The sequence below is a fragment of the Crinia signifera genome, chromosome 5, assembly GCF_055691185.1.
Source record: "Crinia signifera chromosome 5, ASM5569118v1, whole genome shotgun sequence".
NCBI classification, from domain to species: domain Eukaryota; kingdom Metazoa; phylum Chordata; class Amphibia; order Anura; family Myobatrachidae; genus Crinia; species Crinia signifera.
This window is the reverse complement of record NC_139221.1, coordinates 113179735-113447544: the sequence shown is the minus strand read 5'-3', so window position 1 is coordinate 113447544 and position 267810 is coordinate 113179735. Positions and strand designations below refer to the sequence as shown.

The 267810-nt window shown below is 44.4% G+C and overlaps 4 protein-coding genes across 7 annotated transcripts; 1 reads left to right on the top strand and 3 right to left on the bottom strand.

Annotated features, from left to right (window-relative positions):
- Positions 1-25341: 25341 nt before the first annotated feature.
- Positions 25342-28161, bottom strand: NHLRC1 (NHL repeat containing E3 ubiquitin protein ligase 1). The gene has a single exon (XM_083187857.1). It carries the CDS (start codon positions 28056-28058, stop codon positions 26856-26858), a length of 1203 nt encoding a protein of 400 aa, XP_083043983.1. The 5' UTR covers positions 28059-28161; the 3' UTR covers positions 25342-26855.
- A 5631-nt stretch (positions 28162-33792) lies between these two features.
- Positions 33793-76535, bottom strand: TPMT (thiopurine S-methyltransferase). 2 transcript variants are annotated; one of them, XM_083187866.1, is made up of 9 exons: positions 76400-76535; positions 57857-57981; positions 57624-57716; positions 54900-55032; positions 51298-51350; positions 41063-41140; positions 39365-39450; positions 36988-37032; positions 33793-35789 (listed from the first exon to the last, which is right to left on the bottom strand). In XM_083187866.1, exons 2-9 carry the CDS (start codon positions 57970-57972, stop codon positions 35665-35667), a joined length of 729 nt encoding a protein of 242 aa, XP_083043992.1. In that variant the 5' UTR covers positions 57973-57981; positions 76400-76535; the 3' UTR covers positions 33793-35664. The 2 variants fall into 2 exon arrangements, with proteins under 2 accessions (XP_083043992.1, XP_083043993.1); XM_083187867.1 differs by having other exon boundaries at positions 41063-41137.
- A 35-nt stretch (positions 76536-76570) lies between these two features.
- KDM1B (lysine demethylase 1B) lies at positions 76571-174505 on the top strand. 2 transcript variants are annotated; one of them, XM_083187864.1, is made up of 21 exons: positions 76571-76654; positions 78679-78775; positions 95506-95630; positions 97158-97247; positions 97349-97460; positions 109972-110088; positions 110183-110221; positions 111559-111757; positions 111950-112134; positions 114487-114663; positions 115798-115872; positions 118551-118688; positions 120802-120973; positions 133904-134031; positions 134559-134690; positions 139185-139259; positions 139728-139844; positions 140053-140178; positions 140320-140442; positions 168451-168603; positions 173820-174505. In XM_083187864.1, exons 2-21 carry the CDS (start codon positions 78686-78688, stop codon positions 173901-173903), a joined length of 2457 nt encoding a protein of 818 aa, XP_083043990.1. In that variant the 5' UTR covers positions 76571-76654; positions 78679-78685; the 3' UTR covers positions 173904-174505. The 2 variants fall into 2 exon arrangements, with proteins under 2 accessions (XP_083043990.1, XP_083043991.1); XM_083187865.1 differs by lacking the exon at positions 76571-76654 and adding an exon at positions 76690-76741.
- Positions 174506-192985: 18480 nt separating this feature from the next.
- On the bottom strand, positions 192986-226743 carry DEK (DEK proto-oncogene). Of its 2 annotated transcripts, XM_083187855.1 has the most exons (11): positions 226371-226743; positions 211029-211233; positions 210517-210615; positions 207457-207566; positions 206779-206873; positions 206554-206674; positions 202049-202249; positions 201824-201962; positions 194447-194613; positions 193745-193813; positions 192986-193554 (listed from the first exon to the last, which is right to left on the bottom strand). In XM_083187855.1, exons 1-11 carry the CDS (start codon positions 226383-226385, stop codon positions 193543-193545), a joined length of 1233 nt encoding a protein of 410 aa, XP_083043981.1. In that variant the 5' UTR covers positions 226386-226743; the 3' UTR covers positions 192986-193542. The 2 variants fall into 2 exon arrangements, with proteins under 2 accessions (XP_083043981.1, XP_083043982.1); XM_083187856.1 differs by lacking the exon at positions 226371-226743 and having other exon boundaries at positions 210517-210617; positions 211030-211071.
- Between the last annotated feature and the right edge of the window lie 41067 nt (positions 226744-267810).

Below are 267810 nucleotides of genomic sequence, written 5' to 3'. Positions count from 1 at the left end.
GTGGGGCAAGAGGGGGTGTAGTGATAGGGGGTGAGAGAGGGTGATTTGAGAGGTGGGGGGTCTCCTTTTACCAGCATCGGTGGGCCTCCATCTCCTGGCTGGGTGCCACTGCTCCTCCTCTCCCTGGCTGATTGCCACTGCTGCTCCTCCATCTCACCGAGCGGGCGCTACTGCTGCTGCCCTTCTACACATCTGGGTGATGCTACTGCTCCCCTCTAGCCAGCCGGGTGTCGCTGCTCTTCCATCTCCCTGGCCCTGCACCTCTGCTTCTCCTCCTCCTTGGCAGCAGTGTATGAGCAGGATGAGATGGGTAGGGGGGTTGGGAAGGGGCAGGGTAGGAGGTGTTCTGTACCGGCTACTGACCCCGCACTCTTTAGAAGGGCAGCAGCGGCAACTTGACACAAAGATTTGCTGACGACATGCTATTAAGAGCATGCCACACATGAGCTAACAAATAATCCCTGCATTACACTGAGACGCAGTTGGTTACCTCATATGGCCACAGAGCCAGTATACTTGTAAGAGGAACCACTCTGGTCACGATACTCAGTGTATTATATGCATTAGGGATTATAGAGACTAGTGTACAATGTGTCTCATATGAATTATCTTAAAACCAGTGTTGACTAACAGCAGACATCTGAAATGTCTTCTGACTAAGCTTACATGAAGCGGTAACTCCAGGGTTAACCGCACCCTAAATAGTAAACACTAATTACATATACTTGGAGTTTGTTACCATTGTATGTTATAGAAATAATGTTTTTTCTGTGAGTTGACATAGTGTCGACTACGGCAATTAACACATCACCCATGGCGTCTACACTCTGATAAGATAAAGGAATTTGTCAGTATAAATGCTAGGGGGTGATACAATGTTGCAATAAGGTATCTTTCTGATTCTGCAACAACTGTTTCTTGTACTCGCAATACTACTAGGTTTACTCAGACAGCAAGTCTATCTGCAAAAGCCATTGGGCTAACACACAGATAAAAAGAACTGTTACAACCAGTACATTTGAAACACTATTGCTCCAAAAATCATATCACATTTATTGCATCCGCAGAAATCAAAAGTGTGATATAACTATAAAAAAGACGACATCATGTCGACCAATGCAACTTGAGCAACATTTAACAAGATAGCATAAATTGTAAATTGCAGTTTAAACCCTGCTCACTAATCACAAGTTAACCCTAGGCGTTTAGATCACCTAGGAGAACTATACATCATCCCCCTGGGACAACTTTACCTGAAGGGGATCAATGTATCTACATATAATTTAACCCCCTGTACTACTGTGGGCATTATATCTCACTTGAGAAATAAAGACACTGAGACATGGTAATAATTCAACACATTTATTTATTCTGTGTACATCCATGTTGACTCTGAGATAACCTGTCATTACTATATTATACCAGTGCGAAACCAGTAGGCCACCGATTTTAATAAACACACCTATCCTTCCCCTGTATTCACATTTAAATGTTACATGTGTGTTTGTCATATTTCACTGAGTTTTAGAATGAATAATAAAGGTTACATTTTATTTAAGGACCATTCAGGTGCACCGGTTAAGGACATACTTTTCTTTCCTTCTTCTCATTAAAGTTACTGGGAGTAACACAATTTAGGGCAGTATTCAATGTGAAAAATTCTCCGTGCATGGCGAGAGATTTTTTCTCTCGCCGTGCACTCGCCCTGTTCCGGAGGGCTCGCTGCCACTTCTGCTCCCACTATTCAATGTGGTTAAGACTCGCCGCCACTCGCGGCGAGTCTTAACTCCTGCAGCGGAGGAGCGTCCACGGCAGGGAGCTGGCAGGGAGCCGGGGGACGGTGGCAGCCAGGGAGATTAAAGTCTTCCTGGCTGCCCCAGAACATATGTGGATGGGAGGTGGGCTCCCCGGGTCCCAGGCAGCACAAGCTGCCCCCCCCCCTATAGCCAGCAGGGGACCCAGTATTCACTGCAACCGATCGTGCATATGTAATGATCGGATGCAGTGAATATATGAATATCTAATGAGCGGCTCGAGAGCTCCGGACCCCTGCTGGCTGCTCTGTGTAAAAATAAATATATATGTATATATTTTTTAAATTAAATATATATTCATGTGCTATAAGCACATGAATAAAAATAACATGCCCCTTCACAGAAAAAAAATCCTGATTTTTTTACACCAACATTTAAAAAAAAAAACCTTTAGTTTAAAAGTTCACATTCCAGTTCTCCATGAAAAGATGGAGAATTGCTACACGGAGAGACACGGCGAAAATCACTTAAAAAGACGGCGAAAATATCACATTGAATAGGGTGGTTCACTTTTGGAGAGCAAAATTCTCCTTCCAACGTGAAAATAGCACAAACTCGCCATAAAACAAGGCAAATACTGGCCTAAGCCACAAACTTCCATATAATGGCCCTTATTCTGCTTGGTGCGGCCAGAGCCGCATATGCGGCTCCGACCGTGCAGGCGAATCCCCGCCTTCCATACGGATCGCCACGGCCGTCCGTACGCGGACATGTGGCGGTCCGCATGAAAATGGCGGGGGATACGCCTCCACCATCTTGGAGCAGCCCCCTGCATTCGATGGTCGCCGACCATCGAAGGCAGGGCCGCACGCTCCACCAGCTCCCGCACCCATAGACCTCACGGACACTTGTCCGTGTGAAAGCATGTATGGGGGCGGGCAGCTGACATCCGGCGATGTCAGATGCCCGCCCCCAACACATGCGTCACAGCCTCATTACCATGCGTACGCCCCGCGTTTGCATGGGAACGCCCATGAAACGCAGGGCGTATGCATAGGGAAATGAGGCTAAGTAGCCCCTCACGCCCCTATCCACCCCCTTTGCGGCGGTAAAAAAAATTGTGCGGCGATTTCGCCTGCACATGCGCAGAGTGCCCTCTGCACATGCGCAGAGCGAAAACATCGGCGGAACGGCCGCATGCGGCCGTTACCGCTTAGATCAGAATAAGGGCCATGATAGTAGTATAACAGGATTATAGGAACAGATGCCATCTTCTGGGATAGAGGATGCACAGCAGCTGAGAGATCACAGAAGTCAGTTTATATAATGTTCCTGAATAGAAACATTATTGACTATCCACTACAAACACATTAAAAGTTTCATCAAGAAAAGCAAGTGCATTAAACAGTCTCCTCTGCTCATGCTGAAGCTTTGCGCAACTGTGTGGCTCATGGGAAAAGAGACATGGATTTGTATCAAGGGTGCATAGCCTCGTGGATTACCAATTTTTTTTTCACTCCAGATGTGTGTTCAGCATTTCCAGAGATGTTGGTCTTTCTCAGGGACTCATCTGTCAGCACTGAAGGACCTTCTCAGTAACAGGAGCCAAGAGCTGCACACTAATGGCACAGTGCAGCTCTCAGCTCCCTGTCACTGAGAAGAAGCTGGAAGTTTGGTGTCATCCCCCTGGGTAAAGCTCACTTGCAGCACATTTCTCTGCAAAAGATGTGACTGTCTCTTTTCTTCAGGCAATGGGTGTATTAATATACATCGCCGCCCTTCGCCTGACAGCCGCCGCGATGCTGCTGCATATGTACTAACATATGCGGCTAGCATCGGGTTGCGGTGAAGGAGACCCCCGCGATACCTGTGATGTGGTCTGCGGGGGTCTCCGTCACATCCCGGCGGCTGCCAGTGTCCCCCTGCGTCTCCTCCTCCCCCCTGCAGCTGGATGTCCTGCCGGCTGTGACACCTGCTGGGGGAGAAGGAGATCAAAGGAGGACGGGAGGGGGGGCGCGCGGACGGCGATAGAAGCCCATAGGCTTCTATAGGGCGATACCCTGCCTGGCGAAAACGGGGCGGACGGGTATTGGTACATAGGAAAATGCGGTAAAAGCCCCGTACATCCCGCCCAATGGGAGAAAGAGTAAATGACCAGGCTTTTAACACCCCTGTGCATGTGAAATCACTAATTAGCCTACTCTGAGACTATAGGCCATTTTATAATTGATGGAGCCTGCCCTCTGTCTCCTTCCATAACCCCAGGAACCCATAGCTGGCTTTTAACATGGGACAAATATTTCTGTCCTCAAAACACTGTTCTATTTGTAGTAGTTATGCGAAAAATTTGATTGATGTATTTATGCCCGAAATAAGTATTTTTCAGTATGAAAAAAAAAAAAAAAAAAAAAAAAAACAAAGTTACTTCTTTTTGTTATTGTGTTAAAAATGTATACTTCCACATAATAATCCTATTTGTCAAGCTAACATCTATCCTCTCCGTAATTATATTTCCTACAGTAATTGCATTATTTATCTTTCATCATACTAGAGAGGTATAATTACTTGCTATGCGTGGCTAAATTGTACAGTACATATTAAAGTGGGCGTACAATGCTAACTTTCCTATACATATGTCCTTGTTCTCTTTCATGTTGAGTACAATGCTTTATCAGCAGCTTTTATTTGGTCATTTGTAGCTGGAAACCAAGCTTACAAAAGCATGACTTATGATGACGCGTACCTCCAAACTGAGTCACCATTATCTGCTCCTTTCTTATGTTGTATAGGAATAACTATGGGCTAAACCAAGGTATTGTAAGAAAAATACCTTTGGCATCAATTACATGTCCCATATTACAGTAACTGAAAAATGTTAGGGGTATGGAGTAGGACAGCTTGGTGAAAAGGTTCACTGAGGAACCCTTATTAAGAACAAAAATTTAAATAAATTCAGGTACCGTATATACTCGAGTATAAGTGGACCCGAATATAAGCCGAGGCACCTAATTTTACAACAAAAAAACTGGGAAAACGTATTGACTCAAGTGGGACCCTCACTAGAGTATAAGCCGAGGGGGGCTTTTTTAGCATAAAAAATGTTCTGAAAAAGTAGGCTTATACTCGAGTATATATGGTATTTAGGAATAGGACCCATGTCTTACACCTGGCAGATGCTAGTCTTTGTCTGTTGTGTTTTGAAAGTTTTACCATCAACCAGCATATAGGGCCTGAGGGGCAGATTTATTAAGCTTGGAGAAGAGATAAACTGGAGATAAAGCAGAGAAAAGGTAAAAGGAGATAAAGCACCAGCCAATCAGCTGTGTTTGAAAAAGACAACTGGGAGTTGATTGGCTGGTGCTTTATCTCCTTTTGCCTTTTCTCCACTTTATCTCCAGTTTATCTCTTCTCCAAGTTTAATAAATCTGCCCCTGATTCTCTAAGCTTCAAAAGTGATAAAATAGAGAGTGATAAACAGCCAACCAATCAGCACCTGTCTGACATTTTTCAAACACAGTCTGTGACATGGCAGGTAGGAGCTGATTGGCTGGCTGTTTATCACTCTCCATTTTATCACTTTTGAAGCTTAGAGAATCTGGCCCATAATGAGAGATGAGAAAGCCTATCAATTACCGCTACAGCAAGGTATAGTGACTTATGCTTGGCATACTCACTACAATTATCAAGCCGATCTGCCCATCGGCAGATGGCCATATAATTGTACAGTGTATGCAAGCCTTTGATCAGTAAGCATCCATCAATCGGGCATGCTGTAGAAAGTGTATGCCCTGCCACAGCCCACCAACTGACATTTCTCCTGTTCCTTAACATGGGAAGGGACAGGGAAATATTTTCTCCTCAGGGGAGTAGCATAGAGTATGCATTGGCTTCACACGGAGAATGAAAGGGGTACGTGCCGCTCCTGGGTCCACTGCTCTTCAGTGACATAAGCAAGGTGATGTGGCATTAATTTTCAGCACTTGAGTTAGGTCACTGAAAAGGAGTCGTCAGTGCCGGAAGAGTCTCTGGGTGAGGTAACCCTTTTCAAGTGAGTTGCTCTGAACACTGAGAACCCAGGCTCTCCTACTTCTGCTTGCCGGTAATGAACACTGCAGCCTATGTACCCTGCTGCCTTATAACACCAATACCGCTCCTGCTAATTTGATGTGGCTGTTGGCCGGGAAGCAGAAAGAGAATGCTGCATAGCCACTCTGATTTGTTTTGAACACCACATTCAAGGATTTCCAGGCAGTGATGTACACACTGTGCACCACTGTCAGACTCTAGATGTCAAGTAGGACCATTAGCATTTATGTGCAACAATGTGGTGGCCATTTTTGCAAGGAATTTGCTGTGAACTTGTGCCACTGCTAGCTATGCCATTGCTTCCAAGCTGGTTCTCGAGCAGATAATTGGAAGCCCTGGACTTACTCACCTGGAAAAAAACCTGGTTGATGGTTCAGTTTTTGCAATTGGATCTCCGAATGCTTCGATATTTGTAATTTTGCAAGGGGTGTTTATTCTTTCTGTCTGGGTGGCGACTTTTTGATCACGGGCACCAGCTTTTATTCTAATTAGCTAAATTAGGCCCTTGGTTTGGTGCAGACAAAACTGAGAATCCGATTGCGTACTGACAAAGCTGAAAAATTGTGGTTCTTTTTAGGTGTTCAATAAACCTGTTGCGTATTCAGATGTACAAATCAGGCTAGGCAAGTACCAAATATTGTAATTTTTTTTTTTTTTTTCTTTTTTTTTTTTTACAGCTACATAAATGTTCTGCCATCACCATTCAAATGCCTGACTTATTATGCAGCAGACCTGGTGAAGGACACTGCAAATTATATCAGATCTGTCAAGGTGGGGAACTTTTTACCTCGGTATTTGATGACATCCGTAGCTTTTTTTGATTATTTACTGAAGAATTATGCTGTGACCCATTCTTCGGAAGTTTTTTTTTTTTTTTTATCATCAATGATTTTTATTGATTATAAAAGTATAAACGGGGTACAGAACAAAGAGAAGGGAATAAAGGGAAGAAAAAAAAAAAAAGGGAGAATAAGGGGGTTATGGGGGACTGTGGAGGCATCTGGATAACATCTGGCATACAATTGAAAATACACATTTAACTTCTACATCAGTGTCGGGTGGGTCAGCAAAATACATGGAGAACACATTAGATCTAATGTGTTAATACACATTAGAGGTTGCATTATACATACATATCTTATCAACATAAGAGCAGTGATTTCAAGGGTATAAACTATAAACTGTCAGGGTGAATCAGTACCATCGTCGGTTTTCTCATTGAGGCTAAATTGGAGGGGGTCAGAACTGTTAGACGTAGAGGCATGTTGCTTTCCTTCTCCCTCCGTCATGTATAGATGCCAAGCGTTCCAGCGAACGAGTGGCGATGAGAGGGAATATGAAAATGGCATATATTCTGTTTCCATAAGAAAGTGGAAATTGGTTTTCTGGACAACCTTTATTACAGAAGGGGGGTTGGGTTGTTTCCATTGTTGGGCCAGAGCTGCTCGGGCTGCAATGAGTATATGGTTCAGAACATATCTAGCATGTGCGGGGATGGTATCTTTCATTTTGTGGAGTAGCGCCAATGCAGGATCAGGGGTGAGGGAGATATGTAACACTGTTTGAATCAGGGAGAATACCTCTATCCAGTATTGTTGTATAGTAGGGCACGACCAGAAAATATGAAACAAGTGTCCCACTTCCCCACAGTTTCTCCAGCACATTCTAGAGCACGATGGCCAAAAACTGTGTAACCGATCAGGTGTCAAATATAATCTATAAAGCAGTTTAATATGGATCTCAGTGTGGTTGAGACACCTGGACATCGAGTGAGAGGTAAGGAAGATTTTCCTCCATTGGTCGGGGGATATTGTTACGTTTAGGTCAGATTCCCATTTATTTTGGGCCCTTGATTTAGGGACAACAATAGAGTCTAATAGGGTTTTATACCAGAATGATATATCCCCTGTGGAGTTAGGTAATAGTAGTCTGGAGTATACTATTTTGGAGGTTGTATCTGAGGGTTTGTATAGTGTGGGGAGTGACTTCCACCAGTGTTGGATCTGGAGGTAGTGGAGGAGTTCATGTTGTGGTAGGGAGAATTTTCGTTGGATATCTGCAAAAGGCAACAGTTGACTGCCCCCAGTGATATCACTTATAGTCTCGGCACCAGATGCGATCCATTTTGTTAAATGTAGATTGGGTATCAATTTCGCCAGGGATCGCAAAGAGATACCAGCTAAGCCAAGAGCAGGAGAGGACATCCCGGCGGAGAGCCCGTCCCACACTTGTAATGATGCCTGGGTAGACGGTAGGAGATTAGGGGCTTTTGGTCGGAGGTATTTTGGGATTCTAAACATGTCTGATATAGGGAGAGGTGTGGTAGCTGATGTTTCAAGGGGAACCCAACATGGTGTATAATCAGAGTTTGTGTAGCGTTTAATTTGAGCTAATAAGCATGCTTTCTGGTACATAGTTAAATCTGGTAGGCCTAGGCCTCCTCTATCCTTTGGCATAGTCAATCTTGAGCGGGCTAGTTTCGGGGGTTTCCCTGCCCAGATATATTTCATCATTGTAGCAGTGCAAGTAGCTAGTTCTTTTTTGGGGAAAACATACGGGATTGTGCGAAATAAGTACATTAGTTTAGGGAGGAGAGTCATCTTGAAGGAGGCCATTCGACCCATCCAGGAGATGTCAAATGCAAGCCATGAGTTTGTTAAGTTGGAAAGTGTAGTAATGATAGGGGGGAGATTCACTTCAAATACTTTAGAAGTTTTGGCGGGAATATTTAGGCCCAGATAGCGGATCGAGGTTGTCTGCCAATTGTAAGGGTATCTAGTGCGGAGTGTGTGGAGTGAGTCGGATAGGTTGATAGGTAAGGCATCAGTTTTGGTAGTATTTAACTTGTAGTACGATGCCGCACTATATGTATCTAGTATCGAGTGGAGATATGGAAGTGATGTAATAGGATTCGTGACGAAAAGCAAAACGTCATCTGCAAAGAGGCTGAGCTTGTGGTGGGAGGGACCAATGGTCAGTCCCGGAAAGTTGGTATCCTTCCGGATGGTGGCCGCGAGGGGTTCGATGGACAGGACGAAAATCAATGGGGATAAGGGGCATCCCTGTCGTGTACCGTTGGATATGGGGAATGGATTGGAGAGAAAGCCATTGCTGAGGACCCGGGCCGTAGGGGAGCTATATAGTGCTAATATAGAAGTAAGTATGTGATCCCTGAAACCGAAGCGAAGCAGAACTTCCCGCATATACGACCAATTCAGGCGGTCAAAGGCCTTCTCCGCATCGAGGGATAACAAGAGGAGGTCCTGGTCTGGGGCTAGGGAATCGATCAAATTAAATACTCTGCGGGTGTTATCTGATGTTTGTCTACCAGGGACAAACCCTGTTTGGTCCGGGTGTACCAGCAGCGGCAAATATGAGTTTATACGCGTAGCTATCATTTTAGCGTACAATTTAATGTCGCTATTAAGTAAGGCTATGGGGCGGTAATTATTACAATAGGCTGGGTCTTTTCCAGGTTTGGGTAGGGTTATTATACGTGCCTCTAGAAATTCCTGTGGGAGGGAGCCCAGGGAAGATATTGTGTTAAACAGCTCTGACAGGTGTGGTGTCAAGGTGTCTCGAAAAACTGAATAAAATTCGTTTATGAAGCCGTCAGGCCCAGGGGCCTTACCTCTAGGGAGGGAGTTGATAGCGGCCGTGATCTCTAGGGGAGTCCATGGGGCATTCAATGTCGATAGCTGGTCAGGGGTCAGAGTGGGTAACTGAATCTTATCGAGGAATGAGGATATGGAGGAGATAGAGGGCTGGACCGTGGAGGGATCAAGGGATAGATTATATAAGTGTGAATAATAGTCGGCGAATTGGTTTGTGATGTCCCGGGGGTTCAATAATTTAGTCTTAGTCGGGGTGAAGATATGTTTGATCCGGTTTCTAGTCTGTTTCATTCTTAATTTACGCGCAAGCATTTTGCCAGATTTATTACCAAATAGATAAAATTTTTGGCGGAGCCCATTTAACGCGGATTGGGTCTGGGCCATAAATAGTTTTTGCAATTGGCTTCGCGTTTCAGAGATTTCTTTTTTAAGGGTGTTGGAGGGAGATATTCCATTTCTAGATTCAAGGTCTTTGAGTTTGCTTTCTAAATCTTTCTGTCTTTGTATGGATTGCCTCTTGAGTGTGGCCCCTGCCTGAATGGCTGCGCCTCTAGTAACTGCCTTGAAAGCACACCAGTGGTTCAGTTGGGATGTATCTAGCGGTGAGTTGGTGGAGAAATATGACTCTACAGCATCTGAGATGATTTTCTTTGTCATTGGGTCTTTCAGGAGGTGTTGTGATAAGCGCCATGGGCGGGCCGGGGCATGAGGTGTATTAGATCTCCACTTCCACATCACTGGCGCATGGTCAGACCACGTGATTGGGAGTATATCTATATCCATGGTTTGTTGCAAGGTCCATTTATCGCATAGAATCATGTCGATTCTGGAGTATGAATTGTGGACAGGGGAGTAGAATGTATATTCACGACTAGAAGGGTTTTGATTTCTCCAGATATCGTATAAGTCAAATTCTGTCAGTAGGTTTCGAAATGCCAATGAGGGGCCGGGTGGGGGTGTGGATTTATGAGGAATGGTTTTAGTTGATTTGTCAAGTTTAGGGTCTAAAACTAGATTGAAATCTCCCAACATTACTAGAGAACCTTTAGAAGATTTACGGATTAGGAGACATAATTTGCGCAGAAACGGTATCTGATTGGTGTTTGGGGAATACACACATACTAAAGTAACTAGTTTGTCGTCCAATAGTCCAGTCAAAATTATGTATCTCCCATTTTTATCTGTAATACAAGATTGGGGCACAAAGGTAACGTCCTTACTAAATAAAATTGCAACCCCGTTGCGTTTGAATGGACCATTGGCAAAGTAACCCACCGGGAACCTGTGATCTTTAAGCAGAGGGGGTTTTAAGGAGGTGAAATGGGTTTCTTGCAGAGCCACTATATGGGCTTCTTGTTTGTGGAAATACGACAGGGCCATTCTACGCTTGTTGGGGGAATTCAAACCCTTTACATTTAAAGTAAGAACTTTAGGCATTAGTAATCAGTAGTGAAGTATGATGCATAGGAGGGTCTCTATCAATAAGTGTTTCTATACAAAGCTGACCGATGACCAGTGTATGAGAGCATAAAATGCAATATCCAGATGACGTAGCGGGAGACTGAACTGAACTAGGAAGTGAGACTGGGGGGTGAGGGGAGAGGGAAAATAACAAACACAAGGGAATAGAAAAACAAAAGGGTCCTGTATATCGGACCCGCATGACTACTGCAGGGAAAGGAAAATATATGCAGTAGTATGAGGAAGAGTGGGGGCGTACCTAAGCGGTCTAACACCGCCACCCGCGAATTCTAAACAAGTGCGTTGTATACGCATGAAACCTACAAAGGGTAAATCTGAACAGGGTGCAAATATTTGAGTATGAAAGGTTGGGAACAAGCAACCAAAGTATTAATACAGAACGCTAAGTATTCTGTAGGCTGGACCGCGTGGTCAGCACTACGTAAATTTGGTCAACAGGGACAACATTCCTGGTAACTTCTTATAAACCCAAAGGCACTGTAACGTTTGAAAACATATATTATCATAACTACTAGTACCCACTACTGTAGTGGGAACCCAGTGTCCTGTAAGTCATAGTTACCAATATCATGGGCCAGGTGGAAGGGAAGTCCATCAGGCCTTCAAGTAGTCACCCACTCATTGCTGGGGGTCGACTTGGGCTTTGGGTCTGGAGGTCGCTTAACCGAAATGTCCCAGTCCAGTAGTAGCTTGACCCCGGCGTCCAAAGATGAAATGGTATATGAGGAATCCTCGTAGGAGACGATGAGCTTCACTGGGAATCCCCAGCGATATGGGATCTCATGGGCTCTGAGCGCTGTTGTGATAGGTGCAAACGCTCTTCTTTTGGCTATCGTCACAGCTGAGAAATCCTGGAAAATTTGTATGCCTCCCATGTTTTCAGAGGCTTTCGGCTCTCTTGCAGCTCGTAGGATGCGTTCTTTAGTAGTGTAAAAGTGAACTCGTAGGAGGGTATCCCTTGGGAGCGCCGAGGATACGGTGCGAGGTCTCGGGAGCCGATGAATGCGATCTATCAGAAGATCTCTATCTTCTGTGTTGGGCAGAAGCCTGCGGAACAGAGTGAGGGCATAGGAATCCAGCTCTGAGTTGGAGACGGATTCTGGGATTCCCCTGATCTTAATGTTGTTCCTGCGAGACCTGTCCTCCATGTCTGCAAGTTTAGATCTGAGCGCGTCTAGGTCAGCTTGTTGGCTGTCGAATGATGATATTAAGTCATTGTGGGATGTGACTAGTTCTTCCATTTTCCGCTCCAGATGGTCGGTGCGGTCTCCGATTGCGACAAGTTCTGTCTTTACCTCACGGATGGCGGTTGTTAGATCTTTGGTCAATTCAGATTTGAGGGATGCCAGGATCTGACACATTGACTTGACTGTAAGTGGGGCGTCGGAGTTACAATCTATTCCCGTCACCTGGAGTGGTGGTGGAGAGCTTGGTCCTGGAGTGTCGCCAGGCGTGGCGCGGTCCAGCCGGCCAGCCGGAGAGGTGGGGTGTTGTAGTGGTTTCTTAGAGGGAAGTGAAACCCTAGACGGCCCGATCTCTTTGGCTTTCTTAGAAGGCATCGCCGAAGGTGTGGAGGTCACGCTGTTAAGACGGGGTCGTTCTTCAGAGGGCTTTAGAGGCCGAGACCTATTATACAAGGTTGCATGCAGGTAACAGATACGGGTGGCGGTATCTAGGAGCACATAGTTACATCAGTACCGATCTGGCGGGTTGGGGGTGAGTAGTCAGAGATATGGGGAGATCTCTTGTTTCAGGAGTAGTGGGGGGTATCAGAGGTCTAGTGGTAGTAGCCTGGGGTCCACATCACAGATAGCTCTGTAGGTCTTGGTGTGATAACAGAGAAACTTTGTGGATACAATAGGATTTCATCCACCAAAAAGATGGCCGCCGCTGTAGTGGGGACAGGTTTGATGCCTGTAGCTTATTAATTCACTGTAGGGGTAGTAGAATGAGGCACTATGTAGCAGGGGTCAGGATACAGTAGTGATGAAGTGTTGATGTAGATAGGGGGTGTATAGGAAGCCCCAGATGTGCAGTAACTTTGTTTGTAAGATCAAGCAGGCAGGCTGGATCCAATATGGCCGCCGCTAGGGAGAGCAGTGTTCTGGAGCTCCCCGCTGGTCTCCTGGAGCTCTGATCGGGAGGTGAGGGGATTATGGGCTTATGGGGGGGCAAGAGGGGTGCACAGCTCACCTTTTAGGGCTGGTAGTGTGCGTTCCAGCGGTCGCGGGGGTCCTCGCGCGTCCGCGGATCGGGCCTGGAGCTCGACTCCCGGGTAGACTCTTAAATTTAGGCCGCGGCTCCGTCTGTAGCCTAGGCCGCAACCCGCAGGACGCGATTCCTTGCGTCCCCGGCTCTGCGGCTTGCACACACTCGGTCCGGGTGGGCTGTGGGGAGAGATGGGGCACAGATATGGTGCACTTCAGTGTTTGGCACCTGTATTTTGGGCTTATTGGCAGGAGCTACTGTTAGAAGCGTCTAGCTCCGTTCCCCGCCAGGCCACGCCCAAATATTGTAATTTTTAACATCATTGCTGTTTCCTTTTGCAGTTACTGATATGTGTGAAGTTTTTTTGTGCCATGACCTCCTTTAAATGAGATATATTAAAGTATTTATAACATACAACTATGTCATATTGTTTTTATATAGTTTATTTGTTTACTTGATTGTTTTTATAAAAATTCTGATTTAAATAAAAAAAAAATTTTGGTTGATTTATTTTGTGTCCTTTCTCAACTTTATTTTGCGTAAGGACCTCCTTACTTAAGAAAGAACCATTCTTGGGATAAGGATTATTAGGTAGACAGTGTCTAGAGTGACAGTTAATAGATAGAACACTATTGGTTGGCAGGCAATAGGTTGACACATGAAAAAGGTCAACATGGAAAGGTTGAGGCTCGGTTTGCATTTTTGTGTCTATGTCAACATTAGTAAACATGGACACCATGTTAGTGTACTGCATTCCCTCGCCATGTTTCACCATGCTTGATGCTTTGCTGTGCCCGGCACACTATTAGATTCTCCCTCTATGTCCAATTGGATCGTAAAATAAGTTGTTAAAAAAAAAAAAAAAGATTAAAAACTTTTGTTGACCTTTTATTTTGTCTTGACCTTTGACACGCACGTTTTACTTGTGTCAACCTTTTGTCAATGTCAACCTGTATCATGTGTCAACCTACTGCCTGTCGACCAATAGTAGTCCACCTATAGACCTAGGCACTGTTGACCTATTGACCGGATAATGTATTCTTGTGGGAGGTATAGGAAGTAAACTTGCTCTATTTGCTGACGACTTGCTTTCAATAGTTTCGAACACCATGGCTACTGCATTCCCTGCGGTTAATGTGCTGAAAAAGGGGTTTCTATATATGTTCAATGGAAAAAGACAGAAAAACAGCGCAGAGTAGTGTATGACTGATGAATTAATTCCTTATTTATTAATATTCACATTTTATGCAATAAAAGGTTTATTAAAAACAATAAAGACAAATATAAACATATATAATAATGATAAAAAATAATAATAAACACAGCAGTAGTACAGTAAAGGAAATGCAATTTGAATATTCCTGCAAGCGTGCAGTAGTATTTACCTCCTATTTGGAAATATTATATTGGTCTGTGAAGGGTTAAAATTAGGAATCCATGTAACATATGAAAACTGGCACGTAGACTGTCGTTATTATGGTTACGTTGCAAGGTCATTGGAAGCCTAGTGTGTGCCTTATCTCTCTATACGGAGTTTCTACTTCCCCCTCTTGCTTGGTTTTGGTATGAAGTGTGCACCTGCATAAACTCCCTTATAATGGAAACCCCCCCCCCCTCTCTTACCCATTCTCTTGTGTATGATATTTTGTACGCCTTCTGCTGAATCTGCCCAGCAACTATTAACAGACCAATAAGAATGTAACATGTACTTGTATACTCCCATGTATTCTTGCCTTTTTAAGTTGTTGTAGTCTCCTATTAAAACAGAGTGTTTCTTAACTCGCCACCGTGTGTTTGGTGTGTAGTGTTAAGTTACATTCTCACGGGTACCTAAGGGGCTTATCACATCGAGGGGCTAGAGATATTTCCTTACAATCTGGGGGCTCCGAGTCTGGGATCAGCTTGACTGTCTCCTACGCGGTAAGATAGAGAATTTTGTTGTCTGTCTTTTCTGCCGTGGAATTGCAGCCAAAACGCTGAAACTGAACTGAGACAAAACCGTGTTCAGGGAACACGTGAGACAAAGCCGTGTTCAGGGAACACGTGATACGAGCCCGTGTTCAGGGAACACGTAATAAAGGTAATTCAAGTCCGGGACTTGAGATTACTAGTTGATTGAGGAAAATTTAAAGGCGCCATAGTTTGGTATCTGGGATACCGTGGTGGATCAGGGATCCACAACCCCCTCGATTTGATCGCCTAAATATATGTATGTACATGTTTGTCTGTTAATGTTGCAACTGTGTATTTGTTTAAACACTCAGTAGACGGGTGGTAAGTGCACGTACGCTGAAGTGTTCTGTCTGTCTTATATACAATTGTACTGTATATTTTGTGTTAAGGATACTCAGTAGACGGGTGGTAAGTGTACGGCCACTGAGTGTTATTTTTTGTTTAAAAGTGATTCTAAGTAGATTTGCGACTTGACTTGTGACAGATATTATTGTGACTATATTGACTGACGTTCTGTTATATTATGGGATCACATTAGAGTAAAGAAACAGAATATTCCCCGCTTTTACCAGGAGAGACATGTAAAGAATATGTTGCCCGTGTCTCCCCCACAAATTACTATTTTATTAACCCTTGGGTAGACAATTTAGCGGGATGGATAGGATAATTAAAAATTGTCCCAAAACCAATGATAACACCAATAGGATGCATAACATATTTAAAGAAAGCATGCAAAGGACGCAGCTTTACCCAAGAAGGCATAGATGCTATGTGGGATCAACCTGCTGCACATATGAATGAAGTGTTTAAAGCACGCTCATCCCTCCCCATAGCTGTAAGTGTAAACAGAAAGTGTCAGAAACAGTGACAAATTTCTGGAAGAGATTCAAGAAGTGCTGGACCGAGGAAGCAGGTCTGCCGCTTCTGCATAATGATAATTTACTTGTTTCTACTTTCATTAATAATCTGCTGCCGATATATATATCCTCGCTGTGAAGCAGAGTGTTTCAACTTGGACCTCTGATACAGTGAAGGATTTTGAAAAACATTTGTATGAAAAGGAAGCAGCAGGTTGTTTTGAAGTTAGAAGAAACACTGTCACACCATCACATACCCCGTTCACACGCTTCCAAAATCAAAACAATCCTAGGAGACAGAATAAACCATTCCATCCTCCTAGAGACAGACTACCTCAGAGGGCTCCTGCGGGACCCCCACCCAACAGGCAGACAAGCTGCTATAACTGTGAAAGGGATAGCCATTGGTCCAGAGACTGTCCGTTCCCTTCAAACAAACCCCGACAGGTCAGTAACCCCATGCAGCCCAGCCAACCCAGACCTAGAGACAACCCCAGATTTCAGATTGACTGGCAGGGACAGACCTTAAAGGGCCATGACATGGGAAAACATGAATTTACTGTAATACCTAACTGTCCAATCAATTTGCTAGGCAGAGATCTTCTCTCTGTGCTAGAAATCACAATCAGTCCATCAGAAGCAGGAAAAGGAATTGATGTTTCATCACCACACTTGCTCATGACTGACAGTTCTGACTCAAACACAGAATTAGACACTGTAAATCCTCAGATATGGTCAACAGGACCTCAGAGCAATAAACCAATTAATTGTTCCCATTGCACCCATTGTACCTGATGTAAACTCACCCATCTCAGCAATCCCTGTAGATGCCGCCTATTTCTCAGTAACCGATTTGAAAAAATGCATTTTTTAGCATACTTGTGGACACCCAGACACAACTGTTATTTGCATTTTCTTTTGAGGCCAGCAGTTAACATGATGCAGACTGCCACAGGAGTATATTGACTCCCCTGTTGTGTACAGCATCGTGCTCCAAGCCACATTAACCCCCTGGCACCCCCCCTATGGTTCAGTCCTGCTACAGTATGCAGATGATCTGCTTATCTGTAGTTCAACAAAGGAGGCATGCCGAGAGGATGGTATATCACTGTTAAACTGGCTCTGTGAATGTGGGCACAAAGTGTCAAAAACAAAAATGCAATGGTGCAAAAAGAATGTTGATTATTTAGGTTTTGTCTTGACAAAAGGGGACAGGAAAGTCAGCCCACAACGCATACAGTCTGTACTGGGTCTGGTCCGCCCAGCCACTCAGAAAGAAATGCTATCTTTTCTGGGAATGATAAACTATTGCAGACAGTGGATTTCTGACTGTTCCTACTATGATAAGATTTTGAGACAAGCCACACTCAATGACAAACCTAAACAGATACAATGGTCACAAGAAATGTTAAATGCATATGAAAGCCTTAAATGTATGTTGATGAAAAGTCCGGCATTGACCCTCCCAAACTATGTACAACCATTTCATTTATATGCAAGGGACAAAAATGTAAAACCATGGCGGGTGTGCTGACACAAGAACATGGAGGTAAGCTGCGCCCTGTGGCATTCTTTTCCAAAGTGATGCCGGTGTCGGTCCAAGGTATGCCTGCCTGTCTTCGGGCACTGGCGGCCTGTGCAATGGTGGCTGAGATGGCAACCACACTCACCCTAGGCCACCCAACTGTCCTTCACCCAACCCATGATGTCATGACAATTCTTAAAGGGCTACACACACAACATGTCAGCCCAGCGTCTTAGTGGATATGAGGTACTGCTGTTAGGAAGCCCCTCACTCACCATTAAGTATGCAAACGCATCCTCAGGCCCCGCACCCACTCTAAATGCACTTTTAGGACTAAAGGGCCCCCAGGATGACATTCCTGACGATCATGACTGTTCTGCATCAATAGAGTCAGAGACCTCCCCTAGACTTGACATTTCCCCTGTACCAATACCAGGTTCTGACCATGTATTTGTGGATGGTTCTTGTAGTAGACCCAATGACTCGACATATCAGGCAGGCTACGCAGCGGTACGCCTCCCAAATGACATTTTAGAAGCGAGACCCATTCCATATCAATCAGCACAAGCTGCAGAACTCATAGCGCTCACAAGAGCTTGCCAAATGTAGAAAGATAACCCTGATCACTGAACTACAAAGCTCAGCATCACAAAAAGACTTGGATGACTGGTTATTTCCAATATTGCAGAAAAATCCTATAACAGGATTGATCTGCAAAGAGGGGAAACCATGCATACCACAATCAAGCGCCCCATTATTCATTGCTCACTATCACGGGGTAGGACACCATAGCAAAACCACCACAGCTATGCTTTTAAACAAAGACTTTTACATCACAGATGTTAAAACATTGGTAGACCAGTATGTCAGCAGATGCATTACTTGTCTACGCAACAATCCCAATAACCCAATGAAAGCAAAGCACCAACATTTGGAGTATCCTACCACTCCTTTCACACATTTGCAAATTGATTTTACACACATACCTAACAAAGGTTATAGTGGATATGTTCTCACGATGGCCAGAGGCATTCCCAACAAAAGCAGAAGATGCAAAAACAGTTGCACGCATACTAACACAAGAAATTATCCCTAGATGGGGATGCCCGCTGCAGATAGATAGCGACAAAGGCACTGCCTTTACAGCAAAAAAAAAAATCACACAAGCTTTAGTGAAAGCACTTCAAATAGATTGGAAATTTCACATTCCTTATCATCCCCAAAGTTCAGGAATTGTGGAGTAAATGAATAGGACTTTAAGAGATAAACTTAGGAAAGCAACAGGAGGAACATTTAATAAATGGAAACAAACCCTCCCCATAGTCCTAGCAGAAATTAGAATGACCCCCCAACAGACTCTGGGTTATTCACCTTTTGAAATACTAATAGGAAGACTTTTCCCCACACCCTGGGCTAAGAAACCAATGATAGTCCAGGAGGGAGACCTAGAACAAATTAGAGAAGAGTATGTTAGGTCCCTCATCACCAGACTTAGTGAAATTGAACATGGTGTTATTTGTAAAAATCCTTCTAATCCACAGGAACCAAGACACCCTTTCCAGGTCGGAGACAAGGTCGTTGTGAAGGTACTCCCTAGGAACAAAGGTCCAGGAGATTTCACCCACGGTCCAGAGACAGAGATCGTAGCAGTAACCAGGACGGCTGTCCTAACTGAAGAAGGCCCGACGTGGATACACGCATCCAGAGTGAAGAAAGTCCCGAGTAACGTCCCGGATAGAGAACAGATCGAGGAAGGGGTACTAACGGGAGTAGACAACTCTGACCCCCTACAGGACGAGGTACTAACGGAGGCAGACAGCCTTGACCTCCAACTGAGGGAAGCAGCGGAACCCACTGAAGAGAATGAAGCACCAGATATGGATTTCCATCTTCTCATTGATATTTATTGAAGTAATACCACCCTTTAGGCCCAATGTTGACATTACTAAAGAAAAGAGGAACACCTTTAGCGAGTTTTGATCCACATGTATATATTGATGCAATTGGTGTCCCAAGAGGGGTCCCAGATGAATTCAAGGCCAGAGACCAAGTTGCGGCCGGCTTTGAATCGATCATACCCACAATCACAGCAAGCAAGAATGTTGCTTGGATTAATTACATTTACTACAACCAGCAGAGATTTGTAAATGATACAAAAGATGCTTTAAAAGGCATTGCAGAACAATTAGAAGCCACATCACAAATGACATTTCAAAATCGTATGGCTCTAGATATGATATTAGCAGAGAAAGGAGGAGCTTGTGTTTATATAGGAAAAGTTGAAGGATGTTGTACATATATCCCTGACAACACAGGCCCCAATGGTAAAGTTACTCTAGCTATTAAAAAACTGGAGAATTTATCAATAGAATTGAAGAAGAATTCAAGCATCGTTAACCCATGGAGCCAATGGTTTGGATGGTTTGAAAATTGGAAGCAGGCCCTTGTTCAATTAGCAATCCATATATTGATTATTCTTACAATTATCTGTATTGTTGTTTTTTGTATTATACCATGTTGTAGGAAGCTTGCTACCAAAGGTATTGAGAACACCCTTATGTATGAATCCATTGCCCCTGCACACGCAAATTCCCCTGAAGGCTACAAGCAATATCTTGCTAAGCACAGAAATAAGGAGTTTAATAAGAAGAATCATATCATCTAAATTCATGATTCTAAGAGGGGATTGAAGGGTTAAAATTAGGAATCCATGTAACATATGTAAACTGGCACGTAGACTGTCGTTACTATGGTTACGTTGCAAGGTCATTGGAAGCCTAGTGTGTGCCTTATCTCTCTATACGGAGTTTCTACTTCCCCCTCTTGCTTGGTTTTGGTATGAAGTGTGCACCTGCATAAACTCCCTTATAATGGAACCCCCCCCCCCTCTCTTATCCATTCTCTTGTGTATGATATTTTGTACGCCTTCTGCTGAATCTGCCCAGCAACTATTAACAGACCAATAAGAATGTAACATGTACTTGTATACTCCCATGTATTCTTGCCTTTTTAAGTTGTTGTAGTCTCCTATTAAAACAGAGTGTTTCTTAACTCGCCACCGTGTGTTTGGTGTGTAGTGTTAAGTTACATTCTCACGGGTACCTAAGGGGCTTATCACATCGAGGGGCTAGAGATATTTCCTTACAGTCTGCAATATTAAAAATAAGGGTGCTGATCACAATATATATTAAGAGACAACCAAGCTGGCCCAATTTTCATCGGAATCATCCAAAATTGGCTCAGTGTATGGGGGCCTTAAGACTATTAATTCCAGTTTCTGTATATGTGGCATCCCTCACATTTAAGATACCTGGGAGCTGATCACTCGAGGAGGGGAGGGAAGGGGGCGGTAGCTGTGGAACAACCAAGTGTTTTATGTGCATCCCCATAATAATGATGGGCGTTCCCCTGGAAACGCAGGTGTGGCGATGCCTGCATGGGGCAGGCAGCTGATGTAACATGCCGTCAGTGCCCGTTCTGAATTCAGAGGGTATCTGAAAAGTAAGTATGGACTTTTCAGAGCGAAGGCTGCAGAAACGATTTCTCTCCCGGGTGTTTGCGCACACATCCCCTTGCATACTAGCGAAGGGATTTGGGTGCCAGGGGGTGGTGGACGGCCGTTTGGCGGTGGCGTTTACCTGTTCGCTAGGCTGAGAATATAAACGCAGCCTCGACAACTGGTCTGACTCAGGCCCCAGGTCTTCTAGTTCAGCAGCTGTTATAATGTGACATTAATATTGAATGATTGCTTCTATTAATTGGGTTGTATTGCTGGGTTGCTCCTAACAAGTTTATTTAGTCGGCTCCATAGTTTTCCAATCGTGTTAAGGTTTCAGCTATTCTCAGGCTATCCCAGGACTGGCATTGGATTTTCTCGAACCCACTTTTGCACACTTTAGCAACATGACATGGAGCGGAGTCCTGTTGAAATATAAATGCTTCATTATCTTGGAAAAGATCACTTGTGGAAGGCTTTCGTTTGGGCTAAAGTATTTCATTTGTGCAATTTTGGGTATTCATATTATCACGCAAACTCTACCCACACCTTTTGATGCCATACAACCCCATATGATAACACTAACTGGGTGTTTTACATTACATATGAGGAAATTAGGATGCTGTACAAATCTTCTCTGATTCTTCTCCTTACGTATTTTATACTACAGTGTATCACTACAAAACATGGAGATTTTGGTCTTGTAAGATCAAATAACACTATACCATTGTTCCGCTATTCAGTTACATGGGTTTTAGCCCAGTTTAAGCTCTTCAACCTTTGTTTGACAGATAAACATGGCTTTTTTTGTGGAATTTCATCTCTCATCACTTGCTGCTGTGCACCTTTTCCTGTCTTTACCAGTCTGGACGGAGTCTCCTAATACCTCTTCAAAGAATAAATTCTTCCTAACTGTAGCATTTCATCATACATTGCTTTCTGGTTGACCAGTCAACTCTTTGCTGCAATTTCTTTCATTGTATTATGTTTTACAGCTCGAAAAGCAAATCACATAACACACTGACATATATCAGCTCCAGCACATGACAACAACAGCTTGAAAACGGTCAACATATGAAAAGTAGACAAGAGTTTATTTAGGTTTTTGGGGTGTCAATTTTTATCTTATAGCTCATGGTCCCCGCAATTAGTGTACCACGGCTTTGCTACTGCAGCTCTCAGCACACGTTACTGTTCCCAAACATAGTCCACGTGGATGATAAACTATGAGAATTGTAAAAAAAAAAACGGAAAAAAAGGTGATTAACTCATGTCAACCAGATGCTGTGCCGACCATTGTCTCGTCAATGTTTTGACCATGTCAACCTAAAGCATGTGGACCAATTGTGGTGGACCTATTGATTGTCAACCATATTGCTGTCACCTTAATGTCCGGATCCCGTCATTTGCTTATTTAACAACTTATGCCTTGCCTTCAATAAGTTCATGTGTTCGTTCAATATGTGTTCATTATTTGCACACAGAGTTTTCTTTATGTCCACTATCTTTATCATTTCAGTTTAGTTGTCTTATGATCAATGCGCATAAATTATGAAGATGCAGCCTGCTGTTTTACCATGGGGGGGGGGGGGGGGGGATACCGTCCCCCTTGAAGCTGAAATCTGGTAAATAGGAATATGGTACAGCTTGGCGCAGGTTCATAGAAACATAGAAACATAGAATTTGACGGCACTTGGCCCATCTAGTCTGCCCCTTTTTTTAAACATGTTACCTCAAACCATATTTGATCCTTATTTTTTTGTAAGGATATCAATATGCTTATCCCAAGCATGTTTAAATTGTACTACTGTATTTGCGTCTACCACCTCTGATGGTTGGCTATTCCACTTATCTACTACTCTTTCTGTGAAGTAATTATTCCTCACATTTCCCCTGAATCTTCCTCCCTCTAGTTTCAGTGCATGTCCTCGTGTTCTGTTGCTCCTCTTCCTGTGAAGAATGTCTCCCACCTGTACCTTGTTAAAACCCTTGATATATTTGAAAGTTTCTATCATGTCCCCCCTTTCCCTTCTCTGCTCTAAATTATACATATTAAGATCTTTTAGTCTTTCCTGCTACTATTTTTGTGATGTAGGCCATGCACCATTTTAGTTGCTCTTCTTTGTACAGTCTCTAATGTATTTATATCCTTCTGGAGATATGGCCTCCAGAACTGAACACAATACTCTAGGGGAGGTCGTACCAATGACCTATACAGTGGCATTATTACTTCTTTCTTTCTACTGCTGATACCTCTCCCTATGCAACCAAGCATCTGACTTGCCTTCTTCATTGCTTTGTTACATTGCCTACCTGCTTTTAAGTCCCCTGAAATAGTGACACCTAGATCCTTCTCTTCCTCAGTAGTTTCCATTATAGTGCCATTTATCCTATATTTAGTCTTTGGATTTCTGAGACCCAAGTGCATGATTTAGCATTTTTTAGCATTAAACTGTAGTTGCCATTCTCGACCATTTCTCTAATCTACCTAGATCCTCAATCATTTGTTTTACCCCTCCTGGTGTGTCTACCCTGTTGCATACCTTGTGTCATCTGCAAAAAGGCACATTTTACCCTCAATTCCATTTGCAATATCACCAATAAAGATATTAAAAAGCACCGGTCCAAGAACAGATCCCTGGGGTACTCCACTTGTAACCTTTCCCTCCTTTGACTGTACTCCGTTTACTACAACTCTCTGTTTTCTGTCCTGCAACCACGCTCTTATCTATTCAACTATCTTAGAATCCAATCCCAAGCTTTCAAGTTTTTTTAACAGTCTGCTATGTGGGACAGTGTCAAAAGCTTTACTAAAGTCTAGATAAGCTACATCTACAGCCCCATCTTGATCTATTACTTTAGTCACCTAGTTAAAAAAAAGTCAATAAGATTTGTTTGACATGATCTTCCCCCAGTAAACCCATGCTGTTTTGGATCATGTAAATTGCTGGTTTTGAGATATTCTATAACTCTTTGTTTTAAGAGTGTTTCCATCAATTTCCCTACTACTGATGTAAGGCTCACTGGTCGATTCATTGCTTACCTCTTCCTTGCTTCCACTTTTGTGCAGTGGGACTACATTCGCGGTTTTCCAGTCCTCTGGGATTACTCCAGTAGCTAGTGACTGGTTGAATAATTCTGTTATCGGTTTTACCAGCTCCCCTTTAAGCTCTTTAAGTTTTCAGAGTTCTGTGAGGACTTTCTCCTCTGTAAATGTACTTGTCTCTCCCTCAGTTTTCTGACTATACTTGCAACTTAACTGTGACCCCTTCCCCTCTCTTTCAGCAGTGAATACTGAGCAGAAATAATTATTAATATTATCTGCTATTACATTGTCCCCCTCAAGAAAACTTCCACTCTCTGTCTTCAGTCGAATTATTCCACTTTTTGTTTTTCTCCTTTCACTTATATACCTAAAAAAAGTTTTCCCCCCTTTACCTACTGACTGGGCCATTTTCTCTTCAGCCTGTGCTTTTGCACATCTGATTACCTTCTTAGCCTCCTCCTGTCTAACAAGATACACCTCTTCTGCGTCTGCTTAAATTTCTTAAAGGCCAACTTTTTTGCTTTCACAATACTTGCTACTTCTTTTGCAAACCACAATGGCTTTATTTTTCTTATGTTTTTCCTAACTCTTTTGACACAAAGTTCTGTTGCTTTTAGAATTGCAGTTTTTAATTTTTCCCACTTATCCTGCACTCCTTCCAAGTTCTTCCACTCTGCCAAAGAATCCCTTACAGAGTTTCCCATCTCTACAAAATTAGCCTTCCTAAAATCTAACACCTTTGTTTTTGTGTGCGATGAGTCAGTCTCTGTCTTTATTTTGAACCATACTGCTTGATGGTCACTGGATCCCAGATTTTCACCCACATTTATGTCAGATATTCTGTCACCATTTGTAAGCATTAAGTCTAATATTGCGTCCTTACGAGTGGGCTCCCTCACCAATTGCTGGAGGGATGCTCCTTGCAAAGAATTCAGCATGTCCCTACTTCTGGTGGAACTTGCAACAGGCAGCTCTCAGTTTACATCAGGTAGATTAAAGTCTCCCATGATTATCACCTCTCCTTTTAATGCCATTTTATTGATGTCCTGCAATAGGCTCTTGTTTAGTTCCTCTTCCCGACCTGGTGGTCTGTAGATCACCCCTATATGAAGAATCGCCTTCTCCCCTTGTTTCTATGGTCACCCAAAGGGCCTTCGTTTTTTCTTCAATACTTTGTATTAAGGTAGTCTTTATATATTTTTTCACATATATTGCAACCCCTCCTCCAATTTTTCCCATTCTGTCCTTCCTAAATAAAGTATATCCTGGTATAGCTATGTCCCAGTCATGATTTTCATTGCACCATGTCTCTGTAATAGCCACCAAACAAAATGTGAGTTGTTAAGATTTAAAACAACATTTATTGGCATAAATAAAATTTATACATACAAAGTGCAAATGGACACTTGGGTTCAAAACCGGAAGATATGCTTTAAACACAAAAATAAAAGAATACCTCACCCTGGGGAATGGTTGCGGTGGGCTATGACTTATGTAGTAAGCTCTTCGGCACCACCGCATAGGGTTTAGGGTGGGAGTCCCGGTATGAAAAGTTCAAGTGCGTCCTTTCCAGAAAGTGTCCAAGTGCCAAAGAGGTGCAGTTGCACCAGCGTAATACAGCAACGCGTTTCGGAGAGTAATCCCCTTCCCTATCTTTATGTTGTTATTTGTTAACCATATATTTAATACTTCTGAACTGCTTCTGTAATAATAATAGTATTTATAGACTGATAAAAGCAGTGGATCCTTCACTTTTTATATAACTTATGCCAAATAATACCATTATCATTGTTTTGAAGCAAATAGATGATAAGGACCGCAGACGCTCTTGCTGCTCACATGTATTTAAAAAATGTATTTGTAAAAACATCAAACAAGACAAGTAAAAATATCCAAAGTACTGTTACTGGAGTCAGTAATATATTATATATAATATATGGGCCAGTTTAAACTGCAGTCATGCCGACACGTTTCGAGCTTGCAAGCTCTTCCTCAAGGCTATCTCGAGGAAGAGCTTGCAAGCTCAAAACGCTATCTTGAGGAAGAGCTTGTAAGCTCGAAACATGTCGGCACGACTGCAGTTTAAACCGGACCAGGGACTTACCCAGCCTCAACCTTTTGGAGCCTTAGCAAGGTGCATTCTTAATCCGTAGCCACTCTGCATATATACAGTATTCCACCTGTGGCTCCATCACCAGGCCTGGGTAAGGGACATCCTTGACTCTTAATATATTACTGACTCCAGTAACAGTACTTTGGATATTTTTACATGTTGTCCATTTTTGTCTTGTTTGATGTTTTTTTTTACATATATATATATATATATATATATATATATATATATATATATATATTTTAATACATGTGAGCATCATCTACTGTAATTGCTTAAAAATGTATTTTTGGTGTAAGGGACACCAAGTAAGGTACTGGGGCAGCTCAGCCAAGTGGAGTGCTCTGTCTGAAACTACATATACATTATTATTGTTTATTTGAAAGGTTCCACAAGAGTCCACATTGAGTATAATGAATGACACATAAAGCAAATTAATCATACATAAAACCAGAACATGTTCATATTAGATATGCAAGGAGGTGTGGACATGAGATGGACTGTCCATTAGGTCCTGCTCCTTATATTTATATATGTGTGTGTATCATTGTACAGTATATAAGGACTTCTTTAATTTCTATAAAATTACTATGCGAAACATATTTTGATTAATGTACTTGATAATAATCAGATATGCTTTGTGCTGCATTCTTAAGATACTATTATAGAAGTATAGCTATATTTCCTAATAGAGAATAATGTGGTTGTATATGGCAATAACTTATTGGGAAGAATAAACTAGAACAGAGTGATTGCCACTGTCTAAAATGGCAATTGAGCCGTCATCTACTACAGCTAGTGCCACTGGGTAAGACAGGCCACCAGCAACAATGTATTTTGGTGAATTGTATTCTTCGATCCTCTGTAAGCAGATTACACATCTATTATTTACATCAGCTAGTAAAATATTTCCCGCCTGGTCAAATGCTACTGCAGATGTGCGTGCAGCTAAGGGAAGGAACAAACTAAGACTAAAACTATCAATTTGTCTTAGGAGTTCCATTTCTTTACTCAATATTTTAATTCTAGTACTGGAGGAATTTTTGCTGCTATGTGGAGGGTGTTCTACCACAATAACATCCCCACTTGCCTGGCAGACCGCAATCTCTCTAGGCTGGCACAAATGAAAACATATGCTTAAACTCTTCTTGATGCTTCCTTGGGCAAAGTCAGCACCTACAAGAACAAGACTGCCAGCCTCTGGGTCAGAAACAATGACTTCATTATCAGGGTTAATCCCCAGGCCCCATGGTAAAATGAAAGGCTGTTTAACAACCAACATACATTTCCCAGATTGACTAAATACTTTAAGTGAACGATCGCCAGCATCTGTCACAACAGTGTAACCATCGAGTGTGAGTGCCACACCAACTGGGTAAACAATGGTATTTGCAGAAGCTTCCTTTGTCCCAAATTCCTGCATATACTTCCCATCCATTGTAAATCTGCCAATTTTGTTTTTACCATCATGTGCCACAACAAAACACTTGGACTTCTTACAGAATGCAATACCAGTGGGGTTAAAAAGTACACCCCAACCTCCAAATGATGTGCTGAGGTTAAAGCTTGAAGATTTCAATTTTGATACACAATTATTTGTACAATCTGAAGAAGGAGCTTCCAGTTGATCAGGAACCACACGTCCTATAATCTCCAAGAGGTGTAGAATTGGAAGGCATACACTTGTCTCCAACTTCCTGCAAGCTTTGCGGCAAAATGGGCACTCCAGTCTTTCATGTCCAGGGATACAAAGAGAGCAAACACAGTCCTGACACATAACATGACCACAGGGAAGGTTCGTAGGCCTATGCTTCTGCTTCTGCGTGTATTTTTCAAAACAGACCTTGCATTCAAATAAGTTAATTTCTGCTTCATCCAAAAAATCCTTCATAGTCCTGATTTCTTTTTGTGCTGGTGAAGACATTGCTTGTAGCTGTAATGATTAGCAGTACTGCTAAACACTGATCATGCTACGACACGTCACATGATCAAGCAATCCCAGAATGTCAGCAGTACTATTGTAAGCACACTGAGCAGACAGTTTCAATATCTTGGTATAGCATGCCACCTAATGGACTAAAATAGCATAACTTCATCTGCCTAACAACATATTGTACCTATCTGAACTGAATGCAGTTTTCATGTACACTATGGGTAAGGTAAATAAAAATGTTACGAGCACAGCACTGGACCTGATCATGTTTGTACATGGAAGGAAGCAGCAAGGAACATGCAAGAAAGCAGCTATACAATTCCGTCTAACCAAAATTCAAATGTAGCAGGAGGCCTTCTGTTAGTATTAGTGATTTGTCTGAGGATGCAGCCTTGGATTTCCATCACTACATCCGTTGTGATCCATTAGGGTTACAGGCCCCCGGCCGGCCTAGGAAAGCTGAAGCTTACACAGACTGGCCATAAGATCCAAGCCAGGGATGCCTACTCTCCCAGAATGGCCGGGAGGCTCCGGAAAATCTTGAACCACTCCCACCGCCCCCGGAAAAATGGACCCACTGCATCTCCCCTGCGACAGCAGTAAATTATTGCGATACGCTGCTTTTCAGGTGGGGGTGGGCTAAATATGCAAATCGCATCATCTTAGCCCCACTCCCTCCCCGAAGACCCGCAAATTGTGGGATTTGCCGTACTGGGGGTGGGGCATGACATCTACATCAAGCCCTGCCCCCAGAAGTGCTGCGGACAGTCTCCTCTCCAGTATTCTCCCGGAGAGGAGACTTTAAAAGGAGGAAAGTATGATCCAAGCACTGGGAAAACTGCATCCGATGACCCAGACCCTGGACTTATTATTCCTTCAAAACAGGGTCGTTGTGACCCCCTGAGGTGTTTTAAGAGAGGGTGTGTGATGGAGGGGGGGGCGGGCGGCGGGCTGCTTGCCCGGGGCGCTGACAGGGCTTGCACAGGCCCTGTGTATAAATAATGCAGCCAGTATTTACCGTGCACAGGAACAAAATAACTCACACAAATCTCTCTCATCTGCCCCACCTGCAGTGCACATGGTTTTGTCCATTTTGAGAACAAATTTGTACTGCGATCAGATCTGAATAAGGGCCTATGTTCTGAGAAACTGGTACTTAATAACCAGCAGATATGTAGGAATCTTATTATAGGACCAAACAGTAGCACTTGCAGGAGGTATGCTAGCAGTAGTAAGTTAGGCTCTGGCAGATACCTCAGAGATTAGCAGTGTGCATGCTGTTTGGGAGCTATTTGGGATCATGAATTCACGATGTGTATGGTATGAATGTGTACAGGCACCTCGGACTGGCCTGGCGGGACACCAGGAGATTCCCCAGTGGGCCCCATTGATTCAAAACTCCTCCCATTTCTAAAGGGGTGGGGCCTGGGCAGTGTCATCCGCTGCGGATGACTGACCCGGCGGTGGAGGCGGAGGGCTTCTGGTGATGATTGTCAAGCTGCCGCTCAGCCGCTGCTGCCTGCTGGGCAGCGAGGTGCCGGGCTCATTTCGGGCGGCTGCTCAGTGCGGGCTGACGTCACGTGACATGACGTCGTGGACGTCCGCACTCCGAGTCCGCATCGTCACATCTGGTGTACCTGCCCATGCTTCACTGACTGGGAAGCAGAGGCGGGCTGAGCCGGGGGGCCAGTGTGTTGTTCCTGTCACTCCTGTGTGCCTGGCGGCCGGGTCGTGCAGGACGGCTGTCAGGAGGTGTGCGTCTCCCAGGTAGAGAGGAGACTGCAGGAGCCAGGTCTGAGACCATCTCCGGGAGCAGCAGCAGCTAGTCAGGAGGCTGTCAGGTAGTACTGCTGGTAAAGCCCGCGCGCCTCCTGACAGCCAAGCTGTACTGTCCATGTCCTGCACAATCCAACCGCCAGGCACACAGCGCCTCCTGACAGCTGAGCTGTAGTGGCCGTTTCCCGCACGATCAGCCAGGCCGGCACCTGCTGTCTATAGTGTCTAACAACAATGTCATAATCAAAATGTTACACATATACAACTATGCAGTGTACATCTACCAAGTCTTCTTTTTTTTCGCAATAAGTGTTTATTCAAATTTTGACATAATAAACAGTGTAAACAAAAAAGGAAAAAAAGCAGGCAATACATTGGGAAACAGTGAAGGCAGAATGGGAATATAGCTGTTTGCTATAAAAAGCTGGAGACGGAAAGTAATGAAATAAAAAATAATGTCCCAATAAATACAAACCAACTGTTGTTCGAGCATCTAATCCTGCTTAAATGATAATATTTTAACATAAGTAAAAATGGAAAAGAGGACAAGAGAGAAAGCAGGAGAGAAGAAGAAAAAGGGAGAGGGGAGGGAGGGATCCTGTGGCATTTCTAAAATAGTACAATCCCCTACAAGGGGGTGAGTGTCCTCGTTGCAATAATAAGTGCGTACAGACTAGTTGTGCGGCCACAAATATATGTCTGGAAAGATTTGAAGTCAAGCCATGGCAACCATGTTGCTGTGAACCTCTGTTGGCTTTCTGGTGACTCTTCCATAGTCATGTACATAGTTATCCTACTAAACCACTCCTTTATGGTAGGGGGCGTAGTACATCGCCATCTCACAGGGATGACCGCTTTGGCGGCGCTGTTACAGAATTTTTATAGTGACTTTTTTATATGTTGATAGGGAACCTGACACTAAATTAAGAAGCCAGAAAGCAGGCACGAAGGGGACCTAAGGACCCACTATCAACCTAGAGATTGAGATAACGTTATTCCAAAAGGGGCGATGTGAAGGACTATCCCAAATATGCATAGGGGAAACTGTGCCATTGGCACAACGCCAACACATCACAGGTACACCGGGGATCATTCTGGCAAGCGTCAGGGTGTATCTGTAGCAACGTGACAAAACTTTAAACTGCGTCTCAATCACTGAGTAGCTAGTCGAACTAACAAAAGTGTCTTGAAAACTTTTTTTCCCATTCCTTCTCAGTTAAATCAAGCTGTAGATCCTCAAAATGTGAGGATATAGGATATGGCCGCCTACTAGCGCTATTGCTGCCTCAAAGTCTGTACTGACCACAGTTATCACCCAATAACGACTTTACAATACCAAACAACAGACAAAAATTGGGGTTCCGGACTTTTAAGGCGCAGAGGATTATGATGGTATATCGAGCGTCGGTACCCTAGTAGATCTTATCGACACCTTGGATATTTCTCTTTCAGTATGCTCCCGACAATATGGAGAAAAAACCAACAGAAGAACCAATGGTTACGTAACATTCAACGTGTGAGATGGTTTTCAAAGGAATCAAAACAGAAGAGGTATGGACGGGCGTACCCCACTCACAGTATCTATGGCGGGGTATAGGTACGTAGCGTTTTCTTTTCTTTTACTGTCCCTCAGGGCTTCAGATTGACCTTTTTAGCTCCGAATAAGTGTACATAAAAATAAAATATAGACAACAAATGTGTAGATTTGCTTTTCCGATTTAAGACATTAATTCCCTCGAAAGAGAGAAAAAAAAATATTTTTTCTTTATGTGAGCGTTCCTCACTCACCCAATTATAGGTGGAGGTACACCTATAAAAGGTTTCTTTTAAGTGTGACGAAAATTAGTTAAATACACAAGTGATAACTTTCAGATGGGCGTAACCCCACTCACGGTGTTTCAGTGATGGATAAGCCCGTAGCAGGTTATTTTCCTTGTGTCTCCTGCTCTAAAAAGCGTTCAAAATTCTCCATCCAGTAGTGATATAAAAAGTGAAAACAAATATACAGTGTGTAGAATTGCTTTAGAACCTCTATATAGAGGAATTTTAGGTGATTCTCAACAAGAGGTGATATACAGGGAGCGTACCAGGACTCACACTGTATAATGCTATTTCAAGTATGTAAAGGTTTCTTTAGTGCAGAAAGCCCCAATCCTTCACCGTGCAGACAAATAAAGTGCAGTATACCCGGGGATTGATGTATCCCAAAAAAAAAATGCTGAATCAGCTAGCGTACCCGACTTACGGTAAGGTAAGTCTTTATGTTCACGTAGCGTTTTCTTTGCCCTATATTCTTCTCCCACTTTCCTCTTCTCACCAATCCAATACGTATACATATAGGGGAGATAGAGGTAATCAGTGGGGGGTTAACCCTTGGAAGAATTTGCACTTCTCGTTATTTACTTTAAAAAGGTAGTAATTTTATTCCAAAAGTACATAGGTAAAAGCTTCTGTCCACATGACAGTAGGATATCAAAGATAAAAATACAGTACATAGACCGTCCTGGGTCTCAACATATTCCGGACCAAAAACAGCAATGAAAGTGAAAAAATAAAAACATTAAAAAAATAATTTTGAAAAATACATACATCCAATGTGTAGAAGGTATGTTAAAAACGTAAAGTCTGACATCACTTCCTGCTGGGGTTAACAGGCTGCTCTGGGTATAAAGGGATGGCCTCTCACTCTCCACAAGCATGTCTTGAAAAAGGTGTTTGACGCACCAAAACGCGTTGACAGCCAGTGTGGAGTGTGAGCAGCCATCACCCCTTTCTACCTAAATCTACATTGGATGTATGTATTTTCACTTTCATTGCTGTTTTTGGTCCGGAATATGTTGAGACCCAGGACGGTCTATGTACTGTATTTTTATCTTTGATATCCTACTGTCATGTGGACAGAAGCTTTTACCTATGTACTTTTGGAATAAAATTACTACCTTTTTAAAGTAAATCACGAGAAGAGCAAATTATTCCAAGGGTTAACCCCCCACTGATTACCTCTATCTCCCCTATATGTATATGTATTGCATTGGTGAGAAAGAGGAAAGTGGGAGAAGAATATAGGGCAAAGAAAACGCTACGTGAACATAAAGACTTACATTACCGTAAGTCGGGTACGCTAGCTGATTCAGCATTTTTTTTTGATACATCAATCCCCAGGTATACTGCACTTTATTTGTCTGCACTGTGAAGGATTGGGGCTTTCTGCACTAAAGAAACCTTTACATACTTGAAATAGCATTATACAGTGTGAGTCCTGGTATGCTCCCTGTATATCACCTCTTGTTGAGAATCACCTAAAATTCCTCTATATAGAGGTTCTAAAGCAATTCTACACACTGTATATTTGTTTTCACCTTTTATATCACTACTGGATGGAGAATTTTGAACGCTTTTAAGAGCAGGAGACACAAGGAAAAGAACCTGCTACGGGCTAATCCATCTCTGAAACACCGTGAGTGGTGTTACGCCCATCTGAAAGTTATCACTTGTGTATTTAACTAATTTTCATCACACTTAAAAGAAACCTTTATAGGTGTACCTCCACCTATAATTGGGTAAGTGAGGTACGCTCACATAAAGAAAAAATATTTTTTTTCTCTCTTTCGAGGGAATTAATGTCTTAAATCTGAAAAGCAAATCTACACATTTGTTGTCTATATTTAATTTTTATGTACACTTATTTGGAGCTAAAGAGGTCAATCTGAAGCCCTGAGGGACAGTAAAAGAAAAGAAAACGCTACGTACCTATACCCCGCCATAGATACTGTGAGTGGGGTACGCCCATCCATACCTCTTCTGTTTTGAGTCCTTTGAAAACCATCTCACACATGTTGAATGTTACGTAACCATTGGTTCTTCTGTTGTTTTTTTCTCCATATTGCCGGGAGCATATTGAAAGAGAAATATCCAAGGTGTCGATAAGATCTACTAGGGTACCGATGCTCGATATACCATCATAATCCTCTGCGCCTTAAGCTGTAGATCCTGTCCCCAATCTCTTGTGTATTTGGGGAGGTCTGGGAACTTATTTTTAATAAAAAAACTATAGCATCTAGAAAGAAAGTGCAGCGAGCGGGAAGAATCTAAACACATGTCCTCGAAAACCATCAGGGGCCTACTAGAACGAGGAATATCTACCAAGTTATCTATATACCAAATGAGGTGTTGTAATCTTTTGTGTAATGGGGCTTACACATGGGGAGATGCGGCTGAGCGTCTGTGTCTTAGCCATGTGTCAGTGATGTTTGCTGAGCGATCTGTCAGCGCCAGTGAAAACAGTGGCCCTAACACCAGCGATGATAGATTTATTGACCATGCTGGATATGAATTGCTGGGCGTTAGTGATGCGCATTGCAATGTAGAGGCATTTTCTAAGTGATCTAGTGAGATTGCTTACAAAATGCCTTGAAATCGCCCCGTGTGTGTAGACCCCATTAGGGTTAACAACTTCTTAATATCAAATGAATATTTGATATCAAATGTATTTAGCAAACACAATTAAAAGGGTGCTTAAAACAGGGAATGTATACATGCTCATGGAGGACCTTACGTCTTCCTCTAAGTTACCTTCTTCTGTCTTTACCATTACTTGTTTCCCGTGGTTGAACTTTAAAGAAAGCCCTGAATATGCTTCATATATTAATACGCCCTCATCTGCGACTGTTCCATAAACCTAAAAAGACACTGATAGAATATTTCCTGTTCTTTTATTTCTTCTTTCAGGATTAATTCCTACTCTATTCATTATCCTATTTTACGTTCTTTTGTTATTATTAAGTTTTTTTGTGTATTACTTATAAAACAAATTACGTTGCAGTATAAATTTTGTGATGTCTATGTATTTGTTCTGTCAATGTTCTTGCATGGGACTGTATGTTCATCCTGATTTGATATCCTTTATATTTCTTGATGTCCCTATGGAATTAGGTGCTAGAATGAACACTAATGTGCCGCAGCATCCTTTCACTAAGCAGCTGTGCACATATCAGCCAGTTACGCTCGCCCTCTAGAGGCAAAACTTGTGATGTAAATGGATGCGATTTGCCACGGGCAGCACGGATGGTGTAATGGTTAGCATTACTGCCTCACAGCACTGAGGTCATGGGTTCGATCCCCACCATGGCTCGAACTGTGCGGAGTTTGTATATTCTCCCCGTGCTTGCGTGGGTTTCCTCCGGGTACTCCGGTTTCCTCCCACAATTCAAAAATATACAGGTAGGTTAATTGGCTTCCAACAATATTAACCCTAGATTGTCTGTGTGCGTGTACATGTGGTAGGGAATATAGATTGTAAGCTGCACTGGGGCAGGGACTGATGTGATTGTTCAAATATTCTCTGTAAAGCACTGCGGAATCTGTGTGCGCTATATAAGAAACTGTTAATAAATAAATAAATATTCCGATATAGCAATTTGTGTCTAGAGAGCTAAATTGAATTATCTTCACAGTGATTCAAAAAGGGCTGTAGCATCTGAGAACATCCAAGTCACTTTGTCTCTGTATCCCATTCACCACAAATAAGATTGTAAGCTCAGCTGAGCAACAGCACTGAGTAAAATATGTACATAGCTATTATTATTATTATTATTATCATCATAATATTTTTCTATGTGAGAAAATACATACCATAAGAATTATTCTCCGAGGCCTAGAACATACAATACCTGTGCTGCTTTTTTACTATAACGCCAAATACGTTTTTTATTTGCAAGTGAAATGGATAATAGTAATGAAATTCTAAAACTGTTAAATATATAACAAGAAGCAGCAATTTGCTTGACTTGTGCCACCCAGCATCTGTTCAAAGTTGTTCCGTTTAGCATGAATGGGATTTTCTAGTTATGAGGTGAATATTTTCAAAGTAGAAATCAATTCCCCAGTGTCTCTGCCGGTCCGTAAACGAATCAACCTTCTTCAAATGCTTAAAATTGCACAAAGACCCTAAAAAGGAAAAAAATACAATGAGAATAAGAACTACTTAAATAAAAATACCTTATGTAGTGTTCACTCTAGGTAAAGTGTGCACCTCTGCGTATGCTAGAGGCACACGTGCTGCCAAAAAGGGTGGTGGGGCGGGGGGTGTCACATAGGAGGTGGCATGGCCTCATTACATGACCCCTGTTCACTGCTCTTGGGGGCATCCCAATACTTGGAGATGCTGGGCAGCCCCCAAGCTTTAATAACCACACTGTTTACCGGCAGTGCACGCTAAACTTCAACTTCTCTCACCCATGGGACACTGCGGCCCCCAGGAAGGGATGGCAGACTTTTTAATCAGCAAAATGTCAATGTAAGGGCAAGGCACATTTTGTAAAAAATAAAAATACAAAAGGGTGGCTTCCCACTGAAACAGCATTGCAGTGAGGGAAAAGGCTTGCTTTATCAGGGTATGTGCTCATGAACAGTTTTACATCACCTTGTGGTGTGCTGACACAGATCCATATGGCGGAATATAAAATGATACGGTACTTCTTTACTTTCACGGCGCCACTAGATAGGACAGATAGGATACTAGATAGGATACGATTTTGTATGCGATTTGACATAAGATATCGCATAAGATATAGGATAAGATTTACTATCCATTTCATTACCCCACTATCCACTAGGGTGTGGAGTTGATTTTATATAGAGTGGCGAGCGCAGCGAGCCACCGAGCCCGAAGCGTGGCGAGCGCAGCGAGCCCCGCGAGGGGACACAATGTATTTTATGGAATTGCATGCAAATGGCATGCAATATTGGGGACTTGCTTTGAAACAACATCCGTGTCCCCTCGCCACGCTTCGGGCTCGGTGGCTCGCTGCGCTCGCCACGCTATATAAAATCAACTCCACGCCCTAGTGGATAGTGGGGTAATGAAATGGATAGTAAATCTTATCCTATATCTTATGCGATATCTTATGTCAAATCGCATACAAAATCGTATCCTATCTAGTATCCTATCTGTCCTATCTAGTGGCGCCGTGAAAGTAAAGAAGTACCAATGATACTACAGACACTGGAGAATAAGTATGTATGTATCACATAGTGTAAATCTGTTTTCAGACTTCCTCCAGGAATCAAGAGACTGCAGTTATTGCATAGTAAATTTTATTTTACAGACTCATGGCGTAACACAATTTTTTAAATATTTACTTACCAAATAATGTTTCCAACTCTGAAAAAGTCACACAAAAAGGTGGCCCTGAAAAAAATGCATAAGCACAGTGAGATGAAGCATTCATGAAGCACCAGGCATGCTGTATAAAACCCATATGAGACAAATGCAATTTGCTCCTAATGACCTACCGTAGATGTGTCCATATGCACTCAGCCTATAAGAGCGACTAGCCAACATTAGAAGCTATGATTGGCTAAGCCTGGATTGACCCTTTATTTACTCTTACTTTGGTTTGATACGGTTTACATCTTGTATGGTATTTTTTTATTTCCTTATAGATTACTATAGGAAGAAGAATCACTTTGGAATCAGATGTATAAGTAAACAGATACACAAGGAAATTAATGTTTGTTTTTTAGGTTATTATCATAGTTTTTTTTTTTTGTATTATGGATCACGGCAGCTCAAGGGGGGGGGGGGGGGTCCTTGGAGAAGTTGCCCTAGTGTATGGGCACCTAATTGTACTCAATTTGGAGAAAAAAAATGGATGAAAGTGATTTAATTCAATGGAAATTAACAGCTGGTGGAAAAGAACATAGGAGCATGCACAAGAAAAGGGAAAGTGTGTGGTTCGCAAGAAGATGTGTGCATAGGAATATTGGGGCAGATGTATTAAGCCTTAACAATAGATAAATGCAAGTGTGAGAGATAAACATCAGCTCCTGACTGACTTTTTTCAAACACAGCTTGTAACACAGCCTGTAACATGGCAGTTAGGAGGTGATGGACGTTTATCTCTCTTTATCACCCTTGCATTTATCACTTGTTATGGCTTAATACATTTGCCCCAATGTGCTACATCAATTAACATTCATTTGCAAAACTTTGATTTGGAATTTCTAGGTGAATTGATGTAAGAGGAGGTCACTGTGTAAGAGGATCAGCTTACACGCAGTTAAAAGCAAACTTAAGCTGGGTACACATCTATACAATCCCTATTTCTGGCAACCGTTCGGCCCACCGTACTCCCGTCGGACCGTCCACAAACAACAGCCGACACGCGCGTACACACCTGTACAATTTTACTTGCGACGTCTGATGTACTCCCGTCCAAGAAAAAGATTGTACCGCCGTACACACTGTCTCGATTTGGGCTATTGACACGTCACATGTGACCAAAATTATCATAATGGGCTGGGTTAGGGCATAATTATAGCCGTCACCCTTTTACCTATTAAAAAAAAAAAAAAGCCGTAACCAGCACCAGGCTGAAAGAGCCGGGGCTGGTATTAAAAATGTCAGGAAACCCGACAAATAGGGCTTCGCTGATTTTTTAAAACCAGCCCCAGGCTCCAGGTCCGGGCTGGTTCCCAAAATACGGGGGACAAAATGACCAGGGGTCCCCCGTATTTTAAGAACCAGTCCCAGGCCAAACCAGCCAGCAGGGTAATGCCACAGCCGGGGGACACTTATTATATAAGGTCCCGTGGCCAAAGCATTCAGCCCTCTGACCGGTCAGCCTGGCCAGGCGTCCTGGGGGAGTGGGGACCCCCCCCAATAAAGGGGTCCCCCCCCTCCAGGACTTACCTGACCAGGCTGAAGCCTGGTGCTGTCCCCGGTGGCCCTGCGCGGTGGCCACCGGGCTGATCATTGTGTAATAAAAATAGAATAAAAACTATTGTTTTTTTTCCTGTTGAACTATGAGTCCCAGCAAGCCTCCCCCGCATGCTGGGACTTGGAGAACCACAAGTCCCAGCATGCGGGGCATTAAAGGGCCCGCTGGTACTTGTAGTTCCACAGAAAAAAAAATAGTTAAATAAATACACACTGACACTTTAGAAAAATAAAAGTTTAATACATACATTACACAAACACACTGATACTTACCTATCTTGATCCCGTAGGTAGGTCCCAGGGTGCGGTCCGGTGGCTTGGTTCCGGGGCTGGTCCGGGTCTCCAGGGCTGAAGAGTCCGGGGTGATGGATCCATAGTAATCCAAAGGGGTACCTGGGGAAGCAAATCCTACTCACCTGTCTTCTGGCGTCCACCCCGGCATCTTCACTTCAAGACGCGCTGCTCCCGGCAGCTGTGGTACCCGCTCTGCCTCCGCTGTATACTAGAGACGCAGAGATCCTTTTTCCTCTGTGTCTCTGCTCAAAATGATTTCTGGCCAATCAGGAGCCAGAAATCATTTTGTCTGGTTTCCTGCCTGGTCGGGTTACGGCTGTGGGGGGGACCCCACGCCGTTTTTTTTTTTTTTGTCAAAGCTGGAACGCCCACATGCACACATATACAATTGAACGGCTGTCCGACCCAGAACGAAAGAACGGCCCGACAATTGTATATATGTGTACCCAGCTTTAATAAAGAGATAAGGCATTTGAGGCAGTTTTTTTAATGTGTTCTTACTTCTTACCTGAAAACATTTTAGGATCATATTCTACTGTAACAAGTAGATAACGAACGTCCTCATTCATTAGTGACAGCAACACATTGGCATAACTGGAAAGAATATTGCATGTTAACGTTTGTCATGCTATAGTATACTTAAGGAAGACACTTGCAAAATCACAGGTACTGCAGCACTATTTTTAAATAAACGCCTTTAAACATGAACAATCCATTATGAGTACATTTACTATTACTACAAATAAAGCTAAACTAGATAGAGTGGAAATAATAAAGGCAAAGTAAAGTGCAATATACTGTATAAATACAGTAGATGTTGTTAGGGATTATAAACTATAATAAAATGTGTTAAGGTGCTAAACACTGACTGTGTAAATACAGCACAAGAGCCACATCAAATGTGCCAGATCAAGAGAGGACTCTGCTCTGCTCTATACAGTGCATAGAGGGAGCCAAGAAAGTGACAAGCACTGCCTCCAGGCACCTTATCAACCATATCACAAGCACCTCTTGTCACTCTCTTAGCTATATTATAAGCTAGGTACACACCTTCATACGGTGCAACATGACGATGCAATGATACGATACATCACATCCATTGTACACACAAGTGCCTAAATGGGGTGTGGTATGACTGCCCAACAATCGGGATACCAACTGTCAGTAAACCGACATAATCCTGACTACCGATGCCCCGACAGGTGGGCAAGCGTGAAAAAGCCCTTTGATTTGCTCATCACAGGTTCTATTTTCCCTCTATGGGGTTCATGGACCCCCAGAAGGGACAATACCAACTGTCAGTCGAGATCCCCCCTGTCAGAGCACCGGTAGTCGGGATTCCGATGTCGGTATACTGATTATTGGGCAGTCATCCGGCACCCGCCTAAATGGTCCACTTATACCAGCACAAGGTATCATTCCCTTCTGCATTCCCATTCCCTACGACCTTTTCATACCCCCACTATCCACGCCGGCGTGGAGATGATTTTATAAAGTGTGGCGAGCACAGCGAGCTACCGAGCCCGAAGCATGGCGAGGGGACGCGGATACCTGTGAAGCCCGCTCGCCACGCTTTAGGCTCGGTGGCTCGCTGCGCTCGCCACACTTTATAAAATCAACTCCACGCCGACGTGGATAGTGGGGGTATGCAAAGGTCGTAGGACGCGTACCGTCGCCGCTCGCCACGCTTCGGGTTCACGTTTATACTGGGGGGGGGTGGCGTGGGGGTGCATTTAAGCATTGTAAGCACCCATTAGGGTGCTTATACAATTTTTTATCGCATCGCATCGCATTGTATGCCATATACAATGGCATACAATTTTTGTATGCCATTGTAGAACATTGCGCGATATCGCATGCCTTATGGTCTGCGATGCGATGGGCGCCGTGATAGTACACAAGTACCAGTTCCTGTTATTTAGCCCAGTATCCCGATGAGATTTTATACATCAAGAAGCTGATTCTGTAGGTATCTGGTCTGTAACATGAATCCAGAAAGTATATTTTGACTACAAAGCTCTCACCCAACGTTACTTTCTTATATACACTTCTCTCCTCGGGTTACAAGAGGTTGCTGGAGTTAATTAGATAAGCCTCTGTTATGTATCAATGTTAAATGTAGGTCTTAATTTGTTTTTATTGCAAAAGACGTCACCACACAGCCATAAATGGTTTGTTTTATAGATCATAACAAAAGCTAACTCACCGTTCTCTCTCTCTTGGGTTCACAGCTACCAGTGCTCCTCTGTCCCATATTCCATCAAACTTTCCAATGACTGAGCTAGAAAGAAAACAAATCCATTAAAATGCATGCTCATTTTTCTGAATAATAAAACTGGATTTGGTACTTGTTTCCTATCTGGGCGCCCAGGTTTTCTACGTACGGCACCGTAATGAAATCGGATCGCATCGCATCGTACACATACACGATATTGAACGATGCGATGCGATCCGATTCGATTTCCCATAGGAAACAATGTTAAATGGCTCAATTTAGCCAAATTATCATAGGAACAATAGTAAATGGGCCAAAAACACCCCTGAACATTGAAATGTCCCCCCAAAAGTAGTTGACGCCACCCCGCCATCAACGTGAACCCGAAGCGTGGCGAGCGCAGCGAGCCCGCGAGGGGCGGCGGTACGCGTCCTCCGACCTTTTCATGCCCTACTATCCACTAGGGCGTGGAGTGAGAATAGAATAGTGTGGCGAGCGCAGCGAGCCACCGAGCCCGAAGCGTGGCGAGCGCAGCGAGCCCCGCGAGGGGACGCGGATACCTTCACAGTTATACGCGTCCCCTCTCGGGCTTCCCAGGTGTCCATGGCGACGCGGACACCTGGGAAGCCCGCAAAGGGACGCATTTACCTGTGAAGGTATCCGCGTCCCCTCGCGGGGCTCGCTGCGCTCGCCACGCTTCGGGCTCGGTGGCTCGCTGCGCTCGCCACACTATTCTATTCTCACTCCACGCCCTAGTGGATAGTAGGGCATGAAAAGGTCGGAGGACGCGTACCGCTGCGCTCGCCACGCTTCGGGTTCACGTTGATGGCGGGGTGGTGTCAACTACTTTTGGGGGGACATTTCAATGTTCAGGGGTGTTTTTGGCCCATTTACTATTGTTCCTATGATAATTTGGCTAAATTGAGCCATTTAACATTGTTTCCTATGGGAAATCGAATCGGATCGCATCGCATCGCATCGTTCAATATCGTGTATGTGTACGATGCGATGCGATCAGATTTCTCTACGGAGAATAGCATGGTGCGCAATTAACTTAGTGGGCGCCCAGATAGGAAACAAGTACCCTGGATTTTTATACTTCCATTAAATCCTGTTCCCTGTATTATTTTGGAGATACTGAATCCTGGGGAGTGTTTCCTTTTTACAATAAAAAGTGATGGCACTCAGAAAACAGGTATTGTTACTCACCTAAGGTTACATGTTGTAACAAGATTTATCATAGTGTCCATAGTGTCACAGGCTTGTCTGGTTGTGTTCCTGGTAATGGGCAGGGTGAACCAGTTGAGCATGAGACCATGACACTGGACCATGATGGGATGTTGGACCATCATTGGTGGATCCAATGGTGACTAGGAACCAACTGTGGATAGCAAATCACTGGGAAACTTGAGCAAGCTTGGCACTGAGAGTCTGTATGGTAAATGGAGGTATACAGTTGGTCTGAGAACCAATGGTGTAGCATAGGGGCCTATAGCAATGGTTGGTCCGGGAACTGATGGCGAGGCCTGAGAGCCAATAGCTGGGTCTGGAAAACCATGGTGTGGCTTAGGATTTGATGGTATTGACAGTTTGGGAACCAATAGTGTGGCCTGGGAGCCAATGGTAGGGTCAGTCTGGGAACAGATGGTAGGGTCAGTCTGGAAGCCGATGGCGTGGCCTGGAAGCTGATGGTATTCAAAGGCTTTGTAGATATCCCGGGCTGGGTGCAGAAGACTAAAACACACTGCAGGAATTTCTGACAGCAGGTGAGTAACCAGGTATGCAGAACAACAGGACACCAGTATCTGGATCTCTGGAGAAAGCCAGTACCCTTGTGAGCTGACGTTGGAGAACTTGCAGGGAAACTCACAAGTTGTTCAAGGCGAGGAGCTTTCTGAGAGGCTGGCTTATAGCCCTCCAGATGGCTGCTGATTGGGCTGCAGCAGCACACAGGACCAGGAAATGAATACCTGGATCATGTGACTAAGCTGGAGTCAGTGGTCAGGTGTCCGGAGGTCATGTGTGCATATGCTTATTTTATTAATTTATTAAATTATTTTACTGATTTTTTTTTTTGGTTCCTGGAACTAGTTATAAGAATTAAAAATGATACTAAAGAAGTGTTGGTACTACATACAGTACCCTTGAGTACCACAAGATAGAAAAGCACAGAGCTTGGGTATGCAGAGGTAATAGGGGAGTGGCTGATCTATAGTTGCATTTTTGTATGTAACTGCTGGGATTTGCAAAGCTGCTGCTGTCTCTATACCACTCCAGACAGCAGCCACATTTGCATACAGTATATACGCACAGCTGCTGCGTACACATTGCAGTTGTAAAGGCATTTGCTGCATCTCTTAATCAGGTCTCGGGGTCTCCTTCAGGATGCTGGCAATTTAAATTCTCTTGCTGTATTTACTCCTCTGTCTTCCAATATTCCCATTCTGCTGGACATTTATTTTTGTAACCAAGTCCCACAGGACAGATCCAGAGAAGGAAAAGGCAGAGGGAAACAACAACTCTAAGCACATTTCATGTCGCCTGCTGGGTGAGCAAATGCCTGCCCTCCTCTCCCTGCCTCATTGCGAATGGACGTTTAGAATAAACGTACGTGGACGAAATCACTATATTCACCAACCATCAAATGATATTTCTTGACTGACCTATATTTGTGGCGTCCGGCTCAGAGAACGGGTCGCAACCCCTCCTCCGATTCTTCCCATTCTGTCCTTCCTAAATAAAGTATATCCTGGTATAGCTATGCCCCAGTCATAATTTTCATTGCACCATGTCTCTGTAATAGCCACAATATCCAGTTCATCCCTTGTCATTATTGCAATTAGTTCTGGGATTTTATTTCCTAAGCTCCTAGCATTTGCACACATAGCTCTTAAAGTTGTGTTTGTGCTTCTCCTGCTGCTAGCTATGTTCATCTTTCTGCCTATATCTATTCGTTTTTGATTGGCATTATATTTTGTAAGGTGGGAAGACTCAGGCGTAGGGGCAGGCGTATTACCCTGGGAACCCGTAAAGGGTTTTAGGCATCCACTCACACATGAAGGAGGGACCGAAGGCGTGAACAGGACAACAGGATGAAATAATAAATAAGTCTTTATTGAAGAATTTACAAAACAATAATACTGGTAACGGAATTGCAGGTGCAGGTAAGTGATTGAAGATTGGTGCAGGATGCAGACGGAGCACAGGTGCAGGATAGCCGGAAGCTGGGGATACCAGCAGTGCAGGATAGCCGGAAGCTGGGGATACCAGCAGTGCAGGATAGCCGGAAGCTGGGGATACCAGCAGTGCAGGATAGCCGGAAGCTGGGGATACCAGCAGTGCAGGATAGCCGGAAGCTGGGGATACCAGCAGTGCAGGATAGCCGGAAGCTGGGGATACCAGCAGTGCAGGATAGCCGGAAGCTGGGGATACCAGCAGTGCAGGATAGCCGGAAGCTGGGGATACCAGCAGTGCAGGATAGCCGGAAGCTGGGGATACCAGCAGTCCAGGATAGCCGGAAGCTGGGGATACCAGCAGTGCAGGATAGCCGGAAGCTGGGGATACCAGCAGTGCAGGATAGCCGGAAGCTGGGGATACCAGCAGTGCAGGATAGCTAGAAGCTGGGGATACCAGCAGTGCAGGATAGCTGTAGGAGTCAGACTGTGCTGGAGCTGGTATAGCACTTGAACATAGGCACATCTAACCTGATGGTTGACAATTGAAGCTCTGACAAGGAGCAGCTGTCCACCTAGCAGTTTTATACCTGCCGGTGTGAGGAGACTTGGCTTGCCAGTAACCAGGAGGGAAGCTGCATGGCTGAGGTCTGTAATGAGAGCAGCTGTAATGATCTGAGGCATAGGCAAGGTATTGCTTTACAGCTGCAGCATCAGGTAATACTGGAGAGACACTTTAAAGGTAAAATAGTGTTTATTTTACCTGGATTGTAACAGTACCCCCCCCCCCCCCTTTAAGGAGCGGCCTCAGGACACTGCTAGCAACTTGAGAGTCCTGAAAAACACACAAAAACAACAAAGAACAAACCAGGGGAACTCAAAACATTTTAGAGATCTTCCCAATCTTCATCCTCAGAGGCAAAACTTTTGCTATTGGATAGTGTGGACCATTCAGCATCGCTGAAAACTGGACTATCCTCTTGGGAGAAAACGTGACTAGGGAAGATAGAACCCCCCATAACATGACTTGAATCATTGACAAACTCGCTGTCCGAGTCAGAGTCCAAGTCCAAAGTGAACATAGAACTAATTATTTTCGAAACAGGCTGGGAATCCATGGAATTAGGACTTCATGAAAGAGTGGAAGAAGGATCCCAGGAGACATATCCAACACTTAAACGATGGGGCTGTTATTGGACTGTTTCTGGGTCATCTTTGGATGTAAAACATGAGATGTATGACACTTTGATCTCCTCTGAGTGGGAATTTTGAGAAGCTCTAGAAACTCCTCGTTCTCCGGCAGCTCGTAGGTTTCTGATGTATTGGTCCAGAAGAGCTTGATCTTGCTCAGAGAGTTCTGACCCGGAGGACTGAGCTGTAGATAAATCTCTCGAAGGCGACCACGGGATGCCTGGCCGCTAACTGGCAGAGTAAAGGTCTAACCAGGGTGATACACTTGTTATCGGGAGGAATCATCAAATCTTTCACAGATTTGAGAGTAGAAAAGAACCTCCCTCAGACAGATTCTTGGGTCTACTTCCAGATACGGCACTATATCCACTCGAAGAGAACTACTACTGCATTAAAAAGTGAACCTACGCCATTTGAAGTATTGTGCTCCCACTCCTCGGACCCTGTACATGTGGTTTCAATGATCTAGAAGATTCCTTTTGCAAGGCGTGGGACTCAGATCTCTCCTCGTGAGGAATAAAAATAAATTGGGAGAAGCACTGTGACAACATGGCCCAGTGCTCCACGAGTCTAGAGGTAGTGGAAACGCAATACAAATTACTAACCAGGTGGTACAGATGCTCTCTCCTGATACACAAATTCTTCCCCCTCTGTTGGCGCTGTGGCTCGCAAAGGGGAACTTTGATACATATATGGTGGGAATGTCCCAGGATCACGAACTTCTGGAGGACGACTATTCAGCTCTCCTCTGACATCCTGGGTTTCCAGACTCCTGATGGTCCCGACTTCTGGTTGCTCTCTCACACCACTACACACCTAGCAAAGTATAAACATTCGCTATTGAAACACCTTAACAACGCAGCGAGGGCAGTGATTCCAGTACACTGGAGGTCCACAGAGCCTCCTACTACATGGGAATGGTTCCAGAGGATAGATTTCTATGGCGCCATGGAAGACATTTACTACTCGGCCCTAGACAAACAATCGGACTAAGTGGCCACCGTGGCTCGAATTTAAATCATCTGCAAAATACAAAAATCACATACCGGCTGAGGTACTCTGATTGTGACCCCTATCCAAATTTACCTTCTAGTACACGGACTGAGACACAAAGGAACCAATAGACCCATTTCACACAAACTAAACGACACCAATCTCGCACCCCCCCCCCCTATCCTAAATCTCTCCTACATTTCTTGACCCCCTGCTTGTCCACTTTCATATACCTCTTATTGTTACGGTGGTAAAATGTGTTGCTGGATATCAAGGAATAGATGAGACTGAATGGCACTGATAAAGATCATTTTTTTTTTTTTAATTATTTCTTTTTTCTGTCCATTTTTTGTTACTAAAGCCGATTAGCCATTCTCAAGATTTACTGCATTGTAACCGTTCATTCCTGTTACAGATTTGTTATATCCACAAATGTTTGTACCATTTTCTTTTGACAAAACCCAAAAAAAAAAAAAAAAAAAAAAAATAATATATATATATATATATATATATATATATATATATATATATATATATATATATTAAAGAAAATCTCTTGAAGGCAGAGGAGCATCTCTACGTAGATCACGATGAGCTGGTTTAAGAGCAAATTTTCTTTGGACGGCTTTTATAAACGCCGGAAGATCATCGAGGATCGGATCCTTGGATTCAATGAGGGGATTAGCCCATTCTAAGGCTTTGCCTTTGAAAGACAGAAGTAAATATTTAACTGCTTTGGCAGGGGTAATGTCCAATGAAGGATTAGACTCCATCATGGAGAGGATTTGCTTAGAAATTTGGCGAAATTGTTTTAAGTCTCCCTCAAAGTAGACAGGCTCTGGAGTAGCAGTTTGTTTTAGACGTCTGGATTTCGACGGATGTCTTGGGAGACTGAGCAGGATTACATAGAATGCTTGTAGCCTCTACTTGGGTCCAAGCACCGGAGTTACACACTGAACTTGATGAACCAGAGCATGTAGCGCTGGCAGCGGAATGATAGCTCCCACTTGGATTAGCCGATTAAAGACATAGCTCAGAAGATGACGAATCAGTAGTGGTACACGCTGAAATCAATTCTTGACCTGGTTTATCAGAAGGACCAGGAAGGTACTTGCGGTCATTTAAATCAGTTAAAACTGATGGAGTCTCTGAGTTGATAGTGGGCACAGAATTGATTCTTGATAAGCTTGGGCTGGCTGGAGCCAGATTACATCTGGAAACGATTGAACCGGCTGGAGCCGGAGGAGTCTTTGGGCCTTTGGATGATACCGGATGAGGACCAAAGGCTGAAGACCCCCACTCGGGGCTAGAGACTGCGAACCCCCACTCGGGGCTAGAGACTGAGAACCCCCACTCGGGGCTAGAGACTGAGAACTCCCACTCGGGGCAGACGACTGAGAACCCCCACTCGGGGCAGACGACTGAGAACCCCCACTCGGGGCAGACGACTGAGAACCCCCACTCAGGGCAGATGACTGAGAACCCCCACTCGGGGCAGACGACTGAGAACCCCCACTCGGGGCTGACGATTGAGAGGCCAGTTCTTGACTCTGAACCCTGGACACCCCAACAGGGGTTGACAGAACGGACGCTTCTTCGGAAGCTAGAATACTAGATGCCCTTCTTTGGGCTGGAGGTTTGGATCTCTCTTTGGAGGCTATAGGAACTGAGGTACCACAAGAAACACAATTCTTTAATAACTTCTGGTGGTGACCAACTTGAAAATTGAGGCTCCCAGTAGCAGGACCCCAATAATGTCTCTGAGTCTCTTTATTAACACTTTTGTCATGAAGAGAGGATACAGGGAAAGAAGAGAGTACCTTAGACTTGACCTCCTTGCGAGGTTTGCGGAGCAAGCAGCTTTCAATCAGATGGCCCGCATTGCCACAGTAAAAGCACAAATGCTCGCTTCTGCGACGTTCACATTCCTTTTCGGATAACCTTCGCTGCAAACTAGTTGGGAGACTTTCACTTGAAGCAGGAGGCGGAGGCCTAATTCTTCCATGAGGAGTAGCTGCTACATTGGTTAAGATGGACGAAGATGATGTTTCCTGGGAAACGGGTGGGATGGAGGGTCTTGGTGTCACAGGAGGGTCACCCAGAAGTTTTGAGGTACACTGAAGGGTTTTAGAGAGAAGGTCTTGTAGCTGTTCCAAGAGAGAGAAAAAAGTCTTAAACTGGTCTGGGTTACCAGTAGGTGGGATCCGGTTAACCGGAGACATGGGTAGTGGCAATTCCACTGGGGATCCATGGAGAGTGGACTGTCCATCCATCCTTGCCAAGATATCTTGCAGACATACAATTATTTGCCCCTGGGCAACTTCTTGATCAGCCAAACGGGTGGGCAGTTGCTGTACAGGGCTGGTGGGTGGGGAAATGCCGGCTGGATTCATTTTCAGGTCAGAGCTTACTGTCACGCCTGAGGTGGGAAGTCTCAGGCGTAGGGGCAGGCGTATTACCCTGGGAACCCGTAAAGGGTTTTAGGCATCCACTCACACATGAAGGAGGGACCGAAGGCGTGACCAGGACAACAGGATGAAATAATAAATAAGTCTTTATTGAAGAATTTACAAAACAATAATACTGGTAACGGAATTGCAGGTGCAGGTAACTGGTAACGGAATTGCAGGTGCAGGTAAGTGATTGAAGATTGGATGGTTGGAAGATTGGATGATTGGTGCAAGTGTTTACAGGTGCAGGAACTTGGAAGCACGCAGGTGAATGCTGGTGCAGGGTCTTGGAGTGCAGGAACAGGTGAACACTGGTGAAGAAGCTTGGAGACACACAGGTGTAGGAACGCTGGTGCAGGATCTTGAAGTGCAGGATGCAGACGGAGCACAGGTGCAGGATGCAGACGGAGCACAGGTGCAGGATGCAGACGGAGCACAGGTGCAGGATGCAGACGGAGCACAGGTGCAGGATGGCTGGAAGCTGGGGATACCAGCAGTGCAGGATAGCCGGAAACTGGGGATACCAGCAGTGCAGGATAGCCGGAAGCTGGGGATACCAGGAGTGCAGGATAGCTGGAAGCTGGGGACAGCAGCCGTGCAGGATAGCTGTAGGAGTCAGACTGTGCTGGAGCTGGTATAGCACTTGAACATAGGCACATCTAACCTGATGTTTGACAATGGAAGCTCTGACAAGGAGCAGCTGTCCACCTAGCAGTTTTATACCTGCCGGTGGGAGGAGACTTGGCTTGCCAGTAACCAGGAGGGAAGCTGCATGGCTGAGGTCTGTAATGAGAGCAGCTGTAATGATCTGAGGCATAGGCAAGGTATTGCTTAACAGCTGCAGCATCAGGTAATACTGGAGAGACACTTTAAAAGGTAAAATAGTGTTTATTTTACCTGGATTGTGACAATAGGCTTCCTGTTCCATTTTCCTGCAGAGACAGTACCTCTAGGTTGGGGGAGCAGATTTCTTCATTCTTATTTGGTTCACTGCCCCCCTCTGCTAGTTTAAATAGTTGCTGATGAAGCTACCAAACTTCTCATTTAATATTCTCGTTCCCCTTGAAGATGGGTGCAGGCCATCACTTTTATATAAGGCTCTGTCTTGCCAGATAGCTTGACTTTGACCTAAATATCCAAATCTCTCCTCATTGCACCAATCCAAATATTGAAGTTTCTGATTCTCAGAGTTCTATCTTCCCCTTGGTGTACTGCCAATACTTCTGAAAAAGTTACAGTGGTTGCCACCTGTTTTAGAGCAGTTCCTAACTTTCTAAATTCATCTTTTATGGCCATGACTTCAGCATTAACCAGGTCATTTGTGCCTAGGTGGACGGTGACATCCACCTCTCCATCTTTTCTTGCTGCCTTTAAAATTCTTAACATGCGTTCTTTATCTCTTGGAGCTGTGGCGCCAGGTAAGCACCTTACTTTTTTCTCTACTTTGTAGCATTTCCCAGATTAACTCCTCTAATGTATGTATTATGTATTGTCTATGTGCTGGATTACGATTGGATGTAAAAACTGAATTTTGTTGTCCTAATAGGGGCAATAACAATAAATGAATCTAATCTAATCTAATCTAATGATGGAATCTCCCAAAAGAAGTGCAGTCCTTTTTGGGGGTGAAATACCAGGGAAGTCCAGGAACAGAGTATTTTCTCCCTCATGGAGAGGGCCAGGTAGGCAAGTATGGTGCAGAGAGAGTTAGATTTGGGTGTTATTTGTTTCTGTGCAGGGTACATACTGGCTGCTTTATTTTTACACTGCAATATAGATATCAGTTTGAACTACAAACCCCACTCAAATAAAACTCTCTCTGCACATGTTATGTAGGGTACACACCAGGACAATGATGATTGTGAGCAGATCAATCTGCACACAATCTGTACCCAGCAGAAGGGATCTTTTACAAATCCTGACTGCAGCAGGTAGGATCTTTAAAACGACCAAACGACCGACAGGGACGCACATCGGATCAGAACTAAGAAATGCCAAACGATGCTCAATTTACATACCATCGGTCCAGACTGTATCGAAATTGGGCGAGTTTCTGGTGTGTACCCAGCATTACAACAGCCCCCCGCCCCCACCCCTCTTCCCTGCAGTGCACATGGTTTTGTCCATTAAAGAGAGAATATGCTTTTGCGAGTAAACCAGAATCAGGGCCTTAATGCCCCTCATCTGCAATGTTCATCCATGTTCTTGATAAAGGTGGCAAGATGCCTGGTCTTGGAGTCATTTGTAGACGTCCTGTGAGTGCCACTCTCTCTATAATGATTTTGGCCTTATATTCACACTGTTATATGTTACAGATTATTCTTTCAAATGTAAAAAATTACTATTTTTTTTTTTTTTAGGAAAAAACAACAATGCTAAAAACAGTGTTCAGACAGTCTGCAAATCATTTCATACTCACTCAGATAGGAGATAGATATTACAGCAGTACAGACAAATGTTCCCAGATGTACTCTGAAAACAGACAAGCAACAAATCAAAAATCAATGTAAAGTGTTTGAACAAAGAAGATATGTAAAGGAGAACTACATTCACCTTGGTAACAGTGGGTGATGGAGCGCTGGGGGTGGGAGCATTATAGTTGTGTGGATTTGTTTTATAGGTATGACTATAAGAAAACAGCAGACGCGGATATTTTACCTGATTCCATTAATTATATTTATTTATTAGAAAATAAAGAGTATTGTATTGGTATTATTTTTTCATACTGAATGTAAAAAGAGGCAAAGCTGTCTAAAGAGAATATAATGCTAAAATACTATGCAGTAATCACAAACGCTATTCATGTTAAACCTGTTGGTAATGATGTGTGTGCAGGTATCAATATTGCAGTGTTTTTTAGGCACAGACCAGCGAATGACTCAAACTATGAACAACCCAGTTACTTACCCAGTGAGGTTGGTTTATTAATAGATAGGAGGTACAGCTGTACTCACTTTCACATGTACACTGGTTATGAACTGGAGTCCTATACAGCTCACCACCCAGTGAGTGTATACAGCAATGAGTAATGGTGAAAGGATGCTGGAACAGCATTATAGCAGTTATTATCCAGGAGCAAAGCACAAGACTTCTGTCTCCCACCATATTAAGCTATACAATATTATACAAAGATGGTTTGAACATGCTCAGTAGAGATATTGGTGGATATAAATGGTATAGAGCAGGCCTGGCCAATCTGTGGCTCCAGCTATTTTGAAACTACAAAGTCACATCATGTCATGCAAAAATTTTGCTATTAGGTAATGTTAAACCTGTGGCAAGGAATGCAGGTTGGCCAGGTCTCTTAAAGGGCATGTGTCGCGAGCGAGGGTTTGTGAACTTGGCTGTGATCGATGATTGCTGAAGTCGTCTTGGAGGCAAACTGGGATAGGTTCCTGTGCAGCGAGTGACAGGACCGTACTAGACCCGGGTTGACTGCAGAGGAAAGGCCATGAATGAGTATACACCAGCTATTGTGGTTGTTGGTAGAACTCCTGGACAGAGGCGCGGAGTCTAACTGCTCAGCGGTTTTCACCAATGACCCCCACAAGGGGATTTGGGCTTAGCTGCTTCTGGACAGTAGGTCAGACCCCTCTGCAATGAGTACGCACCGATAAACTGGGATATGAAGATAAAGTGACTTGAATTGAAGTCTATAGAAATTGGAGCAACTCTTGGTCATAATAAAATGGACGACGGAATCCCCGGATGCCAGAAGAGTACTAGAGAGCAGAATCTGGGGATATTGGAATAATCTTTAACCCTTTTAGCGCCAACATCTCTGTGAGAGATGTGAAAAAATATTGGCTAAAAATGCCAGCGTAGCTCACATTTGTTATATAATTGCAAATAAAACAAATGTGTAAAAAAAAAAAAAGAGGATTATATTTCTTATATAAGGTCAACATTACAGGTCATTATTATGCTTGGCAATTTTCACACACAAATTCTCATGTCACTCAAAGGGTTAAGAAATTAGGAGAGTTGGCAGTAAGACAGGATTCAGGGAATCTGGAATTAACTACCGTGTTTCCCCGATAATTCGACCTACCCCGATAATAAGCCCTAACCCAGATTTTGGACGCTGGTCCAAAATAAGCCCTCCCCCGAAATTAAGCCCTATCAAATTTCCCATTTATTTTTTGGTACCGGTATTTTGCACCGTAGGTGTACGGTAGGCCCCGCTCAGCCCCGCTGACCCCCGCTGACCCCCGCTGCCCTCCGCTCACCTCCTCTCACGCCTGCAACACCGCAGCTCCCGTTCCCAGGGATGCATTGCGGTAGGCGCGGCGTGATGTCACGCCGCGCACATCACGCTGCGCACATCACCTCTCAGCTCAACGCCGCTCAGCACACACAGCGCCGGCAGGTCCTTTATCCATTACACAAACAGGTACAATCAGGGCTTAAAGTGGTCCTGGAGAAGTGGTGGAACTCCCTTCCCTAACAACGGCAAGCACCTCCCCCCTCCCCCCCCTCACGAATTGGGCAGAGCCTAGACCAGTGTCAGAAAATTTGTGCCCTACCTCCCATAAAGGGAGACATTACACCGGATGTAGTGCCCTTGATTCATATTAAATCACACAGTAGTGCCCCTTATACACATAATGAACACAGTTGTGCTGCTTATACACATCTTTCGTATCCTTTTAGTGGCACTTCTTCACTTCAGCGGCGGTGGTGGCATGGCATATGCCTTGCCAGAAGAAATAGCTTGGACAGGCTTTTCTGTTGGAATTACTGTTCAGGGCTGTGATACAGGTGGAACTCAGTTCCCCCTACTATTAGAGGTGGTGGAACTCAGTTCCACCCAGTTCCCCCTCACTTTAACCCCTGGGTACAATGGATGACTGGTAATTGTGGACTGGGGCATTTTTATAAAGGCGCAGTGGGGCATTTTTTTAAAGGCACAGTGGGGCATGTTTTAATGGACCTGTCAAGGTCTATTAAAATAAGCCCTCCCCCGAAAATAAGACCTATGGTCTTTTTTGGGTGAAAAAAAAATATAAGACAGTGTCTTATTATCGGGGAAACACGGTATATAACACAGGATAGTCAACTTGGCAAAAGGACAGGATCCAGGGACTTAGGATAACCTGACTTGGCAAAATAACTGCAGAAAGCTGCCAGAAGCAGCAGTAGATATGCTGGGTGGTAACTGAATAGCTGCTAGTGTGCTATAGTGACTGTATCAGGATTACGAGTGACATGTAATGGATGGACTGGAAGTGGCTGGGACTCGGTAGGCGGCCAGATGCGGTTAGGAAGCTGGGCAGCGACTGGTTTCCGAATAGCGTTGGATAGCGGCAAACTGGATGCGGCTGGGAAGCCGGGCAGCTGCACAGATTGGATAGCACTTAGTACAGGTACAGGCAAGGCTTGGAGAGCCAACAGGAGCCAGATGCAGTAGCCAAGTAGCATCTGGAAACAAATGTCCGGTAGTGGTCTGATCAGCGACATTGCTCAAGGCAATTACCAATTCCTTGTGCAGGATATTTAAACCACCTGCATTGTCCTGATTGGACAGCAGATCAGATAATAACTGTTATTCCAGGTGAAGTGCTTATAAAAAGAACACTGAACTACAGCTATCAGGGAAGTAAGGGATTATGGTGCGTACACACGGGGGTTACATTACATGTGCACGATCGGGTGCAGTGAATACCCGGTCCAGGGGGGGGGGGGCAGCCTGTGCTGCCTGGGTCCCGGCGAGCCCACCTCCCCCCCACATACGTTCTGGGGCAGGCAGGGAGACTTCCATCTCCCTGCCTGCCGCCGTCCTCAGGCTTGAATACTGTGTCAGTGAGGGCTGGCAGCGAGGGCTCCAGCCCTCCGGAACACGGCGAATGTGCAGCAAATCCTAAACAGGATTCGCTGCACATCGCGAGTAGGGACATTGAATACTGCCCATTGTGTTAAGAATTTGAAACTACGTATGTTATGCAAATATTAATATATTGGTTACTCACTGTGGAATATGATGTTATTTTCTAAACCACTAATAAGGTAACATTAACTGACCTTGAAGAGTTTAGCTTCAGGAATCCCTGTTACAGCTTCTTCGGTATAAGCGATACTATGTTCTTCAAAAAATTCCTTTAGTGCAATTTCAGAGACATCGACTCCAACGATGTTGTGTCCCATATCGGCAAGCCTGTGGTTGACCAAAAAACATAATTGTTTTCCGTAAGAAAGAAATGACCCATGTCATGGCTATAAATCCACTACCAGACTACAGATATCACACCCCTATGTGGGTGCATGCTTATTTTTAAAGAAATACCAAAGTTTTTATAATATGGACCAGAGCCGACCCTAGCCAATTTGATGCCCTAGGCAAGATTTTGGCTGGTGCCCACTAGTACTGCTGCTAATTTTACCTATGACCCAGCACGCCTCTCTCAGCACAGCACATTCACCCAGCAGCACAGATCCAAGCAGCAACCAGCAACACCCATCACCCCTCACCCATAACAATTCTACAATACCACTAATAGAACTAGGGCTGCCATCATAAATTGTGGGCCTGGGATTGACAAAAGTGGCGGGAGATGAGGAAGAGGGGGAAGAGAGGGAGGGAGGGAGGAATAGGAGAAAACAGGACAGAGAGGAGCAATAGAGGGAGATTGCAGAGACGGAAGGAAATAAAAAGGGGGAAAGGGCAGAAAGTTATAGCTGTATCTTATTTACACTATGCACAGAGCAGAAGGCAGCAAGATATTTACCAAACTATACAGATGCCTTGCTTCCTTTGGCCACCAGCGGTCTCTTCAGTAAAGACCCCTATTCACTATAGCAATTTGGGCTGATTTCACCCAATCCCAATTGATCTGGTAGAGAAATCGTCCCAAATCGGATGCCTTTGATGTCCCCTCGGGTCCAATGCGTAGTCCTGTGCGCATCTGACCTGAATCGGAGGTCAGAACTGCATGCAGGTCCAACCTTGGACTCTCCTCCTGGTGGCAGGGAACAGTGGGCGCATCTGATAGATCACACGTGATACATCACATGCGGGGAATCAGCTGCCCATACACTGCTGCAATACATCATATAGGCTATGTGGTGTAATATTCCTCATCTTTGCGGCCACCGCTTATGCTACCAAACTTACGTAGTGTATGGCGAGCTGCGAGGGTTATTTTTGGGGTCCACGCCACCCTCCTGTGTCCATGCCACCATATATTACCGTTAATAAAGGTGTGGCGAGCGAAGCAAGCCTGCGAGGGAATTCACGTAGCGGCTAACATAACTGGCGTAAACGGTGGCCACAAAAATGAGGAAGTACCGAAATAAGATTCTTAAAGGGAGACATGGTCATGAAACTGGATGGGGTGTATAGGAAAGATGAGGCTGTTGGAGGGAGGCATAATCAGGGATGGGTGGGCTTATTGGCAATATAAGTTTGCCAGAGGGAGTCATAATTAGGAAGGGGGAAGGGTTTAGGTAAGATACAGTTATCAGAGTGGTCACCACAGTCAGGTGAACAGGGAGGATAAGGTTGTCAGAGCGAGTGAAGGTCAGGGATTAGGTGGATAGGGAAGATAAAGGAAGTCAGAGAGAGCTATTGTCAGGAATGAGATGAAAATAAGAGATGTAGTTGTCAGAGGAAGTCAAAGTCAGGGATAGAGAGGGATAAAGGGTTACTGCCCTGTACACTGCTGCCCCCCCCCCCCTACTTCCCATTATACACTCTCCCCAATACAAAAAAGACATCTCTCAATGTGCAAAAACTTGCCTTACAATTGTCACTGCCTTTGATGATCCTCCTGCCTCTCACTTCCTGTGCAGTCAGTGTGACATGTGCATGTGTCAGTCACTGTGCAGCAACAGTGCTCACCATTCCTCCCACTCGGTGGCTGCTGCTGGACAAGAGCTCCGCCCCTTTCCCCAGGGCATCTATAGCCTTGCGCCTTTCCCGCCCACTTTTTACTTCCTCACTCCTCTCACCATGAAGCGCAGTCAGCGAGCTCTCCTGTAGCGGTGTACTCAGCTGGGGATGGTCGGTGCTCTGCTCAGCTAGGGATTGTGGCAGCTAGAGCCAGAGTCTAGGTGCCTTATTACTCTGCCTGCCCTAGGCTTGGGATGCCCCTAGGCATCCCAAGCGCCCTAAGCAATTGCCTATGTTGCTTATGCCTAGGGCCGGCTCTGATATGGACGCACTGTAACAAGTGTGTACTGTACTTCCTTATTCAACCAGAGCCCAGCTATTGGTCTGTACAGATACAGCCAATAACGAGACGAATGCATGTCATCCACAACTGCATCTGCATTACTTGTACATACCTAGATGCAAATATCTGCTGGTATGCAGAATTGGCTGCATCTATGTACAGTACCTGCACTGCTCCTATCTGTGCTTTCATGTCCATCATCATTATCAGCATGCTTTTTACACCAGCCATCTTGGTGCAAGAGATGCGTCTGAAAATAGTCATATTTACAGAGACACACAACTCTGTGTAGCTCACTATACCGATGAGTTGCTTTCATTAAGTTTAGCCATTATGCAAACTCCCTGTTATCACCCACTTATGATTTGTGTATAGTAACAGATTATGAGGTGTGTTAAGAGCGCAGAACCAGTCAGCATCACAGAGATGTCTTCAGCATATCAGCATGATGAGTAAATGCAGCACAAAAGCAGACACGTTCTGTCACAGACAAATGCATTTCTGGAGATTCCTGCACTGCAAGGGGAAAAAGAGCTTACGGTATAATATGACTGATAAGGAAACATTGACATACCATTTCATATCCACGGATTTTCCACAGAAAGGGAAAAAAATGTTCAAGTGTGTCCTATTGTTTAGCATTTCATTCAGGAACTCTGTAAGTAACCTTATAGGAAGGCAAACACAAAACACATTATAACAGCACAGAATACACACAGTTTGTTACACCCCCCCCCCCCCCCCCCCCATAAATAAGCAAACAAACAAATAAGATAGCACTGCGGAGTATATGAAACAAATCCTTACGGATGTAAATCCTTTATATGAAATCCAATGTTTTTATTTTCCCATTTATGTTTCCAGTCTTCATTAGTAAGAACTCGGTCTTGCTTTGTTTCGGAAAGTCCAGAGGGATTAGACATGATTGGAGACTGTGAAAGAAGAAGTAAATTTCAGTAATTCTCGGATTTAAGTATATAAAACATCAAGCAACAACATAAAATTATAAGAGTGAGTATAGCACTGCTACTACAGGTTGATCAACAGTTCGGAGCAATAAATCAAGCAGTGGATTGGTTGGAAATGGGTGGCGTTACAATGGGGATCAGAGAAGCGACCCCAGTGAGGCCAGGCTTCTGCCCTATAAAGTGTAGGCAATGCTTGATGGTGCGGAAACAGCAACTGCTTATTTGGCCACTACAATCCTATTGTTCTGACAAAGCACTAGCAGAATAAATAAGCTGAGCTGTTCATATAGAATTAATGTCACTGGTTGCAATGTGTTCCTCAATCTGCAGTAAAGCACTTTTACATTTTCAAACTGTGTCACTTAGGCTGTGTAAAAATGACAGTAAGCCGCTGATTGGATGGTGGTTTATCACTCTCCATTTTATCACTTTTAATGGTTTAGTACATCTCGCCCATACACTTTGAGAACTATTGTATATGAACATAGGAAGGGTGCACAAGTAATTAGCTATAAAAAAAAAAAAATGACTCATATACATCAGAGTAAAGATTCATTATTGTGTCCCTACTCAAAGTGACACAGGAACAACCAATCCTGGCAGCGCTATCAAAGTTACCAGCGTCCAGTATTGACAGTCATGGTTGTGAGATTCCATCTGCAACGTCAGTATAGCTAGTGTAGTTACATCACTTCCAATGAGTTTTCTCACTTTTTCCAGAATGCTGGAACGGTGTTCTTCCTCTCGAGAGGAGACATTTAGTTGTTCCTCCCCTGTGAAGGAACAGGGCAAATGCCGGTTGGTCAGTGCCACTATGCACTGCTTTATGCAGCCAACTTGCAGCTCACAATTTGGCATGGCCAACAATATTTTGAGATCAGACATGCAAATGCACTGTAATTATCGGGAATATCCACAATATCCGATGCAACGTCTAGATCACGGGTGTCAAAAACAAGGCCCGTGGGCCAAATCCGACCCGCCAGACCTCGTCATGTGGCCCGCGCAGCCGCCGCCACCCACCCCCACCTGGCGCCGATTACATTACTGCGGGAAGCCATCACAGTGTGAGTGTCACATCACATTCAGTGACACTCACATGACGACTCGAGACTGAGAGACATACCTAACAACGTGAGGAAGCCGGGTGACACAGTCACTCCATCACTGCGCTCGCTGGGAGGAGGAGGGAGGAAGGACAGTGGACACAGACTTGTTAGTGTCACTGTGTGACGTGCCCGACTCCTCCCCGGCTCCTCCTGCGGGCAGTGGCTACGGCGCTGCCATGTGTGACACACGCCCGCCTGACAGCAGTGCGAGTGACACCGTGACGTGCATGCTGCTGCGGATGCCTGTCGGACTTGGACGCCGGCCCGGCGGTGAGCTGCCTGTGGTGCCGCGCTGTGCAGCAGTGGCATCAGTTGGTTCAGTATATTTACTGTAAGTTCGGCAGTGGGGTGGGCACAGTTGTGTTGTCTCTTGTTGTCCAGACCAGTCTGTCCAGTCCAGAGTCCGTGGCTGGGCAGGCAGAGAGCCAGGCCAGCAGCACACAGCCGCAGCCTGAGCCCACAAATCTGCAGTGCGGCTGCCTGTGTCCAGGGTCATTATCATTATCTGTCCCACTGTCACCACCAGTCCAGAACTCTAGCGAGATTCCTGCGAACCCAGAGGCCCAGGTCACCTGCTGGGCGATCTGACGTCACGTCACTGTGCCCTGTCCCAGGCCCCCAGCCAATCTCCCTGCTAGTTATTACTTACATTATTACAAAAAACAGTAATAATTGAATGCAGTGACAATAATTTATGATAATAAAGAGTGGACACATAGTCCTACAGATACAACCGGCCCTTTGAGGGTGACCAAACTGCTGATGCGGCCCCCAATGAATTTGAGTTTGACACCCCTGGTCTAGATAATTGTTTTGCATGCCAAGCTTAACTCTCTATATAGATATATGGCATTTTCTCATAGATTTCAATCTGGAGCAGCTTTCCATTTCTTTTTAATGAAAGCTTATTAGCCATATCACCACAGTGGCCAAGTTACCATAGGTATTTCTCTCTCCTGCCCAACTAATACCCCTTTTACACCAAGGCAAAAACCCAGGTTCTCCAAGCACCGCCCTCTGCACATGTGTGCAGTGTAAACTGTGCCTGCCCAGGAATATTCTGGGTCGGTACTGCAGTGTTAACTGGTCAAATCCTGGATCCGTGTTCCAAATGCCGGGTCAGATCTGGGATTTTGGGGTAAAAGTGGTATTGCTTAGAAAGTTTTGGAGGGCCTAAAGACTGATTCAACTGCATGGGGGCACCTATAGCTCCTGTCTGTGACATGAGCTAATGAAATTGTTTGGGCTGCCAACCCTGTGCCCAAATGCACAGAATTAGCTAAATAATGTGGGAAGTGCCGGGCATGCTGCAGTCAAGACCCTACTTCAGGCAGGTTTCTAGTCATACCTTAGGAGGGTGCGAGAAGATATCTACAATAACTGCAGCCTTGGAACCCAAAACAATTGAATTATCTCCTGTTACTTTAGACCAGGCATGTCCAGACTGTGTGAAACTACACATTCCAGCATGCCTTGCTATACTGTAGTTTTAGCATTCCCTAATAGCAAAACTGTGGCAAGGCATGATGGGACTTGTAGTTTCACAGCAGCTGGAGGGCCATAGGGGGTTATGCTGGTTGAGTGCGGGTTTGCCCGCACAGGATGTGAATGCATGTTTTGCATAAACATCCATTCGCATGGCTCAGGTAACCGCCCACATCATTTGATGGTCTCCGACCATCGAATGATGTGTTGCGTGCATGCATATATAAGTGACTTTTAAGTTACTTACATATGCGTGCACCGCTGGTGCGGATATGGCCGGGCAGCAGACATCCGGTGATGTCAGCTACCCACCCCCCACACCGGCGTCACTGCCTCATTACCATGGGAATGCCCATGAAACGATGGGCATTCCCATATGGCAATGGGGCAGCCCGGCCCCTCTGCGCCCCCCGCAGGCCGCCATGGGTGCATGCACCCGGCGAACCAAAAGTTTGCCGTGGGTGCACGCACCATACGTCTGCACATGCGCAGAAACCTGCATGCGCAGATGCGCAACATCGGTCCTGCGTGCAAATGCACGCAGGACCGAACAAACGTTAAAAAATATAGGACCCAGGATGAAAGTGTAGGAGCCAGAACAAAAATAGTGACAGTGTGTACCAAAAGGTAACACCATAATGCCTAGTACACATGTCACATGCCCATTACATATTACACCACATGCCACGATGCCTAGTACACATTATGCCAAGCTTTACATATACCACACACACTGTTATGCCCATTACACGGTAAACCAAACACCGTAATGCACATTACATGTTATGCCACACACTGTATTGCCCATTACATATAATACCACATAATTGCTGCTTACCTACATGCTCATTGCTATGGGTTTCTGGCTTGATGCCAGGCTGGGGCAGATTGAGGAAAAAATTACAGGTGGGGGGGGGGGGGGCATTACTGGATCGTGGATGAGGGAGGTAGAGATGGACAGGGAGAGCTGGCAGCAGCCTCTGCGTTAGCAGCGGGTCCCCGTGGCTGGAGCACTTACAGCAGCCTCGGGCAGGGGCGAAACCAGGACTTTATGGGCCCTTTAGCAAAAATTGTCAAGGCCCCCCCCCCCATTATCACTACAATGACCCTTGGTGGGGGGGAGTAGAAGAAACAGTGAGGGAAGTGAAAGACAAGGGCCAGGTTGGACTAAAGTAGAAATGCGGTAACAAGTTGTAATGCACTAAAGTGTAAAGGCCCCCATACACTATGCGATTTTGGGACGATTTCGGGACACTTTGGGCCGATAATCGGATGAAATCGGCCCAAAATCGTAGGTATGTGACATTTGATCCGATCCGATGCGCGGTCCCGTGCGCATCGGACCGGATCAGGGAGGTCGGACGGTCTGTACATACGATCACGTCCGACCTCCCTGTATGCATATGCCTGCCACCTGACAGGCATATGCATACAGACACCGGGGGAGTAGTGGGGGCGGCCAGCGGCAGCGGTGGTGGGGGCGGGCAGCGGTGGTGGGGGCGGGCAGCGGCGGTGGGGACGGGCGGCGTGTGCGGTGAGCGCAGTGTACTTACACATAGCAGCAGCGGCGGGGACGGGACGCGCAGTGGCGGCTATTATCTTTTTAAAATACTTGTCAAATGACCGGCCGCTCTCTGATTGGCTGAGAGCTCTCAGCCAATCAGAGAGCGGCCGGTCATTTGACAAGTATTTTAAAAATATAATAGCCGCCACTGCGAGTCCCGTCCCCGCCGCTGCTGCTATGTGTAAGTACACTGCGCTCACCGCAAACGCTGCCGCTGACCGCACCCCCCCCACCGCCGCCGCCGCTGCCCGCCCCCACTACCGCCGCTGGCCGCCCCCACCACCGCTGCCCGTCCCCACTACTGCCGCTGCCTGCCCCCACTACTGCTCACCGCCCTGCAGCTCCCCGGGTTTTTTTTTACATGGGATAAATCGCATGCGATTTATCCCATGTAAAAATGGCACATCAAGTGCCAAATTGTATGTGAGCCTCCCGGGGAGCTGGCGGGCGGCTCGCAGGTAAATTGGGTCCGACTTGTCCCTAGGACAAGTCGGCCTAATGTATGGGAGCCTTTAGGGAACCAACACGGACCCTCCAAGCATGTCCCTTGGAAGTAGATGGTGTCAGGGAGAGAAAGGGCATGAAAGAGTGGTTGTCAGGGAGAGGGAAAAGATTGTTAGAGAGAGGGAGGAAAGAAAGAAAGATAGAAAGAGAGAGAGAGAGAGATGGGGCAGAGAAAAATAGGTGTTATGGAGGTGGAAAGAGAGAGTGTTGAGAGAAAGAGGGGGCAGGGGAAAGAGCAGGCAAGAGAGAGGGGGCATGGAGGGAAAGCAGGGGAGAAAAAAAGGAGAGACAGCAGGGGTAGAGCACGGGGGAGATAAGAGAAAGGGAATGGTGTGAGAGTGAAAAAGAGGGGTGTGGCAAGAGAGGAGATAGAGAGATGATTGACACAAAGAGAGGGAGTGAGTTAGAGGCAGGTGGATAGAGGCAGTGGCGTAGCTTGTGTAAGGCAGCCCCCGCCACTGCTTGGAGGAGCGGGAGCTGCGTGGGCGCCGGAAGCCTCTCACTCTAACCTGCAGAGCTGAGGTGAGGTCTGTCCTGTCTCACTCAGTCTCTCTCCCTCCCAGCAGCAGCAGCATTACAGGCAGGAACTGTTTCTGTGTACACAGTACACATAACCTCCGTCCCTCCGCACAGGCTGGGCAGCTGCAGCATCGTCCCTCTACCTGCTTTCTGTTCTTGACCGTCCTGCTCTGCCTTCTATTCCCCTGCACTCCGGTTACAGAGCCCTCCCCTTCTACAGGCTTCAGCACAGGAGCTGAACACAACAATAAGGTTAACTCTTTCAAAACCTGGTTTTCTACAGTGGGAAGCAAAACAGTCAGTGTCTGTGTCATCACATGTCAGCATATTTGTGTCAGTGTCTGTGTTATGTCTCTATATGTCAGTGTCTGTCAGCATCAGTGTCTCTATGTGCAGATCGTGTGTCAGCGTATCCCTGTGTATAGGCTTCTTCAGTGTCCATGTGTCAACATATGTGTCTGTGTTGGCGTCCATGTATCAACTTGTCAGCGCCCGTGTTTTAGCCAATTGAAAAAAGATTTTAGGCTCTATCTCGTGCGCTCCTGAGGGATGGCAGCTGGGGTGTATCAATAGGTCTAACCTTTAAAGACCTAAAAAAACTGAATGTGATTATTTGGATATATGATAAACCCAGTAGCGCTATCCCAATATGGACACCACAGTGATATAGTTGGATGGAATGTTGATACTTCCCTTCCCTTTTAAGATGTGGGGCTCCTTGGTTTTCTCAAATGGAGGTTACTTTGGCCGGCGGAATATTTCTCCCGATAGATGCATATAGAGAAAGACAGGAACAATGGTTGTCTATATGCTTGTTATTTCTTTTTTCATATTTCTTAGTGAGATTTAGATATATGCATACCTCACTTACACAGTAAAAAATAGAATAACATATATAAAGGTATCTTTTTCTAAGGTGGGTGGCGTACCCGTACTCACGATGTGACGGTGTGTTCGAATCGTATAAAGGTATCTTTTCCAATCTTGGTTTCCAAAAAAGATTTATTGATAAAAAACACGATATAAAATATGGTGCATGGACTTGGCAGGTTACTGAGGTAGCTGACAGAGTGACAAAACAGTACCCCGATCCGGACGGGATACAGCTGTCACAAGGATCAGATACTCTGCAGTCCTTACCTTTAGTCCTCACTTGAAGGGTATAAAAATGGGTATCAGGCTCTCAGACCGACATGTTTCGGGACAATATGTCCCTTTTTCAAGGTGGGAGCTTGTACTATAATGGACTGTGTTATATACCCTATGCTGGTAGGACTTCCGGTTTCGGAAGTTCCTGCTTCCGGTAAATTACGTTCTGTATATTTCTAAATTATGCACCTTTAACATATAAAAAATGGGGTCACAATGTTACACATACAGCGGGGCACTTTTGGGGATTTCTTAATGATCAAACAGGCTTGGATTACATGCCCGTAAAGTCTCCGTTTGTTTCTAGCCGGAAGTGCGGCTCTGACGTCATCCGGAAGTCTTTAACACGCGTGGAACGCATAACTTGCGTTCCATGCCTTCGTTGTACTGTCCGGAAGCGCGGCTCTGATGTTGTCAGGAAGTTCTTACGTGTGTGGAACGCATCGCTTGCGTTCCATGGCCCGGACGTGTCTCTCCTCATCTGTAGTTAGATTTTCTTCCGTACTCTGAAATAGACGGTGGCTGATGTTGTCATGGAAACTATAAAGTTTATGTATACAACTCTTGTTCTTTACGCAGGCATGATAAAGGTTCTTAAACAGTTTGTGGAGACATGTCTGTAGGTTTAAAAGGATTGATAGGTGTGTGTAAAATTCTTTAGTGGCTTTATTCTTTTTTTCTTTTTTCTTTTTGTTCCTTTATAAAAATGATAAAAGCAATCTAAGTTATGATATAATAAAATGATGTAATAAAAAATGAATAGAAGAACTAAAATTGAGGAAACAGGAGAGTAAATGTATTAAAGTGACTTGTGCTCAATATTTCAAATGTAAAAATATGTATAATTAGTGGTGGACATGGGGGTAAGAGTGTTGATATTACGGGAGGATTTTATAGGAACCATTTTAACTCGAAGTCATGGTTCAGTCCGTTCGGATGTAGGGTCTTCAATGAATGGATCAGCTTCATCTCCGATTTCGCCAGATTGGTTTCTACATTGCGGTCTTTCCATGTAGCTACTATCTTTTTGATTCCTATGAAACGTTTTATATGTTTGGTGGAGCATGAGTGTGTTTCTTTGAAATGATTCGAAAGATGATGAACTTGTAAGCCCCGTCTTATGTTTCTTAGGTGTTCACCTATACGAATTTTCAAAGCTCTTGTTGTGCGTCCTATGTAATAGAGACCACATGAGCACTCTATTGCATATATTACGTTTGAGGTTTGGCAGGTAATAAAATCCTGTATTTTGACTTCCGTCCCGTTAATGCATATGGAAGTTGTTTTAGATTCCGTGCTTGTAATCCATTTGCATCCTTGGCACAGGCCACAACGATGGAATCCCCTTGTTCTCATGGTTGTCTGTCTCTCCTCGGTGAGAGTACTTCTAACTAGAATGTCCTTTAAGTTCTTAGATTTCCTGTATATAAAGGTAGGTTTAGGGGGTAGTAGCTCTTTCAATATTGGATCCTTCTGTAATATGTGCCAATTTTTTCTGAAGATACCTTCCAATTCTTTATGATTTTTATCGAATCTGGATATAAAGGAGAATTGATAGTTCTGTTGTTGTTTTTCTTTGATTATCTCCGTTTTTTTGCCTTCTATGAGGGTAACTCTCTCTTTAATAGAGACATCTCTTATGGTGTTATCGAGTGAGCTTTCATCGTAACCTTTTTTAAGGAAGTTGTTCTTCATCTTCGTTATTTGTGTGATGTATTGTGTCTCTTCGCTACAATTACGTCTCACTCTTAAAAATTGGCTTTTCGGAATCCCCTTTAGCCATGGTGCATGATGTTGGCTGGTAGTTGGAATATAGGTGTTGACGTCGGTGGGTTTGTTGTAAATTTTACTGTTTATTTCATTGTTGTTAATGTATATGGTCAAGTCAAGAAAATTTACTGTTTCTGTACTGGTATTAAATGTTAATTCAATATTTACTTTATTGTTGTTCAGTGTGGAAATAAATTTTTGTAGTTCTGATTCTTGAAAAAAGAGATTTCATCAAAATCTCACTAAGAAGGAACGGGATGCCATGAAGAGTTTGAAGGATGACAAATCAATTATCATCAAGCCTTGTGATAAAGGAGGGGGGGTAGCTATTCTAAATAAAGAGGATTATACCACAGAAATATATAGACAACTGGGAGATAAAGAAACTTATAAAAAACTCACCTCAGATCCAACGAACAGAATAAAGGAGGCCATGGTAACATTATTAAAGAAACATCTCCTATCAAATGGTATTAATAATACAGAATTCGACTTTATAAATATGGAAGAACATACCACCCCTACCATTTATACACTTCCTAAAGTTCACAAGAACCCCTCGAAACCCCCAGGAAGACCAATTATCGCCGGCACCAACTCCATGACATCTAATCTATCTGAAATGATAGACACACTGTTACAACCTCTAGTAACTAAGAATTTATCTTATTTGAAGGACACAGGCGACGTGTTGCGACTTCTAAAAGAGATATCATGGAATCCAAGAAATATTCTAGGGACAGGAGATGTCACATCGCTGTATACATGCATAGCACATACAGACGGACTAAAAGCAATCTCTTATTTTTTAGAAAAATCCACATACACAGAACAAAGAAAAATCTTCATTCTGGAGGCCATATCTTTTATCCTACATAATAATTATTTTTATTTTGACGGAAAGTTCTATATTCAAATTAAAGGCACGGCAATGGGTACCAAATTTGCCCCGTCTTATGCGAATTTATTTATGGCGTGCTGGGAGGAGGAAGTCATCTATACAAACGACAAATGGAAAAAAGAGCTGAGCTAATCCAATGGAAGAGGTATATTGATGACGTTATTATAATATGGGAAGGAGAAGAATCAGAACTACAAAAATTTATTTCCACACTGAACAACAATAAAGTAAATATTGAATTAACATTTAATACCAGTACAGAAACAGTAAATTTTCTTGACTTGACCATATACATTAACAACAATGAAATAAACAGTAAAATTTACAACAAACCCACCGACGTCAACACCTATATTCCAACTACCAGCCAACATCATGCACCATGGCTAAAGGGGATTCCGAAAAGCCAATTTTTAAGAGTGAGACGTAATTGTAGCGAAGAGACACAATACATCACACAAATAACGAAGATGAAGAACAACTTCCTTAAAAAAGGTTACGATGAAAGCTCACTCGATAACACCATAAGAGATGTCTCTATTAAAGAGAGAGTTACCCTCATAGAAGGCAAAAAAACGGAGATAATCAAAGAAAAACAACAACAGAACTATCAATTCTCCTTTATATCCAGATTCGATAAAAATCATAAAGAATTGGAAGGTATCTTCAGAAAAAATTGGCACATATTACAGAAGGATCCAATATTGAAAGAGCTACTACCCCCTAAACCTACCTTTATATACAGGAAATCTAAGAACTTAAAGGACATTCTAGTTAGAAGTACTCTCACCGAGGAGAGACAGACAACCATGAGAACAAGGGGATTCCATCGTTGTGGCCTGTGCCAAGGATGCAAATGGATTACAAGCACGGAATCTAAAACAACTTCCATATGCATTAACGGGACGGAAGTCAAAATACAGGATTTTATTACCTGCCAAACCTCAAACGTAATATATGCAATAGAGTGCTCATGTGGTCTCTATTACATAGGACGCACAACAAGAGCTTTGAAAATTCGTATAGGTGAACACCTAAGAAACATAAGACGGGGCTTACAAGTTCATCATCTTTCGAATCATTTCAAAGAAACACACTCATGCTCCACCAAACATATAAAACGTTTCATAGGAATCAAAAAGATAGTAGCCACATGGAAAGACCGCAATGTAGAAACCAATCTGGCGAAATCGGAGATGAAGCTGATCCATTCATTGAAGACCCTACATCCGAACGGACTGAACCATGACTTCGAGTTAAAATGGTTCCTATAAAATCCTCCCGTAATATCAACACTCTTACCCCCATGTCCACCACTAATTATACATATTTTTACATTTGAAATATTGAGCACAAGTCACTTTAATACATTTACTCTCCTGTTTCCTCAATTTTAGTTCTTCTATTCATTTTTTATTACATCATTTTATTATATCATAACTTAGATTGCTTTTATCATTTTTATAAAGGAACAAAAAGAAAAAAGAAAAAAAGAATAAAGCCACTAAAGAATTTTACACACACCTATCAATCCTTTTAAACCTACAGACATGTCTCCACAAACTGTTTAAGAACCTTTATCATGCCTGCGTAAAGAACAAGAGTTGTATACATAAACTTTATAGTTTCCATGACAACATCAGCCACCGTCTATTTCAGAGTACGGAAGAAAATCTAACTACAGATGAGGAGAGACACGTCCGGGCCATGGAACGCAAGCGATGCGTTCCACACACGTAAGAACTTCCTGACAACATCAGAGCCGCGCTTCCGGACAGTACAACGAAGGCATGGAACGCAAGTTATGCGTTCCACGCGTGTTAAAGACTTCCGGATGACGTCAGAGCCGCACTTCCGGCTAGAAACAAACGGAGACTTTACGGGCATGTAATCCAAGCCTGTTTGATCATTAAGAAATCCCCAAAAGTGCCCCGCTGTATGTGTAACATTGTGACCCCATTTTTTATATGTTAAAGGTGCATAATTTAGAAATATACAGAACGTAATTTACCGGAAGCAGGAACTTCCGAAACCGGAAGTCCTACCAGCATAGGGTATATAACACAGTCCATTATAGTACAAGCTCCCACCTTGAAAAAGGGACATATTGTCCCGAAACATGTCGGTCTGAGAGCCTGATACCCATTTTTATACCCTTCAAGTGAGGACTAAAGGTAAGGACTGCAGAGTATCTGATCCTTGTGACAGCTGTATCCCGTCCGGATCGGGGTACTGTTTTGTCACTCTGTCAGCTACCTCAGTAACCTGCCAAGTCCATGCACCATATTTTATATCGTGTTTTTTATCAATAAATCTTTTTTGGAAACCAAGATTGGAAAAGATACCTTTATACGATTCGAACACACCGTCACATCGTGAGTACGGGTACGCCACCCACCTTAGAAAAAGATACCTTTATATATGTTATTCTATTTTTTACTGTGTAAGTGAGGTATGCATATATCTAAATCTCACTAAGAAATATGAAAAAAGAAATAACAAGCATATAGACAACCATTGTTCCTGTCTTTCTCTATATGCATCTATCGGGAGAAATATTCCGCCGGCCAAAGTAACCTCCATTTGAGAAAACCAAGGAGCCCCACATCTTAAAAGGGAAGGGAAGTATCAACATTCCATCCAACTATATCACTGTGGTGTCCATATTGGGATAGCGCTACTGGGTTTATCATATATCCAAATAATCACGCCCGTGTTTTAGGATCTGTCCATTTGTCAGTATCTGTCTGTTTGTCGGCATCTGCGTGTCCATGCGTTAGCATCTGTCTGAGGGGCTGGGGGCATGCCAGAAGCTCACAGAGCGCATAGCATGCCTCCATAGTGATGAAAACGGGAGGCATGGCTTGTGGGAGCATTATTCCCAATAAGCCTTTCCCCCTCTCAGTGAGGTCACACCCTTTTTCTGGTGGCAGTGCCAGAGGCGTAGCTACCGTAAGGCAGCCACCGCGGCTGCTTGGGGGAGCAAGCGCCAGCGGGGCGCCCCCGGTGCCCGGGCACTCTGGTCAGACCCCCCCTTACCCCTCCGCAGATAGCCTCTGGGCTCCGTCTCCTGCAGTAATGAAAAATGACACGACAAAATGGCTGCCCCCTAATAGCAGACAGTTTTTACGGATGCTAGAGGAGGCCGCCGCCTCCTCTAACATCCCTAAAAAAACTGTCTGCTGTACGGGGGCAGCCATTTTGTCGTGTCATTTTTCATTACTGCAGGAGACGGAGCCCGGAGGCTATCTGCGGTGCCGGACTGAATACGGGGCCGGCGACGGCGGCGGCATGCGGAGGGGTAAGGTAATTTATTGGCGGGGGGGGCGCCACAATATTAGTTACGCCACTGGGCAGTCCGACTTCGTCGACAGCGGACATCTCGCCCGAGTTCAGTGTAGTGCGAGATATCCGCTGAATTAACTTACAAGGTAAAACCATGCCTTGTTAGTTAATTCCCCTTTAAAAAACATCAGAATTCAGCGGATATCTTGCACTGCATTGAACTCGGGCGGCATGAAATTCCGGCAATAGTGTAAGGTGCATTTAGATTTGTGGAGTATAAGTTTAATGACGGCATGTGGCATATAGTGCAAGGGGCATTATTATGTAACGTACTGTTTAAGGGGCATGGGGGGCGGCAGAAACTGTTTTGGCTGGGGGGAGCAAAATTTATAGTTACGCCACTGGATAGAGGGCAGTATTCAATGAGGATAATTCGCCCTGTTTCATGGCGAATAGGTGCAGAATGAACTGAGCATAGCTGTGAGTGCTCTATGAATGCAGTAAGAGGAAGAAAACATGCAGAGGCCGCTTATCAGAGCAAACATTAACCAGGTTTGTGACAGCATGCGGCTTCTCTGGTGTCTGCACAAATTACAATTACAATTAACGCTATTATGAAATCTGGTGATCTTATCTTACTGGGTTTTTATATTGTAAATGCTTAAAAAAAAACTGTTTTCATTACTAACATACTTACTGCTTTCATTGGGCAGTATTCAATGAGGATAATTCGCCCTGTTTCACGGCAAATTTGTGCTATTTTCACGTTGGAAGGTGATTTTTTGGGTCAGAAAGTGAATCACCCTATTCAACGTGCACTTCTCGCCGTCTTTCTAAGTGATTTTCGCCGTGTGTCGCCGTGTAGCAAATCGCCATCTTTTCATGGTGAAGTGGAAAGTGAACTTTTAAAATAAAGTTGATGTTGTTTTACATTTGGTGTAAAAAAAAAAATCAGGAATTTTATTCTGTGAAGGGGCATGCTATTTTTATTCATGTGCTTATAGCACATGAATATATATTTAATAAAAAAAAAATATATATATATTTTTTACACATAGCAGCCAGCAGGTGGCCGAGAACCGCTCATTACATATTCCTATATTCACTGCTCCCGATCATTACATATGCACGATCGGGTGCAGTGAATACCCGGTCCCCTGCTGGCTCTCCCGGGGGGCAGCTTGTGCTGCCTGGCTCCCGGGGAGCCCACCTCCCTCCCACATACGTTCTGGGGCAGGCAGGGAGACTTCCATCTCCCTACCTGCCACTGTCCTCCGGCTGGCGGACGCCGCAGGAGTTCACACTCGCCGTCAGGGGCAGCGAGCCCCTGCCTCATTGAATAGGGGGATAGCAAGGGGACAGCGAGGCTCCGGAACACGGCGACTGTGCAGCAAATCCTAAACAGGATGGGGCAGAGTGCGAATGGGGAAGTAAGGCAAGGGAAGGGGAGAGAGAGCATGGGTTAGAAAAGAATTGACTCCACTCCTGGACTCCATCTTCTTCTCACCTGTGTAGTCAATGTCAGGTCTTCTCTGCCCCAGTGCCGGCTCCCGCAGTAACTGGCCTCCTCTGCCTCGGCTCTGGCAGTGGCTGGTCCCTCAGCCCCGCATCTCTCAGCTGCTGGTTTCCTCTGCACCCAACTCCGGCAACTGGAGTGGCTGGTCCCTCAGCGGCCCCATGTCTCACAGAAGCCAGGGGTTTCCTCTGCGTCAGCTCCCCCAGTGGCTGGCCCTTCATGCCCGGCTCCCCCAGCGGAGGCTCCCGCAACGGCTGGTCTCCTCTGCCTCGGTGGCAGCTCCAGCAGTAGCTAGTCTTCAGTGACTTTGCTCCCACAGTGGCTGCTGGTCCCTCCTGTGCCCCAGCACTGGGTCCCGCAGCGTCTGATCGCCTATGCGCTGCTGTATTTTGGTAAGGGAGAGCAGGGCAGGCAACCTTTACCTGCCAAAAATTAAAAGGGGTGCAGGGGATTGCTTTTGGGGCCCCCCAAGCCCCAGGCCCTATAGCAGCTGCATCCCCTGCACCCTCTATAGTTACACCACTGGCCTCGGTTGCCCCTGTTATCAGACATGTAAGCACATGGCCCCTGTTATACTGTACAATATAACAGCCAGCACAGCAGAAGCCAGCAGACCAGTGCACAACTCTCCCGGCTGTATCAGAGCAGGTCCGCGGCGCGACCATTACAAAAGTCAAGGCGGCTCACCAGCCAATCAGGAGCTACCACTGCAGCTCCGTGCTTGAGTATTTAAATAGGTGCGCTGCTGACCTGCTCTGATACAGCAGCAGCTGAGAGAGTTGTGCATCGGACTGCTGCAGTGCTTTTATTGAACAGTAAAACCCACAGCGTGGCCATCTGCTTACGTGTCTGATAACAGGGGCTTTGGAGGCTGCTGTAAGTGCTGATAGGATAATCAGCCACGGGGACCTGCTGCTTACACAGAGGCTGCTGCCAGCTCTCCCTGCCTATCCATGTCCATTTCCCGGCAGCCGGGAGAGTTGTGCGCTGCTCTGCCAGCTGCTGCTGTGCTGGCTGTTAAATCTAACAGTATAACCCACAGCGGGGCCCGCTGCTGTCCCTAATTCAATCCACCCACTCTGCCTGGGGGTTCTGCTTCCTGGCAAATCTGGTCGCCAGGAAGCAGAATCTGGTCACCATGGCGACCTGGCCCCCGGGTTTTTTCGAGCCCTGGTCTAGTTCATGTGTTTGTGTTTATACAATATAAATGCAAGATACCTCATTGAAATATAAAAATATTCTGAAATAAGGAATAACCAGTTATCCAAAATACTTCTGGTCCCGAGCATTTTGGATAGAGGATACTCAACCTGTACTTCAGACGTATAACAATTAAAACAATTGAATCCTATTAGCAATGGAGAGGCAGAAGGACTTTATTCTCAACAGGGTCGATTTCTCTAGAAACAATTTGTCCCCAAGTGACTCCATTAATGACCTCCAAATGAACCACAGAGACCCTATTTTTCAATAGATTTCTATATAAGACTAGTTAAAGCCCGTCAAAATTACGGCTTCTGCAATGTATTTTCACTTTGAGCTGTGACAGTTTTACTTTCACTCAGATCGGTTACAGCTTTTACCCTACAAACTCTGCACCTCATCCCCTGTCCTTATCTCCTACCTCCAATATCTGTCTTCACAGTTCCCTCTCTCCATATTCAGCAAGTTTGAAACAGATCAGTGTCCCTGCAAAAATGCTTTCACTTTCTGTTATGACATCTTTTAGCACACAAAGGAGTAAGTTGGTCTGTCGGGTGGCCTCTAGTGGTCAGAGAGAGAGACTCTGAAAGCTACTATACATGCTAGATTATACACATCAACCAAACAGACTTGTTCTTTAACTCCGATAAAGATTAACAGATTACTTGCTGTAAACTAAAGTTCAATTGTGTCAGACAGCAATATGTCAAAGGCAATAGAGGTCATTTAGCCGCCCGGTCCTTTTGCATACATTATATTGCATGATATCCCAGCCAAGCCTGCCTGGGATTAGACCTGCTATCAATCAAATGCGATTTGGACACTTTTCATGCGATTGTTCGCCACAATCACATGAAAAGAGCCCAAATTGCAAGAATCGCCTATTGTATGGCCAGCTATACATGTAGCCAATATCTTTTTGTAAGTAAACATACATTGAGTACAGTAGTATGGTATTATACTGGTTTCACATGTTTGCAAACCTGCTTTCAACCCGTTTTTGTAAACGTGTCTTAAAACGGATCAAAAGCCAGTTAAACACCTTTCAGATTGCATGTTGTAAATGGTGGTACTTGTGTATTATTACGGCGCCCACTAAGCTATTTGCTTTTGTGGGCTATTCTGCGTAGGATAATCGCATCGCATCACATGGGCCATTGTAAGTGGCGTAATGTGATGCGATTTTCCTATGTAATTTATTCAGTGCTCTTTTATTTATATTGTATAGAGTGTACAATGCCATTAGGTATGCAATAATGACATACAATGAGGTTTTAGGCACCCACCCACTATCCACGCCCCCCCGAAGCGTGGCGAGCCCTGCGAGGGGCGACGGAACGCCTCCTCCGACCTTTTCATACCCCTACTATCCACGTCAGCGTGCAGTTGATTTTATATCAGGGCTGGGCAACACCGGCCCTCCAGATGTTAGTGAACTACACATCCCAGCATGCCTTGTATCAGTTTCAGCATGGCCACATAGCAAAACTAATGCAAAGCATCCTGGGATGTGTAGTTCACTAACATCTGGAGGGCCGGTGTTGCCCAGCCCTGTTTTATATAGTGTGGCGAGCGCAGCGAGCCCGAAGCGTGGCGAGGGGACGCGGAATACATATATAAAATAATCCGCGCCCCCTCGCAGGGCTCGCTATGCTTAAGACTCGGCAGGTTGCCACACTATATAAAATCAACAACACGCCGACGTGGATAGTAGGGGTATGAAAATGTCGGAGGACACGTTCCGCCGCTGCTCGCCACGCTTCGGGGTGGTGTGGATAGTGGGGGGGGGGTGCCTAAAACCTCATTGTATGTCATACAATTATATAATTGTGTAGGTAATGTAATGCCATCATACACCCTATATATGCGGGAGGTGCAATGCAATGCGATTCCCCGGGGCTAAGAGAACAGTGAATAAATTACATAAGAAAATCACATTGCATCGCACTGCCGTTACAATGGCCCATGCAATGCCTAATTATACTAATAAAAACTATAAAATAAGTGAAAAGTTTTGGAGACAGACTCTTGAGTCTGTCTCTGAGTCTTTTCACTTATTTTATAGTTTTTATTAGTATAATTATTTGACAATGAGGTCAACCAATACCAATTAGCTAGGGTATTTAAACCCAGACCTGAGCCTAGATCAGTCACCTTGAAAAAGTTGTCCTTTAGTAACAGTGAAGCGCGTTGGTGATCTAGCTGGACCTGTCATGCACTATATGCTCCTCACCTGCTAATTCATCTGGACTTTATTGCCTCCTTCCAGTACTTGAAGCACTTTATTTCTCAAGCACGGAGCACTTTCAGTAGGATCCCCCACAATAACACAAGTCCATACTGGACTGGGATATCTACAGTGAGACCACCTGGGATTACAAATTGGAGCACTTTTCCCACAAGCATAAACCACTTTAGAGAGGATCCCCACAAGCCAGCAAGTCCATAATAGGACTGGGACACCTCCAGTGATAAGTGGAACTATTGGACTCCAGCGATCCCCCAACTTCACTCCTCCAAATGTGCTGAGATTGACCAGAGCAGGTTATATAGGGTATGTGTGAAAACCGGACCAGGACAAAACCCCCGGACCGCCGGACCGGACATCAAACTCTGCATTTTGTAGCTTGTAGACTCTGGTCCGGGGGGTGTCCTGTCTGGGGTTGTCCTCTCCGGGGGAGCTGCCTGTCACACCTGTCACCAGGTAGAGGAGGAGGGGTAGAATAAAGCCTCCCTGTATGGTCCGGGCATGTAGCAAAAAAACAGATGGTCCGGACCACCTGGGGAGGCTGTAATCTCCCCTCCTCCATGTCCCTGGTGATGGCTATCACAGGGACCCCCCCGGACAAGACACCCCCCAGACAGGACACCCCCCGGACCGGACCCTACAAGCTCCGGACTGCAGACTTTGATGTCCTGTCCGGCGGTCCGGAGTGTAGTCCGGGTCCGGTTTTTACATGGTCCCGGTTATATACTTTATAGACAGGTCCTCATTTTTCTATTTACTGTTTTTTATTGTACTTCATGTATTCTTTTTTAAATGGTTGAATCATTAAAATATGAGCGCTGCAAAATCTCTTTCTCTCTCTATTATAATTAGAACCAATTTTTTTTTGCTATATGTCCATTTCTAAAAACTTACAATCTTGTAACTATACCACTAATGTATGCTCACCTATGGAATATACTGCAAGCTAATTATATGTCAGACACAACACAAGCTGTCAGGAAGAAGAGACAGTGACTGAAATAAAACAGTAATGAAAGAATATTCGATCAGTCTTACGAAATATTACATTAAACCTCACAGTGAAGTCATACCATTATGAGCCGCTTAATAATACGCAACGTAAAGGCAAATAATAAAATAGACTTACTACAGTCTTCAGGGAAATCCGTGATGTATGGAAACAAACAGTAGTATCTCACGTAAAGCAGCTACTGCTAGCCTACTTTCCTAAGTGCTGCCTGGCCCATGACAAATATGGCCGCTCCTGATTCTTACTTGCATCCAATCAGCAGAGTGTGATGCGTTGGAGGCAGCCATGGGGGGGACTACAGTACGAGGAAGGTCGCGGCGCATGCGCGTTACGAATGGTTCGACCGTGGAGTCTTCTTGTCCTATTTTGCAGGTCTGTACCGAATACACTGTGCAGTGTGCACTCACACTACTAGCTGGCAGGAGGGGACGAGACAGGCTTGTATGACCATAGCAGATTGTACGTAGCCTAAATCTCCTGTGCATGCTGCCCAGACGTTCTCTATATAGCCAGCAGTTATTCCCTTATGGGTTGATGTGTAGCTTTGTGGTGCAATGCCATTGACAAATGAAAAAAAAAAAAGAATATCTGCCTACTCTATACGCTTCTGGTCTATATATCACATAACAGCTGTAAGATATAGATCTCACATTGCCACAGCTAAATAGCACTGCTGCTGCAAATCCTATAGATTTAAGTATGGCATACTTTCATGCCTGACCCTCTCCATGAGGGAGAAAATGCTCTGTTCCTGGACTTCCCTGGTAATGTATGATTGCCAGCACCTGTGGTGAGCTAGTTAATTGATAAGAAAGGCGTTTTACCACAGGTGATGCTAATCATACATTACACAGGGAAGTCCAGGAACAGAGCATTTTCTCCCTCATATGCCCCTTTCCCACTGCAGGCTTTACACGGTAAAATGCCATTTTTTTAGCCTTTTTAAACGGCTAGAGCTGCAGTGGGAAAGCTCCAGGTTGCTTTACACGGGTAACAAATACCGGTATTTGTTAACCGGGTAAAAAGCAGTGTTTTTACCGTGTAAGAGCCGTTTTTTTGGCAATGGGAAAGGGTTTTAAACGGTATTTAGAAATAATAATAAAGGTTAAGAACATGATTGGTGCATGTGATGTTTTTAATGACAGGCAAGGTTTACTAGAGAGTTTAAACGTGTTGCTTTGTGGTTTACACGGGTAAGTGTGAATAGGACAAAAACTGCTTTTAAACGTTATTTTAACGTTTAAAAGCTGCAGTGGGAAAGGGTCTTTGTGGCTATTACCCGGGTAAAGACACGTTTAAAAAAAACGGGTCTTTACCCGGGTAGGCAGTGGGAAAGCAGCAATAGAGAGGGTCAGGTAGGCAAGTATGATGTACAGTGTTATGTTGGTCTGACGTCACCCCCCTAACTGGGCATAAATAGGGTTATTTTCATGCTTTTATACCCAGTAGTTGAATAAATGTTATTGTTCAAAGGCTGCACCATGAGAACAATCCCACACTGAGTGATTTGCTATAACAATGCTTTCTACCACAATTATGTGGGGCCCCCATTTAGCCTAGATGTGGCTTTACCTGTACAGTTTTTATTCTTGCTTGTTTGGCTTGGTGCCCAAACAGTGTAAATGGATATTATTATAATTATTATTACATTTCTTTCATAAGGCGCCAAAAGTGGTACGCAGCACCTTACATATAGCACACATTAGAACAGTACAGGGTACACAGAACTAAACCTAGCAGCAACAGAAGAACAAAAACAGCACAAGTAACATTTGGCAGCACAATTCTTAGTGCACAATACAGCTGAGATGTAGGGCATTGAGTGAGAAGAGATGCACATATAGATGGTAGGTGAGTAATAGAGGGTACACATGGTGAGATATGCACTGTTTTTCCACTATATTAAAGCAAGAAGAGTGCTTTGATAACAGGAGGGAAGAGGGCCCTGCTCTACGGAGCTTACAGTCTAGAGAGGGAGGGGGAGACATGCAGGTAAGGGGTCCTGAAGGCAAGACGTGAGCATGGCAGGAATGGTCAGCAGGTAGAGAGAGTGGACAGAAAGTAGTCCTCTCCCTCCTCCTATCCTCCCTTCGCCTACACCCCTAACAGCCCTGCACCGTAGCCCATGCCACAACACACCCTGCTAGGTTGCAGAAAGCATGCAGAGTGAATAGGTATAGCACAGGAAACATGGCTCTGGTACCCCAGATACAGTGCAAATACAGAGTAATAATTACAAATATAAGTTAATCAATATGCAGGGATATTAGGAGTATGATTCCAAGTTACCAGCAAAGTTTGGTTACATTGCTCATATTGTGCTGTTCTGCATGTTAGCTACAGATTGCTTACTTTTGTAAATCCATCAATATAACTTTTGAACATTATTCTTGCAGCTGAGCCATGTCTGGAACTAAAGGGAGAGCAAAGAAAAAGTCCATCTCTTTTGATGCGTCACCTGATAATGTCCCTGTACGATCGTCTGTCCGACAGGTAGCATTCAGTCTTTTCCTGTCATGTTGTTTCTTTTTCCATTTAACTGAATTTTCTTACAGTGTTTGGACACTGACAATACGAATTGGCCATTATGTACACCTTTATAGAACTATGTAGGACAAACCTTGTCCCCTAGATCAGCCCTGGATACTTCATGGCAAGGATCAAACACGCTGGAAAAATTCCATAGCAATTATGGTCCATGCGCACATGACAGAAATGTACAATTACTTCAGGTTTGTTGGCTGCACATTCACACAGTACCCTTTTCACATTCAAATCCCGCGGTCTGGCCTGGAAGACTAATCGCGGTTTCTAGCCGTGTCAGATCCCTTTCTCAGCTCGCGTTAATCCACGGTTATTTCCAGGTCCTTACTTTCACACTGATCCTGTGTCTGGATTGTCTGCCCTGTACGTCACTTCCCATAGAAGTCTTTTGAAAACATAGCCAGCAGACTTTTAGAGTAATCCAGGTCAAGCCTTTCACGTGAGACAGGACCCAGGTCGCACTGGCAGTATCCCATGTCAGAGGCTCAGTGTGAAACGGAGTATAAATATCCTGTTTCACCTCATCTCAATAGTGCTCTGTAAGATTGAGATATGGCGACTTCGAAGGCATATGGTGAACACTGGACTCATTGTCATGTTTGTGGTACCATGTTTATATGACCGGTTTTTATTACTTTGCACATTATTCTACTTGAATTAACCATAAAAAATCTGTAGACTGGTCATAAAGGGATGCACATGACCAGCAGCAGCATTACTCAGGCTGTACCATTTGAGCAAAGCTCAGTTGGTATTAAGTTGTCTCATATGTGCTAACACCAATACACCCCTAGTGTGAACCATATGGCAGGATAAATTCATGGAGTCCTAGTTCTTCTACGATCACTATGGCAGCCATCACATAGACATATTCCTTTTTTCTCAGATCTAGACAGGAGAGTTTGTTCCCTCTGGACTCACCCACCAACCACCAGATGTATATAACTCTGCTCCACCCCCTTCTTAGTGTCTTTTTCCTCCTGTCTCATAAAAGTCTAGATAGTGGATAGTAGCTTATGTTTTATTTCCCTGGCTTACCTATTTGGGGTGTCTCTGCGGGAGGAAGGTAAGTAGAGGAGCGATGCCTCTTGGAGTTCCTGACTCTTACTTGGGGATCCTCTCCCTTATAGGGTTTTGGCTGGTATTACACCTTGCTTGCCCGAATTATGTGCATGAACCCCCTCCTCCCCGGGCAGGATCCCTTGTAGCAGCTTGCGGTGGAGGACTGTGGGTATATCCCCTGCCTGTGTTTGGTACCTTTTCGCTGTGTGGAGCGATGGACGCCGAAGCCCTTGTAGTGGATTACGGGGATGGTGGCAGGCGCACATGGTGAGACGCCAGCACGTGTAGCGGTGGCTGGAGAGGCGCGCTGCTGGAGTGTCTTCTGCAGGCGCTGATGTCCCACAACAAGGGAGGTTCCACCCTGACAAGAAGGGTTTCATTTATTGCTTTGAAAAAGAAACTGTGTCCAGAGGAGACTTATTTACCTGAAAACAGGACTGGTAACTATAATCACTACTGCCTCATTATAAATCAAGCAATAGACATTGACTATAAGCCATATAAGCCTCACAAATAAATACCATATCATTGCCTCTATTTTTGTGTTATATCTTGTATGTCTTTATGAGAGAAGTACACTTCAATCAAATAAAGATTACTGCGAAGATTATGACCTGGGCAGAAAATTACCTTTTGTCCCTGTCAGCAGCCTACTGTATGTACCTAGGAAGAAGAATGCTGTGGCGGACTTTCTTAGCAGGCAAGATATCATGCCAGGAGAATGGGCATTTATTCTGAGAGTGTTTCAGATGGTGGTAAACCAGATGTAAATTGATGACATCAGATACCAACTACAAGGTAGAAAAATTTTACGCCAGATACTGTCTGCCCAAAGCAGCAGCTACGGATGACTTTTCAATTGGGATTTCCAAATATTCTACGTATTTCCCCCATTCCAACTAATAGGAAGGGTGCTGAAGAAAGTGAGAGAGGATCAAGTAGATGTGATAGCGATCCTACCCCTGTGGCCAAGGAGCCTTTTATGCTCCCAGTCACACCAGATCTATTGTGTCAAGGACTGATCTTTCATCCCAGTCCTGAGACACTATGTCTAAGGCATGGAGGTTGAAAGGCAGATGATGAGACAACCTGGCATTTCCAACCAAGTTATAGACATTGTGTGGAATGCGAGAAAAGAAGTGTCCTCTGTAGCTTATGACAGGACTTGTAACAGGTTCATCTCCTGGTTGGGGGACTCATGTAACCTTTCCTGTATAACCACTCAGGTTGAAGGATTCCAGTTCGGGTTGGCATTCTCCAATCTAAAATGTCAAATATCCACCCTAAGTGTTTTGTGAGACTATAAACTGGCTGAAAAAGAATTTTGTATTTAGATTCTGCAGAGCCATTAAGAAATGACGTCCTCCTTTTGAAATCTATGGTAGCACCCTGGGACTTGAATATGGTTCTCAATGCCTTGACAGAGAGTCTTTTCAAACTTATGGGAGAAGCTGACCAAAGGCTCTTAACCTGGGAGGTGGTTTTTCTGGTTGCTGTAACTTCGGCTAGAAGGGTCAGTGTAATTCAAGTGCTATGGGCTGAAGAACCTTATTTAATCCTCCTTCCAGATAAGGTATTACTCAGGACACATCCTAAAGTGGTCTCATCATTTAACCTGAATCAGGAGATTATACTACCTTCATTCTTTCCTGATACAAAGACTGAGGAGGAAAGCAGATGGCATTCTCTTGACTTGGTCAGAGCAATTCATTTATACCTGGAAAAGGTCAAAGAATTTAGAAGGTGCAAGCAACTCTTTGTAATTCCTGAGGGTGTAAGAAGAGGTTTGACTCCATCAAAGCAGAGAACGGCAAGATGGATTAGGAGCCTGATCATCTTCATCTATAAGCAAGAAGGTGAGTCCGTTCCACCTATAGTAAGAGCACACTCAACCAGGGCTATGGCAACTTCATGGGCCAGGAAGGCACAGGCATCAGTGAGATATATTTGTCAAGCGGCTACCTGGTCTTTGGTACATACTTTGGTACTTGTTTCCTAGAACGGCCACAACGATTTAGATCGTTGTGGTCGTAAGATAAAAAATCGGATCGATCGCATCGCATGCGATTTGGTCGCATACGATGCGACCGATCCGATCTGCCGATTTTTCACCCGATTTTTTTTTTTTTTACACCAGATTTGTTTAAATTGCCCCCCCAAATGTTAATAAGTGTGCTAGACCCCACGATAGACGTGAACCCGAAGCGTGGCGAGCCCGCGAGGGGCGGCGGTGCGCGTCCTCCGACCTTTTCATTCCCCTACTATCCACTAGGGCGTGGAGTGAGAATATAATAGTGTGGCGAGCGCAGCGAGCCACCGAGCCCGAAGCGTGGCGAGCGCAGCGAGCCCCGCGAGGGGACGCGTATACCTGTGAAGTTAGACGCGTCCCCTCGCGGGGCTCGCTGCGCTCGCCACGCTTCGGGCTCGGTGGCTCGCTGCGCTCGCCACACTATTATATTCTCACTCCACGCCCTAGTGGATAGTAGGGGAATGAAAAGGTCGGAGGACGCGCACCGCCGCCCCTCGCGGGCTCGCTGCGCTCGCCACGCTTCGGGTTCACGTCTATCGTGGGGTCATGGCGGGCACATAAAAAATGTGAAATGGGTCATATTGGCCCATTTCACCTTTTTTATCATTTTTCCCTATGTGAGATGGACTTAATCAAGTCCATCTCATCTTGTGCCATTATAATGGCACAAGACCGACCGATTTCAATGTTAAAAGATTTTTTAACATTGAAGTCTATGGAAAAATCGGGTCAATCGGTCGGTCGCATCGCGGCCGATTTTAATTGGTCGCGACCGACCGATTGACCCGATTTCTGTCAATCAAAGTGAAAAAATTGTAAAAAATCGGCCACATCGTGAGGATCGTGTCCCTTAATTAAGAGCCACGATCACTCACGATTGTGGCCGTTCTAGGAAACAAGTACCCATACTTTTTCTAAATATTATGCCTTGGATGTTCCTTCTGTCCAATTTGGGGCTCATGTGCTGAGTATTGCTATGAATAAATAATTGCAGTTATATCTTTCCCTGTCCCTTTTGTTAGCTTGTGTATATCCCTATGTGATGGCTGCCATGAGGATCGTAGAAGAAAACAGTGGATTATAATTACTTAGAATTCCATTTCTTCCTAGAGATCCCATGCCAGCCATAGTTTTTCCATTCCTGTTGTTCTTGGTGATTGAGTTTCCTAGGGACCTGTTAAGGAGACACTTGAACAACACTGAGAAGGGGGTGGAGCATAGTTACAGTATATACATGTGGTGGGCGGTCCCGAGGAAAAAAACTCTCCTATCTATATCTGGGTAAAGGGGAGTATCCCTATATGATGCATGCGGTGCCGCAGAGGTAATCAGCTGGTCGCAGGAGCAAGCTCCTGCGACCAGCGATTAGAAAGGGGCTGAAAATGGGAGCGCGCACCCGGCGATTTATCGCCGGGGCACACTCCCATCACTGGCAATATGGTCGCCAGCTACCATATTCCCAGCGATATCAGCACCTATCGCAGCCGTGTGTACACGGCTTCAGACATGCTGGGGTTATTTGCTTCCCACACCGCAGGCACTTGTATTCATAGAAAAGATAAATTATTAATTTGTTACTATGAGCATAGCATTTATCACTTTAAACATTTATCATAAACTGTGGAGAGAACACAGAGTATCTTTTTTTTTTTTCCATATTTAGAGACCGTATATAAATACTAATAAATGCAGACAGATTTGTAGAGAAAGGCACCTCCTGCTTGTTCCTATTAGAGGAAATATGAGCCCCTGTTAGGATATAGGACATTGCAGGGGGTCATACCGCAATTCAGGGATGCGAGAAGGTGTGTGCCCCTTGAGTAAAGTAGATAGGTGTTGTAGAATAATTAAGACTTGTTTAGAGAGTTGTTTAGATGGTATCCAATGCTAAAACCTATTGATTTCTAGTCGAAGAAATAAAATGTACTCTTCTGCTGTCCCCCGTATATCCTACGTACACTTGTTGTCATTTGACACTGCAGGGGACCATGCTATAATCTTAGGATGAGAGAGGGTGTGAAAAAAAGAGAGGAAAGAAAGTGCAACCTGTTATATCAATGGAATTATTTGTGCAGGTTTATATCACTTCCACTGATTGGTATTTTATGCTTATAGGGCATACTCACGGTGAGATATGCACTATTTTTCTCTTATTGAAAAGCATATGGGCATCGAATGGTTTTTCTACATTTAATGCAGATTCTATCCCAATGCGTGCTCCCGTGTAGTGTAAATTGAATAGAAATATAGTCTAGGCAGCAAAGACTATATAGTGTAAATCTAATGATTTTTCTGCAGCATTCAATTCGAAGTCCATCTCCTGCCTGAAGCCAGTGTTGGTCTAATAGCAAATCTAATAACAAATCAAATGCACATCGAATGCGCATTGAATGGAAAATCGAATAAAAAAATAGTGGAAAAGGAGTAGAAAAAACTTCAGAGCAGGTGGAATAGTCCATATCTAATAGAAATCTAATCCAAAATTGAATCGAACCACGTTTACGCACCTTTACACTTAAGGCCCATACACACTTGAAGATTTTCATTTCAAAAGACTTTCCCAAAATCTCTGATAGATATATCTTTCCCCAAAGTAGTGCGTACACACTGAGCCATTTTCCCAAAGAGCAAGAGATTTTCACGAGGTGAAAGACTTTGCTGAAAATCTTTCACATAAAAGGTGATTTACATAATGGGCAGGGTTTGAATTACAAGGGTGGGAGCAAGGGCCATTTTATTCAGTGCATTCCAGTTCTTGGTGCCTGATTCAGAGCTGATTGCTGGGCTGCGTATATTCGGAGCCCACGATCAGGTAAACTACACCCGCGCCGCCCTGACCGGGAAAAATCCCAAACGTGTGCACGGCAAAATTTCATTTGCAGCTGCGCATGTAGGGAGAAATCAATGTATACGGTACGCCATAACAAAATATACACGGGGGGAGGAGGGGCAGTGGCGGCGGTAACATATACATTGCTGGCCTGCGAAAAATGTAAGGCATGGCTTTGTGGGACAAGGGACTATGCACTCCGTAATGCCCATTACACATTATGCCACACACCGTAATGTCCATTACACATATGACACACACCGTAATGCCCATTACACATTATGACACACACCGTAATGTCCATTACACATGACACACACACCGTAATGCCCATTAAACATATGCCACACACCATAATGCCCATTACACATATGCCACACACCGTAATGCCAATTACATATAATGACACATAACTGCCGCTTACCTACATGCTCATTGCTAGGGTTTTCATGTACGGTGCCAGGGGTAACATGCTATGTGCACTGCATCCTTACGCTCACCTTGCCCCGCTGTCTGTCCCCGCCTGCATCACTAAAGGAGACCGCCGGGCAGAGCGGTGGGGTCATCCAACTGTCTCAGAGCAGGTCCATCTGTCTGCGACTCGCAGCCAATCAGGCGATGGTGGCTTGCGAGTTGCAAGCAGGCGTGTCACTCCAAATAGCCGCACAGCGGATGGTTGGACCTGCTCTGAGACAGCCGGGTTTACCACCACTCTGCCGGCTGTCTCCTTTAATGATGCAGGCAGGGACAGACAGTGGGGCAAGGTGAGCGGACGTTCCTCCTCCAAAATGAACTGACGGAACGCAGTTATGCCCCGTTCCGGCTCTATTTAACCCATGGTGGGCAGTAATATATACATTGCTGGCCTGTGCAAGCTATGTATATATTACTGGCTAATAACTTAGTCATTGGTGCCCAGTGGTGCCTGTAATGTATAGATTGCTGGCATGTGCCAGCAATCTATATATTACTGGCTTATGGTTGTCATTGGTGCCCAGTGGTTCCAGTAATATATAGATTGCTGGCATGTGCCAGCAATCTATATATTACTGGCTTATGGTTGATATTGGTGCCCAGTGGTACCTGTAATATATAGATTGCTGGCATGTGCCAGCAATCTATATATTACTGGCTTATGGTTGTCATTGGTGCCCAGTGGTACCTGTAATATATAGATTGCTGGCATGTGCCAGCAATCTATATATTACTGGCTTACAAAAAAAACCATTGGTGGCCAGTGCTGCTCCGTGTGGAGCAGAACGGAGGGAGGCGGGGGGTGCATCAGTTGCACATGTGGCCTGACCCGGGAGGACGCGCACAGGTGACCAGCGGGGGAACGGCAGGTGAGACAGGCGGGGAGCAGGGCTTTCAGCAGCCAGCCGCCGCAGCAGCAGCCAGCCGGACATCGCGATTCAGCTGGGCAGCGTCAGCGTGGACAAGTGAGTATGACAGGCGGGGGAGGGGAGGGGGGGGGGGCGGCAGTGGGGCGTACCGCCGGGCTGAAAGTGGCTAATCTTTCAGCCCAGCAGCGTACACACACAGCGATGATGGATGACAAGCCATCCATCATCGCTGGATCTGCTGGTAAAACCAGCAGATGAAAGACCTTTCTAGCGATGATGCGGGAGCGCGCATCATCGCTAGTCGGGGGTCGCTGTCCCATACACACTAATCGATTTTCATCTGAAAATCGGTCAAAACGCCTGTTTTGACCGATTTTCAGGTGAAAATCGTCAAGTGTGTATGGGCCTTTAGAGAGTTACCTGTAATTTTTCTGCTACGGTATATACTCCACAAACTGTATAGCCCCGTACACACGGGGGAGATATATTGCTCAGCAATATATTGCTAGCAATATATTACTGAGCAATATATTGCTGAGTGTCTCTCCTGTTCCTCAGCGACCAGAGATGGTCGCTGATAATCAGGAGACTCTGCCGGGGGAAGAGGCAGGGAAATAGCTGATCGCAGGAGCAAGCTCCTGCGACCAGCGACCATCAGGGGCTGCACACGGGAGCGCGCACCCGGTGATTCATCGCCGACGGCACACACAAATCACTGGCAATATGGTCGCTCAGCGACCATATTCCCAGCGATATGTGCTGAAATTGCACCCGTGTGTACGCACCTTAAGTTATCCGGTCCTAGATTCCCCTATCTCTCCTTATTTGTTTATTAGGTTTCGGAACTATGGACCTTATTCAGATCTGATCACAGTACAAATTTGTTCTCAAAATGGGCAAAACCATGTGCACTGCAGGTGAGGCAGATGTGTGCCCCCCTTGAGTAAAGTAGATGGGTATAGAGAGAGTTAGATTTGTGTGAGTTCTTTTTTTTCTGTGCAAGGTAAATACTGGCTGCATTATTTTTTACACTGCAATTTAGAGTTCAGTTTCAACACACCCCACCCAAATTTAACTCTCTCTACACATGTTACATATGCCCCACCTGCAGTGCACATGGTTTTGCCCATTTTGAGTACAAATTTGTACTGTGATCAGATCTGAATAAGGGCCTATGAGTCACTAAAGCACTTACAGGCAACTGGTTAGTATTGCTTTGTTCAAAAACATTTGTGGGAAAAGTTCCCCTACTATGTTTAGTTGCACAGTGCATAAGGAGAACACTGTGTCCAGGCAGTGATATGGGAGGCTGCTCGAGCGGCAGCTTAAGTGGAGGCGGTAAGCGCTATGCTCCAGCTGTGACTTGCTGCCCGTAATTACACCTTGGCTTAGGTGTATAAGGAGCAAGTGGTCAGGCGGCTCTGATACAGGTGATCTGCGGTGTGTTTGGGTGTCCTGTAATTGGAAGGACAGCCTGCCTCATTTAAAAAACCTCCAATGGCCAATCCCCATGCCACTTTCGGGAGTGGGAGGGTTCAGGACATTTAAGAGGCAATTATCTAGTTTTGATGCCTGTTTTAACATTTATACAGTTCATAGCGCAATTAATCTGTTGGGATCTATTACACAGTAGGTATAAATGTCTGTGAAAAAAGGATTATACTGTATATAAAGAATCATATACATTAGGAATCTTAGTAGCATTACTGTCAAACATAGAGACGAGACTTTATATGCTGGTGAATATTAATAAAAATAAAAAAAATATATTTCTATTTAGATAAGGATATAAATGGTGAGGGACAATAAAATAACAATAAGGACAAAATAAAGATATATTTGGACTTTGTTTTGTCTTTTTTATTGTTTTATTGACATTGGATATTTTTTTTTTTGTATACGAGTAATGATTTCTATTTTTACTTCATCCGGAGATTTAATCTTAATTTAAAATATATTACTTTAATTTAATTTAAATGGAATTTGTGCTTAATTTGTATTATATTACTATATACTTTTTTAGAATTTGTGCATTATTTTTATAATATTATATCAAGGGGTTTCCTTTAGAGATATTATGTAATTATTTGTATATATGATTGCAATTTAATTTGTATGTATTTTTTGCATGTGATTGCAATCAATTCATTTATTTGCATATGTTAATGATTCTAGTCTGGAAGATCACATGGTTGCAACAGATTTATATTTCGGAATATATTAATTTATAATGCATAATAAGGGGATTTTGGTCCTACCTGTAAAATCCTTTTTTCTGAATCCATGGTGGACACTGGGACAGTGGGGTGTGGGTGGAGCTTCAGCTACAGGCACCAAGTAGAATAGAGTTCTTCGAGTGCAGCCCAGGCTCCTCCTCCTCCACGCCCCTACAGGCTTCAGTTTGTTCAACAGCTTACCCGCAAGGTACAGGAAAAGGAAGAGAAACAGGAAAGAAACCAGCAACCCGAAGGAAGAATAAGTTTCAGGAAGGTGTAAGCCGACCCCCATTACTGTAGATCAGTGTGCGAGGGCGGGCGCCCAGTGTCCACCATGGATTCAGAAAAAAGGATTTTACAGGTAGGACCAAAATCCCCTTTTTTCATTCATGCCAATGGTGGTCACTGGGACAGTGGGACGTCCCAAAGCTGTCCCTTTTACGGGAGGGAACGCACCTGAGCTGCACTGATGACGCGTTGCCCAAAAGCAGAATCTGCCCCGGCGAACGTCTCAAAATGGTAAAATTTTAGAAAGGTGTGTGGAGAGGACCAAGTGGCCGCGCGACACAACTGTTCTGCTGAGGCTCCCTGATGAGCCGCCCAAGAGGCCGCTACCGAACGCGTGGAGTGGGCTCTAATAGAGGATGGAACTGGCTTATTGGAAGATACATAAGCTTGTTTTATGGTTAGCCGCAACCATCGAGCCAGTGTCTGCTTCATTGCAGGCCAGCCTCTCTTGTTTGCATCATAGAGCACGAACAGGGCCTCTGTCTTGCGAATTGATTGAGTCCTAGTAACGTAAACCTTTAAAGCTCTTTTAACATCCAAAGAGCGTAACTCTGGGGAGTCCTCCAACTGGGAAAACGCAGGAACAACGATATCCTGGTTTATGTGAAAACTGGAAATAACTTTGGGTAGGAACTCCTTCTTAGTTCTTAAGACTGCCCTGTCCGGGTGGAACACCAGATACGGAGAGGCACTGGACAAGGCTGACAGGTCCGAAACTCTTCTGGCTGAGGAAATAGCCAGAAGGAACACTGTTTTCCATGTTAGCCACCTGAGCTCTGAGGATTCTAGAGGCTCAAAAGGTGGTCTTTGCAGTGCTGAGAGCACCACTGTGAGGTCCCAAGGTTGGATTGGGGGTACAAAGGGAGGCTGTATGTGAAGGACACCTTGCAAAAAGGTCTGTATAGCCATCCTCTTTGCTAACTTCCGCTGAAACAAAATAGAGAGTGTGGAAACTTGGACCTTTAAGGAGGACAACCTTAGGCCCAAATCCAGGCCCGCCTGCAAGAAGGCCAGGATCCTGGAAAGTCGAAACTCCCTAGGCGGAAGGTTCTTCTTCGCACACCAGGTGAAAAAGGCATTCCAGATTCGATAGTAGATCCGGGAAGAAGCCGGTTTCCTTGCTGCTATCATGGTTTTTATGACCGGTAATGAAAATCCCTTCTCTCTTAAAACTTCCGTTTCAAGAGCCACGCCGTCAAAGCTAGTCTGCCTAGATTCGGATGAAGGCATGGTCCTTGTACTAGCAAGTCCGGACGAGCTGGCAGCCTCCAAGGTGGCTGCAGAGACATCTCCCGAAGGTCTGAGTACCAGGCTCTGCGGGGCCAGTCTGGGGCCAGGAGGATTGCTGTGGTCCCTTCTTGTTTGAGGCGCCTGAGGACTCTTGGTAGCAGGGCCACTGGAGGGAAAATGTAGACCAGGGAGAAAGGCCATGGAGCCGACAGGGCATCCACCAGATATGCCTGTGGGTCCCTGGAGCGAGCCCCGTAGCAGGGTAACTTTTTGTTGACGCTTGAGGCCATTAGGTCTATTTACAGGAGTCCCCATCTGTAGACTAGTTCCTGGAACACATCCTCGTGGAGCTCTGACTGTACCTCCTGGCGGCTCAGAAAGTCGGCCTCCCAGTTCTGAACCCCTGGAATGTGTACCGCCGACAAAGCTAACAGGTGATGCTCTGCCCACTGCAGAATCGATGTTACCTCCCTCATGGCTGCTAGGCTCCTGGTCCCCCCCTGGTGGTTGACGTATGCCACCGCAGTGGCATTGTCTGATTGTATTTTCACCGGTTTGGAGTGAATCAGAGGGCCTGCCGACTTGAGGGCTAGCAGGATGGCTCTTAGCTCCAGTATGTTTATTGGGAGTAGCGCCTCCTCCCTTGACCAACGGCCTTGGAAGGAATGTTCTGCCAGAACAGCCCCCCACCCTCGGAGGCTGGCGTCCGTTGTTAACACCACCCATTGAGGGATGACAAACTGGCGCCCTTTTTGAAGGTTTAGAGGATTGAGCCACCATGTGAGCGACAGACATGGCTGCCTGGACAGAACAAAGGTCTGTGATTTCAGGCTTGGCTGGGAACGGTTCCAGTGACGCAGCATTTCCCTCTGCAGGGGCCTGGAATGGAACTGCGCAAATTCCGCCATGTCGTAACAAGAGACCATCTTGCCTAGGACTTTCATGCACAGGTGCACCGAGACCCTGTGTTGCTTCAGGAAGAGCTTCAGGAGGTCTCTGAGGAGAATCCACTTGTCCTCCGGCAGGTAAACCCTGAGGGTTTTTGTGTCTATCAAGGCTCCTAGATGCACCATCCGCTGTGATGGGGTTGTTGAGGATTTCTTCCAATTTATGAGCCAGCCATGGGTCTGCAGGAGGGATACCGTTAGCTCCAGATGCCTCTGGAGTGTCTGTGCGGATTGAGCCAGTATCAAGAGGTCGTCCAGATATGGTAGTAGACGAACGCCCTGGGCCCTTAGGGCCGCCGCCATGGTGGCCATAATCTTTGTAAAGATTCGTGGCGCGGTCGACAGCCCGAAGGGGAGGGCTATGAACTGGTAGTGGTTGCTTTTGACTGCAAACCTGAGGTAGCACTGGCTGTCCGATCGAATTGGCACATGGAGGTAGGCATCCTGGATGTCCAGGGATGCCATGAAGTCCCCCGGTTCCAGAGCTTGCAGGATAGACCTGAGGGACTCCATCCTGAACTTGGGAACACAGAGATGCTTGTTCAGACCCTTCAAATTGAGGATGGGTCGGTATGACCCGTCCGGCTTTGTCACCAGGAACAGGCTTGAGTAGAAACCTGCTCCTCGCTGAGAAAGTGGGACAGGTACTATGACCCCTGCTGCCAGCAGGGTGTGAATGGAGCTGGTCAGAGCAGCCGCTCTGTCCTTCTCCCGGGGCATGCTTGTTGTGAAAAACCGAGATGGCGGACACCCCTGAAAGGAGAGGGAATAACCCTGGGTCACTATAGTGTTTACCCACCTGTCGGCAAATGAAAACAGGCGACCGCCCACCTGATGCGATTGGTGGGCCGCCTGATCCTCATGCTGAGGGCTTGTCGGCCTGTTTTGGGGCTTGACGGCGACCCGCCCAGGACTGTTTAGTCTTGGGAGCGGATGGACGCCTTGTGGGGGCCTGCGCCCCTGATGAAGGCTGACCCCTGGGCCTCCCCTGTGGACGGAAGGTCCGAAAGGACTGAGATCTAGGCCTAGCCGGTGCCGAAGGCAGAAAGGCTGTTTTGGACGTTGCAATAGTGGCTACAATCTTGTCCAGCTCAGAACCGAACAGTACCTCTCCTGAGAATGGAAGGGCCTCTAATGCCTTTTTGGAATCAGAATCTGCGTTCCAAGTACGCAGCCACAGTGCACGCCGGGCAGCAATTGAAGAAGCTGAAATTTTTGAGGAGAGGGCCGCGGCATCTATCGCTGCCTCTTCCAGGTATGTGGCCCCTTCCCTAATGAGGTCCACTGTTGATAACAATTCAGAGCGACGTGTACCTGAGGAAATCTGCTCTTGCAGAGAGTCTGCCCAAGTTGCAATTGCCTTTGCTACCCAGGCTGAGGCCATAGCTGGTCTTGCTGACACGCCAGCATTGGAGAACACTGATTTTAGGCAGTGTTCAATCTTCCTATCAGTAGGATCCTTAAGAGAGGCCACTGTAGGAATGGGAAGGGTAGTAGCCTTAACTAGGCGGGCTACGTGAGCATCAACCTGTGGAGGCTCCTCCCATTTCTTACGGTCCGCTGGAGCGAACGGGAAGAAGGAAATCAGGCGTTTGGACACCAAAAACTTTTTGTTAGGGTGTTGCCACGCTTCAGATAAGACCTCATTTAAGTCTGAATTTGATGGAAAAAGAGCCAACTTCTTCTTTTTCTTTTTAAAGAGAAGTGTGTCAGGTGTTGTGACCTGGGTGTCCTGTATATTGAGAGACATCCTAACAGCCTTAACTAAGGAGTCTACTCTGGACTGGGTCATTCTTTCCTCCTTATCAGGTTCATCTATGTCAACATCATCTATGTCAACATCATTGTCTGTGTCGACCAGCACCTGGTCGTCCAAGTCATCCCCAGCATCTGATTGGTTAGAGGCTAAAGGAGCTTGTGCTTTGCGTTTAGGTGGAGCCCTCAATGCAGATTGCAGAGAAGCAGACACCTGGACTAAATCCTGAACAGAGGAGGATAAACCCTGTACCCAGGCCGGCTCTGATGCAGCAACAGCAGGCTGAGCTGGCAATGGCTGCGCAGCAGACTCTCTGTTTGCAGCTAACTGAGTTGCTAACTCCTTCATGGCTGCTGAGAGAGTGGAAGCCCAACTGGGTTCCCCATGCGTTGGGACTGAGGGGCCCCCCAGGGAGTCTTGTGCAGAACAGCGTTCACACAAACCAGCTTGCTCCTGTATGGATGAATAATTCTCCTTACAGTTAGTGCATGTATAAGCATGCAGCTTAGGTGAATCCCTAGCTGGTTTTGCTTTGGGGTTTTTCTGTGACATCTTAACACAGACAGGCCCTGTGTGCACTGGTAACAATAATACAGTGGACAGTAACACCCACTGAAACTATAAAGGTATACAGATGGATGAAAGTAGAAAAAGACACTATACTCTCTGACTCTCAGCTAAATACTGAGGTACAGAGGGCTGCTGAAAAACCTGTTCCTGTAGCGTGTAGAGGAGCAGGGATTCCGGTGCACTTCTCCCACAGTGTAGTCCCGCGTAATGGCGTCTTCAGTACGCTGCTGGGGCGTGGGGAAGCTAAGCTCAGGCGGGAAAACAGCGTTATGCCGCTCTGAGCGTGGAGGCGGGGAGCTGTGGATCAAGGCCCCGCCTCCCCTGGAACCATCAGTGCCCTGCGCCATTAACAAAAATGGCGCTCCACAGTACGGCTCCCTGGTGGTCTAGTGGCCGTGCAGAAAGGACTGGGTGCCACTGCCAGGGTCACCCGGGCTGCACCCCACCCGGTGACTCGACCGCTAGCGGTGCGCACTTAAAATGGTGCGCGTGTCACCTCACATGGAGGGCCCGCTTACCTGTGGTGGAGCGCGGTGTCCTCCGTGTCATGAGGAGAGCGGCGGGTCTGGCTATGAAAGTCAGCGCGCCGCTGCCAGCCACAGGGGAGCAGCGTAACGCTGTCTCCGTGTAAAAAAAATAAAAATAAAAATGAAGATTTCAGACAGGGCACGGAGCCCTGTCCCATGGTACCTGTGCCTTGAGGCACCAAGAAACAACTGAAGCCTGTAGGGGCGTGGAGGAGGAGGAGCCTGGGCTGCACTCGAAGAACTCTATTCTACTTGGTGCCTGTAGCTGAAGCTCCACCCACACCCCACTGTCCCAGTGACCACCATTGGCATGAATGAAAAATGATATTTTATAATAAAATATTTTATGATTCAAAATCGGGAAATCACATGATTCCGTAAGAGTGATTGTTAAGAGCGATTTTAGGGTGTTTACAGGAATGCGCCATAGTTTATGTACTAATTTATGCCCTCCAGCTCAGGGTATTTAGGTTGAAGGTCCAGTAGCGTTCATGTTTTAAGAGTGCTTTGGTTAAGTCACCTCCTCTAATTCCCAGCTGTATTCTTTCCAGCCTATTTGCTTTGAAAAGATTCAAATATACTTTGTGTTTCAAAAAGAAGCGTCTGGCAACTGAAGTTAGCTGCTTACAGTTGACAGTCAAAAGCCTGACACTCGGGGTCCCTACGCCCACCGGCTATTCTCCCTCGTGGGGGTCCACGACCCCCATGAGGGAGAATAGAATAGGTGGCGAGCGTAGTGAGCCACCGTGCCCGCAACGGGCTTTGTTGCGCTCGCCATGCTGACCCGAGTCCGGCCAGTTGAGATCCCGAAGTCGGGCTAATGACTGTCGGGACCATATACCACACCCGTTCCCACATGCTCCAGTGTTCATTGTTTGAGCATGCGTGTCGTGATTCCGACATAATTTTGTCCACAGTCGCATAGTATACAGTATATCACACCCTTTGATCAACAGTTGATAGTATACATTATATCACACCCTTAGATCAACAGTTTATAGTCTCTAATTGGAAGTTTGTTCCCATATTTGTCTTTTTATTTCCAGATCATATATTGGCAGGCTGTGCATGTGCCACAAGGAAATGATCCAGCCAGAGTAGATGGTTTTGTCTATTGTTGTTTGTTGTGTGTGTGTGTGTGTGTGTATATCTATCTATCTATCTATCTATCTATCTATCTATCTATCTATGTTTATACTAAATGTTTACTATTTAAAATAATACAGTTAAAGGTTCCGATTTATAATATGAGCACATCATTATAACCTATTTATTATGGCCTATTGTAAAAACAAAAGCCAATTAACCTACCAGTATATTTTTGGATTGTGGGAGGAAAGTGAAGTACCCAGAGGAAACCCACGCAAGCACTGGGAGAATATACAAACTCAGCACATTACTGCTGTAACAAATTTTTTTTTTTTAGCTATTGTTATTCTTGTCAGCACAAACTATTCTAAAGTGACCTCTCTCATAAACAAGTCCTTCATCCCCACAGAACTACCGTGATTTGGATGTTTTTTGCTCAGTCAGCTGTACACTATTGTATGAGAAAATCCCAGAATATCAGCAGTTTCTGAGATACTCAAACCAACCCATCTGGTGCCAACAATTTTGTTGTTGTTGCATTCTTACATTTATTGAGTTGCCACATGACTGAACTTAAGAAAGTCCACACCCCAATGTGTATGTCTGTATCTGTCTAAATTATGTGGGAACTGCCATGCTTCACTTCACTGTCTATAGTCAGGATTTTTATTGGTAGCCACCTCTTGTAATTGTACATTTCAAAATAAAATGCATTGAAAATTTGTCAGTTTTTATTTTATTTGTATTTCATTCATAAAGCTATAAACATTCATGTTTTTTTTTTTTGAACAGGTGAAGAAGAAGGCCAGTGATAGTATAGACGAAGATGAAGATTCCTCTGAAAAGAAATACAGGAAGTGTGAGAAGGCTGGATGTACAGCAACATGTCCAGTTTGCTTTGCGAGTGCCGCTGAAAGGTGACTGGGCCAGGGAAGGAATGATTGTTGCATAAATATATGACATACTCGTCTAAATCTTGGTTTTTATGATTTTGTGTAGCTATATGTGCTGTGGTGCTTGAAGCTAGGTACAAACTATAGGGCTGATAACGTGTGCATATATTTGAATACTTTATAACCCTGAACTATAATGGCAAACGCTGAAATAATTGCACGCCAACACAAACTTGTAAAAATGAATGACAATGCTTTACTTGAAAGATAGTTTTCAGATTACAGGTATTTGCAAATGCAGACTAACCCAAGAAACATACAATTGATCATCTTATACTTCACACAATAATTCTAAATCAAATCAAAATGGAAACCTTCCAAGGACAGTGATCAGCCATGATAACCCTTTCATAAATTACGTTTACCCCCCCCCTTCACATGCTTGCCTCTTCATCCTCAACTGCCTGCCCCCTCCTTCTCTGTCGCCGATATTTATACTTTACTTAAGTTAATTAATTGTTCATATGTGTCTAAGTTTCATTGCACAGCTCTGCCTTCAATCATAATGTCATCATGTATCCATCACCCAACTCTTTGTTGCTAGGGAAAGATTCATTGGCCTTGGGGTCTACACATGCCCCAGGTTTTGTGAAAAACAGACAATTCTCTAACATCAATTCACTTTCTACAATAAAATTTCAATCTTTATGCCATTTTGGAATTATTTCTGCAAGTCATACTTAAAACAAAATGGTTGCCGCATCTAACAAATACCTGCCGATTATGGTAAAGGGAAGGCCTTATAAGCCACGGCTAGGGACTTGTGCAACAAGCTATGTCATCTGCAGTATTAGAACATTTAGGTAAATAAATATAATGTAACATAGATATATTTCTCCAGCAACTCATCAATAAATCTATAAGTAATGGCGTCTGAGTTCTCCGGAGGTACGGGATGCCGGCTGAACTCACTTTTTTTTTTAAAAGTGGCAATTATTTTACAAGACATGGTTTTGCCTTGTAATTGATTGTCACTTTAAAAAAGTCAGAATTTGACAGAGGTGGCAGAATGCTGGACAAACTTGGACTACTAGAGTACATGCCCGATGCGTTTTTTTTTTTGTCATACCAACAAATTGGCATATTTTCCTACCAAAGGAAGGATCTGATATCTACTCATTAAACATTCTTGTCCTTTTAAATGTTCAGCACTTGTTTTGTCTATTACATTGACCATAAATAAATTGTCACTAGACCACCAACCCCCGTCACCCTTGCAAGTGCCCTGAGCCATTTCAGGGTGCAACAGGACACAGATTATGAACCACTGGTCTAGTCTTTAATACTGACCATTGTAATCTATATATGTAAAGAAAATGATTTAAACTGTTGATCTGTATTAAATCTCTTACTTGTATTATGTCTTGCCTTCAGCTACTACTGAAATTCTACTTATGCTGGATGTATTGCCAGACAAATGAATGGTACACAACCTGGTATTATATTCAAAAGAATATATATCCCAAAGTGAAAATGTAACTGTGATTTCAGGTGCGCTAAAAATGGTTACACATCAAGATGGTACCACCTTTCCTGCGGGGAGCATTTCTGCAATGAGTGCTTTGATCACTACTATAGGAGGTAGGTGCCATTATTATGGGGTTCCATATTTGTTACATTTTTGGGGGTAACAATTTAATCCTTTTATGCAGCTATACTATATAACTTGTATTTGCTTATAGTCACAAGGATGGTTACGAAATCTATTCTTCTTGGAAACGAATATGGACAAGTAATGGGAAAAGCGAACCAAGTCCCAAAGCGTACATGGCTGACCAGGAGCTTCCATACTGGGTGAGATGATTGTTTGGCTTAACTCTAGAAAATTGGAGTTTTAAAACTTCAATCTTATGGTGTTAAATGTATGTGTAACTAAAGCTGGCCATACAGCAGAACGATTTTAGGTCTGAACGCACGATTTCAACCGACCATGTGATCAATTTTGTGCACATCGTGAGGTATTTTGGTACATGACAATGCGATGTGCGGTCCAGCGGGTCGTGAGGTCGCTCCTATGATCTTATGTTCTGCACATATGATCAGTTGAGATGGGTTGTTGTCATAAGCAGATTGTGTTTTTAGTGTATACGTTTGATCGATCATACGATCTGCATGGTATGCATGTCATTCTAATGTACAGTATGGCCAGTTTAAGCAGATGAGGAAATATAATTGATAATCAAAATGTTATGCTACTTGGATATGGCTTTGTATCTGTTCACTTGGATTCTAGGATTTTTTCACCATTTTAAATTATAGGTTTTTTTTTTTGTTAATAGGAATGCATAGTATTGACATCTGTGACAGAATAATAGATGCTAAGTATGTAATCCTGATGAATAGGTAAAAATTACTGACTTCTCCTCCATTCTGTGAGCCATTGCTAACCATAGATTGTCAGAGGGCCAGAAGGAGCTACAATAGATTAGTAGAACTCTAATACCAGATATACACACTTAAGTATGTGTGTAGCCAGCCGTACACACTACATGGTGCAGGGGATGATGGCACAATGTTTTGTTGCCTGCTGCTTTTAGAATGCTTGCCCATTGGTGATGCAACATGTGCGATCCCAGGTACACTCCAATATATCGTTTAGATCCACTTAATCTTCCACTTAATCGGCCTGTATGTACCCAGCTTAAGACAGAGCTCCTCCCCTCTTCTACACTTGTTAAATAAGGGGAATGATTCTTGCTTCAGGCGTGAGAGGTTTGTGGTTCAAATCCCAAAAGAGCACATAATTCCAGTTTTTTTAAGATGATGGTCAATTGCCTGAATCAAAAACCCTCAATGAAAGTAAATGCTGGGTTTCCTGAGGGAGCCAGCCTTTCGTTAGACTTGCGTTTTATGTAATCTTTGTTTTTATTTTTACTTGGGGTGATGTGTTTGGAGAGCCAGATGCTGCAGAGCAACTGCTCTGTCACAGTGTTCTGCTGTTATAGGAGGGGGGTATGCTGCTTGCTCCCTTACTTCCCCCTTAGATGGCTGGTGCCATCAACCTTTTAAAGGGCGTCACTAGCTACAACGTCTGAGAGTGGAGGCTACCATCTTGGTTTTCTGAAGTGGTGATTTCTCAAAATAAAGTGTACATGAAAAACCAGTATTAATGTTCAGAATTATTAAGCAAAGTTTCCACCCTGAACAATAAAAAGTAAGAATGATGGGCGTACCCCTACTAACGTTAGGTTAGATGGTCTTGAAGCTCATAAAGGTTTCTTTATGTTAAACATGAGATATCCACTCACTAAGTATTGGATTTCATCAATGTAGAAGGTGCTCCCAATGTGAAAAAATTCACTTTATAAATACACCTACACATTGGATGTTATATTTTTCTTCCCCATTTCATGTTTTCACATTGGCAGCACCTTCTACACCAGTGGTCAGGGAACTCGGTCCTCATTACCCCACGCAGTGCATGTTTTGCAGGTCTCCTCACAGAATCACAAGTGAAATAATTAACTCCACCTACGGACCTTATAAAATGTGTCTGTGAGTAATTAGTACACCTGTGCACCTGCTGGGTTACCAGCAAAACATGCACTGTGTGGGGTAATGAGGACAGAGTTCCCTGACCACTGTTCTACACTGATGAAATCCCATACTTGATGAGTGGATATCTCATGTGTAACATAAAGAAACCTTTATGAGCTTCAAGACCATCTAACATACCGTGATTAGGGGTACGCCCATCATTCTTCATTTTTATTGTTCAAGGTGACAACTTTGTTTACTAATTCTGAACACTAATACTGGTTTTTCATGTACACTTTATTTTGAGAATTCACCACTTCAGAACATCAACGTGGGCAAGAACAGGTGTCATAAAAGAAACATCTGATAAAAAAAATTCCATCTATGTGCCTTTGAATAGTATTCTCCACTGCTATCTATGTTTCCCCATTTTTTGTTAAGATGTAGGTGACACCTTGGAGTTATACATTTTGGGCAACATTCTGCGCCATCTGCAATCACTGTATAAATAGTATTTCTCTACCGTCCAATGGGATACTGGGCTTCACTACTATGGGGATTGAGACCTCCGCAGGAGAGACAGGCACATAAAAGAACTTTCAGTGTGGGTGCACTGGCTCCTCCCCTCAATCTCCCTCCACTAGTCAGTTTTGAAAAATGTGCCTCAGGAGAGGCAGTGCTTCTGGATGCTCCAGAGTTTTTCTACATTTATTTTCAAAGTTTGTTATTTTGGGGCGCTGTGGTGACCACACAGCTGTCCTGCTTCGTGGGTGTCAGGGGAAGGGTCAGTCCCCGGCCTCTTCAGGTGCAGAGCTGACCCTGCTACAGGACAATTCGGTCCTGCGTGGGACTTGTCACCGCACAGCATTGCGCTGTGGCGAGCAAGTCCCCTAGCCGCCGCACACCCCTGACAGGTCAGAAGACTTCAGTGGTGAGTACAGGCTGGGGGTCCCACAAGGGGTCCCCGCAGCCATTTCTGGTGCGGCAAGACGACGGCTAGTAATGGCGGCTCTCCAGCAGGGACTGCGTGAACACCGCGTCTGGTAACTGGCATAGGGGTGCTGCCGCTGGACCACCAGGGACACCCCTCAGGTTATAATGTATTATATATATATTTTACACCTTTATTATATGTCAGTATAAATATATAGAAGCGCTAGCTCCGTGTACAGGGGGCGGGGCTTCACTCAGAGCGGGACCAAGCTCTGCTGGGCGCGCGCTGTCACTTCCTGCTTCTTCACACGCTGCCAGACTCCATTACAGAGGGCTCCTCACTGGCGTGGTGGATCCGGGTACTTGTAGCACGGCAGAGACAGCAGGTTTTTTATAGCGATTTAGCGCTGCTGCGCTATCTGGCTTACTCAGACACTGTGTTTGTTCATATCACTGTGTTTAGCGTTACCAGCTCACCCAGATCTGTGAGTTCAGGTTAAGGGTGCACTTGGCGCCTCAATTGCTCTGTTTTTTCCCCACTGATTAGTTACTTATCACAGCATAAAACAAGCACATAGTCTGTTTTTCACATCCAGCTGTGTGGGGTGTGCACGTGTGTGACTGCGTGGGGGTTGTGTTGTACTGCAGACATTTGTAGTACTGTCTCATCATGGTGAAAAAGTTCACTTGTATGGTGTGTAGCACCAAGTTTGTGCCAAAATCACAGTCCCAGGTTACTTGTGAGGCTTGTATGTCACCACAGCCCAGTAGTGCTGACACTCAGATCAGTGGGGTGCCCCCACAGCTTGTGGGGCCGTCTCAGGCTGATGAGCAGGAGCCTGTTTGGGCCTCCAACATAAAGACCCTGTTGGATTCTGTGGCTTCACAGCTTTCCAATAACACTCAGCAAACGCAGAGGGTTCAGAGAGAATTGTCCATGTTAGCTGCCAGGGTGGATATTCTTCATACTCTTAGTGTACCTCCTCCCGCACAGCCTCAAAAGAGGCCGGCTGCTGCGATGGCCCCTGATTCAGATGATGAGGATGAGGACATACTAGAGGAGGGTGAGGAGCAGGTTCTGCAGGAACCAGTCCCTGAGGCAGCAGTGCATGGGCCTGAACCGCTTATCAGGGCCATCAGGGATGTTTTAGATCTCCCAGTGGAGGCATCCGCAGAAGGAGATCCTTTCTTCATGACTCAGAGGAAACAGCCAGTGTACTTCCCTGAGCAGGCGGAGTTAGAAACTGTGTTCAGGGCTGCTTGGCAAAACCCTGATAAAAGGTTTACTATTTCAAAAAGGTTCACAAATGCATATCCTTTTGAACCTTTGGGCAGGAAGAAGTGGGAGGAGCCACCGGTAGTGGACTCGTCTGTCTCCCGCCTTTCTAAGAAGGTGTTGCTACCGGTCCCAGGTGTATCCACCCTTAAAGACGGGGCGGACAGGAGGCTGGAAGCTACCCTCAAGTCCATATATACGGCTAGTGGGGCATCCCAACGCCCAGTTTTAGCCAGCTGCTGGATGGCTAAGGCCATTCATACCTGGTCAACCCAGATTCAAGAAGGGTTGTTGGGTGACATGACTGTGGCCCAGATAGGCGACGGCCTGAGGCACATTCAGGATACCGCTAAGATCCTGTGTGAGGCGCAAAAGGAATTGGGCGCAATAAACGCGCGTAATTCAGCCATGGCGGTTTCAGCCAGACGGGCTTTGTGGCTACGTCAGTGGTCTGCTGACGTAGATTCAAAGAAGAGTGTGGAGGGTATTCCCTTTACAGGAGAATGGCTTTTTGGGAGTGAATTAGACGGTTGGATTTCCAAGGCCACGGCAGGGAAATCTACCTTCCTCCCATCAGCTCCCTTCACAGCTGCCTTCACAGGTACTTCCCAGCAGTCCTTTCGTGGGAACAGGTTTCGCCCCAAGGCCAGGGGCGCCTCAAATGCCAACAGAGGCACAAGAGGCAAGTTTAGGAAGCCTAACTCCTCCAGCACCCAGGACCGTCCGAATGCCGCAGCGTCCTCTAAGCCTGCAGCATGACGGGGTTTTCCCGCCACGAGACTCTCTCGCGGTGGGAGCGCGATTGTTGCATTTCAGTCAGGTGTGGGACGCCTCGGGTCTGGATTCCTGGGCCAGGGGTCTCATTTCACTAGGTTACAGGCTGGAATTCGACAAGCCCCCTCCCAGAAGATACTTCAGGTCGGCTCTTCCAGCGTCACAGGAGGACCAGGTTCGCCTCCAGGGGGCCATTACCAGGCTGCTTCAGTCTCAGGTAATTGTACCGGTTCCAAGCACGGAGCGGGGCCAGGGATATTATTCCAACCTATTCCTGGTACCGAAGCCAGACGGCTCAGTAAGGCCCATCCTGAATTTGAAATCACTGAACCCCTTCCTGCGTGTGTTCAAGTTCAGGATGGAGTCCTTGCGCTCAGTGATCGCCAGCCTAGAGAGAGGGGAGTTCTTGGCCTCCATAGACGTCAAGGACGCCTATTTACACATCCCTATCTGGCCCCCACACCAAATCTATCTCAGATTTGCCTTGGGGAACGACCATTACCAATTCCGGGCCTTGCCTTTCGGCCTGTCGACTGCCCCGAGGGTTTTTACAAAGATAATGGCGGAAATGATGTCACTACTCAGACTCCAAAGGGTGAATGTCGTGCCGTACCTGGACGACCTGCTAACAAAGGCAGGGTCGGCAGAGGCTTTGAGGAGTGCTCTCAATCTGTCCATACGAGTCCTAAGAGACCACGGGTGGATTCTGAACATGTCCAAATCATCGCTGGTTCCGACCCAGAGGATGGTTTTCTTGGGCATGATACTGGATACATCGGAACAAAGAGTTTTTCTGCCGATGGAAAAGGTCAGTGCACTTCAGCAGCTGGTCAGGGAGGTTTTGGAGTCTCCTCTGGTACAGATCCATCTTTGCCTCCGACTCCTAGGCAAGATGGTGGCTTCATTCGAAGCAATACAATTTGGCCGTTTCCATTCCAGGATTTTTCAATTGGACATTCTGACAAAGTGGTCCGGCTCCCCCCTGCAGATGCGCAGAAGGATTGGACTTGCACCAAGAACCAGGATCTCGCTACGGTGGTGGCTAGATTCATCCAATCTGTTAGCAGGCAGACGGTTCCAGATCCAGGACTGGACTCTGGTAACCACGGACGCCAGCCTGAGGGGCTGGGGGGCGGTGACACAGGGAGTCCGCCTCCAGGGTCGATGGACTCCACTGGAGTCAGGCCTGCACATCAACAAGCTGGAGTTGCGGGCGGTCTACTATGCCCTGTTACAGGCAGCTCCATTGTTACAGGGCAAGGCGATCCAGGTCCAGTCGGACAATGCTACCACTGTGGCCTATATAAACCGGCAGGGTGGTACCAAGAGCATGCCCTGCATGAGAGAAGCATCAAAGATTCTGTCTTGGGCGGAACTGAATGTCCAGGCCCTGTCTGCCATTTTCATCCCGGGGATCGACAATTGGGAGGCGGACTTCCTGAGTTGTCACGACCTCCACCCGGGAGAGTGGGGCCTTCACACTCAAGTGTTCGATGCCATAGTGGATCTGTGGGGGCTCCCTCAGATCGACCTGATGGCTTCACGACTAAACCTAAACCACAAGGTAGCGATGTACTGTGCACGGACCAGAGACCCAGGGGCGATAGCGGTGGACGCTGTCACCTGGACCTGGGATTTCCAATTGGTGTACCTGTTCCCACCTCTCCCATTGTTGGCTCGGGTGCTAAAGCGGCTCCGGCATCAGGGGACGGAGGCCATTCTGGTGGCACCAGATTGGCCAAGAAGGGCCTGGTACGGGGACATTCAGGCCATGCTAGTGGAAGACCCGTGGCGTCTGCCCATAAGAAAAGATCTGCTCCTCCAGGGCCCGTTCGTCTTTCAGGACTTACAGCGGCTACGTTTAACGGCCTGGAGGTTGAGCGGCAGATCCTAGTCCACAAGGGTCTACATCCCTCTGTCGTCAATACAATGATCAAGGCCAGGAAACCGGTGACGGCTTCCCACTATCACGTCATATGGCGAAGATATATTGCCTGGTGTGAGAAGAATGACTTGCATCCGGCCAGCTTTCGTCTAAACAACCTGCTACGCTTCCTGCAGGCTGGTTTGGATAAGGGGCTCAGATTGGGTTCCTTAAAGGTCCAAATCTCCGCACTGTCGCTGTTTTTCCAGAGAAAGATTGCGGCCTTGCCGGAAGTGCAAACCTTCTTACAGGGGGTTCTGAGGATCCAGCCCCCCTTTGTGCCTCCCACTGCACCATGGGATTTGGAAGTGGTTCTCACTTTCTTGAAATCTGCCCGGTTTGTTCCACTGGAGGAGTCTGAACTGCGACACCTCACTTGGAAGACTGTTGTTCTGCTGGCTCTGGCTTCGGCCAGGAGGGTATCCGAGCTTGGGGCTTTATCATGTCGGAGCCCTTACCTTGTGTTCCACAACGATAGGGCGGAACTCAGGACCAGACCACAATTCCTTCCAAAGGTGGTGTCAGGGTTCCACCTAAACCAACCTATTGTGGTCCCTTCTAGCGCGGCACATCCGGATATACCTGAGTCCTTAGATGTGGTCCTAACCCTTAAAGGGTATGTCAAGCGCACAGCGAGGATCCGGAAGACGGACAGCCTTTTTGTGCTCTATGATGCGCAGAAGAAGGGGTTACCTGCTTCAACGCGTACCATTGCCAGGTGGATAAGATGTACTATCCAACAGGCCTATGCATCAGCTGGTTTATCGCTTCCTTTTTCAGTAAAGGCTCATTCAACCAGGTCTGTAGGTACCTCTTGGGAGGCTGCTCGAGGGGTGTCGGCAATGCAGCTCTGCAGGGCCGCAACTTGGTCAGGGCAACACACATTTGTGAAGTTCTACAAGTTTGACACCCTGGCCAGGGAGGATTCCCAGTTCGGGAATGCGGTTCTACAGCAGAATCCGCACGTTCCCACCCGTTCTGGTAGCTTTGGGACCTCCCCATAGTAGTGAAGCCCAGTATCCCATTGGACGGTAGAGAAAATAGGATTTTGGGTACCTACCGGTAAATTCTTTTCTCGTAGTCCATATGGGATACTGGGAGCCCACCTCGGTGCGGCTTTTCTGCTGTCAGATACTATTTCATTGTTAGGCTTATTGCCTTGTTTTCTATAGGATAGATATATCTATAGACTTGTTTCTAGTTACAGGTGTCCTCTTAAGTTGTTAGGATTCACCTCTTTTATATGTTGTTGTTCGGTTGGGTGTGCTGGATGAATCTCACCACAATACATTATCACATACTCCTCACATGCTCTCCTTCGGCACAGTTTTTGCATTAACTGACTAGTGGAGGGAGATTGAGGGGAGGAGCCAGTGCACCCACACTGAAAGTTCTTTTATGTGCCTGTCTCTCCTGCGGAGGTCTCAATCCCCATAGTAGTGAAGCCCAGTATCCCATATGGACTACGAGAAAAGGATTTACCGGTAGGTACCCAAAATCCTATTTTTTCTACCATCTTGGTTTGTCTTGATCCTCTTTTAAGAGGATAAGCATGCAAACCCACAGGCATCCCAACAACGGGCCGTACCACAAATTTTTTATCTGGAGGGAAGTTTCTGTTGGTGATTTTAATGGGACTAAGGAGCTATGACGGGTGTGGATCAGTTGGTCACCAGGAAGTTGTTAGACAGTCATTAGGTCGACACAATTAGGTTGACATGCGTCTAGGTCGACATGCAAGAAGGTTGACATGAGTCTAAAGGAGCCCATACATGCTCCATTCTGGGCGTCCATTTTGTACTTTTAAAGTACACATCGTATCGCATTGCATGCCTTGTGCATTCATTGTGCATGCAATGCGATGCAATACAATGTAAAGCTAGTAAAAAAGTATGTGCAGCACATACTTTTTGTACTGTATGATGAGATGCGCGGGAGCGCGCATCTCAGAGTACAAAACGGATGGAGCAGAAACGGAGTGTGTATGGGCTCCATAAGTTGACATGGGTTAGGTTGACAGGATCATGGGTAAGTCGACATGGGTAAGGTCGACAGGGTCATTAGGTCGACATGCCTAAGGTTGACAGTGAAAAAGTCAACATGGATTTTTTTAGTTAATTTTTTTTTTACCCTTACGTCGACACATACACTACATAAACACTAAAACGTACCACCGCGTCCTCTCGCATGGCTCGCTGCGCTCGCCATTGTTTGGGCTTGGTGTTTTGCTACGCTCTGCACACTACACTATTCTATTCTCCCACCATGCCCTAGTGGATGGTACGGCATGAAATACCGCCTGTTGGCACATGTCGAGCTGACATGGACACCGAAACGTACCACCATGTCCCCTCGCATGGCTTGCTGCGCTCGCCATGCTTCGGGCACTGTGCCTCCCTATGCTTGGCACACTATTGTATTATCCCTCCACGCCCTAACGGATGGTAGGGCATGAAAAAAACAGTGAAAAAAAACCATGTCTACCTAATGACCCTGCCGACCTAACCAGTGTCGACCTAATGACCCTGCCGACCTAATAACCCGTGTCGACCTAATGACCCTGCCGACCTAACCCGTGTCGACCTAATGACCCTGCCGACCTAACCCGTGTCGACCTAATGACCCTGCCAACATAACCCGTGTCGACCTAATGACCCTGCCGATCTAACCCGTGTTGACCTAATGACCCTGCCGACCTAACAAGTGTCGACCTAATGACCCTGCCGACCTAACCCGTGTCGACCTAATGACCCTGCCGACCTAACCCGTGTCAACCTAAAGTCCCTGCTGACCTAATGCTTGTTGACCTACTTGGTGACGACCCAATGACCGTATCCCGCTATGGTAGGGAAGAAGCTTCCTGCTTTCCTTGCCTCGGATCCCAGTATTGGTAGGGTCCATACTGGTTTGTGCTGCAGACAAAAGGGATGAACAGGATGGATTATGTTTCTGCAATACAGCTTCCAGACTTCTCTGGTGACCCAGCTACTGATGCTCTTGTTCACAGCAAACTCTGCAAGGCTAAGTACAGTAGTACAATGTTCTATTATTGCCTGTATTAATGTTTCTTTATATTACTACTTCAATATAATACCCCTTTCACATCGCAGACACGGTTTAAAAACCGGTATTTTAAAACGGTAATTAAAACGGGTCAGAGCCTTAACAGTGACCCAGATTACCGTTTCAAATACCGGTTAAGTGTCATTCACATAGCACTTGAAACGTTTCATCCAGAACACGTTTCAAGTGCTATGTGAGAGCCACTGTGGGTTGTGTGTGGGGGGGGGGGGGGGGGGCACACATCACTCTTCTTCTCTAGTTCAGACACCCGCCCCGGGGAGTTTCTTGGCCAGTATCCGGGGACACAGGGGGGACGGTCCCCTGTAAGATCCGCCCGGGTTTAGGGCCTCGCTGTAGTTGGAAGCCGGCTGAGCTCGGGCACCGTATGCTCTCTTCCCCCGGCACCGGGGCAGCTGCTAGTGACAGGGGGCAGCACACACTGGGCAGCGCTGATCAATGAGGAGGAGACGGCACGCTATAGGCTGCATTACTTTGGGGGTCAGGTAAGGGGGCTCAGCCAGGGCAGCAGCACTGGGGGGACACTGCCGGGGTGAGCACTGAGGAGGAGCTGCGGATTTAGGGGAGGTGAGAGTCGGAGGCTGCGTGCGTGATTGCAGGGAGTGCGGGGGGTGCTGCAGCGGGATAGTGCGGGCTCGGGAGGCTGAGAAGTTTGCGAGACACAAAGGTGCGGGCAGCATCGGGATAAGTTATAGAGGAGTGTGAGCACTGGGACACCCGCACTACACACAGGAGTGTGACACCCGCACTAGTACACACAGGAGAGGGAGGAGGGGGGGACAACGACTGGGGGGACAGAAGCTGGTCACGGGGGTGTCCCGTAGAGGTGCTGCGCCAGTGGTGCACACCTGGACACCACTGGCGCGCACCTATTGTATAGCAGTGGGATTGTGTGTCCTGTGTGACATATAGGAGGGGAGGGGGCGCCACAAATTGTGCTTGTGCTTGTGAAGTTTGCCTGAAATACCGTTTCAGACAAACTGTACACATTCACATAGCAGAAAAAACGGCAAGGAACCGTGTAGGACTCTGCTTTTTACACGGTTCGAAATGCCAGTTAATTTAAAACGGTAAATTGCCTGTGGTGCATTCACAGTGCACCCTTAAACGTTTTAAAAAGGGAAAAAAACGGCAATATACCGTTTTAAAAGTGCGATGTGAAAGGGGTATAAGCTTGCTGGTTGGTAACTGTGTTTACCTTCTGTGTAGTCTGCAATGTAACTACCTGACAAAAATATAATTATTTTGACTGAGAAAGTCCTAAAAACAAAGTAAATGCTGTTGCCATGTTTTTTTACATGTGCGTAATGTAAAGCAAAACTATTGTGTGGACAGTTCTGCTGTGTCCAGTGACATCTCAGTAAAGTCTCAGATGAGTTACTTGCCCCCCCCCCCCCCCAGGAAGATTTTGTTTCTGCAATGGTTACTAGAGCATTGTTGGACCAGCTGGTTTCTGGCCACTGGGAGGACACATCTAAGGAAGGCTCGGTGGTCGCATTACTGAGAGACTTTCTCTAGTCAAAATGTTAGTTACATGGTGATCGTATTGCCCTCCCGATGTCTGCTTCAAACCTCAGGTACCTAGTTTCTGTTTGGACTTTCTTTAGGGGTAAGTCATGGCAGTGACTGTGTCCCTTTTAGGTAGGATGGAATTACCATTGTGCCTTACTTGAACAATCTCCTCAAGGTGTGGATCCCAGCTATTGACTGTCATCTCAACTACTCTCCCTATTGCTTAGCTTTTTTTAATCCATTCAGTGATGGTTGGTGGAAGAGACTCCCCACAGTGGCATTTCTCTGCTGATTACATCCTGGGTCATTGTGACTGTGGATGTCAGTCTTCTGTTTTGGGTTACAGTATCTTGCATCTTCACCTGAAAGACCATTGGTGTCTCTGGAACATTTCCTTGATCTTTCTGGTGCTCAGTCTGTCTTGGTGGGCAGGCTAGTCAGGACACAGTTGTTCAATGCCATGGTGGTGGCATATGTCAACCACCACAGGGAATGCGAAGAGTCAGAACAATGGTGAAGGCTGCTTGGATCTTGAGACATCTGTTCTGCGATCTCCACTGTGTTTATCCTGGGGGTGGGCAATTGAAAGTGGACTTCCCAGCAGGAATGCTGTCCTCCAGGAGGAGTGGTCTTAGAACAGCTAGTTTGGAAATTAAGCCTACCACATTTTTTGGTGCGAAAGACAAGTGTGTTATAATTCCGTTTTTCTTCTTTCCTATTTTTTTTGGCCTTCCTTCAGGATCTTTTATAGTCTGGTTTCCATATAGGTTATTCCAAGATGCAGATTTTGGCGATGTCCCTTTCCAGCTTATGTTGGGTCTGTCATTGTAGAGGTTCATACCCTTTTTGCAGGACCTTTTGTGTGTTCAGCCTCTCTTTTTGTCACTCCTGTCCATTGGGATCTAAACATTATTTTGGCTTCTCTTCCTGTGGCACCATCTGAGCCTTTGGAGACTTTTGAGTTAATACTTTTCACCTGAAAGTTTGTTTTTATATCTATTGCATCATCACAGCAGGTCTTAGAACTTGGGGCCTTGTCTTCCAAGTCACCTTTCGCTGTCTAACCTGAGGATTGGGTAGTTCTGTCATTCCTGTCTCAGATTTTCATATCAACTAGGAAAATGTCCTTATTGTGTTGCAACTATCTTTTTTGGTAGACGAAAGGAATTTGTCTTTTTTGGATATTGTTGAAGTCCTTTGTATGTACTTTGACTGGACATTCTTGCTTTGGTGGGTTTTTTTTCCACTTACCGTTAAATCCTTTTCTCTGATTCCATTCTATTTGATTACATATTAGATACAATTCATTTTTCTTACATAACTTGTAGGTACAATGCACAAAACCTGAATGTGGGAAATGGCGTCAATTGACAAAGGAGATACAGTTAACAATTCAAATGGCAAAAACATACAGATGTGGAATGAAACTGAATAACTCACTCAAGGTAATGGAGCTTTATGGTGCTAGTTTTTACACACAAACGTTTGATATTCTTAATTATTGTTTTATTAACAATAATAATTTATGTTCTCTGGCAGGCAGAAGGGTCTGACCATTGTTCTATGCCAGAGGATCTGGTAAGTAAAGAAACAAAATTGAACAGTGAACCTATATATTATACACTATATTTTCTACTTTTTTTATTTTCAACAACATGGCCGGTTGTATGCATACATTGTGTTATGATGAATATGTATGTTCCTGACCAGCTCTGTGTCACATCTAATGCATGAAGTTACGGGGTGGTTCTTTTATATGGGTCACAGAACTCTAATAGTGTGTACACATGGTCGATTTAGACTTGCTATTTGATCGCATCGGGATCGAATCGCACGGCAAGCCACCCGACATGCATGCGAATTTGACTATATAGTGCAGATCTGCACTATATAGTCATTGCTGCCTTGTCTATCTGGGTTTCGATTTGTGCTGCCACAGGAGCGCGCATCAGGATCGCACGGTAAAACACCTGTACGATCTGCATGCGATCCCAATGCGATTTTGACTATATAGTCAAGATGGTATGCTGGATTGTACCGTGTGTACACACCAGAAGGTGACAGACCATTCTCCACTATAGATAATGATAATCCATTAAATATAAGGCTTGTGTCACTGTTCCCTAGAAATACTGAAGCGCATTGCTCACAGCTGTACAATTAAGCCTATGTAATACACAATTAATGCTGAATATTTCCATATTCATTAACAAGATACCTGTACTATAAGAAATACTGCAGCCCTTACTGCAAATGATCACAGACCAGAGAAGTCACATTGGAGATCCATAAACTATAGAAACGCTCCACCTGCAGCCTTCTGTCTTTATATAGCCATGGGACTCCTTGGTGACTTACAACATCCTTTACTTTTAATACAGTGCATACAGTAGGAGCAAGTTTCATCTTTGCTCCTTTGGTCATGGCTAGCCATGGCTATTCTATTGTTCTCAGCTGCAATACAATACGTATTGCAGCTGAGAACAATAGAATAGCCATGGCTAGCCATGGCCAAAGGAGCAAAGATGAAACTTGCTCCTACTGTACATTATACTGTATAATGGGGGTAATTCATCAAACCCCGCAGAATTGCAATCATGTGATTGCATTTTGATGGCGAATGGGGGGAAGCAGTGTGATGCAGCGTGTTCTAGGTGCCATCCAGACATGGCTGCTTTACCCTTGAACTGCTGCTGTGTCCCAAAAACACATGCGGTTTCTGTGATTGCGGTTAGAGTACAATTGCATCACAGAGCGCTACTTTACATGCAAGAGACAGCTGTTCGTTTTGTTTTTTTCTACCAAAACTGCACCTGCACCTGAACCTGAGTGAGGCCCAATATTCAGTATTGTCTGCTGCAGACTTAGACATGTTAGATGTGTTGTAAAAGAACTTTATTTTTGCTCACTGGCAGAGGGTATCTGAAGTATCAACTCAGCCGTGGTATGCAATGCTTATCCTCCCTCCATTGCTGAAAGACAGCCCTGCAGCTGTACTATTGGCAGCTTACTACCCTGACTGTGTCGGCATGAGTCCATCGTGTACCAGTACAAATCGTCTTCTTGGAGAAGGGAAATTGGAACAAAGCAGGGAAGCCCCTTCTAACTTGGCTAGTAAGGATCTGACACCAATACTTTATCATATGTTTTTTTTTTTTTGAATGTTTTTTCCTAGTAAACGTATCCTTTGTTCTACCTACTTCCCATCACTGTAGAATTTTGTTGTCCCTGAGATCTAAACAGTGATGATGATGATGATATCCTGATTTTATTGTGAGCTTGTGACTTAATTTGTTGTATTTACAGCTGCAGGGATTAATCCATATTTTCAGCCATTCTACCAACCCAATGAATGTGGCAAAGCACTGTGCGTCAGACCAGATGTAATGGAATTGGATGAGCTCTATGAGTTTCCAGAGTACTCTAGAGACCCCACAATGTACTTGGCTATAAGAAACCTTATATTGGCCCTGTGGCACATAAATTGTAAGGTAGGTTCAAACTAATTTGCAAACGGTTTAAACTTTGAATTGGACAAACAGCTTTTCTATCCTTTACCGTAAATGACTCTAGCATCAAATCAGGAGTCCACTACTACACTGGGTATAGAGATCGGGCTGGAGCAAGGCACATAAATAGTTAACTAATGTAGAATGAAGTTCTTTCTCCTCTGTTACATTCCCTATCACTCAGGGCTCAGTTTGGTTCAAGTGTGTTACTGTACTTTTATCAAGTATTATTATCATTTTCTTTTATATTCTGAGTGCTCTGGTTGAGGAACTCCATGGTACTGCTTAAGCTGGTAGATTTCATTGGTGTTTGTTCAGCCTCAGTCTGCTCCTATCAGCAAGATTCCTTGAAGGTTCACCAGGCCAATGGAATAGAGTGCCGTGTGCTGTTTTTTTTTTCTGTCATATCATGTCTGGTGGTAAAACATATAAAAGCTAAGCATACAATAAGCAAGGGGAAATGGGAAACCTCTGAACCAGTAGGTACTCAAAGTACTATACTAAACCCCAATTAAAATGAACTTATTCTATCAAATGATGGAATTGGGGGGGGACAATAAATGTAGACCACAGTAAACTGGATTTTAAGGCGAAGGGTCCTTATTCATTAGTGAGGGTAGCGTATTCTTCTGGTCTTATGCAGACACAACTGCTATAGTATTGTGCAGGTATACCCTCTCAGCCTTAAGGATCTTAACCTAATAATGCAGTTATAACGGTATATAACGATAATGTTGAGAAGGTATTCCTGCATAATACAATAGCAGTTGTGATCAAGAAGGACCTATTGCCCTAGAATCCACCATAATGATCTGTGGTGGACAGAATAACTTAGGGCCCTGAGGAAGCTAATCTGCAACGCGCGTGCCAGCTAGCGGTGCGCAGGCAGATTGCTCTTTTCTTTATTTTTCATATATATATGCATTTTGATTGTGTGTTCTAACAGTGTGATGTCTCACAAGTCCTTCTAAGGGCTAAGACTCGCCTACAACATTGCTCAGTATCATACTCTGTGTGCAAGACCATACTGCACACTGAGGGAGCAGTTATTACTATCAAGTCCCCTCACAGGGCTGAGATTCCTATCTGCATTTAACGCAGTGGAACACCCTGATTTACTTTAGAGGGACCTATGCTAGTCCATGTATATTTATATGTTCTATCCTGAGACATACACAGGGTATTCCTGTATAGTGTCTCAGAATATTGATGCATGATTATTTCACGACTAAAACAGAGTTGTAGCGAGCCTGAGGCACACGGAGTTATAAGAGGTTATTTAACCGACTCCTTTATTGGCACCCCATATTTAAGTCTGATAGCAGCAACGTGTGGGATCTGCAGACCTGCATTGCCGCACAGAATTGGGTAGCCACACACTGTTAATAAATTGACACACCAAAACGTTTAATACACAATAAAATTATTGTCAGCAACATCTGCCTGCCACCTTAGTTTTAATTGTGTGAACCTCACCTTTGTATGTCAACATTGTGTTTTTTAAATATTTTCTCACGTTTTTTTATGACGACTTAATAAAAGTTACATTTTACTTTTCTTTGGTGCACCGATACAAGGACATATCTATCTTCTTTCTTGTAAACTGAGTCAACCAGAATCAAACTCTGTGTAGCCATAGATTCGGGTACTCTTTCACACTGATCTGCAACCAGGTTTAACTCGGCAATTACTTGTGTTGTAGCTGCGGCGTGAAAGGGGTATAACTGAGGTCCTAGTGGATGTGGAGGAGCTTTATTCTAGATCACGTATGTCCAAACTATGGCCCTCCAGCTGTTGTAAAACTACAAGTCCCATCATGCCTTACCACAGTTTTGCTATTACGGAATGCTAAGCCTCTGGCAAGGCATGCTGGGATGTGTAGTTTCACAAGAGCTGGAGGGCCATACTTTGGACATGCCAGGTCTAGATAGTATTTGCTACAGTGTAAGCTGTGCCCGGTGTTGTAGTGTCGAATAGATGAATAACAAGTTCAAAATTCAAATAGGGAAGGCATAGCAACTGCCACCAACTGCCATCCCAAACTGACTGGCAATTTTGGAATGTGCTGCAGCCCCACTTCTGGAGCCGCCACTGACTTGAGATAGCCATGATATAATAAATGAGATTAAGCTCTTCAATATTCTGTAACACATACAATGAAAAGTAATGACTACAGTAAATGCTGTTTCAGCTACTGTTGGGTATCCTTAATCTTCAGACTCAAGGGAACAATCAAAATTGGGCAACTAGTAGAACATTTGGTTTGAAATGAGCAAAACTAGGCATAGTGCAATTACATTAAGTGATGCTTGTGTATTTTTGCATGATTCGTAGGAGGTGCTGACACCACAGACTTGTGCCCATCATATTATGGTAAGAGGTTTAGTTCGCATCCGATGCGTCCAGGAGTTGGAAAGGATTCTCTATTTCATGACCAGGAAAGGACTCGTTAACACTGGAGTTTTGTGTATTCCCTCTGGCCAGTATATCCTGCCAACAGACTACCACAGTGTAAGTACCCTGTACTCCTCGCTCCATGTCCGTGGTCTTCCTGTGATATTTCTGTTTATGCTTTGTTCTCATGCAGTTGGTTATGTTGTGCATTGTATTTTATGCTGTATTCTGTGTTTGTTTTTCCTTTTTATATAAATATGCATTTATGACGCCTAATAATTAAAATATAATAAAAGTATAGCTGAGGAACATTTAACACTGTCGTTACTGGTCATTATTTTCCTATTCCATTTGTCATATTATGTTGAACTTATTTTATTGTTTTTCCTTTTAAAGTATGAACATGAACTAAGTACACATATAGCCACTTTGTGCAACGTGTATCCACCGAATGTCTTGTCTCCTTCCCATACCCTAATTTCATACAGAAGTCTACCCATACTTAGTGTGCACATATACCTGCATTGAATGTATGTACATTCCTCTAGCTGCATGTGAACTCCAATGGACGGAGTCCGCTCTCCCATGTCTACCTTGTTAGCCTCCTATGCTGTCCTAAACTGGATTCTGTCAGGCATATTCAGCCCTGAGACCAGACCTATTCCATCGACAGGGATTACCCAGCATGAGAATCCCTGAATATGGACTAAATCTTGCAGCTTCATGAGCTGTGAGAAAAAGTCTACGAGAGAAGTGCAAAATCAGGGGTTCTGTGCAAGGAAAGCCTGTTTGATCCAGAATTTACCCAGAATCAATGGGTTTCCAAGCAGTAAACCCCGATTTTAGGCAATTTAATAGAGTAGCTTTTCCTTGTGCCATGGGGATTCTAGCAGACAATTAGTTGTGGCTGATTTTGCTATGCCCATTTGTGTGACTTCTGAACTTTATTTTTACTTATTCACATGGAATTTATAGGGTTTTTATGTATTACCTTTTGTTGCATAATTTAATTTGTACCACACATTTGCTATTAATTTTTATTATTTTTACATGTGTATTCATGTATTTGCATGGTAATTAATGACATGTGCTGGTCTACATCTGCTACATGAGCATCCGGATGTTGAACACTAGCTGGATCAGTTTGAATCATATGTATAGATCTATATATATAACCAATATCCACAGTTGGAATTGTCACTTTGCTTCTTACATACTGTATAAACTATGCCCTTTTTCTCCCCATTATAGAAGTCTGTGATTATTATTGGGGCTGGTCCGGCAGGACTGGCTGCTGCGCGGCAGCTTCACAACTTTGGCATGAAGGTAGGAGCACCTTTTCCTGTTACATATTGGGGAGAGAAAAACAAAACTAGAAGTTTGGGTGGCAGGAGCTGGCATTAGCCTTGTAACGACTAGAGTTCTATGTGGATTGTTACCAACATATTAGCATTTTTCCCATGTCTTATTTACAAAGCAACAACTGTTTTTGTTATTGGTATTTTGTGGAACAAAATCGTTTTCAAATACTCCTCTGTTACCGCTGCCTTTCCAACGCAAAAAGTACCCCACACTTTTAAATGAACAATATAATAATAAGGTGATGGGAACATTGGTGCTGTTACTCTAATAATATATATAACAAAGATTCAAAAGATTGCCTGAGTGGCTGAGGCCTGTTCACCTGACTTGTGCATGTTGGCTGTACCCAGTCCCGAGCCTAGCAGGTGTGGAGGGTGTGGTATGATTCCCCGACGTCGGGAACCCGGCCGTCTGTGTTTTAACAGTCGGGATCCCGACGTCTGGTTAATGACTGTTGGGATCCCGACTGTCGGGACCCAGTCCGGCACCCGGTGTGGAACCCTATTGTGAATACCAAGCTCTTTGCTTTGCATTAACAATGCATTCCTGCACATTTTGACTTTTGAGCCTGCAGTTTGCCATTCTTGTCCCACACCTTTTCACCCTTTCATTTTCACCCATAGTTACAAAGGTGATACAGGTGAGTATCCCTTATCCAAATATCCGTTATCCAAATTATTCCTAAAACCATAGTCTCCAAAATGTACCTTATTTTTTATTTTTTGCTAAAAACCTACTGGCACTAATGGGGAAATGATATGTAACTGGCACTAAATATGTGCAAGTCAGTATCTGAGATTGTGCACAAACTTTGTTTCATGTTTTAAAACCTTTTTTCATGCACAAATAAAATATATTTGTGTGTATTTCATGTGTTTGATGTTCTTATACAACATAAATGCAAGATATCTCAAGATACTACATTCAAAAATTAAAATATTCCAAAAATACGGAATAATCCGATATCCCAAATTCTTCTGTTCCCGAGCATTTTGGATAAGGGATACTCAACCTGTAGTGGTGCTGACTTACACATTGGGGGAAATTTACTAAGATTGCTGATCCTCAAAACTACCGGGATCGGCCGCAATCCGCCCAAAATACTACCTGAAAAATTTGGCTAATTTACTAAACTGCCGAAATCTCAGTATTCATGTTTTCAGATAGTGAAGTCATTAGTATTTGGCTGCTGGGTTTCCTGGCAGCTAAATATGGACGAGCATATGTAAAAAGAAAAAAAAAATAGACCATTAAATAATTTTAAAGAACCCGCAGTAGGTTCCTCCCCCCCCCCCCCCCCCCCCCCCCCCCCCATGAGTATAACAAGCCCCGTGCCCTTTGAGCCGGTGCTGATTGCAGAAATGCAGGGGAAATTACATATTGCATAAGGGTCCCTTACATTTCTATAATCAGCACCGTTCTGTTGGTCCAGTCTTTGTTCCCAAAATATGGGAGACAAAGGGCAGTATTCAATGAGAAAAATTCGCTGTGATTTCTGGAGAGTTTGTGCTTTTCACGCGGTGGAGAGAGGTTTTTTTTCTCCAAAGGCGAGCCACCCTATTCAATGTGAAATATTCTCCGTCTTTCTAAGTGATTCTCGCCGTCTCTCTCCGTGTAGAAATTCTCCATCTTTTGATGGAGAGCAGGAATGTGAACTTTTAAACTAAAAGGGTGTTTTTTTTAATTTTGGTGTCAAAAAATCAGTTTTTTTTTCTGTGAAGGGCCATGTTATTTTTATTCATGTGCCTATAGCACATGAATATATATTTAATTTTAAAAAAAATATATTTTTTTACATTTTTTTTTTTTTTACACAGTGCAGCCAGCAGGGGGCCGGAGCGCTCGAGCCGCTCATTAGATATTCATATATTCACTGCACCCGATGCACGTTCGGGTACAGTGAATACTGGGTCCCCCGCTGGCTATAGGGGGGGGCAGCCTGTGCTGCCTGGGTCCAGGGGAGCCCTGCTCCCCTCCCCATATCCCCTGCAGCAGCCAAGAGAGACTTTAATCTCTCTTGGCTGCTACGTCCCCCGGCTCCCTGACAGCTCCCTGCCGCGGACGCTCGTCCGCTGCAGGGGTTAAGACTCGCCGCGAGTGGCGGCGAGTCTTTAACACGTTGAATAGGGGCAGCAGGAGGCTCCGGAACACGGAGAGTGCATGGCGAGAGAAAAAATCTCTCGCCATGCACGGAGAAAATTTCACATTGAATACTGCCCAAAAGGAGAAGGGTCCCCCGTATTTTAGAAAAAAGCACTGGGCTCCAACAGCCAGGCGTGTCATGCCACTTATGTAAGACCACGCGGCCAAAACATGACAGCAGTGGCTGGTCAGCCCTGGCAGCGTCCCTGGGGGAGTGGGGACCCCCCACCCCAATAAAAGTGTTGTCCATTTTAGGATCTGGGATTGGATACTTTTTGACCACAGATGCAAGCTTGAGGGGCTGGTTTTGGTCTTGCTAGGAGGCTCTTATGCCGACTATTTTTGTTTTTTAGCCTTTGTTTGTATTATGTTTTTTTTTTTGTACAAATCAATAATGAAGCATTTCGCTAAATAAAGGGTAATTGTACTACAAAATGAAAACTTGTTATTTCAGTGGAATATTCTTTGTATATGTATTTATTTTTATTTTCTATATGTAGGTAATGATACTAGAAGCAAGAGACAGGATTGGTGGCAGAGTTTGGGACGACAAGTCATTCAAAGGAATTACTATAGGGAAAGGAGCTCAGATTGTGAATGGCTGCATTAACAACCCCATTGCGATTATGTGTGAACAAGTGGGTTTCTTTTTTTTGTTAATTGTATTTGAGTTAAGTATTATAAGATTTCTGTAATGCTTGCAAAAAAATGAATTGTCCACATACACCTATCCGCTAATCAAGGGAGGGGCAATAAGTGGCCCTTCAGCTGTTGAGGAACTACACATTGCAGCATGCCTTGCATCAGTTGCATGGTCAAATAGCAAAACTAAGGAAAAGCATGCTGGGATGTGTAGTTCCTCAACAGCTGGAGGGCCGCTTATTGCCCACCTCTGCACTAATCGCACCAGAAAGACCATATCCACTTGCCTGTGGCCTCCTCTGGCCTATTTGTGCTTCTTGCCAGGTCTATACATTGTGATGTCTGTTCCTGGTTATAATACTGCTCAATAGGAGGAGGGGGGGGGGGGGGGGGGTACCTGTTTCTTGTCTCGTGCCACTGCAACTGTGAAAGAGGCCACATGCCTCCCCCATATTCACTACATCTGAATGTGGCAGATTTTGGATTTTAGAACGCTTTTTTTTTTTTACCTCCTTTATCTTTAAAATGTAGGAAAATCCGAATAGTTTTGCCTTGGTTCCCGATGGAATTACAGTGAATAAAAGTATGCTTTTATAAATTTGCAAGGCTATCTTTGTTTTTGTTTTTCGAAAACATCAGATTATCCCGTTAAAGCCCAATTTTTTTTTGGGGTGGGGGGGAGAAAGTCCTTTCTTTGGGCAATAGCACAAAGGATCTGGGATAAGTATGCGGAACCGATTTGTTATTGCGACTTGGAGGGCTGATTATTTGGGATTATGCTCCGCATGCATAATCTTTGATAAGGGCCAGCATCAGGGATAATTGAATATCACCCGGCGAATGAATTAGCTGCTGTAATGTAGCGCAGTTAATGGAATTACACCCCAATATGCTATTTTTATTATTATTGTCATTTTATTTATAAGGCGCCCCAAGTGTTTCGCAGCGCCGTACAAAGGAACAATACAGGGAGACAAAACTTGGCATAACTTTGAATAAATAACAAAAATAGAGTACAAATAAAGAGCGCCACAGATCAATACACATTACAGCTTAAACGCAAGTAGTGAGGACTCAACCAACATACAACTAGAGGCTTGAGGCCAATGATGGAGATGAGTATGCAGACGAAGATGGTCACTGAGTGTTGGAGTATAGGAGAGCTGTGAGTGAAATGTGAAGGGAAGAGGGCCCTGCTCGGAGGACCTTACAATCTAGTAGGAGGGGGAGACAGACAGATTACAAGAGGTGCAAGCAAGTGGGTGGTGGTTAGATAGCAGCATTTAAAATGGCAAGGGGTCGGAGAACCAGCTAGTTTATGCAGTCGAAGGGTATGTTTTTAAGAATAGGTGAGTTTTCAGTGCCCGTTTGAAGCTTTGCAAGGTCGGGGAGAGTCTAATGGAGCAAGGGAGTGCGTTCCACTGAAGGGGTGCAGCACGGGCAAAGTCCTGTACTCTAGCATGGGAAGCAGTGATCAGGGTGGAGGAGAGACGACAGTCGTCAGCCGACCGTAGAGGGCGGGAGGGTGTATGAATGGAGATGAGGTTAGAGATATATGGAGCAATGGAATTAGAGATGGCCCTGTATGTGAGTGTGAGGTGTTTTAAGAGGATTCTGTAGGGGAATGGGAGCCAGTGCAGATTTTGTTGAAGGGGAGTGGCAGAATTAGAGCGGCGGGAGAGGAAGATAAGCCTGGCTGCAGCATTGAGGACAGATTGGAGAGGAGCCAGTTGGGATCGAGCGAGGCCGGTGAGGAGAGCATTACAGTAGTCAAGCCGTGAGATGACCAATGAGTGGATGATCAGCTTAGTTGCACTCTCTGAGAGAAAGGGCCTAATGCGGGCAATGTTGCGGAACTGGAACCGGCAAGAATGGGCCAGGGCTTGGATGTGGGGTGCAAAGGAGAGGGAGGAGTCAAGAGTGACACCCAGGCAGCAGTGTTACAGTTGTTACAGTTCAATGTATTATTGTTTGTATTTATTACTATTATACTACACGATTGTTAGGATGAACTGCTCTTGTTTCCTGGCTGTATGTGAGTGCATGAGGTGCTTTCTTTCTTATCTTTCTTCCTCACTTTTCCAGTCATTTTATCTTCTGAATTTACAGATTGGTATTAAAATGCGCAAACTGCGAGAGAAGTGTGATTTGATCCAAGAAGGTGGAAGATTAACTGACCCGACTATAGACAAACGTATGGATTTCCATTTCAATGCCATACTGGATGTTGTTGCGGAATGGCGAAAAGATAAGGGCCAGAATCAAGATGCCCCACTTGGAGGTATCATTTAATTTATGTATTGTCTGTATAGATCATGGGGCCCATAGTAAAATGGGCATACATCTGTTTACTGTAAACCACGCATTAATACTTTGCATTGGTCACATCTCACACTTGTGACTCCATACATCTTGGGAGTGGACAAGGACAGAAGAGGTGATAAAATGGAGTCCAACTATAGTAATGTCATTTTTGTAAACTTAGAACTGAGACAGACCCTCACAGATGACCAATATACCGGTCAGTAGCTGTATCATTTTCTGTTGCAAACACCGTAGCTAGATGCCCTTTATGGCTGATTGCAGTCACCTCTGAATCTGCTCTTACCTGTATGAATTATAGAGGGTTATTTTTCCATTTAAATCAAACCTAACAGCAAATGGATCTTTAATGATCAAAACACATGATAAATAACCTTTCTTGTGTTCATGACCTTTTTTAGGGGGTTATTCAGACCTGATCGCTTCTCTGTCAAGTAGTGACCACCCCCCCTCCCCCCGAGTGAAAATCTGCCATGTGTAAGGCTGTGCATGGCTTGCAAAAATCACTCTTATTGGCAATTAGCTGCAAACCCATTAGCAACTCATTCACCATCTAATGATTCTTCTAGTGTGCGCAGTCTGTGCGTAAACCAGATCCTAATCAGCCTGTGCGATTGAAACAGGCTGATCAAGGCCAGAGATGACTTTACATAGCTTCCCTGAAAACGCCTGGACACGCCTATGTTTTTCCTGACACTCCAGCAGATGTCCACCCCCTCCCCCCCCAAACACTGGCTCCTGTCAATCAACTTGCCAATGGCTTGCTATCAGAACAGACGCTGGATTTTTTGCTGAATGGCCTCACGCATGAGTGCTACTATCTGTGTGCATTCACAGTCTATCGATAATCACCCGACTTGCAAAATCACAGGGCTGCGAGCTGGTCTGAATAACCCCTTTAGCTGTATCTTTTGTATGCCTGTCATAAGCTGATGGTGCAGATCTAGAAGTGTGTTCTGCATCTTCTATTCTAATGGCCAGAAATGTCAAGCTTCAAAAGTGATAAAATGGAGAATGATAAACAACCAGCTCCTACCTATCATTTTCTGTAACATGGCAGTTAGGAGCTGATTGGATGGTTGTTTATCACTCTCCATTTTAATACTTTTTGAAATTTGTTAAATCTGGCTCTAAATGTTCTATAGTGGATATTCCTCCATAGCAATAAGGTAGTGTTACGACTGCATATCAAAATGATGCAGTATGTTTGTGGTGTCAAATGGGGTTGGGATCATTCGGTCTACAGCAACTAGGTCGACAGGCAGCAAGGTCGACATGGGTCTAGGTCAACATGGGTGTAGGTCGACACAAGCTTTAGGTCGACTTGGGCAAGGTCGACAGTCAAAAGGTAGACATAGGGTTTTTCAACACTGTCGAAATGGACACAGTATAGAGTGCACCGCATCCCTTTGGGCACGGTGCCTCGCTACGCTCGGCAAACTATTTTTCCTCTACCTCCCCCATGGCAGCCCTCACTCATGGGTTTCTCCCTTCTGGGTAGTGCATTTGGAAAGGAAAGAAAGACACCAGTCCCAGCCCCCATAAAAGGGCTCCTCCTCCTTCCTCCTGTGTCTTTTTTTCCTTTCCGGGTAAGTGCAGGTGTAGGAGGTGGACACTGGCTACCTGAGAAAGGCTTCCTGGAGGTCTCTGCGGCGGTTCTTACCCCCTGCAGATGACCAGGTCTCCCTGTTCGTTTGGGAGACAGATTTCATGGCCGCATGCGGTCCCCCCCGGGGGCAGCTACAGGCGGTGGCGTCCGCAGGAGTGACGCGTGGGGCGGCGCGGGATAGCGTTGCCGCGTCACTGGCTTGCCCGTGTGCTGAGCACAGAGTGGGCGGACGTCGGCGGCAGCGTGTGGCAGCGTGCGCGGCGCCGGCGAGTGACGCATTTCCGCTGCGAGCGGAGGCGTACATTAGCCGGCGCCTGCAGCAGGACAAGGGGAGTCAGCGCGGGTGTCGCCACAGGATCTGAGGTCTCACAACTACCGGGTAAGGCGCCGGTGGCGCACGCTGCTACACAGTTTTTTCCTCAAGTATAGCGGACAGATGTCTTAATGTCTGGGAGCTTACTATTTCATTTTCTCCCTGTTAAATTGTCAGAGGGTTATTTCAGTGACTGTGCGCTGCTGCCATGGAGGAAGAGCGCAATATAAGGAAGTCAGGGTAAGCTATCAAGTGCTGTGTGTGTCCACCTATATTAGAGTTAGTTTGGCTAGCTTACTTAGTGAGTTGTTTTTGTTTTTTTAGGTCAGAGACCAGCAAGGATAAAGAAAGTAGATCTAAGCATAAGAAGCCACATTTGGATAAATGTGCAGCATGTGAAAAGGGGTTACCTCAAAAGCATGTCGGCATACTGTGTGACGGTTGTAAAACCCCCCAACTGCAGCCAGCTCAAATGGCAGGCTTGGTAGAGATGTTAACTGCTGCATTAGCTGAGAAGTTTGTGGCTAAAGCAGATGTGGAGAAAAAGTCATCCAAAAGAAAGCATATTATTGCTAGTGAGGACTCTGATGATTCAGTCCGGCAATCTACCAGTGCAGCTATGCCAGATTTTGATCTGGATCAAGGGGATGAGGAGCCTAGCCAGGATAAGGTGGAGGCTGAGGTTAACCCCGATATGATCGATAATCTGCTAAACTTGATATATAAATCATTAAATATCGATGATCCGCAAGAGGATCTCAGTCTACAGGAAATGCTGTTTAAAGACAAAAAGCGCAAAGGGAAAGTGTTTCCCCTGTCCAATACCCTGAAAGAAGTGATTTCAGAGGAGTGGAAACACCCAGATAGACGAGTGGTGACATCAAGCAGAGTCAGCAAGATGTACCCATTTGATAAACAACAGGTGGCCTCTTGGGAGGTACCACCGAAAGTGGACGCAGCAGTGGCGAGGTTGTCCAGAAAAACCACATTGCCTCTTGAAGAGGCCAATATTTTCAAAGACCCAATGGAAAGAAAGATTGAGTTGGGTCTTAGGAAACAACAGTTGGTGGCAGGCACCGCTTTAAAGCCAGCAGCGGCTATGGCCGTGACATCCAGAGTGCTGAGAGGATGGTGCCAGCAACTTGAAAGTGACATGCTGGATGGCCTCAAGAGATCTGAGTTGCTCAGAATGGTGCAGGATGTACAACTTGCGGTTGAATTCCTATGCGAAGCATCATTAGATTCTGTGTGCCTGGTGGCAAGGGCCGGAGCTACAGCGGCTGCCACTAGAAGAGCCCTCTGGCTAAAGCCCTGGGCGGCGGACGTACAGTCTAAGAATAGACTATTATCAATGCCTTTTCAAGGGGACTATCTTTTTGGAAAACAATTAGATGATTTAGTGTCCAAAATTTCAGGGGGAAAATCAGTGTGGTTACCCCAAGACAAGGCGGCTAAGAAGACACCGCCACCGAGGTTCAATAGATATCAGCAGGAGTTCAGAGAGTCACGGGCTTATAGGCCAGGAAGGCCATACAGAAGGGGATCTTGGGTTTCCAGGGCCAATTTTCGAGGCCAAGGGAACAAAGAGAGCAGGTTCGCCTCCAAAAAAGACCCCCAATGACGCCAACCCACAAAAAGTGGGAGCCAGGTTGCTGAAGTTCCAAAGCGCCTGGCAGGAATCCACATCGGACGAGTGGGTTCTAGAGGTAGTCCGTTCAGGCTACAAGATAGACTTTTTAAGGAAACCAGGCGACTTCCTGGTTCAGTCTCCCATTCCAGAGGATTTGGAAGAGAGGAGAGCGCTGTTATCCAGCTTGAAGGAAATGCTGGACCAAGAGGTAGTCAGCGTAGTGGCAAAACCGCAACAGTTTCAGGGATGGTTCTCCCGATTCTTTGTGGTGAGGAAGGCCACAGGAGGATTTCGGACAATTCTAGATTTACGCAGACTGAACAAATTCATAAGAATAAAGTCGTTCAGGATGGAGTCAATAAAATCAGTTATGCTGGATCCTCAATCAAAACGACTTCATGTCCTCAATAGACCTCAAGGACGCCTATCTTCACGTCCCGATCTTCGAAGGGCATCGGAAGTTTCTGAGGTTCAGGGTACAAGGGGTCACCTATCAGTTCAATGCGCTTCCCTTCGGACTGGCAACGTCGCCCAGAACGTTTACCAAAGTGTTGGTGGTCATAATAGCGTGGCTAAGAAGAAAGGGGATAAGGTTGTACCCTTATCTGGACGACATCCTGATTGTGGCAGAATCAGAGGACCTTCTAATACAACACACGGCGGAAGTGGTAAACTGCCTAAAATACCATGGGTGGCTCATAAACGAGAAAAAAAGTCATCTCGCCCCGACTCAGAAAATTCAGTATTTGGGAGTAATCTTAAATACTCGAGACATGAAGGTATCTCTGACAGAAGTCAGGAGAAACAAGCTATTGAAAAAAGTAGAATGGATGAGAAAGAGGTCAGTGGTCTCATCTCGGGACTGCATGGAGACCTTGGGGCTCATGTCAGCAGCCCTAGAAACAATACCATGGTCCCGGTTTCACATGCGAAAGCTACAGGCTTGCTTCCTGTTACAATGGGAAAAAGACACCAAGGAATTGAGCCAGCGGATAACACTGTCAAAGGCCGCCAAGAAAGATTTGGATTGGTGGTCCGATACGGAACGTCTAGTACAAGGAATAAGCTTCGCCACCAGAGAGCAGGTGGTGATCACGACAGATGCCAGCCAGTATGGCTGGGGGGCAACCTGTGCCAGCCAGATAGCTCAAGGCCACTGGTCGAGAGAATGGCAAGCATCCCACTCCAACCTGAGAGAGATGGAGGCGGTGTATCGGGCATGCGCTCACTTTCAGGATCAAGCGCAGGACAGAGAGATGGTTGTAAGATCGGACAATCAGGCGGTGGTGTCCTATATAAATCACCAAGGGGGCACGAAAAGCAGGGCACTATTAGAACAGCTCTCCAAAATCGTCGAGTGGGCAGAAACCAGGGTGGTAGGCATCTCGGCAGTATTTCTTGCAGGCAAGGACAATGTGATAGCAGACCGGCTGAGCAGAGAGAAATGCTTGCCAGGCGAGTGGGCCCTCAACAGCACAATCTTCAACAGTTTAGTGAAAAAGTGGGGCAGGCCACAAGTAGATTTGATGGCAACAAAAGTGAACAGGAAAGTACCAGTCTACTTTTCAAGATTCCGGGAGCCCCAGGCCGCTCAAGTCGACGCCCTGACGGCAGTCTGGGACATGGACACGGCATATGTCTTTCCTCCAATACCGGTAATCCCAAGACTGCTAAAGAAAATTCAAAGGGAGAATGTACAAGTCATAACGATTCTTCCTTACTGGCCCAGGAGGCCATGGTTCAGCACGGTGTGCAGACTGGCAGTAGACGGCCCATGGAAATTGCCAGCAATTCCAGACTTGCTATCGCAGGGACAAGTAACGAGGGCACAACCCCCGTCTTGGAACCTGACGGCCTGGTTACTGAGACCAAGGCATTAGAGGCAAAAGGATTTGACAAGGAGGTTATCGGGACGCTACTTCAAGCCAGAAAAAGTTCCACAATGAAGACATACTATCGAATGTGGAAGAGGTACATGTACTGGGCAAGAAACGAGCAGAAAGACCCAAAGTTAGTGGCGACAATATTGAGCTTCCTACAGAAAGGCCTACAGATGGGCCTCTCAGCTAGTACCCTGAAGGTGCAAATATCAGCACTAGCCTCTATGCTAGACTGGGACGTGGCAAACAACAGGGATGTGCGCCGGTTCATGCAAGCGGTGAAAAGACTGAAACTAAGGGTCAGAAATCCGTTGCCACCGTGGGATTTAAACCTGGTACTGGGTGTTCTCATGGGGGACCCTTTCGAACCAATACACGAAATACCACTCAAATTGCTATCTTGGAAAGTGCTATTTCTGGTGGCCATAACTTCAGCCCGCAGGGTCTCAGAGTTGCAGGCACTATGGATAGATGAACCTTATCTCAATTTCTATGAAGATAAAGTAACTCTAAGAACAAATCCACAGTTTGTGCCGAAAGTCGCATCAGAATTCCATGTAAATCAGGAAATTGTGCTCCCATCCTTTTGTTCCAACCCGTCGAACAGCAAGGAGGAGCGTCTTCATATGTTGGACGTTGTCAGGGCCCTGACAGTGTACAAACAGAGGTCAGCAGAAGTGCGGCAAGCAAGAAATCTGTTTATACTGATGGAAGGGCACAGAAAAGGTCAGGCGGCGTCCAAACAAACGCTATCAAGGTGGATCAGGGAATGCATCTTAAAAGCGTATCAAATAAGAGGCGCGGTACCGCCTGAAGGACTTAAAGCTCACTCCACAAGGTCGGTCGCCTCATCCTGGGCGGAGAAAGAATCCGCTTCAGTTTTAGAACTATGCAAAGTGGCAGGGTGGTCGTCGGTGCATACCTTCACAAGGCATTACAGAGTCGATGTGATGTCATCATCAGATGCCAAGTTTGGGAGAAGAATCCTGAGCGCGGCAGTCTTGTGAAGAAGTAGAAGAAAAATTATTATTATTTGATTATTATAGCCGAAGTAGGCTCATGTTTCAGTTACGTGAGTATTAACCCCCCCTATGTTGGCATACTGCTTGGGTATGACCCATGAGTGAGGGCTGCCATGGGGGAGGTAGAGGAAACACCAAGTTATTACCTGGTAATGGGTTTTCCTCTACTCCACCATGGCAGCATATATTCCCGACCCTCACTGGTTGTTATTTATGTGGTGTGTACTAACCTGTTATGTTTTTTAGCTGGAGAATTTAAAGACACAGGAGGAAGGAGGAGGAGCCCTTTTATGGGGGCTGGGACTGGTGTCTTTCTTTCCTTTCCAAATGCACTACCCAGAAGGGAGAAACCCATGAGTGAGGGCTGCCATGGTGGAGTAGAGGAAAACCCATTACCAGGTAATAACTTGGTGTTTTCATTCATGCCAATGGTGGTCACTGGGACAGTGGGGTGTGGGTGGAGCTTCAGCTACAGGCACCAAGTAGAATAGAGTTCTTCAAGTGCATCCCAGGCTCCTCCTCCTCCACGCCCCTACAGGCTTCAGTTGTTTCTTGGTGCCTCAAGGCACAGGTACCATGGGACAGGGCTCCGTGCCCTGTCTGATATCTTCATTTATTTTATTTTTTTTCTCTTTTTACACGGAGACACCCCTGTGGCTGGCAGCGGCGCGCTGACTTCCATAGCCATACCCGCCGCTCTCCTCATGACACGGAGGACGCCGCGCTCCACCACAGGTAAGCGGGCCCTCCATGTGAGGTGACGCGCGCACCAGGTTCAGGTGCGCACCGCTAGCGGTCGAGTCACCGGGCGGGGTGCAGCCCGGGTGACCCTGGCAGTGGCACCCAGTCTTTTCTGCGCGGCCACTAGACCACCAGGGAGCCGTACTGTGGAACGCCATTTGGGTTAATGGCGCAGGGCACTGATGGTTCCAGGGGAGGCGGGACCTTGATCCACAGCTCCCCGCCTCCACGCTCAGAGCGGCATAACGCTGGTTTCCCGCCTGAGCTTAGCTTCCCCACGCCCCAGCAGCGTACTGAAGACGCCATTACGCGGGACTACACGGTGGGAGAAGTGCACCAGAATCCCTGCTCCTCTACACGCTACACGAACAGGTTTTTCAGCAGCCCTCTGTACCTCAGTATTTACCTGAGAGTCAGAGAGTATAGTGTCTTTTTCCTACTGTCATCCATCTGTATACCTTTATAGTTTCAGAGGGTGTTACTGTCCACTGTATTATTGTTACTCAGTGCACACAGGGCCTGTCTGTGTTAACATGTCACAGAAAAACCCCAAAGCAAAGCCAGCTAGGGATTCACCTAAACTGCATGCTTATACATGCGCTAACTGTAAGGAGAATTATTCCTCCATACAGGAGCAAGCTGGTTTGTGTGAACGCTGTTCTGCACAGGACTCCCTGGGGGGCCCCTCAGTCCCAACACATGGGGAACCCAGTTGGGCTTCCACTCTCTCAGCAGCCATGAAGGAGTTAGCAACTCAGTTAGCTGCAAACAGAGAGTCTGCTGCGCAGCCATTGCCAGCTCAGCCTGCTGTTGCTGCATCAGAGCCATCCTGGGTACAGGGTTTATCCTCCTCTGTTCAGGATTTAGTCCAGGTGTCTGCTTCTCTGCAGTCTGCATTGAGGGCTCCACCTAAACGCAAAGCACAGGCCCCTTTAGCTTCTAATCAATCAGATGCTGGGGATGACTTGGACGACCAGGTGCGGGTCGACACAGACGATGATCCTGACATAGATGATGTCGACATAGATGAACCTGACAAGGAGGAAAGGATGACCCAGTCCAGAGTAGACTCCTTAGTTAAGGCTGTTAGGATGTCTCTCAATATACAGGACACCCAGGCCACAACACCTGACACACTTCTTTTTAAGAAGAAAAAGGAGGAGTTGGCTCTTTTTCCCTCAAATTCAGACTTAAATGAGGTTTTATCTGAGGCGTGGCAACACCCTAACAAAAAGTTTTTAGTGTCCAAACGCCTGATTTCCTTCTTTCCGTTCGCGCCAGCGGACCGTAAGAAATGGGAGGAGCCTCCACAGGTTGATGCTCACGTGGCCCGCCTAGTTAAGGCTATTACCCTTCCCATTCCTACAGTGGCCTCTCTTAAGGATCCTACTGATAGGAAGATTGAGCACTGCCTAAAGTCTGTGTTTTCCAATGCTGGCGTGTCAGCAAGACCGGCTATGGCTTCAGCCTGGGTGGCAAAGGCAATTGCAGCTTGGGCTGACTCCCTACAGGAGCAGATATCCTCAGGTACACGTCGCTCTGAATTGTTATCAACGGTGGACCTCATTAGGGAAGGGGCCACATACCTGGAAGAGGCAGCGATAGATGCAGCGGCCCTCTCCTCAAAAATTTCTGCCTCTTCAATTGCTGCCCGGCGTGCACTGTGGCTGCGCACTTGGAACGCAGATTCTGATTCCAAAAAGGCATTAGAGGCCCTTCCATTTTCAGGGGAGGTACTGTTCGGCTCTGAGCTGGACAAGATTGTAGCCACCATTGCAACGTCCAAAACAGCTTTTCTGCCTTCGGCACCAGCTAGGCCTAGATCTCAGTCCTTTCGGACCTTCCGTCCACAGGGGAGACCCAGGGGTCAGCCTTCATCAAGGGCGCAGCCCGCCACAAGGCGTCCATCCGCTCCCAAGACCAAACAGTCCTGGGCGGGTCGCCGTCAGGCCCCAAAACAGGCCGACAAGCCCTCAGCATGAGGATCAGGCGGCCCACCAACCACATCAGGTGGGCGGTCGCCTGTTGTCATTTGCCGGGGTTTGGCAGGCCACTACCACCGACAGGTGGGTAAACACCATAGTGGCCCAGGGTTACTCCCTCTCTTTTCAGGGGCGTCCGCCATCTTGGTTTTTCACAACAAGCATGCCCCGGGAGAAGGACAGAGCGGCTGCTCTGACCAGCTCCATTCACTCCCTGCTGGCAGCAGGGGTCATAGTGCCTGTCCCACTTTCTCAGCGAGGAGCAGGTTTCTACTCAAGCCTGTTCCTGGTGACAAAGCCGGATGGGTCATTCCGACCCATCCTCAACTTGAAGTGCCTGAACAAACACCTTTGCATTCCCAAGTTCAGGATGGAGTCCCTCAGGTCTATCCTGCAAGCTCTGGAGCCGGGGGACTTCATGGCATCCCTGGACATCCAGGGTGCCTACCTCCATGTGCCAATTCGGTCGGACAGCCAGTGCTACCTCAGGTTTGCGGTCAAGAGCAATCACTACCAGTTTATAGCCCTCCCCTTCGGGCTGTCGACCGCGCCACGAATCTTTACAAAGATTATGGCCACCATGGCAGCGGCCCTGAGGGCCTAGGGCGTTCGTCTACTACCATATCTGGACGACCTCTTGATACTAGCTCAATCCGCACAGACACTCCAGGGGCATCTGGAGCTAACGGTTTCCCTCCTGCAGACCCACGGCTGGCTCATAAATTGGAAAAAGTCCTCAACAACCCCATCACAGCGGATGGTGCATCTCGGAGCCGTGATAGACACAAAAACCCTCAGGGTTTACCTGCCGGAGGACAAGTGGATACTCCTCAGAGACCTCCTCAAGCTCTTCCTGAAGCGGCACAGAGTCTCGGTGCACTTGTGCATGAAAGTCCTAGGCAAGATGGTCTCTTGTTACGACATGGCGGAATTTGCGCAGTTCCATTCCAGGCCACTGCAGAGGGAAATGCTGCGTCACTGGAACCGTTCCCAGCCAAGCCTAAATTCACAGACCTTTGTTCTGTCCAGGCAGACACGTCTGTCGCACACATGGTGGCTCAGTCCTCTAAACCTTCAAAAAGGGCGCCAGTTTATCATCCCTCAGTGGGTGATGTTAACGACGGACGCCAGCCTCCGAGGGTGGGGAGCTGTTCTGGCAGAACACTCCTTCCAAGGCCGTTGGTCAAGGGAGGAGGCGCTGCTCCCAATAAACATACTGGAGCTAAGAGCCATCCTGCTAGCCCTCAAGTCGGCAGGCCCTCTGATTCACTCCAAACTGGTGAAAATACAATCGAACAATGCCACTGCGGTGGCATACGTCAACCACCAGGGGGGGACCAGGAGCCTAGCTGCCATGAGGGAGGTAACATCCATTCTGCAGTGGGCAGAACATCACCTGTTAGCTTTGTCAGCGGTACACATCCCAGGGGTTCAGAACTGGGAGGCCGACTTTCTGAGCCGCCAGGAGGTACAGTCAGGCGAATGGGGGCTCCACGAGGATGTGTTCCAGGAACTAGTCAACAAATGGGGACTCCCGCAAATAGACCTAATGGCCTCAAGCGTCAACAAAAAGGTACCCCGCTACGGGGCTCGCTCAAGGGACCCACAGGCATATCTGGTGGATGCCCTGTCGGCTCCATGGCCATTCTCCCTGGTCTACATCTTTCCTCCAGTGGCACTGCTTCCCAGAGTCCTCAGGCGCCTCAAACAAGAAGGGACCACAGCAATCCTTCTAGCCCCAGACTGGCCCCGCAGAGCCTGGTACTCAGACCTTCGGGAGATGTCTCTGCAGCCACCTTGGAGGCTGCCAGCTCGTCCGGACTTGCTAGTACAAGGACCATGCCTTCATCCGAATCTAGGCAGGCTAGCTTTGACGGCGTGGCTCTTGAAACGGAAGTTTTAAGAGAGAAGGGTTTTTCTTTACCGGTCATAAAAACCATGATAGCAGCAACGAAACCGGCTTCTTCCCGGATCTACTATAGAATCTGGAATGCCTTTTTCACCTGGTGTGCAAAGAAGAACCTTCCGCCTAGGGAGTTTAGACTTTCCAGGATCCTGGCCTTCTTGCAGGCGGGCCTGGATTTGGGCCTTAGGTTGTCCTCCTTAAAGGTCCAAGTTTCCGCTCTCTCTATTTTGTTTCAGCGGAAATTAACAAAGAGGATGGCTATACAGACCTTTTTACAAGGCGTCCTTCACATACAGCCTCCCTTTGTACCCCCAATCCAGCCTTGGGACCTCACAGTGGTACTCTCAGCACTGCAAAAACCACCGTTTGAGCCTCTAGAATCTGCAGAGCTCAGGTGGCGAACATGGAAAACGGTGTTCCTTCTGGCTATTTCTTCAGCCAGAAGAGTTTCGGACCTGTCAGCATTATCCAGTGCATCTCCGTATCTGGTGTTCCACCCGGACAGGGCAGTCTTAAGAACAAAAAAGGAGTTCCTGCCCAAAGTTATTTCCAGTTTTCACATAAACCAGGATATTGTTGTTCCTGCCTTCTCCCAGTTGGAGGACTCCCCAGAGTTACGCTCTTTGGATGTTACAAGAGCTTTAAAGGTTTACGTTAATAGAACTCAATCCTTACGCAAGACAGAGGCCCTGTTCGTGCTCTATGATGCAAACGAGAGGTTGGCCGGCAACGAAGCAGACATTGGCTCGATGGTTGCGGCTAACTATAAAACAGGCTTATGTATCTTCTAACAAGCCAGTTCCATCCTCTATCAGAGCCCACTCCACGCGTTCGGTAGCAGCCTCTTGGGCGGCTCATCAGGGAGCCTCAGCCGAACAGTTGTGTCGCGCGGCCACTTGGTCCTCTCCACACACCTTTTTAAAATTTTACCATTTTGACACGTTCGCCAGGGCAGATTCTGCTTTTGGGCAACGCGTCATCAGTGCAGCTCAGGTGCGTTCCCTCCTGTAAAAGGGACAGCTTTGGGACGTCCCACTGTCCCAGTGACCACCATTGGCATGAATGAAAAAAGGGGATTTTGGTCCTACCTGTAAAATCCTTTTTTCTGAATCCATGGTGGACACTGGGCGCCCGCCCTCGCACACTGATCTACAGTAATGGGGGTCGGCTTACACCTTCCTGAAACTTATTCTTCCTTCGGGTTGCTGGTTTCTTTCCTATTTCTCTTCCTTTTCCTGTACCTTGCGGGTAAGCTGTTGAACAAACTGAAGCCTGTAGGGGCGTGGAGGAGGAGGAGCCTGGGCTGCACTTGAAGAACTCTATTCTACTTGGTGCCTGTAGCTGAAGCTCCACCCACACCCCAGTGTCCACCATGGATTCAGAAAAAAGGATTTTACAGTTAGGACCAAAATCCCCTTTTATTTTCCCACCACGCCCTAGTGGATGGTAGGGCATGAAATACCACCTGTCGGCACGTGTCAGCTCCAAAAAACTGTGAAAACCCCCATGTCGATCTTTGACTGGCGACCTTGCCCATGTCGACCTAATGACCTGTAGACCTAGACCCATGTCGACCTTGCTGCCTGTTGACCTAGTGGTGTCGACTCAATGCTTGTTGACCTAGTTGCTTTAGACCCAATGACCGTATCCCGTCAAATGCATACAGTATATAAGATGTAGTTAATACATTTATGTAGTTGTTTTCCTTTATCTTTCATACTTTGTTGGCTTTGCTTTATATGGCCTCCATATCCAGCATAGTGGACTGTTGCGGTTCTTTGAAAATGTATGTATTTCTTTAACCAGATAAGATACAGGAGATCTACAAGACCTTTATTCAGGAATCTGGAATCCAATTCACAGAAGAGGAGGAAAAGGTTTTACATTTCCATCTCAGCAACCTGGAATATGCTTGTGGAAGCGATCTACACAATGCAAGTTCAATTTTGTTATTCAAAGAACAATGGTAGAAAGACTTTTTTTATTAAGGTGCCCACACACTAGAACAATTTTTTTTTTTTGCAGTTTTTTTTTTTTTTACTGTGAATTGGCTGATCTTGATTGGATGCGCGCTCCTGCGAATTTTATGCTAAATCTTCTGATCTTACATGCTGCATGAAAGATCACAAGATTTACCAAAAGATCAAAATGAATGCATATCGGATCTAAAGATAAATCTTTGGTAAAGATTATAAAGCCACCATGCTCACATCTTAAGATCGCAGATCTTTCTAGTGTGTGGGCACCTTTTAGACTCATCTATTAGCTAACATCAGCGTTTAATGGATCAAGTATATTGGAGATATGCTATGTAACGTATTAGTGGCAACAATTGGCCAGACTTCCATGATTTGCCTCTGTCATGTGCCAGTTTTGAATATTTGTTTTTACTAAGAAGTTAATAAAATAGTCTTTTAAATTTACATTTTATTTTCATTTAATAGATGTTTTTTATTCCTAGGTATCTGCCCGTTCATGGGACCACAATGAATTCTTTGCTCAGTTTGCAGGGGATCACACAATGTTGACAGCTGGATACTCAACAATTATTGACAAATTGGCAGAAGGACTTGATATTCGACTCAAGTCACCTGTAAGTTTGAGTTAAGGTTCCTGGGTCCATAGTTATGAATGTATGTATGTAGAAGACCATTTTTTTAATTTACATCGGAGGTTATGTTATGGCAGACCAGGCATTGCCATGGAGCAGTAACTGTGTGTTCTGCTATTTGTCATTCAGTAGATGACTCCTAGCACACATTGGTGGATGATGACGACCATTCATCAGAGTGTGGGGCGGTCCCTATATGCATTGCTGATTGGTCATTGGAAGGAACTATAGAACAGTTCATAGTGGATCAGTGTATAGGGACCAACCTTCTGGCTATGGCAGCATAGCAGTACAGCCAATTTTTATCTTCAGCGTTCTAAGGAAACTGTGCCATAGGTCTGCATGGTAAAGCCACTAGTGATTAGTAATATCTGCATTATAACGCCATCAGTAACTAGCAGAATATATCTACATTATAAAGACACCAGATACTATTGATCTGCAAGACTCCTTTATTCATAAAATGTAGAAAACTTTTCATCTTTGTATTTTTTTTTTATGTTGTATTTGAATTGCTTCTGTAATGCAGCCTAACACCCCTCCTTGCCCGCAGCCTAACCCTAACTCACACCTGATACATATTTTCCGGGATGTTGACGGTCTGCATTCCGGTGTCTGTATTCTGACAGGTGTCGGGATTCCGGCTCCTGTCTTCAGTCTGCCGGCATCCTGAGTGCCGGGAGGTTCACTACATCCCTTCTCAAATGCCTTCAAAGGTTGGATGGAATAAATTGGAGATAAATAGTCTTTAAAAAGTTATTTCTTAAAACAACATTTTAATTCCCTTTTCTATATCCAATATTGCAGTATGCCTGTCAAAATACAAAACAGATTATCAGGTCTATTTTAAACAATCCTAAAAAAAGAAGCGGTGGAGGGAAAGCCAGTTAAAATTGCCTTCCTGTGTTACAATAACTATTAAGTTTCGGTAAGGGCTATTAGTAGGAGACACAATGGGGGGAGATCAAGAGTCAAAACCAGCCAAATGCAAGACTTCCCAGAAGTGTGGTACTGATTGGACCGTCAGAACTATTATAAAAACTTTCATTTTGAACCACAGTTTTCAGATTTTTGGGCAGGTCATAGTACATGGTGCATCAGGGCTTGAGAAATGGGAAATTGAGTTCTTGTAGTTGGCAAATCCAACACAGCATATACAGTAGTAGGAGAAATGAAAGTCCTAATATGGCCTGTAGAGGTCCGAGAAATCCCATTTCCCAGACTCGCATATAGTTTGTATACATCAGTGGCTAAATGTCAGAGTAAGATAATGCAGCATAAACTGGCAAGTAAGTGAGTGCATCCTACCAAATAATAGACAAGCTTTAGTAAATGTACCTCTTAGTTGGAGACATTTCTTGAAAGTGATTCATAAGGAAAAAGTTGTTAATTATGCCCTTAAGAGAGAAATCTAATGGGACCTACACACATGCCGATATTAAAGCATTTTCTAAGCGAAGGCTTATTTGGGCAAAGTCGCTTAGAAAATGCACCTACATCAGTTTGTGTGTGTGTGGGCTATGCGTTGCTGGCCGAGATTGATGGTCAGTGACCATCAATCTCGCTGTTTGCCAGTATTCTCCATTGTACAAAGATATTGACTAAATGGTGCGCAATAAAGCCAAGGTGCAGCTATACACAAATTCACACAGTAGAAACACCATGAACTTCGAGAAGCTGTAGACCAATAGAAAAGATAGAGAATTTGAAAAGACAGCGCTCAAAGGTAACTATATTCCAAGGTGGATTAGACCTTTATTTAGGATTATACAAAACCAAATACAGCCTGATTGGGATAACAAGTTGGTAGATGGATTGTCATGTAATAATCCTGTTTATTCAGATCCTTCCTTTCTCCCCTATTGAATAAGCAGGGGATACAGAATAGAACACAACATAGTGCAGGTCAATAAAGTTTAAAAAGTTTTAATACATACAGCGCACTTGCAATAAAGTGACTTGTAAGAGCATATGACAAGTACTCTTTGGCAAGCAGCAGGCAAGAGAAGAGATGTTAAAGATAGTCCTCCAGTCTGGGTTCCCCGATCCGGAACAAGAACAAGGTTCACCATCACCACCGCAAGCCTTTCAGGATGAACGAGTCCAAGATAAAAGTATATGCATGCTTAACGCGTTTCGGAAAGTGTTCCTTCGTCAGAAGCGTGCTCACAATGTCCACATACTGGTGTGTATATATACTAATAGTTAAGTTGATACATCTGATGGGAGGCGCCGCTAATTATTATTATTATACAGCTGTACAGACAATTCAATCTGCAATGAACAACTTGAAGAAGTTTCAGAACGATTGAGTGTTAAAGGTTATTTCATAGACCTCCTCACTAAGGCAAAAGAGAGAATTGATCAAATTGAGCGACCTTCCCTTCTGAAAGCTAAATCTAAGCCTGTTAATAATAATGATACATTTAAATGGGCTTTTATTAGCAAATACAGTTCAGTACATAAAGATGTGGAAAAATCTTTTCGCAGTAAATGTTAAAGTTAAAGATAGGAAATTTGACCAATTTACTGTAAATGGACAATCTTTCCCAATAAAACAATTTATTACTTGTCATTCCCGCAATGTAATTTATGTTTTGCAATGTAGTTGCGGGTTTTCATATGTAGGAAAAACTTCCAGGCAATTGAAAACCCGCACAGCTGAACATATTGACAATATACGTAAGCAATTAAAAACACATACGGTATCCGAGCATTTCCGTAGTACATAATGCAAATTAATGCTATATTAAGAACTTTTTGTTCTCAAGAGCCATACTAATGATGTAGCCAAACGGCTTTCAAAGACAGAGATGCGATGGATACATCGCTTAGGCACAAACCCTTTCTTACAAACCCTTTCTTACATAGTGCTATACACTTTATTTCCCTTTTCTATAAATTCACGGTGTGGAAAATAATAGTATTAATCTCATGTTGTTAATCATTAATTTTATTTTTTTATCTTTCATCTTTTATGTGTCTTAGGAGAAATCTTATTGTACACAGCCTCCGATTTCCCTGTGAAGCACATTTATACACGTATAATTGTTTTTCTCTATACATATCATTATTTATCCTCTCTTCCGGATTAACTGGAACGCAAGCGGCACCAATAGCAACACAGTGGAACGCTTAACCGCCAGGTAATCAAGCGGTACGTTCAGTTCCGGTAAAAGATGAACAAGCGGTGACGTACTTCCGCTCGTTGGAACGCACCACCATATTTTTTCATAGTGAAGTCGGATGTTGTACGCGATTAGCGGTGCCTCCCATTAGCTGTATCAACTTAACTATTGGTATATATACACCAGTATGTGGACATTGTAAGCACGCTTCTGACGAAGGAACACTTTCCGAAACGCGTTAAGCGTGCATATGCTTTTATTTTAGACTCGTTCATCCTGAAAGGCTTGCGGTGGCGATGGTGAACCCTGGACTGTGGCTTCTTGTTCTGGATTGGGGAACCCAGACTGGAGGACTACCTTTAACATCTCTGCTCTTGCCTGCTGCTTGCCGAAGGAGTACTTGTCATATGCTCTTACAAGTCACTTTATTGCAAGTGCGCTGTATGTATTAACTTTTTAAACTTTATTGACCTGCACTATGTTGTGTTCTATTCTGTCTCCCCTGCTCATTTAATAGGGGAGAAAGGAAGGATCTGAATTAACAGGATTATTACATGACAATCCATCTACCAACTTGTGATCCCAATCAGGCTGTATTTGGTTTTGTATAATCCTATATAAAGTCTAATCCACCTTGGAATATAGTTACCTTTGAGCGCTGTCTTTTCAAATTCTCTATCTTTTCTATTGGTCTACAGCTTCTCGTAGTTCATGGTGTTTCTACCTTGTGAATTTGTGTATAGCTGCACCTTGGCTTTATTGCGCACCATTTAGTCAATATCTTTGTACAATGGAGAGTACTGACAAACAGCGAGATTGATGGTCACTGACCATCAATCTCGGCCAGCAACGTACATTGCTGTTGCTATAGCCCACACACACACAAACTGATGTAGGTGCATTTACTAAGCGACTTTGCCAAAATAAGCCGTCGCTTAGAAAATGCTTTAATATCGGCATGTGTGTAGGTCCCATTAGATTTCTCTCTTAAGGGCATAATTAACAACTTTTTCCTTATAAATCACTTCAAGAAATGTCTCCAACTAAGAGGTACATTTACTAAAGCTTGTCTATTATTTGGTAGGATGCACTCACTTACTTGCCTAGCCGACCTAGCATAGCTAGGAAACCCTACACACATCGTTATGTGTGTAGGACCCACTAGGCAATGACCAGCTAAAACCTGCAGCCAACCTTAATGAATGTGTCGTGGTCTTATTTTGTTGAATGTGTTTTGTGTCTAAAACATGCAATTGTACACAAAGTACATGGCATCCGCGCATTGAGGTCTGTGTGTACAATTCTTGAGAATATTTAGCATAAATTGAACCCATCTCATCTGCTGCAGGTCAGAAATGTTGACTACACTGGTCAAGAAATCTGTTTAAGAACAGCAGATGGGAAAACTTTCAACGCTCAAAAGGTAATGTTCTAACAATTTCACTATATAAAAAAAAAAAAAAAAGTGGAATGAAAAGGTTGCTTGAGATATAAAGACATAGATTATACATTTTAAATAATTAAAATAAGTGTATTGATCGGTTTATTTTCCATCCACTATTTATTTCATGTGCATTGTTTTTTATGTATGTAAAGCACCTGAGAGAGCTTGCTAAATAAATAAAACTTATTTGACTATATACATATTCATTAATAGCCAACTGTCATCTCAAATAGAAAGGTATTCTAGTGAAGTAATGTAAAAGCATTGGTTCCCGTGTGTCAGCAATAATCTGTCTCATGGTTCTCAAACTAGAAATATTCACTGTTCATAATAAAGTGAAGCGTCGGAAAGGAAAGTCGCATGTCACTCACTTATGTACCAATTTATTCTGCCTAATAACCATAGGTAAGTATATAACTAAATTATTGCTATAATGTATTCTTGCAGGTTTTGGTTACAGCACCCCTTGCCCTTCTTCAGAAAAACATTATTCAGTTTAATCCGCCACTACCTGAGAAAAAAGTGAAAGCGATAAACAGTTTGGGAGCTGGAATCATAGAGAAGGTACAGTACACTGCTTATCTGTGGCATCCCTTATATACACAGATTACAGGAGAACGGTACCCACTGTTGGTAATAGCACAGGATTGTATTGGCTGATCCCGGTCTAGAGCCTCCGCTATGTACATAATGCTTTGCTCATAATGCTTTATTTTGGAATATACTCTATTTGGTCTTATGTAATCTATATCTCTACATGTTTTATTTCCAGATTGCTTTGCAGTTTCCCTATAGATTTTGGGACAACAAGGTCCAAGGAGCAGATTTCTTTGGCCATATTCCTCCTGATCCCAGCAAACGTGGTCTGTTTGGGGTGTTCTATGATATGGATCCACAGGTATATGCCAGATATATGCAACCACACCTTTATAAACACGTAGCATGTGGATTGTTTGGTTTCTTTTTTAACATCGGACATTGGTTTTATCTTGTGCTTTTCATAACAGTATGTTTGCACTTGCTTTTGTATTGAATTCAGGGAAAAAACGCTATCTTGATGTCTGTTATCACTGGAGAGGCTGTGATTTCCATTAAGGATATGGAGGATAAGCAAGTAGTGAAGCAATGCATGGTGGTCCTCAGGGCGCTGTTTAAGGAACAGGTGAGCGCAATAATACATGTAGAGGAATTACTAAAAGTGCTCTGTATCTTCTCATTCAGAGCTTATTTAATGTACTACTGCTTAAATTTAATGGCAACGGGGGGAGTGCATCCCCAGGCTCTATAGCACACTGTGGGTAGGGTCCTGGTGATGTTCCTCTAGACTTCCAGACCCAGAGCAGGGCCCTACGAGCATGTGCGGTCCACTCTTGCACTGGCTGAGAAAATGCACCCACTTTACTTGTCTTTTACTGTAGTAAGGGTCATGGGGTGAGTTGTGACCTTTGGAGATGGGCAACCCTTATCACCGGACACCCATCACCTCCTGCCCCATATCGTATGCACACCCTGCAGATACATCAATGATGGAGGCTGCAATAAGTTCTGATTATTCTGAAATATCTTTATACAGTATGTATTCCTGAATCCTGGGGGAAAACATACAAACTGAAGGCAGATATCACCTTTTATAAGCCAAAATATATTTTGAAGTATGTAATAAAGAGCCTCCATCTGCACACATGTGAGTGCTGCCCTTCTTTCGATTGCGAATACAGTATAGATAAATCGAATATTAAAATGTGTAGGTGCCTTTACTTTTCCAATCAGCCCACAAGAATCAATGGGGCATATGTATTAAGACTTAACGAGATAAACGCGTGGGAGATAAAGAGTGATAAACAACCAGCCAATCCGCTCCGATGTTACAGGCTGTGTTTGAAAAAAATAAAAACAAAATAATATATGATGTAATAATCTATATCTCTACATGTTTTATTTCCAGATTGCTTTGCAGTTTCCCTATAGGATAAACATCCTTTGTAATGATAACAACCAAATCAGCTAGAAAAGTTATCGTTGTGCTGAAGGCACTAGGGTCATTTGCACCTTTTTGGGTAGTGTTTTTTTTTTTTTTTTTTTTTCATTTTAGTTTCTCCCTGGTGAACTACATATCTCAGAGTTGGCAGGCCACATATAGGGGGTTATTCTAAATCAATCGGTCCCATTTTAGTTTCTCCCTGGTGAACTACAGATCTCAGTGTTTGCAGGCCACATATAGGGGGTTATTCTAAATCAATCGGTCCCCTGTGCGTGCGCACAGGGGACCTATTGTTCGTGACTGTTCATAACTTTTTATAACTTTGGGCAAACCGGCACTTGTAGTACTGCAAGATCCAGTATGTCCATGTATCAAGCGGCACCATGGGGCTTGTGTAGCACAAAGAACGAATTAAATGAAAACACATAACAAATTAACATATAACAGCAATAAAATAAAATAAATTGTTACAATCCTACACACATCCTCTTTCTCTATTTTGGCTGAGGCAGCCATACATTTCACATGGAAAATCTACTCCTGCTTAGGAACAGTTTATTCCCTCCGGGCATGGTGATTTCCCTTACTAGTTTAACAGATTATTGTAGCTTTATTCCCATGATTATCAAATGATTTCCATTTTTCTTTTTCTCATTGGAGAGTTGCCCTATTGAATTGTGCATTGCCATTTCTCTCATACTGACTGCCTATAACACTATAATATGTATCACATAGCGGCATGTTAGCCTGTACATCCTTCTCCTTACAATATGTATTTTTCCCCTCACTTTTGCCTCATTACCCTATACCAAACTTCTTACTCTCTCACTCCTGTGTCCCAGTTTGTGCTCTTCTCCATGAACTATTAATCTCATCTGCATTCCCCTGCTACCCTCTCTTCCCTCCTCATATGCCACAAAAATACCATATTAATTTGCAGTAGTCTAGCACTTGTCCAAAACCTTTTTGTCTCAAACCTCCTAGTGCTCACAAAAACTTTGTGCTTTCCAATGGTGACCTCGCTTTCGCTGACTCTGCCAGGTCTGGTGTCCATCCAGGTGCTGATGTGGGATTCCTTCTTTCTTCCCTCTCATTCTCATCTTTTCTAATCTATGCCTCACATACCTGGATCATTTACCACCTCTCGTAATCTTTCTGCTCTTGTATCTCTGACTTAATTCACCATCTTCTATTCCCTTCTAAGCCGCACTCCCCTCTGCACATCTTCCCCTCTGACTTTGACTCCTTCTACACCTACAAATTAACATCCATCAGGCAGAAATTCTGTTTGTGCAAGGCCAATCCGCTTCTACTCCATTATAACCTCCACCTCCTACTGACCCCCTCTCGGTAGTCATTGCTCAGTAATCAGTCCTAGGTCCCTTAATTTTTTCACTCATGTCCTTGCTTGTTGATCTTATCAGCTCATTTCTGATAATGACCCCCAAACTTTACCTCTCCTTCCTGACTTCTCTACTTCCCTCCACTGTTACATTTAAAATGATCTACAGTACCTGCTAATGCGTCTTGGTTGTCCTAACACTACCAAACATAAATGGTCTAAGACTTAACTCTTTGTCTTCCATCCTTTTTGTATATTCAACTCTCCCCATCACATTGTTGACACCATCTCATCAGTTTATCAAGTGCGCTGGCTTTCTATCACCCTTAATGTTGATTTCTCATTCACCTTTTACATTAAGACATTGATGCACTTTGTTCTATTTTCTGAATATCTGCAGAATTCACCATGCCTCTCCCTCTTGTTAATTCCCTCATTATCTTTAACCAGATTATTTCATTGCCTTATGAATCCTGCCCTCTTCGGCTAATCAGTGACCGTCGCCTTTCCTCCCCACTGATCACCACGTCTCACTCCTACCCCTTAGACCACTTCTGCACTGCTCCAATCCTCTGCAATGCTCTCTGTCATTCTAATAGACTATCCCCCAACAACCATTGCTTCAAGCACTCCCTCAAAAGCCACTTATTCACCTGTACATCTCTACATACCAGATATCTGCCTAATATGGTCTTCACTTACTCTTTTATCTTCTCAGAAGCCCAATCAGTCTGCTTCCCTTTTAGACTGTAAGCTCTCAGGCACAGGCCCTTCCCTCCTAGTGTTTCTTCCCTCACAGAGTTCCATTATATAAGCCAATTTGGTACGTGCCTATTGTGCACACATTTATTGTTATCCTGTTACTCCATTCACCTGGATTTGTATCCTTGCTTTGTACCTCGCTGCAGAAATGAGATGTGCTTTGGAATTATGGGCCTGATTCTGGTTTACATAGTTACATAGTAGGTAAGGCTGAAAAAAGACTTGCGTCCATCTAGTTCAACCTGGTATAGATATCCATTGCTGATTTGGTAGGTTCTGGTATTTTACAGACAAATTATATTTCTTATTTGTACCCATGGATGTTTTTCTCCAGTAAATGTTTGTCCAACTTTGCCTTGAACGCATTTAATGAGCCAGCCGTTACCACCTCTCTGGGAAGAGAGTTCCAGAGTTTGACTGTTCTGACCGTAAAGAAATTCTTTCTACTAGCTGAATGAAATCTTTTATCTTCTAATCTATACTCATGCCCTCGCGTCCTAGATTCCTTTCTAGTAGAAAAGAGGGTGCGTGACAGTTCCTTATATTGGCCCTTGATATACTTGTACATGTTGAGCATGTCCCCCCTTAAACGTCTCTTTTCTAATGTAAATAGTCCCAAATTGCTTAATCTCTCCCCGTAGCTTAAATTCTCCATTCCCCTAATAAGCTTTGTTGCTCGCCTTTGGACTTTTTCTAATTCTATGATGTCCTTTTTATAGTGTGGGGCCCAGAACTGTACTCCGTACTCTAGGTGAGGTCTCACCAATGCTTTATATAGTGGCATAATTACCCTTGAGTCCCTAGTTTCCATTCCCCTCTTAATACATGCCAGAATTTTGTTGGCCTTTTTTGTAGCTACATTACAATGGGCACTACATCCTAGTTTGCTGTCTATTTGGACTCCTAGATCCTTTTCAAGTATGGAATTACCCAGTTCCTCTCCGCTAAGGTTGTAACTTGCACACTGGTTGTGTCTCCCAAGGTGCATAACCTTACATTTATCTACATTGAACCTCATCTTCCATTTTTTTGCCCACTCATCTAGAATTGCAAGATCATTTTGAAGCATGGTGACATCTTCTGATGATTTGATGACTTTGCTAAGTTTTGTATCGTCCGCAAAGATGGATACATTGCTGAGTAACCCTATCCCAATATCGTTAATAAAAATGTTAAACAAAATGGGCCCCAAAACCGAACCCTGGGGCACTCCATTTAGTACCGGTATCATATCTGATACGGCACCATTCACAACCACTCTTTGTTCTCTATTACATAGCCAATTCCCTACCCATCTGCAGATATTTTCACCCAATCCTAGGTTCTCCATTTTATTAATCAATCTCTTGTGTGGGACAGTATCAAATGTTTAGCGAAATCTAGGAAAATCACATCTACAGCATTTCCATTATCGAGGTTTTTACTAACCTCTTCATAGAACCCTAGTAGATTAGTTTGGCATGAACGATTTTTCACGAACCCATGTTGGTTAGCACTGAGTAGACTGTGATGATCTAAATATTTCTGGATACCATCCCTTAAAAATCCTTCAAATAGTTTACCCACAATTGATGTTAAACTAACGGGTCTGTAATTAGCAGGATCTTCCTTTTTTCCTTTTTTGAATATTGGCACTACCTCTGCTATTCTCCAATCTTTTGGTACTATACCTGACGATAGTGACTTGCTAAAGATATAATGTAGGGGGGTAGCTAGTTCATCCCTTAATTCCATTAATACCCTTGGATGAATCCCATCTGGCCCTGGTGATTTATTTGTTTTGAGTTTGCTTAGCCTCAGTAGTATTTCCTTCGGTGTGAAATCCACAATGAGATCTGGCTTATTTGTCCCGTTTGTGGTAAATGTTCGTTCCACAGTCTGCTCTCCCTTAGTAAATACTGATGAGAAGAACTCATTTAACAGTTTTGCTTTTCCCTTGTCCTCAGTAACACTTTTTCCACTAGTATCAGTTAGTGGGCCTATGTTTTCCTTAATTAAACGTTTACTATTTATGTATTTAAAAAACTTCTTTGGGTTGGTTTTGCTTTCAGTGGCTATGCACTCTTCATATAATATTTTAGCTGCTTTGATTACCCCTTTACAAGTTTTGTTTGATTCTTTGTATTTTGCGAACGCCTCCTCATTCAAGTTATTTTTATAGAATTTAAAGGCTCTGGTTTTATTGTTGATAGCTGACCTTACTTCTTTGTCCAACCATGGTGGCTTTTTTGTTGTTGAATTTACCTTTAGTTACTTTAGGAATGTATTCAATAGTTAGTGAATCAAGCACCTTTTTTAGAGTATCCCACATTTCCTCTGCATTTTTTCCCTCCATAACTGTTTTCCACCCAATTCCTGTTAGGGCTTCCCTGAATAATTCAAAGTTCGCTTTTCTGAAGTTTAGTATTTTTGCAGATCCTTTTGGATGTAATTTACTGAAGTTGATTTCCAGTGAAACCATATTGTGACCACTGTTCCCTAATTGTTCAATTACTTTTGTGTTTGAAACTAAGTCTGTGTTATTTGTTAAAACTAAGTCCAAGAGTGCCTCATCACGAGTTGGAGTTTCCACCGTTTGTGTAATAAACTGGTCTTTAAGTAAGCTTAAGAACCCATTGCTTCTTGCTGATTTACCTGTTTCGTTTTCCCAATCAATGTCGGGTAAATTAAAATCCCCCATAATTAATACCTGACCCTGATTTGATGCTTGTTTGATTTGGTTTAAAAGAAGAGACTCTTCCCTTTCGTTTATATTTGGTGGTCTATAGCATACCCCTATTATAAATTTGTTTTTTGTTTTTTTATTATTGTCGGTTATCTCTGCCCACACTGTCTCCGAGTTGTCGTCTTCCAGGTCTGTGCTCATATTTTTCTCACATGATGTTAAGTTATTATTTACATATAGGCACACACCCCCCCGCCCCTTCTATTTTCCCTGTCTTTCCTGTAGAGTGTATATCCCTCCATGTTTAATGCCCAGTCATGCGACTCATTACACCATGTTTCTGTAATACCAATGATGTCGTAGTCGTCCCTACTGATCACCGTTTCTAGCTCCCCGATTTTACTCACTAAGCTTCTTGCATTAGCCAGTAAGCATTTTAATTTATGTTTATTTTTAGATATGGCTCTAATATTGTGATTAGTTTCACCCCAGGACCCATTTGAATTCTTTACTAGCTTCCTCTTTCCCCTCTCCCCTTCAATAGACTCTACAGGCCTCCCCACCATGCACACTGCCTGCCCTCTTTATAGTTCTGGGAATTCTTCCTCTGTCCTTCCCTCCTTCCCGTATACTAAGATCATCTGTACCTAAGAACTGTAGTGGGGTAACGTGACTGTTACAACATAACATTTTATTACATGACATTCCTGATGCACCCTGAGAGTTACCCCCGATTATACCCTTGTTATGTCCCAGGACTTTGTCTATGTCTCCGTCCCCCCCATCATCTCCTTCCCCCATATGATTCCTGATCCCAGTCCGGCTTCTCTCCCTGATGGTCCCATAATGTCTTGCTGCCCCCACCCCCCCCATTGTCTAGTTTAAAATCTCCTCCAACCCTCTAACCATCCTTCCCCCCAGCACCGCAGCCCCCTCCTCGTTCAGGTGCAATCCATCACGGCAAAAAAGATGGCGCCTGACCGAGAAGTCCGCCCAGTGTTCCATGAACACGAATCCCTCTTTCCTACACCAATCCTTAAGCCACACATTTACCTCCCTGATCTCTTTCTGCCTCCCTGAGCTAGCGCGTGGCACTGGTAATATTTCCGAGAAAATTACCCTAAATGTCCTCGCCTTTAATTTCTTACCTAATTCCCTATACTCTTTCTTGAGGACATCCCACCTACCATTGACTTTGTCGTTGGTGCCGATGTGCACCAAGATCGCCGGGTTGCTCCCAGCCCCTCCCAACAATCTGTCGACTCGGTCCGCGATGTGCCGTACCCGAGCACCCGGGAGGCAACAGAGCGTGCGGCGATCGCGGTCCCGATAGCAGATTGCCCTTAGGTTCTCCTAATGATGGAATCCCCTACCACCACTATCTGCCTTGGTACCTCACTAACTGTCATCCCGTTTGAGCTAGAGGGACCGCTCCTCCGGTTGCTAGAGGGAGCCGTATCCTCCAGCTCCGTCATTTCGTCTCTATCCTCCCCCGAAACTTCGTCCAACCGGGCAAATTTGTTTGGGTGTGATAGATCCGAGATGTCGTTCCTGTTCCTCCTGTCCCTCTTGTTTCCCCTTCTAACCGTGACCCAGCTGGCTGCCTGATCCTCCTCCTCCTCCTCTACCAGTGACCCCATCTGCAACTCCTCCACCGTTCTATTTAGGCTTTGCTCAAGATTGTAAATGTCTCTCAGTCGCTGAACGGCCCACTCTAGATCAGTGACCTGGGCTTCCAGGGCGGACGTTCGCTCACATCTCGTGCAGATGTATTCGCACTGGGACTCATGCTCCAGGTGCGCATACATCTTGCACAACATGCACTGAGTGAGATTCTCAATCAGGGCCCCACCCATTTTATCTACCTCCCTGCGACTAACCCCCTAGTATACAATAGAGAGTTAAATTACAATGCAATTACACACTACAAGTTAATTTCTATCAAAATATAAGAAAGTTGATACTTATCTGTTCCTGCAGCTGTGTCACACTCCTGGTGTCCTCACACCTGATGTGTCTGCAGCAGCGACAGTAGGGCTCTAATCTTGTCCTCTGGTCTCCTGCTGATACTGGCTGTCTTGCAGTTTGCGGACACACCACTCTGTATCTGTCCGCTTCCTCTGTAATTTCTTCCAGTTGCACGTTTTTCTCAGTGGCCCACTCTCAGATCATGCAGCACACTATCTGCACTTTGTGGACCCTTTAACAGGTCAGGCACCTGGGCTTCAAGCAAGAAAAAAAAAAAACAGAAACAGAAGGGACAGAAGCCTATTGCAACCTGGTTGTACCCCTTCCTGGATGTAACTCCTTCTTGGATATAACTCTGCACTTATTAAAAATGGCACTTAGAATAAAATGGCAGTTCAAAATTCACAAGTTCATTACATTCACTTGCCCCCTGCTGTTCTTATACTGCTCTACTAATCAGCTACCCACCTGAGCAGAAAACCATTCCCACCTTCTGCACAATTCTACTAAACACACCACTCCTTCTTGGATATAACTCTGCACTTATTAAAAATGGCACTTAGAATAAAATGGCAGTTCAAAATTCACAAGTTCATTACATTCACTTGCCCCCTGCTGTTCTTATACTGCTCTACTAATCAGCTACCCACCTGAGCAGAAAACCATTCCCACCTTCTGCACAATTCTACTAAACACACCACTCCTTCTTGGATATAACTCTGCACTTATTAAAAATGGCACTTAGAATAAAATGGCAGTTCAAAATTCACAAGTTCATTACATTCACTTGCCCCCTGCTGTTCTTATACTGCTCTACTAATCAGCTACCCACCTGAGCAGAAAACCACTCCCACCTTCTGCACAATTCTACTAAACACACCACTCCTTCTTGGATATAACTCTGCACTTATTAAAAATGGCACTTAGAATAAAATGGCAGTTCAAAATTCACAAGTTCATTACATTCACTTGCCCCCTGCTGTTCTTATACTGCTCTACTAATCAGCTACCCACCTGAGCAGAAAACCACTCCCACCTTCTGCACAATTCTACTAAACACACCACTCCTTCTTGGATATAACTCTGCACTTATTAAAAATGGCACTTAGAATAAAATGGCAGTTCAAAATTCACAAGTTCATTACATTCACTTGCCCCCTGCTGTTCTTATACTGCTCTACTAATCAGCTACCCACCTGAGCAGAAAACCACTCCCACCTTCTGCACAATTCTACTAAACACACCACTCCTTCTTGGATATAACTCTGCACTTATTAAAAATGGCACTTAGAATAAAATGGCAGTTCAAAATTCACAAGTTCATTACATTCACTTGCCCCCTGCTGTTCTTATACTGCTCTACTAATCAGCTACCCACCTGAGCAGAAAACCACTCCCACCTTCTGCACAATTCTACTAAACACACCACTCCTTCTTGGATATAACTCTGCACTTATTAAAAATGGCACTTAGAATAAAATGGCAGTTCAAAATTCACAAGTTCATTACATTCACTTGCCCCCTGCTGTTCTTATACTGCTCTACTAATCAGCTACCCACCTGAGCAGAAAACCACTCCCACCTTCTGCACAATTCTACTAAACACACCACTCCTTCTTGGATATAACTCTGCACTTATTAAAAATGGCACTTAGAATAAAATGGCAGTTCAAATGGCAGTTCAAAATTCACAAGTTCATTACATTCACTTGCCCCCTGCTGTTCTTATACTGCTCTACTAATCAGCTACCCACCTGAGCAGAAAACCACTCCCACCTTCTGCACAATTCTACTAAACACACCACTCCTTCTTGGATATAACTCTGCACTTATTAAAAATGGCACTTAGAATAAAATGGCAGTTCAAAATTCACAAGTTCATTACATTCACTTGCCCCCTGCTGTTCTTATACTGCTCTACTAATCAGCTACCCACCTGAGCAGAAAACCACTCCCACCTTCTGCACAATTCTACTAAACACACCACTCCTTCTTGGATATAACTCTGCACTTATTAAAAATGGCATTTAGAATAAAATGGCAGTTCAAAATTCACAAGTTCATTACATTCACTTGCCCCCTGCTGTTCTTATACTGCTCTACTAATCAGCTACCCACCTGAGCAGAAAACCACTCCCACCTTCTGCACAATTCTACTAAACACACCACTCCTTCTTGGATATAACTCTGCACTTATTAAAAATGGCACTTAGAATAAAATGGCAGTTCAAAATTCACAAGTTCATTACATTCACTTGCCCCCTGCTGTTCTTATACTGCTCTACTAATCAGCTACCCACCTGAGCAGAAAACCACTCCCACCTTCTGCACAATTCTACTAAACACACCACTCCTTCTTGGATATAACTCTGCACTTATTAAAAATGGCACTTAGAATAAAATGGCAGTTCAAAATTCACAAGTTCATTACATTCACTTGCCCCCTGCTGTTCTTATACTGCTCTACTAATCAGCTACCCACCTGAGCAGAAAACCACTCCCACCTTCTGCACAATTCTACTAAACACACCACTCCTTCTTGGATATAACTCTGCACTTATTAAAAATGGCACTTAGAATAAAATGGCAGTTCAAAATTCACAAGTTCATTACATTCACTTGCCCCCTGCTGTTCTTATACTGCTCTACTAATCAGCTACCCACCTGAGCAGAAAACCACTCCCACCTTCTGCACAATTCTACTAAACACACCACTCCTTCTTGGATATAACTCTGCACTTATTAAAAATGGCACTTAGAATAAAATGGCAGTTCAAAATTCACAAGTTCATTACATTCACTTGCCCCCTGCTGTTCTTATACTGCTCTACTAATCAGCTACCCACCTGAGCAGAAAACCACTCCCACCTTCTGCACCATTCTACTAAACACACCACTCCTTCTTGGATATAACTCTGCACTTATTAAAAATGGCACTTAGAATAAAATGGCAGTTCAAAATTCACAAGTTCATTACATTCACTTGCCCCCTGCTGTTCTTATACTGCTCTACTAATCAGCTACCCACCTGAGCAGAAAACCACTCCCACCTTCTGCACAATTCTACTAAACACACCACTCCTTCTTGGATATAACTCTGCACTTATTAAAAATGGCACTTAGAATAAAATGGCAGTTCAAAATTCACAAGTTCATTACATTCACTTGCCCCCTGCTGTTCTTATACTGCTCTACTAATCAGCTACCCACCTGAGCAGAAAACCACTCCCACCTTCTGCACAATTCTACTAAACACACCACTCCTTCTTGGATATAACTCTGCACTTATTAACCCCTTCCTGACAGAGCCAGTTTTTGCGTTCCTGACAGAGCCCTTTTTTTCAAATCTGACATGTCTCACTTAAGTGGGGATAACTTTTTTTTGCTTTTACTTATCCCAGTGATTTTGAGATTGTTTTTTCGTGACACATTGTACTTCAAGTTAGTGGTAAATTTGGGTCGATGCAGTCTGTGTTTTTTTGTGAAAAATACCAAAATGTCGTAAAAAAATGGAAAATTTAGCAATTTGCAAAATGTTAAATTTTCTGCTTGTGAGACAAATAATCATACCACTCAAAATAGTTAATAACTAACAAAGACCATATGTCTACTTTATGTTGACATCATTATTTCAACTTCCTTTTAATTTTTTGGGACACTAGGAGGCTTACAATATGAATAGCAAATTCTCAAATTTTCAAGAAAATTTCAAACACTGATTTTTTTAGGGACCAGTTCAGTTCTGATGTGACTTTGAGGGACTTGTATGTGAGACACCCCCATAAATGATGCCATTTCAAAAACTGCACCCCTCACAGTATTCAAAACAGCATTTTGGAAGTTTGTTAACCCTTTAGGTGTTTCACAGGAATTAAAACAAAGTGTAGGTGAAATTTCAAAATTTCTTTTTTTTTGCAGATTTGCAATTTTAATACATTTTTCTAAGGAACACAGTACATTTTACTAGAGAAATGTGACTGAAAATTGATTCCCCCAATTCTTTTGTTTTCATAAATATCCTATATGTGGCCCTAGTGTGCACGGTGACCAAACCACAGGCTTCATAATAGAAGGAGCACCTACTTGATTTTGGAGCCTCCTGTTTATGAGATTATTTTTTAGGCACCATGTAGGTTTCTAGGCACCATAAGATGCTAAAAGTTAGGAACCCCCCCACAAGTGACCCCATTTTGCAAACTACACCCCTCAGGGAATTCATCTAGGGGTATAGTGTACATTTCAAACCCCCAGGGGTTTCACCAATTTTGATACAAGTGGGCAGTGAAAATTAAAAATTACATTTTTTTACACAAAAATGCAGTTCTGGCTCCAAATTTGTCATTTTCAGAAGGTATGAAGGAGACAAAGCACCCCAAAATCTGTGCCCCAATTTCTCCCGAGTACGGCAATGCCTCACATGTGACCAAAAAATACCAGTTGGGTGCATGGCAGGACTCAGAAGGGAAGGAGTGATTTTTGGATTTTGCAGCACAGATTCTGGTGGAATGAATGGTGGGTGCTATGTTGCACCAATACAGTGGAACCCCCCCACAAGTCACCCCATTTTGCAAAGTACACCCCTCAGGGAATTCATCTAGGGGTATAGTGTACATTTCAAACCCCCAGGGGTTTCACCAATTTTGATACAAGTGGGCAGTGAAAATGAAAAATTACATTTTTTACACAAAAATGCAGTTCTGGCTCAAAATTTTTCATTTTCAGAAGGTATGAAGGAGAAAAAGCACCCCAAAATATGTGCCCCAATTTCTCCCGAGTACGGCAATGCCTCACATGTGACCAAAAAATACCAGTTGGGTGCATGGCAGGACTCAGAACGGAAGGAGTGATTTTTGGATTTTGCGGCTCAGATTCTGGTGGAATTTTGGTGGGTGCTATGTCGCATTAGCAAGACCCCCCAAGCACCAATACAGTGGAACCCCCCCACAAGTGACCCCATTTTGCAAACTACACCCCTCAGGGAATTCATTTAGGGGTATAGTGTACATTTCAAACCCCCAGGGGTTTCACCAATTTTGATACAAGTGGGCAGTGAAAATGAAAAATTACATTTTTTACACAAAAATGCAGTTCTGGCTCAAAATTTTTCATTTTCAGAAGGTATGAAGGAGAAAAAGCACCCCAAAATCTGTGCCCCAATTTCTCCCAAGTACGGCAATGCCTCACATGTGACCAAAAAATACCAGTTGGGTGCATGGCAGGACTCAGAAGGGAAGGAGTGATTTTTGGATTTTGCAGCTCAGATTCTGGTGGAATTTTGGTGGGTGCTATGTCGCATTAGCAAGACCCCCAAAGCACCAATACAGTGGAACCCCCCCACAAGTGACCCCATTTTGCAAACTACACCCCTCAGGGAATTCATCTAGGGGTATAGTGTACATTTCAAACCCACAGGGGTTTCACCAATTTTGATACAAGTGGGCAGTGAAAATGAAAAATTACAATTTTTTACACAAAAATGCAGTTCTGGCTCCAAATTTGTCATTTTCAGAAGGTATGAAGGAGACAAAGCACCCCAAAATCTGTGCCCCAATTTCTCCCGAGTACGGCAATGCCTCACATGTGACCAAAAAATACCAGTTGGGTGCATGGCAGGACTCAGAAGGGAAGGAGTGATTTTTGGATTTTGCGGCTCAGATTCTGGTGGAATGAATGGTGGGTGCTATGTTGCACCAATACAGTGGAACCCCCCCACAAGTCACCCCATTTTGCAAAGTACACCCCTCAGGGAATTCATCTAGGGGTATAGTGTACATTTCAAACCCACAGGGGTCACCAATTTTGATACAAGTGGGCAGTGAAAATGAAAAATTACATTTTTTTACACAAAAATGCAGTTCTGGCTCAAAATTTTTCATTTTCAGAAGGTATGAAGGAGAAAAAGCACCCCAAAATATGTGCCCCAATTTCTCCCGAGTACGGCAATGCCTCACATGTGACCAAAAAATACCAGTTGGGTGCATGGCAGGACTCAGAACGGAAGGAGTGATTTTTGGATTTTGCGGCTCAGATTCTGGTGGAATTTTGGTGGGTGCTATGTCGCATTAGCAAGACCCCCCAAGCACCAATACAGTGGAACCCCCCCACAAGTGACCCCATTTTGCAAACTACACCCCTCAGGGAATTCATCTAGGGGTATAGTGTACATTTCAAACCCCCAGGGGTTTCACCAATTTTGATACAAGTGGGCAGTGAAAATGAAAAATTACATTTTTTACACAAAAATGCAGTTCTGGCTCAAAATTTTTCATTTTCAGAAGGTATGAAGGAGAAAAAGCACCCCAAAATCTGTGCCCCAATTTCTCCCGAGTACGGCAATGCCTCACATGTGACCAAAAAATACCAGTTGGGTGCATGGCAGGACTCAGAAGGGAAGGAGTGATTTTTGGATTTTGCAGCTCAGATTCTGGTGGAATTTTGGTGGGTGCTATGTCGCATTAGCAAGACCCCCCAAGCACCAATACAGTGGAACCCCCCCACAAGTGACCCCATTTTGCAAACTACACCCCTCAGGGAATTCATCTAGGGGTATAGTGTACATTTCAAACCCCCAGGGGTTTCACCAATTTTGATACAAGTGGGCAGTGAAAATGAAAAATTACATTTTTTACACAAAAATGCAGTTCTGGCTCAAAATTTTTCATTTTCAGAAGGTATGAAGGAGAAAAAGCACCCCAAAATCTGTGCCCCAATTTCTCCCGAGTACGGCAATGCCTCACATGTGACCAAAAAATACCAGTTGGGTGCATGGCAGGACTCAGAAGGGAAGGAGTGATTTTTGGATTTTGCAGCTCAGATTCTGGTGGAATTTTGGTGGGTGCTATGTCGCATTAGCAAGACCCCCCAAGCACCAATACAGTGGAACCCCCCCACAAGTGACCCCATTTTGCAAACTACACCCCTCAGGGAATTCATCTAGGGGTATAGTGTACATTTCAAACCCCCAGGGGTTTCACCAATTTTGATACAAGTGGGCAGTGAAAATGAAAAATTACATTTTTTACACAAAAATGCAGTTCTGGCTCAAAATTTTTCATTTTCAGAAGGTATGAAGGAGAAAAAGCACCCCAAAATCTGTGCCCCAATTTCTCCCGAGTACGGCAATGCCTCACATGTGACCAAAAAATACCAGTTGGGTGCATGGCAGGACTCAGAAGGGAAGGAGTGATTTTTGGATTTTGCAGCACAGATTCTGGTGGAATGAATGGTGGGTGCTATGTTGCACCAATACAGTGGAACCCCCCCACAAGTGACCCCATTTTGCAAACTACACCCCTCAGGGAATTCATCTAGGGGTATAGTGTACATTTCAAACCCCCAGGGGTTTCACCAATTTTGATACAAGTGGGCAGTGAAAATGAAAAATTAAATTTTTTTACACAAAAATGCAGTTCTGGCTCAAAATTTTTCATTTTCAGAAGGTATGATGGAGAAAAAGCACCCCAAAATCTGTGCCCCAATTTCTCCCGAGTACGGCAATGCCTCATGTGTGACCAAAAAGTTGCAGGACTCAGAAGGGAAGGAGTGATATTTGGATTTTGCAGCACAAATTCTGGTGGAATGATGGTGGGTGCTATGTCGCATTAGCAAGACCCCCAAAGCACCAATACAGTGGAACCCCCCCACAAGTGACCCCATTTTGCAAACTACACCCCTCAGGGAATTCATCTAGGGGTATAGTGTACATTTCAAACCCCCAGGGGTTTCACCAATTTTGATACAAGTGGGCAGTGAAAATGAAAAATTACATTTTTTTACACAAAAATGCAGTTCTGGCTCAAAATTTTTCATTTTCAGAAGGTATGAAGGAGAAAAAGCACCCCAAAATCTGTGCCCCAATTTCTCCCGAGTACGGCAATGCCTCACATGTGACCAAAAAATACCAGTTGGGTGCATGGCAGGACTCAGAAGGGAAGGAGTGATTTTTGGATTTTGCGGCTCAGATTATGGTGGAATGAATGGTGGGTGGTATGTTGCACCAATACAGTGGAACCCCCCCACAAGTCACCCCATTTTGCAAAGTACACCCCTCAGGGAATTCATCTAGGGGTATAGTGTACATTTCAAACCCCCAGGGGTTTCACCAATTTTGATACAAGTGGGCAGTGAAAATGAAAAATTACATTTTTTACACAAAAATGCAGTTCTGGCTCAAAATTTTTCATTTTCAGAAGGTATGAAGGAGAAAAAGCACCCCAAAATATGTGCCCCAATTTCTCCCGAGTACGGCAATGCCTCACATGTGACCAAAAAATACCAGTTGGGTGCATGGCAGGACTCAGAACGGAAGGAGTGATTTTTGGATTTTGCGGCTCAGATTCTGGTGGAATTTTGGTGGGTGCTATGTCGCATTAGCAAGACCCCCCAAGCACCAATACAGTGGAACCCCCCCACAAGTGACCCCATTTTGCAAACTACACCCCTCAGGGAATTCATTTAGGGGTATAGTGTACATTTCAAACCCCCAGGGGTTTCACCAATTTTGATACAAGTGGGCAGTGAAAATGAAAAATTACATTTTTTACACAAAAATGCAGTTCTGGCTCAAAATTTTTCATTTTCAGAAGGTATGAAGGAGAAAAAGCACCCCAAAATCTGTGCCCCAATTTCTCCCAAGTACGGCAATGCCTCACATGTGACCAAAAAATACCAGTTGGGTGCATGGCAGGACTCAGAAGGGAAGGAGTGATTTTTGGATTTTGCAGCTCAGATTCTGGTGGAATTTTGGTGGGTGCTATGTCGCATTAGCAAGACCCCCAAAGCACCAATACAGTGGAACCCCCCCACAAGTGACCCCATTTTGCAAACTACACCCCTCAGGGAATTCATCTAGGGGTATAGTGTACATTTCAAACCCACAGGGGTTTCACCAATTTTGATACAAGTGGGCAGTGAAAATGAAAAATTACAATTTTTTACACAAAAATGCAGTTCTGGCTCCAAATTTGTCATTTTCAGAAGGTATGAAGGAGACAAAGCACCCCAAAATCTGTGCCCCAATTTCTCCCGAGTACGGCAATGCCTCACATGTGACCAAAAAATACCAGTTGGGTGCATGGCAGGACTCAGAAGGGAAGGAGTGATTTTTGGATTTTGCGGCTCAGATTCTGGTGGAATGAATGGTGGGTGCTATGTTGCACCAATACAGTGGAACCCCCCCACAAGTCACCCCATTTTGCAAAGTACACCCCTCAGGGAATTCATCTAGGGGTATAGTGTACATTTCAAACCCACAGGGGTCACCAATTTTGATACAAGTGGGCAGTGAAAATGAAAAATTACATTTTTTTACACGAAAATGCAGTTCTGGCTCAAAATTTTTCATTTTCAGAAGGTATGAAGGAGAAAAAGCACCCCAAAATATGTGCCCCAATTTCTCCCGAGTACGGCAATGCCTCACATGTGACCAAAAAATACCAGTTGGGTGCATGGCAGGACTCAGAACGGAAGGAGTGATTTTTGGATTTTGCGGCTCAGATTCTGGTGGAATTTTGGTGGGTGCTATGTCGCATTAGCAAGACCCCCCAAGCACCAATACAGTGGAACCCCCCCACAAGTGACCCCATTTTGCAAACTACACCCCTCAGGGAATTCATCTAGGGGTATAGTGTACATTTCAAACCCCCAGGGGTTTCACCAATTTTGATACAAGTGGGCAGTGAAAATGAAAAATTACATTTTTTACACAAAAATGCAGTTCTGGCTCAAAATTTTTCATTTTCAGAAGGTATGAAGGAGAAAAAGCACCCCAAAATCTGTGCCCCAATTTCTCCCGAGTACGGCAATGCCTCACATGTGACCAAAAAATACCAGTTGGGTGCATGGCAGGACTCAGAAGGGAAGGAGTGATTTTTGGATTTTGCAGCTCAGATTCTGGTGGAATTTTGGTGGGTGCTATGTCGCATTAGCAAGACCCCCCAAGCACCAATACAGTGGAACCCCCCCACAAGTGACCCCATTTTGCAAACTACACCCCTCAGGGAATTCATCTAGGGGTATAGTGTACATTTCAAACCCCCAGGGGTTTCACCAATTTTGATACAAGTGGGCAGTGAAAATGAAAAATTACATTTTTTACACAAAAATGCAGTTCTGGCTCAAAATTTTTCATTTTCAGAAGGTATGAAGGAGAAAAAGCACCCCAAAATCTGTGCCCCAATTTCTCCCGAGTACGGCAATGCCTCACATGTGACCAAAAAATACCAGTTGGGTGCATGGCAGGACTCAGAAGGGAAGGAGTGATTTTTGGATTTTGCAGCTCAGATTCTGGTGGAATTTTGGTGGGTGCTATGTCGCATTAGCAAGACCCCCCAAGCACCAATACAGTGGAACCCCCCCACAAGTGACCCCATTTTGCAAACTACACCCCTCAGGGAATTCATCTAGGGGTATAGTGTACATTTCAAACCCCCAGGGGTTTCACCAATTTTGATACAAGTGGGCAGTGAAAATGAAAAATTACATTTTTTACACAAAAATGCAGTTCTGGCTCAAAATTTTTCATTTTCAGAAGGTATGAAGGAGAAAAAGCACCCCAAAATCTGTGCCCCAATTTCTCCCGAGTACGGCAATGCCTCACATGTGACCAAAAAATACCAGTTGGGTGCATGGCAGGACTCAGAAGGGAAGGAGTGATTTTTGGATTTTGCAGCACAGATTCTGGTGGAATGAATGGTGGGTGCTATGTTGCACCAATACAGTGGAACCCCCCCACAAGTGACCCCATTTTGCAAACTACACCCCTCAGGGAATTCATCTAGGGGTATAGTGTACATTTCAAACCCCCAGGGGTTTCACCAATTTTGATACAAGTGGGCAGTGAAAATGAAAAATTAAATTTTTTTACACAAAAATGCAGTTCTGGCTCAAAATTTTTCATTTTCAGAAGGTATGATGGAGAAAAAGCACCCCAAAATCTGTGCCCCAATTTCTCCCGAGTACGGCAATGCCTCATGTGTGACCAAAAAGTTGCAGGACTCAGAAGGGAAGGAGTGATATTTGGATTTTGCAGCACAAATTCTGGTGGAATGATGGTGGGTGCTATGTCGCATTAGCAAGACCCCCAAAGCACCAATACAGTGGAACCCCCCCACAAGTGACCCCATTTTGCAAACTACACCCCTCAGGGAATTCATCTAGGGGTATAGTGTACATTTCAAACCCCCAGGGGTTTCACCAATTTTGATACAAGTGGGCAGTGAAAATGAAAAATTACATTTTTTTACACAAAAATGCAGTTCTGGCTCAAAATTTTTCATTTTCAGAAGGTATGAAGGAGAAAAAGCACCCCAAAATCTGTGCCCCAATTTCTCCCGAGTACGGCAATGCCTCACATGTGACCAAAAAATACCAGTTGGGTGCATGGCAGGACTCAGAAGGGAAGGAGTGATTTTTGGATTTTGCGGCTCAGATTATGGTGGAATGAATGGTGGGTGGTATGTGGCATTAGCAAGACCCCCGAAGCACGGTGAAATTATGAACCTAATAATCCATAGATGTGTGGTATATTTTAAAACACTCCTTTATACATAGGCCGGGTTTGTCGGGGCAAGTGTCACACTGGAAAATAGTTTGCTTTCTTATTCCCTTTTTATAGCAAACTTTGCACCTTTTTTGTGTCCTGCCCTTTTTTCCAGTGGAGGGGATTTCATCAGGAAAATGCTGCCCTGGTACAATACGGGGGCCAGTACTAGAAGTACTGGGGCCCTCAGCCTGCTGGTTCCCAAATATTAGGCCCTTTATGACTTCCTCTTGAAAGTGCATAAATGTCCCCCTCTGGCCGGTAGAACGGAATAGCACGTAAGCGTTATACAGTGCCATCTGGATGATATACACGGCCAGCTTCTTGTACCAGATTTTTGTTTTCCGCAGGGCACTGTACGGCTTCAGTACCTGATCTGAAAGATCCACTCCGCCCATGTACCTATTGTAATCCAGGATACAATTAGGTTTTGAGGTGTGGGTACTGGTACCTCGTACAGGGACGGAGGTGGTACTGTCTCCGTGAATTGTTGTCAGTATAAGGACATCCCTCTTGTCCTTATATTTGACCAACAACATATTTTCGGTGCATATTCCCCTGCTTTCACCCCTTCTCATTACTTGGGCAATGTGCGTTTTTGGGAGGCCTCTTTGGTTCTTGCGCACAGTACCGCAAGCTGCTGTACCTCTTGAACCAAGGGCCTTAAACAGGGGGATGCTGGTGTAAAAGTTATCCACATAGAGGTGATAACCTTTATCCAGGAAGGGGTGCACTAAATCCCAGACAATTTTTCCACTAACACCTACGAGGGAGGGGGGGCATTCTGGCGGTTCAATTCTTGAATCCTTCCCTTCATATACCCTAAACCTGTGGGTGTACCCTGAGGTGCTTTCACACAACTTATACATTTTTATGCCATACCTTGCCCTCTTACTGGGAAGGTACTGGCGGAATTTAACCCTTCCTTTAAAATGTATAAGGGACTCGTCTATGCAAATGAATTTATCTGGGATGTACATGTCTTCAAATTTGGCACTGAAATGATCAATGACCGGCCTGACTTTGAATAGCCGGTCAAAGGTGGGATCATCTCTGGGTGGGCACTGTGCATTATCGTTGTAATGCAAAAATTTAAGGATCGTCTCAAATCGAGCCCGGGGCATGGCCATACGGTAAAATGGGGTGCTGTACAGAACATCTGTACTCCAATATTGCCTAATTTCTGGCTTTTTTACTATGCCCATATGAAACACCAGACCCCAAAACGTCATCATCTCTACTGCATCTACAGGGGTCCACCTAGCAAATGATGACGTGGGGTTTTGAGCAATAAACTGCTGGGCATATAAATTAGTTTGGTCCACCATTAAATTTATAAAATCATCAGAGAAAAATAATTTGAAAAAGTCAATTTCTCTGAGACCTGTGGAATCAAATTGGATTCCTGGCATGGCCAAAAACTCAGGAACCTGGGGCTCAAAATTGTCTGGTGGTGGGGTCCATACGAGATCAATTATTGGGGGGGGGGGGGTCTCAGCTGCTCTACGGGGGCGTCTTTGAGGGGGTCCCTCATCACCAGAGGAGGAAGAGGAGCTTAAGACAAATCCTTCAAATTCCCCGCTTGCATCACTGGCTGTGTCAGAGTCAGAAGCAAGCAGGGCATATGCCTCCTCCGCTGAATACATTCTTCTGGATGACTGGGATGACATTTGGGATGACATTTGGGATGCCATTTTTATTTTTGTGTTACTGGTAGTGAAATGTTTCAACACGTGTATAGTGTAGGGGGGGGGTACAAACTTTATTTCAACCCGGGGGGTATGTAGTGTGTAGTGTGTATGTAGTGTGCAGAAAAAAAAAATACTTTATACAAAAAAAAAAAAATGGAGGGGTTAAAAAAAAAAAAAATTGAAGGGATTAAAAAAAAAATTTGAAGGGGTTAAAAAAAAAAAATTGAAGGGGTTAAAAAAAAAAAAAAAAAAGGTCCTGCGCCAAAAATTGAGCACAGATGTTGGTCAGTAACGTCCGTCACTGAACAGCGCTGAAAGGCAACAGGAATTTGATCAAAAAAAAAAAAAAAAATAGATCAACCCTGTGCCGAAAAAGATGATCAGTGATGTACGTCACTGATCCGCGCACAGCGGCCACAGGACACCCACAAAATCACAGTGTGTGTAAAAAAAAAAATTTAAAAAAGACCCCACAGCACACACAAAAAAAAAAAAAGGTGATCAGTGATGAGACACTGATTACCAGTGAGGGGCAGCAGGTGCAACTGACATTGCAACTGGCAGGTATATATAAAAAAAAAAAAAACCTCTGCACCCCTAAAAAGTTGCTGATCACCTCAGATATAGTGATCAGCACAAAAGGCGGGGGCAGCAGACACAAAATTTAGCACTCTCTATCACTCTCTGTCGCTATCTCTCTCTATCTCTCTATATCTAACACTATATGACACTGCAGCAGCAGCAGTGACAGGTATATATATATATATAAAAATACCCTGCGCCCCCAAAAAGTTGCTGATCAGTTAATTTATACTGATCAGCACAAAAGGGGGGGCAGCAGTCAGTTATATAAAAAATATATAGCACAATCTGTCACTATCTCTATCTCTCTCTCTCTATCTCTCTCTATCTATAACTATCACACTGCAGCAGCACAAAATATAGCACTCTCTGTCACTAGGCCTCTCTATCTCTCTCTCTATCTCTCTCTATCTCTCTCTATCTCTCTCTATCTCTATCACACTGCAGCAGCACAAAATACAGCACTCTCTGACACTATCTGACACTATCTCTCTCTATCTCTCTCTATCTAACTAACGCTATTACACTGCAGCAGCACAAGTTCACAGGAAGTCACAAGTAACAGGATCCAGGAAGCATCCAGCACACTACAAGCACAGATGAAGCAGCCAAGATATTTGCAAGGATCAGGTAAGTATTTTGCAAGGTTCTGGTCAGTATATCGCGGCAGATTGGCACGGTGACCGCACTGCACGCAATTCCAGACCGGAATGGCGTCTGCAGTGCAGTCACCGTTAGTTTAAACCCCCCTCCATGGCTGTGATTGGTCCGTCGGTCCGACGGACCAATCACGGCCTTTGGGGGCGGGCGGGGTGAGGTGGGGTGACACCAGTGTCACCCTTACACCCCGCGGTGATTGGTGCTGTACTTTACAGCACCAATCACCTCCGATCGCGTGTCACCGGCGAACGTTATTCGCCGGTGACACAGAAAACGCTGTAATTGGCTGTTCACACTGAACAGCCAATCACAGCGATCGCCGACGGGGGGGCGGCATCGCAGCCCCCCCTGGGCATGCACGGACATGTCTGCTGTCAGGGACAGCAGACATGTTGAAACTGTCACCGCGTCTATAGACGCGGTGACAGTTAAATGCCATGACGTACATTTACGCCATGTGTCGGGAAGTACTTCCCGACCATGACGTAAATGTACGTCAATTGTCGGGAAGGGGTTAAAAATGGCACTTAGAATAAAATGGTAGTTCAAAATTAACAAGTTCATTACATTCACTTGCCCCCTGCTGTTCTTATACTGCTCTACTAATCAGCTACCCACCTGAGCAGAAAACCACTCCCACCTTCTGCACAATTCTACTAAACACACCACTCCTTCTTGGATATAACTCTGCACTTATTAAAAATGGCACTTAGAATAAAATGGCAGTTCAAAATTCACAAGTTCATTACATTCACTTGCCCCCTGCTGTTCTTATACTGCTCTACTAATCAGCTACCCACCTGAGCAGAAAACCACTCCCACCTTCTGCACAATTCTACTAAACACACCACTCCTTCTTGGATATAACTCTGCACTTATTAAAAATGGCACTTAGAATAAAATGGCAGTTCAAAATTCACAAGTTCATTACATTCACTTGCCCCCTGCTGTTCTTATACTGCTCTACTAATCAGCTACCCACCTGAGCAGAAAACCACTCCCACCTTCTGCACAATTCTACTAAACACACCACTCCTTCTTGGATATAACTCTGCACTTATTAAAAATGGCATTTAGAATAAAATGGCAGTTCAAAATTCACAAGTTCATTACATTCACTTGCCCCCTGCTGTTCTTATACTGCTCTACTAATCAGCTACCCACCTGAGCAGAAAACCACTCCCACCTTCTGCACAATTCTACTAAACACACCACTCCTTCTTGGATATAACTCTGCACTTATTAAAAATGGCACTTAGAATAAAATGGCAGTTAAAAATTCACAAGTTCATTACATTCACTTGCCCCCTGCTGTTCTTATACTGCTCTACTAATCAGCTACCCACCTGAGCAGAAAACCACTCCCACCTTCTGCACAATTCTACTAAACACACCACTCCTTCTTGGATATAACTCTGCACTTATTAAAAATGGCACTTAGAATAAAATGGCAGTTCAAAATTCACAAGTTCATTACATTCACTTGCCCCCTGCTGTTCTTATACTGCTCTACTAATCAGCTACCCACCTGAGCAGAAAACCACTCCCACCTTCTGCACAATTCTACTAAACACACCACTCCTTCTTGGATATAACTCTGCACTTATTAAAAATGGCACTTAGAATAAAATGGCAGTTCAAAATTCACAAGTTCATTACATTCACTTGCCCCCTGCTGTTCTTATACTGCTCTACTAATCAGCTACCCACCTGAGCAGAAAACCACTCCCACCTTCTGCACAATTCTACTAAACACACCACTCCTTCTTGGATATAACTCTGCACTTATTAAAAATGGCACTAAGAATAAAATGGCAGTTCAAAATTCACAAGTTCATTACATTCACTTGCCCCCTGCTGTTCTTATACTGCTCTACTAATCAGCTACCCACCTGAGCAGAAAACCACTCCCACCTTCTGCACAATTCTACTAAACACACCACTCCTTCTTGGATATAACTCTGCACTTATTAAAAATGGCACTTAGAATAAAATGGCAGTTCAAAATTCACAAGTTCATTACATTCACTTGCCCCCTGCTGTTCTTATACTGCTCTACTAATCAGCTACCCACCTGAGCAGAAAACCACTCCCACCTTCTGCACAATTCTACTAAACACACCACTCCTTCTTGGATATAACTCTGCACTTATTAAAAATGGCACTTAGAATAAAATGGCAGTTCAAAATTCACAAGTTCATTACATTCACTTGCCCCCTGCTGTTCTTATACTGCTCTACTAATCAGCTACCCACCTGAGCAGAAAACCACTCCCACCTTCTGCACAATTCTACTAAACACACCACTCCTTCTTGGATATAACTCTGCACTTATTAAAAATGGCACTTAGAATAAAATGGCAGTTCAAAATTCACAAGTTCATTACATTCACTTGCCCCCTGCTGTTCTTATACTGCTCTACTAATCAGCTACCCACCTGAGCAGAAAACCACTCCCACCTTCTGCACAATTCTACTAAACACACCACTCCTTCTTGGATATAACTCTGCACTTATTAAAAATGGCACTTAGACTAAAATGGCAGTTCAAAATTCACAAGTTCATTACATTCACTTGCCCCCTGCTGTTCTTATACTGCTCTACTAATCAGCTACCCACCTGAGCAGAAAACCACTCCCACCTTCTGCACAATTCTACTAAACACACCACTCCTTCTTGGATATAACTCTGCACTTATTAAAAATGGCACTTAGAATAAAATGGCAGTTCAAAATTCACAAGTTCATTGGTTTGATCGATCAGGGCTGAATTAGGCTAGTTTCCAATGGTGCGGGTCTGTGTATTGGCGAATATGCGCATGTGCAGACCCCCTGTGCGAATGCCTTTGGCGAGATTGACACTTGCCTGGGGTACACATGTGCAGGGGAAAGCCCAACGTTTTATGGGCATCCGCATAGAAACGCTGGGCATTTCCCTGGGAACGCAGGCGAGTTCATTCCTGCGTGGGGCGGGCTGCTGCCCTCACATGAGGTTAGCATCCGCCCAGAATTCGTCCATCTCCATCAGAAATAGAAGTTAGTCTAGACTGACTTTGATTTGCGAATGGGAAACAAAAAATAATTCTATGGTTGGCGAGCAATCAAATGATTTGTCACCTGTGCGACCACTTGCTAGGGGATGCAAATGCGGGGATTCGCATGGCAGGGGGGGAAGGTTCGGTCATGCAGCGTTTACCTGTGAACATATGCAGCCTAGCAAACATATGTAAATCAGGCACTATATATGTGTACAAAGTAAGCTTATCAAAATTCTTAAAATGGCCCTGTAATTTTTCTTTCTTTCTCCAGTTTGTGTAGTTCATTTGTGTAGTGTTTGTGAATGTTGTTAGGAATAGTTAATTGCTGGCACCTGGGGATGTCTTCTTAAAGGTGCCCATACACGTCCCGATACTGCTGATGCGGCATCTCATCGCACAGTACTTTTTGTACTGTCTTTTTATCGCAACGCATGCGATGCGATGCTAATTTAGCACAAAATGCACGGCAGTATCGGGACGTGTATGGGAACCTTTTGTCCTTTTAAAGGCATTCAATTTGTGGCAGCCAGAGACCATAGTAGAGTGACTATGCTTTGTAGTTTCTTCACATAAAAACAGATCGTCAAACTGGTTCGAGAATATGGAATAGTCCAATTCCAGTCTTGCCTTTTTGTTAATATATTAAATAACTTTTTCATGTGGGGTTGATGCAGCAAGGACATTGCATGGATGCCATTTTACGGGATGCGGTCATTTGGTCTACTGCATTATGGTCGACAGTCATTAGGTCGAATCCATTAGGTCGACATGCTAAAAGGTCGACATGACTCTAGGTCGACATGGGAAAAGGTCGACATGATTCTAGTTCGAAAGGTCATTAGTTCGACAGGTCATTAGTTCGACAAGGTCATTAGTTCGACATTGTCTATGTCGACATTCACAAGGTCGACATGGAGTTTTTCACTGTTTTTTGAGCCAACATGTGCCGACAGGCGGTATTTCATGCCCTACCATCCACTAGGGCGTGGTGGGAGAATAAAATAGTGTGCCGAGCGTAGCGAGGCACCGTGCCCGACACATAGCGAGCGCAGCGAGCGATGCGAGGGGATGCAGTGCACTTTAAACTGTGTCCATGTCGACTGTGTTGACATTCAGGTAAAAAAACAGTGAAAAACCCCATGTCGACCTTGTGAATGTCGACATAGACAATGTCGAACTAATGACCTTGTCGAACTAATGACCTGTCGAACTAATGACCTTTCGACCTAGAATCATGTCGACCTTTTCCCATGTCGACCTAGAGTCATGTCGACCTTTTAGCATGTCGACCTAATGGATTCGACCTAATGACTTTCGACCATAATGCAATAGACCAAATGATCCCAACCCCATTTTACAGTTTCACATTTCATTTGCCTCCAATGTTTTCATCCAGTTCTTTGCTTCTGGCGCTGTTATTTACCTCTGTGCCCTGGGTGCCGGACGGGGTCCCGACAGGCATTCACCCGACGTCGGGATCCCGACTGTCAAAACACAGACAGCCGGGTTCCCGACGGCCGTCGGCTATTTTCCCTCGTGGGGGTCCACGACCCCCATAGAGGGAGAATAGAATAGTTGGCTCGCCTAGCCCGCAAGTGGCTTTGTTGCGCTCGCCATGCTGTCTGGGTCCGGCCAGTCGGGATCCCGACATCAGGATAATGACTGTCGGGATCCCGACTGTCGGACCCCTATACCACACCTTGAGCTTTTGTATACACCTTCATGGTTTGAAGAGTAGCAATTCACTTGTTGTAAAACATAACAATACAATAGAAATGTAGAAATATCTGTACCATGCATTTACATGGAAATATGACCAATGCTGACAAAGGGAGATTACACATTAAAGCAGGCATGTCCAACGTTGGCCCTCCAGATGTTGTGAAACTACACATCCCAGCATGCTTTGCCACAGTTTTGCTATTAGAGAATGCTAAAACTATTGCAAAGCGTGCTGGGATGTGTAGTTTCACAACATCTGGAGGGCCAACGTTGGACATGCCTGCATTAAAGCAAATCTTTTGGGCATATAAGATTGTAAAGCAAACAAACTTATTTAAAATGAAATTAATGTATTAAAATACTGCAGTATTTATTGTTATGTGCCCCAATGTGTGTATTTCATTCTGTTTGGTACTTGTTTAGTTTCACGGCAGCAGCATGGCCGTGCGCTACTTCCGGGTTCGGCAAACTTTCTAAAATAAATGAAATAAAGTCCATGCCAATGTGGATAGTTCATACCCCCACTATCCACTATGGCATGGAGTTGATTTTTAGATAGTGTGGCGAGCCACCGAGCCCGTAGCGTGGGCGAGCGCAGCGTGCCCCGCAAGGGGACTCAGACGCGTGGCCATGCTGCCACCGTGAAACTAAACAAGTACCTTTTGTTTACATGTTATTAGTTCCATCATATGAAGTAACTGTTTTAGCTGTGGTCCTTCCTTTTATTAGGGATACGGTCATTAGGTCTACAACAACTAGGTTGACATGGCATTAGGTCAACACAAGCAGTAGGTCGACAGTCAAAAGGTCGACATGGGGTTTTTCACTGTTTTTTGAGGCGACATGTGCCGACAGGCGGTATTTCATGCCCTACCATCCACTAGGGCGTGGTGGGAAAATAAAATAGTAAGCCGAGCGTAGCGAGGCACCTTGCCTGAAGAATAGCGAGCGAACCACTTCAAACTGTGTCCATGTCGACCGTCGACATTCGGGTCAAAAAAACAGTGAAAAACCCCATGTCCGCCTTTTGACTGTCGGCCTAGCCCATGTCGACCTAATGTCACGTCGACCTAGATCCATGTCAACCTTGCTGCATGTCGACCTAGTGGTGTCGACCCAATGCTTGTCGACCTAGTTGTCGATCCACACCCCTTTTATTAATAAAGATGGTGCATGCTGCAGTAACTCCTATAACACCAATCCTTGTTCAATTGATACAGGAAGTACCAGTCCCAGTGAAATACTTTGTGACACGGTGGGCTAAAGACCCTTGGGCACAGATGGCTTATAGTTTTGTAAAAACTTGTGGCAGTGGTGAGGCCTATGACATATTGGCTGAAGATATTCAAGGAAAAATATTTTTTGCAGGCGAGGTAAGGCCAAAGAATTATTTCAGTCATATATACTGTTCTGATTTTAGCATTTGGATACTATTGACTGTAATGTTACAGATGTACTTCTTTTTTCCCCGTTACGTCTAATAAGATGACAGATTGTTCTGTTATAAGACTGAGGGGCAGATTTATTCAGCTTGGAGAAGAGGTAAACTGGAGATAAAGCGGAGAAAAGGTAAAGGGAGATAAAGCACCAGCCAATCAGCTGTGTTTGAAAAAGACAATTGGGAGATGATTGGCTGGTGCTTTATTTCCTCTTACATTTTCTCCGCTTTATCTCCAGTTTATCTCTTCTCCAAGCTTAATAAATCTGCCCCTCAATATTAATAATCCAATGAGTATGAAAAATAGAATAAAACTTGTGACAAAATACAGTGCCACTTTGGGCTGTATTCAATGCGGCCGGTGAAGGAGTTAAACGGCAGTGATTGCCAAAAACAAGTGATCCTCGACATTTAACCCCCGCACCGGCCTTTCATCCTAATCTACATTACGGGGGAATCGTCGCTGTTAGAGGACAGCAAGGATTCCCCCAAACAGCGAGGCTCGCGGCTATTGCAGTCAGCACTGCTCACTGTCACAGATCACAAATACCATTGAATATACCCCTTTGTTTGAAGTTGTAGATCTGCAGATCTGAAATGCTCCACACTTTCTAGTATTTTAGGCACTAGTTATCAGTATTATAATTTCATATATTTATTGCAACACTAATATATATATATATATATATATATATATATATATATATATATATATATCTAAACAGGCAGGAATGGGCGGCACTCGGAGGAGACTTTCAAAGGTTTAATATGGTGAGGCAAAACCAACGTTTCGGGGTGCGGTAACCCCTTTGTTAATGTGCTCAAAGGGGTTACCGCACCCCGAAACGTTGGTTTTGCCTCACCGTATTAAACCTTTGAAAGTCTCCTCCGAGTGCCGCCCATTCCTGCCTGTCTATTTATCCTCATCCGGGAGGGCATCGGGGCACGTTGAAGCCTCAGGGAGAGTGCCGGGCCGCCAGCAACAAGTGTATATGTGTGTTTGTATATTATATATGGATCCGATATGATTTCCCGGCGGTCGGGATCCGACCCGCTGCGCTCGCCACGCAGCGGGCCCGGTGCCTCGCTACGCTCGGCACGCTATTTTATTCTCCCTCTATGGGTGTCGTGGACACCCACGGAGGGAGAAAGTTTTGGGATTTCGGCGGTCGGGATTCCAGTGTCGGGATTCCGACCGCCGGGATCCCGACCGCCGGGAAATTAACCGCATCCCATTATATATATGTATATTATATATATATATATATGTATAATATATATAAATATATATATATATATATATATATATATATATATATATATATATTACATACATACATACATACATACATACATACATACATACATACATACATACTGGGAATCTGTGCAAAGTCAGGGATTATAGATGGATATCCGTCTTTTAGAATGCAGTGCAGCTCACTCCAATGAGGCTAGTCTGGGCCTCAGTATGAAAGGACATGTAACAACAAGATAAGAAGGAGCGCACACATGAGCAAAATATATATCACGTTTACTAGGAAGTAAAAAGACGTATATTACGTATACATATTAGTAAAAGACGATCAGCATGGGGAATAGTCACCACTCACACAGCACACAATGGTACGGGGACTGGAAGCGGCTCCAGCAGATCCGACACAAAAGCAGCGGCGTCTTCCACACGGCAACACGAGACGGACAGTATCCACAGATCAGGTACGTCAGAAGACCACGCCCCAACACGTTTCGTCATAGGACTTCATCCTATCCGGTGTGTTAGTGCTTATACACCATTTTTATCTAGTGAATGTCTATCTTCAGACTCAATGCAATAATTCAATACAAATGCACCAGTTTAGAACCATATGACAATAAATATATATTTATTAAAAATATATTCAATTGGTGGGCACCTGAATTTAAGTTCCGAACTATTATCAATAAACACAATAAAATTATTACTTTATTAATTAATTATCGCCCGACTCCATGTTGCTGACCATCAGGCTGATGACTTTTCTAATCTCAGTCAATGATTCAAGGAGTCTGAAAAATCTGCTGAATTGTCTGTTATTTTGGACTCCTCACATTATTTTGTGCCTCCACAATGCTCCCATGCATGTGCTGTCTGCTGACTACATATGTGATGTGATGACCTTCTGCAGTAACTTGCTGGGGTCCTGTCCTTATTTTTGTCTAATGGGGTTCCAGAGCAAAATAGTTTGAGGACCCCTTGCTCTAGTCAATTAAAAAGTGTCTGGTTATAGACTATACAGTATTCTTACACATCCACACACTTTTAGAATACTAAATATACTTTTAAACAGCAATGTGCTAATATAATATTCTGCATAAATTAGTGATCATACCATAAACGGTATACAATGTATTTATTACTGTCGGTGAATGCCATTTTTCCTTATTGGAATTTATTGTGCTATGCTATGAGTGACCAGTGTAAGAAGAAGTGCTTACTTCTGAGATTTGGGAAGGTTGGCACACAGAGGACATTAGTGGTCTTCTGACTTCCGGAAGGAAAGAACACATTAATTGCAGTGAAGACTGGTAAACCGAAGGACCAGGAGCATTGTTTTTGTTGTTATTTTTAGGTCTCTGTGTACATAATACAAGCTCCTTCCAGTATATTACACAAAACTCTGGGTGGGCTTCCGACATAAAGCCCACTTTTATTATCTGATTCCTTTAATTCCTTTAGAAGGTAATATAAACACCAATACAAGCCTTCTAGGTAAAATCACACCAAAAGGCTTTTTACAACATCTCATAATTATCACATTAAACACTAGTCTCACTAAATAATGCCAGAAAACTGATAAAATATTACCATGCAGCTAGGTAAAAAAAAAAAAAAAACATTTAATCAAGTCTCATAAAAAAAAAAAAAAAAACATCAATCTGGTCTTATATAAAAGTGATACAAAAAAATCTCATCTGTCAGTTCATTCATCTAAGAAGGTTCTTAATTCCTTTAGTAATTAAACGTCTCCTGCTACTTTTTTGAGAATATCTTACTAAGCAGGAAAAAATTGATCAATTCCACTTATTGGGCAACATTAACCTCCTACTGGGAATTATACTGGATGCCTTTATTTAAACTAGTGCATTTTGCAATAAAGAACCACTGGGGTGAACACCCCTACTAAAGGAAGATTGCTAGTTGCATATACAGCATTGCTATACAACTGCTTCTGTGTTATTGATGTCCCTACATTAAGTACCAAAGGAGTTAAGAATCTACTAAGATTAATCAGTTGATATATGGGAATTTTTGTATGACTTTTAATACCAAATTTATATATATTTTTTAATGATAATTAATTGTTATCCTGTTTACCTAGCGCATGGTCATATTTTATTTGTCAGTGAACCTGAAGCGCTGTTCTTTATGGTTTTATTGACTATATTGTATTGCTTAGGAGTCTAACACACCCCTACTGAATAGTGGTTCAAATGACGCCATCGTTGTCTTATAGTTTACATGTCAACTCATCAGAGGCCGTGACTTCAGTTTAATACAGTTCCTGGATGCACAACCACTGTGCTTGAGAAACATTGTGGGGTCCTATCAGCTATACCCTGTATTCTGCAGTTTACAAGTAGATTTCCAGTACCTTCAGATACCTGCTGCCTCTCTCACTTCTCTGAATTTGCTTCAAAAACACACTTCCAGCAACACAGAATTTGGAAAGACAAGCTCAGGGAGGACAGAAACCTCCCGTGGAGCAGAAAAGCTCCCCCTTTTCCCATTTAAAAAAATACACTGAAATGTGACAAGGGGCGATTTCTATTTTACTGGACCAGTGATAACCAGAAAGCTCAGAGGAGCATAGCGGGAGATATAGTCAAACTTGAAAGTAAAGATGCGTACACACGGGGTGACCTATCGCCCGGTGATATATTGCCGGGCGATATATCGCTCAATGCCCCCTTTTCATCGGCGACCAGAGATGGTCGCTGATGAAAGGAAACCTCTGCCGGCGGTGCCGCAGAGGTAATCAGCGATAAGAACGGGGCTGAAAACGGGAGTGCACACCCGGCGATTTATCACCGGGGCACACTCCCATCACTGGCAATATGGTCGCCAGTGATATCAGCCCCTATCGCTGCCGTGTGTACATGGCTTTACTGCTGGGGAGACTAAGGGCCTGATTCTGGTTCACTTGCAAAAACAATTTCTCTCTCTAATGGACAAAACCATGTGCACTGCAGGTAGGGCAGATGTAACATTAACAGAAACTGTTAAATTTGGGTGATTTGGTCTTTGATAATAGATCTGGGTAGGTCTTCCTGTCAGAGTACACATTCTTGGACATCCTACAGTATCAGTGCTGCTAGTTTGAAGACGACACATGCATGGAGTTAATGAGTATAATGGAGTCCTGTTTTGAGGCATTTCCATTTGTACTGACACTACATACACTACTTCTGGCCATTGTTGGATCCTTGGCTAGTGATCTTGTTATTCAAGCTGTTGCCAATGACCATGCAGTTTATTTGGTGGATGCCAACTTAGTCAGCTATTTTCATTAGGGAATTTGAGCATTGTAACCATGGGGGTGCCCGACAGGCATTTACCCGACGTCGGGATCCCAACTGTCAAAACACAGACAGCCGGGTTCCCGACGGCCACCGGCTATTTTCCCTCGTGGGGGTCCACGACCCCCATAGAGGGAGAATAGAAGAGGTGGCTCACGTAAAAAATTGTAGTACAGTACATGTTCTGATTGTTCTGATCATGAGCTTGTGTATTTGTCAGCTTTAGACATTTAAATTGAGTTAAGTTAAGATTCTCAGATGTATGATGGCATATTGCTTCTGAAATTTTTAACCAGATTTTTGTAGGCATTATTTCAGCTAAAACAATCCTGTACATACCTCCCAACTGTCCCGCTAAACGCGGGAACGTCCTGTTTTTTGGGGACGTTCCCACGTCCCTCCCGTGGCTGGCAGTGTCCCGCTGCGGGGGGGTGGAGCAGTTGGGAGTCCCCCCCCAATCTGACAGAATAGACGCTGTGCGCATGCGCGAGTGTCCCTATTCTTCAACTGAAAAAGTTGGGAGGTATGCAGTATACTAAAATCAGACCATAAGTTATTAACATGTTTGATTTTCGTTTTTTTTCCTTACAGGCCACAAATCGCCATTTCCCTCAGACTGTTACTGGAGCCTACCTAAGTGGAGTGCGGGAAGCGAGCAAAATCACAGCCTTTTAATTCAGACTTCACTTTTTTCATTTCTGTTTTCTACTTTTATATGGCTTAAAAAAAACCATGTAATCTCATCCATTTCTATTACATAGCAAGTTTGTTAAAATCATAATAAATTAGTTTTGCCATACTTTTTTAATAATTGTACTGTACATCACAACTGTACATTTATTCCTGAGGATGGCCCAACTGATTTGAATATTGTCTTAATGGTACTTCTAAAATTGCTTATCAAGCATCAGCCAGGAAAATGAAACACTTATTTTCCCCCCACCCCTCTTTCCCCCTAATGTTTTATAATTTATTACCGCAGTATTTGTATCATTTTAAGTTTGAATATATGTGAGAAGCAGGTATAGCTTAATATTTTAGTTAATGCAAATGTACATTTTAATTTTGTTTTGTAAATACAGCAAGTTGTAAGCATTGTTTGATTATGTTAAGAATAAGCAGTTCTAAATACCTTAAGTCTTTATCAGTGGGGTAATTAGGAGACTGCATTTTATTATACAGTAGGATCATAACTTACAACAATGTTAAAGCATGAAAAACTGTAATGCTAGATGGGATACCCGCACTGATAAATAAAGTTGGCAATATATTGTAAACGTGTCAAATTGCATACTTAAAAGTAAAAAAAATAAAGTTTTGGAAGACTTCCTAAAGAAAACAGATAAACAATTGAGTTTTTAAACCGGTAACCATCCAAAAAGAACCAATGGTGCTACAAAAAAAGTATAAAAAAGAAAATGTAATTATCAAAGCATGGAGGAGATAAAATGGACATAGATAAAGTACTAACAAATCAGCCTGTCCTTTTTCAACCACGGCCTGTAAAATGAGTTTGAAAATGATTGTTTGATGCCTTATTTATCTCTATGCTTTGAGTAATCCGCAGGATCGCATGCGATATATCATATGTGGTCCTTTCACCTGTCTGGCTGGGATGTGATCCAACAGATTGCTTCTGCAGCCGGTGCAACTCGCAGGCTCCAGTGTGATGCGCACAGGACTGCACATGGCATCAGACCGGCTGTCAATCACATGAGATTTGGACGGTTTCATGCGATTGATCGCTGCAATCGCATGAAAAAAGCCCAAATCTTAGAGCTACATTATACAAACAGATATCTAACACTAAGTATCTAAGAGTCAATTTTTTCGTTAACTATAATAATTTTAATGATCCATCAACCACATAATAAATTGCATAAAAATACTAAAACCGATTGGTCTAGGTTGCTATTAGCAATAAAGTCAGAAAGATAGATAGAAATAATAATAGTCTGATGTTTTGTGAAAGGGTCCCCAATCTGGGAAACCATCTGGATTCACATCAGTAGCGTGCTGGGGCAGGGTGCCGTGTGCCCCCCGGGCTGCTCAATCGATGTGTGTGCGGGCCGCCTTTGTGCTTAGGCTGCTGCTGCAGCCACGGATGACCAGTCTTCGACTGGTCTCCAGAAATATGTTAGTCAGCCTCCTGCACTGAGGACAGGTCTAGTGCAGGAGGCCAATACAGAGACTCTGGTCCTTATTCAGATCTGATCGCAGTACAAATTTGTTCTCACAATGGGCGAAACCATGTGTACTGCAGGCGGGGCAGATGTAACATGTATAGAGAGAGTTAGATTTGTGTGAATTATTTTGTTTCTGTGCAGGGTAAATACTGGATACAGAGATAGGGATAGGGCTACCGCACAGGACAATAATAGTAAATTATTACCAAAACCCCTTTATTAAATATTTAGTAAATTAATTGCTCATAAATATTGGGGTGTGCTACCGCCCATGCAGTGATTAAACATGGAGAAAACAGAAAAGACTGCTGGGGTGGCGGTGCACTCAGTGAGGATGGAAAAATATATTTAATTTAAAACATAACTTTTATTCAATTTTTATTAAAATAGATGCAGCGAATATTTTGAAGACATACATAAACATGTAGATGTGGAATCAAAAATAGGTAGAGGATAACGTTGTCTTTTCCTTCACACCTATCAAGGATACAGAGTATCCTAATTCCTCCACGGGGGGGGGGAGATTCAGTATCAGTGTTGTGTCAACTATGTGCTTCACTGTACTACTTAATCACACAACCTGGTGTGTAAATAGGTCATGTATTGAGGTGAAAGGTGAAACCTGTATTATCTTTATGAGTCGTTATGCTATATCAAGGCAACCAGTCCAGCCCCAGCACACTGAGACTCAATTCCACTGGGTATAGGCATTCACTTCCCCAGAAATAGTTACTTGGGCGGTATAAATTCACTATATCAGAGGACTGTGGTCAAATTAAGGGATAGAATTTCCCACTTATCCACAATCTCCCAGTGAACTGAATAGACCACCTTAAAACTATATTAAGCGCTACAGGACCAGTATGGGTTACTGACAGTATAAGAGAGATTAATCTCGTGCATGGGAGTCACTACGTGCTGAGGATTAGTGTTTGAATAACATTTTACAAATAATCTTCAATGACAGCTGTCGATTAATCCCAGCATCGTAATAGAGCTGTAATAACTGAGTCAATAGTTCTAGTACTGACTGCCATATGTAATGACTCCACACTCAGCATAGGGTCCAATCATACACAATATACTGGCTCTCCCTGTCCTGTAGCGCATATAGTTAATAACAGGTCACCAACATATTCAAACTCCCCTCCAAAATAACATTCCCCCCGCGGTTAGCTAACGCCAACGCGCGTTTCGCTGCCCGCTTTTTCAAGGCTGAACCAGACTGTCAGCCCAACCATCGTATTTATCCTCTGAAAATCATCCATTAGCATAATAGCGGGCGTGGACAGTTAATCATGCGGACCAATGTCGTCTGGTAACGTGTATATGGGCGGGTATACGGCATATTTAGCCAATCACTCGCCGCCACGTCACCGGGGGCGGACCGGAAGGAATGTGTCGTGGTAACGTATATGCGCGTGACAGTCTACCGTGTTTCCCCTCCAATCCTCTCACAACACGGATAGAGTGGGCGTGTACAAAGGCTGAGTTTGGCTGTGGGTACGTACTGGTACCGCCCATCTCCAGGTCAAATCTGTGTTGCCTGCGATCCCGTGGGCGTATACGTATACGGAGGCGGATCCTACTACGGAGGCTGTCAGCGCTGTCATAACAAACAGTGCTATGTAAACATCAGTGTGATGCCTGAGGCCATCAGTGCTTGTCATGACTGGTTTTACACTGCATTATTCAACTGATCGTCATAAGGGACGATGTTTTTACACGTTAGTGTCTACTTGCAACGGCATTGTATCGCAGATTTAAAATAAATGTAGGCATCAGTTCATGACAACGGAGATTGCATGGTATGAATATTTCGCCCTAGACTAGTAATGTCCACACATTGTATACTGACAATACAACTCTTAAGTGATGACGTTAATGGCGAAATTGAATGATATCACAGAATCTGACTTATATTCCTACACTAACGGGACAAAGGTTGAAATGATTACAATGAATCTATCTCTGCCATGACGCTGGAATTGCACAGGGGTCATGACTGTGGTTTGTTACGTCTCACTACCTGCTAGTGGGTACTGAAATGATATGGATATCTGTGGTGTTATATTATTATCTCAAAAAAGAAAAGTGTTAGTGTAAGGGGTAGGGAAAGAGAGAGAGTGTATTCCACTGTTGTTGAGAAGGATAAAATGGTCGTGACGTGCAATTCCATGGGAAACTTCATGTAAGTGTGTCTCTTAGATGTGAATAGGAGGGCCCCCCTCCTAGTATCATAAAATGTGAAGTGTGTATTGTGTCATCCAAGGATCTGTGGGCACCACTAGAGTGCCAATCGTTGTGATACAGTGGAAAAGATAAATTCTGACGTGTGGAGTGAGTAACATAGCTAACAGTTCAGTGAAACCACAGTACCTGATTATCTAGTGTAAATCATTAATGGACTAAATTGTCCCCATCATCGAAATGTCAGTTAGGCCATCTATATATGGCGACCCCTAATCAAGCAATGCTTTATAGATATACACTGTAATTATTTTCTTCGTTGAGTCCTGATGGTGTCATAGTGCCCATAAGGAAAATCAGTCGTGATTCTTGTTTGAGGAGTTCTCGGTCGAGATCCCCTTTTCTGTCATCAAGTACCACTTTGAGCATGCCGAAGGCCTGAAGTCCCTTGGGATTCCCCTGGTGGCACCTCAAAAAATGTCTAGCCACAGGGGTAAGGGTCTTCATACGTTCTTTATCCCTCTGTGCATTCAGAATGCTATACACATGTTCCGCTATCCTTTTCTTGAGGGGTCGTAAGGTCTTCCCTACGTACCCCTTTCCACATGGGCATATAAGATAGTAAACCACTGCCTCCGTACCACATGTGATGTAGTCAGGGATGTGCCATGTTTTGCCAAATTTGTCACAGTAGCTCAGAGTTTTGGCCATATATGTACAATTTCGGCAGGTGCCGCATTTATATGACCCCTTCTTGTGTGCCCTCGGTCTTTTACCACTACTTAGATTAGTATGGACTAGTAGGTCCTTCAAGTTTCTACTCCTCCTCCAGCTCATGTCAATACTGTCTCCCAGTATGCCGTTGAGATCTCTATCAGTTTTTAAGATACCCAGATGTCTATTGATAATGTCTTTGACCTCTCTCCATTGGTTACAGTAGGTACCTATGAATCGGACTTTTTCTTGCCCCGCTGAACGTTTATCCTTCGGTACCAATAGGGTTTCCCGTTCAGCCCTTTCCGCATGCTGTCTTGCTTTTTTGATGGCCCTATTGCTGTACCCTCTGTCTCTGAGTCTCTGACTTAGTTCATCTGCCCTCACTCTAAAGGTAACGGGTTCTGAGCAATTCCTTCGGGTACGAAGGAATTCTCCTTTAGGTAACCCCTTCTTAACCGGGGGAAAATGGGCACTCTCGTGATGTAAAAGGGCATTGGTGGCCGTTTTTTTCCGGAATAGGTCTGTGGAGACTCTACCATCCGGTTCCACATGCAGGCGGAGGTCTAGGTATTCCACCTCTGTCTTGCTCATCTGGTAAGTGAGCCTGAGGTTGTTCTTATTGGTGTTAAGGATGGAGATGAATTCCTTAAAGAGTTCCTCCTCCCCTTCCCAGATGATGAGGAGGTCGTCGATGTATCGTAACCACAAAATGACATGGTCAGTATATTTTTCCATGCCTTCAGTGAACACGACCTCCCGTTCCCACCACCCCAGGTACAGGTTGGCATATGTGGGGGCACAAGGGCTCCCCATTGCCGTCCCCCGTACCTGGAGGTAGTAGTGCCCATCCACCACAAAATAATTTTTGGTGAGAATAAACTCCAAAAGTCTAATGATGAAATCACCATTGGGTACAGGATGGTTCATGCGGAGGAAGTACTCTGTCGCCTGTATACCAGCCTGATGGATTATGCTGGTATACAGGCTCTCGACATCACATGTGACGAGCCACGTGCCATCTCCAATGTTAATCCCCTGGATTTTGTTGAGGACATCCATCGTATCTCTCACATACGATGGTAGTCCCTCAACATATCCTCTCAGACAGGTGTCTACATACTGGCTGGCTCTTTCTGTCAGGCCTCCAATGCCCGAGACAATTGGCCTCCCCGGAGGATTGGTCTCACATTTGTGTATCTTTGGGAGCAGATACAGAGTTGGTATCCTGACATTTTTGACCATCAAAAATTCATACTGAGTCTTTGTAATGGAGCCTTCCTGAAAGGCTTGAGAGATCAAATTGTTATATAACCTCAAGAAATTCTCAGTAGGATTGAATATGAGTTTTTGGTAACACGTCTTGTCTCTGAGCTGTTTGTGTAGTTCGGTCAAGTATTTTTCCTTAGACCATAAGACTATGTTACCCCCCTTATCTGAGGGTTTAATAATCGTGTCATTCCATTCCCTGAGTTCCTGGAGGGCCTTTCTTTCTTCCCTATTCAAGTTGTCATGTTTAGGTCGCCATTGTTTGGCTCTCTCTAATTGGTCAAGGTCCCGATTGACCATCTCCACAAAGACCCTGACCTGTGGGCAAATGTTGAAGTCTGGGCAGAAAGTAGATTTCTTTCGTAGTTGAACAGCCGGGGTGGGCTGATTTGCGGTGTCATCCTCCAGTTCTGCTAACATCCTCAACATGGACCTATCCTGTGTGTCAAAGATATTAGGACCAGAGCCCTCCTCCATTTCTAATGATGTTGGCTCGGATCCTGCTCTCTTCGCAAAGAATTTCTTCAACAGTAGTTTCCTAGCAAATAGCTGGGTGTCTTTCTCATATTCAAATCTATTTAAATCTGCAGAGGGTGAAAATGATAGACCCTTATTGAGCAGTGACAACTGGGGATCGGTAAGGACATGAGCCGTGAGGTTAATAATTCTAAGTTGGTCCGCATTGATTACTTCCTGTATTTGCGGGTATCTCTGCGTTCCTCTCGCCACTCTCTTGGGCCTCTCTTTCCTCTTCTTGGACCTCCTGATTCTCCTGGGTCTCGCCAGGTGTCTCTGGCGTCCCTGGGACCAGTCCCTAAAAAATGATGGCGCTGGGAGGAATTAGTGTATGGGGTCGTGATCGCTGATTCGCTATCTGTCGATTCAGCCTCAGAAGTGGTATACCCTCTATTATCACTATTCCTTTCCTTATTGCGGACATTCCACTTGTAGGCCTTATTAGACTGGAAATCTTGAAGGTCTCTGCTGAGTTTATGCTTCTTTCGATTGATAATGTCTTTCTCAACCTCCTCTACTTCTGATTTAATCTTATTGAAGACTTTCTGGAACTTTTCTAGGGTTTGAAATGGCTTTAGTTTATCACCCAGTCTTGCGACGTCCTGGTTGAGTTGGTGTAATACCAGTTCGTCATGTTTAATGAGAATCTGTATAAGGTTGAGGGAACATGCCGTTAATACTTTTTCCCATTCAACCTTAAGGGTCTGATTGGCAAGTTCAAACGAGGGGAATATTCGTGGTCTGAGTCCCCTTGGGGTGATCTGTTGTTTGATATATGCCTCGAATGCAGTTTTGTTCCACTGTGTCTTGGTCTGTTTTAACAGTAAAGATTTGAGGGAGTAAAGATCACTTTGCCAATCTTCCTGTGTGATACTCAGATTGGACAGATCTGATGTAATTATGCTATCAAGACTCTTCTGTAGGGTAGCTTGTCTGTCTTTTAGCTCTTGGATGAGGTCAAATGACTGAGAGGGAGGAGGATGAGAATCTGGGCCTAAATTGGCAAACAAAGATACAGGATTACTCATAGTGAACGATAGTTGAGGTGAACTCCTGGTATTGTATCAGATAAGATTATATATCACTGATGGATCAGAAATTGGTATACCGTGCTGGTTGCCCCTAAGAACGTGAGTAACACTCACATACAAATGGATACAGAGATAGGGATAGGGCTACCGCACAGGACAATAATAGTAAATTATTACCAAAACCCCTTTATTAAATATTTAGTAAATTAATTGCTCATAAATATTGGGGTGTGCTACCGCCCATGCAGTGATTAAACATGGAGAAAACAGAAAAGACTGCTGGGGTGGCGGTGCACTCAGTGAGGATGGAAAAATATATTTAATTTAAAACATAACTTTTATTCAATTTTTATTAAAATAGATGCAGCGAATATTTTGAAGACATACATAAACATGTAGATGTGGAATCAAAAATAGGTAGAGGATAACGTTGTCTTTTCCTTCACACCTATCAAGGATACAGAGTATCCTAATTCCTCCACGTGGAGGAATTAGGATACTCTGTATCCTTGATAGGTGTGAAGGAAAAGACAACGTTATCCTCTACCTATTTTTGATTCCACATCTACATGTTTATGTATGTCTTCAAAATATTCGCTGCATCTATTTTAATAAAAATTGAATAAAAGTTATGTTTTAAATTAAATATATTTTTCCATCCTCACTGAGTGCACCGCCACCCCAGCAGTCTTTTCTGTTTTCTCCAGGGTAAATACTGGCTGCATTATTTTTACACTGCAATTTAGATTTCAGTTTCAACACACCCCACCCAAATTTAACTCTCTCTACACGTTACATCTGTCCCACCTGCAGTGCACATGGTTTTGTCCATTTTGAGAACATATTAGTACTGCGATCAGATCTGAATAAGGGCCTCTGTGTGTTTTACTTTACTTCCAGCCGCTGCATTCCATTTCCACCTACTTCCCCATGCTGCAGCCCGCCTCGGTCCGGCGTCAAGAAGAGGGGACTGTACAGGCAGAGCAGCCTGTTGGGTCCAGTTATTATGCAGGGGGGAGCAGCCTGTGGGGGTCCAGTTATTATTATAAGGGGGAGCAGCCTGTGGGGGTCCCTTTATTATTTTACAGGGGGAGCAGCCTGTGGGGGTTCTGTTGTTGTTATTATACAGGGGGAGCAGCCTGTGGGGGTCCTGTTATTAATATTATACAGGGGGAGCAGCATGTGGGGGTCCTGTTATTATTATAATACAGGGGGAGCAACCTGTGGGGGTCCCGTTGTTGTTATGAGGGGGAGCAGCCTGTGGGGGGCCCCTTTATTATTTTACAGGGGGAGCAGCCTGTGGGGGTCCCGTTGTTGTTATTATACAGGGGGAGCAACCTGTGGGGGTCCCGTTGTTATTATACAGGGGGAGCAGCCTGTGGGGGTCCAGTTATTATTATAAGGGGGAGCAGCCTGTGGGGGTCCGGTTGTTGTTATTATTATACAGGGGGAGCAGCCTGTGGGGGGTCCAGTTATAATTATTATACAGGGGGAGCAGCCGTGGGGGTCCCATTGTTGTTGTTATTATTATTATACAGGGGGAGCAGCCTGTGGGGGTCCAGTTATTATTATAAGGGGGAGCAGCCTATGGGGGTCCCTTTATTATTTTACAGGGGGAGCAGCCTGTGCGGGTCCCGTTATTATTATACAGGGGGAGCAGCCTGTGGGGGTCCTGTTATTATTATTATACAGGTGGAGCAGCCTGTGGGGTCCTGTTACTATTATGAGACAAGGGGAGCAGCCTGTGGTGTCCTGATATTATACAGGGGAAACAGCCTGTGGGGTCCTATTTATTATACAGGTGAGCAGCCTGTGGGGTTCTGTTATTATTATAACACAGACGGAGTAGCCTGTGGTGTCCTGATATTATACAGGCGGAGCAGCCTGTGGGCATCCTTTTATTATACAGGGGAACAGCCTGTGGTGTCCTGTTATTATAATAAGACAGGGGAAGCAGCCTGTGGTGTCCTGATATTATGCATGGGTTTACTCCATAAGGAGTAGAGTGTGTATCCACACAACCTCATAAATCGATTTTATACAGAGTTGAGTGACCCCAGATTTTTAATCAGTAGTGGGGGTGCTGTTCCCATCCATCTAAATGTATACAAGTTTTACAAGGAAGAGGAAATGGACTGTGTGGGGGAACGCACTTATAGCATTAAAATATAACTTTTATCATTATTACTTTTATATTCCCTATATCACAGTTTGGGAATTCACGTAAACAGCAAAAAATAGAGGATAAAACCACATACAACATATAGACAAACACATATATAGTGTGCTTCAAAGAAGAAAGACACATTTTTAGTGTGTTAAAATCACATACAGTAGGTGTCTGTCTTGAAAAAAATGTCTGTTTAGTACAGCCAGAAATGTTCACATCTTAATAGGACATACCCCTCAAATTTATTGGCATATGGGGATGCTAAATTACGGCCAGTCTATAAAAAGTTGTAACACTGGTTGGTCACTATACCCAGATTTAGTGGCTGCCAGGATGGTTGAGCAATGGACTTTCATTCTTTCCCTTAGCGTCCTAGCAGTTTTGCCCATATAACAGGCCACATGGGCAAGTTATCAAGTAAACCAGGGGTTCCCAAACTAGTTTGCTCTAGGTCCCTTTCAGGCAATAAAAATTATTACATGACCTTAGCAATTTACCGCAGAATGACCAAAATGGTCAGCAGGCCACAAATGCACAGCATCATGGGATTAGTGGATGATGGGGAGACAGAGGATAGCTGGAAAGCCTCCTTTTTGACTCTTCGGATCTCTAAGCCAGTGATTCGAGCCTGAAGTATCAGACAACTCAACTAATTAATCAGACTCCTTGGCTCACTGACTGAGAGATCAAGGAAGTCATCAGCTGACTAAGCAATATAGAATCGTGACCCTTGCTGAGATGGTCGTGACCCACTTTGAAGACATGACACAAAGTTTGGGAACCGCTGAAGTAGATCATAAACCTAGTGGTTCAGGTGACACTATGACGTACTAAAAAATGTTTGCCACTGTACAGGTGTATAAAGGAATCTTCCTGAAGTTAAATATTGAAATGCCTGGCAATTCAAACATTTATAACACCTATTCTTGTAGCAGCCATTCTCCAACTAAATATAAGCCAGAGGCTCAAGTGTTAAATGGAAATAAGTGATAGCTTACAATGCCAAAATTGGGAAAATTGACAGTATCCAACTATATAGACCAGGGGTGGCCAAACCTCTCCTCAAGATGTACCAACAGTTCATGTTTTTCAGGCAACTTGTGGATCTATAGTAGGAATGAATGCAGCATGTTTGAAAGTTAGTAATGACTACAGCTGTGCACCAGCTAGGTGATTTGGACAACGTGGACCGTTGGTAGATCTTGAGAACCAGGTTTGGCCACCACTGATATAGACCAACCGGTGCATGCCCCATTTAACTGATATACCTACAAGTAGTATCTTTTAGAGCTTGAAATCTGTGCACTGAACAAGATATCTCTGGAATAAGGTGGAAAGGGAGCTACTGTACATTAAACCATTGTGATGTGCAGATAAATCTATGCCTGTAAGGGTACAGTATGTTTATCTGGTAGTTAGAGTCACTGCATTTATAATTTTTACATTTTTTTTTTTGCGCTTGGGGGATTTTAAACAAATATTGCAGTCAGCAAATAGATATTCATTAACAGCCCGAGGAAGAGTTATTGTGTGGAAGTCAATCGCACAAGACTGTAAGGTATACAAATCCAGTGTAATAAGAGGGCCCCATGTTCATTTATTATTATTATTGGGTATCTACCCAAGTCACAAATCCAGGGGTGTGCTACCACAGACAATAAGTAATTGGCGTAACAAACAGGACAGAATTTTTTTTTGTCTGGGTGTGGTGCACCAAAAAGAAGAAGAAAAGTTTTTAAAATAAAAAAAATAACTTAAATCATGTTAAAATGGCAAAATAGTTATAAAACACATGAATGAGACCAATAAAGTGAAATTTGTGCATGGTAAAAAAAAAGCACAGGCGGGGGAACCATGTGTTTGATAATATTTTCCTTATCAAATGTTTTAGTTGTGTCTCATGTGGTGTCGACCATCTATATCTGAATAATGATGTTTCTCTGTTCCTTCCAAATAACCAGGAGAGATTCTACAGGTTCCCCTGACTTATCACAATTCATTTTTTCATTCCTAAAAATAAGTGGATGGTAGGGGCGGAGTGGGATGGAAAACCAGCTCGGGAAATTTATAGAAGCAGCCCTAATGGAGGCGGAGGCTGCTGAGGGGATAGGGTCTGTGAAAGGGGGCAGGAGCTCTACTTATATGGTAGGATTCCAAGTTGCATGCACTTGCGGCCTTTCTTGCAACTGTATGCTAATGCCATTACGCTGCCCTTCCCTATGCACCAAAATATATAAGGACTGGCCCTGCATTAAAACCATGTGTGGGGGGGGGGGGGGGATTGTTAGAATTGTACTGTGAGAAGGGGGTAGGTTTAGGTTGCAGAGGGCATATGATTAGAGTTAAGCTGCAGTGGGGTAGTTGTTAGGGTTAGGCTGGGGGGGGGGGGATATGATTAGAATCAGGCTATGGCAATGGGAGGGGTTGTTATTGTTATGCTGGGGGTAGTGTCCTACAATAGACTTACCCCGGAGCAGCAAGTTCAGGACTGTGCATCAGTTGTGTAAGGCAGGGTTCCTGCATTCTGCCCTCTCCTCTGCAGCCAGGGTGGCCAGTGTAACATGTAGCCCGGCCTCAGGATAGAGAGATTTAAGCTACCGCTGCAGTACCCTTTTACAGTGCTCTGTGTATGCTTAAAAATGTCTAAGAGACTATTATGTTTTCCCAACAGCAAAGGGTTAAGCAAATTGCCCTATAATTATAAGCACAGGCAGCTGCATAAATAAAGTTTGTTTGGATCATACCATTTTATATCAACTTAGGACTGTTATAAAACCAGGGTCATCTTCACACAAGGAATATAGGTCCTTATTTTTGTTCTAAAATGGGCAAAACCATGTGCACTGCAGGTGGGGCAGATGTGTAACATGTGCAGAGAGAGTTAAATTTGGGTGGGGTGTGTTGAAATTGAAATTTAAAATGCAGTGTAAACATCATACCTCCCAAGGTGGTAGGGTCACAATGCTCTGTTCCTGAGACTTCCCTCTTAGGGGATATTCAACCCCCGGCAAGCATCACCCGTCGGGGGAGATGGCCACCGGGCCCTATTCAATGCTGTCTTCCTCGACAGCATTGAGCAGGGGATCTTGCAGAACGAGCCCAACATCACGAGCAGTCGAGCTCGTTCTGCCGAGAACGGCCGGGAATTGCCGAGCTCCCAGCCGCAGCTCGAAGATTCCCGACCACTTCTCGCAGCCACGCCCCCTTCTCGCCCTGAGTCAGGTGGGACATTGGATCCCGCCAGCTTGTTCTCGGTCTAGTTGACCGAGAACGGGACAGTGACCTCACATTGAATACCCCCCTTCACCTGTGGTGAAACACCTTTCTTATCAGTAAACCTGTTCAACACAGGTGATGGTAATCATCCATTAAGAGGGAAGTACAGGAACAGAGCATTGTGTCCCTCCTGGAGAGGGTTATGTTGGGAGGTGTGTAAAAATAATGCAGACAGTATTTACCCTGCACAGAAACAAAATAACTCGCACACATATCTAACTCACTCTATACATGTTACATCTGCCCCACCTGCAGTGCACATGGTTTTGCCCATCTAGAGAACAAATTTGTACTGCGATCAGATCTGAATAAGGGCCATAGTCTGTGTGAATATTAGATGAAAGGACTCGTAGCTATTTTAGGAGCCTGGTATCAGTACCTATAGCAGGGGTGGCCAAACCAGTCCTCGAGATCTACCAACAGTCCATGTTTTCCAAATCACCTAGCTAGTGCACAGCTGTAGTCACATTTTCAAACATGCTGCATTCATTCCTAATATAGATCCACAGGTTGCCTGAAAAACATGAACTGTTGGTAGATCTTGAGGACAGGTCTGGCCACCCTTGACCTATAGGATAAGCTGATAGGCATTCCAGCAACAATGTATTCACATTTATGGTACAAAGTATCACCATGTTGCAACATTAACACCGAACTCTAGATACAATCTTTCACAGAGATCTCTGATATACAGACTCCATCCACTTATTTTTATGAGACAAAAATTGAATTGTGATATATCAGGGGAACATGTAGAATCTCTCTTCATTATTTGAAAGAAACAGAGAAACATTATTCAGAGAGAGATGGGGCTCTGTGAATTACACATGATACAGCGACACCACATGAGACGCTAAACTAAACCATTTGATAAGGAGAATATTATCAAACACATGGTTCCCTGCACGTGCTTTTGTAAGACGCATACATTTCATTTTATTTGTCTAATTCATGTGTTTTATAAATATTTAGCAGTTTTAACATAATTATTAAAAGTTATATTTTAGTATATGAATATGTCTTATTCCCTAATTAAAACAGATTGAAGAAAAAAGTTATATTTTATTGTAAAAACTTTTATTCTTCTTTTGGTGCACCACACCCAGACAAACTTTTTCTGTCCTGTTTTGTTACTCCAGCCCAAGGAAGAGCATGTAGAGCCGGGGATCTACTTTTAGTTCACGTAATTAGTGGGGATCTACCATTGTCAATGGGCCTGATTCAGAGGTGGCCCATATACGTTTTTTTCCTCAGTTGAACATTTTTGCTATTCCAAAAGCATGAAAGTGCCAGAAAACCCTTACTATGCACACCTAAATCTAACTGTACAATTGTCATCACCTGTGGTGAGCTAGGTAATTGATAAGAATGGTGATGGCAAACATACATTACCAGGGAAGTCCAGGAACAGAGCATTTTCTCCCTCATGGAGAGGGTCAGGTAGGCAACCATCAGCAAGTTGATGCAAATTTGTATTTGCACTATATTAGATTGGCCCTTGGTCTCGTACTTCCCTTCTTCCTCCATCCCTCTTCTTTTCAGTCTTTATCTATGGTTATCTTTCCATCTTACTGCATGTTGTTACTCTGTGATTTGATCCTGTCGTTTAGGTTTTAATAACATTGAGTTTAGAACCTGTCCTGGAAGTCGCCGACCATCGAATAATGTGGAAGGCACACGCACATCTAAGGTTACTCTGAGGTAACCTTAGATGTGTGTCAACTGCCCGCCCACGTCTCTGGGCGATTTCCATGGGAATGCCTAGCGTTTTCATGGTAACACTCTTGAAACGCTGGGCGTTCCCATGGGCGACTATCCACCGCCGCCTCATGCCCGCAATGTTGGGTGCGTGCACCCGGCAAACAGTCTGTTTGCTGTGGTCACACTCACATGCACCAAACATTGCTCCCTGCGCGAATGTCTGTCCTGTCTCTGACAGACAATAGGGTAGATGTATAAAGCAGTGATAAGGGAGAAGTGGCTCAAGGCAACCAATCAGTAACATCTATAATTTGCATAATATAAAATTATATAGAACAGCCGATTGGTTGCCATGGGCCACTTCTTGTCTGGCTCACTTCTCCTTTCTTATCACTGCTTCATACATTTACCCCAATATTTGGAAAAGCAAAGAAGCGTTATCTAGGTCCATACGCTCGCATGCGAGCCTGATGTTTTGCATATGCGCAGCCGCATTTCTGCACATGTGCATATGGCGGGTGCGTGCTGCCACGGCTAACAAACTGTTTGCCCGCTGCACACACCCAACAATGCTGGCGGGCCGGGGTACTCGCCCAGGGTTTATGGGCATTCCCATGGTAATCGCAGGGTGACATCACCTTATGTCAGCTGCCCGCCCATTTCAGTCTGAAAGTGCACACGTATATAAGTGACCTGAGAGTCACTTTATATATGTTGGCGACATTCGAAGATGTGGGTGTTCCTCCGTGGCCTGCAAATGGATGTTTATGTTAAACATAACATTGTGTATTACTATCAGATTTGTATCCAGGCAGCCAAATCTTTACTATGGTCAGGAAAATCTGTACACAGGTAACTGCTTTTTGCTAAAGGCCCACACACGGATGTTTTACGCGACTTTCAGCTGAAAGTTGGCAAGTGTGTATGCCCCGCCGATGGTCGACTAGCAATGATGCGCGCTCCCGCATCATCGCTAGCAAGGTGGGCCGTCTGCTGGTTTTACCAGCACGTCTAGCGATGATGGCTGGTTTTTCAGCCATCACAGCTGAACTGTGTGTCTGTTCTGGACAGAAATATTTACTGTTACTGGAATCATCATCTCTGGGGAGGCATGGGTGTCTGTACTCTGACTGTTAGAAGGTATATGGCAAAGTCCTCACAACTTAAGGTGCATTTGGGGACACACACACACACACAGGAAAAGTACTGACTGTGATGTGTGCTGTGGCTTCTGCCTCCGCTTCTGGTTCCGCCATACTTACGAGAATTTTGTGGTGCCACAAATCAAACTATCTATTCGGTATGACCGCCAATCACTTCTGGATCTGCGTGTAATTATGGATCACATATTTCCTTGGGTCCCTTGCTTACCTTCATGTCGACTAAGGAGAACAGAGGCAGACGTTCCGGCACCTTGTGCAAGATACGACAGAGGAACTGCATCCTCCCTCCACCTGGTATTCTGTTAGCGAATGTTCAGTCACTTGACAACAAACTGGACAAGCTTTATGCATGGATCAACCACCAACGTGACATTAGAAACTGCGGTGTTCTTGTCTTTACAGAGCCGTAGTTAGAGACTAATGTTACTGACTGCGCAGTTGCATTGGAGGGGTTCTTGGTCTACCGGCATGACAGAACGACAGAATCAAGCAAGTCAATGGGAGGAGGTGTGTGCTTTATGGTGATCACCTTTTGGGTTACAGATGTTTGTGTCCTGAAAACTAGCTGCATCCCACTCTTGGAGCTGCTAGCCATTAAAGTGAGACCCTTCTATCTGCCACGTGAGTTCAGCTCTGTTGTCCTTTCAGTTGTTTACATTCCTCCAAAGGCTGGTAAATCACTAGCCTTAGATGAGCTATATGGGATAGTGCTAATACTGTATGAAGAAGGTCCTCCCGCATTATTATCAGCACATCACCTTTGCAACCATGGGTGAGCAGACTCTAGATCAGGGGTGTGCAAATCCCAGCATGTCTTGCATCAGTTTCAGCATGGCCAAATCGCAAAACTAAGGCAAGGCATGCTGGGATGTGTAGTTCCTCAACAGCTGGAGGGCCGCTTATGCTCTTGATCATCATTAATCCCCATTTAAAGACAGTTATAAATCGCTTCCTCGCCCTGCTTTTGGTAAGGCAGACCACTGCTGTATTCTTCCCCTCCCTACTTACAGACAGAAATGAATTCAGGGAAAACCAGTTTCTAGAATGGTATACAGATGGAGTAGGGATGCAGAGGAGGCCTTGCAGGACTATTTTTTTAACAACTGATTGGCAGATATTTGAGTGTGCAGCTAATGTCAACATCAATGAATACTCTGTCATCGGCCCTATTTGCAAGTGCATTGAGGACATTGTTCCCAAAATTAACATCTGCACAAACCAGAAACCTTGGATGAGTGGGGAAATATGCGCTAAACTTAAAGCTCGGTCTACTGCCTTCAATTCAGGGGACTCTGAGGCCTATAAAGCTGCCAGATCTGATCTACGGAAGAGCATTAAAGAGGGAATATAAGACCAAAGTGGAATCCAATTTTAGATCTGACTTCAGACGTATGTGGAATGGATTACGCTGTATCACGGACTATAAAAAGTGACAGCAAGAGCCCGGTTCAACTGTCCGCATCTTTTTTCCCAAGTAGCTGAACAACTTTTTTGCTTAGATTGAAATGGCTAGCATTACCTGCCACCAGTCCACAGGGGTCAATCCACGCAAAGCTCCAGGGCCGGATGGCATCCCAGGCAGGGTTCTCAGTGTGTGCTGAGCAACTGGCAGTGGTGTTTACTAACATCTTCAAGCTCTCCCTGAGTCTGTCAGTAGTTCCAACTTCCTTTAAAACAAACCATTGTGCCCATACCCAAGTAATGAACGGCTTCTTGTTTAAATGATTACAGCCCAGTAGCACTTACTCCTCTCATAATTTAATCTTTTGAATGGTTAGAGAAGACCTACATCTGCTCCCTTCTTCCTGACACCATAGATCCACTACAGTTTGCGTATAGACAGAATAGGTCTACAGACAATGCCATAGCATCGGTAACTCATACTACCCTCACTCATTTGTAAAAAAAATAATAATAATAAAACAAATTTTATATATATATATATATATATATATATATATATATATATATATATATATATATATACACACACATATATATACATACACACACACACACATACGTACGTACGTACGTACGCACGCGAGAATGCTTTTCATTGATTACAGTTCCACATTTAATACTATTATCCCTTCCAAACTGGTCTCCAAGCTTAGCGATCTGGGGCTGAATAGGGCCATCTGCAGCTGGATTTTTGACAGGAAGGCCTCAGGTGGTAAGAATAGGCAGTCATCATCCTCTCCGACTCTCAACACTGGTGCTCCACAGGGCTGTGTGCTCAGCCCTCTCTTGTATGCCCTGTTCACTCATGACGGTGTTGCAAAACACAGCTCTAATGTCATCCTCAAGTTTGCTGACAACACTTCGATCTTGGGTCTCATTACAAATAACAATGAGATGGTCTACAGCAGGCATGTCCAACCTGTGGCCCTCCAGCTGTTGTGAAACTACACATCCCAGCATGCCTTGCCATAGTTTTAGCATGCCCTAATATCAAAACAGTGGCAAGGCATTCTGGGATGTGTAGTTTCACAACAGCTGGAGGGCCACAGGTTGGACGTGCCTGGTCTACAGAGAGGAGGTCAAGGCACTAACTGGATGGTGCCAATAGAACAACCTCTATCTCAAGGTCAGCAGCAAAAAAAAAAGATACAGGATACAGCAAGGAGATAGGCGAAGGCCAAAAAGCACTACAGCGAGTGGCGAGAGTGGCTGAGCGAACCAGTGGCAACAGACTCCCTACCAGCCAGGTATATCTATCATCAGCTGTGTGTCTGCGGAAAGTTCATAGCATTATTAAAGACCATAGTCACCCAGTTCGCAGTCTTTTCTCCCTGTTACCATCGGTACAGGAGCATGGCTTCTCGCACTACAATACCCAAAAGTTTCTATCCTCAGTCCATTTGGTTATTGAATTGTAACCTATAGCACTGTATTTTTCATTATGATCTTTGACATATACTACTGATGGCATGTATTTTTATTTGTGTTATATGTATTTTATTTAGATTCTGTATCCTTAGATGCATATCTTAATGTTGCAGTTTATATTTATTATTTCCCAGCTTTTTCGTCAAGTACATTTCATTGTAGGTTTACTGTGTGTAAACGAAACTTGAACTTAGTCACATCTCAACACTGCCTAAGCAGGCTGTGGCTGCTATTACCTGACTGTCCAAGTGCCTCCTCAGTTTTTGGTGATCTACTGGGGGGCAGGGAGGCTCTGCTGGGGGTGTGAGAGTTTAGAGTGGGATGATTCAGCTGTTATTTATTTAGTTTCTAATATAACGTAGCATATTACATTGCTCTTTACAATTGGAAACAGTGATCAAACAAACTGGGTAGTAATAGACTGATATAGAGGTAGGAGGGTCCTGCTCGCAAGCTTACAGTTGTGCCTAACATCCATAGCCCACGCTCTAACCCAGATGTAATGCCACAGTGTCCCCCAGATGAATAGCAACATTTACATGCAAGATTGTCAAAAACTCACATGTAATGCACACTGGAGTAAGAAGGGATAAAAACATGGTTTAAAAATTACACTGCTTTTATGAGGAAAATGAAAACAAAAAAAAAGTACAAAACAAAAACTTTAATAGCATCTGGTTGGATATTGGATGCACTGCAAATGATCACAATAAATAAAATAAAATGGCAGTTGAAACAAGAGGTCATTAGCACCTTTCTAATGCTGGAGATAACTGCAGTCACAGGAAACCTCGCTGTGTTTGGGTAATGGTTTCATTTAATGTTGTATTATATATTGATAAAAAAAAAAAAAAAAAAAAAGGACTTTATTTTATACATCTTATCTGAAATGCCTGTTGCTGCTCCAGCACAGAATGGTCTAAAATTAAAAGGAGACTTGAATATTACAAAAACATGGAAGGTGGCTAAAATGAAACGGAATACCAGTAGCAAAACACAACAAATAAAAAATTCTTACATTTAGCAATTTACATTTGAGCTCAAAGAAGTAAAACCTGCTTAAAAATACGCTGTACCCAAAGTGGTTAAAACAACAAAAAAAAAAATGTTTGCTGGTGTCCCATTCTCAGAACTGGTGTTCCAGAGTAGCATAACCCAAATCAGTCTATGCATTTTTTATGGCGATGGATAAAATAATTTGTAGACTCAGGAAATAAGCTGTAGAGGGGAAATTAAAATACAATTATTACTAAAACACAAAAAATAATACAATTTATAAAAAGAGAAGGGTGGGTTGGATTAAAGAATGCTACAAAAAGTTTAATAATAAAAAAAAAAAAGATCAGCACATAGATCTGTAACATGCTACACTTATGTTGTGGTGTAATATCTACATATCAGCTCTCACCTCTTTAACTGTTGCTTTGATGAATTTTTTTCTTGGGATCAAGTCAAAATTGGGATAGTGCTCAGTAACCTTAAATATAAAATGAAAGCAAAAAAAAAAAAAAAAAAACACAAGGAATTACATTAAAAAAAAAAAAAAAGTTAAGAAAATAAAAACAACGCAATATTGGTTTTAGGACATCTATACAACACCAAGATCATTAGGCTGGCATTGCGATCCAATTACAGCACACACACCTAATTCAAAATAATTGGAGTAATAAAACCCGTACCTCAATATCTTTAGCAATATGAGTCTAAATTGTGTACACATGGAGCAATGTGATTGCTGCAAATATAGCTCAGCGTTTTTTTCATCAGGGATGAAAAGAAGACACTGCCGGGGGAAGCCGAAGGGGGACACAGCCACTCACCTGCTCCACAGGGGAGGGTGATATGAGTCAACCTGCTGCTCCACGGGATGCCGCTGGTCACAGAAGCATGCTCCTGCAACCATTGCAGAGCTGCCCGCGGGAGAGCGCTCCCGGCAGCAGTTGTCCCGTATGCACGGGGATATGGTCGCTGAGCAGTGATTTTTGCTAGAATTGCACTGTGTGTAAGGGGCTTAACACATGAGTTATTGTTTTTTTAAATTAATACAGATCATATTCTCTACCCAACAGTAATGCATACACAGGCTCAAGAAAATAACAATTCCAGTTACCTTCCGGCAGATTTCTTTCATTGTGACTTCTTCAAGATTTGCGTCAGTCAAAAGCTTTTTCACAGTTTCTCTGATGTCATCATCAGTAGGTGGCTTACGCAACTTTTTGATCAATGGTTCATCATCTGAGCTGTCATCTGACTCACTTTCTGATTGAGCAGGTTTCTCTGCAAATAGATTTAGATGAGCTTTAATAGATATTGGCCAGGATTCTGGATTCGCAACTCTCAACTAGTTTACAAGAAAATCAATAAAAAAAAAAAAAATCTATACATCTGAAGGAGGCATGTTACTCAAGATGAAACACATTTCTCAGAGAACACACAAAAAAAAGCTTAACCTGGAAAGGATCAGGCTACATTTACCTTTCAAAACAAAAACGTACAACATCTAAGCTCCAGGACGTTGACTAAAGGTCAGACTTATCCAAAAGACACAGAGGGGTCAGAGGGGTCTTTAGCTTGGGTCTTTACTAAGATGGGAGGTTACCCATAAAAACCAGATTGTACTTATTCATTTAACACCTTCTAGAAGATAATACAGACTCTTATTGGTTTTTATTTGCAACATCCCATCTTCAATAAAAATCCCATCTTACAGTGCCTTGCAAAAGTATTCACCCACTTTGGTTTTTAACCTATTTTGTTACATTAAAACCTGTAATTTAAATGTTTTTAATATGAATTTTATGTGATGGTTCTGCACAAAATAGTCTAAGTGAAATGAGAAAAAAAAAATGTATATTTTTTTTTTTTAAATAAAGATCAGAAAAATTGCATGTGCATATGTATTCACCTCCTTTGCTATGAAGCCCTAAAATGTTCTGGTGCAACCAATTACCTTCAGAAGTCACATAATTAGTGAAATGAAGTCCACCTGTGTGCAATCTAAGTGTCACATGATCTGCCAGTATAAAACACACCTTTTCTGAAAGGCCCCAGAGGCTGCAACACCCCTAAGCAAGAGGCATTACACCATGGAGACCAAAAAGCTGTCAAAACAAGTCAGGGAGAAGTGAAGTGCAAGTCAGGGTTGGGTTATAAAAAAAAAAAAAAAAAAAAAAAAAAAACACCCATCAAAAATCTTTGATGATCCTCGGAGCACCATCAAATTCTTCAAATGGAAAGAATATGGTACCACAAAGACCCTGCCGAGAGAGGGCAAGGAGGGCATTGATCAGAGAGGCAGAACAGAGACCAAATGTAAACCTGAAGGAGCTGCAGAGTTCCACAGCAGAGACTGGTGTATCTGTGCATGGACCACAATAAGCTGTACACTCCAAAGAGTGGAAGAGTGGCCAGAAAAAAAGCCATTACTTAGTGTTAAAATTAAGGAGGCACATTTTGAGTTTGCCAAAAGGCATGTGGGCGACTCCCCAAATGTATGGAGGAAGGTGCTCGTCAGAGGAGAACAATTTAACTTTTCTGCCACCAAGGAAAACGCTGTGTCTGGCACAAACCCAACACATTCCATAACCCAAAGAACACCATCTCCATAGTGAAATATGGTGGTGGCATGTTTTTCAGCAGCAGGTACTGGGAAACAGATTTGAGTTGAGGGAAAGGTGATTGGTGCTAAATACAGGGCTATTCTTGAGCAAAATCTGTTCAGTCTGCCTGCGATTTGAGATTGGGACAGAGGTTCGCCTACCAGGAGGCCAATGACCCGAAATATACAACTACTGCAAAAATTAAGTGGTTTAAAAGGGGGGAAGCATTTATATGTGTTGGAATGACCTAGTCAAAGCCCAGATCTCAATCCAATTGAGAATCTGTGGTCAGACTTGAAGATTGCTGTTCACAAGCAGAAACCATCCAACATGAAGGAGCTGGAGCAGTTTTGCCTTGAGGAAAATCCCAGTGGCAAGCTCAGAGAGACTTATCCAGAGCGAATTGCAGCTGTAATTGCCGCAAAAGGTGGCTCTACAAAAGTACTGACTTTAGGGGGGTTAATGGTTATGCACGCTGACGTTTTCTCTTATGTTGCCCCCCCCCCTTTTTTTTTTATAGTTAAGCAAACACACACACACACACACACACACACACACACACCTTCAGAGTTGTAGGCATGAATGACATTATGCAAACCTTCAAAACAATCCATTTTAATTCCAGGTTGTGAGGCAACAAAACATGAAAAATGCCATGGGGAGTGAATACATTTGCAAAGCACTGTAGTTAACGACCGAATTGGCGGCTGAAAATAGCTAAAGAATTGCTCTTCTAGAACTTCAAACGGGTAAACAGAGGACGGCAAAGTTGTTAAGTGGATGCACCGCACCTCGCCACCCTACTGATCTAGTGGAAAGGTAGAAAGAAAAGGCGGTAGCTGTTGACACACCCTTGCTGGATGGGAAACAATCTATTGTGCCAACGTCTGTTTTTAAGTTGGCTAGCCATTAGGTACTGCATCATAAAGAACAAAGAGGCAATTTGTTTTGCGCAATGATGCTGTCCTGTGCACATAAATCCTCAAGGCCCCAACAACATTTAGTGGAGAAGAATGGCCAGAAGCATCCTGCAACAAGGGAACCACAATAAGTCGATTCATGCGAAATGCTGAAACGACTTTAGGAAAGAAAGATGCCAGAGTACACAGTTCAGCTCGATCTTCATGAAAAATCACACACTGGGACTTAAAAGTACATGGCTCCTAGTTCTTAGACTGATTCTATTCGCTTTGTCTTCAGCACACGAAACCAAAGAGAAACAGTCTTTCAAGAGACATTACAAATTAACCTCTTCCAATGGTTCAAAGGCAGGAGTTTGCAGAAAAGACAAAACTAGGTTAAGGTCACATGGAGCTGTAGTAGGAATGAAAGGAGGCTGGACCCCATCAACTTCTTTGAGAAAAGTTTTCACTTCTTGCAAGAGTGCGCTCTCTTTTTTATTCCAGCAGCATTTGGCCGAGACCTGGACTTTGAGGGATCAAAGTCTGAGACCTGCATCCAAACCAGCCTGCAAGAAACATAAAAGATGTGGCAAACGGAAACCACGAAAAGAAAACCCTTGAGTCAAACCCCACGCCCCATAGGATCTTCAGATCCGATGGCAATGAGCAGCCAAAACTAAAATTGGAATGACTGATTCCTGTTTCAGGTACTTGAGAATCTGACCGAAGGTGAAGTAGAGAGAAAAAAAAAAAGACATCCTCAACTGGTAGGGAATTATGAGAGCGTCCACAGTTAGAGCTGCTGGATCTTTGGTTCTGGTAGTTGAAAGAGTCTCAAGTATGAGTTCTACTTGAGACCTTCTTCACACCTTTGCACAAGGGCCTAAAAAACAACACACACATCCAGGTGTAGAGCCCACACTCCCGGATGAAGATCTCATCTACTTAGGAAGTCGGCCTCCCCATTGTCCTGCAGGTGAATGTCCTGGACTACCACACCCCAGACTCTCAGACTGATGCAAATCTTCTGCTGTGGAGGGTATTTTATGGATTGGCTCCACCATAGGAGGGACACCCCAGGCCAGGATGAAAGACACCAATGGATAGAGGCAGAGATGAAAACCAATGGGATAGTAGATCCAATTGAAATGGTCTGGAGTGAAAGTGACCTAACTGAAGCGCTGGAAATGCTGTCACCATCTTACCCAACAAACGAATACACATAAAGACAGACACCCATGATGTCCTGAAAACATGTCAGGCCAGGTGTCGAATATCTGACTGTCCTCTGGAAGCAAGACTCTACCTAATTCAGTGTCCACAACAAGCATCAGAGATCGGATGCATTTTAAAGCAGACAAATAGCCATAGGACAATAGTACAGAAACAATTTGAACATATAATAAAAAAAATCTGGTACCTCACAGAAGAAAGCAACAGAAAGGGAGATTCCAAAATGGCAGCAGCTTCTGAAGATCTTCAGTTCAGTGAGAGATACCCAGGGATGTGGTGCATTATACCCCTTTTAGACCAAAACGCCGGGTCGCACCCGGTTTTTTGGACCCTGGTTGAAGCCGGGTGCGACCCGGCGTTTAGGGGGCATTTACACCGGGCGGCTTAAACGCCCGCACCCCCCTCCCGCCCCTTCCTGGCGCTTGAAGAAGACAGCGCGATGTCATCTTCAAGCGCCGATCGACGCCGCCGTACCCGTAACGCTGCTGGGGGCAGCCCAGTACTAAGGTAAGCTGCTAGGCTGCCCCCAGTCCCCGCGCGCAGCCCCCCCGCCATTGGACAGGAGGTGAATGGATGCCGCACACAGGCATCCGTTTACCTCCCTCCCCCGCTGCTGTCTGCAGAGTATAGCAGACAGCAGCGCCGGCTGTCAGTGTCAGACTGACAATCCGTCCAACCTGCGGACACTGCGGTCCGCAGGTTGGACGTTCCCCATTCATGTAAATGGGAGCCGGGTCATCCGACCCGGCGTTCCCATTTACACCGCCCTCTACCCAGGTCCTAGCCGTGTTCTACCCAGGTCAGGACCTGGGTAGAAGTCCCGTGTAAAGGGACACGGCGTTAGGGATTTACACCGCCGAAAGATCCGGGTCTGACCCGCCGCTGGATTTTTCGGCAGTGTAAAAGGGGTATAAGTAGGGAAGGAACAGTTTCCACCAAACCTAAGATTGAAGCAGTCTCTACTGACTGCCCTATCTGCGCAACTTCCAACCTAGTTGAGAAATCATGCACAGCCCCAGTTGCTTTGGACTATGGGCGAACCAGAGATTTGCACTCTGAATGGACATAGACACTCGATATTCAATTACTGGCAAAAAATTGGTTGTATTTTTCCCAATTTGGACGACAGAAGAAGAAAAAAAAACACAACACATTTTTGCCGGAAACATCGATCAAGGGTAAATGAAAATTGGCCTTGGTCTCAGAGTAAAAAAAGTATAACTTTTATGGTTGCTAGGCATACCCAAGCCCTTGCACAGCTGGGGCACACAAATTAAACAAGAGTATTAATGGAAGGTAGGCATATGATAAGGAGAACACACAATATCTATCTATCTATCTGAATTTGTAGGGGCTCTGCACTCACTAAATTAACTGATATTAATAAATAGTGGAGATTTGGTTCATGAATTGATAAATGCATTTAAGCCTGCAGCCCCCTTAATGGGACCCCACTTTTCTGCAGGTCCTAACACTATCGCTCAATATGGCTACAATACACATAGCTATCACATCAATGTTTGATTCCAGGCATGCTATCTGGTCTAAAGCTCACAGCAGACTGTGCATTTAAAAGGTAAGCAGTTACCAAAACACCTGTCACTAATCATCTAGGGAAATGGTTAACATAAGCGATGAAATAAAAACAGGGTGCATGAGAGAATGTGACCACATTAAGACCAATTAAAAAATTAATCTAATAAACAATATACACTAAACATCGGCATTGATCAATTCATGAACTAAATCTCCACTATTTATAAATATATCTGTTAATTTAGCGAGTGCTGAGCCCCTACAAATTCTGTTTAAACAATGTGGTCACAAGCCATAGGGCACCCCAAAACTAGGAAAGGTGAGTGCTGATGTTTAGTGTATATTGTTTATTAGATTCATTTTTTAATTAGTCTTATTGTGGTCACATTCTTTCATGCACCCTGTTTTAACCTATATTGCATAGCTGGTACTTATGTAGTAGACAGGCGTCCACTAAGCAATTTGCTTAGTGGGCTATTCTGCGTAGGAAAATCGCAGAGCATTGGCCATGCGATGCGATTTTCCTATGTAATTTATTCACTGCTACCTTAGCCCTGGGGAACCGCATCGCACCCCCCGCAAAATCGCATGCGATTTTATAGGGTGTGCGATGCCATTACATTAGCTATACAATAATAGCATTTTATGACATACAATGAGGTTTTAGGCTACCCCCCCCCCACACCCCCCGAAGCGTGGAGAGGGGCGGCGGAACGCATCCTCTGACCTTTTCATATCCCCACTATCCGCATGGAGTTGATTACATGTAAAGTAATCCGCGTCCCCTAGCTGCACATGCTTCGGTGGCTCGCCACACTACATAAAATCAACTCCACACCGACGTGGATAGTGGGGGTATAAAAAGGTCGCAGGACACGTTCCATGGCCCTGCGGTCGGGGTGGCGTGGATAGTGGGGGGGGGGGGGTGCCTGAAATATCATTGTATGTCATAAAATGCTATTATTGTATAGCTAATGTAATGGCAACGCACACTCCATAAAATCGCATTCAGAGCAGTGAATAAATTACATAGGAAAATCGTATCGCCCTTAAAATGGCCCATGCGATGAGATTTTCCTAAGTTACCGTACTTATGCAAATTGGGCGCCCGTCTACTACGTACAGATGGAGCCGGCCTTAACTATGCAGGGGCTGGCGGTTCTATCGCCAGCCCCTGCCAGCGGTCGGCTTCCGCCAGGGGTGCGCTCGTGCGACCAGTGGCAACGGACCTTGTCCCGGGTCCCTGCCGCCCTCCCTTAAATGCATTGATAAATTAATGAACCAAATCTCCACTATTTATTAATATCAGTTAATTTAGTGAGTGCTGAGCCCCTACAAATTCTATATCTATAGATATAGAGATCTATCTTACGTGGTGAAGGCAGGAGGATTAATTTTAATCCATGTTCTTAGCAATATCTATTTATTACGGGGGTTAATTGGATGGGCCCGGGGAGCCGAATACCTGCATTCAGTGGTAATTGGATACTACCAAATATCTACATATTCAAAAGAGAATTAAATTGCTTTTACCAGTGGCAGCCACTACATGGCACCCAAAAGATGCAAATAGGTTGTTGCTTTGTTTTGGTGCAATTAACCAGGAGAAGACCTTAAACCCTTTGCCGTTACATTTTTTTTGCAATTCAAACAGTCTAGTTAAATGTTTAAATTAATTGTCATTTTTTTTTTATTCAAGAAAGGTCTGCAATGAATGTTGAGCGATATTAATGTTCTTTTATATTAAAGTGGCTCACCATTGGATCTGCTACTAACTAGCGTTAGGGCTGTTGTGCCTGACTAGACGTTGGACCTGAAAGGTTTAAGCTTGCAGCCCCCACCGGTATAGCAAACGGAAATCTGTGAAAGTTACCCAAATTGGGAGCCCAAAAGGCATTTCTCGCATCACGCCCATTAGTTTAGTCGGGTTTAGCAACTTTGCAAGAGTAAAACTGGTCTGTCTCCGAATGCCTGGCTCACTGCGCATGCGTGAGATCTTGGGTGCAGCCTGAAGTCAGCAGCAGGGCTAGTGTTGTCCCTACAGTAGGGATAGGACAAAGCTAGCCCTGAACTGGCAATGCGGCCAGGGCCATTTAACACCTGGGTGGCTGTTAATACATCGCCCCGGCCGCTTTAGCCCTTGTCTAAAGACCCTTAAGTGGTTCAATGCAAAAAGTACACAGGAAGACTTAATATTGGACTTTAATCTTGAATTACCTTTCTTGGTGCTGCTTCCAGTCTTTGTGTTTGTAGTACTGCTGTCTGCTTTCTTTACGTTTGCAGATTTTGTATCTCTCTTACGTTTAGGTGTCGCTTTTGGTTTAGCTCGCTCTTTTTTAGGCGTTTTCTTTGGTGGCTAGAACGAGCAATTAAAATTAATCTAAATACTCAAATGAATGGGGTAGAGTGGCGCAATGTAGACAGTAAAATAAACAACAGTACCTCCTCCTCCTCTTCTACCTCCTCCTCCTCACTCTCTTTTTCACCATCTGAAGACTCTTTATCCTTTATCTCATCTTCACTACTAGATTCATCAGGCAAAACCACATTGGATTTCAGAGTTTTGGGTTTGCGTGCAGATCCTGAGCGGCTACGTTCTTTCTTACCACCTTTTGGAGCCTTTGATTTGGATTTTGGCAATGGCTAAGAGAAAAGATATAGAAAATGGTTACTATGGTAATGAGCCCAAACAGCCCTTCACGCCCCTCTCAATCCTCTGCTCGGATGGTTTTGTACAATCCTTTTCTGCACGGAATTCACGCCGTGTTCGGACGTGCAAGGCACATGTGCAGACACAATACAATACATCGGCCATCCGTTCAAACACGCAGCCGTCCGACTCAATCAGAATAAGGGCCAATGTGTGAATAACGGCAGATATAGGGGATATCTAATACTGTTCAGTATGTAGTATATTACACTCCTGTGCGCTCTTGCATATACAGGTAGAGAATAGGCATGGATGACTATTATGCTTGGAAACACATTGCTTTTACACAAATATCTATTGGCGATATATATATATATATTTTTTTCTTTATAACAGCCTGTCAAAATAACGGGTATGGATCATTAGAAAGAAATAATGCCGTTTTCTGCATCCACCTCAGACATATAAATGTATGTGGCTGTGGGATCTGGAAGAAGAGTTTTTTTTCTTTCTTTCTTTAAATCTGCAGGATAAAAATCGGGACATCAATAGGCAGCAGCTAGGATGGTTTTTTCAGAAGGGGGAAGCTGTGTGTTAATTGTAACTGTATTTTTTGCACCATTAACCCCTACCATAGTGGAGGAGCATAGAGGCAAGGAAATCCTGGCAGTCCCGCCAACTCAAACTCAATATTTCCAAAACAGAATTACCTATATTATCACAGCCAACAGCAGTTACCATCCCGATATCTCCATCACTGTTGACAACTCGACAATCCCCCCCACAAGCTTGTTGCCTAGGGGGTCATACTCAACTCTGACCTGTCCTTTCTTCCCCGCATTCAAATCTCCAAATCATGTTACATGCATATAAAAACATATCCAAAATACGACCGCATCTCACACAAGTCACTACTAAATCTCTTATCCATGCACTCATTATATCCAGCATTGATTATTGCAATAGTCTCCTAACTGGTCTTCCCAAGAATAGACTCTCACCACTGCAATCCATTTTAAATGCTGCTGCTAGGCTGATCTTCCTTGCAAGACCCTCATCGTCTGCTGATCCGCTCTGCCAGTCCCTCCATTGGTTGCATGTATCTTACCGTATTCAATATAAAACACTTCTACTCGCATATAAAGCTATTAACCATACTGCACCAGCATATATCTCTCTACTTATCACAAAATATCTCCCATCTCGACCACTCCGCTCTGCACAAGATCTGCATCTCTCTTCTGCACGGATGACTAGCTCCCATTCACTATTACAGGACTTTCATCGGGCTGCTCCCACCCTATGGAATGCCCTTCCACTGAACAATAAAAAGACTCTCCACTAGCCTCCAAACTTTCAAGCGTTCCCTGAGAACTCACCTCTTCAGGCAAGCCTATCATATTTAAGTACCACATGCATAACCCTCTGAGGCACTTATGTATTATATAGCTTCCCTTCTGGACTTGTAACTTGGTGGGACTGCTATGCTATTACTGGTGCCTGTCCTTGTGTTTCCCTCCTATGTTTCTATAGATTGTAAGCTTGCAGCAGGGCCCTCCTTCCTCCAATTCTGTCTGTTACCCAGTTTGTTTTATCACTGTCTACAATTGCAAAGCGCAACGGAATCTGCTGCGCTATATAAGAAACTGAAAATAAAAATAAAATAAATAAATGTGAAGAGAAAGAAAAGGGGTTGGGAGTTACTTCATATAGCACTGTTCAGGCCACTCCCTAGGGCCATCCCATAAGATAAAACTCATGGCACATCCAAATTGCGTCAGATTAATCACGTGATTTATCTGACTCAAATTGGATGTAAAAAATGGCACATCAAGTGTCAAATTGTATGCAGGCCTCCTGGGAAACTGCAGGGGAAGGTCAAGAGAAATCTGATGCAGTTTTACAGGTCAGATAAATCTCATAGTGCAGGGGTTCCCAAACTTTTTTAAATCACGGCACCCTAGAGCATCAAAATATTTTCAAGGCACCCCTAGGCCAAATGCTTCTTATCGAGAACTTCAGAAAAAAAATATTAAATTAAGTGCATTGTGTTTATATGTCACAGTTATCTGGTGAGGGACAGGATTTGCTTCTGTTTGTCCACATATATTATGATTGGCAGCCACAAGCACTGGTTTTGCCTGGTACATTGACCATAAATAAATATGAATTGATCCTGGTCCACCAACCCAAGGCACCCCTGCAAGTGTCCTGAGGCACCCCAGGGTGCCTAGGCACACAGTTTGGGAACCACTGTCATAGTGTATGGGGGCCTTTACTGCAGATGATATTATAAATCGGTACTTGTGTATTATCATGGCGCCCCCGATATTGATCGCGCAATGTTTTCATTGCATCGCATGCCATGCACCCGATGCGATTTTTGCCCCCTATACGATGAAAAATTGTATAAGCACCTTAAAGGGTGCTTACAATGTTAAATGCACCCCCACGCCACCCCCCCACTATAAACGTGAACCCGAAGCGTGGTAGGCGCAGCGAGCCCGCGAGGGGCGGCGGTACGCCTCCTCCGACCTTTTCATACCCCCACTATCCACGTCGGCGTGGAGTTGATTTTATAAAGTGTGGCGAGCCACCGAGCCCGAAGCGTGGTGAGCCCCGCGGATACCTTCACAGGTATCCGCGTCCCCTCGCGGGCTTCACAGGTATCCGCGTGCGCTCGCCACACGTCGGGCTCGGATAGTGGGGGTATGAAAAGGTTGTAGGACGCGTACCGCCACCACTCGCGGGCTTGCCACGCTTCGGGTTCACGTTTATAGGGGGGGGGGGGGGGGGGGGTGGCGTGGGGGTGCATTTAACATTGTAAGCACCCATTAGGGTGCTTATACAAGTTTAAATCACATTCCATCGAATTTTATGGCATTGTATGCCATATCCAATGTCATACAATTTTTAAATTGTATGACATTAGTTAACATCGCGCGATATCGCATGCCAAATGGTATGCGATGGGCGCCGTGCTACTACACAAGTACCATAATCTGCTACAGTAAAGTGGGTAGAGCATTTCCCATTACAAAGTGAAGTACATAGACCCAATGTGGAAAGAGATAAAGTACACGGAGATAAGCGCTGATTGGCTGGTACTCAACTGCCAAGTCACAGGCTGTGTTTGAAGAATAACACAGTTAAGGGTCAATTGGCTGGTACTTTATCAGCATCCATTTGATCTTTCTCCAAGTCTTCGTACACATATTCCATAGTTGTTAACAACTATGGGGTAGATGTATTAAGGGTCAATATGGGGTAAAGTTGTATCAGTAGACATAATGGGGGAAATTTACTAAGAATACGAATGTTTTCTCTTAACTTCATATCTCCCTTCTCATGGTCACACAACACTGATAAATAATGAGTTGTACACTTTAGAGAGCTTTAATATAAATATGGACACTTTAGTAACTTTATGATGTTGTTTATGTGATAATACGAGATATGGATAAACATCAACTCACACACATTATATTATGACACTTAGATGTGCACCAGACACGATGTTGCAATCATAATACTATTCATATAGATGTGATGAGCAAATACTCCTGGAAATTGGCAGGATTTTATTAATATACAGGGACAGATTAGGAACCACGTCAAGTATACATTCCATTTTCGATTGATAGCCGTATTCCTTCTACTTTGCCCCTTATATGGGCAGTGGACTCCGGGCCTTTAATGGAAACCAAAGATAGTGAGCAGGCTAGAGATTAACCTAAGTATGCACGGGGTATCCCCCAGACGACCTTGCCCCAAATCAAATATGGGCAAAATGCCCATCTTCCCCGCCAGGTATTAGGAAAGTCGAGTACCTCCTTCTGCCATATGTATGTAAGCCATAATAGATGGCTCGGCTCTATTTATCTAACTCCTTGTCTATCTGCGGGCAGTTGAACAGCGCAGTTAGTATACAGAGTTTATGATGTGATGCACTATTGTACCATTGTATGTTTTTAGGATTTGTATGTATATGAAAATTGAAATAAAGATTTAAAGTAAAAAAAAATAAAAAAAAAATAAAGAAGATTACGAATACGATTTATCGTATTCTTAATACAAATGAATATGAATGCATACAGCTGTTATAGCCTTATGCAAATCGGTATTCCGGAGGGAAATTTAAAGCAGTCAAAAATGACTGCTTTGTATTTTCCGATGGCGTATTCATTCGTATTAGCGGACGTATATACGGACGCTAATACGAATTTGTATTTCTTGAAACCATGTAACATTGTCCTGCACTAAATGAACTAGTATAGTTCTTTACTGTTGTTCTTACTTTTCCTGTGGACTTCGGCTCCATGAGGAAAGTCAAAATCTTGGAAATCAATTCAATATTTGTACCAGATCTTTCCAAATCAAGAACACCACATATATTTTTTAAATCATCCTTCCTTGACCTAGAAAGAAAACAAAAAATTATGTAAACAAGTTGGGGGGAAAAAAAAGCAAAGAAACTTAAAAATTCTTAAGATGCTAAAGTTTACCAAAGTAAAATACGTACTTTTTAAGGAGCTCTTCCTTCTTTTTATATTGATCACTTCCCTGCTCAAAGGCAAATCCGTTGAACTGGCCAATGGTCTTTTTTAATAGGTTAACCTACAGCAAAAGATATTGCATGAATATCTAAAATATATGGCAATGCAATGTAAAAGTTTCAGGCGAGCCAGAGCCGCTCCTGTCATATTTTGACTTTAAAAATTTAAAAGTATCTTCTTTGTATTGTTGTAATCATGTCACCAAACATCCATCAGTATGTACTACTGTAGCTTCATATAAAATGCCCATATGGCACGTGTGTGTAAATCTGGCCTCACATACTAGCCATTTAGTCCAAGTCCATTGTAGTAGTTTGTGAATTTGATTCTACTGATGTTCGACTTAACTATCAAAGCAAAAAGCATGAATACTATAGTGTTGGTACTCTTTAAAGGAGATGAGAGTCTTATGTCTATCAGTCCAACCAGATTCAATTGTATGCTACATTATTCCACGGTCTCTACAGTGAATGCGCAAAAGCAGGTAGGACGGGTTCCAGTGGGTTGCGTGTAATAGTTGAATCTATGGTAAAGTGTATATTCGAATAAGGCGGCAAACCAATGCGCAGAAAAGCAAAAGTATTTATGCAGTGTCCATCAGTGATGAATTCTCAATAGTTTGTTTCCTTTCATTCAACACTTACTGTGCCAAATCGATTAAAAAGCAGACGATGTAGCAGTCGCAACTCTTCACATTTCTTCTTCTTCAAGAAATAGTGAATTCTCTCGATATCGCACAGCTTTTCTCCCTTTCCTAGAACGGAAAAGTCTCATTTAAATAAAAAATAAATGCTGTTTGGGATTAACAAATTGTAACCAATCCTGCGACTGAAATAGGAACTATTCTCCCAAAAAGGGGTACATTTTTTAAATTTATCATCGCAACAGTATTGGCTTATATTTAGATGCAGGGCAGGATAAAGTCTGCACTCGCTATTTTCATTGTAAAAGGTCTTCACAAGACCAATTCACTCTGCCCACATTTCCTGTAATTTCTCAAAGCAAGAAACCAATTCAGGATTTGACGCTGAACACGTAGAGCAATATCATCCAAGCTATATTTGTGACAGAGAAGTCAGGAGGAAACAAAGACATCCCTTTATATGAAAAACAGTTGACAACCCCACAATGGCACTAGTGGCGCATCACTGCTTGCAATAATCCCCACTTGACCCAGCCCTTACCCACCCATAGGACTCTAGCCACCAATTTCCCCAGTGACTACTAACAGGCTTGATTTACCTAGTTGCACGGTTTCCCTGCACAGTAAGAGGAGGACCTTAGACAAATATAACTATATCCCTTTTAAAAAGGTAAAGGGATAAAAAGTATTAAGCCACTGTCTGTTAAAGCAGCAGATGATTAGCAGCTTTGACTAATGTATATAAAATGAAAAATAAATAAAAACGAAACCATGCTGGTTTAACATTTAATTTTTAATCGGAGTTTTGACAAATGGCAGCTTAGCAAAATCAGTACAAAAGAGTCTAACCTGAGATTGTAAGCAGGGCCCTTCTACCTTTTCTCTGTCTGTAACTAACCAGTTTGTTTTATTATAGTTTCCAAATGTAAAGCGCGAAGGAATTTGCTGAGCTATACAAGAACATCTACACATATAATAATACCTAAGCAGGCTCAGCAGATCCTCCTCTTCCTGGATGTCTAGTGTGCACAGCAAATGATTCACTCACCGCACTTTCCACAACTTAAGTAATCCTGAACAATGAAATTAACCAACCAAACCCTGCACTGATATAGCAAGGCATTGCTACTGAACCTGGTGACCTCTGTCCAGGACCACCAAACCCTGCACTGATATAGCAAGGCATTGCTGCTGAACCTGGTGACCTCTGTCCAGGACCACTCTGATGAATAGGGACAGAAAGAGATTTGGAGACTTGTGTATGCAAATCTCTGGGGATCCATGGCAAGCTGTACAAATTCACCAATGGACTGTGCTAAAAATCTAGTTTAGGTTTGTTATGTCAGAACATATGTGGATTCTTTGATCATCTGTGACAGTAAATCCAGTGGGCTATCCACAAGGCACCGATGCACTACTGTATACTGCCCAATTTAGTGAAATATTTTAGACATTTATATCAGGGCTCGACAATACTCAGGGGCCAGGTCGCCCCGGCGACCAGATTCTGCTTCCTGGCGAGCCAGATTTGGCAGGAAGCAGATCTCCCCAGGCAGAGTGGTGGCTTGCGATAGTGGCAGCAGCCGGGCAAAGTGGTGGACAACTTGCCCGGCTGCCGCTGTATCAGAGCAGGTCCACGGTGTGGCTATTCCAAAACTCGAGGTGGTTCAGCAGACAATCAGGAGTGAGCCGCCTTGAGTTTTGAAATATCCACATCTGCTCTGATATAGCGGCAGCCGGGTGAGTTGTCCACCACTCTGCCCTGTACCCCCTGCTCTAGGCAGGGACGGATAGAGCCGGGGAAAGGGGAGAGGGGTGTGGTGCAAAGCAGCCCAGGATGATTTGGGGAGAGGATCTCCCCCTGCTGCCGCTCTATGAGGCCGTTTCTCAGCTTCTACTACTGATCCAGTGATGGACCCTTCAGCCCCTTACAGTGATCTTCCCATGTGCTTATATTGTGAAAGGGGATGGGGGAGGTATTCTTCAGAGGAACAGTCATAGGCGTACTGGCAGTGTTTACAGTGATGCAGGTCTCTCTCCGTGCTCCTTCTTGCTCTTCCCTAATCTGCTCTCATTCTCCCCTCCGCCCTTCTGTCTCTCCACTCCCAGCTCTTCCTCTCTCTTTCCCCCTGGCATCACTAACCACCCCCTTGCCCTATATTGTTACCTCCCCCTGTCTTTTTTTTCTGGATTTGCCCCTGCCTGGCATCAAGCAAGAAACCCATAGCAACGAGCATGTAGGCAAGTAACAATTATGTGGCATAATCTGTAATAGGCATTATGGTGTGTGGTATGTTTCACCAACAGTCGGGATCCTGACAGTCATTATCCCGACTGGCCGGTGTCAGACAGCGTGGCCAGCGCAACAAAGCCCCTTGCGGGCTCGCCACGCTGCAGGCACGGTGGAAAACTACGCTCGCCACCTATTCTATTCTCCCTCTATGGGGGTCGTGGACCCCCACAAGGGAAAATAGCCGACGACCGTCAGGAAACCGACGGCTGTTTTAACAGTCGGGATCCCAACGTCGGGGTAATGACTGTCGGTATCCCGACTGCCGGGACCCTTTCCGGCACCAGTGGTATTACATGTAATGGGCATTACAGTGTGCGGTATAACATGTAATGGGCATTGTAGCGTGTGGTATAATATGCAATAGGTATTACGGCATGTGGTATATCGTGTAATGGGCATTATGGCATGAGGTAAGATATGTAATGGGTGTGACACGTGCAATAGGCATTACGGTGTAAATCTTTGGCATGCGCCTTCGACGTGCCTGTTTTTAGTTTGTCGGGCTCCTTGTCAAACCCCGATTTATGTGTCAGAAGAACCGCCCCCCCCCCCCCCCCCCCCCCCGCCTTGTCTGCAGGTCAGCCTAAATGACTGAGGTTTGCCTATTTTGACTACATTTCATGGTTACTTGAAGCAGGATAACTGTAGGTTGAAACTGAAGACGTGTGACAAGCAGGACAGAAGGATAAAAAGGTACACAACAATTCACTTTTGTATACTGCATATGAGAAAACGTTCCTTAGACATTAACCTTAAATGCAGTCTTACCTTCAGATAATTCTGGTTCTTTTTTCATGATTGTCATTTCCAAGGTCAGTCTGTCAACCTTCTTTTTCTCTCTTTTGCCCTCAACAATAAGACTCTTTTCTGGAGGGAGTAAAAAAAAAAAAAAGTAATAACTACAATTTAAAAACAGTCAACGCACCCATGTAAATGTAAGACAAACTCTATTCTCTATTTGGGAGTTTATAGCCTGAATATAACAGCCAAGTCTGCAGAGGCCTGTTCTGCACTATTCCATTTGGCATCCCTAAATTTGTTATCCACAGGATACATAAACTTATGGTTTCCAACATTCCTACAAAAATGGTCGGTCAGACAATTTGAATAAATCGGTTTGATTTAAACAACTTGCCTGAATGACCGTTTGTTTTCTGGTGAATGGAAGCTGATTGGAAAGAAAATCTGGTGACAATAAACTAGTTGGATGAAAGTTAGTACACTGTATGGCCAGTTTATACAGCTCAAAATCTTTGTTTTCAATTGATAACTTCCCACACCTTTTTTCTCTTCATCATCATCATCATCTTCCTCGTCATCATCATTGTCTTCATCATTATCATTCTCCTTCTCCTCCTCCTCCTTTTCTCCCTCACTTCCATTAGCATCTGCTTTTTCTGTGTCTTTGTCTTCTGTGGCCTGCTCGACAGTGTCCTGTTCCTCCTCTTTGTTAGGAGTGTCACTGGCAGGAGACTTTTTCTTCATCTGAACAAAAAAAAAGTGAAAATTAGCAACACCTGCATATATTTGGAGCACAGCAGTATTTATCAGGCACAAGAAGCAAAAAAATACAATTGGAGAGTGGCTTGCTCGCAAAGGCGCTTTCAAGCTTCACTGAGACGTTGGAATTTGGGCTTTCGGTTTTAATTAAAATGTGAAATTTTTTTTTTTTTTTTTTAAAGTTTCCCTAAAAAACAATTAAGAACCTTTAATAAGGCTTGGCCCCAAAATGCCTATTAAGAGAAAAGTCCGGGTTACCGATCTGGGGTTTCATTTATGAAATTATACAGTAAATAGAAGAAATCCATGACTAACATATTGTTATGAACAAAGTTTAGAAGTTAAAGACTAAATTTTATGCATAGATTTTATACAAATACTTAATTCTCTGAATTATTTGATTATTAAATCACGGTGAGAAGCCTTTAGGCTGCCCTGGTTATAACTGCTGCTAAGTTGTTTATTGGTTCCACAGACATTCTCTCTCATTACAAAAAAACAAATAAAAAAAAAAACCAGGTTGACAGATGGAAATCTCCCTGAAGTATTATGTTGTGCCTGTTCCAGTCTTCTACTTATAATCTCCCAGAAGTCACATTAAAATTAGCAGGTTGTTTGGTATAGAATTGAAAACTAGGTTGTCTCTTGCTGATTTATTACAGATTGGTGTACCACTTATGATTATATTTAGGGTAAAAAGCAGCGGCACTTTTTTAAAAGCATACACATTGGCCAGTAGTCAATGCTCCCGATTCGCTGCCTACCAGGGAAAAAATAAAATAAAAATTGAGCAATGTGAGCAGTTAATGGCTAACTGAATCTGCCTCAACATGTAGTAAGAACCCGTTAGATAAAAGCACCAAATAGCGTTCTATGCAAAAGAAAAAAAAATACACATTTTAACTACTGCTTCTGATACACACACATGAAAAAAGGTGGATTCAAGCTGCATGCACACTCCCTTAGGACATCATTATTTGTGTGGGTCTCATTCCGCTGAGCCTAACATCTGTAGTTGCTGGAGAGAATTCACACTCTTTTGCTACTATCGGACATTGTCTACTTGGTTATCAAATGTGAAATTCATTCTTGACTCGGATTTGCATAGATTTATCAATTGCTGAGTTTCTCTTGATGAAGTTGCCCCTGATGAAGTCATGAGATGACGAAACACGTTGGGATTTCCACAATCAACCCATCAGAGTTGTGCATTTTTGTGAATTTTATTTGAGCTATACATCTTTACACCTGAAACTGTATATTTGTACAATTATTTGTTTATTTGTCAAACCAGGATAGGGTATTTTATGCGAAATTATATTCGTAGCACTTGTATTAAATACCTTACACAAGACACTGCAAAAACTCTAATCCATGCTCTCATCATCTCACGCATTGATTATTGCAATAGTCTCCTTATTGGCCTTCCCCAATACAGACTCTCACCACTACAGTCCATTATGAATGCAGCTGCAAGGCTAATCTTCCTAGCCAGACGTTCATCGTCTGCAAAGCTACTCTGTCAGTCACTTCATTGGTTACCTGTATTCTACCGTATTCAATACAAAATTCTTTTACTTACACACAAAGCCATAAACCAAACTACACCAGCATACATATCTTCTCTTATCTCAAAATATCATCCAACACGACCTCTACGCTCCTCCCAAGATCTGCGTCTCTCATCCACACTCATTACCCGCTCCCATTCCCGACTGCAGGACTTTCTTCGGGCTGCACCCACTCTGTGGAATGCCCTCCCAAGCACAATAAGACTCTCCTCCAGTCTCCAAACCTATAAGCGTTCCCTGAAGACTCATCTCTTCAGGCAAGCTTATCAAATTCCAGAACCAGTCATAGAACCTTGCATTCTGGTGGAATCGATGCAATAAAGAATACAGTATCTATCCTTATGTATCAATGCCTATTTCCCTATAGATTGTAAGCTTGCGAGCAGGGCCCTCCTACATTTTGACTGTCTGTAAATACCCTGTTTTGTTGTATCACTGTCTGCTATTGTAAAGCGCAACGGAATATGCTGCGCTATATAAGAAACTGTTAATAAATAAATAAATAAATACAATTTTTTTTTACCTTAACTGTTGTGTTACAGTAGCGCCCTCTGAAACCCCCACTTTTCTCTCATTTCTATTTCCTGGATCCTATCTAACAGAGGATCCCTCAGAGGTGCTGCTTCCTTAAACTATGAGGGCAGAGACAGAGAGACAGATATAGATAATGTGTGTGTCGAGAGCATGTATTGGGGGTGGGGGAATCAACCCTGGCTTGTTTATTTGACATATCATGGGTGTTTATCAACCATTTGAGCCTTTGAGTGCCAAGTGAATTTGTAAAAGCAGGTGTGAAATTTGCCAAACAATTTTATTCATCAATATATATATATATATATATATATATATATATATATATATATATATACATATATACATATATACACACACATCCTCGCGACATACATACACTTTTTTTTTTTAAACACAACTTTTTTTTAAATGTATATAACAAAATGTGTGCGATGCTGGCATTTTTAGCTGAGGGGGCCAAGTTGCAGGTCCAACCACCGACTCAGGTCCGGTGTGCACGGGACCACGCATCGGACCCAACAGGGATGTCAAACACCTCCGATTTGGGTCAATTTCTCGGCCCGATCTGTCGGGATCGGGTGAAAATTGGCACAAATTGGACAAGTGTATGGGAACCGTAAGGAATCACCGCAAAATTTGGACACCTAAAAGTAACTTTTCCTGCAGAATCCAAACATAATTACGTTATCTCTCTTATGTTTCGAGTTACGGCAAAACTGCTAGCTTTTGGAAACCTACAGGGTACCTGAACGAAGGTGGCAGTCCCCTTCAGGATGAAGCCAATTAACCAGGCCTTGAGAGATCCTAAAACTCCCTATAAGACTGGCCCACCTATTCTCAAATTTTAACAACTATACCTAAGGGAGAGCAGATGCACAGTGCAAAACATCCCCCCACAGCAATTGAAAGCGGTTTTTCCAAAAAGCAACACACACACAAAAAAAGGTGCCCAATTCAACAGAGAATAGAGTTAAGACCCATGGTAAGTTGCTAATACCATTTTCACATCGCAAAGCACCTGTAATTTTGTAAATGTGTCCATCCTGGTTGCAAAATGGCCGACATCCCTTTCAGACTGACCCAGCATATTACAAGCCTGGTGACATCACTACCGACTGGTCTGAGCCAGCACTTTGAGAGGCGATCATCTCCAAGCACAGTCTCTTTGTATGCTGTGAACTGATGCCAGGTCACACTGACACAGCTTACCAGTTGAAACTGCACTGTGTGCTTGGTAGAACCTGGGTTTAACCCAGCTCGATACCTGGACTGAAATGCTGGGCCAATAAAGCAGGCTAGTTTCATATGCGTAATTTCACTCTGCACAATATCCTAACCTGGATATTGTATTTAATTATAAGTATGTATTATAAGTAAGCTACAGAAGTGACTAAATCATTTGATAAAAAGGTACAGCCAGAGAAGAGGGGTGGACAACCCACTGATGTTAATTATCCATTTGTAAAGAGTAAATTATGTGATAGGAGCACTAGGTCCTGCAACCAGTAAACTTGACAACTTGTCGGACGTCATATGTACATTGGAGAGGAAAAAAAATGTATTAAGAGACAATATATAGTTGGAGGAGGGTGCACACAGCCCTCCTATTCTCTTGAAATGACCCTGGTGCAGATATAAAGTACCAGCCAATGAGCTCCTAACTGCCATACTACAGGCTGTGTATGAAAAATAAGTAAGGAACTGGTTGGTTGGTACTTTATCTCCATTGAAGGCTTAGTAAATAGAGCAAATTGTATGTCTGCTTTATTAGAATTTTTGTTGTTGTTAGTTAGAACAAGATAGTGAAACATTTGCTTTCTCATGGTCCAGCATATAGAAATTATTATTTCTTTTTAATTGAGTAATTATTAATTGATTTTTCACATAGCAAACAAACAACTTAACCTATTCTAAAAATATATATATATATATATATATATATATATATATATATATAATATATATATATATATATATATATATATATATCTGAGCGTCTGGACCATCTCATCATCAAATTTATCACCCGCGGCTATGATGCATCATTGTTGCAGAGGCAGAAGTCCAAGGTGATGTCCATGAATAGAGCAGAGTTACTTCAGACTAAAGAAAAAAGCTCTGCTGACATTTTACCTTGGACCTCGACCTACTCTGTCGCCAGCCCTGTTCTACATTATGCCTCCAAGGCCTTGTGGCCCATTGTTAAAAGCGACCCGACTTGCCCGTTTTCCACACTGTACGCCCAGTGGCAGCTTTTAAAAGAGGACAGAACCTCAAGGACCGTCTAATGAAAACTGACGTTACCGGTCTCGACTGCCCCAGAGCTCCCAATGTACATGTGAAACCGCCAGGTTGTTATAGTTGCTTCAATTGTGCCACCTGTAGGCACTTGGTGGCATGCAAGAGCTTTAAACACCATCATAGTGGTAAAGAATATACGATACGCTCTGTTTTAACATGCAAAATGTCCTTCGTTATATATGTGATCATTTGTCCTTGCGGATATTACTATGTGGGTCAAACCACTAGGACTTTCCGCGAGCGCATGGCGCAGCACAGGTCTGCTATCGATCTGTCACTTTCTGGGCGTGACATTGATCAACCTGTGGCGCGCCACTTCAAAGCGATGGGTCACCCCTTGTCCTCTTTAAAATACCTCAAGATCGATCATGTGCAGGATTCCCCTAGGGGTGGGGATAGAGCGAAGCGCCTCTTACTTATGGAATCAAGGTGGATTTACCGCCTCGATACCATATACCCTAAGGGATTAAACGATAAAATTAATTGGAATGCGCTTATGTAAATTTTCTGCTATCTTTGATGTATTTGTGTGTTTGTATATATGTTTGTTTATATTTAATCCATTTATATTGTGTACAATGTATGTTATTCTTTTATGCCTTTTCACAGGCTGCTGTGAGCATGGTCTGGTGAGGTATACACGCCCCGGGTAGCACTTAACGTGGAAAGCAGACTATAGGTTGTTGCCTAGCAACACTTGAGCCTGTTTGATACGCTGCAGTGCGCTTACATCCGCTGTAGATCTCTGGCTATATGTGACCGCTTGCGGCACTTGAGCCCGTGTGAAACAGTGGTGTATACCCGGTTGGTGTAGATGACCTGCCATACGCTGTGCCACATCGGCCCCATGTACTGGTATTGTTGTACGGACTGACGCGCCTGATACGGATGTTCCGTGTAATGGCTGCCGTGGTACGCAAGCACAGTGGTTGCTCAGCAACCCTGGAGCGCCGCGTTCCCAGATGTGCATTCACGGATGACGGTTTCCGGTCAGTGCGGTCCGCCCGTCCCAGCGTGGAGGCATGGTAAGTGTCACTTGGTGAGGTATTTAAACGTTGTTTGGTGCATTGGTTATTTGCTGTAGGATTGTGTCCTGACGAAGGGGGTTACACCCCGAAAGCTTGGCATTTAAAACACATCCTTTTTTCATCAAAAAACTGCCTCTCGAGTGCTATTATTTGGACCTGGTGTATTGCTTTACTCTGGGCACCGGGGCTTGCTGTTTACTATGTTTGGAGTGCCGGCAGATTTGGATATATAGAGATTTGGATATATAGAGATATATAGAGATATATATATATATATATAGAGATATATAGAGATATATATATATATATATATATATATATAGAGATATATATATATATATATATATATATATATAGAGATATATATATATATATATATATATATATATATATATATATATATATATATATATATATATATATATAGAGATATATAGAGATATATATAGAGATATATATATATATATATATATATATATATATATATATATATCTAGATATACATCTAGATATCTAGATATCGAGATAGATAGATATCGAGATAGATAGATAGATATCGAGATAGATAGATATAGAGATAGATAGATATAGAGATAGATAGATATAGAGATAGATAGATATAGAGATAGATAGATATAGAGATAGATATATATATCTATCTATCACATGGTAAGCAATTATATCATTGCATTAACAATATCAAATTTATGTGGACAATATTTGGTACTTATGTAATATCTGGGCGCCCGATTTTTTCGGAAAAATCGGGTAGATCGCAAAATCGCATGCGATGCAATGGAGGCGATTTTTACATTGGATTCAATGTTAAATGGTCCCTGAGACCCGATTTTACATTGGGTCCAATGTTAACCCCTTCCCGCCGCAGCCTGTTTTTGCCTTCCTGACAGAGCCCTTTTTTTCAAATCTGACATGTATCACTTAAGTGGGGATAACTTTTTTTTGCTTTTACTTATCCCAGTGATTTTGAGATTGTACTTCAAGTTAGTGGTAAATTTTCGTCGATACAGTCTGTGTTTTTTGTGAAAAATACCAAAATGTCGTAAAAAAATTGAAAATTTTGCAATTTTCAAAATGTTACATTTTCTGCTTGTGAGACAAATAATCATACCACTCAAAATAGTTAATAACTAACATAGACCATATGTCTACTTTATGTTGCCATCATTATTTCAACCTCCTTTTAATTTTTTTGGACACTAGGAGGCTTAAAATATGAATAGCAAATTCTCAAATTTTCAAGAAAATTTCAAACACTGATTTTTTTAGGGACCAGTTCAGTTCTGATGTGACGGAGGGACTTGTATGTGAGACACCCCCATAAATGATGCCATTTCAAAAACTGCACCCCTCACAGTATTCAAAACAGCATTTTGGAAGTTTGTTAACCCTTTAGGTGTTTCACAGGAATTAAAACAAAGTGTAGGTGAAATTTCAAAATTTCATTTTTTTTTGCAGATTTTCAATTTTAATACATTTTTCTAAGGAACACAGTAGATTTTACTAGAGAAATGTGACTAAAAATTGATTCCCCCAATTCTTTTGTTTTCATAAATATCCTATATGTGGCCCTAGTGTGCACGGTGACCAAACCACAGGCTTCATAATAGAAGGAGCACCTACTTGATTTTGGAGCCTCCTTTTTATGAGATTATTTTTTAGGCACCATGTAGGTTTCTAGGCACCATAAGATGCTAAAAGTTAGGAACCCCCCACAAGTGACCCCATTTTGCAAACTACACCCCTCAGGGAATTCATCTAGGGGTATAATGTACATTTCAAACCCCCAGGGGTTTCACCAATTGTGGTACAACTGGGCAGTGAAAATGAAAAATTTAATTTTTTACACAAAAATGCAGTTCTGGCTCAAAATTTTTCATTTTCACAAGGAATGAAGGAGACAAAGCACCCCAAAATCTGTGCCCCAATTTCTCCCGAGTACGGCAATGCTTCATGTGTGACCAAAAAATGGCAGGACTCAGAAGAGAAGGAGTGATATTTGGATTTTGCAGCACAGATTCTGGTGGAATGTTGGTGGGTGCTATGTCGCATTAGCAAGACCCCCAAAGCACCAATACAGTGGAACCCCCCCACATGTGACCCCATTTTGCAAACTACACCCCTCTGGGAATTCATCTAGGGGTATAGTGTACATTTCAAACCCCCAGGGGTTTCACCAATTTTGATACAACTGGGCTGTGCAAATGAAAAATTACATTTTTTTACACAAAAATGCAGTTCTGGCTCAAAATTTTTCATTTTCATAAGGTATGAAGGAGAAAAAGCACCCCAAAATCTGTGCACCAATTTCTCCCGAGTATGGCAATGCCTCACATGTGACCAAAAAATACCATTTGGGTGCATGGCAGGACTCAGAAGGGAAGGAGTGATTTTTGTATTTTGCAGCTCAGATTCTGGTTGAATTTTGGTGGGTGCTATGTCGCATTAGCAAGACCCCCAAAGCACCAATACAGTGGAAGCCCCCCACAAGTGACCCCATTTTGCAAACTACACCCCTCAGGGAATTCATCTAGGGGTATAGTGTACATTTCAAACCCCCAGGGGTTTCACCAATTTTGATACAACTGGGCTGTGCAAATGAAAAATTACATTTTTTTACACAAAAATGCAGTTCTGGCTCAAAATTTTTCATTTTCATAAGGTATGAAGGAGACAAAGCACCCCAAAATCTGTGCCCCAATTTCTCCCGAGTACGGCAATGCTTCATGTGTGACCAAAAAATGGCAGGACTCAGAAGAGAAGGAGTGATATTTGGATTTTGCAGCACAGATTCTGGTGGAATGTTGGTGGGTGCTATGTCGCATTAGCAAGACCCCCAAAGCACCAATACAGTGGAACCCCCCCACATGTGACCCCATTTTGCAAACTACACCCCTCTGGGAATTCATCTAGGGGTATAGTGTACATTTCAAACCCCCAGGGGTTTCACCAATTTTGATACAACTGGGCAAATGAAAAATTACATTTTTTTACACAAAAATGCAGTTCTGGCTCAAAATGTTTCATTTTCATAAGGTATGAAGGTGAAAAAGCACCCCAAAATCTGTGCCCCAATTTCTCCCGAGTACGGCAATGCCTCACATGTGACCAAAAAATACCAGTTGGGTGCATGGCAGGACTCAGAAGGGAAGGAGTGATTTTTGGATTTTGCGGCTCAGATTCTGGTGGAATGAATGGTGGGTGCTATGTGGCATTAGCAAGACCCCCGAAGCACGGTGAAATGATGAACCTAATAATCCATAGATGTGTGGTATATTTTAAAACACTCCTTTATACAGGCCGGGTTTGTCGGGGCAAGTGTCACACTGGAAAATAGTTTGCTTTCTTATTCCCTTTTTATAGCAAACTTTGCACCTTTTTTGTGTCCTGCCCTTTTTTCCAGTGGAGGGGATTTCATCAGGAAAATGCTGCCCTGGTACAATACGGGGGCCAGTACTAGAAGTACTGGGGCCCTCTGCCTGCTGGTTCCCAAATATTAGGCCCTTTATGACTTCCTCTTGAAAGTGCATAAATGTCCCCCTCTGGCTGGTAGAACGGAATAGCACGTAAGCGTTATACAGTGCCATCTGGATGATATACACGGCCAGCTTCTTGTACCAGATTTTTGTTTTCCGCAGGGCACTGTACGGCTTCAGTACCTGATCTGAAAGATCCACTCCGCCCATGTACTTATTGTATTCCAGGATACAATTAGGTTTTGAGGTGTGGGTACTGGTACCTCGTACAGGGACGGAGATGGTACTGTCTCCGTGAATTGTTGTCAGTATAAGGACATCCCTCTTGTCCTTATATTTGACCAACAACATATTTTCGGTGGATTGTGCCCTGCTTTCACCCCTTCTCATTACTTGGGCAATGTGCGTTTTTGGGAGGCCTCTTTGGTTCTTGCGCACAGTACCGCAAGCTGCTGTACCTCTTGAACCAAGGGCCTTAAACAGGGGGATGCTGGTGTAAAAGTTATCCACATAGAGGTGATAACCTTTATCCAGGAAGGGGTGCACTAAATCCCAGACAATTTTTCCACTAACACCTACGAGGGAGGGGGGGCATTCTGGCGGTTCAATTCTTGAATCCTTCCCTTCATATACCCTAAACCTGTGGGTGTACCCTGAGGTGCTTTCACACAGCTTATACATTTTTATGCCATACCTTGCCCTCTTACTGGGAAGGTACTGGCGGAATTTAACCCTTCCTTTAAAATGTATAAGGGACTCGTCTATGCAAATGAATTTATCTGGGATGTACATCTCTGCAAATTTGGCACTGAAATGATCAATGACCGGCCTGACTTTGAATAGCCGGTCAAAGGTGGGATCATCTCTGGGTGGGCACTGTGCATTATCGTTGTAATGCAAAAATTTAAGGATTAACTCAAAACGAGTCCGGGTCATGGCCATACGGTAAAGTGGGGTGCTGTACAGAACATCTGTACTCCAATATTGCCTAATTTCTGGCTTTTTTACTATGCCCATATGAAACACCAGACCCCAAAACGTCATCATCTCTACTGCATCTACAGGGGTCCACCTAGCAAATGATGACGTGGGGGTTTGAGCAATAAACTGCTGGGCATATAAATTAGTTTGGTCCACCATTAAATTTATAAAATCATCAGAGAAAAATAATTTGAAAAAGTCAATTTCTCTGAGACCTGTGGAATCAAATTGGATTCCTGGGATGGCCAAAAACTCAGGAACCTGGGGCTCAAAATTGTCTGGTGGTGGGGTCCATACGAGATCAATTATTGGGGGGGGGGGGGGGGGTCTCAGCTGCTCTACGGGGGCGTCTTTGAGGGGGTCCCTCATCACTAGAGGAGGAAGAGGAGCTTAAGATTAATCCTTCAAATTCCCCGCTTGCATCACTGGCTGTGTCAGAGTCAGAGGCAAGCATGGCATATGCCTCCTCCGCTGAATACATTCTTCTGGATGACTGGGATGACATTTGGGATGCCATTTTTATTTTTGTGTTTCTGGTAGTGAAATGTTTCAACACGTGTATAGTGTAGGGGGGGTACAAACTTTATTTCAACCCGGGGGGGGTATGTAGTGTGTAGTGTGTATGTAGTGCAAAAAAAAAAAAAAGGTCCTGCGCCAAAAATTAAGCACAGATGTTGGTCAGTAACGTCCGTCACTGAACAGCGCTCAAAGGCAACAGGAATTTGATCAAAAAAAAAAAAAAAAAAAATAGATCAACCCTGTGCCGAAAAAGCTGATCAGTGATGTACGTCACTGATCAGCGCACAGTGGCCACAGGACACCCACAAAATCACAGTGTGTGTAAAAAAAAAAAATTAAAAAAAGACCCCACAGCACCCTCAAAAAAAAAAAAGGTGATCACTGATGCGACACTGATTACCAGTGAGGGGCAGCAGGTGCACAACCTTTGGTGCAACTGACAGTGCAACTGGCAGCAACTGACAGGTATATATATATATATATATATATATATATATATATATATATATATATATATATATAAAAAAAAAAAAACCCTGCACCCCCAAAAAGTTGCTGATCAGCACAGATATACTGATCAGCACAAAAGGGGGGGCAGCAGACACAAAATATAGCACTCTCTATCACTCTCTCTCTCTCTATCTATCACTCTATGACACTGCAGCAGCAGCACTGACAGGTATATACATTAAAAAAAAAAACTCTGCACCCCCAAAAAGTTGCTGATCAGCACAGATATACTGATCAGCACAAAAGGGGGGGTAGCAGACACAAAATATAGCACTCTCTATCTCTCTATCTCTCACTATCTATCACTCTATGACACTGCAGCAGCAGCACTGACAGGTATATATATATAAAAAAAAAAAACTCTGCACCCCCAAAAAGTTGCTAATCAGTTAATTTATACTGATCAGCACAAAAGGGGGGGCAGCAGTCAGTTGCACACGCAGCACAGCTGTATATATATATATATAAAAAAAAAAACCCAGCACCCCCAAAAAGTTGCTGATCAGCACAGATATACTGATCAGCACAACAGGGGGGGGGGGGGGCAGCAGACACAAAATATAGCACTCTCTGTCACTATCTCTCTCTATCTATAACTCTATCACACTGCAGCAGCACAACACAGGAAGTCACAAGAAGTCACAAGATCCAGGAAGCATCCAGCACGCTACAAGCAGTGATCAGGTAAGTATTTGCAAGGATCAGGTCAGTATATCACGGCAGATAGGCACGGTGACCGCACTGCACGCAATTCTAAACCGGAATGGCGTCTGCAGTGCAGTCACCGTTAGTTTAAATCACCCTCCATGGCTGTGATTGGTCCGTCGGACCAATCACGGCCTTTGGGGGCGGGTGGGGTGAGGTGGGGTGACACCAGTGTCACCCTTACACCCCGTGGTGATTGGTGCTGTACTTTACAGCACCAATCACCACCGATCCCTGTGTCACCGGCGAATGTTATTCGCCGGTACACAGAAAACGCTGTAATTGGCTGTTCACATTTGAACAGCCAATCACAGCGATCGCCGACGGGTGGGAGGCATCGCCGCCCCCCCTGGACATGCTGGGACATGTCTGCTGTCAGGGACAGCAGACATCTCCAAACTGTCACCGCGTCTATAGACGCGGTGACAGTTTAAAGCCATGACGTACATTTATGCCATGCGTCGGGAAGTACATCCCGGCCATGACGTAAATGTACGTCAAATGTCGGGAAGGGGTTAAATGCCCCCCACAGACCCCATTTTTTATTGTATATCCACCCTGTTCATACCCCCACTATCCAAGTGGGCATGGAGTTGATTTTTTATAGTGTGGCAAGCACCCGCGGATTACTTAACATGTATTCCGCGTCCCCTCGCCACGCTTTGGGCTCGGTGGCTTGCTGCGCTCGCCACACTATATAAAATCAACTCCATGCCCACTTGGATAGTGGGGTTATGAACAGGGTGGGTATACAATAAAAAATTGGGGTCTGGGGGGCATTTAACATTGGACCCAATGTAAAAATCGCATCGATCACATGCGATTTGGTTGCATGCGATGCGATCGACCCGATCTTTCCAACCCGATCAAAAAAATTAATCGGGTGCCCAGATAATACTTAAGTACCCAATATTTATTTTCCCTTATAATTACTTTAAGCAAAGAAGTCATATTCAAACTTAATGCGCATAAGTATGACAAATATGTTAGAAATACGCTGTGTATGTATAAGGTGTATGTGAAACAAATACATTCTAACCTCTTTATTGGTCTGTTGTTACCCAGATTTGTTTTATTACTGTTTAAATGTAAAGTACAGAAAGCATTATATAAGGTTTATAATAATTCTGTTTAGACTTGGATCCCATGCCCAATTTTTCAGGACATGACAATTTTTCAAAATACAGGGGGATTCAATATCAGAAATACTTCTGGTCCCAAGCATTCTAATTATGGGAGACTCAACTTGTACTAACAAATATACTTAAGCCGCCCATACATGTCCCGATACGGGCGTGCTTTCCGTGCTTAACTAGCACGGATCACATTGCATTGCCTGTGCATGCAATGCGATGAAAACGAAGTACAAAAAGTATGTGCAAGCACATACTTTTTGTACTGTGCGATGAGGTGCCGCGGGAGCACGCACCTCAAAGCACACATCGGACAGCCCGCATCGCAGCGTGTATGGGCTGCTTAACTATGGGTTATGTTTTTTGCCTGTAAAGCAACAGAGTACTGCAGGAGAAAAGCATTATATAAATTAAATTATTAAAATATCTACTATGTATTCTGTAAGTGTATCACAGCATTCACTTTGGAAAGCACAAACAGCCTGATTCAATTTCACTAATAGCCACTGGAGACCCAATCCCTTGTAAATATAGCAAGGCATCAACCTTTCCCTAAGCAATGCAAATAGTATTCCCAGTAGCACAGACTGCTCTCAATGCAGGTCGTACAAGTCTATCTGACACCAGGTGGAACTAGAACAAACACACAGTTCTGACAGGTGACAAGATCAGATTTATCTTAATGCTCATCAAAGGAGGGAGGGGTGTAGTGAGTCCCCCCCCCCCCCCTGCATTATTAATATAACAATGGTGGTGTATAGGGAAAGAACTCATCACCAGATTGTAAATAATCAGGAATGTTGCGAGGCATTAGCATGGGGACATAAAGGTTATACATGACCCTGTGCAGCCAGGGTCATGACTGTCGGTACATCCCAGCCCATTTGCGTTTTGCCTCCTGCATACTGGCAGGTGGTATTCAAAGTCCCGCCTGCCGATCGGTGAAAAAAGGTGTGTGTTCTCGGCAAAACAGGGTGAAATTCAAATGGTTTTCTTGCATGTTTAACACGGTGAAAAAAAAAAAGTGAAGGAAAAGTCAACCACAAAAAAAAAAAGTTTAGGAGGGGAAAACCCAAGGACTCTGAATTTATGTGGAATTAATGGGTTGGCACACATTACACTACTATTTTCGTGGGGTAAAGGTTATTTTATTGAATAGAATCATCTTGGTAGTGAAACCCAAAGCTTTTCCTAGCCCAGAGAACTGCAGCTAATTGGATTCCCTCTGTGTGTTTGTTGCAATTTATCATAACAGATAAAGTTAAGAAATATACGGTCACTCTGAAGGCCCGTATAAACAGCGAGGAACTTAAGCACAGATTGCTCAGCACACATGCACTACAGCAGCGATATGTGCTGAGGGATCCATGCGGACCAATGTACACTGGCGAGAACAATGGCGATTTGACTAGAAGTCAAGCTATAGTGACGCACAGGTCATCGCTATGGCCTGTACACACGGACTGATCAGTGCTTACTTTCTATTGGGCTCTTTTCTAAGCAAGCTCACTAGATTGCTTACAAAATGCCCCTACATCACTCAGTGTGTAGGTGCCATGGTGATGCACTGCCCCTTGCGTCGCTATCACACAAGGATTAATATCTAGCATGCTGGCTAAATCTAGTTAATCGCCGATCAGGGCCCATGTTCTCACTGGAGAATGCAGGCCCGGACAGAACACTCAGCACTGTGTGCTGAGTGGTCCTGAATGACCTGCATTGTCCACCAACATCTCCCCATGTGTATGCCCATTAAGCGATCTAGACAGATCACTTAGAAAATAGTCCTAAATCGCTACGTACATAAAATGCTGGAGTTTTGAAGGTGATCTGCAGGCAATCATCCCAGTCACCCTTTTCTGTGATTAATACCCTTATATCACTTGTTAGGGGAGAGCTGTCATCTGAAGTGTTGTTAGCTTAGCAATTAAAAAGATCTGCAAATACCCCCAGGAGATGGGTAGCGAATTCTATCAGTATAGCTACAGAGAGAGCTGCCAACATGCCACCGATACCCCTGCAGCAGCACAGGCATTACGGATGTGAGAAGTTATCTGCAGGATCTGGAGAGAAAACATGGTTTACAAACATGTCATGTTTGTGTTTCAGATGTCGTGAGGCAACAAAACACATGATGCACAACATACAAAAGGTAAATAGATATTGTGTACCAGCCAGGCACTGATAGATGTACATAGGGCAGGTACTACACACACAGCACATACTGGCACTTCTACTGCTGATGGCGGGAATCCAGGCTCACCTGCACCCCAAGAGATATGGCAGCGCGGTGTGCCCATGCCCCGCAGCGGGTGACACACCTACACACAGTACACAGACACTCACCCTGTGCTCGGGCATACACAGTAGACGAGAAGGTGCAGCCGGGCGGGTGTTCCGAAGCTCGGCGGGAACTAGGGGTGAGAGCCGGAGTATGGGAGCTTCCTGCGGCCTCCGGGGAGATGGACAGTGCGTGTGTGACAGGACGCGGTTCCGTACTGTAACTGCGCAGCGGTGGCTGCAGCTGTATAATATTTATTTTGTATTTAAAATGGCGGTGTCAGAGCAAAGCGGGAAAGCAGCGACCAACCACAGAGGGAGAGGAGGAGCTGCTGATGCCGCGCCGGGATGGGAGGACGCACACGGCCGGGACGGGACTGGAGTGTCGCCCTTCGCGTCGCACTGATGTCATGCGTGGGCACTGGTAGACGCCAGACGGGGGGGTTGTGGGGAGCCGGCTGTAAGCAAAGCGGGTATTTGGGGGGGGGGGGATGTATCTAGAGGGGCTGCTTTCCTCCATGATGTTTACAGCAAGCATGTGAAGATGCCGCGGCGTGAGGCGTCTTCTCGGAGAGGAGATAATCTGCCCCGGAAGGAGAGACATGAAGCATTTAAAGCACAACCTCTTCCAAATGCCCGGGAGAGAAATATGCTGCCATCACTCCAGGAGACTGGATTATGTGTTGCAAAAATTTTTGTATGGAAGTCAGAACTTCTAGGACTATAGCAGCCCTAGGGCTTCCTTTACCAAGATCGCATTAAGATCTGGGTGGAGTATTAATACTGCCCAGGATCGCATTGCAAAATGCGACCACATCGGCGGGACGGACGTATCAAATGTGAGGGCGCAGGGACAGGGCTCCAAAAGTAGCCTATCCCTGCAAAGCGCTGACCCGGAAGCCGGGGGGTCTGCGCATACGCAGTTATGTGCTTACTGCACTGCCGCCCGGGCAGTGCGATGTGTAGCACATAGGCTACAATGGCATACCCTCCAACATGGCCTATTCCATTAGGTACAAAGTGCTCTGTTCCTGGACCAGTGGCAGTTGCAGAGGTGGGGCTCCAGGACAGACCACTATGCAAAAAGGGGAGCCGCACCTAATGCCACTCCAAACATCACTGTCCTGGACTCACTGACAGTTGATGTGACCCCCCCTCTTTGAATATTGGACTGTGCTGGAGTCCAACCTCTGGCAGGGAAGTCCAGGAACAGAGCATTTTGTACCTAATGGAATGGGTCATGTTGGAGGGTATGCAATGGGCTATTGCCATCTCAGAATTGCGATAGCCCAGGGATGCGAAGCCGGGCTGTCTGATGATTATACATCAAGCAGCTTCGCATCCCCCATAGAAATGATGCAGGGGGAACGCTGCAGGGATCAGAGATTCCTGCTGCGATCCCCCTTTGATACATTTGGGGGATACTTAATATTTGCGGCTAACCCTCGAAAACGGTGGTTTGATAAATGGGCCCCTATGTCCTTGTACTATACCCAGGGCTATTTTTCTGCAGGCTCCAGCAGGAACTGAGGCCCTTATTCTAGTTCACTCTTTCTGACAAAATATTTCTTAGATGGACAAAACCATGTTCACGGCAGGTGTAAAACCCCACCCAAATCTAATTATCTCTACACAAGTAACACCTGCCTCACCTGCAGTGCACATGGTTTTGTCCATCTAAGAAAGATTTTGTCAGAAAGAGTGAACTAGAATAAGGGCCTCAGTTCCTGCTGGAGCCTGCTGAAAAATAGCCCTGACTATACCTAAGGATTTTGTTTAGTCAAAATAAAGACAATACATGAGAGAATGTAAATCACAATTTATTGTTCCCCGATTTTATCCTTGTACTCGCTGCAAAAAAAAAGAGAAGTAACTGATGCCCCTTTCAGACCGCACTTTGTAAACGGTATATTGCCGTTTTTTTACCATTTTAAAACGGTAATCTGTGCGGTCTGAAAGGTGCAGGACCACTTAACCGGTTAGAAAATACCGTTTTTTCTAACCGGTTAAAATGCAGGGTCCTACCCGTTTCAGAACCGGTATTTTAGACTCAAAATTGGGTTCTGAAACGGTATTTAGGACCCAGCCAATGAGCTGGGTCCTAAATTCAGCACAGTGAATATTTAATGAGCGCTCATTAAATATTCACAACACTGGAGACGCCCCGCGCCCCCCCCTCGCGCGTGTCGAGACCCCCCCCCCGCGCGTGTCGATGCCCCCCCCCCCCCCCCCCCCCCCATATGTCGACCTACCCCCGTGCAGCCGGTACCTCCGTTGTGGATCCCGGCACTGCAGTTCTGTATGGTCGGAAGCACTTATGAAAAAAAGTGTCTTTCAGAAAATGGCTGCCCCATAGGAAAACCTGTTTAAAAAAACTGTCTTTCGTATGGGGGCAGCCATTTTCCAAAAGTCACTTTTCTTATAAGAAAAGTGACTTTGGAAAATGGCTGCCCCCAAACGAAAGACAGTTTTTTTAAACAGGTTTTCCTATGGGGCAGCCATTTTCTGAAAGACACTTTTTTTCATAAGTGCTTCCGACCATACAGAACTGCAGTGCCGGGATCCACAACAGAGGTACCGGCTGCACGGGGGGCGTCGACACGCGCGGGGGGGGTGTCGACACGCGCGCGGGGGGGGTCGACACACGCGCGCGGGGGGAAGGGGGGAGATGCACGGAGGGGAGGGCTGAAGGCTGCACTGGCTTTGACCCTGTATTTGGAAAGTTTCCAAAAACGGGTCTGCCAGTGTCAAAAAATCGGCACTTAAACGGTAATATACCGTTTAAGAGCTGCGGTGTGAAAGGGGTTTTATCTGGCAGACCCGTTTTTGGAAACGTTTTCAAATACAGGGTCAAAGCCAGTTATGCGGTCTGAAAGCAGCATTAATATTTTTTTGTAATGTTCGATTTGAAAAGTATCGAAAATGTGTACCACGAAGCCTCTTGCATACAGGACAGGACTGGATTCTTGTGCACACACACGGGCAGATCCAGGAGAAAATTACGGGGGGGGGGGGGAACCATGATAGGAGAGGGTTTGGGAGGGGTGTTAGTGGTGCCAGTGTACTGTACATGCTAAGAGAGCGGCGAGAGCAGAGAGAGGGTGGAAATGGGATTAAAAATAGGCCCTGATGTTTAAAGTACACAGGCCCACCTTGGCGACAAAAGTGAAGGATGTAGTTGTGTGCGCTCTGGAAAAGGGGATGTGGCCACTCAAAATGGGGCGTGTCCTTGAGTGTAGTGTACCACAACATTATGCAAAGAAATACTAGACCCCATTATACTTTCCCCTTACACATGATGCTAAATGAAATGAGTCAAAATTCACATGCCACATAAATTGAGCCAAAATTAACATAATGCCACATGGATAGAGCCAAAACTCACATAATGCCACACAGATTAAGCCAAACTTAACAATATGCTTCATAAACAAGGACATTGCGCACCAAAGGCGTGCATTAACAATTTACACCATAATGTCCATTACATGTTAAGCCACACGCCATTATGTATTATGCCAAGCACCATAATGCCTATTAAAAATTATGCAACATAAGTGCTGCTTACCTACATGCTCATTGCCAAGGGTTCCATGCTCATTGCCAGGGGTTCCATGCTCTTTGCCATGTGGGATTACATGCTCATTGCCAAGGGGGAATAAATGCTTGAGGGAACTGGGGGACACCCGCCGCAAAGGCAGAAGTGACAGCCATTGATAGCCGGGCAGAGAGCAGGAGGCTGCCCTGCTGTATTCAGAGTACTGCAGGTCCCGGCTTTTTTAAATAATACCCCTTTCACACCAGAAAATGCATTCCTGGGTTGGCCCCTTTTACACCAGCCTAGTCCCTGCATTTTCTGCTGTGAGGGGGAGAGTAAGACACCCCATCCCCCCTTTAACCGGCTATCGCATTTAACCGGCTATATCTTCGGAACCAACTGACCCATTTACATGAGACAAGTATCATATTGAAGAACTTTTCAGTGGGCTTCGAATGATTTTGGTCCCATTTGGTTCCAGAGTAATCTGCCCTCAAAATGGTCCCATTTGGTTCCAGAGTAATCTGCCCTCAAAAGACATGAACAGCTATAAAATTACATTTAAAAAAAAAAAATCGGTTTACCCGCAATATCTCCGGAACCAATTGACCCATATGGACCAGCCTGGTATCAGATTGAAGGTCCAGCGATTTGGGGGGTTCGAATGAGGTCAACCACGAGCTTCTGTGACACCAGTGGGGGTACTGGCAGCCGTCAAAACTGGGTGGGGGTTGGAATTAACGGGTCCCATGTTATCCTATGGTGAAAACGTTCCAGGTTTGCCAGGCGATATCTCTGGTTGAGGGGGGGCTATCGACTCCTTGGAAAGCCCTGGCCCTCAGCTACAAAATGAGCTATGTCTGAAATGACAGGGGGGGGGGGGGGGGGGGGCACATGCCCAGGTGCCCCCCCCCCCATGAATCCACCCATGCACACACACATAGGGTGCACTACTAACATGTTCACGTGTGCAGAAAGATGCAAAAACCTAAAGGGCCCCATACATCAGCAATTAATTGTGACATTTTTCAGATATGGAGATGATTGCCACAATTAATTTTAGATGTGTGGGCTCCCCCTTTTGGCAATCCCAATCACAATCGCCAATCGATTGCTTAATCAGGTTTTTAAACATGTTTAATAATCTGGTATTATCTGCAGATCTTTTTTAGATGTGTGGGCATTCCCAATTAGTTTTCTTCATCTATTTACATTATGAACAGCTGAAATGACAATCGATTGGGGCAATTTCCAGATATGAAGATGCAATCTTTAGATGGAAAAATCTGCCGATCACTGAAAAAATCTGTAATGTGTGGGCAAAGTCGGATAGATCTGAAAATCCATTTATCTGGCCAAAATATCCCAATATCTGAAAATCCATAAATTGTGATTGCTGATGTATGGGGCCCATAAGGAGTGAAAAGGTCACTTCAAAGTCCAGTTTATATCCACATAAGTTCCACCCTTTTTAATAAAGCTTTGCATTCATTTTTCAAATGATTCAGCCTTATTTATAGTCAGAGGCTGTAACTAGGAGTTTTCGTGCCCAGTGCAAGAAGAAAAACAGTGTACCCCTCCCCAAACAAAGGAACACTTTAGACTGAGAGGAGCTGCCGCTTCCTTCCGGACTTTAACAGTGTTTCTTCATTCTTTACCTGGGGGCAGTAGCCCTTAAGCTCTTTTAAATATTTGCCACCCAATTAAAAGCAACTCAACATTATGCAAAGTGAATGAACAGGTACGTAGGTTGAAATATAATCATTAACTGAAAGAGCTGTGTACGAGGCCTAAAAATGGGTGAGGAACTGCCAATCTCTGTTATAAAGACTGTTTCTTGTCACAGGTTCTACTGTTGAGTGACTAACAGACTTGCAGCATCGCCAAGATGCAGAGAGAAACGCTGTGCATCGAACTGCACACAGACAGCGCACTTAGATTCCAGGCTTAGACAGTCTGAGGAGGCATGTAAAAGAGAAAAATGTATCTTTAGTTACCCGGATTGTGAGACAGATATTTCAAATCAGACTGGGGTTTCAAGATCTGTTGAAGCGCTTTTGAAGAAGCACAAAGATACAGGCAACGTTGAGGAACACAGACGCAGTGGTCGCGCAAGGAAACTTGCCTGATTCAGACCTGTTCGCTAGGCTGCGTATACTCGAAGACTAGCAAACAGGTCTCCGCCGAAGCCCACTCCCCCACCACCTGCATCCACTCTGTTGCATGTACAAGAAAACATCCTCTCTAATGTGGCCAAAAGAAGAGAGACTTTTATTTCTGCCGCTAATTGCTGAATACGGGGATAGCGCTGATGTCATATATCGTCAGCTGCCCGACCCGGGCAGGCAACGCCCAGCGTTTTCATGGGGAAGCCCATAAAATACTGGGCGTTTGCCTGATGCTGCCCCCATCCCTCCTCTGCCCGTGCGAACACCTCTGCGAGTGTGCTATTTGCTGAAGGCGTTCGCACAGGTGGTCTGTACATGTGCATATATGCGCTTGTGCAGACCCCTCACCATCAAACACAGGGCCGAATTCTGACCCGTGCGAACAAGTCAGATGCCAGTGGAAACCAGGTACACCCATCTACTGTTCGTAGAAGTCTGGCCAGAAATGGTCTTCATGGAAAAATTGTGCCCAAAAAGCCATACCGTCGATGTGGAAGCAAGGCCGAGTGACTCATCTGTGCAAAAAAAAACAGGAACTGGGGTGCAGAAAAATTATTTGGACTGATGAGTGAAAATAAATATTTGGCTGTAACAGAAGGCAGTTTGTATGGTGAAGGGCTGGAGAGTGGTATAATTATAAGGGTCTGCAGGCTATATTGTTTCCCCAGCACACTGAATGATATCCGTAACCACATTTAAAACCACATGGTAGTAGGATTCAGAGATCTTGGTTACATATATTTGCAAACAAATTGGTAAGGCCCCAAGCCGACGTGGATACTGGGGGTATGAATAGGTCAGAGGACGCGTACCGCCGCGCTCGCCACGCTTCGGCTTGGCGTTGATAGTGGCGGTGGCGTGGGGGTGCATTTAACATTGTAAGCACCCATTGCGGTGCTTATACAATAAAAAATCGTATAGGGGGGCCATTTATCATTGAAAACACCCATTAGGGTGCTTATACAATTTAATTTGTTTATTTACTTTGCATTTTGTTAATTGGTAAAAATAAACTATTAACACTTCTATTTTTTTTTTTTTTACATTACAATTCTAAAAGTCTGGTTTAAATGTTTAAATTAATTAATCGAACGATGATAATGTTCTTATTTTTTTTTTTATATATAAAATGTTTTTTATTGAAGCATCAGGTGCCAGGTCCACGTACAGGCTGTTAAGTAATACAATATCTAAAGTCCGAGTTCACACAAACATTAACATGAATTATTGTCATCATGAGGACAATGGGACAACAAATTAGTAGATTTACAAATAATCATAATACAGAAAATCAGATCACATAAAGGCAAGTAATTGCCCTGGTCATCCAAAAACCTTTAAGTTTTAAATAGTTGGTGTCTCGGGTGCCGGACGGGGTCACGACAGTCGGGATCCTGACAGGCATTCACCCGACGTCGGGATCCCGACTGTCAAAACACAGACAGCTGGGTTCCCGACGGCTGTCGGCTATTTTCCCTTGTGGGGGTCCACGACCCCATAGAGGGAGAATAGAATAGGTGGCTCGCATAGCGAGCCACCGTGCCCGCAAGGGGCTTTGTTGCGCTCGCCATGCTGTCTGGGTCCGGCCAGTCGGGATCCCGACGTCGGCATAATGACTGTCGGTATCCCGACTGTCGGACCCCTATACCACACCCGCTGTCTCGCCTTCCTCCTGCTCCAACCCCCACCCATAAAAGATTGTCATGGAGTATGTAAGTCTAAATTCATTCTCCCTCCAATTACAAGTGGATTAGAGGATCATTTACAGCTAATTGTGTCATATACCATGATGAGTTTGTTAGCCTTTAATGTATTTGTGTTTTCAAAGGAGTTGATAGGGTGGCTATATAAGTTTCCCACATAAGAAAAAATACTCTACTTTGATTCTCTATCCAAAATTACCTCAACCCATTGCATTCTAAATAAAATGTTAACTTGGCTTTAAAAAGCGAGAATGTGGGTGGAACAGGTTACAACCAAGTTTGTAAAATAGCTTTACCTAATTGCTGCACCAATGGCCAGTAGGATACCTTTACCACCTTGTGTTATACAAGTATTAGTAGGAAGTATCCCAAATAAAGCCCATTCTGGTGTTATGGGGATATAGTTATCCAAGTTAGTTGTGGCATAATCAATAACCTGAATCCAAAATCTATGAATGATTGGGCAAGCCCAAAGACAATTATATAAATCAGCAAATTGAGTGCCACATTTGTAGAAATTTTAATGTTCTTATTTTAAAGTAGCTCACCATTGGATCTGCTACTAGCGCTAGGGCTGTTGAGCCTGACTAGACGTTGGACCTGAAAGGGTTAAATATTCTTACTCCCCTACAAAAAAAAATGTGCACAGTACCGCATATATACAGAGCTGTTGTTAGCGTGTTCCACCCCCCCCCAGCAAACTATATATTTGCACCCCTCCATACTTTACAAAGAGACATCTCGTGCCGAAGGTGCATGCTAAAAAAGAAAAGTCTGTATAATGACCATAGCAGTAGTGCCTCTTATACAATAATCGCTGGGCTGTGGGGTTTTGGAGCCCAGCAATCAGGCCACCATGATGAATGCAACCCCCCCCCCCCCTACACAGCGCTGACTAATGCTGGGTACACAACAGGACGACTAGGGCACGATCCCCTCAATCTAGATCCAATTCCGACCAATTGGATGTAGATTGGGTGGTAATTTGGCCCTTTTCTGTCCTGGTGTGGACCGATACCGATCCGATGCGCAGTCCCGCGGGTCGGTCGGTCGTTATTGAGATCCTACCTGCTGCAGGTAGGATCTCAATGACGACCATACAGCCGGGTGCGGGTCGCCATCGGATCGGACCCGCTCACGGTGCACATCATGAGCGGGTCGTGCCCCCCGCGTCACCGTGAGCGGGTCGGACGAGACACTGACGACCCGCTCACGATGTGCATCGTGAGCGGGTCGTCCTGGTGTGTACCCTACATAAGCCAGGACTTACTCGGCACAGCGATGGCCAAGGGGGCAAGGAGGCCGATGATGACGTCAGCGGCCCTCCCTCCCAATGGCCGGAGAATGCCTGTCCTTTCTGGGGTACACCCAGCAAATGCATAGTTACCGCCCCCAAACAGCCGATGGCTAGATCGCTGATCACTAGATCGCTGGCTGCCTTCACATGGACAGCTTGTGCACAGCTACACTCCCTGCTGCTGCCTCAAAGGTGGGGGAAGTAGCTAGGTAAGTACACACCTAAAGGTTAATCTGTCCAATCTGTCTTCTGGGATAGTGATCAGTGTGGAGAAAAGTGCTCGTAGGAGAGGCCAAGACAAAAAGGGTGTGTTTAGCTGTGTACAAACCTGAAGATGTATCTGTCCAATCTGTCTTCTGGGCAGGGGTGGTTTGCCCATTATATTCACAAGGAAGACGATGACAGTGAGGCCGAATTACAGTAAATAATACAGTGACTCAGGGAGTCTCCCCGAGTCATTCCCCAGCCATCCCCTCCCCATGTATCATTCAGCAGCAGCGCTGCACAGTGCCCTGCTGCTGGATGCGGCCCCGCCTCCTCCCACCCGCTGTTCTCTCCCGCCGCTGCCCTGCATGTTCTTCGCCATATGGTACCGTATAATCAGTCCCCGGGAGGAGGGGGGACGGAGGTACCAAGGCACATGCCAAAACCTGCAAAGTACTAATCGTGGGAGCCGGGACCCGCATAAAACCTCTTGTGGTTTAAACCTCAGAGGTCTAACACAGAGGAGCAGGGAGCCGGAGGCCTTGCGCGAAGGAGCTGAAGGCTGGAGGTTATGTGAGTCTGTGTATACCGCTGACACACCAGGAGCTGCGGCACCTCCATGGGACATTGGGCAGTCTAGCCCTTAACAACATCTCCCCATTTTCCTCTCTTTCCTGTCACTCGGCCTTTCACCTGTTCACTGTTACCCACTGCCTCTCCTCATCATTCCCTTTGAGGCCATGCCCCTGTTTTGAGGCAATGCCAACTGTTTTGGAAACATGCGCCAATACCCCCCCCCCCCCTCATTGTTATGGTGCCCTCTGTCATTTTGTGCTGGATCTGCCCCTGCCATGACATGTATCAGGAGTGGCAATGCTGCACAGTGCCCTGCTGCTGGATGTGGCCCCGTGTTCTCCTGCCTGCTGTACTTCACTCTCCCCACTACTGGCCGCTGCCCCGCCTCCTCCCGCCCTACCTCCTTCTCCCCATACCCTGCAGTAAATATAAGTCCCAGTGCTGCTGGATGTGGCTCCACCTACTGTTATGCTGGCTCTGCCCATTATTGATGTGCTGCCTCCCACATGAGGCCACTTCCAGAAATTTTCCAGGGCCACTTTCAGTCCCCAATCCGACCCTGCTTCTGGGAGAGTGATCAGTGTGGAGGAAAGTGCTTGTAGGAGAGGCCAAGACAAAAGGATGTGTGAGGCTGTGTTTAGCTGGGTACACACCTAAATATTTATCTGTCCAATCTGTCTGGTGAGAACAAAAATATGGTAATGTATGAAAGCAATCAACCATTTGTTCCCAAACACTGGAAATCAGATAAGAGATATAAAGACAAACTGGTTAAAGCAGTTTAATATAACAAATTTATTTAAACAATCGTTTTTATCCGATTTCCAAGGTTTGGTAGCAAATGGTTGACTGTCATTCGCTCCCATACATTGACAGATTTTTGTTCCCACCAGAAAGATTGGACAGATAAATCTTTCTGTGTGTACTCAGCATTAAGCTTATCTAGTGTGTACACTCCATATAGTTAATGATGCATGCTCCCGCGCATCGTTAATGACCCCTGAGACAGATTGCTAGTGTATGAGCATTTACATTAATTGAGAATGTAAAATTAATAGTATGATATTTTACTTGCCATCTGTGGTGGGTAGGAAACATACGTTAATGTATATATAAATATATTACATAATATAAATTGTATAGATTTACAAAGTTATGGTGAGAGCACAAGGTTCGATCCTGGCGGCCGTCAATACCGATTCAATAGCGGGTTCCCGATATCGGGTGGGAGGGATACGCAATGGGGGAGGGATGCTGCATAGAGCATGTAAATGCCTTCGATCTTCCATCTGCCAGGCAAGTCTTTCTGCTTTCAATCCCGGTACCGTGCATTGGGATCGACTCTGCATAGAAGGCAGTTAACACGCTTGGATTTCCACTATTTTCCTTCTTTATTTTACTTCTATAAGCAAAATCGAATAGGAAATTAGTGGAAATATCACAGTGTGTACCCTCCACAAGGTTAGTTTTGGAGATAAAAAGGAGAGATGGATAAAAGCTATCAAAGAAATGCAAGTTATTGAATATTATTTAATACATGACCATTTCTTATGACCGCAGGTCACTAGCTGCATCCCCCATTGTCTGTACATGTAGCCAAATCTGGGGATGTCGCTGGGGGGAATGGGCCCGCTTGCCCATTCCCCTTAGCCGTTGCTTCGTCACTACCAGAACCGGTAAGTATGCATGCACTTGCCGATGCCGAGTCCTGTTGCTAACAATTTTGCTGGGTACACACATTGGCCCCTATTCAGATCTGATTGCAGTACAAATTTGTTTGGGAAATGGGCAAAACCATGTGCACTGCAGGTGGGGCAGATGTAACATGTGCAGAGAGAGTTACATTTGTGGGAGGGGTGTTGAAACCTAAAATCTAAATTGCAGTGTAAAAATAATGCAGCCAGTATTTACCCTGCACAGAAACAAAATAACTCACACAAATCTAATTCTCTCTGCACATGTTACATCTGCCCCACCTGAAGTGCACATGGTTTTGCCCATTTTCCAAAACAAATTTGGGTACTTGTGCATTATCACAGCGCCCGCGAAATCGGCCGCAAATCGCATGCAAAAACCGGATGCGATTTAGCGGCCGATTTTCTGTGATTTACTGCCGATTTGCATGCTATTCCATCCTTGCACACCCCCACTATCCAAGTCAGCCCGAAGCGTGGCGAGCGGACGCGGTACGTGTCCTCCCGACCTGTTCATACCCCCACTATCCACGTTGGCGTGGAGTTGATATTATAAAGAGTGGCGAGCGCAGCGAGCCACTGAGCGCAAATCGGACGCAAATCGGCCGCTAAATTGCATCACGGATCAAAATGCCCACAAATCGGCCGCTATCGTATGCGATATTGTAATAATAATAATAATAATGATATTTATATAGCACTTTTCTCCCAATAGGACTCAAAGTGCTTCACACATTGTCTTTACAGCTCGAAATACAAAACAAGCTTAACAGTAGATGTCAGTGAAATGCTTGAGTAAATAAGTATGTCTTTAGTCTATTTTTAAAGGATTCTATAGTGGGCGCTTCTCGCACTGTGCGAGGGAGAGAGTTCCACAGAGTTGGAGCAGCAAAGTTGAAAGCTCGACCCCCAGATGAATTCAGGGAGATTCTGGGTACTGTTAGTAGTCCTTCTTCAGTGGTTTGTAGTAATCGAGTAGGACAGTAAGGGATCAGCAGCTGTTGCAGGTACCTTGGGCCCCGGTCATGTAGGGCCTTGAAAGTGAGTAAGCCAATCTTGAAAACAATTCGCCATTTTACAGGTAGCCAGTGAAGGGCGTAAAAAATGGGAGTTATGTGGCAGGAGCGGGGCTGGTTAGTTAATAGTCTGGCGGCTGCATTTTGTACCAGCTGCAAGCGGTGCAATTCTTTTGCTGGAAGACCCAGGTAGAGAGCATTGCAGTAGTCTAGTCGTGATGATATAAATGCATGTATGACTTTAGGAAGGTCTTCTGAGGGAATTAAATGCTTGATTCTGGCTATGTTTCTCAGATAAAAGAATGAGGATTTGATTGTGGCTGACACCTGATGTTTAAGTGTCAGGCCATTATCCAGGACAACACCAAGATTCCGCACATGATCAGAGTTTTTTAGTGCTGTGCCCCCCAGCTTAAAATCTGTCAGTTGGCTATGCTGCCATCTTGTCCTGTGATTTATCATCAGGACTTCTGTTTTATCTGGGTTCAGTCTCAGCCAACTGGCACTCATCCACTCCTGGAGCTCAGCTAGGCAGCCATTTAAGGTTGTTATTGTGTTAACGGTGCCTGGAGCAAAGGACAGGTACAGTTGGGTATCATCTGCATAGCAGTGGTAGACCAGGCCGTTTAGTCTGATTATGTCACCAAGTGGAAGCATGTATACTGCAAAAAGCATGGGAGATAGTATAGAGCCCTGTGGGACACCACAAGACAACGGCACTGGTGGTGAAGAGTATACTCCCGATGCAACTCTCTGTGACCTGCCAGCGAGAAATGATTTGAACCAGCTAAGGACTGTGCCACCCAGGCCACAGAAATTGTTCAGGTGCTCAATTAGAATCCCATGGTCAATGGTGTCAAATGCTGCAGAGAGGTCCAGAAGGATTAGGATTGAACAGTCTCCTCTATCCCTTGCATTTAGAAGATCATTGAGCACACATACCAGAGCTGTTTCTGTGCTATGTCTTCTCCTGAATCCTGACTGGAATGGATCATAAATGTCATGGGTTAACAGGTGGGTCTCTAGTTGAGTTGCAACCACTTTCTCAATAACCTTTCCTAGAAAAGGAAGATTTGATACTGGCCTGTAGTTGGTCATGCAGTCAGGGTCTAAATTAGATTTTTTAAGAAGTGGTCTGACTATTGCTTCCTTTAGTGGTTCGGGAAAAACGCCTGTCTGCAAAGAGCATTGAACTATTTTTGCAAATGCAGGGCCGATTATTTCCATACACCCTAAAAGAAGCTTGGATGGGGCAGGGTCCAGATCACAGGAGGAGGGACGCAACAGTCTGGAAATTCCAGCAATGTATTGTACATCCACTTGGTCAAAGATGTCCCATGAAGGCAGGTGTCTTACACTGGCAGGCTTGGTCTGTTGGAACTCCTTTGGTGTCACTGTGGGGATTCCAGCCCGGATGATAGATACTTTATCTGCAAAGAATTTAGCAAACTCATTGCATCTTGACTGCGAGAGGGTTACATCAGGCTGCAGGCATGCTGGTTTGCAAAGCATCTCCACTGTACGGAAAAGCTGAGCGGGCCTATTTTTTGCTGTCATGATCTCATTTGAAAGGAACACTGTTTTCTTGCGGGTGATTGTTGTTTGGTATATTCCAATGTGTTTGATTAGATTTAATTTATCCTCTGCCAGGTTTGTCTTCCTCCATCGTCTTTCAAGTATACGACCCCTTTTCTTGAGATCACGAATACTGTTGTCAAACCAGGGAGCTTGATGGTGTGGTTTGCAGGGTCGAATACGCAATGGGGCTATAGTATCCAGTGCCTCTGTCACAGCCCTGTTATAAAAATGGACTAGGGAACATGGATCTTTACAGGTCCCCATCACTGCTGAGAGGTTCAAGTTAGCTGCCATGGCCTGAGGAGTCATAGCCCTCCTTGGGCGATATGTGGTCAATTCCATGGGCACAGATCTATTTTGAGGGGTTGCGACTGAGAACCATATTGAGTGGTGGTCTGACCATGTGACTGGGTTTATCTTTAGGTCAGATACTTCTAGTCCAATCTGGAAGACAAGATCAAGAGTGTGGCCACTTTTATGTGTAGCAGAGGGGATGACTTGAGTGAGCCCGAGAGCATTCATTGTGCACATGAGATCTTGGCCAAGGCGTGAAAGCTCATCATCGACCCATGCATTGAAATCCCCGAGGATGAGCCATCTTTGGTGTTCCAGAACTAGCCCAGCAACAATATCTGCAAACTCTTGTAGAAATGTCTTTCCATCTCCAGGGGGGCGATAGATGAGAAGTACTCTGATATTGTATGCGATTTAGATAAAATCGGGTGCCGTGATAATACACAAGTACCCAAATTTGTACTGCGATCAGATCTGAATAAAGGCCATTGCATAGTCTGTACCCAGCATTGTGTTTTTTTATTCTGGTTTTGAATATTTTGGATTTCTATGATAATAATATGATGATGGCTTCCCTATATCAGTGAGCGCTACATCTTCGAGTTACAATGTATATTATTAACAAGAGAAAATGTCACTTATAAGTGTGTAAATGTACTTAGTTGATCTCTATTCACAAAAATACAGCTGCACAATTAAAACCCTTTGAGTGCCAACATCTCTGTGAGCGATGTTAAAAATATCTATTAAAAATGTCCCCATTTATTATATAATTTAAAATGTTAAATGTTTAAAAATGATAATATTTCCTATATAAGGTAAACATTACAGGTCATTATGATGAATAAAAATGTTTGCTTGTCAATTTTCACACCCATTTCAACTAAATCACTTGGCACTTTTGTTAGCAAAAGGTGTATAAAGATTCCATATACTGCAAGAAGATATGATTGGGGAATTTGCAACGATAAAAAAATGTTATTTAAGTTTTGACCACAAGGTGGCACTGTTTTATCCCTTTTTCTTCTGACTATGTACCAATTTGTATTTTTGAAATATGTGTCTTTCTGTGCAGAATAACTTTTGCTCATACTTAACTAAAGAGATATAGTAATTAAATAGTTAATATTTTGATGTTATTTTAATGCTAACATAACAAATCTACATTATACATTTTACTGTTTTGGTAGAAAGTAGGGCTGGGGAAACTTCTGGCCTCCGGCTGTTGTTGAACTACACATCCCAGCATGCCCTGCAACAGTTTTAGCATGATCAAATAGCAAAAATGTTGCAGGGCATGCTGGGATGTGTAGTTCAACAACAGCTGGAGGGCCGAAGGTTCTCCATCCCTGGTATAAAGGGTCAACAGTGTCTAGATTGAGTGTCAATCACCAGTAGGTCATCACCAGTTGGTCAACAAGTAAAAGGTTGACATGAAAATTGTCGACACATATACATGTTGACAGGCGGTGTTCGTGGTTTTCTTTTTTTGGGTATCAATTTGTACATTTAATCAAATTGATACCAAACTGATCTATGTCCTGTCCTCTTGCATGGGTCACTGCACTCGCCGGGCTTCAGGCAAGGTGCCTTGCTACATCACCACTGCACTAGGCACACTTTTCCATTGAAGTTCACATGGTTGATAAAATATGAAAAAGTCAAAGAAAAACAATTCCAAAAAAAACTAATATTGACCTTTCATGTGTCAACCATTGCCAATGCCATTGTCAACTTTTAGTCTATGCTGACAATGGGAATGTCGACCATATGGTGTTGACCTAATGACTGTCGACCGGATACTTATTGTACAATAAACATTTTATATTTAGACTGCTGAAGCAAATGACTAGCTAAAACGAAACATTTGCAATAAGAGTCAGGATGCAGCAGCAGGACAAATGCTATTTCAGACATGTACAAACCAGCTCGGTTATACAATTGGAACAAGCAGGTCTGCACTTGCTAACTGCTTACGTAGCAGGGTGTCATTGATTAAAGTTTAGTCAATGTTTTATTGAACATAAAATAAAATATATTTATCTGTATCTACAGTATGACATATACTGTATACAGTATACAGGTGTTACCAGAACATTGTGTGCCCCATAGCCTCTATCTCATTCACACACTCCTCTTTCCTGAGTCCTGTGCTGTATCACACTCACCATAGGTGTGCGCAGCCCATTTTCTTAGGGGGTGCACCACTGGAGGGGCGTGTCCATCACTGCCTACTGGGCGTGTCCATTTCCGCCTACTGAGCATCAATGCAAACTAAATAGGTGACTTATTTATTTATATGGACTTCAGAATGAATCATTCACCTCCATACATATTAGAGACAGGAACAGTGTGCGTCGAAAGTGCTGCAAAAATTTACACTGTAATGCCCATTACACATAATGCCATGTACAGTAATGCCCATTACACATAATGCCACACACCATAATGTCCATCACACATAATGCCACACACAGTAATGCCCATTCCACATAATGCCACCCAACATAATGCCCATTACACATAATATTACCTAACATAATGCCCATTACACATAATGTTGCACACTGTAATGTCCATTACACATTATGCCACACATTGTGATGCCCATTATACATTATGTAACACATCATGATGCACATCACACATTATACCACACATTGTGATGCCCATTATACCACACACTGTGATGCCAATTAAACATTTTTTGACACACGTGATGCCCATTACACATTATGCCACACGCCGTAATGCCCATTACATATTATACCACACACCATAATGGCTATTACATGATGCCACATAAGTGTTGCTTACCTACATGTTAATTGCTAGGGCCTTCATGCTTGATGCCATGGAGGATTACATGACTGGAGGGCCCAGGAGGACTCTGGAACAGGGCTGGAGCCTGGAGCACAGTAGCACTGCAATTGCCATTGACTTAATGGAGCTGCAGACTGGGCACACTGGGACGGGCTGGACACATCCCATAACTGCCTCCCTGCCCCCCTCCTCATTTCCCACATCACCCATCTTTGCTGGCCCCCTTCTGATTTGTACATTGCAGTAGCCAGGCGGGATGAGGTGACTCAAAAGTTTGCTGCAGCGGGCAGCAGGCTCTGGTCTCTTTTCTGCAGCCTGCGCAGGTTGCACAATCACTATCACAGACAGCATTAAAGTCAGCTGTCCCCTACCCCTGATCACTTGTGGTTTGAAGCCCCATAAAGGGATGTGTTAGAAAAAATAATAATTTTAAGGGCTACCATGTGTACGACATACTCATACTGTGATGGTACAGCTTATTTCTTAATCTGGCATTGTGCCCTGTCATACCCCCACTACCAGAACAGACATCAATGTGCAGTTTGTTGCACAGATAAAATCCTCCCCTCTATAAATTAGGTGTTTGCCCCTGATTTTTGTCATTATGACAGTCATGTGGGCAGCAGCAGCAGGAGGACTCCTGTTACTATCGTACATACGGCAGCAGCAGTGGTGGGGATGGTGCAGCTGCAGACTTGAAGAGTCAGGTGGTAGCAGTGTCAGGAAGTGGCAGTGTCAGGAAGTGTTGCCATGGAGACCCAACAGCAGGCCCAGCATCAGCCGCTGACGCTGCAGCTACCGTCCCCGCGCACGTCACGTCCCCCTTACTACCTCTGTACTTTTGTGTGCACTGTGCAGCTCCGGTGCCGGCTCTGTTTCATAGATGCCGCAGCCGGTGTGTGAGGGGCCGGGTTGTGATGGTGTAGCCGCATCCATAGCCCTGCGCGACGAACTTTAATATAAAAAAAAAGACAGAAACGTCGGCAATCGTGCAGGGGGTGCCGGTCATTAGGAGGTGCCTGTGCACCCGGCGCCCCCTGTGCGCACGCCTATGACACTCACACACTTTCTCACCCACTGCCTGCACTCTATCACACGTATCACACTAATACACTTTCTCACCCACTGCCTGCACTCTATCACACTGACACAATCACACCCCCTAAGACCTGTGCTTTATCACACTGACACACTCACACCCCCTGTGGCTTGAGCTCTATCACATGCACTTCTTCACCCAGCAGTTTTTGGGCATCCACGTGAATACACTGGGTGTTCCCCTGCGGATGCAGGCAGGTCAATGCCTGCTCATAGCGGGAGGCTGATGTCACATGACATCAGCGCCTGCCCCTTTTTGGCCATCTCAGACAGTCTAGACCAGGCAAGGCCAAACTGGGGCCCTCCAGCTGTTGTGAAACTACATATCCCAGCATGCCTTGCCATAGTTTTAGCATTCCCTAATAGCACACTGTGGCAAGGCATGATGGGACTTGTAGTTTCACCCACAGCTGGAGGGCCATAGTTTGGCCATGCCTGGTCTAGACTGACTTTTATGTTCGACTGGGAAAAAATAATTAGATGGCCGGTGACCATCGAATTATTTTTCGCCCGTGCAGCCACATGCGAGGGGATTTTTAAGCGTGCACATCCCCTCGCATGCAAAAGGGCTTTCTGAACGATATCATGTGTACACTCAATATCGTTAACGAACATGCAGGTCAGTTTGGCAATATAGCCAAGCGATCTGCACATTTAGCGAGCCCTGGTGATGTCACTGAACAATATAGGTGGATGATATTGTTTCATGTGGACGCACTACATTGGCCACCCACGGCTGATATGGTTAGCTATATCGGCCGCAGATCCCGCCGGCTAGTATGTGTGGTGCTTTACAGGGAAATCTACTCAGATTTGTGTGATGTAAAAATAAGGAAAAATTAAGATAAATGGTGTGGAGTCCCCTCTATGAGCATAACCAGCTGTGGACTCTTTGAGCCAGTCCTGGTTCTATAATCAGCACTGGGCTCCAACAGCCATCAGGGTAATGCCACAGCCAGGGAAGACTTTTTATACAAGCTCCTGCGGCCCTGGCAGTATGGCCGAAGAATACCTGAAAACAAATAAGTACCGCCCATTGTATGAACAGGGGACTGCAGCATATATTGTGGATAACTGTTTGCAGTCCCCAGTTTTCTACCACAAAAGATGTCTACATAGGTTTCTATGGGGGCTGTTTTTCTGCCAAATTTACCAAGCTTCACAGTCAGAGCTTGGCCCTGCTACAGTATGTAATGCTATTGTAACCTAGGGAGTACACTCTGTGGCACATATTGCAAAAGGAATCCATCCCTGACAATGTTTGTCCGCGCATGTGTGGTTAGCAGATGCAGTAGTGCTACGGGGTACCAAAGAAGTGATGGAATTAGCATCTTTCCTTTAGAACCCGATAATTAATACATATATCCACTCCAAAGTAAACCAGGTTACTCCAGTGCCCCATTCACGTGGGAGAGAGCATTTTATTTGATGTGTTACGCTCTCTCTCCCAGACAGTCTTTCTACAGTGCGCACAGCAGTCCAGCTGCAACATATATAGGAAGCCTGGGAGCTACTGTAGTATTGTGCAACCCGACTGCTTGACTCGGAAGCCTTGTGTAATAATGCTGACAACCTGTTGACATGTCTGCTTTACATTGTTATTACATGACAATATGTGTACTTGCCATGTTTCCAGTGAAAGTTTTGGTTTGTCCCACAAATGTAATTCTTAATGTTGGTCAAATGCCTAATACTATTTATTTAATTTGCTACTGTACCTGCCCCAATGCTTCTTTGTATTTTGGGCTTAACCCCGTATGAAGCATATACACATGTAACTCAATTTTTGCACTTCTGTGCATGCTTGGCCACAGCGCACATGCGTGAAGCTCAAACTGAATGCGATCACATTTTGAGTGACAGCGTCAAATGGGCGGTGACACAGTATTGGGAGAGCTCAGTTCAGACAATGCAGGCATGTCTGGACCGTTTAAAGGAGCCGGAAAATGGCTGCCTTGCGCCTTCATTTGCGGGATGCGTAGGCAGGGTGCTGTCCTAGAAATTTGATCACATTGCAATAGTTTCACAGCGCTGTCCTTTACATGCTGGACAGCCTCGCGCTGTGCTGGGCTGTCCCCAGCATGCGAGAGAAGGAAGTTGCAGTAATGGTAATTTAGCAAAACTGCAACTGAGATTACATCAAGTGCATTCATCTTAATATAAATGTTCTATAAGTGTGATGATATTACAATTATATTTATTAAAAAATAATTCAGTGATTGTTTGAAAATACTTTTTATTGATTTTTGCAAATAAAATGACATAAACAGGAAGAAAGGCAAGGTACAATATACAAAGAACATGGAAAGGGAATATCATCACGATAAACCAAAGTCATAGCATTAAAAAAACCTTCTAATCAACTAGCACATGTACCATTAAAATAACATACAAACAAAAGTACTGTATGGTGAAATGGGGAGGAAGAAAAAGGAGAGAGTGGGGGGAAAAGGTAGCAGGAGAGCGTCGGCCAATCAAGGCAATCTGTAATAGCAATTTCAATTATACAAAATTATTGCACTAGATAATTGTCAATGGCGGTTCTGCATGAAAGTGTAAAGTCCAAGGCGTCCATGTTTTTTTTTTTGATAAACAATTTTTTTTTATTTGAAAGAACAAAATATGCAGTTTACAATATAGAAGAGTATACTTAGAATAACATACATTTTTCGATTACATTGTCCATGTCTTTATAAGGCTCAGTGAGTCGATTCTATTCTTATTTTTTTTTTTTTTAACTCACATGTCGCTGATGGGTTTTGTGTGTTTTTCGCCTGTCTGATCCTAATGATGTTAATAATTACAGAGAAGCTATGACTGAGTTAAAATGATCTCAAAGAATAAAAAGCCTGCCATTATACCTATTACATGTCTGGAAGTCTTTTTTGTATCATCACTCCCGCTAAATCTCATTGGGCATATGTTATTAAATCTAAACCAATAATTTATAACAGGGAGTATATTCTCTTATGAATAATTATTCTAAATGTCAAATGACTGTATATCTGACTTTAACAACAATCAGAGATGAACTCTTACTTTAATATATATACTCATCTAATTAAACAACAAGAGGTAAAAAGGGGGGGTGGGGAGAGATAGGGGGGGGGGTTTCCCTTCTAAATCAATATTCGGGTTTTGCATCTCAGTGTCCCATGGTTCGTCATTCTTTTTTTTTTGCCCAGATTACCACCATGCTCTATTCTCCGGCTATTTGCCGCAGGAGGTACCAGGAAGTAGATTCAAAGATTTTCTGTATGCGTTCCTGCATAGTCTGATCCAGACTCCTGATATATAGCTCCCATTTCTTGTAAAACCGAGGGGCACCCTTTTCTAAGTCCGATAATGGCCCTTATTCTGATCTCGGCGGTACGGCCCGCGTGCGGCCGTACCGCCGATGTTTTCACTCTGCACATGCGCAGAGGTCACTCTGCGCATGTGCAGGGGAAATCGCCGCACAAAAAATGTATACGCCGCAAAGGGGGCGTATAGGGGCGTGAGGGGCTTAATAGCCTCATTACCCTATGCATACGCCCAGCGTTTCATGGGCGTTCCCATGCAAACGCGGGGCGTATGCATGGTAATGAGGCTATGACGCCAGTGATGGGGGCGGAAAGCTGACATCGCCGGATGTCAGCTCTCCGCCCCCATACAAGCTTTCACACGGACGATTGTCCGTGTGGTCTAAGCTTGCGGGAGCTGGTGGAGCGTGCGGCCCTGCCTTCGATGGTCGCCGACCATCGAATGCAGGGGGCAGCTCCCACCATGGTGGAGGCGTACGCCCCACCATTTTCATGCGGATCGCCAGCCGTCCGCGTACGGACGGCCGTGGCGATCCGTATTGTAAGCGGGGATTGGTTTGTGCGGCCGGAGCAACGTATGCGGCTCCGGCCGCACAGATCAGAATAAGGGCCAATGTGCTCTGTCTCTCATAAAACAATATATTGAGAATAGCTTTTTTTAATTCTAATATAGAGGGGGCTCTTCTATGGATCCAGTGTAGAAGTATTAGTTTCTTTGCTAGCGTTAATATAATCGTAAGGATTGGTATTATCTGTGATTTTTTGGGGCCTAGATCCCACGTGTGGAATTGTAAAAACAGACAAGCCAACGGGTTTTTCTGTAGTTTCAGAGTATATGTACAGTTAACATAGCCCATCAGCTTATCCCAGAAATTTCTGACCTTACGGCACTCCCAGAAGTTATGATAGTATGTGGCTTTTGTTTTTTGGCACTTATAGCATGCCCCCGTGTCTTCGGGGACAAAATGAGCTCTTTGTACTGGGGCAATATATGCTCTATTGATGAATTTGATATGTGTTTCTTGTAAGGATATGGATTGTAGATGTTTCATCGTTGACGTGAGTTTGTTAAACAACCTGGGAGGAGCCGTAAGATCAGGAACATCCATTAGCCACTTTTCATGCAATTGTTTATGATAACGTTCCACGTCGGCAGTAATCAGTGAGGAATAAAGGTAACGTATCTTATATCCCATCACACATTCTGGTCTAAGAAGGACGTCTATGGGGTCAGCGATCTCTTTTTTATCCATGGGGTGCACCTGAGTTTGGACAAAGTGTCTGGATTGCAGATACATGTAGAATTGCCTATTTGGGATGCCATATTTTTCTGTTAATTTTGAGAACGGCATTAGAATGCCGCCTGGATCAAAGAGCTTACGGATATTGGTAATTCCTTTGTCTCTCCATCCCTTAAACTCAATATTATCCAAGCCGGGGACAAACAATGGGTTACCCCATAGCGAAGTGAAAGAGGAGGACGTAGGGTTTCTATGCAGTATCTTATTTATTTTTTTCCACGACCTGTACGTGTCCCCAAACAATACTGACTCCCTGATCTGCTTGGGAATCATCCTGACCGGAGCATGTAGAAGTGCTGCCGGGGAGAATGATTGAAATAGCTGTCCTTCCAGAGCGGGGATCGTATATTCCTCTCTGCCCAGAAACCAATCTGTTATGTATCTGAAGTGTGATGCTAGTGAGAAGGCCTGTATGTCTGGCATAGCCAGACCTCCGTCTTGCTTTGTAAAGCGAAGACGGTCAAAAGGGATGCAAGGTTTTTTGCCCGCCCAGGTGAATTTAATAAATAGTGTCTTGAATTTTTGTAGGTCTGATTTTTTCAACTGGAGAGGCAACATTTGTAGTAGGTAGGAAAGTTTAGGGAAAGCAACTGACTTTATGACTGTTATCCTGCCTGCGAGTGATAAAGGGAGTGTCATCCATCCCACCAGCTGTTTTTCTACTGTTGAATATGTGTGAGGAAAATTAACAGCGTAAAGGTCTTCTAGTTTATTAGGGATCAGGACTCCCAAGTACTTAAGGGTGGGGTGGCATATCGTAAATTGTGAGGTGAACGAGGGGGAGGAAAAAAAATCTTGGGAGGAGTGGAAGGGTAGTAAGCGAGATTTGTCATAGTTTACTTTAAATCCTGAAAACTGGGAGAAATGAGATATTATGTCTTGTATTGCCGGGATGGAAGTGTTGGGGTCGGAGATGAACAATAAGATGTCATCCGCGAAGAGGCTTATCTTGACTTCTGATGTATGTACCATTATACCCCGGAAATCTTGGGATGCCCTCAGAGCCACCGCCAGAGGTTCAATCGCCAGAGCAAAAAGCAATGGCGACAGGGGGCACCCTTGTCTCGTCCCTCTTGATATTGGGAGGGAGGCTGATAAGTAATTATTGGTTAATATTTGGGAAGTAGAGTTTATCATATAATAATTGGATTGTGCGGATAAAGTCGTTTGGGAGTCCGAATCGTCTCATGGTATGGAATAGGTGGTCCCAATTGACTAGGTCAAACGCCTTTTCCGCGTCTAAGGAGAGCAGGGCGTGTGGGTCCGTGGGCTCGACCGACTCTATCCACTGCATTGCTGTGAGGGCCTTCCGTACATTGAGTACTGAATGGCGTCCCCACACAAATCCTGTTTGGTCAGGGTGGATCAGTGAAGAGAGTTTAAGTTTGAGTCTATCAGCTAAAAGCTTTGTGAAGATTTTATAGTCAGTATTTAGGAGGGAGATGGGTCTATAGGAGCTCGGGAGGAGAGGGTCTCTACCCGGTTTGTGTATGATTTTTAGGATAGCTGAGTTAAAGTATAGCGGAGGGGGCGTACCCTGTAGAATTGCATTGTAAAGAGAGCATAGGGGTTTGACTAGTTTAGGGGCTAAAAGCTTGTAATATTCATTAGTTAACCCATCCGGGCCTGGGGATTTTCCTGTTTTGAGGGCTTTAATGGTGGCTAGGACTGCTTCTTCCGTTATTGGGGCTGTTAGTGCGTGTGAGGAGTCTACACTTAGTGTTGGGTGTGTTAAAGAATCCCAAAATTTCTCTTTTTCCCGTAGGTCTGTTTGGGGTTGGGAGTATAAGTTTCCATAAAAGGAATGCAAGGTTTCTGCTATTTGCGAGCCAGAGTGCACTACTGTGCCATCTGTTTTCTGAAGTGCTTGTATAATGGTAGGAGGGTGTTGGCCTCGTAGTAGATTTGACATAAGTCTACTCGCTCTATTGCCATGTTTGTGGAATCTGGCCTGGGATAGAAATGTGAGTTTAGACTCCATTTTAGACAGTAAAATATCGAAAAGGGATTTCTGCTCCTCGTACTGAGCCCTGTTTGTCCTTGTGGGGTATTTTTGAAATATCTGATATGACTCAGTTAGTTTGGCTTGAGATTCCAAATAAAGCTTCTGGGATTCCTTTTTATGTTTCGAGGTGTATGATATTATTGAGCCTCTGAGAACCGGCTTAGAAGCCTGCCAGAATAGAAGAGGAGTGTCTTCTTCGGCCTGTGTGTTAGAATGTTTGTAATCCATCCAGGTTGCCTCTAGCATATTACGGAAATTTTCTGAGTCAATTAGTTGGGATGGGAAACGCCACTGTCTCACCGGGCCTCTATCAATGTATGTCGCGAGCGCCACCCAGCTGATCCCATGGTCTGATAAAGTTATGGGTTCCAGTGCTGAGTCCTGAACCCTTGGGAATAGGGATGAAGACATCAGCACGTAATCAATCCTTGATAGGGAGCCGTGTGCTGCCGAGAGACACGTGTACTCCCGGTCAACCGGGTGGCACGCCCTCCAAACATCTACGAGATGTAATTGGGTCAACAAATATTGGATACCATATTTGGATGTCTGTCGTCTAGTGGGTATAGTGGTATTCCTGTCAAGTATGTTAGAAGTGGTCAGATTGAAATCTCCTGCCAGGACTATTTGCTGGTGTGCGTAGGGTAGCAATCTCCTTACCATGTCAATGTTAAACTGGCTCTGATTAGTGTTAGGGGCATAAATATTGGCAAGAATGTATCGTGTGGAGTGTATAGTCACGTCAGTTATGGTGTATCTTCCCCCCGGGTCAGACTGAGAGGAATGTATCTCAGTTGGTATTGATCTCTTTATTAGGGTGACCACTCCTCTAGCCTTAGAATTATAGGGAGCCGACGACAAAACCTGCCATCCTAAGGTATTCAATTTAAGTATCTCATTTGGGACGAGATGTGTTTCTTGCAAGAACGCCACCTCAATCCCCACTCTGGAAAGGTACAACAGGATTTTTTTCCTTTTTGCGGGGGAGTGGAAACCTCCCACATTAAATGTTCCAAGCTTCAGGGAGGTCATTACTTAGTCGGGGGACAGGGTAACTCACAGATCCGTGGACGGTTGACCAGGTTGGACACTTGGGGCCAGCTTCTGGACATCTGCGGCAGATGGGATGTAACTGAAGGGTATCTGAGTAGACAAAACCATGTTAGATATCTTTTGGGAATTTGGGGAAAAAACATGAGGAAAGGGGGGGGGGGACAAACAACATAAACCACAAAAACAACATCTCTAATACAAACCAGGTGCTTCTGGTGCACCTAACCTTCTTATTTTCCATTATCAACTTCCGGTTGGTAACGGGTGAGGTGAGGATAGGCCTATGCCTAAGGGGCTGAACCAGCAGACCCTGACTCCCTCAGCCTTACCAAGCTGGTATTAACAGACACCTTAGTGGTGTGAACTTATATTCTACCGACTTATAATGCCTTCCTGCTTATAGCAGCAAGGCGCTGAGATTATCATAGATTATAATTTTAACCTCGCCGGTCCTCTCCACTTAATGTAGTTCTTTTGAGCTCCATCAGGTTGGAGTCTCTATAAAGTGAGAGGAAGCCAAGAGCTAGACCAGAGGACCAAAAGTTAGGGGAGTTTTCTTCGGTACTGGATATTTTCCCCAATATAGACTCCTGGCGGGTATAGCAGGGAGGAAGGGGGGGGGGGGAGGGGAGGGGGGGGGGGAAGGTGAGAACAATTCTTCATCTGTCAAAGTTAGTGTACTTTGAGTCTTTAACTAGGAAGCCTTTTCAGGAAGAGTCCTAATTCTGGGTACTTTTCAAATGGTAGTGTGGAGGAGAAAAGTTAAAGAGGTAGCAGGGGGGGGGATATTAGGTTTGACGGTTGCAGGGGATAAATGTGGGGGGAAGGCAAAGTCACTCCTGTTGGTCTTGTGTGAAGAGGGGTTGTGAGGACGGTGATGCCGATGTCTCTTCAGGTGTTTCTTCTGCAAGGTAGGCTTCACAATCTGATGGCGTAGAGAAGTCTTTAAAGGAGGACCCTGTAAATATGCGGAGGCGTGCCGGATATAACAAAGCAAACTTTCTGTTATTTTTGGCAAGACGGGAGCAGAGAGGTGTGAATTCTTTTCGAGCTCTTGCCACCTCTGCAGAGTAGTCTTGGAAGAGGATAAGTTTGGAGCCATTCCAGGATATGTCTCGTTTCCTTCTCGAGGCCGACCACAGCGCCTCCTTGTGGATGTAGTTGAGGCAGCGAAAGATAACTGGTCTGGGGCGTGCATCCGCTGAGGGTCGCTGAGGGCCTATTCTGTGGGCACGTTCAATTATCATTCCCGTGCATTCCCCGGTGACTGACAGCATTTCCGGGAGTGTGGTTTGTATGAAAGTAAGGAGGGCCTGTCCCTTTACATCTTCAGGTAGGCCCACCACCCTGAGGTTGTTCCTTCTGGAACGGTTCTCCAGGTCATCTATTTTTGCCTGCATTTGGTATTGTGACTTCTGCATAGCTTCATGTTGGGCTTTGAGGGTGACGACGTCTTGAAATGTCTCGCCTGCTAGGTGTTCTGTGTGGGCCACCCTTTTTGTAATTTGCTTAAATTGCGACTTCATGTCTTGGACTGCTTGTGTCACTTTCCCAGCATGGGCTTCCATAATAGGGCCGATTGTGTCCTGGATGGCCTGCACTATATCTGCATAAGTTACTGGTCCCCCATGTGGCTTTGGGGTTTGGGTTAGTTGCCGCCTTAGAGTAGGTGAAGATGACGGTGAGTTATCTGCCAGGTCAGTCGGTGACTCATCTGTAGGGGCCCCTAACGGGGTAGTCTCAGTGGTCTCTGACTGTGCGGGAGTAATTAAGGTGTCCTGGGGTTCCCCCCCCCTTTCCCACCTCTGGTTGTAGTGCTCTGGGGCTTGGGCTGGGCAGTGGGAACCGCTGCAGTCGCCATTTTGTCTCTGGCCTGACGGCTGGACGAGCGGTGTCGTGGGGTTCCCTCTATTGCAGATGTTTGCTGCCCTTTATTCATGGTAGGAGGGGGGGGGGCAGGGCCAGCCAGGGCTTAGAGGCTGGAGCGTTTTCTCACCCCTTGTTAGGTCTCTGGTGGGAAGATATGCGGTGCAGAGAGTGTCTGTGTTATAGGATAAAATCTTGCTGCTCAGGGTGGGTAAGGGGTGGCTGGTGCCTGCTGTAGCAGGGTTGTATGGAACTGGAGGAGTTATTACAGGGTGGCTCAGGTGCAGGAGTTAAGGTGAGGAGCTTACCTCCGTGTTTTTTTTTTTTTTTTGTGTTTTTTTTTTCAGGCTTGGTCTTCAGTCTGTGCTGTGTAGGCTTGCAGGTGCTGGGAGGCTCACAGCGCCGCTGCTGCTGGAGAAGACGCCTGTGGATTTAATCCCAGGGCGTCTGTAATCTCCTGGTGGTACTCTCCGTGGAGGATGCGGGCAGGGACCGGGTCAGCCTGTAATCGGAAGTCGGGGAGATGAGCTGGCGTCTCTCTATGGGAGAGCGCGTCTAGTGCCTCGTGCTGCGGGAACCTGTGGAGCCAGTCACGCGGCAGCGGGGGTTGTAATGCCACGATAGTGGCGGTGGACGGCTCGTCCTGTCCTCCGAGGCAGCCCAGGTATTCTCGGGTGGGTTGGGGGGGGGACCAGCGGGGTCGTTCACGGTCGGCAGCGGTGTTAGGCTGGGGAGCGCCGGGAGCCCTATTCGGGAGCTGCTGCTTCCTCCAGCGCCGGAACCGGAACTAAAGGCGTCCATGTTTTAATAAAATGATCCGGGGTGTCTTGAAGGCATTAAGTGATTGTTATGTACAGTCATTGCAGTGCTCTATCATACTTCCCAACATTACACATTCCAGGAGGGACACAATGCTCTGTTTCTGGACTTCCCTCTTATTTAAGATTGCCATCACCTGTTGTAAACAGGTTAATTGAAAAAAAAAAAAGGTGCTTCAACACGGGTGATAGCAATCATAACTTAAGGGGGTAGTCCAGTAACAGAGCATTGTGTTCTTCCTGGAGAGGGTCATGTTGGGAGGTATGCGCTATGGCAGGACAGGCCAACCTGTGGCTCTCCAGATGTTGTGAAACTACAAATCCCAGCATGCCTTGCCACAGTTTTAACACTCCCTTATAGCACGGTCTTCGCTAATATATTTAAGCTGTAATGTGTATTGAACTGTGGCACTCTTTATTTGTACTCTATTTTTGTTATTCAATGTAATGCCAAGTTTTGTCTCCCTGTACTGTTCCTTTGTACAGCGCTGCGAAACACTTGTGGCGCCTTATAAATAAAATTATAATAATATTAATTGTAGGGCAGCGTATACCACTCAATGGGCCTTATTCAGATCTGAGCTCAGTACACATTTGTTTGGAAAGTGCACATGGTTTTGCCCATTTCCAAACAAATGTGTACTGAGCTCAGATCTGAATAAGGCCCAATTTGTCACAGTGCTCAAGGCCAGAGGAGAATTGTTCCACCTGTCTCATTTGGCATAAAAGTTTAGAAGTGAGCTTTATTAGTGATACATAAATCTCTTGCAGACAATTGATTTTGACTATATTTGACCGAATTGGGATCTCATAATCTTGAGATAGAACATGTTTTTAAGCTTTCCATCCCGATTCGATGCCGATATGCGCTCCCGTTCAGCTGAATTTGAAAAGTCAAATAGACAGTGCAACAATGACTATATAGTGCAGATTGACTGTAGATAGTATGAATTGTATGTAAATAGCACATGAGATAGCAAAGATTGCATAGCAAAGGAATCTCACCTTGTGTACACACCATAAGACACAATTTCTGCTGCCTGTACATCCAATAATACATGTTGCTGCTGTGGTTCCTGTTCAAGTGTCCCAGTTACTGATACTGTCTCGTGGAACACCACATCCTTGGATTGTAGAAGACATTTACTGGTAATGTCCCAAAGCCTGTATCCTTTGCTTTCTTCACAGTATGCAAGCATAATACATTCCACGGATTTTGGAACTAACTTTATACCTTTCACTGCTACTCTAGGTGCACAAGTTTTGAGGTACAGATGGGTCTGTTCCCATCTTTGCAGGGGATGGCGCTTGCGTCGCCAGCCGCCATCCCCCGCCAGCGCCATGGCGATCGTGAGAAGGGGACGCGCGCGCACGAGAGGCGCGCGCGCCCCCTTCCGACGGCGCTTCCAAACGTTTCCCCGGGTCCCCGCCGGCGGTAACCCGGGGTCCCCGCCGCCTGCCCGCATCCCCCCTAACCCCCCCCTAACCCCGTCCGTCTCCCTGAGGCGGAGACGGACAGGGTTTCCGCCACGCTAGCGACGGAGACTGAGACGCGCGTGCGCGTGAGACGCACGCGCGTCTCAGTCTCCTCGCTGGCGAGGCTGCTGGCGGGTCGCCAGCGCGTACGTTCTGGCGACCCGCCAGCAAGGATGTGCATAGGCACATACTGTATATAGCGGTAGATACTGCCTCTGTCCAAAATCTCGTCTACAGGCATGTATCACTTAACATAGTTTGTGTTCTTTATACAATTGTATGGCTTGTCTGTCCACTCACTCCATTCTGCTCTGTTGTGTAGGCAATTGTTAACTGATGCTTTATGCCATATTTTTTCAGGAATGCAGCTAAATCTTTATTTTTATATTCTCCATCCTTGTAGGATCTCAAGACTTCAACTTCAGACCTATCTGAGTCTTTACAAAGTTCTTGTACTCTGCATTTGCTGAAAACTTCACTTTTAACTTTAAGGAAATATACATGTGTCACTCTTGTGTCATCATCAATAAGAGTTATGAAATATCTGTAGCTACTGATTCAATCAACCTCCATTGAACCACATACATCAGTGTGCACTAAAGCTAGAGGTGTCTCTGCTCTATTAACTGACTTTGGAAATGGATTGTGAGTCTGCATTACCTTTATGCAACTCTCACACACATGTTTCTCATTATTACAAACAGTGATTCCTGTTGCTATTCCATCTAGTAGCTTCTGGACGTTGTCATATCCAGATGACCTAGTCATTTATGCCATGTTTTAATTGACCTGTTTGGATCAGTAGCTATCATTGCAGACAATGGCGTAACTAGAATTTGTGCGCCCCCCCGCCAATATCGGCAGCGCCGCCCCCCCTCCCCCTAGCCCTCCCACCCACCTTCCCAAGTAAAGTTAAAACCCCCCTTCACCCCCGCGTGCCGCCGCCGCATTCAGGGTCCCGCAGCCGGCTCCGTCTCCTCCCGCAGTTCTATAATGACCATCACAAAATGGCTGCCCCCTAACAGCAGACAGTTTTTAAGGATGCTAGAGAAGGCCCGCGCCTCCTCTAGCATCCCAAAAAACTGTCTGCTGTTAGGGTGCAGCCATTTTCTGATAGTTATTTTTCATTAGAAGTACTGCAGGAGGAGACAGAGCCATGACAAGATCTGCGCTGCGGCCGGTGCTGGCGGCGGCATGCGGAGGGGTAAGGGGGGTTGTTATATATAGTTGTAACTATAGCCCCGCAGATCGACGCCCACAGCCCCTCAGCGTCTCCCTGCCACCGCGGGGGCTGCGGGGCTATAGTTACGCCACTGATTGCAGAACACTCCTCTGTGTCCAGGACATACTGTTGGATGCATCGGGTTGCTGAAGCAATTACAGTCCCCTTCTCATTTTGCACCATACATTTGCCCTCCGCAAATTGAACTCTGTACACTAATAGCAATAAGATTACTTCTCAAGTCTGGAACAAAAAGACTTGGATATTTATGACCGTTTCACCTTTAATTCTTAGACGCATGTGCACTGCAGGTGAGGCAGATGTAACACGTGCAGAGAGAGTTAAATTTGGGTGAGGTGTGTTGAAACTGAAATCTAAATTGCAGTGTAAAAATAATGCAGCCTGTATTTACCCTGCACAGAAACAAAATAACTCACACAAATCTAACTCTTTCTGCACATCTGCCCACCTGCAATGCACATGGTTTTGCCCATTTTTCAAACAAATTTGTACTCCCATCACATCTGAATAAAGGCCATAGTTTGTGTCCCCTACATACGTTATCTCTCTTTTTTTTCCTACAAGCGCACCTGGCTACACTCTCACCTCCTTGGACATACTGTAGGTTAGAAAACTTGTGGGGGGCAACCTAGGGTCCGTATCATTTCCCACCCTACTATTGGTCCCACTTTGGCATGCTGGAATAGATTATGGAAACGTGCTTGTGTTTCCTCCCAACTCTCCCCCCTTACCCCCTTGTTTAATATCCCTGTCCCCCCCCCCCCAGGGGTTGCAAGCTCCATTTTTGCTATATGGAAACAACGTGGGTTACAACGAGTTGGCCAGATGGTGGATGGGAGAAGTGTGATGCCCTTCCCTGCTTTGAAAGCTAAATGGGATTTACCTCCTTCGGAGATACTTGCAATTAAAGCATTTTGTACATGGGAGAGTATTATGTCCAGCTGCCACTAGACCTTTGACCCCCTTTGAAAGTATTTGCCTGTCCCCCACATATCCAGCGCACACTCTCTCAAGGAGTTATGGACTCCTGATAGAACATATGTACCTATCCTTGCCTAAATATACTGCTGCTTGGGGGAGTGACCTACGTATAGATTTAGCAGAAGAGGACTGGACCAAGATATTTCAGAATACATTTGCTAGTTCTTCCAGCTTTTCCGTGATTGAGACTCAGTTTAAAGTCCTTTCACGATGGTATAGATGTCCGCTAAATGTTGCAAAGATGTTCCACAGAGTTCCCGATACTTGTTAGAGGTGTAATGAAGAGATTGGCTCTCCATTGCATATATGGTAGGACTGTCGACTACTCTGCCCTTTTTGAGATCAGGTTATATATATCTAAGTCTCTAGTTGGTAGTGGGGTCCCTTCGACTCCTTAGTTTTGGCTCCTGAATCTATATCCTTAATAGTGCTGCTAAGGCGGCAATACCAGTGCGCTGGCGGTCTACCTCCCCTCCCACTATACAGGAATGGTTCAATCGAATTGAATTGCATATGTCTATGGAAGATTTGAGGGTAACGCCGGAGAAGAATCAGGAGTTCGCTGCTACGTGGCATCCGTGGTTGGAATTTAAGTCTTCTTGTCTGTATCCCTTAAACACTGCATGAATTAAACTGATTTAACTATAAGGGTAATCTGGCACTTATATAGATCATTGAGGAATCCTCTGGGGCTTCCCACACACTCTCCCTCTATAACTTCCCTACTCTCTTTCCTTTTATCCCGTCGCTTCCCCTGTATGTCTATGTTTGTTAGTTTTTGATATATTTTATTTAACCTGCATGATCTGTTAGGGACAAGATCCTACGGTCTTTGCCGACAGTGGCGTAACTATAGCCCCGCAGCCCCCGCCATGGCGGGGAGGCGCTGAGTAACTGTGGGCGCCTGTCTCCGCTGCGGGGCTATGTTACGCTGTGTGTGGCTGGCCGGGACGTGTGGGCAGACAGCGCGGCCCCCTCCCCCTCGCCCTCCCATCCGCCCGCCCTCGTACAGTTAATAACCCCCCTTACCCCTCCTCGTGCCGCCGACGCCGCATTCCCGCAGCACAGATCTCCTTCAGGCTCCGGACCGTCTCCTCCTGACCTACAGTGCTATTGAAAACTGCCCCTCAGAATATGGCTGCCCCCTAACAGCAGACAGTTTTTGTAGGGATGCTAGATGAGGCTAGCATCCTTAAAATCTGTCTGATATTAGGGGGCAGCCATTTTGTGATGGTATTATTTCATTAGCACTGTACGTCAGGAGGAGACGGTCCGGAGCCTGGAGGAGATCTGCGCTGCGGGAATGCGGCGGCGGCGGCAGAGGGGTAAGGGGGGGGGAATGGGGTGTTTAACTCTACGTGGGCGGTTGGAAGAACTAGGGGGGGCGGCGCCTCCTATAACGGCGGGGGGGGGGGGCGCAAAAATCCTAGCTACGCCGCTGTTTGCCGATATGACAAGAATGATGATCCATGATCTTTTCTGTTGCATATAATCCAAAATGTATTGTTTGTTGTATGCTTTGACACAAGGCTAATTTTGTACTTTATGTTCAAAACCCAATTAACAAAAAAAAAAAAAACTTGTGGGGGTGTTTATTAGTGTTTATGATTATGTTATATGAGTAATACATAACTGGTAATTATTGGGCCCAGAACTTGTCTAATAAAAGTCCTATTGAGGACTTGCTCCAAAACATAGGAGCCCCACATTAATACATTTACTGTGTATTAAAAAAATTATAACACCACGGTCCCTATAGCAATTGTGCCTTATTATGACTAATTAGTGACTCTATACTTACATTTTTGTCGTTGGTTAATTCTTTGTATGTCTTTGAGCTACCTAGCCATGATACTTTAATAAGATTTGAATTAAAAGCTAAGTTTTACATTTCTATAACAATTACATATTGTGATAAAAGTGTGCCTCAAAAAATAAATCTCTTTGTAAATGGATATTTGCCTCCTGCAATTACCCGTTTCCTTTTTGAGTACATGTTACATTTACCCCACCTGCAATGCACATGGTTTTGCCTATTTTTAGAACAAATTTGTCCTGTTATTAAGGCTAATCCCAGCCGGACATGGGGAGGCAGGGGGTGCTGTGACAAAAGTGGTGGGAGGACAAACAGGAAGACAAAGGTGGGAGGGGGAAGAGGTGAGAAACGTATGAATTCGGAGCTGAAAAAGGCACAGATATGGTCCAGAGGAGGGGCCAGCCCACATAAAATTGCGACATACTGTAGGGATAGTATCTGAGTGCAGGAGGACAGAGGGGCCTGGAGGAAAACGTAGAAGGGCTATAGGGCAGGAGGAGGTAGATCAGCCTTGAAATATTATTATCTCTCTCCAGACACTGCCTGTATTAACTGTAAATGATGCCCTTCGACCCATTACTCTCAAATATATGTGTGGAGGGGGTGAAACGCCCCCTTGCCCATCTTGTTTCAGCAACGATCACACCACCAGTTGGCATCTCAATACAAATCCCTGCAGGATTTGCATATTTTTGCACAGCAGATGTATACAAAGTTGCTGCTGTAGTGGCATTAATCCAGGCATGTCCAAAGTCAGGCCCGGGGGCCAATTGCGGCCCATGCTGTCATTTCAAGCGGCCCGCAGCCTCCAGCTGGAAGCGGGTAGAGCATCAGATGTGGGAAGCACAGCACAGGACACTAAAGGTGGGGCCCTGGCGAGGGCACCTTTACCTTGCTGTCTGCTGGCAGTGAGGAGGTGCTGGCCGCCACAGTGTTTGGTGTCCTACCCCTGCTGCTGCAATCGTATATTACCCTACTCCACAATCACAGTGACAGCAGTGTTTGGGGAGGGGGGAAGCTTGCTCCCGTAACATGCAGAGTGGAGGAGGGCAACATCTGGAGCCCAAGCATCTCCTGTCCTTGCAGATCCTGCTTTGCCTCTACTTTCGCTGGCTCACACAAGGGGCTGGGAAACATACAGTGAAGGAGGGTCAGGCTGGGGGACATACAGTAAATGGAGGCAGTGATGGCCATCCAGAGAAGGGGGAGCAGGGGCAGGCTGGGGGACATACAGTGAATGGGGGCAGAATGGGGTACATAGTGAATGGGGGTCATATAGTGAATGGGAGTCATGCAGTGAAGGAGGGTCAGGCTTGGGGAAATACAATGAATGGAGGCACTGATGAACATTAAGAGAAGGGGGCAGGCTGGGGGACAGAGTGAATGGGTGCAGAGTGGGGAACATACAGTAAATGGGGGACATACAGTGAAGTAGGGGCAGGCTGGGGGAAATACAGTGAATGGGGGCAGGCTAGGGGACATAGAGTGAATGGGGGCAGAGTGGGGGACCATTCTGATGTGATTAATGATTCAAAGAATGTCAGGCTGAATGGTCGGCCCCCACACATTTACACTTCACCAAATCTGGCCCTCGTCGCAAAAAGTTTGGACACCCCTGCATTAATCTGTCCCAGTCACTATTCTATGAACTGTATATTGTACAATTTGCCTTTAATATTTATTAGAAAAATCTACTTTTATGTACAATGTACAACATTTACTTTTATTTATTAAGTTAGAATTAATTATTTAAACAACAATGTAGTATGACCATACTAGATGCCTTGCATAAAAAGCAGAACCTTTTGGGGGCCCTTCAGTCAAACAAGGAAAACTGAGTTTAACACGTGTTTAATAAGTTTAACACGTGTTTAATAGTAAAACCTCACGCAGGCTTTACAATCCAGTAGTAAATACTGTAGCTCAGAAAATGAAAAACAACTGTATTGGTTCAATTAAGTCCATACTGTACAAAAAATGCAGCCTGTATGAAAAAAACAAGTCTCAAGTCAACTGCTAAAAGTAGCAGCACCTAGAATGCTACACTATGGTCCTTATTCAGATCTGATCGCAGTACAAATTTGTTCTCAAAATGGACAAAACCATGTGCACTGCAGGTGGGGCAGATGTAACATGTATAGAGAGAGTTAGATTTGTGTGAGTTATTTTGTTTCTGTGCAGGGTAATTGCTGGCTGCATTATCTTTACACTGCAATTTAGATTTATAGTTTCAACACACTCCACCCAAATTTAACTCCCTCTCTGCACATATTACATCTGATCCACCTGCAGCGCACATAGATTTGCCCATTTTGAGAACAAATCTGTACTGCGATCAGATCTGAATAAGGGCCTATATGGTAAAAAAACATGACATAGAAATTATTTTTAATAATTTAAAAAAAATGGTATGTTTTATATGACTATTGCTGAGCATAACTAAGGTATTTATCTAAGAGAAAGCTCATTTTGATCCAAACATATATTTAAAAATGCAAGAATATGGGCCTGATTCAGTTGTACACTTTTTGTACAGCCACAAGGAAGCAGCTGTGCAATACCCTACAGCTAATATGGAAATGCAGCCAAGGCATATGGTGTAAATAGACCATAATCAGCTGGTGCATCTGAAGACACACCATCGGATCACACTGCATGACCATCGGTCATCTAAATCACCTTCAGTTTACTCAGAATTCAATCTCAGGTTTGCAGCCAAGGTCAGTAGACAGGCTTACATTTAGTGAAATAGACCCATCACCACCCCTAAAGGCCATTAGCCTGTCAATCAGGCAGAGGCTTAGGGGACACTGAATGCGAGCTAAACTCTGAGTATTTTTTTAAAGGGGAAATCCTTTACAATGCAAAACCATGACTTATAAATGATTCCCCTTAAAAAAAAAAAACCCTCAGAGGTCGGCCATCATCCTGCACAGCTGCCAAATTCAGAGGCTATTACATTTGGCCATTGGGGAAGTACAAGCCACCCTTCCCACCCATTTTCCTCTAACGACTGAGATCCCTGAACTCTTTCCTCCCCCTAAATCAGTGGTGTCAAACTCATGGCCCTCCAGCTGATGTGGAATTACACTTCCCAGCATGCCCTGCCACAGATTTTATATAATGGATTGCTAAAACTGTGGCAGGGGAGCTACTACCTCAATCCCTATTCAGCAGGTGCAATTTAATATTCTGCACAGAAGCTATATAACCCCAGTGAGACTAAAGAAAGTAGAGAGCTCCTACTCTGAGATATGCCCTAAGTGCAAGGAGGGCGTGGGGACTTTCTGGCATATGCTATGGGAGTGTAGAGTGGTAAAACCTTCTGGGATGAAATTGTTAATCTAATGGTGGATGTTGGAATCCCCCGGAATACTATCACCCTCACTAGTTTAATACTTGGGGTCTGGGAGCAAGGGGTCTAGGGGGGAGAATGGAAAATGCTAGCTGGGAACCTGTCAGCCATAGCGAAGGTTATTGTCGCCAGACGGTGGATGGCCCCTTCAGCTCCAACGGTTGGAGAATGGTTAAAACTAGTCAATAGTACCTGTTCCCTCGAGAGATTTGTGTATGCTACAAGGGGTGTTAGTTTAAAATTTCACAAGATTTGGGGTTTATGGAAAGCCTCAAAGTATTACTCTGTACCACTAATGCATGTTTAAATACGTTTATCCTTTTTTTTTTTTTTTTGCTTGTTTCTCGTTGATGAAACACAGAATCACATATACTTGTATGGCATAACAGAGATAGGACATATCTGCACTGAACTACTACTGTATATATGGATAAATTGGGAACTTTTTGGAGTTCTGAACCAAGCGCACTTACTTAGTTTATAAATATTTTGTAAGAACAGATTTTGATTAGAGTTGATACGTTTGTTTTGGAAACACAGAATCACAAATATCCCTATCGTTTAAGAGTGTGGTAGATAGTAGGAAGTATCTGTATTTAGATAACATAGGCCCTTATTCTGATCGGTGCGGATATTCCCGCTTGCGTACGGGCCGCCGATGTTTATCGTCTGCGCATGTGCAGAGGTCACTCTGCGCATGTGCAGGCGATTTCGCCGCATGGATTCTTTATACGCCGCACAGGGGGCGTAGAGGGGCGTGAGGGGCTACTTATCCTCATTACCCTATGCATACGCCCCGCGTTTCATGGGCGTTCCCATGCAAACGCGGGGCGTATGCATGGTAATGAGGCCGTGACGCGTGGGTACAGGGCGGGCATCTGACATCGCCGGATGTCAGCTGCCCGCCCCCATACAAGATTTCACACGGACAAGTGTCCGTGTGGTCTTGTGTTGCGGGACCTGGTGGAGCGTGCGGCCCTGCATTCGATGTTCGGCGACCATCGAATGCAGGGGCTGCTCCCAAGATGGAGGAGGCGTATCCCCGTCCACATTCATGCGGACCGCCACATATCCGCATACGGACGGAGGTGGCGATCCGTATGGAAGGCGGGGATTCGCCAAGACGGACATCACCGCATATTTCTGATCGGGCCGCACCGATCAGAATAAGGGCCATAAATTGATAATTGATATCTAGGGAGGTTTTAGTATAATGCACTTATTTAGAAAATTATTAAATAATAAAATTAGGAGGTAAGATATTTGTACACTTATTCGTTAGAATTTTTTTTATTTTTTTTTGTAAGACAGGTCTATCACAGTATCGATATGAAGTACTGTAGTTGGATATATTTGGGAGAGACCTCTCACGGGACCCTGTATGATGAGTTATACCCCACCATGTAACAACATGTCCTTTTTTTATGTTTTACTATGCAGCTTGATGTTAAGATGACAAAAGAATAAATTGTGGCGGATCTCTCTCTTTTTCCTGTTTTTCTTTTTCTTCGCTTTTCTTCGGGCGGGGGGAGGGAGGGGTTAATGGGCTATCTTTTTCTGAGGAATCCTATTTAATCTGAAAATAATAATGATGTAATGGATATTTTTAACCATGTAATTTGTGCGATTAAATAAAGACTTAATTAAAAAAAAAAAAATAACTGTGGCAGGGCATGCTGGGATGTGTAGTTTCACAACAGCTGGAGGGCCATAAGTTTGACACCACTGCCCTAAATGGTGGTGAAACGCCTCCGTCCTAGGAAATAGAGGCAGTCACTGATGACAGTCAATCACACACTGGCGTGCTGCTTACTTCATCTAAGTACTCGTTCATGCATGAGCAAAGTACCATGCATGAGAAGCAGAATCCACCCGATCTAAATGAGGTCCATTGTTCCATAGTTTAAGGATGATATTTTAGTACATTTCAGCAGAAGCTGTTTCCCAACTCATGCCCCTATGAGCACATTATCTATACACATTGGACAAATATTTTTTTGTGGGCTATCCCAGTCAAGGTTTTCCATTGGAAATAATATTTAGCAACAGTTTTATAAAATAATTCAAGTTACTGATAGATTACCAGTTATTTATATAGCACATACATATTCCGCAGCGCTTTACAGAGAATATTTGAACATTCACATCAGTCCCTGCCCCAGTGGAGCTTACAATCTATATTATGATATTTACAATCTATAGATATTTACTGTTCAAAGGTGCTGTTGCAATTAAGATGCAAGGTAACAGAAATGTCTTGGAAAAGTGCAAGAAGTTTCTTGGTGACTGGGAGTTGGCTAAAGAGACAATCTGTCTGAAGGTGTGTATGTGTCAATTTACTTTTGATTCAATTTGCTTTTGATTCCCTCAATTCCACCCCCTTTCAATTTGGCCTTTGCTTTCCATTCGATCTGCACTTTTGCATTCAATATCAATTTCAATTTGCATTTAAGGCACAGTGTACACATTTGAATTTGATATTTCCTTGCCTGCACAGTCTAATTTTCTTTTCGATATAGTGAAAATGGGAACGTGCATCGAATCAAATGCAGATCGAAAGTGTCTTAAAAACCATTCCATTACGATTCGATTTTGCTTCTATAAGCAAAATCGAATCAAATACCTGTCAAAATCAAAGCGTGTATACACCCTATTATAACCTGATTTTTAAGAAAACCAGTAGAACACGAGATAGTTATGCTGCTTCCGTTACCTTACTCGATCAGTTGTTACCCTTAGCAACCACAACTTTCTATCGACTTTAGACACAGACGCTAGTATATCTTAGAGTGTGACTCAGACGCTAGTGCGTCTGAGACGGATATGAATTTAAAAGCATTAGATATCAATACATCGATCCCACCATCAATCGATTACAGATTCATTCGATTGAGATTGAATTATCGCAAATAGCGTAGTTAAATGGCGTAAGAGCGTTCGCAATGCATTAATATCATAGAGGTGCAATTTCAACTTCCACAACCCCTTTATGGGCATGATATGGGAGTGTTGTGGGCTTGCCACTGAAGTGTTTGTATACACAGATGTGCAATTGTTTAATCTGGAGTCTGAGACTATACTTGGATGGAAGATCTGTCTCTGTCATAGAGCTGGTGCAAGTTTTGATGCTGTGACCAATGGATGCACCAGGTGGTACTGCAGTGTCTGAAGAAGCTGACTGAGGGCGACTCATGCGTTGCACAATCATTTGCATGGGTCTACCATCAGAAAACTGCTTTAATCTCTGAATCATACCCAGTATGTCATTCTAAACTGTATTAGAACGTAAAGCTACAGTAGGATTTTATTAAGTGTACTTTTGAAAACTCTAGGACATCCTGTTAAATAGACACTTCTGTAGAAGCAATAAGCAGCATAACCACTTTTCCACCAATTTCCAGGTCTGACCAGGGATTGGCAACACAGTTCCAAACCAGGTCAAACCCAGAAGCAGGGCCGACGCCACCACTAGGCAGCCTTAGGCATTTGCCTAGGGCGCCGGCCGCTGGAGGGTGGCAGTTTGGAGCTGGTCCCCCCCGCTCCACATCGCCGCCCCCTCCCCCATCCCTGGGGAGCATCGCGGCGACCCGCATCACCCGCCATGCCCCCCCCCCCCCCGGGACATCATGGCACTGGACATCCCCCTCCCCTCCCTGGGGAGAGTCACGGCAAGCCCCCCCCTGGAATGTCACGGCGCCGGACCCCCCCTTCCTCTCTGTGGAGAGAGGCGCGGCGGCCAGCCCCCCCCAGGATGTCACGGCCCCCCTGGAGTGGGTAAGTGACTGAGCGCTGGGGCGCCCCCCCTCCTCCCTGCCTGGGGCGCTCCGGTGCCTAACACCGGCCCTGCCCAGAAGTTTACCCAGGGCCAGCTCTACCATGTACTTAATGCAGGTAGCTGCTGTGGAACTTAGACCTCACCTCCATACTTTCCTTTGAGACATACTTCACTACTTTGCTGCCCCCTTTTCCTTGTGGATGGCAAAGGGGGGTCTCCAGGGAAAGCAGGGGGTGCCCACCTTCCTGAGGGGCTGGGTGGACCACCCAATTTCTGGGAGCCTTCCTGGCATTCTGGAATGTTAGGCAAGTATGCCATAGTTGTAGGTTGTAAAGTGGGTATAGGTGGCAGTATGGGGGGGGGGGGGGCGCAGTAGATTGAAGTTTTGCCTAGGGTGCTGAGAAGCCTTGCACTTGCCCTGAGTTTACCCTTTGTCCTCTGTGCTGCTGACCTCGGATATTCCCAGGTTATTTATTTTTGGCTGTGTGTGCTGTGTCCCCCAACCTGCTGACTACACAAAGCACAC

Bases quoted from the DNA above. Each gene is read 5' to 3' on its own strand.
- NHLRC1 (XM_083187857.1), bottom strand. From the start codon at position 28,058: ATGTCTTCACCAGCACAAAAAGAAATCAGGACTATGAAGGATTTTTTG.
- TPMT (XM_083187866.1), bottom strand. From the start codon at position 57,972: ATGTCTAATCCCTCTGGACTTTCCGAAACAAAGCAAGACCGAGTTCTT. The intron at 51,351-54,899 runs GTCAGTTAATGT...GTCTGTTTTCAG, and splicing joins CTGAAGCTAAACTCTTCAAG to AGTACATCTGGGAACATTTG. The intron at 35,790-36,987 runs GTAAGTAAATAT...TTTCCTTTTTAG, and splicing joins AGAGTTGGAAACATTATTTG to GGTCTTTGTGCAATTTTAAG.
- KDM1B (XM_083187864.1), top strand. From the start codon at position 78,686: ATGTCTGGAACTAAAGGGAGAGCAAAGAAAAAGTCCATCTCTTTTGAT. The intron at 78,776-95,505 runs GTAGCATTCAGT...TTTTTTGAACAG, and splicing joins TACGATCGTCTGTCCGACAG to GTGAAGAAGAAGGCCAGTGA. The intron at 168,604-173,819 runs GTAAGGCCAAAG...TTTTCCTTACAG, and splicing joins AAATATTTTTTGCAGGCGAG to GCCACAAATCGCCATTTCCC.
- DEK (XM_083187855.1), bottom strand. The intron at 206,874-207,456 runs GTAAGTGTTGAA...CTTTTGCTGTAG, and splicing joins TTTTTAATCGATTTGGCACA to GTTAACCTATTAAAAAAGAC. The intron at 201,963-202,048 runs GTACTGTTGTTT...TGCTCGTTCTAG, and splicing joins AGGTAGAAGAGGAGGAGGAG to CCACCAAAGAAAACGCCTAA.